The sequence below is a fragment of the Acartia tonsa genome, chromosome 3 (genome assembly GCF_053477335.1).
Source record: "Acartia tonsa isolate MP-2025a chromosome 3, ASM5347733v1, whole genome shotgun sequence".
Taxonomy (NCBI): Eukaryota; Metazoa; Arthropoda; class Copepoda; order Calanoida; family Acartiidae; genus Acartia; species Acartia tonsa.
In genome coordinates, this window is record NC_137262.1 from 6,011,575 (window position 1) to 6,299,932 (window position 288,358).

Sequence of the window (288,358 nt, forward strand, 5' to 3'; positions counted from 1 at the left end):
ACAAGAGTGATAACTGTAAAAGACAAACTAACATGAATTTAAATTCTAAATCATTGGGAAGTTAATTGAAATATGATAAACATACGACATAAATTATAGCAACTTATACCCGATTGTATTAGGAATCTTTCTTCAAAATGTGAAAAACATCCGTACTGACGGACACACATACTGAAGAAAGAAAAGTTTTGATTTTAACTCTCTTGATGAAAAACAACAATTTCGAGTTAAAATATAACTAAAATGAAAAGCGCTACTCGAGTATGTTTTTCCGAGTTTTATTAAATCGAAGAGAGAAAAAAAATGTACTAAATATTTATTGAATAACAACGGTACTAACAGACTGTCTATCTAAAGTAAGGTACATATAAGCTGCTAACAATAATTCTTGACTTCTAGCTGCTACAGCGGTCATCTTAGTCGTACAACCCTGAAACATACAATCAATAGTAAGCGCAGTTACTCTACAACTAGGTGATATGTAACACGAGACCAATCAAAAGAGTTTTATAAATGTTTCGTATTTGGAGCTTTGCTACGACATCCTAAATAACATAAAATCCTAACATGAAATTGCCAAAAAAAATAGTTAGGAAATTGTTTTTCCAACTTATTGTTGGCTTGCTGATACATCAAATGGGGACCAAATTAAAATTCGAGCTATATCATGTTCTTAAATGATATAGGTCTTGATGTCCATCCAACTACTAAAAGGCGGCCCTGAATTGGTTAACTGAAGCGCAATGCACAAATTTAAAGCATTGAGCAGAATTTAAAGGAGGTGTGACTTTTGACTTTACCTGTTGGTCGTATTTGTACCAGCCTAGAATGACCGCTCCTGTGACCCCAGTAATGAAAAGAAGCCTCCTGTACCACGGGGGATGGTTATGCTGTACCCGCCTCATTACCACGTCGTAGTGAGACTTGGCCTCCAACTAAATAAAAGGAAAATCATACTTTATACAAATAAAATGTTATTTTATTATTTAAAAATAGTTATGATATATTGCGTTATTCTAGCGGCTACGCCTCTAGCATTCAGGTGCTCTCTATTCGAGAGTATCATGAAAATATATCCATTTCAAGATTTAAATCTGAAAATAGGATAGTCTAAAACCATCACCGGACCTTGGTAAAGCTTACTTACAAAGCGGTTTAGTGTTTGTCCTTAAAGGGCGAATATAGGTTTGATATAATATGAGCTTATTTCAAAGGTGCCATTATATAGATTATAAATAACTTAAGGATATTGACATATCTAATTGTATAAGTCTGTTTATAGCTTAAAACCTTTCTAACTCAAGATAATATTATGTAATAAGTGTGGTTCCCTAAGAACTCAATTACCCTAGCATCACACAAGGCTTCGTAGCAAGGTTGAATTAAAAAGCTTTCGTAAAGGATAGTCGTAATAACGTGGAAACCAATTAATCAGGGGTAAATATACCCATCTTCTACCTTAATACAAATTATATAAAGTAAAATATTTAAAAGTTTAAAAAAAACATCAAATAATGTAAAAAGTAAAAAAAAAATTTTTAAAATTTTCTTGGAGGAAGAATGATTTCAAATCCCTGTTTTTTTAAGGTTCGTGTGTGTGTGTGTTAAAATTGCGTACATCAGGGTTTTTATATTTTCCAGAATTAACCAATGATCTTTGTACAGAAAATAAACTTTAAGACGTATTATTTACCCTAGTCAAAACTTTTACGCAAATTATTTCTACGCTTTTTAAAATTGAATTAAAGAGTATATAATCTAAAATAATAAACATTTAAATTATCATTTAAGATGCGTGCCATTGTAATAGTCAATCAAACTTAAGCAAAATAGTCAAAAAAAAGTCTTGTAAAGGGCTAAAATAAACCGTTTGTCGTCAATCTCATTTATCATATGTTCAATTGAAACAGAAAATTGCAAAATCTGCTTAAGGATTTTTTTGAACTTTTAAATTTGGCATAGATATTCTAAAAGTATGAAATGGCACCTTTCATATAAGCTCATATCATATCGAACCTATATTCGCCCTTTAAAGTTCTCGCTAAAAACTAAACCGATTATGTTCTATATTTAAGGGAGCTTCACAGAGTTTCTGAGATGGTTTTAGGCTAATCTATTTTCAAATTAAAGTCTTAAGATAGCTTTAGGATATTGCAGCCGCAAGTAAGATATAAGGTTTTTTTTAATGCAACCATCTCGTAATCAATGATTAAATAGCACTTAGAATTCGAATTTCGATCTATTTTGCACGAATAATCCTTTTAAATGATTAAATGGCACTCGAAATTCGATTTTCGATCTGAAATTTTTCATGAGTAATCCTAGGTAGGTCTATTTTCCCTAAATCGAACAAAAAGTTGGAAAAGTAACGGCTGGCGGCTTTGCCATTTTTTGGCTAAGAGCAAATTAGTCACGAAACCTATCTCCACATAATACTTTTTGTCGCTCAAAAACCTTATCAAACGGTTCTAGCCGGTAGCTGTTGGTACTAGAAATTTTTAAAAATGGTTATTGCTATCATTTTACATGAATTAAACCAAAAATATGTTTTAAAAAGTTGATTCCTACGTTATTAATGATGAATTTGCCCTGAAAAAAAAAAATTCAGATCGAAAATAGAATACCAAGTGCCATTTAATCATTGATAACGAGATGGTTGCATTATAAAATGAATATTTCAAGCATTTTATAAGTGTTAACTTACCTTGTCAAGATAATTTTTGAGGTATTTAGTTTCATCATAAAGATTCTTAATGTGCTTCAAGCTATCAGCTGTCTGTTTATGAAGTCCAGATAGAACTACGGTGTCCTGTCCAACTTCTGCAAATCTAAAATAGGTAATTTTGATGGAATGGGTATTCCAAATATTCTGTCAATGTTTGATCAAATGAAAAACTTGAAATTTCTCTCTTTCCTTCGAGGAATTGTTTTACTAGTATTACAAAAATCAGAAGAAAAGGATAATTATATCATACAAAAATTTTATTGTTAAAATAGCTAAAAATCAGCATGTATAAAAATGGACGTTCGGACTTTCTGGTTACAATTTTAGAGTTGCTATGCTTCCCAAGTCGTATCTAATTCTTATAGGAATCATCATGCAAAGTTTGAAATTGATAGGACAATTGTAACATGTCTTATTTGACGAAAAGAAATTTAGTTTACGAAGCTTAGGTAAATAAATTCTTACTTAGCTGGGTCATCAAGTTGACTTCTCAAGTATTTGAGTCCCGCCTCCATATCTCTGGTGGTTTGACCCACACGCTCCAGCATATTAACAGGGGTCATCCTAAATATAAGATATTTAAGCTCCGTTTCTGCTGGTTTGACCCACACGCTCCAACATATTAACAGGGGTCATCCTAAATATAAGATATTTAAGCTCCGTTTCTGCTGGTTTGACCCACACGCTCCAACATATTAACAGGGGTCATCCTAAATATAAGATATTTAAGCTCCGTCTCTGCTGGTTTGACCCACACGCTCCAGCATATTAACAGGGGTCATCCTAAATATAAGATATTTAAGTCCCGCCTCCATATCTATGCTAGTTTTACCCACACGCTCAAACATATTAACAGGGGTCATCCTAAATATAAGATATTTAGGTCCCGCCTCCATATCTCTGCTTGTTTGACCCACACGCTCCAGCATATTAACAGGGGTCATCCTAAACATAAGATATCTAAGCTCCGCCTCCATATCTTTGCTGGTTTGACCGACACGCTCGAGCATATTAACAGGGGTCATCCTATACATATATATACATATTTAAGCTCCACCTTCATATCTCTGCTGGTTTGACCGACACGCTCAAGCATCATATCCTATACATGAAATATTTTAACTCCGCCTCCATTTCTCTGCTTGTTTGGTCCACACGCTCCATCATTTTAACGGGGGTCATCCTAAACACATGATATTTGAGCTCCACCTCCATTTATCTGCTGGTTTGACGAACACGCTCTAGCATATTGACATCCTATTAGGGTTTGGCCGGTTATACGGGGATATCGGATATTAAAACTATCCGGTTACATGATATCCGGCTGATTTTTGACGCCGGATATCCGGTAATTTGCCAGATATCGAACGTTGGCCAGATATCCGGCCCAACCCTACATCCTATACATAAAATATAAAAACTCCGCCTCCATTTCCCTACTTGTCTGACGTCCATGCATATTTACAAGAGGTTAAAGCTGCCACGCCTGGGAAAAAACATTTAAAAATTGATTTAAGGGATAGTATAAAAAATCATCATTTGTCATGTGCTGAACAAAAAAAACAATCATAGAAATGTGGTACTTCTTAAGTAAAAGGCTAAAACTGTTTTCCTCGTTTACATATTTGTTGTCTTAATTACTGCTTGCATCATGTCATTGTAGCATATTTAAGTGTCATACACTAACGCAATATAAATATTTTATTTGCTTTCATGTTTGTTGCGTCTCTCAAAATCGATATATTATTACTTGGATGTTACACCCTATTTTCATGTACTCTGATAAAGTAATACTCGTGGCAGGCCATATTAACGATAACCCCCCATCCACCCAATTTACCCCATCCCCTCCCCTCCTACCAGATGAACGAATTAACCCATAAATAAGGTCCATAATAGCAAGCTAGATTGACATATTCACTGTCAGCATATATCAACGTATATCATATATCCATTCTATCAATTACATTAAGCTTCAGAAATGATTGGATTGGACAATAAACGATAATAGATTTGCATATAAAAGATTATATTGGGCCAGTAAAAATAATCCATCTCTGATTTTCACAATTAGTAAACAATTTTTTTAACATTTATGCAAAAATTGTTTGGGATATTTACCTAAATATTTTAAGAATTTTTTCCAGTATTTTTCAAAAGTACACTTAAAATTTTCATGCATTTATCATACTCTTACATGTCATAGACCCCAAAAAGAATTGATTATTTTTGCTTTAAAATCTTTGTAAAGAGGGGCAATTAGAGATATATTAATATTTCTTTTAAATTAACGGAGTTGGGGTTGATGTGATTTTTCTAGGGTCGATTTTTCATTGGAGGACGAAGAAATTAAAAAGTAAAGCTGTTAGGGAGATCTTTCGGTATAGACAAACAAACCCTTAATAGAATAACCTATCGGTAAGAAATTAAGTTTTTTATTCACCTTTGTTTATAAGTATCCATAGCTATGACAGATGGACTTGGACTACAGGATGATTCTCTACTGTCCAGGGTTACTCGGCTTGAGTCTCGGGATAGGTCATACCCTCCTCGTCCATAGCTCTAGATAGAAAGATGGATTGATGGATAGATAAATTGATGGGTGGGTAGATAGATGGATGGATTGAAAGATAGATGGATGGTTAGATAGCTGGATGTATCATTGTATATACTATACATAGATGGTTGTATGGATACATACATGAATGGATAGATGCAGGTATAAGGTATAACCAACAAACAAAATAAATCTAAAATAATATTTGGGGGGCAAATGGAGAGGTCGACAATTTTACGATGTGTTGCCCCCCAACGACAGCTGAAAAATGTATATGTTTCGTGATTATTTCCGAATTAATTTCGTTATTGGTAGAAGCTGGGATAAATGGATAAATAGATACATAGATATTTAGAAAAGATGGATGGATAGATAGAGGTACTAATGAGGGATAGAAAGATGGATAATAGACAGATAGATAGATAACAATACCTGAACTGGCCAAGCCAGGCCTGGATCAGGTTCTGTAGGTATACAAAGATTGGAAGGAGTTGAACTACTTGCTCGAGATGATCTAGCTTGCGATCTTCGACCTTAAATTGATTTAATTAATAATTTAATAAAATTGGTAGCTTTACAAAGTGTCTCAAAAAATCAGCCGTGTGACGTCTAAACCCATATCTTTTTTAGAGGTTTACTTTCCCACTTCTTCTCTCATCCCTCATTTTATGACGTCTCACGGCTTCATCATAAAATTGTAATCTGCAATGAAGTCTAATTACTCCTTCTCAGGTTACGCAATCTTTCGTGTTTTTTTAGTTCAGCTTTTTCTTTTGTAGAAATTTTGTTTTTATTTATACTTTTTAAATGTAGACTTTGTTGTTTATACAGAAAAGCTTTCAGAATTTTTACGCTTAATGACTAAACTATAGTTTTCTGAGGGAGAGATATACTAATTTTTATAATTAAAAATTTATAGTAAAAAAGATCTCGGGAACAGCTGAAACCATAGGGCTCTACTTAAATATAGATACTGTTCCTGTGGTGGTTTTATGCTATTTTTTGTGCATTTATATTTCAGAAATTATTCTTTAGATAACATATCCCCGTCCTACGGAACTAAAGATACATAAATGAATGAAGGTCAAAGAATAATATCTTAGTTCTGTTTAGACAAATTTACAACAAGGATGGCAGCATGACAAAGAAGCGAAAATATTATTATTGATAAAAATACTCTGGGAGGGAGAGGACATTGGACTGTACATTGTACAGGTACTCAAAGTTATTTGTCAAGTTCTATCGGCTATTTTATATCTACAAAAAGGGTGATTTTTTAAAACATAATTGAGGGTGTACATCAATTTAACGTCCATTGTCGTTTCTTTAAAGATTCCTAAAACTACCTGATAGAGAACTTGAAGATGTTGACCGCTGTACTTGAACCTTAAAAAAATATTTTAAAAAGTAAAAAATGGAGGGAAAATAGCTAGAATAAAAGTAGCAAAAATATTATACATATAGTTTTATGTGGCTTGACCAATTTCTTTCATCTTTAAGTGCAGACAAATCCTGCATTAAAAAAAATTTGAACGGTTAATAGTTATTTCTTTCATCGTATTATAAACCGCTTTCCTTCGGCACCTCCGGGCTGTAAAAACTGGTTTTAATCTCAAAATTGTACATTTTTATATTCGTAGAAAGCTGGATATAATACGGTGCTACACATAGTTTTTTTCGTATGAATGAGAACCGGTTCCTATCCACCGGATTAAAATAAATACGAGAAAATAAATTAAATTAAAATTGTAAATAAACAAGACATGTAGAGACATTTATTAGACAGCTTGAAAGTTGAAAATGCCATGACATACAAACAGACAGACAAATTATAAACACATTTTTGATGACATAATCTACAAAAATGAATATAAATGAAGGAAAATTGCTGCCTTTGCAATATTAGATTTTTCTCGTATTCATTCTAATCCGGTGGATAGCAAGCGGTTCCCATCCATACGAAAAAACTATGTCTAGCATCGTATTATATCCAGCTTTCTACGAATATAAAAATGTACAATCATAAGATTAAAACCAGTCTTTTTTAGCCGGTGCCTTCGGCACCTCGGGGCTAAAAAACTAGTTTTAATCTTATAATTGTACATTCTATATCCGCGGAAAGCCGTTTATAATACGATGCGAGAAATAACTATTATCAAATCAGGATTGCCACTTTCATTTTTAGATTTTGCATAGATTGCTAAAAATATGAAGTTTTCATCAAATTAATTGTTTTAATGTTAAGGTATTTATTGAATTATAATTTCGTTGTTTCTAACTAGTTATTTTCATTTTCCCCATTGTCTTATCCCTAAGATTTCTGCACTAAACACGTATAATTTGACACTCCTAAAGTAAATTAAAATTATTTTTTGGAAATGTAAAAAATTAATGAATTTGTACGTTTGTCTTTTTAACAGCAATGCTTCTCTTTAGATAAAGGTATAGCGTAATTATTACATGAGTTTCAGCAAAGGATGCCAGCAAACCTGGCAAGGTCTTTCAGGTTACTCTTAATATAATCATCTCTAATTTTATTATTTTTTCCTTTTTATATTTATATTAGATAAAATTTAAAAAAATCTTCGAGCATAAAATATAATATAATTTTTTTCTCAAAAAATCTTCGAATTTAAGTTCGAAAAATCTGTGAATTTTAAGTTGAGCTTTAAGAATGTTGCCCGACAGACCTGCTCCAGATTTTACTCTGAAATCCTTTTTCAACGGAGGCGCGGTGGAAGATTTTACTCTTTCTTCCGTCAAAGGAAACTGGATTCTGCTACTGTTCTACCCAGTTGACTTTGGTTATGTGACTCCCACAGAATTCTACGAAATTAACAAGTTGATGCCAAAGTTTAAAGAAGCTAACTGCAGCATCATAGCTATCTCTACTGAAACTATTGACAGCCAACGAAGTTGGTGGTCCGCTCCGCGTACAGAAGCTGGACTGGAGAGCATCGACAACCTGAGATTCTGTTCTGACCGCCAGGGTCAAGTAGCCGCTTCTTATGGGGTTTATAAAGCTAATGAAAATGTGGCTTTCAGAGCAACTTTCCTGCTGGACCCTGATATGAATGTTGTTTCCATTGAGAAGTGTGACATCCCTGTGGGGCTTAATATTGGAGAACAGCTTAGACAGGTTCAGGCTGCTCTTGAGATGGAAAAGAATCCAGGAGCCGGAATTCCGGCAGATTGGCATCCAGGAGATGAAATAAACCCGGATCCATTTATTCCAGAACCAAACAGAGTTATCAGCGACCAATCAGAAGACTTGAAACATACATTTGACCATAGAATTGACCAATCACAAGCTAGTAGTTACTCAACAAGATCAATGAACCAGTCAAAATCTATGAGTGGATCAATGGGCCAATCACAAGCTAGTAATTATAGTAAAAGTCTAAAGAGAACTATTTCGTCTTAAATTTAACTTTTGCTGTTTAAATTTTGATGTATTAACTATAATTTCAATTGGAATAAAATTATAAATGAAAAAAAAATGGTTTTTGTGCCTTATTCAAATATATTTTTACCTTTTTAAACAATTTAAATTTTAAATGCATTCTCGCTATTTGCTTGGCCCTAAGGACCTTTGAAACAACGGTCTCTAAAAATCTCACTATGCAGCAATTGAATATCTATCTTTCAAAGTAGTTGGATGTAATTATGTATGTCTATATAAAATATTGCGTCTCTAGAACATTTTTCAACGCCCTCTAGGGGGCCCTTTGAAAGCAAGGTGGGGGACAGGAACCCTAAACAATTAATTGAAGTTTTTAACCAAAATAATAAAAATAATTTTTTAAGAGGCGATTCATCTTCTGATGGTGGTGGTAACCTTACCCAAAATAGCTTCTCAGACCTATGAGAAACTACATTGAAAAGCAGAACCATCGGTTTAGCGATTACAGAGATTTTAAAGTACACACAGAAACACTCAAAGCCAGACAAAGATCCTATTACTTTTATATTATTCTTTTACTTTTAGGATTATTCGATTTTTTAATGAGGAATAGTTTTAAAAATTTTGCCAATGAAAAATATGGACCTTGTTTTTAAGATGCATATAATTTTTCTTAGCATTTAATCTTTCTCAGCTTTATTTAGTCTACGTTTGGTTCCCAGATTTATTTGTCTTAACAATCACAGTTTAATATCAGCTTGTATTTGGCTATTACTCTGCTGTTACCTAAGAATTTCTGGACCTTGGACCTCGTAATCTGATGTGAATCCACCTGTGACATTTACACGCACACACAATTTTTTATTTCTTTCAAAATATCTCTTTTTAGAGGTCTCATATAAAACCTCAGTAAATTGCAAATATTTTGATTTTACATTTTATAAAAGTAAGAGGAAGTCTGTCTGTCTGTGTACCTTGCTAACCACTGAACTGATATGGTTCTTCTTAGCCGTGAATCTTCTTGTAAGTCAAGGGAAGGATACAACCACAATCCCAAGAGGAACTGCCCCTAGAATAAAATGACCCCCTCCCCCCATCAAAAATAGTTTTAGCCTTTTTCTTAATAAAAATTAAAAATCGGTGGTTATCTCCTCACTTCAAATGCCCCAGGAGGCCCTTTAGATGCGAGTATACATTAAACATATAAAGTACTTCATACTTGCTTGCTTTTAAGTATTCTTTTTTCTTGTCTTATACCTGTTTAGATATCTAAATAAATCGAAATTGAACTGAACCCATCCAAAGTGCAAAATTTAAACAAATAAATGTTTACAAAAAAAGTTAAATAATGAATCAGGAAGCCAACACATACCTTTACGCTTTTTAATAATGGAAAAAGACAGAAAATAACAAATTATTTCTTAATTAACATGTTTTACATTTCGTTAGGAATTTATTAAGAGAATATTGACTTCCTTAAATCTATATAATCTCTATAACAGCTGCCCTGCCCATAGCCTCTAAAGGAGGGGTGGGGTTAATGATAAGGCAAAATACCTACAACCAAATCAAGACATTTATAAAACTCACTGTAGAGTACAATCTATTCGAATTAGCATTTCAGACATAAAACCTTACTACTTTATATTATAGGATATACTCATATCAATAGTTTGCAAGCATAGCAACTTAAACTTATTCATACCTGTAAATATGATTCTGTAGGTTCATTATCCTCCAGAAAGGCTGGAGGCTGGTTCCTGCGGGTACTTCCTTTCCTGGACAAACTTGGAGATGTGGGCTCACTGATGACTCTTAATACCTGTAAAAATATATTTCATGGTGCTTGATTATCTTTAATACAAGGTATGTGTGGTTGTCTGTTTTGATGAATCTAAATATCTCACTGACATCTAAAATGATTGGCCAGTGCTTTACAGGGAATATCTCTACTAGCCATACCAAGATTTTACAAAGTTTTTGGTTATTTTAGGGGGGGGGGGTAATAAACTTTGATCTTTCCATATTTTTTCTCTAGGGGCACCCCCTCCCCATCATCTCTTACTGCGAAGTCCTAAGTGCGAACTACTAGCAAAGAAATAAAACAAGATAGTCATTTAAACAAAATACTTCATACTTAAAATAATTTCCATGCACAAAAATCTTTGTCTGTTAACGAAGAAAAACTATTACCAGAGTAGCAGAAACCGGTTCTGGCTCATAATCTTCATCACTCTCTTCACTGGACTCCGACACCTCCTGGATGGTCACGTGACCGTTTGTGCCGCCATTTTGATGCCCAGTTCCCGCCATTTTTCCATTTGTTATTATTTGTGGAGGAACTTGTCCTATTTCAAACATGATTCCTATGTTCAGTCTTATACTCTCTTTTACAGGAAAGTTTAATTTTAGTCATGGTCATTCTTTAGGCTATTTTTAAACCCTCTATAAACAGACAGAAAAACAATTTCAGTACAAAAATGAGAGGGTCAAAGTGATTTATGATTACCTTAAACCAGTGCAGTGGCGTGCACAGCGATTCATCAGGGGGTTTGAAACCATTAGGGGACAAATAAAGCGGGAAGGATGCTGTTAACACACCCTTACCACGACCTGTTTAAACCCATAGGGTAAAAAAGTTATAGGTAATATTTATGGAAAAAGATAAGAATCATTTCCTTGTCCATTATGACTAGCTTGCATTTCTTGTTCTTCTGTTAATCTCATTTTATATCTAATAAAATCTGAAAGAATTTTTATTGGCATTTTTATTGGCATTTTAATACAAAACATGTGTTGATTATAAATAAGAATAAATATAACTTTTTAAGTTATTAAATATTAATCAACAACAATATATGTTTTTTCAAATTTTATCAATTATTTTTATGTTTATTTCACAGCAATATATAGGTTCTTTTGTAAATCAGTATAGCGTCCCTAATAACCAACATCAATAAAAGAGAAGCTATAAAATTAGAAGGAAGGAAAAATGAATAATAAACATTGTAAAGTGTCAGAATTTAAGTAGGACTTTAATTTGTAAGTCTAAAAAAAAATTTACAAAAATTTGTTTCAATACAGGATACAGAAAAAGGACATACTTTTATAATTTGATTAAAGAGATTCCTCGCTTGAATATTGTACCTTGTTGTCCTAGGAATCATTATTAAAAAAAGCAGTTGAATATTATAATTATATCATAATAAAAGTTGTTGTAGAGTTGCTATTCTAACTGTTCTATGAATCACCGTGCACAGTTTGAAATTATAACATGTCTAAATTAATGAAAATAGCTAACCGTTACGGACTGACCCTAATTATAGAAATGCTTTGAAAAATAAACTACTAAATAAGTTTTAATGAAAAGATGTTGCACTAAACGAATCTAAGGTAAAATTCCAGAGCTAAATGCTGAAAAAATGTTTCTGCCGTAAAAATTGACAGAGACGCATTTTTAAAATCTGGAAAGTCAGTCACAGCAATTTAGACTGGGCCTAAAGTCAAATTTTAAAGTACTATATCAACAGAAAATTTTACAGCAAATGTGTATTTTATACTGTGAATTAAAACTCTTTAGAAACTTAAAACTTTAAGGTAATGACGCAAACTGTGATATTAACATTTAGTGTTCGTTCAGTGCAACTAATATAAAGCTTATCAAATTAATTTAAAAAGATGTTCAACACAATATGACAACATCCATAAAAGTGAAGCACTGAAACGGCAGGACAAACGGACATTAACACTTGTATAGTGAAAAACTGAATAATCAGAATATAAATGTATAAGAGTCGAAGCAAAATTGTAAGTATATTTGTTGAAAAACTGCTTGATACAGAATAATGTTTATGGATATACTGACATTTTTAGAACTTGATTATAGAGTTGCTTCGCTTATAATATTGTAATTTGTTGTCCCAGGAAGCAGTATAACAAAAATCAGATCAAAACAACTTTAAAATTGACGTACGGACATTCTGGTAATGATTATAGAGTTGCTACGCTTTCTAAATCGTACCTAACTACTACAGGAATCAACATGGAAAGTTTGAAATCGATAGGACAATTCTAACATGCCTAAATTAACAGAAAAAATATATCCGCTCCTAACTGACGTACGGACGGATGGACCGAACCTAATTATAGAAAAGCTTGGTAAGAAAAAATACACTAAGATTGTGGATAAATATTTTAGAGAAAATTTTATTGTTTTCAATTGTCTATTACAGGCCATTTTTCTAAAAGTAACATATTCCTTAATATATGTCACTAATTAAATTCATTCATGTTTTGATTGAAAATTTAAAAGTCATTATAGCAGTTTAAACTTCTAATTCATTTACTTTTTGCGCTTCTTAAACAGAAATTCCATTGTACAGTGTGTTTTTTTTATGAGAACTTTTTTGAAAGCAATTTTACCCCACTTATAGTTTTCAAAATTTAATGATTAATGGCTTATTTTCTTCGTTTTTTAAGAGAAATAATGAAACAACAAAAAAATTACAGTTTTTGTTGAAAAAGTACAGTAAAGTTGAAAATTAAAACTTAGGTGTCAACATATAAAAATGGTTTTAGCGCATTTTTCTTAAAAAAATGGATTTTCTGTAGTCGACTTTGGGGGGCCAGTACTCCCTCCCTGGTTGAGATATGACCTTCAAACTTTGATATGTTCTAGTACATGTCCCTAATAGTATCTGTATACATTTTTAGCTCTATATCTTAACTTTGAAGTGTTTAGCAGCCATTCTTGCAAAAGGTTGATTATTTGAGCATAAGAAAAATGCGCTAAAACCATTTTTAGATGTTGACACCTAAGTTTTTAATTTTCAACTTTACTGTACTTTTTCAACAAAAATTATATTTTTTTTGTTGTTTCATAATTTCCCTTAAAAAACGAAGAAAATAAGCCATTAATCATTAAATTCTGATAACTATAAGTGGGGTAAAATTGCTTTCAAAAAAGTTCTCATAAAAAAAAACACACTGTATTTTGAAAAATAAGGTTGTTTTACAAAGCAAATTATAACTCTTTATTTCACCAAAACAAAATTAATATTATGTTATGGTTTTATTTCACTATAAATGGTCTTATTTATTTGTTTATAATATTAGTCTTTGCAAAGAGCATACTAAAAGTTAAAGTAGAAGGATGTCTGTCCGTCCATCTGTAAGTAACAATATCAACCTTTCTACCGCTCAAATTGTAAATTTCAAGGATCTATTCAACTGGTCCACTAATAGTTTACTTACTTTAAAATAATATCTGAACGTTTATTTTTTTTTTGGCTAAAGTAGAAATTTTTAATGCATTGCATGAGCTACGCATTTTTGAATAATTTTTGTAAATACTAAAAGTTAATTGAACTTCCTGTACTTTTAACTCACCAGGATTCACAGTTCCTTCTAGAATAGCATTCATAAATAAACATATTTAATGAGTTCCTGCGTTTTTTTTACAATATGCAACTAGATATCGAGAAAGAATACTTTTTCAGCAGTAATTAAGTAGAAAATATAAAAATCCTTATTTAATCATATTCATGACAGGAACATGATTTTTTGTCTGCAGCCTATGATTTAAATCTGATTGAGTTTTCCTTTTAAGGAAAATTTTCCATAGATCTCAGGCTGGTTTTAGAACATTTTACTTTTATATTTAAGTTCTTGGATTTTGATATTAATTACCCACTTCTGACACCTTTAAATAAGAGCCTCTAGATGCTGGGGGCGCACCCGCTTGTCAATTGATAATAATCAATCTAATTTATAATTACTTTCTATGACAAACAGATGGACGGCCACTACATAGTATTAAAATCAAAACGCAATAGGAAAAAAACGTTGAAAATGAAATATTGCATTAATCATTTCCTGTCAAAACAGTCAATGGCCGATATTTTCAGAGGTCAAAGAAAATTTAGCACCCAATTAGATCCATATTTTTGATAAGTTAAATATCTTATTGCAACTACACTATTTTATGTCTTGAATTGCGGTGAACTCTGTGTATTATGGTTCTTTCACACAAAGTGCTTGTTAAGCACTGATACCACGCTAGTAATTTAAATAAAAAGGGGGGAGGGATGTTATTTATTTTCTAATTCCTATTCCCTAGGGGGGCCTTAAGTAATAAACAAATAAACTAAAACTAACCCTTACCACATTATATAATTTTTTTCAACAAATAAAGGGGGGGGGGATGTCATTGCTCAACAAGGTACTTTATGTGAGGGTGCGCTATTAATACATTGGCTGAATAAAAAAGGTCAAATTATTCAAATGTCAAACTCATTTATGAATGTCCTCTTGGGCGACAAAAGGCCCCTTTTTGACACTCAAAGGCATTTGTTAATGGATGATCAAAAATAAATTTCCCTTTTCATCCCCCAAAAACCTCCCAAATTACAATGCACGCCACTGCTCAGCATTTTTATACAAAACTGAAAACTTGTGTTCGAGAACAAAATATTAGCTACTTCTTTGGATAAACATGAACATGAACTTGATAAATGACAGTAGAAACATAACGTCAAAGTATGAAAGCAAATAAGTAAAACGCAATGCTTAGCGTATGTCATATGTACAAGTTACATGTTTTTACCTGCATTTTTTAGAGGGCAGGTAAAGAATGTTTCAGGTAATGTATTAAAGGATAAGTAAACAGACTAAAAATCAACTAAAAACAACAAACTAAAGAAACATGATATGATTGTAGAGAAGGATCTCGATAACGGCTAGACCGATCGTTCTATAATTCAAGCAGAAGTTAATTTTTGGTTAAATCTATTCAAAGAGGAGTATATTTTTATTCAGAATTTAAACAAGGATGACAACATTCATAAAAGCGAAGCTCTGAAACGATATGACAGACAAACATTAACTTTTGTTGAGTGTCAGAACTGAATATACAAAATATGAAAATAAAAGGTTTGACAAAATTATACGTAAATTTGTTGCAAACTTCTAATACAGAATTCTGTTTCAGGACATACTGACATTTTTAATACTTGATTATAGAGATGCTTCGCTCATAATATTGTACCTTATTGTAATAGGAATCAGTAATCAAAAAAATCAGATCGATCGGATGATTTTATCACATAAAAAGTTGTTATTAAAAAAGTACAAAAATCAACATGTTTAAAATGGACGTACGGACATTCTGGTAACGATTATAGAGTTGGTACGCTTTCTAAGTCGTACCTAACTACTACAGGAATCACCAAGCAAAGTTTGAAATCGATAGGACAATTTTAACATGCCTAAATTAACGAATAAAAGCTAACTATCTCGGACGGACGTACGGACGGACGGACGGACGGACCGACCCTAATTATAGAAAAGCTTCGCTTTTAAAAATACAATATTGCATTATAGTTTAATAAAGAAAATTTTAAAAAATTTAGGGGGGGGCGGATTTTTTCCAGGGGTGATTTCTTTTGGGAGCTTGAGGTACCCTCACACCCCAAAAAAATACAACCCTTCCTAAGACCTAAAAGAAGCTTTACTGTAAAGGAAAACCATATTGGTGCAAGTAGATTCATATACATCTTGTTACTTTTACATAAGGATATTTAAACAATATTTTCATAGTAACTGACGTTCCTATATTTGTGACAAGGCCACAAACGTCAAAATAAGACTCTTTTAAGTATAATGTACTAAACATTATTTCCTTTTCATAGGTTTGGGGTCGTTCACGTGTCTTCAATGTATGACGAATTGTGAGGTTATAGGTTCAAATCTCAGCCCTAACCTCGTTGAATATATAGATTTTAAAAATTATTCAAACTCCTACTATAAAAGGCGTATGACTAAGAATTAGAAGAATTTCTATATAAACAGGTGCAACTCATTAATATGCACAGTTGGGACTTCCTGACAAAGATATTACAGTCAAAGAGTTGGTTGTCTGTTACATTTTAAAATCCTTGATAGATGATTCAATCTTTTTTTTCATAGCCACCGCTTTTAACTGAAAATAAAGATTTATACTAAAAATACATGTCACTATGAATAGGAGGTTTTTCAGAGACATTAACCTGAGAATGACTGAACAAAAATGCCTGAAGCTAGTGCTTCAGTGTAACGAGCGGTCAGAGTAAGGAAACGCGTATTTTCTAAACACACACGGCCCGGTGTTCTCATCATTTAGATTTTTTTTTTTTTGAAACAGCAAATATTTTGTAGCATTGGTGTGCGGTAGGGGGGTATAGGGGTGTGTTTTCTCACCTTTTAATTTTATAATTGAGAAGGCTTGCCTTCACTCCTTTTCATCCCCTAAGGCACGCCATTGTTATGGCAATAGTTTTACTTTCTTAACCGTTTACAGGGGGGGTGGGGCGAATATACCTTTTTAACTATAATATTATGTAATGAAGCATGTATTAAACAAAAGTCATGCTAAAATTATCTTTGATCATTTTTTAAATAAACATATCCTCAGAACGAGTCTGAATGGCGCAGTGTTTTATCAAAACACAAAATATTCAATCCTTGAAATAATGTAATAAAAAATAAAAATTTTGATCTATTAGGAATGCTAAAAATAATATAAATTGCTGCTATGTGATCAAAACAAGAATATTTTATTCATTAAATTTTGTATGGAGTTTTTGTAACAAAGATTACTTTTTTGTAAGTTTGTATGAATACCGACATGCGCAAGTAACTTGCTGACACTGTGAATATTATTCCACTTTTTTTATCTATTTCCTCGCAATGACAGGGTCATGAGTTCTGAAGGAAAAATAATTTTTAGCAGAGCTGGATCTTTAAATCATTTCAATGGTGCGCCAAATCGGGGTGAGCCAACTTTCCACCAATGAGAGAACAGCATTTTACGAAATGCCGCGCTGTGATTGGCTGAAATTCGGCGCACCCCGATTTGGCGCACCATAGAAATGATTTAAAGATCTAGCTCAGGAATATTTTTACCAGTTCAATTACTCTTTAAGAAGTTATTTGCATCTTTCCTTCCTACAAATCGCTTGTTAAAAACACAAGCAAAAGAAAGGCCATATTTAGTGATTTATTGAATGACAATTAGATCTATAATTATCTATATTACACTCTTATTCTTAATAAATCTTTTTCCTACAATTATCTTTATTAATGTTATTGTATTTCTATTTATTAACTATTAAAACCTAAGAATTTTTTTTCATTCAGATTAACATTTTTTCCCAGAGAATATTTCCCTACCTATTCCTTCATATATCTGCGCATTACAAGGTCATTTCTTTTTGATCGCGAGTGTTTATTTGTTACTGCAAAAATTATATTCTTAGTTGTCTGTCTTTCTGTTGGTCTGACATTTATGTGCTAAGACACTTCCTATTCAAATTTTATTTTCCATAGTTATGTTTATTTAGAGTTGCATTGATAGAACATTGGAGATAGATAAATTTTCCTCCTCCCCCCTTTAAAATCTTTCATATAAATTAGGATGTAAATTATTTTATATACAATAACAGATTTATAGTATAGATGTATATACAGACAACTACCTCCACTCCATTTTCAAAGGCCTCTTTCGTCTACTTCTAGATTATATTCTGCTACTTGGCTGTGTTAATATAAGCGACACCATTGGTTGATTTTCAATGACCCAATAGAAAGGTTGCACAGGGCGGTTACGATGGGGAGATACAGTTATTTAACCCTTTCTCTTTCTAGTGTTTTACTCTAACTATACAATTGCCACATGCCTATGTTCAAAATGGAATCGAAGAATAGTTATTTCTCGCATCGGCACCTCGGGGCTAAAAAAAACTAGTTTTAATCTTATAATTGTACATTTTTATATTCGTAGAAAGCTGGATATAATACGATGCTAGACATAGTTTTTTCGTATGGATGAGAACCGATTCCTATCCACCGGATTCGAATGAATACGATAAAAGATTTTATTATTGTAATGCAGATACTAATTTTATTTCGTTTTCATGCTATGTTATACTGGATGGATTACGCTAAATGTCGCAATATGAGCTTAAGCAGAACTAAAATAACCTTGTTTTAAAAATTTAAAAATTAACAAAAACTCAATGTACTTAACTCTTAAAGTTAATGTTTTCAATTATATTGAAAAACAAGAAAAAAATACAGCTTTTAATTTATTTACAAAATTGATCTAAAAACAATGAAATACAAACAACTATCTAAATGCCCAAAATTGCATTATTTGGATTACACAATGCTGCCAATACATGAGCTTTCATTCTATACACTATAATAAAAATATAAAAAAATTAAAATTTATAACTATCTTTCTTGGGGCATGTGTCTCATTTCTTGCAGCTTGGCTTTACTTCTTCGCCTAAAAATATTGTTTCTTTGTAAGAATTTCATTCTTGTTTCCATGAAGTACCTGATGAGAAGCCCCTACTCCACCACTAATTTTGAATAATTAAAAAAAAATTGAGGGGGTGTTTTTTTTTCATTTTTTGGGGGGTTGGGGGTGTTCCACCCTCCAAGAAAATAGCCTAAAACCACCGCAGGACCAGTAGGTATATTCCCTAAAGAGTAGAATCCGATCGGTTCAGTGGTTACCGAGGTCTTAAGGGACGGACAGACGGACAGACAGACATCATTCTACTTTGTATTATAGATTTTATATTTCAAAGAATTAAGTTATGGATTAGCTACGCTTCTATTAAAACTACAGATCATAAGTTTTGACAGCCATCATATATCTCAATGCTTTTTACACTATTCACGCAAGTTTAGTCTGAACATGTAATTTATATTTACTTCTATGTTAATCATGACGAAGACGAAATACTTTTGTGTCATTTTTGATTCCTGTGACGTCATATAATAAGGAAGATGAGAGGAGAAGTGGGAAAGAAAACCCATAAAAAAGAGATGGAGAATATGACGTCAAAAGTGGTGCAAAAGTTATGTATTTTGGTCTTCGTCTTAATCATTTTTATTGAAAAGCGAAACTTTACAACATTTAGAGGGTGTCCGAAAGTCAATTATAGATATTATTTTAAATTTAGGCCTTATACAATAATCCTATCAATTCTATAAATTTAAAAATAGTTTCAAATTAAAAATTCTCTTATTTTATGCATTTTTTATAACAGATTGAGAGCGGATTTTTGTTTAACCAAACCGAAGAAATATTTTGGTTTTTTTTAATTGCCCTGCTTTGCTTATATGGATGTTATCATCCTAATTCGAATCTAAAAGTTATAACAAAAAAAAACTATTTTACCTCATAAGATAAATAAAAAGAGCAGCTCCAAGTAAGGATAAAACTAGAGAGACAACTACAGTACATATTATTTTACTCAATTATCCATTATAACGTATTTTCATCTAAAGCAAAAAATAAGCTATGTCCAACGTGGTTTTTTTTTTCAAGGGAAGGTTTATATTTTTAATTAAGGTAATTTTCAACTGAGGACCTTATTTACATTAAAGCCCTTATAAATTATGATTATTTAATTCTATTTGTTTCAGTTTCATGCACTTTGTAAGTTGAAGTTAACAATTTATTTCCTTTTGCTTTAAAGATTATTGAACAACTTATTTAAAAAATTTAAACTTGTTTTAGACCATCTTAAAAGAAAATAATTTTAAACATTTTAAACATGAATACAAACATTAGATTAATCTTTAATTCAATCTTTAACAAACGCGTTGTTAAAGTCAAAGTGCTGTAAAGTTAAAGAAATAATGTGGCTATTCTAACTAATAATTTATCTGAGTAAATTAAACCTAGAAATGATATTGTACAGATCATGGCAATCCACCCAGGTCCAGAATATGCCTGAAATTAGTATAAATTATCAGTTTAAACATTTTATTGAGAGGTTTCGTGATCGTTAAGTAATTATTTTTAGAAGTGTTCACAAAGAATACTTTTCCTAAAGCCAAGCTTTTTAGCTGTTCTATCAAAAATATAAAAAAAATTACTTTTTAAATTGATATTTCTTCCTTTTTTAAGAATAGATACTGCAAAATTAAACTCATATAACAATCTTTACTATACTTTCCTTACGTGGTTTACAATTTTTTTCGCCAAGTGTATTTCTATTTTAGTTTAAAGGCGTTTTAAAGATTTTTGAAAATGTTTTAGCCTTGTTGGAATAAATACCTTAGAATTAATTTCTTCCTTTAGTCCCACTGTACAATCTTTATTCTGACCATGTGTATTTGATATTGTCATAGTGAGGCTTTTTATACATTTTTATGAAGTGCTACTTTGAGATGTATCATCCTTGTAGAATAAATACCTTAGAATTCAGTTCTTCTTTTAATCCCACTGAACAATCTTGTGTGTTTTATATTGTAATAGTGAGGCTTTTTATACATTTTTATGGAGGGCTACTTTGGGATGTTTCATCCTTTTGTAGAATAGATACCTTAGAATTAATTTCATCTTTTATTCCCACGGAACAATCTTTATTCTGTCCATGTGTATTTGATATTGTCATAGTCAGGCTTTTTATATGTATATTTATGGAGTGCTACTTTGGGATGTATCATCCTTGTAGAATAAATACCTTAGAATTAATTTCATCTTTTATTCCCACTGTACAATCTTTATTCTGACCATGTGAATTTGATATTGTCATAGTGAGACTTTTTATACATTTTTATGAAGGGCTACTTTGAGATGTATCATCCTTGTAGAATAAATACCTTAGATTTAATTTCATCTTTTATTCCCACTGTACAATCTTTATTCTGACCATGTGTATTTGATATGGTCATAGTGAGGCTTTTTATACAGCAGGTACCTTTCCATTCTAGCCATTCCTAAATATATTTTATGACTTTGCTAAAAAACTTTATCAAAAAAATGGGGTATAGTCCCTTTCGTGGCAACGCCCCTGAAGGGGCGATTCTTCGAATTTTCAAAATAGCTTTTCTCCCATTTCTATCCCCCTGCGGGGGGGGGGGGGGGGCTCTAACTCTGCGGGGCCAATTGCCTAAGCCCTGTGGGGAAATCACCTAAAATCACCTATCAAAAAAAAATTTGCCACGAAAGGGACTATGCCCAAAAAATGTAATGGACAAAAGAGTTAATAATATTTATTTAAAAATTGAGTTACAGATTTTTTTAGGAAAAATGTTTTACAAACATGGGACTTATGAAGTTAACACAAAGCCAATTAAACAAGATAAGCTTAAAATATTGTGATCAATACCAAAATCCATCATTAAGCTTTATTCTAGTTACTTAATGGACAGACAGACAGGTGAACAGACATGCTCTGGTAAAGGACTAGCTCAGAAAAGTGTTATATAATCAGGACCTGTAAATTGGAACCCAGCCTCCAGTTTGAACGTTCCCAGTATTCTCCATTATCTGATAATTTCATCTCTCCAAGTCCACTTTCTATACAGTAGAAATAAAGTATTACACTCCTTTATTATTTCAGTATATTAAGGTGATTTTTCTTACTTTATTTAAGTTTAAATGCATCTTTTAATCCTTTAAATTTTAATTACATGTGGTTGTTGCCTTTACACACGATTAGAATATAAAATCATAAATAGAATCAGTGAATAAAAAACCGGATAGCGCGATCTCAGTGGCAGACAGACGGAGAAAATCTATGAAGTATCTTTGCAAAAAAATCGTTTGAAATACCTTTATCTTGAATTAGTATGATTGTCTCCCAAATTGTATCCTAAAAGTGAAATAAAATCTATCATTAATTTTATTAAATGCTTAAATTGCAAAATGAAAATTGCATTTTATGTACATACAACTAGAGTCTATGCCTTTAATTTAGATTGTATTTTTAAAAAATAAATTCAAAAAATATTTTTCCCCTGAAATAGTTATGAAACTTACCAGGACGTATGCGTAGATGCATTGTAAACGAGAACCATATTGGCTCAGTGGTTAGATAGATCCTTCGGAACACACAGAAAAAAACCACACACACACACACAGACAGATAGACTTCCTGTTACTTTTGTATAAGCATAATCTTTAATTTAATTTTTAAACATATTTACCTCGCAAGATTGATTAACTTTTTTTGCACAAAAATTTTCCCAAGGAGATTGTTCAGTGATACAGATAGGGGTAGAGAAATCTTTATCCAGTAATATTTGTTCACTTTCAACCAATACCTCAAACTAAAAAAGCATATCAAATCTTTAGATTAGAGTCATAACGCTTATTAAATGGTTTCCAGGGGCGTCTTATATGAGAGGATTAGACTCCAATAACAGATTTGAGAATAAAAATTCTAAAAGATCCTTTTTTAGGTAACTTTACAAAGTGTCTCGAAAATCAGCCATGTGACGTCATAAAAATGAGGGAGATGAGAGGAGGAGTGGGAAAGAAAACCCCTAAAAAAGAGTTGGAATCCCTCATTTTTAAGACGTCACATGGCTGATTTTTTGAGACACTTTTTAAAGTTACCTTTTGTAGTTTCAAATATCCTCCACTCAAATTTAGCTTAGTACCCAGAAGAAGCTTTCCTTTATTTAACTTTTCAAAAGTTTATTAAGGCTATATACGCTTTTTAAACAGAAAGACAGGAAAACATATTTCATATTCAGTTTTTAATATTCATTTTTTACCTCTTTGGTAACAGTCTGTAATAGTCTAACATCCAGTGTTGGAAATCTATCTGGCGGGAAATTTATTTGTGGTCTCTGAGGTTCAGCTTCCCTTTTAGTTCTTGTTTCATCCTTGTTATTATTTTCTAAGTTATCATCAGTGTTAGTTACAGATCTATGTTCTCTAAACAATGTCTCCTTTACTGTGTTAATATCTATCTTTCTTGGATCAATCGATTTTACAACTTTTTTGTCTATTTGAAAATATTTATCTATGATTTTAAAAAAGATTATCTTTATCTGCTTTTTCGGTCTAGTAAAAATAAAAAAAATATTCCAGTAAGTGTAACAGTTTCATTAAATTTATCTTTTAATCAAATTATGCAATATACTTTTAATATGACATGAAAGGCACAGGGATAAGGGATGGGAAACGTAAGAAAAAATTATTCCAGGCCTATTTTCCAACTAGGCCTAAAAAACTAGTTTCGGGATGACGCAGTAGTTAGATTTGAAAACTATGAACAATGATGAAATAGCTATTATATGAATGCAAAGAAAAAAAGTATAGAATAGAATTCAGGTAGTTGATTTCACCTAGCATAAAATATAATAAAAACTTTTCAAAGAACCAATATGTTAGTGGGTTTAAGTAGAATCCCGTTAAGATGGTCATTACTTCGCCACCCCCCCCCCCCCCATTTAAAAAAAAGTTTTTTTTTGAGATGGTTAAATCTGATTTATTTTCAAACATTTTAAGGGGGGATCTACTTCACCCCAAAATTTGTATATAGAAATAAACACCGCTTTAGCTCCCCAGCTTTAATAAATAAATTAAGTAGAATTAAATAAGTACATGGGTAACATTCTATCAACTAATTGTTCCATAGCATACATATAAATTAAGAATTTAAAAAAAAAAAATTTTACGTTAAAAATTAACAGAAAAGTTTAATTAAGTGTGCAATAATTTTTACCAAAATTAATGAAAATTTTTTTTAACAAAACACAGTACACTTTTTATTTACATATTGAACTAGTTTTGTATTTGTAATCATTTAGGTGGGCTATCAATTCCACATGAAATATAACTTTTAAATTGTCTAAAGACATGAGTTTTTCACCTTTTTCTGAAGTATAAAATGTTGAATCCTACGCAGTCTTCAAAAAACGATCTCTCTGTTTATGTTTTGCTATATGGACATTTATTAATGTGTAGATTTAATAATAAGTTGATGTGATTGAACATCATATATATTGTAGTCATTCTGATAGCAGAAAATTTCCATTGTTTTCATTCTAATAGCAGAAATTTATGTTTGCTTGAATTAATTTAGCCAATTAGGAACTGGGGGACGCGTTTGTTATTAATTAATTGGTTAATGCTAAAAGCAAGTATCAGGCTATTGGATATTGGCCTACAGCCAATAATGAACTGGCGAAAATGAGTTGATTTTATAGGCAAAAAAGAAAAGTTGCCCCATCACTTTTAAAAGGAGGCTGAGACCTAATTTTCGGTCAGGTTTCCCATCCCTTATCCCTGGAAAGGCAAAAACAATTAAATATTTTTATAATCATAGATTTTCCCTTTTGAATTAGTCTCAGTGACAGCTCTATTTACTCTTGTTGATAGGTTAGGTACAGCTCTGTTTATGATAAATCCACTTGGAGATGGTGGCTTGTCTACTGGTCGCACTGGCAGAAATAAACCTAAAAAGGAATATATGAAACTTCTAGTGAAGTGAATCCAAAAAGTTAATAATTATATTATGGCTTTTTTTAGGAAAATAAAACTGTTACCTGATGGGCCTAACTGGTTTTGTAGGTTAAGCTGGGACAAAGTGGTTGGTTTAGGTACAGCAGACACTCGCAGGATGTGTCTGGTGCCAGGTATAGAATCTGTAGGTACTGTCACCTTAAAATAAAATAATCATAATGTAATATAGTAACAGCAGATACATGCAGGATATGTCTTGTGCCAGGTTTAGAATCTGTAGGTACTGTCACCTGAATATAATATAATATAGTAACAGTAGATACACACAGGATGTGTCTGGTGCCAGGTATAGAATCTGTAGGTACTGTCACCTAAATATAATATAATCATAATGTAATACAGTAACAGTAGATACACACAGGATGTGTCTAGTGCCAGGTATAGAAAATTACACCATAAGGTAACAAAACAAACAAGAAAACAGGAGAAAATGCATAATTTGGAAATATATAAGTAAAACTCATTCCGTGTGCAAGAAAAGGTATTAAAGCACGATAATTCTCTATATTACAGGTAACAGGATGTTTGTTTGTTCCTATGTCCGCTAAGATCTTATCCGCACTGAAGTTAAATCCTACCGTTCCCCTTATCTATTTTTTTTTTTTTTTTAATAAAACAAATAAATGAGGAGGGGTTGCACCAACTTCTTTCCTGAAGCGAGCGTCCTTAGTATCTAGAGGCAAAGCCACAAGTACATGAACAAAGTAAAGTTTGACGTTCATCATTATAAAATCGATGAATTCATGCTTTATTTGACTTAAATGTCGATAAAAACTTACTGTGACTGTAAAATTGGATCTAGATTCTGCTGGTAGATGGATGATACTGGGTCGTACTTGGAATTCTCCTGGAAACAACATTCTTCGCACTGAAAATGTTTCATTTAGATTATTTTTAAAGGGCGAATATAGGTTTGATATGATATGAGCTTATATGAAAGGTGCAATTTCATACTTTTAGAATATCTATACCAAATTTAAAAATTCAAAAAAATCCTTAAGTAGATTTTGCAATTTTCTGTTTCAATTGAACATATGATAAATGAGATTGCAGACAAACCGTTTATTTTAGCCCTTTAAAAGACTTTTTTTTTGACTACTTTACTTATGTTTATTTAATTAATACATTTGCATGCATCTTTTAAGATCATAAAATTATTAATTTTCGTAATTTTAAATGTAATTATTTTAATTACAAATAAGCGTACGTCGGTGTGACGTCATTGACACGTCACCATTTCCTCTGCGTAAACAATCGGGTAGATATTCGTTACTTAACGTATTTTCAATGAAATTATTTACCCTTACACTTGCGTGGTTATGCTTCAATCAGCTGTTTACAATAAACAAACACTACGGCACTTTCCTTGTAGTAATTTAGTAAATAGTATTTCGTAATCAACTGGTGTCAATAGTGTCGCTGTTATTTTTATTTTTATTTTTAAATTTATTATCCTGTTCTAAGTATTACATATTTCATGTGTGATCTGTTTTTTACTTTATTAGTTATTTATTATTTTGATAGTAATAAAACTATTTGTTAGGTCTTTTTAAAAAGCCGAGTCTTAATATTATTAATTTTTCAACTAACCTCGTGTCCTTCCCCTTTCTCTCCCCCCGTCTCCCGCTATTTATGTGAATTGTTGTTTGTAAGCTACATCCAGCAAAATCTAATTTATGTTTACCCTAGTTATTCCTTTTTCGTTAAGCTCTAATACTATATACCCAAACTACCCCACCCCCCTTCCTTCCCACCCCCTAATAACTTAGGAGGTCATTGCATTGTTGAATGGGTTAGTTTTCTTGCAGTCGCAACCCCACACTCTCCTCACTACCTTGTCCTCTTCCTTTCCATATCCCCTCTGACTCTCCCAATCCATTTTTAGTAGGTTAGGTTCCAATTAGTCATATGTTAAATTACGATAAATCTCCGTCAGTCTGACCTTGCATATTTTTCTTTATCTTGAGAAGCGCAGCTACTCTCTTGTTCGAAAAGTGCGTCTGTTTTTTTATTGGAAATTTAATTTATAATATTTATTCAATACTTTCTTATTAGCGTGGCTACTCTTTATTCGATAATCAGGTCTGTTTGTCTGTCTGATTTTATGTCTGTTAAATTACTCTAATTTTCCATCAGTTTGATTCATTGTTGTTTTCTTTATCTTTAGTATCGTGACAACTCTTCTATTTGAAAAATCCATCTGTTTGTCCTTTGGAAACAACTTAAATTCATTCTAATTATTCTATTATTTATACTTTTTCTTTTTAGTGTGGCAACTTGTTTTTGTATAATTTCGTCTGTACGTCCATCCATTTGTATGGTTCTGTTCCACTACTCTAAATTACTATAGGTCCGGTCTGATTTACTGCAACTACGCGACGTTCTCATTATCCTTAGAAGCGCGGCTAAACTGTTTTGAAAAGTTCATCCATTCGCCTGTATATCCGTGAAAACTTTTAAAATCCATTATACAAAATTATCAAAAACATACTATACATCTAGAAACATTAACCCCTTGACGTTTTTTAAAGAGTGAAGCTGCTCAATAATTTAAAGATAGTATCTTTCCTATATGAATTTCTATGTCAATATTTTTTTTCTGGTATGTCTCATTATTTATTTGCAATACTCTAAGTTTGTTTCGGTTCTCTATTTTCTCGATTTTTTAAAGTTTCTTGTTGTGTTTGGCTACTCAGGGATATTATCATCCTTGATTCTAATGGGAAATTAGGAAAAGGTGGTAAATAATGTATTTGTATGTATTTGTGTTTGTGTCATTTAGTTTTATGGTTTGCTAGCTAAAAACTCCTATCCTATTATATAAAGTAGTAAGCGTTTTTTGTATGTCCTGAAGGATCTCGCTAACCTCCGAACCGATATTGTTCTCCATTACAGTGAAGTTTCTTATAGGCCCTGAGAAGGTTTTAAACTATTTTTGGGGAGGGAGTCTACACCCCCTCCCCTCAATAAATTTTTTTTTACTATTTTGAAACTCAAATTTAAAATGGGATGAGGTCGACTATTCCCTCTCCTACCTTAAGTGCCCCAAGAGGCTTCTAGGGGGCGTAGCCGCTAGTATTTAAAATAGGAATCGTTGGTGAAAACTTTATAGGTATCTGCTAATGCAGAATCATATTTTTAAAAGCGAAGCTTTTCTATAATTAGGGTCGGTCCGTCCGTACGTCCGTCCGTCCGTCCGTCCGTACGTCCGTCCGTACGTCCGTCCGTCCGAGATAGATAGCTTTTATTCGTTAATTTAGGCAGGTTAGAATTGTCCTATCGATTTCAAATTTTGCAAGATGATTCCTGTAGTAGTTAGGTACGATTTAGAAAGCGTAGCAACTCTATAATCATTACCAGAATGTACGTACGTCCATTTTAAACATGTTGATTTTTCTACTTTTTTAACAACAAATTTTTATGTGATCTAGTTATCCGTTTGATCTGATTTTTTGTATATTGATTCATGGGACAACAAAGAACAATAGTATAAGCGAAGCAACTCTATAATCAAGTCCTAAAAATGTAAGTTTGTCCAGAAACATTATCCCGTATCAAGCAGTTTTTGAGCAAATTTACTTACAATTTTGCTTCGACTGTTTCGTTTCTTTTATATTCTGATTATTCAGTTCAGACACTATACAAGTGTTAATGTCCGTTTGTCCTACCGTTTCAGTGCTTCGCTTTTATGGATGTTGTCATCCTTGTTTTAAAGTAAGCTACTTTTGTGTATATTTCCCATACTATAAGACATTTTTCTAGCAATTTTTATCAAACACTAAATGGATTTTGGTTTAAGGTGATGGCAAAATGCTGTGCACTCCACTAATCAAAATCAAAAAAAAATATTCTGTTTCTTTAGTATAAAAAGTGCAATCGCTTGATATATTTGTTAATGTTATGTATAATTTATTTTTAATTTCAGATGTTCTTAAGATTACCTAATACTTAATGGAAATGTTATGAGTAGTTGAAGTCAAAAAACCTGGATAAACAAAGTTCATTATTTTATTGATAAATACAGGTCAGGATAAAGAATACTTTCAACCCTTTATAATTTGAAACAAGAATGTGAAAATCCACAAGTAGCACATAAAAAAAAATCATGGAATGGACAAAATGATATAGAGTAGATGTAAGTTGTCATAATTGAAATAAAAGAGAGAAATGATATGCAAAAACTCAAAGAAAATCACAAGTAAATTATCAAGTAGCTTCTCTATTAAAATAAAGTTATTAACCAGTCAATACATTTTTTTATTTTTAGTTTAAAAAAAACATAAAACATAATATTTTGTTGGGGGCAAGTTGCACTTCCTTACCCAATAGCGTTATTAGTCTGTTTTTTTACTATATACACAAGCAGCACACACACACTTACTACTTCATGATATAGGATTTAAATGCGAAGATTTTCTACAATTATAGTTGGAACGTGTACATATATATATTCTATGAAGTAAAGCAGTAAGTTTTTTTTGTCTGTAGCTGAAGATTTCTATTACTAATAAACTGATGAGTTCTCCATTTTATGGAAGTTTTTTTTAGGTCCTTAAATGGTTATAGGATATTTAATTTTTATATCTAAGTTTAGTTTTAGGGTATTTTCCTCTTTCCAAATTATTTAACACTACAGGATGCACCCCTATCATCTAGAGACTCTGTATTCAAATTTAAATAATTGACTGAAAATAGCCAAAAACCATACCAATGCTTGAATTTGAAAATCAGATAGCTTCAAACCATCTATGTAAAGATTGTCTAAAATTTAGAAGCCAATGCGAGTAGTTATAAATATTTCAAGCTACAGACAAAAATATCTTATTACTTTATATAAAAGGATATTTGTGAAAACTGAGCATTTATATTAAATGGAGGTTATTAATGCAACTATCTTGTAATCGATGTGTAAATGGCACTTAGAATTCGAATTTCTATCTGAAATTTTGCATGAGTAATCCTTGGTAGGTCTATTTTTCCCTTAATCAAACAAAAAGTTGGAAAAGTAACAGCTGGCGGCTCAGCCGTTTAGCAAATCCATCACAAAACCTATCTCAACATTATACTCTTTGCTGCTCCAAAATGTTTTCAAACGGTTCTAGCCGGTAGTTGCTGGTACTAGAAATCTAAAAAAAAAATTTTGTACCTTTTCACATTATTTAAAGTATAAATATGTTTCAAAAAGTTGATTCCTACGTAATTTATGACAGATTTGCCCTAAAAATAGCCAACAAAAACGGCTGATCTGTTAGCTGTTACTTATTCTACTTTTTGTTCGATTTAGGGAAAATTGACCTACCAAGGATTACTCATGCAAAGTTTCAGATCGAAATTCGAATTCTAAGTGCCATTTACACATTGATTACGAGTGGTTCCATTACCCCCCCCCCCCCCCTTAATATTACTAGAAAGTCTTTAGGTACTATTCAATTATTTCAATTGCAACTTTGATTTACCTACAGTTTACAATTATTGTATAAGTTTTTTTTTAGTTGAAAATTGAATGAATTCTCTAGAAACCATTTGATTAAAATTGTGTTATTTTTTTAAGGTGACGTAGCTAGGTATGCTGTTTACTGTTGTATTTGTCTGCCAGTGGAATCCACCAAAAATATTTATTTTGGATATTAAGTATCAGGTATACATCTTATTTTTAAAAAAAGTTGATTAGCAGCAGGATGACTAAAAACTTGTTAAGATTTAAGTTTTTTTGCTTTTTGGAGAAGTGGACAAGAATGTTTTCACTCTAGTTAAGATAGTTTTAAAATTACTAGCTAATGTGTTAAAACACAATATTTAAAGCTGAGGCGTGTAGAAGGGGGTTGTATGTAACCCCTGGCAAAATTAGGTGTATGGATATAACCCTCCTGATGTCCGCCCCTCGCTAAAAGAGCCATGGTGTGATAATGTCTAGTTTAATGATTTTAAGGGGGCCATAAAAATAAGGGGGGTGGGAGTTTGTACACTTATACCCCATATTTCATTTTTGCACTTTACTTCTAGGGGCTTGTAAGCTCAAAACTTAAAAATTTTGTATTTGGGGGGGTTGTTTTACCCAAAAAGCTCCTATAAGGATAGTGCAAAAATGAAATATGGGGTAGCTAATCAACTTATTTATGTAAAAAAAAGGTTCTATTAAATAATTCGGCTTGATATCTTAAAAAATAAGATGAGAACTTAAAATTTTAGTGTTTGTGGGGGTCTTTTGCCCCACTAGCCCCTAGAAGGAAAGGCCCAAAATTAAATTTTCAAAGGTAGATTCAATCATTTAAGAGAGTTTACAAAAATAATTAGGTTGATAACTATAAAAACAAGCCCAAAGGGCCAGGGCAAAATTTGTTACTGTATTTTCTTTTCCTATAAATGTACAAACTCCCCCCCCCCCCTTATGTGATATAGGTACAATTTTAAGTGTGCTTCTTTTTCTTTGACTTTTCATCATGTTGTTTTGCAGTGGGAACGGGGACTTTTACATCAAAGTAGGTGTATCTACCCACATGACAATTAAATAATTCCACTCAATTTTGGTTTAAGGCAGGTGTCAATATTTTTGGCGCGCACTCTCCTTGACACGCCGCTAGTTTAAAGCTTCCAATGTTTACATATTAAACAACCTTTTTTCTTTTTAGGAAAGATAAATGCGAAGTCGGCATCTTTCATCACAATCATTTGACTGAAAATTATCATCGTTCAAACTGTTCAAAAGATCCTAACGGACACGCATATATATTAATATTTTATAGTGTTTGCCTAAAGTATGTGCTTTCTTTTCTTCAAAGATAGTTGTGTGCAAAAAGGAGGGAGGCGGTTGTGACACTTTTTAAAATCAAAACTTAAAGTCGAGGAACTCAAATAAAAAATAATTACAGCACTGAAATTTGGCATGCCAGTTGCTTTGGAGATGCAATGAGGAACTGTGAATAAACGGCGGCGGAACCGCTGCTATGGCCGAAAATTGCTTTTTCCCTCCGTATTTTTTTTTTGTCTTTTCTTACCAAATTACCTAAACAATTTAGAATCATCTAAAAATTTTGAATCATCAAACAAATATTTTTTCATAAAAATTACAATTTAAGAATAAAAAAAGTAAGTTGTCTTGACTCAGATGATTTAAATTGTTTAATTTGGCTATAAAGGCAAAAAGTTGGCAGAAAACGGAGGTTTTCTGCAATAGTGGCAGTTCCGCCGCCTTTTCTTCACAGTTCCTATGTAAAGCGACTGCTGTGTCAAATTTTTAAGTTTTGTTCCTTTAAATTTTATTTTTGAGTTTAAAAAAACCGACCCCCTCCTTTTATACTTCCAAAAGGCACAATTTTACATAAAAAACTTATTTTGTATTATTTTTTTCAATAGGTAAGAGATGCCTAGTGTAGTGTTTTATATTGTTAAACTTTTCAAATATTATCAAATTAAACATTTAGTATATCTTCTATTTGTTTTTGTTATATTAGGATTTGAAATAAACTAATAAATTCAAACAATTTCATAATTAGTAATATACCTAGTTGCTGTATAATTTACTTTTTACTTATGTCTGTTTCATTTGTGTGCAGCGTCGGGACAACCACCCCAATTGTTTTTTTGCCGAAGCCAAAAACATGTTATTACTTATCTCGCCCATTTGGAATTAATTGAGCCCATGGTTTTGTTTCTAACCATTTTCCCTTTTAATCTTATTATTCTTAAATTATTAACGGCGGGGGCGGTTGTCCATCCAAAGTTTTTATGAAAGATTCCAAAACTTACGTAATAAGTGACTCAACCTAAAAGATTTGACTTAGTTATCTTTAAAACTAAGGGAGTGGTACCTAAAATAAAATTGCTGGTATTGCCTTTACTAATTTCTAACTTTAACAGATTTGAACCAAGCACCTTTCCAGCAAGGATATGTGTTTTATTACAATTGTGGCCTGGTTCAGGTTTATGTTATACACAGTTAATCGAATGAAAAGGTTTCAATTCGACTAAGGTTTCATGAGAAAAAAAATATATTAATTATTTATTGCATCGTATTATAGACAGATTTCCGCAAATAGTATATTGATCCCATGCAAACCAAAACTGTTAGGTATTGAATTATAATGTTATTTAATAATTAATTTCATTATTATTTTAGGAAAATGTCTATAATATAATATTCAAAGCCACACTGGAATAATTATTACCTATCTAATTTAGTAGAAAAAATTGCCAAAATTAGTTTTTTATTTCAATATCTTAAAAAGAAAATAAAACAAAAAAATCCTTGATTGCTAAAAAATACTTAAGTACATCATCCACACTAATTAATAGCGAAGCTACTCCATAATCACTTTGTCAGTCTGTTATTCTATGGAAAAAAATTTAAAAACCTCTGACTGGGTTTAAATTTGAGGATTATTCCATGCTGACACATAGCTACTAGGTCTTGATATTCCAAACATAATGCAGCATATTTCAGTATAAAACATTCATGGTGGTCCATCACCTTTTATCCACTTTAATCTTTTACTGATTTTCTTTTGCTTAATAATACACTTTCTCCATATGTATGTCCATGATTTTTTGTGATTCGCTACTTATGAATAGAATATTCAATAATAAAGTTTTACGCTGAAGGAATGTGGTTAAAATAAGTTGCTCTTATTTATGAACAGTCCCCTTATTTATCAAAGATATTCGTTACCTAAAATATTAAAGGTGTATTTTCACGAAATGCATTTAAACTTAATTTAGTGAACTGCATATTTTTTTGCTAGTTAGTGGGTTAAACTATATTTATATGGCATATATTTGAAAGAATTTCAATTTTCTACTCGTAGTTTTGAAAATATAATTAACTTGCATATATCACAAAAAGACAATTTTCAAGTCATGATATTTTAAAAACTACGTCGTCGAAAATTGAAATTCTTTCAAATGTATGCCATATAAATGTAGTTTAACCAATTAACCAAGAAAAAAATATTTATTATTTATTTCAAATCGATTTGAGATCATAAACATTTCCCAACTTTATTTGGTCAGGACTTAATTTCAGGGAAACTATTTTTGACATGGTGTGGTTGTTTCTCTTCCCGATACATTAAAATACTACCTACACATTAAATAAAAAGCTAACAATTTCAATAACCGAAACCATGATCAAATATGAAGTAGATATTTAAAGCAACTCATTTTCATACAATATTAATTGCACTTTTTTTATGACCCAATCAACTACGAACTAAACAGTCATGTATAAATTTATGACTAATGAAGTCAGATTTTATGTAGTAGTTTTTGATTATATCTTTTTTCTGTCATCAAAAACATGTATAATATGATTTACCTTATCATAAAATGACGCCTATGGGCGAGGCTGCTAACCATGAAAGTTTTATAATAACGTTTTACTACTCATTGGCTTAACAACTTTGGGGACTTTTATCTAATTTTGATTGGTTGGTTTAATTAGTTGGATGTCCAAACGTTTCAACCACTAATTGTAACCTGAAGAAGTGGTATTTTTGTGTATCATCATTGGGGATGTTGTACATTTCTTTATTGACTATTGTCCTATCCCTGTAGATCCTTTTCTATCCATACACCCTGGCCTGGTCATTATGCTAAGAAACAGACAACCTAACCCGCGACCATGGCTCAACACGTAGCGCATCCGCTCGGTGTCGGGAAGGTGATAGGTTCGAATTTTGTTGCGACACCGCATCATAACAAAAGTCGTTAAAAATGGTTCCCACTGCTGCTATGTGAGATGCGCGACGTAAATAGTTAGAGTGGGGGGGAATGCCTTGGTCCAAAACAGGCGTGACTCGTTACCATGCACAGTTAGGACTTCTCAGATAAAGGTCGTGCATCTCAGAGAGTTGGTTGTCTGATGGGTGAATGGACGGTTTACACCGCAATCATAAGTGAAGTATGTTTAAAGGTGCGTGGAGAGAGGTGTAATACCCGAAGCGACACCTAGCCCCCTAGAGTCTTAAAACATACAACCTACTCTTTGATTGCAACACCTTTGTCCGGAAGTCTTAACTGTGCATGATATAAGTTGGCCTATTTTGAGACATGACATTCCCCCAACTGTAACTATTAAAAATGCGCTTCTGACATAGCAGCAGTAGGAAACATTTATGACATCTTTGGTTATGAAGCAATGTTGAGATGAGATTCAAGCTCTTCACCTCCAAGTGCGTAGCAACTCTATAAACATTACAAGAAAGTCCGTACATCTGTTAAAAATATGTTGATTTTTAACCTTTTAATAATTTTTTGTTTTATAATTGTACTTTTCAACTGGTTTTTGGAATAATGATCATGATCACGGTATAATACTATAAAAGAAGTGTCTGTAAAATCAAAACACGCAACTATTGCATAACATGTTGCGCATTCGCTTGTTGTCTAGAAGGTGACAGGTTCAAATCTCAGCCCGACACCATGTCATAACTAAAGACGTTAAAATAGTTCCTACTGATGATATGTCAAGTGCTTAACATAAATATTTAGCATAGGCTGAATGTCTTGGCCCAAAACAGGCGCAACTTATTACCATGCAGTTAAATCTTCTCGAAGGTCGTGCAATCAAAGGGTTGGTTGTCTGTAGGACGTTTGGCCTATTCATGCACTTCAGTACCAAAATTTGGTTCAGACACACCAAAATAACACCTAATGGTGTATCCCGTCTTCAAGAGGTTATTTAGATTATTAAATAACTATCCGTATAATCAAATCAAGCCTTAAAAATGTAGGTATGTCCCTAGACAATATCCTGTATTTATACAGTTTTGTAATAAATTTAATAAAAATTTTGTTTAGACTCCTACATTTATATTGAACTTATTTAGTTCTGACACAGTTCTTTTATGGATGTTATTTAAAATGTTTGTTTAGGCCCGCATATTCATCGTTGCTAGCCATACTAGTGTCAGCTAATATCAGTGAAACTAAAAGAAAAGGTGTACTTTGATACCATTAGTAATAGAGTAGCTACAAAACTACATAGATATAGAGCAAGCTTAGTATTATATTATTATTTATTGCAATTACATATTTATTATTGTTTATTGGAAATCAAACATTATGATGTATGAAGAGACTACAGTTAGCAAGAATTGGCCAAGTCACAGCTTGTCTTCCACAGCTTATCTTTGCATCATTTCAATCTTAATAAAATAAAAATATTGGATTTGGTGCAGTTCACGGTAAAATGGTCCTGGGATCGTTTATATAAACAAAAAAAATATTTATACTTTTAAGGCTACTCGCTGATTCTTACAGGCCTTAAATGGGCGGGCTTTTGGAACAATGCATTGAAAATACAATAGATTTTATGCTTTTTTTCTTCATATTACTATCCACGGAAAGATGTCTTTTAAGCTAAATGTCGGATCCTTTAGTTTTACACTGTTTAGTTAAGAATTCCCAACTAGAATTCAGTCAAATCAGCTTATACTAATAATGAAATTTATTCAGAAAAAAACCACAAAACCTATACAAGGTTTTCAGCTGTCGTTGGGGGGCAATATATAGTAAAATTGACGACCTCTCCATTTGTCCACCAAATATTAAGTTAGGATTGGCAATCAATCCAATTTTTGGACCGGATTCGGATTCTTGTGAGAATCCGTCCAAAAATAAAACGGATTCTCCGCGGATTTTTTGACGGATTTCGGATTCCAGCAATATTTTAAAAGGTTTAAAAAAAATAAAATAAAGGGTTAAATTATACCAGGCACTGGAAAGAATCTAAAGCTGCGTTTTTCATATTTTTTGAACTCTCCACTTGGTGGTGTAGGTGGGGAAGTATGGGGGGGGGGGGTGATCTTTAATAAATTAATAGGGTTGTTTTTAATCATTGTCAATTTATCGTCCATTGTCTCATCCACTGTACATACCTTGACAAGGATGACATGGATCCATGATTAAACCATTCTTCTCTGTTTCCAGCACTTCATGGCGAGCTTCAGCACAGACTTGTCTTTCTCATGCAGCTCCAACTCTATCTTCCTGATAATAAGGGTGATTAGGTCCATAAGAAGCGCAGCAATAATAAGGATGAACGTTTTTTTTAATAACTCTTTAGGTACTCTAATACAATCATGGATGGACAAAAATTCGTTATATAGCAGATTTTGGGTAGTTATAGAAAATTAAGACATTTTGAAAATTTTGGTACCCATTACCCCCACCCCCCTTCAACACCCGAGAATGATATTTTTTATAACAAGGTTAGGTTATAGGCTAGGGGGCAAAAAAATAGTTTTTAATCCGTGGGAAGCTGTTTATACTACGATGCAATAATAACTATTATAGCACCTTATTTACACAGTTTCTCTTAGCTGAAAAATTATGTACTTTTTTAGCATGTTAGTAACGCAACATCCATTAATATTGAATACCTATCAAAGCACAACAATATTTAACTACTATAGATGTTCAACTCTCACCCCCCGAATCATAAATTCCTCCCTCTATTTTTATACATTTTTGCTTTGAATAAAAGCGCTAGTAGAAGATAACTTAAAGTCTTTTTTCTCGTGCTATTTCGGTTTTATACACAAACTGTTACTTACTTGTATACTTGATATAAGTTTTATAACAATTTTACCTGGAACTATTGGTAAATGCTTCTACAGGTCAAGGTTGATGTCTGAGACACCATGGAGGGTCCACCAACTGAAAAAAGGGCTTGAATGTTCTCTTTTCTGGCTAAAGTCTCTCATACAAATTCCTATAAATAAATTAGTTTAGTTGTCAGCGTATTCTTTTAGATTATATTAATCCCATTCCACTAAATTTAAAAGGATAACAGATGAAAAGTAGGTAATAAAAGTTAGGTTTTGATGTTAATTTCACTTAGGAAACAAAATCTATTCTGTAGCTTAGTTGGGGCCAATAAATCGATTAATTTTATTTTTATTCAATTGTCTTCAATAAAATACAATACATGGTTTTTGTCATGGGTTTGACTTTGAACTGGTTTCATTCCAGTGGAATTTAGTCATAATTGGAACTGTATTAGAAACAGGGTGGCATCATTACCATTTAATATCTGATGGATTAAAACTGGTTTTAGCCACACAGAAAAAAACTTGTATCATATTGCACTGTAGATAATTTTTACTATTAAACGAAAATTATTTTATTAGCCTGGGATCATTGAGACAATAAACGGCAATAAATCTTATGTATTGTTTATTCATTTTATTATCAACGGAAAGCTGTCTGCAATTTTGTTTTCAGCCGCCGCTATGAGGCTGTTTAGCCCTCACATTCATTTCAAGGTTGCCGTGCTTATAATGCAAAGATTACGACCATAAACAAAGAAAAAAGTTCCGTTTATTACGTTTGTTAAATAAGACAGGCGCATACTGAGAAGAATATAGTAGCCACACCATAAAAGAAAAATATAGAATTACCCTAATAATTTAGAATGGATTTTTAGGATTATAAACGTTGATAATTTTTGGTTCGTCTTGTAAAACTTTAGGGACCAGGGAAATAAACAGCCTGATGTCCTCTTCCTACCTGTATACGCTACATTTTAAAAAAAAATACCTAATAAAAAGTATAGTCAAACTTGGCCTGACACACACGACACATATAATAACCTACAACTTAGTTTGTTTATGTTATGTATGTGATAATGTCTGCTAATTTACTCTCAACTTGACTTTCATTTGCGTACGGGGGGGACAAATTTTCTCCGTAAATATTTTCCTAGTCTTCAATATTAATATTTTCCTACATAATCAGATTTTCATTAAGGTCTAGGAAGTTTTTTTCCAGAAACCTTTTTCTCATTTATTTGTACTGCAAAATAACAACAGTATTTAGGCAAACTCTACATGCATCCTGTTGTGAATATGGGTATTTGAATATATTAGGGAACCACTCCTCTGACGTCATGAATTGGCCCAACTTGGCTAGGTTTTTAGCTATAACGGCCTTATCCAATGGAATATCTTTATTTGCTTGAGTTATTGATAATGTATAAACTTGCACCTTTGATATAAGCTCATATCATATCCAACCTATATTCGCCCTTTAATGTTTAGCTTAAATGATCTTGTATTGTATTTTCCATGTATTATTGATATTACATTCATTATTAGATACTAGTTGATCGACCCTAGACTCTAGAGGGGTGATTACAAAACTTCCCGAAAAAACCTTACTTCTTTTTTTAAAAAAGATTAATAAGTAATTAAATTAGGCACTTTTTTTGTAAGCCTTTTGAGTTACAACATACTAAAGGTTTGCTTTTTGAAAATTGATCACAATTGAATATCAAAAACTTTTACCTAGTTAATTCATCTTTTATTTTTAATTTTTTTCATATATCTACTGCAACCAACCCAGTTTACTTTTCAGTTATTACAATAAGATGAACAACTATGAGCTCTATTAAAACATACTTTTTATTTATTTTCTTTATTATTTGACCTAATATCTTGAATTAACCCTTACAGATCGGGCCCCTATTCCCACCTTAATAGATCGGGGGGGGGGGTCATATTGACCCCCCCCCCTCTATCTTGGCTTCTGTTACAGTTAAAGACGTAAAATTTTTTTCTGGTGGTTCATGTGTATTTTTAGAGAAAATTACTTTTTCTAGTCATAGCGGTCAGGCCGCTCCTTAGACGCTTTTTAGCGGCCAGCCGCTAAATTTTAAAACAGCTGTAGAGCGGCCAATTTTGCAGCTAGGATGACCAAATTTTAGGACAAACTTTTATTTTTCATAACAAAAAAATTACTTTTTCTGATCATCGCCGAAAAACGGCAAATAACGGAAACCGCCATTTTCGGCGGTTACGGCAGTAAAACGGCGGTTGGCGGCGCCAATTAATATTTTTATCTGTTTATTGTTGCTCAAGGATTTACCAAAAAAAATTTTAGGTCTCTAGCTGTATTAGAAGCCACGATATTCATGATATATGTCTGTAGTAAAAGCCGGACAAAAATCGGTCATAAAGTCGGTCAGGGTGCGGTCAAACGGTCATAACACCACATTTCTCATAAAGTCATTGATATCTCAGTATTCACCAAAAAAAATTTAGGTTTCTACCTTATACAAAAAAGTCATAATGTAGAAATTAAGATTTATTTAGAATATTTTTTTAATTTTGGTGCTACCCAACCGACTTTGACCGGACACCACGACCGACACAGACCAGATATCCTAATAAAATCAACTCTTGCCGACGTATAATTACTAAACTTAAAAAGTCATGAAGTCACAGCTCTCCATCTTACCTACAAAAAAAATGACATTGAAAAAACTAGAGAGGGGGGTCAATATGACCCCCCCCCCCCCCGATCTGTAAGGGTTAACAGAAATGTTGAAATGTTGTAAATATGACTAAACCTGGTAAATTTGTTAAGAGATAATCATAATCATAAGATGTTGTGGAATTTTGGTTGGGTGAATTTCAAAATGGGGTTGTGAAATTTGGGTAGGGTGTAAGGTAGGGATAAATAGTTTGGAAAACCCAAAATTATGTTATATTTTTTATTATGCTTGAAAGAAATTTTAGATTCATGTTATATAATTATTAAAATACACAAATAATATACAAAATATTTATTGAGTATGATATGCTTTAAACTTATCAGAATTAGATAGCTGTTCCTCAAAATAAAAATTAATAAAGCAATTTAACATTTTTTTAGATTCTACTTTCCATAGTTGATGAATTTTGGGGGAAAAATAGGGTGAGGTTATTTTAATGTTTTATCCCTATATTCCTTCTTATTCTTACCAGATTAAAAATTATGTACTTTTAAATTAGCTTCAATAATCAAACTCTTTCCTTCAATGAGTTCTCCCTCCAATAATTTTCTCCCATTTATTTAAACTACCCCTTTTCTCTAAATATAGCAGCTACTCTTTAGTTTACCATTTTATCCATCTTTGTACATAGTTTATAAAATGGTTGATTTGGTAACTATTTATTTGTGTTTTACATAATAGATCATGAATGACAAGTATTGTATTATTCTTTTTAATACTATTAATAAATTAGGCTTTTTTGAGATAGGCGTTTTCTGAGATAGGCGTTTTTTGAGATGACCCTTAAATTATACAAATTAAAAGGTTTCCAATAAATTTGAAAATTCAATGCAATTTTTTATAATACCTGGAGCATCGCCATTATGAAAAGAATTGAATTCACTGAATTGAAGATTGTCAATCCCTATTTGTTCTATTTTCATATCATACTCTACTTCACGGGATAGATGATTCTCTGAATGTCAAAATAATTTAAACCAACAACATGACCCAAAATTGGCGTAAATTTTCTGAATTGTTTAACTTGGATTATACTACTGTATAATGAGACTACAATTGTAAAGGAAAACCATATCGGTTCAGTGGTTAGCGAGAACAGACAGACTCATACACATCCTGTTACTTTTTTACAAGGATAAAAAAATATCATTTCTTCTGTTTTGTTTATAATTAACTAATATAAAATTAATTTACTTCAGGTCATTAAATGGTATTTCAAAGAAATATATATCATAATTTTTAAATATAGGTGTGAATTTAAAAATCAAAAAATATTTTACCTATTAGAAAGTGAATACTTGATACTTCACCAGCATACACACTCAATCTAAACAATAATATATTATATTTTTATACAAGTAACAGGATGTCTATGTGTCAGCCTGTCTGTTTGTATTGATGGATCTTGTTCACCACTGAACCGACATAGTTCTCCCTTATGATATACACCAATTAAAAAAAAAAAAAAAAATTGAAATGATAGGGGGGTCGACTTTCCCCCCCCCCTTACCCTCAAGTGCCCCTTGTCTGATTGCATATATTTTTTTTTTAAATGATATTTATAACAACAATTGGTTTCTGTAAAATTCCAGAAAATGTTAATGTTTTCTAAATGCTATTAATGCTCTTGAAAGTTCCTGATAATTTACCTTGAAATATTTCCAATGTTGATGGTGATTGGATCAGCGCTAGTCACTACTCTTGGACTTCTATCTATACTGTTCTAAAAATATAATTGTATTTTTAATCGAAAGTTGTCTTTACAAATAAAGATTTTTGGTTTAACACATTAATTCCAAACATAAATAAATCCCATTACATAAAGTTATGAGAGTTTTTGTTTGCCTGATATCGTTAACGGCAAACTCGATTGAGTTCTCCATTGTAGGGAAGCTTTTAATGATTTTAAGCTATACTCAGATTTAAGTCTTAGGATGGTTTTCGGCTATTTTCAGATCCCTTCCTTCACCTTTGCATACATATCCCCAAGAATCTGGGGCGATGCCGCTAGCATTAAATTTTTCTTGGAAGGAACCAGCTCTGTATAAATCAACTAGAAAGATATTTAGCTATTACCTAGCTTTTCTTTTGGCATACAGACATAAGGACGGATAAACATCAAAGCATTTTATTTTTAGAATTTGTGCATTAACAAAAATCTTTTCCAAAAATTAAATGATATATAATTTTTATATATAGCTAACCTGTATTGGTGGTTTAACTGGTAAATTTACTGAAGGAAAGTTATCCTCATAGAAACCATAATCATAGTCGGAGGAAACTATCTCTACCTCACGATTTAACACTCTAAATTAAATTTTAGTATTATATTTTTTAGGTTTGACTTTTGCTTGAATTTGTTATAGAACATTTGAATATATACAACCTTGGTATTTGTTGTTGAGAAGCTCTTGATGACTCAAAATCATCGTTTTCATTGTTATCTTTATCAAATTTATCAGGAAGAGCAGAGGTAGCAGAAAGATTATTCATTATATCTCTCCTGGCTATATTTCCTTCTGTCATTATAGCTATGGATACTCCTAAATCTACAGATCCGTTCCTGGAATAAACAATACATTACTTTGTAACACTAAAATATTCATAAAATAGATAAAAAATTAAAATATTTATTGTTTTAGATATAGGAAATGCATGTGTAGGTAAAATAATTTAAGTCAAATTCTTTCCTTTAAAATTTTTTAAGCTGCACAAAAAAAATACAGTACAATTTTATTCAAGAAGAGATTTGCATATCTTATGTGTAGATTACTGCTTATTACATTTATTTAAATAAAGATTTTAAAATTACTAGTCTTTTATTTTTTGTTCATTTAAAGAAAATGGTTAAAAATGAGAACCAAAAATTATTCTTACCTGGCATCAGAACTGATAAAGATATCAGAACTTGGATTAGGAGGCTGAGTGACAGAATTTCTATCTACCACACCTTCCTCTGATCTTCTTGCAGATTCTATACCAGTAGATCCTCCAGAAACCACTTGCTGCTGACTTCCTCCTGTAGATAAAGTCACAAATGAATTTGTGTTGGGATTAAAGAATTGCTGAGTACCTGACAGAGTATTGAAGGATCTGGCATTGTCAACTAATTGATTTTGGGATTGGGCTTGATTTGAGGAAGGAACAAATGATTGGGCAAAGTTTGTGCTAGTTGGACCAAAGTTTTGAAAACTATTTGTGAAGGATTGAGTTGAAGGAACAAAAGTTTGTGCTGTATTTGTCACAAATTGATTAGGATTTAAGGATTGACCTGTGTTTACAAACTGTGTGCGAGGATTTAAGGATTGAGCTGAATTTGTAACAAATTGAGCTGGAATTAGATTTTGATTTGAGTTGACAAATTGTGACTGAACTGTATTAGGTATTTGAAAGCCTTGGCCCAAATTTCTAGCAAATTGAGCAGTGTTGAAATTTTGGTCAGGATTTACAAATTGTGTTGTGGGTACAACTCTGTTAACTGTAGGAATTAAGGATTGAACTGGAATCAAATTATTTGTTGCTTGTTGAGCATTCAAGACTGTTTGTGTAGAGGATTGATTAGGAGTTTCTGCACCACTATTAAAAGAGAGTGCAACATTAATTGTAGGATTAAAAGAGGGAGGTTGACTTGCAACAACTTTTTCTGTTGTTGTTGTTGTAGTCTGCTCTGTTGGGAAAACAAAGGGAGCTGAAGGCGTTTTGGTAGTTGTAGTGGTTGTAGTTGTAGTAGTAGTTGTTGTTGTTGTGGTGCTAGTTGCTATTAGAATTTCAAGATTATTTATATAGGAAAGCAATACAAGTTATAAACCTGGATTAAATATAAGATTAGAATTTATGATATAAAAAAGTTCAAATGAAAATGTTTTATTTTAAAGAAAGCTTGAGGTTAATTATATTCTTGGATTGGTTTTTGGAGTGTGAGGGATTGGGAAAAGGAAGTATTTTAGCTTAACTTCAGGGTTGAAAGTTAAAAAATGTATGACAAAATTGATTCAGGAAAAATAATATTAATCCTGTATAAATAACCTTGAGTAGTGCTAGGTGCTGCAATAATTGTTTGAATAGGAAATATTGCAAATACAGGAGTAGGAGCAAAACGAGGAGGTGAGGAGGTGGTAGTAGTTGTTGTTGTTGTGGTGGTGGTGGTAGGAGTTGTTAGTTGAGGAAATATTGCCTGAGTCAGGACCAGAGATAAAAGGATATGTAACTTAGCTAATATATTCAAAAGTTTTGAGGAATAAAGGTAGCTTTAAATTTCAGAAGAATGTTTAAAATAATATTATGATAAATTTGGTTCTTCAAATATTAGGAAAACTTTAATACTAGGTTTTAACATCTGACTCTCCATATATATAAGTGTATCTACAAGTAACTAGTGTGACAAGAACAGTTATTGTGCATTTTCCCTTTTATTATAAATTTTTTTTTTTTTTCATGGAAATTTGATAATACTGGATAAATCATATACTTTTCTGTGTAATTATCAATACAAGAAACAAATCTTGTTTGATATAAAATTTGTTTTTTATCATTGATGCCCCTTAGACACATGTTAACTAGTTAAAGTAAAATCATAAATGAATACAATTAGATATTTGATATGGCTTTTATCCCTGGATAGGAGGAAGTGACTGGACAGGATTGATCACAGGATTAAATGAAAATATTGGAGGACGAGGATGATATGTTCTATCTAAATAGACACCTCTATTGTCTGGATAATAGAGGTATTAGAATTGAGACACTAATCCTTGAATAACTTTAAACAACCTAGCCAAATCAAAAATTTAAGTTGAATTGACAATAAATTACCTCCTTGACAAATATTCAAAATCATTTTGAATTTGATTAAAAAGTGAATGTTACTTGAAGAGGGGGGGGGGACACCAAACTTGGATAAAAAATTGTGTCTCTATTCTAGATACCTCTATTATCATAATCTTCAAATGTTTCATCTTCATACAGGAAAAATGGATCAGAATCCTGTAAGGGAAAGAAGGGATCTGGATTCTCGAATTGCAAGACACGGTCTGGATTTGTATCCAGAAAAACTGGACCTGGATTATCTCTACCTGGAAATCTAACTCCCTTGTTCTCCGCTCCATTCCCAAAATCAATTCCATCTTAAACAAAAATGTAATTATCAATTGAAAGATAAAACTTGTTAATACTAAAAGACATTTAAAATTTTTTTTTTAACATAAAGAAAACTTATCTAAAGTGGAGTATAACTGCTGAAGAGTGCCTGGAGGCTCCAACCTTACAGAAATATAATTACCTATAGTAGTGTATAACTGCTGAAGGTTGCCTGGAGGTTCCAACCTCCCAGAAAAATAATTACCTAGAGTGGAGTATAACTGCTGAAGAGTGCCTGGAGGATCCAACCTTCCAGAAATATAATTACCTAGAGTAGTGTATAACTGCTGGAGGTTGCCTTGAGGTTCCAACCTTCCAGAAAAATAATTACCTAGATTGGAGTATAACTGCTGGAGAGTGCCTGGAGGCTCCAGCCTTCCAGAAATTCCATCACCAGAATACCGAGAATATTCACCATTTCTTTGCTCATACTTTTTTTGATTGTCAATAAACTTTTATTTTAATGCTTGTATAAGAAATACTGTACGATAGATAATTAAAAGCTTCGCCCCAAACTTCTGAATGCTTTGCTCTTGAGAATAGAATGGAACTGTCTCGACATCATAAATACTATTTATTTTTAGTCTTGTTTTGGTCTTTAGGTATATTTGAGAACCGGGAAAATGGCACAAGAACAAGTAGAAATCTGCCCAGAAAAGAATATGCAATATGTTTATTAGTTATGACAGAAGGACATCTTTTTACTTTATTTGCAAGGATAAAGTTATTGACAATCCTCAAGAATTTTTGCTATAAAGTTTTTCTCTTCTGCTTCGTCTTTTATCTAAATTAAAGAAAAATTTTTTCAACATATTTAAATTTGGTTGTCAGTTGAGAAAGTAGCTAGATGTGTTACTGATTCAAAACTCTTAAAAGTAAAGAGGCTGTATCATTTATATAATAAAAATACCTGTTGCTTGGCTGTATTGATAAGCTGTTGTAATGTGGAAACCTACATAGATGAATTTTTGGTTTGAATCATATCAAAGATATGGTAGAAACTTTTAAGATATTATGAAAGTATGAAGCTCTTTAAAGTTCCTGTAAAAAACGGAGATAAATTTATAAAACTTTTGGCCAAAGTATCCCAAATGACGTCATATTAGAACAGTCCATTATTCTTATATGACGTCATTCGGGATTTTTCGGCCAAAAGTTTGTTGATTTATCCCCTTTTTTATAGGCACCATAAAAACTTCTTAAAGTATTTCTTTTTAGGTAATCCATCTAAGAGGTAATTTATCAATGTTTGAATTTTATAGAGCGAAGTATACTTCAAGGATGACAATAAAGCAAAGCTCAAATACAGTGTGTTTTTTTTTATGAGAACTTTTTTGAAAGCAATTTTACCCCACTTATAGTTATCAGAATTTAATGATTAATGACTTATTTTCTTCGTTTTTTAAGGCAATTAATAGACACCAAAAAAATATTTCAGTTTTTATTTAAAAAGTACAGTAAAATCTAAATTTCAAAACTTAGGTGTCAACATATAAAAATGGTCTTAGCGCATTTTTTTTTTTAAAATGGATTTTCTGTAGTAGACTTTGGGGGGCCAGTACTCCCTCCCTGGTTGAGATATGACCTTCAAACTTTGATATGTTCTAGTACATGTCCCTAATAGTATCTGTATACATTTTTAGCTCTATATCTCAACTTTGAAGTATTTAGCAGCCATTCTTGCAAAAGGTTGATTATTTGAGCATAAGAAAAATGCGCTAAAACCATTTTTAGATGTTGACACCTAAGTTTTGAATTTTAGATTTTACTGTACTCTTTAAATAAAAACTGAAATATTTTTGTTGTTGTTCTGTTAATTGCCTTAAAAAATGAAGAAAATAAGCCATTAATCATTAAATTCTGATAACTATAAGTGGGGTAAAATTGCTTTCAAAAAAGTTCTCATAAAAAAAACACACTGTATATAAAACATTTTTCCATAATATTACTGAAAAATGAGACATTTATCTTGAATGGTAAATTAGAAGAAAAAATCTCCCCTTTATGTAAACTGCAAGGGAAATACGGATTCACCAAGTGAGTCACAGCAAATTTTATAATTTTTTTAATAATACGGACAGACAAACTTGAGAAGGAATTCTTTTATTTACATTAGAGTAATCAAAGGTTAATCAAACTGACCATGAAAATGTTGCCCTTAGATTATTTGATAACAACCAACAGCTTTGTTTGGAAAGCTAGATTAAGGACATGTATTCTGTTAATCAATTATAAATACTAGCGGCTACGCCCCTAGCCTCTAGTGGTTGTGCCCAAGAGGTAAATAAAATAAGTATTTGGTGCTGCAACCACTACTAATTTCAAACAGATTTTTTTAAATTGGTGCGGATGTTTTTTGTTTTTTTTGGGTTGGGGGTGTTTTACCCCCCAAGAAAATAGCCTAAAACCACCACAGGACCAGTAGAATCCAATCGGTTCAGTGGTTATCGAGATCTTAAGGGCGGACGGACAGATAGACGGACATACGTCATTCTACTTTCTTTTTATTCTTATTTCTTCATATTTTTATTATTACTCTCTTACTTTATACTAGTGGTTTCGCCCCTAGCCTCGCAATTTTAAGCTTCAGCCGGGGAGACATCATTCTACTTTTTATTTGGTATAACAATTTTTTTTTAAATTATACCTTCCCCATGTCAATAATAGCTTGATTTTATTTATTTAATGGGATCTACTGCAGTTCATGGTAAAATATTGCTGGTAACGCAATTTTCCAAAAATCTATGAATTTTAAAGGCTGCTAGCTGTCAAACGGCTGAACGTACAGATCATACCCGCACACCATTTTAAGTGGAATAAGAAGGCCTACAACTAATCTGGAATAGCCAAGATCCAATGATGTACAGGGAAAGCTTCACTGAAGAAAAAACGCGTAAAATAGGTCTTTTTCGCGCATTTCCCTGCACTGCGAGATAATTATGCATTATTGATTTATGGCTATTCCAGATTATTTGTAGGCCTTCTTATGCAACTTAAAACATTGTGCAGGCATGATCTGTACGTTCAGCCGTTTGGCAGCTAGCAGCCTTTAAAATTAATAATTTTTAGGAAAATTGCGTTACCAGCAATATTTTACCGTGAACTGCAGTAGATCCATTTAATGTTTAGTAACCAATTATTGGCTTTTTCGTATTTTTTCTTTTTTCTTTTTATAATCACAAGATATTTATAATTTGATTTACTGGGGATGCTGAACTTGCATTGATTGGTCTGTCTGAACACTTATATTCAATATATTAATCATTATTAATTGGGACACGTGTCTTTGCGCATTTGGAAGAGAGAAATATTCAGTATATATTGATTACCTGTTGTGAGAAACAATATCTGAAGAATATCAAGAAACACAATACATCACTGAAATTATACATATAGTTTATTCATTTTACATGTACTTTATACATTTTAATCGTTTTATTAAAAAAAAATCATTCTTTACATCTCCTAACTTTTCTTTGAATAAAAACATTAAATCTGCTGTTAAATATATTTTTAAAATCGAAGCTTTTCTATAATTAGGTTCGGTCCGTCCGTACGTCCGTAACGGATAGCTTTTTTCGTTAATTTATGCATGTTAGAATTGTCCTATCGATTTCAAATTTTGCATGGTGATTCCTTTAGTATTAAGGTACGATTTAGAAAGCGTAGCAACTCTATAATCATTACCAAAATGTCCGTACGTCCATTTTAAACATGTTGATTTTTTTCTTTTTCAACAACAAATTTTTATGTGATAAAATCATCCGATTGATCTGATTTTTGGTATATTGATTCCTGGGACAACAAAGTATAATGTAATAAGCGAAGCAACTCTATAATCAAGTCCTAAAAATGTAAGTATGTCCATAAACATTATCCTGTATCAAGCAGTTTTTCAACAAATTTACTTACAATTTTGCTTTGACTCTTATACATTTATATTCTGATTATTCAGTTCTGACACTATAAAAGTGTTAATGTCCGTTTGTCCTACCCTTTCAGTGCTTCGCTTTTATGGATGTTGTCATCCTTGTTTTAAATATTGACATTACCTAAGTCTTGAGAGCATTTCTGTCTGATAACTTTGATACTTAAAATATTTCTAATAAAAAGTAAAACCAAACTCATTTATGTTTATAAACATTTACTCAAAAATCTGAAATGTTTAGAAATATTTATCTTATAGTAGATTATTTTCAGAATCACATCTCCATTGCAAATATGATATTTATTTAATGTAGGAGTATTAGATAATAGCAACACAGACAATTAGATTTTTAAATACACGTCCCTTTCCTTGCCTAAAATAGATTAAAACCATCTCAAGATCTATATGAAGCTTCCCTAAAATGGAGAACTCAATCAGTTCATTAGTTATCGAAATCTTAAACTACAGACAAAAAAACTTAACTACTATATTTTATAGACTAGCGACTGCGTCCCTAGTATCTAAGGATATTAGAAGGGGCATGAAAGTGCAGAAAAATAATTTAAAACCTTACAACGACTTTAAACAAAATTAAACAGCCTAAAACCACCCTGGGACCTATAAGAAGCTTCACTCTAAAGGAGAACCATATCGGTTCAGCGGTTAGCAAGATCCTTCGCTACAGACAAAAAAAGCTAACTACTTTATATAATAGGATAACAGTTAGTTAAAATTAATTACATATGAATCACTTTTCAGTTAAAGAATTGTTGAATAACTGACCGATTTAAGCACCTATATACAATTTAATTTAGGTTTACAACCTTTGCATGCTAATCAAAGGAAGTTTGCTTTTTAAAACACACACTCAAACACAATGCGGCCCTTGTTTTATCTTGCAAGTATATTTGTCAATAATTTATACCTAGGTATCTAAAGGGATATGACAATGGACGATAAATTGATGTAAATTCCCCTTCTGTAATTAAAATTGTGTTGAGTGTTAAGAAGTTTGTCTCAGCCAATTGTCTAACATATGAGAATTCGAGTACCAGTATAATTTACATTTCAAAGATTACCCTTTCTGTATATACCTAATTAAACGTTATAGAAATTTAAATGACAAATAAATAATAAAGACTCTTCGTTCAGGCATAAACAGCCCGACAAATATATAGTAAAATTCGTCAGTCAATGTTTTACTTAATGGTACATGCATAGATACCTTAAATAAACAATTAAATATTGCAGCCAAATTAGAGGATATTGTTGTTAAGTTGCCACGACGGACGGGACAATAGTTATAGAGAAGATGTGCTACCAAAATTCAACCCCAGATGACCAAACGAAGGCGCACAGTGAATTAAAAAGAACTCACACAACGAAAGTGTATTAGATGAACTACTTCTAAGTTGATAACAATGTATCAACAGCATATGTTTATTCAATCTAACTGTAATAAAAACTGTAGTCTTATTTGTAGTAGCCATTGAAATACATGAAAATGATTATTCAATTATTGAAAATTTAAGTTAGATTCAAAACAAGAATGTTAAATTTAAAGTTTTTCCCTTAAACCTCACTAAAAACCTGTGGATCTAAAGGGTTAAGGATAATTTTAGACTTTTAAAAAATATTGTCGATATTATGTGTTTGATTTTTTTGTAGTGACACCATATGTGGCAACTACATATGTATGTAAAGAATTGTTTGAGTAATCGCAAAAGATATTTTCAGGGACACTGAGTTTTTTTCTTATAAATAAATGATAGACCAAGAAGTAACTCCAAAATGATTATAAAAAAAGTGAAAATTTAAAGTACTCAAAGAAAATTAAAAACTAAGATTATCAAGCGTCTTCAACACTGAAAATGTACAGCAAATTTTTTAACTATTAATAAGTCCAAAACCAATTTTAAACTGATGAAATATTTTTTACATTGGGTTTGTTTACATTCTAATTTATTGATGCATTTTCAATATTTAAGTTGCTTAATAATCCTAGTTTCCTAGTGCTAAAAGTTTTATTTTACCTCTTAGACGTCTATGCACCCTAGGTCAACTTTCTTACAAAGCTTTGTTACTATTGGACAAAATCGTCCTAGTTTTTGGAGTATATATATCTGTTTATGTGATAACAACAATGAAACAAATACCAACGGGAAAATTAAATTGCATTTTTACGACCTGCTGTTGATTGTATATGTCGCGATTCAAAATTAACAAGGTTTTTTGTTAGGCATAGCTACTCCTATTAAAACATATATAATATTTGTTTGTTTTTCTGTCTATAGGTTATTTAGGCTCTAAGCACAAGTGATCGATAGAAGTTCATGAAAATAATGTGGATTTTAATGCTTAATAGATAAACTAGTGACTACGCCCCTAGCACTGAATAAAAAGAAATGCTAGAAAATTGCTCAAAACCATTCCAAGATTTAAATCTAAAAAAAAACAGCCTAAAGCCATCAAAGACCCTATATGAAGCCTCCCTAAAATAGAGATAGAACCCAATTAGTTCAGTAACTATTGAAATCTTAAGCTGTATAAATGCCTTTAAAAGATTATAAGAAATTCACTGCTACTTAAAAAGTCAATATCTCGAGCTATATCTTTATCAAAAAGGAAATTTGTTAAATAAAATTTTTATATTTTTGTAAAGATGCATTATTATATTTAAAATGAAAAAAAATAGTTATGTCTGTATAATTGTGAGACTTAAACTAGCTTTTTTAGCCCAGAGGTGCCGAAGGCACCGGCTAAAAAAAACTGGTTTTAATCTTATGATTGTACATTTTTATATTCGTAGAAAGCTGGATATAATACGATGCTAGACATAGTTTTTTCGTATGGATGAGAACCGGTTCCTATCCACCGGATTCGAATGAATACGAGAAAAAACATTTTTGCATCCTGTTGCTTTCTATTCCGCTGGTATAAGCAAAAGTTTGCATATCATTCCTCAACACAAGTGTTGGTAATTCTATCATTCTCATTACTCGTCTTAATTCATAAACTCGCAGTATTCATTCTCAGGGATAAGGGAAAAAGGAGTCAAGTGCAAAAATATAAGTTACAACATTATTACAACAGGAACAACATTTCCCATAAATAGTCTAAAATAGCCAAAACATAATGATGCCCACAGCTAAAGAAAATGCGCCAAAAATAAGGAAAACCCCTGTGCAATATTGGGTCTACGTTCTTTTAGATTATCTTTGCCTTTTTGTGCAGGTTATGATTATGCTGTGCGTCCAGTCATTTGGTCGTTAGCAGCCAGTAGAGGTAACGATAAATGAAACACTTCGTGTTTCCAAAACCTTGAAGGAATATCGATGTTAAGATGTCGAAGAATGAATCGCTTCATGCCAGTTGAGCGATTATTACAATTAATTAAATCATTTGTATTTGTAATTGAGTAATAGTATATCATTTTCCTTTTAATAATGGCAAGCCAAAGCACTATTTGTGGATATTACTTCATAAGAGGGAGAAAGTTCTCTAAAGTTTTAAAAAATTGTCTAAAAAATAATTTATACCTCTTACTCCGTAAATAAAATGACAAACATAAAGCAAGATGAAATGAGAGAAAATGAAGAATTACTTTTTAAACTTTTTTACATTCATCATTATAATTTCATAAAGAAATTAATTACAATGATTTTTGAGATAAATTATGATCATTATTTAGCTTGGGTTTTGATGTACTTTTATTTTTATGGAAAAGGAGGTTTCAGGTGGCGACGCTTCTCTTCAAATTTTACATGCTGGTCTGTTGGTATGTCTGTCTATAACCATTGGTGTTACTGCATTTTCATCAATAGGGAAGGAGGGGACATTAGCCTGTAAATTACACTGGTACCCAAAGTTTAATAACCACTTTATTTTATTTGTTGGCTTAAAACCTTTGGGTATTCTAATTGGTTGGTCCAAATATAATTTTAATCTATAGAAGGAGTAATTTTGTTTAGCATTATTAAAATGTTTCATTTAAGATACTTGAATTTCATCAATATTCGTTGTTTTTTGTTGGTTAACAGATATTAAATGAATTGTATTATATATGATGGCAAAATATAAATACTGGATTCCTTGTTTTTTTTCTACAAAAATGATTAAGATCAAATATTAAAATCAGCAATAGAAAGGATAGAATACAGAATTTTTTTTGTAGACTCTAAAATATTGGCCTAGTATAGCTTAATTTCGAACACAGTAATAGTGTCTGACTGATTATGACGTAACAAAAATAAATTAGCCAATGAGAGGCCGTTATTGACCAATGGTAAAATTTATAGTGGCCTCTCATTGGCTAATTTTTTTTGTTACGTCATAATCAGTCAGACACTATTACTGTGTTCTCAATTTCCTTATTTTTTATCAATGCCCTTTATGAACAGGCGGACTGACTAGCAAGTTATAAAGAACATTCTTATTGGTCAGGGGATTCATTAAAATAAGTCTGAAGTCTATCTTAATAGCAGAAAAAAAGAGAAATATAATTTTCAGTGCAGTATGGCTTGGAAACCGATTAATATCCGACCGCTAGTTTATAAACATACTAAAAACTCATTTATAGCACAGTATTACTTTTCACGGAGATCAAGATAAAGATCATAAAATGAATACCAGTTTGAATTTTAAAAAAACTGGTTCTAATCTTATAACTTTTTATTTTACTATCCGGGAAAGCTGTCTGTAATACAATTCAATAAACAACTATTCCAGTATTATAATTTCTTTTGGTTTGATAAATATCTTGGAACATGATTTAACATAAAAAATGAAATAAAGTTGAAACCGCAAGCAAATAATTTAATTAAACCCTTTAAGTCAATTGTTTTACTTCGTTTCTTTAAAGTACACAAAAAAATATTTTAATTGGTTAAATTTATTAGATGATCTTTATTCTTAACTCCTAAGTATTTTTAATTAACAAAATATATTTTGTCAAAATTGATTTACATTCTCTTTTTTTCTTCTTCCCAATTATTCAACTGTTTGTAAGAAACACCAAATTTTACGGCCCTTTTAATTTACTGGGGTGTAAATCAAATCCATTCATACAATTTACAAGTAGACCAATATACAAAAATGTTATTATCAGGCATAAGGGATGGGAAACCTGACCGAAAATTAGGTCTCAGCCTCCTTTTAAAAGTGATGGGGCAACTTTTCTTTTTTGCCTATAAAATCAACTCATTTCCCCCAGTTCCTCATTGGCTGTAGGCCAATATCCAATAGCCTGAAACTTGCTTTTAGCATTAACCAATTAATTAATAACAAACGCGTCCCCCAGTTCATTATTGGCTAAATTAATTCAACATAAATTTCTGCTATTAGAAAGACAACAATGGAAACTTTCTGCTATTAGAATGACAACAATATATATGACGTGCAATCACATCAACTTATTATTAAATTTACACATTAATAAATGTCCATATAGCAAAACATAAATTGAGAGATCGTTTTTTGAAGACTGAGTAGGATTCAACATTTTATACTTTAGAACAATGTGAAAAACTCATGTCTTTAGACAATTTAAAAGTTACATTTCATGTGGAATTGATAACCCATCTAAATGATCACAAATACAAAACTACTTCAATATGTAAATAAAAGTGTACTGTGTTTTGTTAAAAAAAAAATTTCATTAATTTTGGTAAAAATTATTGCACACTTAATTGAACTTTTCTGTTAATATTTAACGTAAAATAATTTTTTTTTTAAATTCTTAATTTATATGTTTGCTATGGAACAATTAGTTGATAGAATGTTACCCATGTACTTATTCAATTCTACTTAATTTATTTATTAAAGCTGGGGAGCTAAAGCGGTGTTTATTTCTATATACAAATTTTGGGGTGAAGTAGATCCCCCCTTAAAATGTTTGAAAATAAATCAGATTTAACCATCTCAAAAAAAACTTTTTTTTAAATGGAGGGGGGGGGGTTGGCGAAGTAATAACGGGATTCTACTTAAAGCCACTAACATATTGGTTCTTTGAAAAGTTTTTATTATATTTTATGATAGGTGAAATCAACTACCTGAATTCTATTCTATACTTTTTTTCTTTGCATTCATATAATAGCTATTTCATCATTGTTCATAGTTTTCAAATCTAACTACTGCGTCATCCCGAAACTAGTTTTTTAGGCCTAGTTGGAAAATAGGCCTGGAATAATATTTTCTTACGTTTCCCATCCCTTATCCCTGGTTATTATTATTACAAGAAATTTATCAAGTTGTAAAGAGAAAAAACTATTAGTACATAGTATCTGCTTTTTGTCTAATTCCTTTGTTTATGTCATTGTAGGAAGCTTAGTATGAGTCCAAAAAAAAATAAACATATCTTTATAATAGATTGGGACATAGTTAGTAGTTACCTGTGATAAAAATTAATGCAGATTTTAGTTAAAATATAATTGTTAAATAAAAAATACTAAACATAATTATTAAAAGCGAAGCTTTTCTATAATTAGGGTCGGTCCGTCCGTCCGTACGTCCGTCACAGAGAGATAGCTCGTTTCGTTAATTTGGGCATGTTAGAATTGTCCTATTGATTTCAAACTTTGCATGATGATTATTCCTATAGTAGCTAGGTACGATTTAAAAAGCGTAGCAACTCTATAAGCATTACCAGAATGTCCGTACGTCCATTTTAAATATGTTGATTTTTTTACTTTTTAACAACAAATTTTTATGTGATCTAATCATCCGATTGATCTGATTTTTGGTATATGGATTCCTGGGACAACAAAGTATAATGTAATAAGCGAAGCAGCTCTATAATCAAGTCCTAAAAATGTAAGTATGTCCATAAAAATTTACTGTATCAAGCAATTTTTCAACAAATTTACTTACAATTTTGCTTCGACTCTTATACATTTATATTCTGATTATTCAGTCCTGACACTATACAAGTGTTAATGTCCGTTTGTCCTACCGTTTCAGTGCTTCGCTTTTATGGATGTTGTCATCCTTGTTACCTAAACATTTGTGTGCTATGTTTTACAAAAGTTATCTCTAAAGTATCCGTCCCTCTCCTTTACTACCAGGGATCTTAAGGGATAAGACAACTGACGATAAATTGATATAAAATTACATCCCCAATAATGATTTATAGAATTAACCCTTATATGGATTTAAATTATTCATTGAAAAATTTAAACACTAATGCACTTATAGAACTAAGTACCCATAAATTTTGAACTAAAGGGTCTATAAAACTTTGGGTACCAGTATAATTCACAGTCCAATGTCCCCTCCCTCCTCCCTGCATGTCGGCTACATATATATTTTATGTATTTCAGTGATGTTTTGTAATTAAGAAACTGTGAATTTTGCCCCGGGATAAAAACACATTCACGGATTAAAACAACAAGGACAATCATAGTCATGAATTAATAAGGTGTGTGCTTCTGTGTTTCAATTGAAGTTATGGATCAAGTGAAGTTTACGTTAAAATGCTTCTAGGAACGATTATCTCTAGAAAAAATCTGTGAACTTTGAAGGGAGCTAATTGCTGCAGAACAGCTAAATGTATATAAACTCTAACCTACAAAAGAAGGCTTACAAATAATCTGGAATAGTCATTAGCGCAGCGCACAAAAATTCGTTTGATATTTTCAATCAAGTTTCTACTGTGTATTGGATTTTGGCTATTCCAGATTATTTATGGCCCTTCATATGCAGCTTATAACAATGTGCAATTATAATTTGTAGGTTTAGCTTTTTGGCAGCTAGCAGTCTTTTAAAGTTTATGTATGTATATTGGAGAAATTCGATCCCAGAAACAATTTACCGCACCAGATCCGAAGTCATTAGAATTTCAAAACTGATTTTTATTTTTCAGTGAAGCTACTCACTAATCAACTAATTATAAATATAAAGATATTATTTCTCTGAAATGTTTAATGTTTTCATTCTTGTTAACAGCATGGCCTCTATAAATATTGACTATTTTTATGTAAACAAGGATGACAACATCCATAAAAGCGAAGCTCTGAAACGGTAGGACAAACGGACATTAACGCTTGTTTAATGTCAGAACTGAATAATCAGAATGCGAATGTATAAGAGTCAAAGCAAAATTGTAAGTAAATTTGTTGAAAAACTGCTTGATACAGGATAATGATTATGGACATACTTACATTTTTAGGACTTGATTATAGAGTTGCTTCGCTTATAATATTGTACTTTGTTGTCCCAGGAATCAGTATACCAAAAATCAGACCAATCGGATAATTAGGTCACATACAAGTTTGTTGTTAAAAATGTAAAAAATCAACATGTTTAAAATGGACGAACGGACATTCTGGTAATGATTATAGAGTTGCTTCGCTTTCTAACTCGTACCAAACTATTATAGGAATCGCCATGCAAAATTTGAAATCGATAGGACAATTCTAACATGCCTAAATTAACGAAAAAAGCTATTTAAAAAAGTAAAAAAATCAACATATTTAAAATGGACGTACGGACATTTTGGTAGTGATTATAGAGTTGCTACGCTTTCTAAATCGTACCTAACTACTAAAGGAATCACCATGCAAAATTTTAAATCGATAGGACAATTCTAACATGTTTAAATTAACGAAAAAATCTATCCGTGACGGACGGACGGACGGACGTACGGACGGACGTACGGACGGACCGACCCTAATTATAGAAAAGCTTCGCTTTTAAAAATATTTACAAACCTTAAAACTACAATAAGTAAAAATTTTAGATTTTTAATATAATAACAACTTCCACCAAAATACTCATAATAAGCATAAATTTATACGTTTAAACAAAATTATATAGAAATTTGTTGCAATATTGCTCAATTACAGAATACTGTTTACGGACATTATTACATTTTAGGATTTGACTATATTATGTTGTCTAAGGAATTGTTGTTCTAAAAAATTATTAAAATAGACGTTTGGACTTTCTTGTAACAATTATAGAGTTGCTTTAACTATAAACAGGAATCACAATGCAAAAATGAAAAATGTCTAACAAAATGTCTAACAAAAAGAGCTTTAGATACAAATGTACGGACCGACCTTAATAATAATTCAACATGATATTTAATTAACATCACTACTTGTTATAGATCTACTAATACAAATATTCATAAAAAGTATGTCAATATCAATGACAGGGAAAAGTATTTGTAGGACTAATTATGAAGATACTTTTACAAAACTTTTGTTCTATGTCTTAGATTAGTTGTTATTATTTTTGAAAGCCAATCTTTTCTATGCGTTGGTCTGTACATCCATAACAGATAGCTATTAGCGTTAACCTAAGTAAGTTAGAATTGTCCATTTCAAACTTGATGATTACTCTAAAAATGCTGCTGAACCTATATGGTTCTCCTTTACAGTAAAGAATCTTATAGGCTTAAAGAAGGTTCTAATTTGGAGAGGGTACCTTCGCCCATTTATGGGAAATCGCCTCAAAAAAAAAAAAGAATAGAAACCCACAACCCCCAAAAAGTACACTACACCACCGCCTTGATGCTTTATGGGAGTAGCCGCTAGTAAAACTAGGTTTAAACTAGATGAATATAATTTCTCGTATTCATTCGAATCCGGTGGAAAAGAACCGGTTCTCATCCATACGAAAAAACTATGTCTAGCATCGTATTATATCCAGCTTTCTACGAATATAAAAATGTACAATCATAAGATTAAAACCATTTTTTTAGCTCGTGCCTTCGGCACCCTGGGGCTAAAAAAACTTGTTTTAATCTTATAATTGTACTCTATATCCGCGGAAAGCTATGAGAAATAACTATTTTAGATTACCAATACGTGTTAAGAACCCGCATATAAATAAAATTTATAATACACCTTTCTCTTTCTAAAGTATACATTTTCAAATTTCTTTCTTTTTGTTAATATCTAACTGTTAAGGCATTTCCAAAAATAAAAGATGAATAATTACAATGTTGATGTCTAAAAGCAAAGCTTTCTACAATAAGGTGCATCCGTCAGTTTGCCATTGAAAGCTATTATGATGTGCGATCATTGATCAATAATATGTAGTTAAGCTAGAACCGTAATATCGATTTAATACCTGGCAAAAGATTTTCTATAATAGCAAGGTATAACTTAGATAGCGTAGCAACACTATAATCATTTTCCAGAAAAAGTTGAATTTAATGGAGAAAATTGTCCTGATTTTTTTGACAGTGGTCTCAAGGTCTCAATATAAATATATTGACTGTTTTCAACTGCCAGATTTAATTGTTTTTATGGATGTTGTCATCCTTGTTTTCAGACAATTGTCTTTTTATAGCTACAAAATAAATTAAAATGAACAAATCATTTATTATATAAAAAATATCACCAAACCTTTACTTAACACTGAGAACAAGAACAATGAGGCCCATAATGAGTAATGTAAAAAAACCTAACAACATTACCTATTAAGTAAGCAAATTCAAATGTTATGGATTGAAATCTCGCTAACCGCCGGACCGAAAACTTTCTCCTTTTCAGTGAAGCTTCTTATGGGTCCAAGGTTGGTTTTGTAGGAGGATTCCTCCACTCTCCCAAGAAATATAACCCCTGAAAAATAAATGGCTTTTCAAATAATTTCTTTTTAAAATTAAGATTCATGGAGTAACCTTAATAAAAGAGTAGCTGCGCTACCAATTATTATGAATTAATAGTTATTTATCGCATCATATTATAGACAGTTTTCCGCTTATATTAAAATAAAATGATAATCGTGGAAAATTTCTGTAATACGATGCTAAACTTGATTTTACAGTATGGCTGAGAACCAGTTCTAATCCAGCAGATATTAATCGGATTCCAAGCCATACTCGAAAAAAAGATTAAGTGTTTTGTAATTAAAAAGAAAATTTCATGAAATCTTCATTTATTCTTAGATTAAGTTCAGGGCGACAATTATGTCAACTTTACATGCAATAATTAATATTTCCAGAAGCGCAGCTTATCTATAACATGTTGGTATGTCCGTTTGATTAGGGGCCAACCACGTGATTTGATTGTAAGAGTATGTATTGAATTATTTGAAAAAAAAACATAAATTGAAAATGACATATTAAGATGGGATCTTAAGGGATAAGACAATGAACGATAAATTGATGAACATCCCCATCCATGATGATAAACATATAAATATTTCCCTGTACATTAAAAATATTGATTGAGTAGTATACTGTTGGTTTGATACAAATTTAGGTACCCAAAGTATTTGTAAAAAATTGGGTACCAGTATTATCTACAATCCTATGGCCCCACCCTTCCTAAATATTTAGTGATTTATTAACAACTAACGGCTCCAAGAGGTAATTAAAAAAAATTAAGTATCTCTGGTACTGCAACCACCACATTAAAACAAGGATGACAACATCCATAAAAGCGAAGCACTGAAACAGTAGGACAAACGGACATTAACACTTATATAGAGTCGAAGCAAAGTTGTAAGTAAATTTTTTGAAAAACTGCTTTATACAGGATTATGTTTATGGACATACTTACATTTTTAGGACTTGATTATAGAGTTGCTTCGCTAATAACATTATACTTTGTTGTCCCAGGAATCAATATACCAAAAAATCAGATCAATCGGATGATTAGATCACATAAAAATTTGTTGTTAAAAAAGTAAAAAAATCTACATGTTTAAAATAGACGTACGGACATTTTGGTAATGATTATAGAGTTGCTACGCTTTCTAAATTGTACCTAATTACTAAAGGAATCACCATGTAAAATTTGAAATCGATAGGACAATTATAACATGCCTAAATTAACGAAAAAAGCTATCCGTTACGGACGTACGGACGTTCGGACGTACAAAAGGATCGACCCTAATTATAGAAAAGCTTCGCTTTTAAAAACATTCTATACTGCAATTATATTTTATAGTCAACAAAGGTCAAGATTCAACTAAATTGAAACAATTATGTGTTATGCAATTTTATTGACATGACAATGACATTATGTTCTTTAGTAAAATATGCATAACTCTTCTAGGAATTTTTACATTGGTTGTGAATTATTAACTCTTATACTTTTTTTGTTGTGTTTGTCACTTAAACTTATTTAAATTATATAGCTATTGGAAGTTTTATGGATGTTGTTATCCTTGCTTGTTTTTTAAACCTGTCAATATTTTTTTTTAAATAGTCTTTTGATAAAATATATTGACTTTTATATGCTTTTAAGAAAATCTGTCAACCAAATGAAATGGAAAATCATTGGATTATCTAAATAGTGTCTGAAAAATTTGCCCATCAACAAATTATATCTGGAAAGAATACAATAACAATACAGTTGCATAAAAACGAAACCTATCAATTTTCGAGGGGCATAAGTTGAACAGAGTTGATAAACATTTTTAGAAACATAAAGAGTGATTACTTAAATATTATATCAACTTTTTCCTACAGTCTTTTTGATTTTGCTTGAGGTTCTAAAGGAATTGTTTCTTTTGGGAGGTGGTAGGACCCATAGACGTCCAAGGGGGGGGGGGTAATGGGGCGATTACCCCCCCGTTAAAAAAATTTTACCCCCCCCAAAATAAAAAGCTTGGACGCCCCTGGTAGGACCTCCCTCATAATAGTAAAAAACCTTCCCAAGACCAATGAAAAGTTACATTGTAAAGGAGAACCATGTCGGCAAATTTGTCATCCATCTTAATATCCCCTGTATGAAATGAACTTTTATATAAAATGATAAAAGTTATATAAATGCATATCATGTGTGAATAACAATGCCAAGATTATGAAATCAAAACAATCTTCATGCAAATCAACCAAAAATTACAACCATATAACTTTCTTAGAGTCTACAAAAAAAAAATTCAGCTTTTTCTCAGAATACAACATATATTTTATGGCTTTTTTATTGAGATGCTACGCTTATAACATCATGCCTTATTGTTTTAAGAATCAACGGTTCTATCACATACATCAAATGAAGATTTCAAAATATTAAACAAATACATATTTTAAGAACGTACTGTGCTTCTGTTGTTGATTTTATGTAGTTGCTATGTTTCCTAAATCATACCTTATTGATACAAGAATCTTCATACTACTTTGCTATATTATAAAATTATTAGTTTTGTGTAAACATATGTTGAGGCCACTGTTATACCCCTTATATTCTGTTTACAATTTATACATGAGGCCAAAACATCCTCTAAAACATTCCCCCCCCCCCCCGCCCTCTAGAAACTCTCCGTCTTTTTCTCACTCTTTCTAAAAAGCGCAAAGAGAAGATGTTAAGGGGAAGTGGGGAGGGTGTCAGCTGATAAAACAAACACACATCTACTCTAAAAGCACACAGACACACACACACAAACACTCCTACACAGACACACCTTTACAGAGTACATACACAGACAAGACGTGCAGTAATGTGTGTTCTATAGTGGCTTAATAGTGTAAACACAATAAGATTTCAGACATTCTAGGTCTATATTGTAATGTGATGCACCTAAAAGAGAGGGACCTGGAACCGATATTAAGTTTTAAGACAGGCAGTGTTTGTGTTTTGTGTGTGTGTTTGACTGTTTCTGTTCTTTAGTGGCAGTGCAGAGAAGTTTTTGACAGAGAGAGGTGATCAAACTCTCTTCTCTCTCTCATCATTATTACCATAACTATAGCTGTGCTCATTAATAAAATCAAGTGTTTCCATGGTTATATTTACTAAGAGATAATTCTCAACTGACCTACAATTGACCAGTGTCTGTCTGTCTGTCAGTGACGCTCAGCAATGGACGAGGAAGATGATGTAAGTATTCTTTTTTATGCATTTTTATTTTAGATGGTTTTCAGATTAAGTATATGGTGTAGACCTTCAATAATGATATATGGCTTCATTTATGCATTTATATCTTTATTATAATACATAAGTATACAGTTTGCATATAATATAATAATAATAAATCTTTTTTTATGGTCAGTGCCATCCTAACTCTCACATAATCACAAATAAAAATCTCTTAATAAAAAAAGTAAGATAAATTATGGTTAGTGAATTTGCTTTGGAGTCCTTAAATGTTTAATTATCATATTTTTTTTGTTTTAGTTACATAATAGATTTTTTGATGAAACTTTTGGGCGATTTTTTTTATAATTTATTTTCTTTTGGTTGACTTTTAGGCTATTGCCATGAAAATGGTGCGTAATTTAACCGGTATTTTCTTCTAGCATGGTTAAAGTGTATAAAATAAAGGAAACTTAGCAGGTCTGTGTGTTTTACATGAATAATTTTTAATTCATTGACCCGAGCAGCTTGCATTCATATTGTGTATGTATAATGTAACATAGGCATCCACGGGTTCTGGTAAAGGGGGTGTTTAATCCCTTCAAACTTTGAAGCCCCTTATTTTCGCCCTCTCGAATATTAAAAAATACATTGGATTACCCCTCTAAATCCTTTAATACCACTTATTTTACCCCTCTCAAAAGAGTAATATGGTATGAAATATGTATATTTGACATTCATGTGGTTTTTAAAATCTTATTTTTCCCAGACAATTCAATTTCTAATTTTTAATTAACATTTTTAAAATAATTATTCTTTTATATAAACTGTATATTTTTGTTTTGATAGATGATTAAAAGATTAAAGTAAAGAAAACTAAAAATTTTCCTTATTTTGTTAAAATGATTAATTAATTTCGAATTAAAGGTAAAGATTTTTCAAAAAGTGAGTTGAAAATTTGTGTAAATTTTATAGTTATAACTTTTCTGAAAAATTATTTGTTGTTTTTCAATATTTCCAATTGAAATAAGATTAGTAATGCAAATGTTTTTACTTAAAAATGATATACCCATTTTTTGCATAATCAAAATCCTTGGATAGTTTAAGGGATAAGATTAAGATAACAAATAATAAATTGATTTTCATCCCCAAGTTAATAAACAAAATTACCTTTTCTATAGATAGAAATAATGGGTTTGAAAGGTTGCACACCACTAGTTTGATACCAACCAATTAAAATGTAATAAAAGTACCCAAAGTTTATTAGGTAACGAATAAAACTTTGAGTACCATGTAATCACACACAAAAATTTAAAAAATCGTAATAGTTATTTCTCGCATCGTATTATAAACGGCTTTCCGCGGATATAGAATGTACAATTATAAGATTAAAACCAGTTTTTTTAGCCCCGAGGTGCCGAATGCACGGGCTTAAATACTGGTTTTAATCTTATGATTGTACATTTTTATATTCGTAGAAAGCTGGATATAAATACGATGCTAGACATAGTTTTTTCGTATGGATGAGAACCGGTTCCTACTCACCGGATTCGAATGAATACGAGAAATTAAAATACGCCCCCGGGAGAAAGATCAACCTATGAGGAGATAAATCTACCTATATATTTTTATCTCTAAACAACTGATTAGATTCTTATACAAATTATATTCTCTATTTTAAAAAACTCTTTTGAAATATTTGCAATTGCAATTCTATTCCTTTTAATGTCATTATATTTGCATTTATATGTCCTCGAATATACCAAAGGTCATTTTATACATAATATTTACATTATTTGCATTTTTACAGTAAATTGTACAAAAACAAGGATGACAACATCCATAAAAGCGAAGCACTGAAACGGTAGGACAACGGACATTAACACTTGTATAGTGTCTAAACTGAATAATCAGAATATAAAAGTATAAGAGTCGAAGCAAAATTGTAAGTAAATTTGTTGAAAAACTGCTTGATACAGGATAATGTTTATGGACATACTTACATTTTTAGGACTTGCTTATAGAGTTGCTTTGCTTATAATATTGTTCTTTGTTGTCCCAGGAATCAATATACCAAAAATCAGATCAAACGGATAATTAGATCACATAAAAATTTGTTGTTAAAGAAGTAGAAAAATCAACATGTTTAATATGGACGTACGGACATTCTGGTAATGAGTATAGAGTTGCTTTCTAAATCGTACCTAACTACTACAGGAATCATCATGCAAAGTTTGAAATCGATAGGACAATTCTATCATGCCTAAATTAACGAATAAAAGCTATCTATCTCGGACGGACGTACGTACCTACCCTAATTATAGTAAAGCTTCGCTTTTAAAAAGAAAAAAATTAAATTAAATGTTTAGACAATACAAGTGACATTGCACATAAAACATTGTTAGTTTCGATGAAACATACAGCCAATAAATATGCTTAAAGATATCTTAGAAATATTTTTTAGATGGACGTGCGGATATGCTGTGCTTATAAAGTAGCAGCGCAACTAATAACTAATGATTAATGGCAGTAATAATTACTTGATTGATTGCATTATTCATGCATTTTTGTCAGGGAGGGAGGGGACATTGGACTGTAAATTATGATGGTACCCAAAGTTTTATTATTATGTATTAACTTTTACTTTCTAGATCTAGATTCAATCTTTCCGTGTTCAAACTTTTCCATCAATAACTGTGATCCACAGAAGGGTAATTTTGAGTATCATAATTAAGGGTGTACTTCAATTTATCGTTCATTGTCTTATTCCTTAGGATCCTTGATTTTGGTACATATACATAGAATGTACATAAATATGTGCGTGAGACCTTTTTTGGCACCTTGTAATGCATGTGTGTCATGACAAGTTTTTTTTTTACAAGATGAGTAGATTCTCTGTAAAAAAATAATTAGTTAATAAATATTTTATTGCTGTATTAAAAGATATTTAGAAAACATTTTTAATTATAGATTTAAAAGAAAATTATGCCAAGTTAGAAATATAAAGTTATGATTTTCTTCCAATATCAACATCTTTTAAACCTTTTTTAAATTGCCATCACCAAATTTACCATGAAATATTTATAGGCTTTACAAATGAAATAAATGACTGATTTATATGCGCCATTGACTATTATTTTCTATTAAAACTAGCAAAAGGTGACATTAAAATAGCATAAAACCACCTCAAGATAATGAAAAACTTCCCTGAAAAACACAACTCGGTAGTTTCTGAGGTCTTTATACATTTATCTTCAATTTTCATTTCTTGCAAAACTCTTCCTTTCTTGCTGCAAAACTACTTTTTGTTCTTGTTATTTTATAAGATTGACACTCGTATTTAGCCAAGATGGTTCAGGCTATATCTTTTTTCACATCATTCTGCTAGTTAACAGTAAAAAGTTTTCCAAAAACAGCTAAAATGTAATTATTTAATTGTAACCTTTATTAGAATGCATCAAAGAAAAAGTATTTATTTGATTGCAATCAACTGTTTTACCTTTCAAAAACAGATACTTTTATAAGAGTAAATGATTAAATTGACTGGCCTAATATCTGATGAATAGTTATGTTTCTTTTGGTTAACTTTTCTTGGGTGTATATTCATTTATGAAAGCATTCTATAATATAATATATCCATCAATTGGCGAATTTTTCATAATCATTGTCATATAAGTACTTATGTTAAAGAATACTGCTTACAATCTAACTTTTAGTATGATTTTTTTTTATTATGAATTTAAAACAGATTTCAATGTTTTTATGTACTTTTAATGTTACAGTCAAGTTTATGTTTAAAAGTGTCTCTGACAATGCACTTTAATGAACGTAGTCACATAAAAAATATGTGATACCAAAAAGTGTTCAGCTAAAGTTCTTTTTTTTAAATACGCTTTTTAAGTTTTAGAAATTCCGCTTTCAAAACATAAAAAAAAGCTTAACTTTATTTGCAGTCACAGTGAAATTACATTATTTCCATAATTTATAACTGCAATAAGATTAACAAAAATCAGCCGCAGCTGAGCCGCATTAATTTTTTTGCATGAACACTACAAAGTATGAAGAAAAATGCAGGACAATTGTGAATTGATGAATATCATTGTTTATGTATGGTGCGCCGTAATAAAAAAAAACCAGATTTAAGTGATGATGTATCAGAAAAAGTAGAACTTATCAAACTAGAAAATTGTGGAAAGAATAAATAAAACAGTTAAAAAAATTAACGAATGATGGCTGGGTATATAATTTATTACAACTACCAATCTTTTTAATAACAAATTTTAATATATTTGGCAAAGGACTTCAGCTGCGGCTCCAAAAATACTGCAGTGGCTGCGCCGCTGATTAAGTCTGAGCGAGGCTTATTAGGGCTGCAACTGGTGGTGAATTAGGCTAGTTGAGGCTTGGTGTGGCTGAGGGTGTCTAAATTAAAATTTGGCGACTAAGGCTTATTGATCTGCTTGGATTATTTTTATTGACAAATATATCCCCAAGATTTTAAATGTGTGATACTATTCTATGAGAAAAAAAATGTGTTAGATTGGAATTTAGGTATAACTATAACTAAGGACCTAAATGTCCATTTGGATTTCTTTTAAGAGGTGACAACTATATCATATAGATATTTTAAAAAATTATAATGGAAAGTCCTGTTAAAATTAATCAGATAAAAGTATTTTAAAATTGCATATAAAACTTTATTCATAATGATAAGTAAAAAGTACTCTAAATTTATTTGCACAAATAATTACTAATTAAGAAGAACTGTGCTAATGTGGTAGTACTTGTTAATGTTCTATTAGTAAATTACAAACAATTAATAAAACTGTTAGTTGGTCTCAATTCAAAACTGCTAATATTTTATTGTTAATGAAATTTAGATTTGATATTTTTTAGAGCAAAAAAAATAATAACAAGGATGACAACATCCATAAAAGCGAAGCTCTGAAACGGTAGGACAAACGGACATTAACACTTGTATAATGTCAGAACTGAATAATCAGAATGCGAATGTTTAAGAGTCAAAGCAAAATTGTAAATAAATTTGTTGAAAAACTGCTTGATACAAGATAATGATTATGGACATACTTACATTTTTAGGACTTGATTATAGAGTTGCTTTGCTTATAATATTGTATTTTGTTGTCCCAGGAATCAGTATACCAAAAATCAGACCAATCGGATAATTAGGTCACATACAAATTTGTTGTTTAAAATGTAAAAAAATCAACATGTTTAAAATGGACGTACGGACATTCTGGTAATGATTATAGAGTTGCTACGCTTTGTAACTCGTACCTAACTGTTACAGGAATCACCATGCAAAATTTGAAATCGATAGGACAATTCTAACATAGGCAATTAACGAAAAAAAGCTATTTAAAAAGTAAAAAAAAATCAACTTATTTAAAATGGACGTACGGACATTTTGGTAATGATTATAGAGTTGCTACGCTTTCTAAATCGTACCTAACTACTAAAGGAATCACCATGCAAAATTTGAAATCGATAGGACAATTTTGACATGTCTAAATTAACGAAAAAAGCTAACCGTGACGGACGTACGGACGGACGGACCGACCCTAATTATAGAAAAGCTTCGCTTTTAAAAATATATCAGTTAGTATATAAAGCTTTAAAGTTTTTATTTAATTATAAGGATGACAACATCAATGAAAGGAAACACAAACAATTATATATAAATGTTACTTGTGGTGACAATAGTTTGGTACAGAAATAAAGCACACATTTGAAATTTTTTTCACGATAATCCAGTCTTTGTGAGACACAAAAATTTAGCAATAGAGAAGCTTCGCTTTAGATTTATGGGTTTACATACGTGATCTGTTTAAAAATTAATGGTTTTGACAAAACACCTTCTGTTTATTTGCAACCACTAAGCTCTCTTTTAAATATGTTATTATCAATGGAAAATTTAACAAGTATAACTATTTTTTTTAAATATAGAAATAGATTAAATAGAATATTAAGTTTGACGTAAAAAAATACCTATTCTTCTTAAACTCTTTCTTCTTACAATATTAAAATCTCATTTCATTGAGTATCTAACATATTTTTAACCAATAATTGTTTTTTTAGAACACTTATCCTACTCAATGTTTAACAAAGTAAGAAATAAAGAATTTATTTGTATTAATGTGCGGTTCAGACAATTTTGAATTGAATAAATTTTACATTTTAAAGGATTGAACCAATTGATAACCCACTTTCTTTTAAATTATTTATCAATAATTAAACATTTTTAAAACATACATTTATGGTATGTTGCTTGTGATTTTTATACGTTTTTATCATAAGGCCTTTATATAAAAAACGCCTATATCTTGGACGGGAAATAATTTTATCTAAATGGCATTAAAAGGATAATGCGAAATAAAAACTTTTTTTTTGGCAAAACATAACACAAAATAATTGAATAGTATGTTAGATTTAACCAAAATTGTAATTTATTTTGACATTATCATTATTTCTTGATGTTTTCGCTTACATTATCTCAAAATCTAATTTCTATTTATAATAAACCAATGAAATTATTTTTCTAATGGTATTAAAGACAGCTTTCCGCGAATAGTAAGATAAAAAAGTATTAATTCCAAATTTCTTGGCCCTGCAGGAATTAATTTTATGAAATGATTTTATTATTTGTAAATTTTTTTCTAGTTTACGATACGATACATGATTCTTTTTTCGTATGGGTAAAAACGGTTATTATCCAGTGGATTTTAACCGGATTCGAAGCCATACTAAAATGCTTATTATGTTTTTGCCGTCTATTAATAAAAAAAAATTTCCTCCTTTTATAATTGTCTTTTTAGCTCTCTCAACAATTTGGCCCCCATTATCCTTGTTATCCACGGAGTTAGGGGACATTAGTCTGTAAATTTTAATGGTACTAAAAATTTTATAATCACGCTATCATATTCATTAGCTTAAAATTATGATAGAATTTGAAAGGTTGGTTCAAAACCAGTAATGTCCTAAATTTTCAATCAACAATCTACAGAACAATTTTGATTATAATCATTTAGGATGTAAATCAATTTATCGTTCATTGTCTTATCCCTGTTATAATCTCAAAAAAGGCAAAATAAATAAGATATCTGTTTGCATCATATTGTGGTGTAACAACAAAAATCCATTTTGGCATTGTGTACGTTAGAAATGATCCAAAACTGGTCGGATTTTGTATTTTATGTGAATTTGGACGGCAGTATCCTTGTAATTTAACTTGTACTATCACAAAAAAGTATTAATACTGAATAAATAAATACTTATTTAACGTTGCATACAGAACATTCCCCCCCCTCCCCCCTCCTTAAGAATGATTTTAATTTTTTTTGATTAGTACTTTAGGTTAGGTTATATTGTTTGCTGGGTCACACATGGTCCGGGCTCCGAAGGTAAAAACCCCACAGGTTTAGAGCCCCGTGCAAGGATTAGAAATAAGCAAAAACTAACCCCCCTTCCTTTATTTTTAATTTAACATAAACTTTTAAAACTTAAATGTACTTTCTTGTGGGAATGCCATTTAACAGTAACTTACATTAAAAAACTAACAAAAATTTAAGAGAAGGTAGGACTTATGTAAGTTAAATGGGAAAATAGAAATATGGCCAAACTGTTGTAGTCCTGCTACCATATTAGGTCACAAAAAAACTTCATGGGAATCAAATATTACAATCTTAAAATCTGCTCATTCCAGTTTTATTTTGCTTCTGTGTCAATCTTCTTTCATCTTTCAGGAATGAAGGAATAAATATTAGATGTTTGAAAGGGCTAAAAAATAAAAGTTATTTTGAATTTTTCCTGGTCTATTTTGGGTGGGTTGGTATATTTTCAAAGAAGATTTAAACTTAAAACATTTCGTTCAACGAATTGGTAGAAGCAACTAGATGATTTTCTGTGTGTCTGTAACAAAGGATTTCGCTAACCACTTAACCAATACGTTTCTCCTTTATAGAAAAGTATCTTGTATATCTAGAGAAGGTTTATAACCATTGTTGTTGAGTTGATGGACATCTTCATATAAGTTTAGTACAGGCATGTTTGTTTTTATACAACAAAACTTTGTCTTTATTTCTTTTTCTACATTTTGTTTGAAAATCCCATTTGGTTCCAAAAATTTTTAAAAACCCAATAACACAGTAAAATGTCTATACTACAAACCTAATATTTTTTGTGATTGATCGAACATAGGATTGGTTGATCTCTTATCTAAAATCCTTGTGAACAAATCCAGGGAGGGAGGGGACATTGAATTTTTAATTACACTGGTACCCAAAGTTTTAAAATTACTCTATCTTTTTCATTTGCTCAGAAATTATGGGCACTTTTTATTTTAAAACTAGTAGTATCGTTTAAACCATTCATTTTATTCTACAGAATGGTTATTCTTGTTTATTATAATTGGGGTTGTTTATTAATACATTGTCCATTGACTTATCCCTGGAACAAATCTGTCAATCTATCTTGTGCCTATAGTGCATTGATAGTGCCTAGGCCTAAATATTAGACCATTCAGTTATAGACAAGACATATCAAAACTTGTGTTTAAAAATAAAGTGTTTTAGATAAAAACTAAATTAAGGTTGTTTTAAAAAGCATTCATATGGAGAGCAAGGGCTTAGGCTGCTTTTAGAATTACATGTAGAAATAAGGTCTTCAATTCCTAAAACAACTTTGAATAGCTACCATACGGTATACCTACATACTTTTTAAAAACGAAATCAGTTATAAAGGTCCCCTCTACTATATAAGATAACAATCTTAAAAACATTGTGTTTGGTTTTCCTTCTTGAATTTTAAAATTTATGAATGAAACCTTCTCAATGACTTACACCATTGTCCTTAGGACTGGAAGTTTTAATAATAATGTTATAGAACAGTACAATAAGAAGTTGAAAATGAATTGTGATGCATATAGCTTAGTATCATATCCTACGATGTTTTTCTCAATAATCTGGTTGCAACTACATTTTTCCCTCTCTCTCTCTCTCTCTCTCTCTCTCTCTCTCTCTCTCTCTCTCTCTCTCTCTCTGTCCTACTCTACAAATGCCACCTACTTACTACAAATGCAAAAATCACAGTTACCAAAACTCCTAGCCTACCCCATCCTTCTTCTCTTCCCCTTTATCCATATTTTTCATTTTCCTTGATTATGTAATGTTTATCAGGATTCAAAGATTCGTCGTCATAATATTATTCAATTTAAATTTCAAATTATTTATCTCCAAACATTGCATTGCAAGAACCGCAAGTTGTTAAAGTAATGTGTTAGGTCATTATATTAAAAAGCCGCATGGGTAGCCGCATGCTTTTTTAGGGGTGTGGGGGGGGATATAATGGATTAGGGGCAAAGGGGGGGGGGGGGAATTAGAACCGTAAATTCAAGGTCAATTCTACGCACACATATTACTACATGCGTGCAGTATGTAGTGTGCGTGCATATTCGCAGAAAATGTAGTTTTTAGAAAAGTAAATTTTTCAAAAAAAATATTTACTAAACAAAACTTTATATTAAATCTTATATTATGCAGTTAAATTCTACTTTTATAAAAAGTGAAAATTTACTCAATTCATGAACATGTTTTAAACTTAATCAATTTAGACAATTTTTCATCATTATATGAACACCATGCATCTTTTTAGACAGGGGTAAGACGGCTGTGGCGTTTTAGAGGGTAAAACAAACGTCAGTATTGGGGGTAAGATATTCATGTGTCTGACTACAGGGGGGTTAGGGGCAGTCAATTTTACACTGGGGAGGCTTGGCAGGCAATTTTTGAATGATTAATTTAAAAGCGGCTTAGAGAATTTTTAATGCAAAACACGCTTTGAAGATTTGAAAGTACGTGGAACGTACAAAGTTATTATGATAAACCGTTCTTTTATTAATTTAATCAAACGTTATTGTAGATCAATATATCTAGGTAGAACCATATTATTGTTATCTATAATACAAAGTAGCTTGATGTCTGTCCGTCTTTCCCTTAAGATCTCGGTAACCATTGAACCGATCAGATTCTACTCTTCAGGGTATTTACCTATTGGTCCTGTGGTGATATTAAGGTGTTTGGGAGGTGGGACAACCCCAACCCCCCAAAAATAAAAATTTCCTCTCACCCAAAAAAGATTGTTTTCTGGGGAAACCACTTCAAAATAAATGGCAGCACCAGAAATACTTGTTTTTTTTTAAATTACCTCTAGGGGCGAAGACGCTAGTCCTTACATAAAAGAAACAATATGTCTGTGAGTTTGTCCGTCTATCTGTTTGTACAGAAGAATCTTTCTAACCGCTGAACCGAAATGGTTCTTCTTTACAGTGTAGCTTATCATAGGTCCTTGGAGTTTTATAGCTAACCCTTAATAATGAAGCTTCTTACAGGTCCATGACAGCTATTTATATCTAAAAAAAATCGTTCTGAGAAAAAAATCCTAAAACATTTTAAACATCTAGTAACAAAAATATTTAGGGGGAAGGCTGACGCCCTCTCGTCATAAAGTTATCCATAGAAGTCTCTAGGGGTTGCAGCCGCCATTTAATTCATGGTTAATTTTTTTTCAGGTATTCCTTGACGCTGAAGAGGATCTGGAAATGGAAAATGGGAATGACTCGCCTGGCAAAAAGTACGTCTTATTAATCTTTCTTCTTAGCTACTCTTTAATTAGAAATATCCGTCCGTCTATAATATTTCCTGTACCATTAGCTTCTAGTCTGTAATTAGAAATATCCGTCCGTCTGTAAGATGTAAGATATCATGTGTTTCTGATACAGATTAGTTTATTCAGGTTAGTCAATGGCTGAAGGAGACATTTATATAGATGTTTCGCATAAAAAAAAACTTGTTAGTTTAAACAAAAATTATGTATTTTTTTATTTCAGATCCGATGGAATCAGCCTGACCCAGGGACTGTACGAGGCAAAGAAGGCCATTGACATGTTCTTCAATAATGACTTCGAGGGAGCTAGGGACCTTACATACAAATAGTAAGTAATTGGTATTAGCCCGCGACCGTGGCTCAACGCGTAGCACATCCGCTCGTCGTTGAGGAGGTGATCTCGGCACGACACCGTATCATAACTGAAGACGTTAAAAATGGTTTTTATTTCTGTTATGTCAGGTGTGCAACATGAATAGTTAGAATATGAGAAATACCTAGGCCTATAAACAGGCGCAACTCATAACCATGAACATTTAAGAATTCTCAGATAAACAAAGGGTTGGTTGTCTGTTGGATGTTACTTAACCTAATATCCACCAGAGGGCGTTAGAGTATTAAATGCCATTGCAAGCGGTTAACCCCGTTGGATTCTCTAGATGACCACTAATTGTCATTATATTAGAAGCTGCGCCACTATATAAATATATATTTATGTACTTCAAAATGATTATTAATTGCATTAACTGATCCTTATATAAAAGTAACATGATGTCAGTTTGTAACGAAGAATCTCATTAACCTCTGAACCGATATGGTTTTCCTTTACAAGTTAGCTCATCATAGTTCTAGGAAAGGTTTCAAATTTTTTGGGCAGGGTACCACCAGCCTCCCAAGAGAAAATAAATCCCCCCCAAGAATTTAGAAATAAATAGAATTGTAAATTGACAGTGCAGTGGTCGACTTCCCCAACCTCCCAAGATGCAAGTAAAATTATTTACAAAAAGAATATTCTATGATTTTTTTTAATTGAAGATGAAAAATACAAATAACCACGAACTTTTTAAATACATCCCAACACCCATACACAATAAATATCCAATAAATTATTTTAAAGCAGTATTATAAATGGTCAAATAAAATGGTTGTATAATACCCCTAAATGGATAAAAATGATCTTGCCAAATTTTCTAAGATGTCTGAGTGTGTGTAAAACAAGTGGAAAGTGGTGTTGTTGAGTGGATACATTTCTATAGTTGTACTATTCTTTAAAATCACAATTATGTTACAGTCAAAAATTGTGTTATAATGTTATGTGATACTAGTGTTATCCAAGGTCTTTAGGATGACATCATTGCTGAGTGTTTCATACTTTGTAGGCAACCCTTTTGTCTACATAGTACACATGTAACGGGATGCACGTAGGAGATAGGGGTGTGCTTATAAGCCAACAAAAATATTATTCCTGCATAATTGCATAACCAACAATAAATGATATTTAAGGTTTATTGAAATCCATTGCATTTTTTTTTGTATGAGATTGCTTAATTTTTCCATTGCCGAATTCTCTTTGACAGGTGGATGTACCCTAACCCAAAATAGTTATGAACCTCCCAGGGCATGTGATAAGATGCATTGTAAAGAAGAACCATATTGGTTTAGTGGTTAGCGAGATACTTCGGTACAGACAGACAATTAGAGATCCTGATACTTCTATATAGGGATTGTTTGAAATTTAGCTTATAACCTCAACGGGTCCTAGGACAAAGGCAGGAGTCCCATACGTCAGTGGACACTTAACTTAACCTTACCTATTTTAGACCATCTTTTAGGTTTTTTAAATGCCTAACCCCTGCGGGGGGCTTATTTGTACATTCATATCTTAACCTAACCTAATCTGTATAGAAATACTTAAATTAATTAATATTTAAACACTCCTGGTCCTGCGTTTGTCCACTCCGACGTTTGGGACTCCTGCGTTTGTCATGGAACCCCTCAACGTAGCATTTTAACCACTTCTAAAATTGAAAATTCAAAGTTTGCTGTTTGCTTATTTTTACTTTGTTTATTTTGTAGTTTTCAATGAAAATAAACCTTTTTGTTGAGTATGCAAGTATAGACACACTTAGACTGCATGGTCAGGCAGGGAGTAAGGGAGGGGACAATGGATCGAATATTCAATTTTTAGGAGTCTCAGACTTTGGGGACTGGCTTAAAGGAAATGTGCAAGAATTTAGCAGTTTCTGACTGAGTTTGGGGACTTGCGCATAGAATGCCGCTACTCGTTATGTATGTTTTGAATATTGCAGACGGGGAGACGGAATAAGGGAAGTAGGGGGAAGGGAAATAAACACTCGTTGTGTTAGTTTGGAATGTAGCAGACGGGGAGAAGGGAGAAGGGAGGTGGGGGGAAAGGGGCAAGGGAAATAAACAGAATAAAAAGGGGCAGTCATATTCTTGCTAGAAGCTGGCCGGGTCCAATAATCTTTTAATATAAAAATCACACTAAAAAAACCTCAATATATTTCATCAAAAACAAGTTGTGATTTCACTTTACATGACGCTATGGAAATCTATTATTCAATTAACAATCCCTTTATAATTTCCTACAAATTTATTGGATAAAACTGGATTTCATGCCCTTTCTTTGATAACTCTTATATTGAATTAATTGCTCATTGTCCCCTCCCTTACTCCCTGATGGTCAGGTCACATTGGAAATCTATACAAGAAAACAAGTTGGGAAAAGTTTTTACAAGATTGATATATTTTATGTTCAGGTATCTGAAAGTAAAATCCATTTATAATTTTTTATAAAATTCAAACAGAAAAAAAGAGAAAAATGGAATTAAAAGTTCAATAATTGTTCCAGGCTGATTCTGGCATTTGCTTTTTGTTTTTCATTCAAGAAATGTTAGTTTTATTCTCCTTTTGCTTTATATGAACATCATGTTCTAAGTAGAGATAGACAGACTAAAGACCAATATCCAATCTAGAAAAACTATAATCATTACCAAGGATTAAGGATTAAATCAATGGGAGATAATTTAATACGCCCTTAAAATTCGTATGTGAATTGGCAATTTATATAAATAGGTATATTTTTCTAGTTGATATAAGATAATTTTAAGGTGTAAAAGCTTTATTTCATCCCATTAACCTATCCCTAAAAATCTGCCATATATTTTAAGTATGTATGGATGTATAGAAAGGAGTATATCAGACCAATTATTAAAAAGAGCAATCGATTTTAAAAATATTTCAGATCGAAAATTGAATAAAATATGTTTACATAAAAATATTTATAGAATAAATTCATTGATAGAATAATGGACAAGAAAATAAACTTTCCCCCAAAATATATGTCACAGGTATTCGATAAAGATTTGGGGGAGGGTAAAGAATGGTTGTAAATCAAATAAATATGCATCACCCGCGTTCTCCGTCCCACCCTAAGTATATTAGTATTCTGAAAGGTTTAATGAACCATTCTTACTTTGTTAAAAAGTATTAGTTTAATCAGTATATATTATAACTTTTTTGTAATTTTTTGTATAACCTGACATGTTTTATTCTTTTTGTAGTATTGTAGGCCTATTTTAGAAGTTACTTATAGTTAAACCATTTTTGTCATTATATCATATTTGCTTTATTGAATTTTATATGACACAGTATTTAAAATTAAAGTCTTGTAGCGATTTTTCCTATAAAAAGGATTAAATATAATTATCCTTTTGAATTTTACTAAAATTACCAAATCGACTTTTCCTATTAAATGGCTTTTGGGCAGTCTACATTGAATATATATTGAATGAATATTGTAAAAAGTTATTCTTAAAACAACTATCTTACAAAATATAGACGTTCTTTTCAAAAATTAAAGTAGTAAATGTTAAAAAATTGTAAATTGCAGCAGCTCTTGTACTTTCATAAATAATTACCGTTGCGCCATTCCTCTAATGAATGTTGAATGAAACCCAAATGTATTTTTATACATGTTACACATACATATTTACGGTCTGTATGGTAGACAGTGCTTTGGGGCAATCCTAAAAACATAGGGGCATATATGTATGTATGTATAACTAGTACATCCATCTAGACAGACAAAGAAAACTAAAAACTAGAATTTTAGTTGAAAATGATAGTGTTAATATGAATGGTTCAAATTAGGCGCGTGCATAGGAGTTTGCAAGGGGGGTGTGCTTGTTTTATTGAAAAAATCAACACCTATAGCAGTTATATCAGTAAATTTTTAAATAAATGAGAAAAAAATACATGAATTGGTATATTGTAAATTTGTGTTTAAGCTAATCAAAGCAAGGATTATTTTTGGTTGTTATGTATGAATATGATTTGCAATACCCGATTTATTTCAACATATAAAAATACATTAAATACACCTAACATCATTTATATTAACTATAAATAACAAGCCAAAATGTTAGCGGGTTCGCCCCTAGTATTTAGAAGCTTTGCTTTATAGGGGGCAGAAAAATCCGAAGGCCCATGAACGGCTCATCGGCTAACCTTAACGGACAGACAAAAAAATGTTTACTACTTTATATATCTAGATAGAATTCTATAAAATCCATTTATTAATATCTCAGTTAATTTTCGATAAATGATTTTTGAGAAGCTTCTTATTGTATTCTTTCTTTAATTTCAGTAAAATGTATATCATAAAAGTCTGTTCTTTGCAAAAAGTTTTTGAAATTGCTTAAATTATGTGCTTGCTCATATTATGGTTTTAAGCTATTTATTAGAAAGTTGCATTCTTATTCTTATTTGACAAGTATTCAGGTGGCTTATTCTTAGAGTAATTATACTTGAGACTAGTGGTGAAGCTGTAAGAAATAATTAGAGATTCTAACTTATTACATAACATAATAATAATAAATAAATATAATTCTGGGATTTCCTAATTACTTTTGTTTTGTTTATAATATAAATTTTGACTTTATAGTTGTAAACCATTATAATTAGTTTAAATTCTATATATGTTAAATTTAGACTAAGCTTTTCGAAAAAATATTTTCATCATAAGAAAAAAATATATCAATTAGGGGAAAAGTCAATCAATAAAACACAAAAAAAGCATTTCTAATTGAAAATGAAAATTAATGGAAAATAAAAGATTTCAGCAGCTATAGTCGCAGCCTTAAGCAAGCATTATAATTTTAAATAACCTAAGAAAGTTTTATTATAGTCGTTTTTTTCAGTCGTGACGTGAGTATCTACCATGCCCTTGGCTATGGAACCTTCAACTATCTGAAAGCAGTCATGACGTTTGAACAGGTAAACTTAACTATACAGAAGTTGCGCTACTCTTTTTAAAAATGTTACCAGATTTGTCTATCGTAAAAAGAAAGAAATGTAAGAAATATATATCTCAAATCATAAATTTTGTCCCAAGAAAACATATTAAATGATATACAGAAAACAATTAGATTTTAAATTAAGTTCTACAATTTATGAGGTATATAACAGTTATTTTCATAATAGTTTATACTTCAAAGTCTTAATATGTAAAATTATTTCCAAAATTGAACCTAAAACGTTTCTGGGTTTTCATACTTTGGTTGCAGAAAAAGTAATTGATTTGGTGATATTCATAATTTTTGTAAGGAACCCCTTACCTTTGATGTTAATTTTGTTTGAAAAACATGGAATCCTTTAACAAGGATGATAACATCCATGAGCTAAACAAAATCTTCTAAAAGCTAATATAATCATAACAGACGGTCAGACAACCTGACAAATGATAATTTTATGAATGGTTTTAAGTCCTCTAAATAAACTAAATTTTTTTTCTAAAAATCATCATTCAAATAGAGAGGGGAGGGCTTAAAATGGATCTAAACCATTGAATTGGAAAATACTTTCATTGGTTTTACATTAAATGCATTTACCCTCTTGATGTTTGTTCTCTCTACACAACAAAGCAGGGGGGAAGGGAGGGGACAATGGATCGAATATTCAATTTTTAAGAGTCTCAGACTTTGGGTACTGGCTTAAAGGGAATGTGCACGAATTCAGCAGGTTCTGACTGACTTTGGGTACTAGCGCATCAATGCCCCACTAACTAGCGGAGTTAGTTTTGAATATAGCAGACAGAAAAGATGGCTGGTTTTAACAAATATTTATTCCCAAGAAAATATCATTTCATGTATAGAAACTCTACTGTAATATTTATGTATTACACAATTTAAGAACCCCTTGAATTTAGGTTGCAGTTAAAAATATATGAGAAGGGTTGACGAAGTTCTAAACACGATTTTATAGTGATTAAATACAGAATGTTTACTACATTGTGATGTATTGGTAATTTATTTTTCAAGTGAATGATTTTTTTCTTAGAACTAATTTTGTCTAAATCTAAATTATATTACCATGATCCCCTTACAATTTTGGTCAAATTTTTTGGATAAATCTGGTTTTCATTGCTTTTCAGCGAAAACTCTTAAATTGAATTAATTGCCCATTATCCCCTCCTTTACTCCCTGACAACAAACAGTCAAAGCTTTTTCTACACGTCATCTCACCATTTTCAGCCGCATTTTTTCGCCCCTCACATAAGAAAAAATCTACCTTTTTAGCATTTAAATATTTATTTTGTATCTTTTATTTTTTTGCAATAAGACTTTCAATTGTATTGTATCAATTAAAACAATATAACTATCTTTTATAAATGCCATTTAATATACATTTAAAAAAAAAACCTAAATAAAAATTTTTAAATATGGCTTTGAAATCATTCTCGGCAATACTGAAAAATGATGTAAATAACAGACAATTGTCTAAGGATATATAAAAAAAATCATGAATTGATGCCAGTTTTGTAAGCCTGGATCTCGGGTCTAACAAAACTGATTTTAAGCTTTTCTTTTCAATATCCGTGAAATCTGTCTATAATACAATGCTATAATTAGTTATTTTTGCACTTGTAAATCCCTGCAAAACCGTGAAAAACTGTGCAAATTGATTTATTTGCACAATAGAAGAAGGCTTGATATAGGATTAGCTACACAATGATATGATAAAATATTAAAAAAAAATTCATTAAAAAGTTTTCTTATGTCTTCAATACGTTTCTTTTTCGAATCTTAAAAAGCATTATTTGAAATGTACTTTTATACAGGGATTTTAAGGGAAAATATATGATAAAATGATATACCCCCCTCCCACCTCTGATTAATAAATATACCCTTGGCCTTATACAGTTTTTTTTGGATGAACTCCAAATGGATTTCCTATTCGAGCCCTAGTTTCCTAAAGTGTACAGCAGATAACCCAATTATTGCAGACCCTATTTTCAGCTACTCCGGAAATTTGTGAGAACAAAGCGATTTATACATTACCTATACATTCAAAATTTTAATGTTTAAAATTTTAATATTTTTTTGGAAGTTTGAAGCTTTTTTAGCTAGTAGCAAATTTCGAGATAGGACGCGGACGCTAGGTACACTTTCGGAAACTAAATTGGAGTTCATCTTTTTTTGGTGGGGAAGGCATTTTTTCCACGGTCGATTTCTCTTGGTAGGTTGGTGGTACCCTTCCAAAAACTATTTATGAACTTACCTATTAGAAACTTCATTGTAAATCAATATAATATCTGTCTAGCGGTTAGAGAGATCTTTAGCTACAGATAACAGATCTATAGTATAGTTGTATATACAGACAACTACCTCCCTTCATTTTTCAAATACCTCTTTCATCTGCTTCTAAATAGTTTTTCTGCTACTTGGCTATGTTAAAATAAGCGACACCATTGGTTGATTTTCAATTACCTAATAGAAAGGTTGCGCAAGGTGGTTGCGATGGGGAGATACAGTTATTTAACCCTTTCTCCCTCTAGTGTTTTACTCTAATCTACAGATAGACAAAAAGATATTTGGTTACTTTTAAGATTCTACGCCAATAGTAAAAAAAAATAATTTTACTAATCTCTTTATAATTTTAGGAGCATGTGGAAACAGCTAGCCGAGTCCTTTCTGAGTCTATAGCAACCATCCAGAATTTCAGGAGGAAAGGAGGCATAGGAGACATGATGAAAGGAAAGGTAAGTAATATGCCCTTTCTGAGTCTATAGCAACCATCCAGAATTTCAGGAAGAAAGGAGGCATAGGAGACATGATGAAAGGAAAGGTATGTAATATTATTTCTGAGTCTATAGCAACCATCCAGAATTTCAGGAAGAAAGGAGGCATAGGAGACATGATGAAAGGAAAGGTATGCCATATGCATTTATTATTCACTAGCTTCTTTAAAAGTAGCGCAGCTACTCTATAATTTTAGATTTGTCCGACAATTAGAGTAAAACACTAGAGGGGGGAGGGGTAAATAACTGTATTGCCCTATCGCAATGACCTTGTGCTGACTCTCTATTGGGTCATTGAAAATCAACCAACGATGTCGGCAATATTAACACAGTCTAGTAGCAGAAAACAATTTCCTAGCCGACGAAAAAGGTCATTGCAAAATGGGGGAGGGGGTAGTTATCTGTATATACATCTATTGTATAGATCTGTTGTCCGACCGTCTGCATGTCGCAACGTTATAGTACTTTAGCTTACAAGTCTATGTGTTTTTCATATATCTCTACAATTTGTGCTTTCCTTCAAAGTCCCTTTATTTTAAAGTAAGGAAAGAAAGCTGGGTATCTGTGTTGCTCTAACTCTGCGGTGATAACCCAATTTTACAAGCATAACATGTGAACATACAAGAAAGTGTCTTATAAATCAGCCATGTGACGTCATAAAAATGAGGGAGATGAGAGGAGAAGTGGCAAAGAAAACCCCTAAAAAAGAGATGGATAATCACTCATATTCATGACGTCACATGGCTGATTTTTTAGACACTTTGTCCAGTTACGAAGATACTCTCCTGTTTTCCTTAATTTACTTTTTTCATCCTGGATGACCCCCAATGCTTTGTCACTTTTAGACATAATTGATCTTCCCGGGACATATTAGATTCTTCCCTGTAAAGACAGACACACAGACAGACATCCTGTTAGTTGTATACAAGGATTATACATAATAAGTATAATAACGAAAACAAGTAATTAATTAGTCTGTAATTATCCTAATTAATTAATTTGACACTGTTAATTATATATCCTTGGCTGTTATATAAAGACAGAATATTTAAATGTATATTTACTCGGTCTTAAAAGTAGTTTTTAAAAGCAAAGCTTTTCTATAATTAGGGTCCGTCCGTACGTCCGAGACGGATAGCTTTTTTTCGTTACCTTGGCATGTTAGAATTGTCCTGTCGATATCAAACTCTGCATGTTGATTCCTGTAGTAGTTAGGTACGATTTATAAAGCGTAGCAACTCTATAATCATTACCAGAATGTCCGTACGTCAGATTTTCTACTTTTTTAACAACAACTTTTTATGTGATCTAATTATCCGATTGATATGATTCCTGAGACAACAAAGTACAATATTATAAGCGAAGAAACTCTATAATCAAGTCCTAAAAATTTAAGTATGTCCATAAACATTAATTATCCTGTATCAAGGAACCTAGTAATAGTGTCTAACTTTTTAACTTTGTGACGAAACAAAAATCGAAGGATGAGAGGGGAGATGAGAAAGGAAACCCCTAAAAAAGTTAAACACTATTACTAGGTTCTGTATCAAGCAGTTTTTCGACAAATTTACAATTTTGCTTCGACTCTTATACAGTTATATTCTGATTATTCAGTTCTGACACTATACAAGTGTTAATGGCCGTTTGTCCTACCGTTTCAGAGCTTCGCTTTTATAAATTTTGTCATCCTTGTTTTTAAAGGCATAACTGCAGTAATTGGTAATTTTTAGGACGATTAGACTCTGCTTTATTGCGAGAGCCCCTATAATTAAATCTCTAAAGTTAAATACGTCAATATTATTATGCATTCTTCATTTTATACTATTGTATGACAAATAAACATGATATTTTTGTACATTCATATGAAAAATTTCCTTTTTTCAATATTAAAAGTGCTTCTACTATCTTTCATGGTTAGGGTTGCCGAACTTTGCTTTTTTGGATATAGACATTCTTTATTTAGCATTGAATGCACTCTTTAATTCATTTGTCGTTACGTCAGTCAGTTTGTAACGCTATGGGGTAAAAGTGATTTCCTCGGCTGCTATTAAAGACAGCTGAAAGATTCCTACATAGTTTGTGCGTGCATCTAGTCTATTCATTGTTTTGTCCGTCTGTCTGTCCGTAAGCCTTCTATAGACATAAATCTTATTTTTTCTAAATTTTGCATATTCTCTATTTTTCTTTTCTTTGCTATGGAAACTGAACATTTGCTTTATAACTCTCTTTGTCCGTTTACTTAACTTATGAATGTTGCCATCCTTGTTTACATAACTTTTGCCAGAACTATTTTTATGTTAGTTCTTTTATAATAAATCCTAGATGCCATAAATTAAATAGATAAAAGACACACATATCAAAATTATAACAGTTTTATATCTTTTATAGAAAACCTATTATACTTTCCTTTTTATTTACCTTTATTATAATAAATTCTTTGGTATATAGCATTCATTTTTTCTCCTGCAAAGTTTAGAAAAAATAGAATAAATTACTTCAAAAGTTTTATTCTTCATTGTAACCTATGTCTACTCTACAATATTTTAGCATATCTAGTTAAGCTTCTCTATTATAAAAAAAAACTAATAAAATACATTTAAGAATTTACGCTGATTGGTCAGAAAAATCTTTACAAGAAATTATGTTGGCCTACCTCAAATAGCAGACAATATGAATAAAATGAGATGCTTATTGAAGAGTAGATTTTCATTGGCGATATAAATCTTCATAAAAAAATCAGTCGTCTATCTTAAATACCAGATGAGAAATATACGCTTTCCCTATATCAATTTACAGGAAAGCGGTCGGACTGACAGACGGTCATACTGAATTTAGCTTTGCTACTAGAAATGAGCGCAAACACTCTATACTATGTTTTATTTTAGGATTACAATGATATGACAGAGACAGAGGTTCATGCTGAATTGGTTTTTGGAGAATGTCTTCTCTTGAAGGTAATATCAAATGAAACCCTATGTAAAATTGTTTAAGTTCATATTTAGTTTCTTTATACCATAGACGTCCAAAGTTGGGGGTAAAGGGGTGTCATCAAACTTTGAAACCCCTAATTATACCCCCCTAAAAAATACATTAGATTAAACCCCTGAAACCTATGATACCCCTCATTTTACCTTCCTCAATTTAAAAAGCTTGGGCGTGCCTGAAAAAAAATAATAAACTACTGCACGATTAAAGTTGCGGTTTTCAAATAAATGAAGTCTCGCCTCGAAGCTAGAGGTACATCCGCTAAAAGGAACGTTCACAAAAACTCTACATTTAAAATCTACACATTTTACATTTGATCATATGACTTCAGCATGGCATTTGACACTGGTTATCTTAAAGACCGGTTTTGAAAGATGGGGAATATGTCGCCGTTTATCTTTCAAATCTTAACACTTGATTGTACAGTAAAGAAATAATTAAACATATATCCATTTACCTGATTTTAATAAAACTAACAATCAATTATACAATTAGGGGGAGGGGTATGTTTGATTGTACAAAATACAAATTGATCAAGGACACAATATCATGATCTAAATATAAGTTATACAAGTTTATTCATTATTTGAATATGAATGTAAATTATATACATTCCTATCTACCATTACCTATTTTTAGAAATAATTACTGCACTGCAGTTATTTCGTATTTTAAAGGGAAAACCATTAAAAACTAAGGCAATTATTCTCATAAGTAGCGAAAAGCTAGTACAAGTAAATTACATTTTCAACGAACAAGACGTTAAGAAACATTTATAGGTGATAAACCACTATTTATAGAGTAGCTACACTGATCATTAGGAGAAAAAACTTTTTGTTAGATTAAATTTATAAATTGATTTTGCTGTTTCTAACATTTTCTATTTATTTTCAAGTATATTAAGTTTCAGGTATTTTTGAAGTTTTTGGTAATAATTCATAACCAAGCAAAATGTACAAAAAAAATTGTTTACCAACTTTGCTGCATTACATATAATTTTTCATTTTTCAACATATTATATTGAAAATATAATAACAAAGCATAATAAATCTTCATAAATAAGTTTATATAAAAGAAGTAATTTAATAACAAGGATGAAACAATCCATAGAATAGGGAAAGTACACGTTTTGGTAAGATTCTTATCAAGAAATAAAATTTGAAATGACTGACGACTGACATATACATTGCTTTAAGAGAAGCTTTGATTAAAACATGTTTCACCTTGATCAGATGTACGTGCTTACATTTTTGTTTACTTTAATCCTAATTGTCATTTCTTGTTTAATTTCGTAGCTACTATAAAACTAGCTTGTGTTGGTGAATTTTAAGACCTTAGAGCTAAAACAGCCTTAACTGGATAAAAAAAACTAATTAGAATGTTATATTTAATGATTTAAGGTTAACTTATTAATTATGACTTTTATTTACTATTTGTTTTGTGAAATTTTATCTTGTTATTGGTACGCTCTTGCTGTTTATTATTGTCCTTGTGCATTCTGTAAAAAAATGAAAGAGGTTTGAATTAATTCGACAAAAGATTTTTAGACAATGTGCTTTTTTGTCAAGGGAATTTTCACAAAAAAAAATTTAAATCAAGAATTTCAAATGTCATTTTTCCAAGGCCGGGTCAGCTGAACGGGTGGGCTGATAGACAAAGTAAGTTATAGAGTGGCTGCGCTACTAAAACCAAGGTATGAATACAAACTCAAACTTTATATTGCAGGCAATGTTGACAATATGTGAGGACGAGAATTTGGTATCTTTTATGAAGGCAGGACTTAAAGTTAGACAAGCATATATCTCCTTCAAAGAATGCTGGTCCATTCTACATAAAAGGTAAATTAGAAGCCATGGTCATCAATAAAATATTTTCCAGAATAGCTTCGAAACCTATTAATATCCGCTGGATTAGAACCGGTATTACTGACAATTTTCAAAGAATATTAAAATCAATAATAATTTTTATAGCTAGACTATTTGGCATGGCACCTCGGTGCTAACAAAACTAGTTTTAATCTTATAGTATTTTATTTTAATTTCTGTAGAAAGCTGTCTATAATACGATGCAATAAAGAACTATTTAAATTAGGGTTAATTCTTAATTTAAAATAGCTAGGGAAATTTGTTCAGGATAAGTTAGAAAAAAGTTGTATTTGCTTTTTTTTGGTAGGTATTTGTTAGGGTGGTGTAATTTTCCACCCGATGAAAAATACTGTTCTCAATCTTTGGAACTAAAGTTAGGGTTTAAAGACAAAATATTGTAAGCAATTAAAGATTAATGTCAAAATTAGAAAAAAAAATTAACAGCTTGTTTCTTCTTGTTAGGGACTGGAGCAATGACAAACACAAAGAACATTTCGAAGGTGGAGTCAGGTAAATTTTGAGAGCAACCCTACTCCATAATTCACTTTGTCTGTCCAGTCAGTCAGTCCTTGCTTTGCTTTTTATATTATTTATTATATCTTTTCCGCTACAATTTTGGCTTTGTTATGATTCATTATCAAAATGTCATTTTTATGTCATAGTTATCAAAAGCGAAGCTTTTCTATAATTAGGGTCGGTCCGTCCGTCCGAGATAGATAGCTTTTATTCGTTAATTTAGGCATGTTAGAATTGTCCTATCGATTTCAAACTTTGCATGATGATTCCTGTAGTAGTTAGGTACGATTTAGAAAGCGTAGCAACTCCATAATCATTACCAGAATGTCCGTAAGTCCATTTTAAACATGTTGATTTTTCTAATTTTTTAACAACAAATTTTAATGTGATCTAATTATCCGTTTGCTCTGATTTTTTGTATAATGATTCCTGTGACAGCAAAGAACAATATTATAAGCGAAGCAACTCTATAATCAGGTCCTAAAAATGTAAGTATGTTCAATGTCCATAAACCTTATCCTGTATCAAGCAGTTTTTCATCAAATTCACTTACAATTTTGCTTCGACTCTTACACTTTTATATTCTGATTATTCAGTTCAGACACTATACAAGTGTTAATGTCCGTTTGTCCTACCGTTTCAGTGATTCGCTTTTATGGATGTTGTCATCCTTGTTGGCATTTAATTATCCAAAGTTTGGTAATATGATCAAAACCATTTTCAATATTTACTGTGATAATAAGATTATAGATCATGATTCCTGTCTGTATAACAAGTATGACAGCATACATAAAATGTGTACAAAAGTTGTTATTTTAAAATCGAAACAATCTTTGAAGGAATTTAATTTTTTCCATAAAGAGCTAAAAACATATAGTATCAAACTAAATTTCTAACATTACCTGCCATATTATTGGGTCAATTTTTATTACATTTTTTAGGGTTTCCTAAGGTTTACATACTCCCCAACATCTATGTAAGGTTAGGGAAACGATTCACCAGGGGGGTGTAAAATCATTAGGGGATAAAAATTGGAATGGGCATGCCATCCCAATTTTGAAACTAAGGGGGTTTTTTGAAACCCCCCATCCGCACGTGACTAAGGGAAACCTTACTCATGGACTAGCTTAAGAAATTTTATAGGATTGGGCCCACTTTCATTATCATAATACTCATCAATATGTTGTTAATTATGTTATATTTCTTAAAGCATATCAGGTATACCAACTTACCCAACCAAAGAAAAGCTTCAATAAAGAAATGCACATTAAGTATATAAATAATGTTATATTACTTGCGTGCCACCAAAGTGTATTTTCAATATTTGGTAAATAATGACATTATATCACTCTTATACATGTATTTTAGTCTTTATAGCATGTACACTTTTCTTTATATATACTCCAAAAGTTGATTAACGTGTATAGACAGCTGCGGGTTTTTTTCATGTTTTGTTTTCTGCGTCTGACGCTGAAATTGTCTAGTATTTATTGGAAAATAAGGCCTTTACCTACTTTGGCGGCTGAAAATGTTTAGAACTGTTACGGCTGCTGTAATTTGGATAGTGCCTGCCGCTGCGACTAGAAATTCCCATTTATGCTGCTAAATAGCTGTTTCACGACTAACTGTGGGTTTTGGGAATTTTGGCGGCTGATTGCGATTTTGCGATTACAGATTCCCTAAGAATATAAATAAGATAAATAAATAAATAAATATGCAACAAAGCATATTACTATGCATGCAATTGAAAATAATCTCTTTTGAATATTGAAATATTGCAATATCTTAATTTAAATCTCTATTTTGGCCTAAAGATTTAGGATATGTACATTGAGTTGCCAATCAGTGGCGTACACAGCGATTAATCAGGGGGGTGTAAAAAGGGGATGGGAGATCTTCTTAATTTTGATTTTAAGGGGGGTGTTGCCAGTGATTGTATTCTTTACGATCTTATTAACAGTTTAGCTACAAAAAATGTTATGGATTTGTTTTTTATTTATTTTCATTTTAGACTTGGAGTTGGAACCTTCAATCTGTTGATGTCATTATTACCCGCCAGAATTACTAAACTCATGGAGTTTGTGGGCTTTTCTGCTACAAAGGTATTATTATTAGGACTGTAATTGGATTAAGTGAACGAAAAAATTATCAATTTTAACCGAGAAAAGAAGGTCTATAAATAATCTGGAATAGCAATTACTCAGTAATCTCGCAGCGTACAGAAATGCGCTAAAAAGTCTTATTTTATGAGTGTTTTCTTCAGTTCAGCTCTGCTGTGCATCATTGGATCTATTTTATTCCAGATTATTTATAGGCCCATTTATGCCGTTTATAAGGATGTGCGGCTTAACATGTACGTTCAGCCGTTTCGCAGCTAGCAGCTTTTGTTTAAAAACAAAGAACTTCAGATTGGATATTTCAAAACAAAAAAATCTATTAAATTATCATGCCAGTTGACGGGCTAAAATTTAGAGGGAAAATAAGATTATTTGATTTAATTTTACATAAACTTAATAAATTGATAATATTTTTTTTTCACTCAATCAACATATTATATACCCTATCTTAAAACTAATCAATCATATTTTTATTTCATGCTACAGAGGAATGAAGTAAGTATATAAGTTAAAGAAAAAAATTACAATAAAACACAATTTTCTTTTGTCTATTTTGTTTTGTGCTTAACTGTATTTATAGTTGAACAAGGATGACAACATCCATAAAAGCGAAGCTCTGAAACTGTAGGACAAACGGACATAAACACTTGTATAGTGTCAACACTGAATAATCAGAATATAAATGTATAAGAGTCGAAGCAAAATTGTAAGTAAATTTGTTAAAAACTGCTTGATACAGGATAATGTTTATGGACATTAGGGTGGGTCGATTTTGGACATTTTTTTTCTGAGGCCAAAGCGGGGATCTGCACTCAATTTATATAGATATAATACACCTCTGGATGATTTAAAATTTATCCTAAGTCTTAAAACCGCTGACGACCAGACATTCAATTGTGTGTGTAGCTATTTGTAAATGAGAGTCAAAAATTTATTGAATCAGAACTATGGATTCATGGTGCTCCCTGGAAATGCCTTGAGGAGCTGAGTCAGGAACTTTTGTCCGTTTCAAAAAATCTCGTTACTAGCCTGAGAAAATCTAAAAAACCTCTACAAATTGGACAATTCTCAATAAACCTTAAAAATTTTTGGTTTTTTAGTGATTTCTAAGGCTAGGAACGAGATATTTTGAAACGAACAAAAGTTCCTGATTCAGCTCCTTAAGGCCTTTCCAGGGAGCACCATGAAGCCATAGTTCTGATTCAAAAAAAATTTTGAATGTCGTCTTTGCATACTAATAAGTAATGAATTATATTTTTAAGTGGTCGTGTTCTAAAACTCAATTTTTTAAAATTCTTTTTCAGTCAGAAATGTTTTTAAGGTTAATTTTATCTGTTGCATATCCCCGCTTTGTCTAATTCCGATATGAACCCACCCTAATGGACATACTTACATTTTTATGACTTGATTATAGAGTTGCATTGCTTATAATATAATACTTTGTTGTCCCAGGAATCAGTATACAAAAAATCAGATCAATCGGATAATTAGATCACATACAAATTTGTTGTTAAAAAAGTAAAAAAATCAACATGTTGAAAATGGACGTACGGACATTCTGGTAGTGGTTATAGAGTTGCTACGCTTCTAAATCGTACTTACATATTACAGGAATCACCATGCAAAGTTTGAAATCGATAGGACAATTATAACATGCCTAAATTAACGAAAAAGCTATCCGTTACAGACGGACGGACGGACGGACCGACCCTTATTATAGAAAAGTTTCGCTTTTAAAAATAACAAATTGTAAATATTTATTTCAGACTTTTAAAACATTTTAGAGAATTTAGAACTAAATTATAAATTTTAAAGGGCCATTTAGTTATCAGCAATTTCGTTTTGTTACATTATCAATTGCGACGTTTAAGTCTAATTTATTGTAAATTTGTGTCATGAAACTTTTTACTTTTACTTTCTAGCGGTTACGCCCCTAGAGGCCTCTAGGGACACTAAAGGAGGGGGAGTTGAATTCGATAACACAATTCTTTAATATAAAGTTTTAAAAGAAAAGTATATAAAACATGTTAAGGGGGGGGGGCGACCCTTTTCCCCTTAAAAAATTTATGGGGGGGGGAGGATAGTTTTTTTCTATGGGCGATTTCTCTTGGGTGGGTGGTGGTACACTCCCCGAAGATAGTTATAAAACTTCCCAGGACCTATTTGAAGCATAATCTGTTAAGAAGAACCATATCGGTTCAGCGGTTAGCAAGCTCCTTCGGTATAACAAACAAACAGACATCCAGTAGACAGATAGAGAGACATACGGACAGACACATGCAGACAGACTAATTAAATATGGCTGTACCAGTGTAAATACTGATCAAAATATGATATTTGTTTATTATGTAGTTCAAAATTTCACCGCTAGATGAGATCATTTTTTTGTTTTTTGTAATATGTTTGTTGTTCAGTACCTTATTAAATTAGTGTAAATGTTTTTTTTATGTAGATTTTGATGATTTTTAGTTAATAATTATTTTTTATTAAAAGAAATTTAATAATATTTTGAGATAGAAAAATGTTAATTTTGATTAATTTTGATTTACCATCATCCATTGGACACGTCACGACTTTAAGTCAAATTGATTTGATTATTTTTAAGTTGTGGTGTTGATATTCCACAACTTGTAACTTTAATTCAAGTAAGTACAATGTGCGGTTGCGCCTCTAGAGGTACATAAAATCTCTTCTGTTCATTAATATTATAGATTAGCGGGTCACCTAATATATTTTTTCGCCGCTAGTTAAGGATAATAATGTTGGTTCTTGGGATTTTAGCTGTTTAACTGAAATATCCGCTAGGCGGCATTTTTTCTCTTATTTTTAGCCATTTCTATTGGGCGGGCGGTGGTACACTCTCCCAAAATAGGTTTAAACCTTCCCATGATCTATAAGAAGCTACCCTGCAAAGAAAATACATATCGGTTCAGAGGTTAGCGAGAAATTTCGCTACAGACAAAAACACCCTACTAAAACGATTAAGTTGAATTGTTTTTAATCTTTAATTTGTATTTCCTACCAAAATCTTAAATTAATGTAGGAAAAGTGTTGTTTTGTTGTATTTGTAATTAGATGACAAGCTTTCTATACACATTTATGTCCATACAATATGCAAAAAAAACATAAAAATTTAGTTACCATAAAATTTACTTGAAGTGATACTTTATGTCTTTTTTATATATTCAGTAGTAAGCTTTTTTTGTCTGTAGCTAAGGATCCCGGTAACCGTTGAACAGATATGGTTCTCCTTTACAGTGAAGCTTCTAATAGTTTCTGTGATGGTTTAGGCTATTTCATATTATCATCAAGTCTGGTTTAAAGCAATTTTTCTGCCCTTTCAGATCCCTTCGAATACAGAGCTCCTAGATGCTAGGGACGCAGCCGCTAGTGGCTTCTTTATTGTAATGGCCTAATTTAAAAACTAGTTAATAATCTGCATTGAAAAACTAAAACTATATTTTGGTTTTTTTTTAGATTTCAAAACTTTTTTCATCATTTGCCATTGTATGTTAAATATTTTTCATTAAAATAACTTGCTTCTTTTTGTGTTTACATTGTAGGTACACTGTTTATAGAAATGATGGATCTACTGCAGTTCACGGTAAAATATTGCTGGTAACGAATATTGCCAAAAATCTATGAATTTTAAAGGCTGCTAGCTGCCAAACGGCTGAACGTACAGATCATGCCCGCACACTTTTTAAGCAGAATAAGAAGGCCTACAAATAATCTGGAATAGCCATAAATAAATAATGCATAATTATCTCGCAGTGCAGAGAAATGCGCGAAAAAGGCCTATTTTACGCATTTTCTCTTCAGTAAAGCTTTCCCTGTGCATCATTGGATCTTTGCTATTCCAGATTATTTGTAGGCCTTCTTGTACCGATTAAAATGGTGTGTGGGTATGATATGTATGTTCAGCCGTTTGGCAGCTAGCAGCCTTTAAAATCATAGATTTTTGGCAATATTTGTTACCAGCAATATTTTACCGTGAACTGCAGTAGATCCGAAATGATAAATTATAAAAGCATGAAGCCATCACATAGTACTTGTGCTTTCGAAGTGATATGGTTAGAAATTAAATGATTTTCATATTTTTTAAGTTTTTAAATATTAAGTAAACTTTGTACCCTCTTAATCTAAGGACCTAGATTGAAAAATGCTATGATAATTGTTAAAAGATATTTAGTTTTATTTATAATGGTTAACCAAACCTATTAATTGGCTTTTACGCAGGGAAAAGGTAATGATATTCTGACAAACAATTCTAAAGGAAAATTTCCCCACAACCCCCTTCCCCTTTTCCTCCCCTTCTTACCCACCCCTCTTCAGTTCCATGAAAAAGCAAAATTTAATTACACAATTCTTTAAAAGGTTTCGTGATTTTTTTTACAGAATTGATTGTTAGAATAGCTACCCCTGGCTTTTATGTAGCTTTTATATATTTAAACCCTTTAAACAACTGAAATAAAATCTTTTATTATTTAGGAAGTTGGAATGAAAGAACTAATGGCTTGTTACAGAAATACCAGGTAATGTCCCACTATTATTGTTGAAGGTAATGACATTCTTGGTGAAAAGAACATAGGACAGGCATTTAATAGGCATTTCTCTAGTATTGCTCTTGATATTCGACAGACTATACCACCTACTGACAGACCACCTGATTCTTATCTTGAAGAATCTGGCAATCTTTTTAATATTCCCCCAATCACACCTGCAAATATAACCGAAATTGTTAATAACTTTGAGATAAAAAAATCTTGTGACAACCTTGGAATCTCATCATTCTTATTAAAAAAAGTTGTCCATTATATTTTGGATCCTTTATGCCATATTTTCAATAAATCAATTGAACTTGGTTCGGTACCTGACCAATTTAAAATTGCAAAAGTAACTGCTGTCTTCAAAAAGGGCGGAGACCCTTTTAATCTTAATGATTACAGGCCAATTTCTCTACTTCTTATATTTTCAAAAATTCTAGAAAAGTTTATTGCTATTAACTTGCAAGCATATCTTTCTGAAAATAATCTTATTGATGAACTACAATTTGGATTCCAGCCTAATAACTCAACATTTCATCCCATGATTCACCTACTTAATCACGTTAGTAAAGCTATGAATAACAAGGAGTATACAATTGGAATTTTTTGTGACATTCGTAAAGCCTTTGACTGTGTTCCCAAAAATACTCTTCTGATGAAGTTACGTAAATTTGGCATCCATGGCAACATGCTTAATTGGTTTGAATCATATTTAACAGGTAGAAATCAATTTGTTAAATTTGGCCTTTTTGATTCTGATCCATTAGAGATAGATAGTGGAGTGCCCCAAGGTAGCATATTAGGCCCTATTTTGTTTCTTATATTTTTTAATGACTTGCCTAAAACAACACTTTTAAAAGTCCTTCTCTTCTGTGATGACACCACCATATTAGCGTCTGGTAAAAACCTGAATGAGCTTGTTGAATTTGTTAATGCAGAACTCAAAAATATTTCCCAGTGGTTTAGGGCTAATCAAATGTCATTACATCCCAACAAAACAAAATTCACTATATTTTATCCTACCCCCTCTCTTATTCCTTGGAATGAAATCAATCTCTATTTTGATGATAATGAACCAAATACCCTTTACCCTAACCCTTTACTTTGTCAACCATAAAAGTGATATTCCAGCTATAAAATTTTTAGGTATTTTTCTGGACCCAGCCTTGAATTTCAAAGTTCATATAAATGAGTTGAACAAAAAACTCTCTAAATCATTATTTTGTCTACGAAAATGCCAAAGTCTACTTACTGAAAAAGCCCTCAAGGCTCTGTATTTCTCTATTTTTCATTGTCATTTGGTTTATGGAATCCTTATTTATTCGTGTGCATCACATTCAAATCTTACTGGTATCATAACAAAACAAAAAATGGCTGTAAGATGTATTAAGCAAGCAACTTATTATAGTCATTCTCGACCTTTATTTAAAGATCTCAATATTTTACCCTTTGAATCTTTATCACTTTATTTTAAATTAAAATTTATTTATGAGTACATAAATAACTTGTTGCCCAGGTCTTTTAATAACATGTGGCCAAGAAGGGGGGAATTAAATGGTAACTATAATTTGAGGAACAATAATAATCTCACTGTTCCTTTTTCCAGAATCAACTTAGTAGAGAGGCTTCCTCTTTGTTCTCTACCTAATACATGGAATAGTTTTAATGACCGTGACAATATAAAAAATGCCTTAAACCTAAATCAATTTAAGAAGCAGCTTAAAAAATATATGCTCTCAAGAATAGATATAACATGTAATAGAATACTTTGTCGTTCTTGCCACCTAAGAATGTAAAACCTCTATGTTGTCTGTTTTACAAGCCTTAGATTAATCAATTCTCCATTCTTTACTTAATTATAAGTATTTTAATCATTAATATGAACTCACACACACTCACTCAATCATCCTACCATTTCCGTCTGCAAATCCTTTCCCTATTCATATCCCTGTAATATACCCTTATAAAATGTTTACTTTCTCGTATTAATAAAAAGATTCACACTACCTTTTAGTTTATTTTTCTATGATATTTGCAAAGGCTATCTAATATCACCTCGAGAGAGATTATTTAGTCCTTTGACACGTATATTAACTTTTTGGTCTTATGTGGATATTATTAACCTTGTTATTATACTGTAATTAATTAATCATGATCAATTTTACTGCTTGTTTGTGATTATTTATGTCATGTATATATGTATGCCTATTTTACTATGTGTCATAAAATAAATATTTCATTTCATTTCACTTTTAGAGTAGGATTGCTTTTTCTATAATCTATTAGACTTTTGTCTTTTAGACTCTTTCATACTTAAATATTGAGTCAACAACTCTTAAATAAACATCTTATTAAAAAACTTATTTGCATAATTTTTTATATTTTCATATTTGGCGTTTCTTATATGCCTTTGTTAGATATACATTTTTTATGATCCCTTATCAACCTTTGAACAAGAAAGTCAATAACCATAGACATAGAAATATAGCATTATGATGATTAAAGCTTTGTTTGTTGGCTGAAAGGTTGAAACTAGTGATAAAATAATGGACAATAAGTTAATCCCCAATGATGATAAACAAAACTAACAATGTTACAATTCTGTATATTAAAATTATTGGTTGAAAAGTTTAAGAAATGAAGTTTGGAAATTGTGCAACATGTTTAAAAGTCCCCAGAGTTTTTAGACCAACAAATTAGAGGACGTGTCTTAAAACTTCGGGTACAAGTATAATTTACTGTATAATGTCCCCTCACTCCCTGCAAGGCTGGGTAAAAAAGAGTAAACCTATTATAGGAATGCGTTTTTGAAAACGTGAGCATTGGATGATACAAGTGACTTATACAGAGTAGCTTCATTCCTTAAAATGGCGTCATTAAGTCTGAGTAAAAACGTGCCTTCAGCATAGATACAAAGTTATCATGTAAAGTTATCCTTAAAAAGTTCCCAAATTTTGATAATGTTTATAAAACATAACAAAATGTTAATTGTTAGGTTACTAAGACATTTCTATGAAAATCTTATCAAAATATTCAATTTTCTTACTCATAATTTATCAGAATTTTTATTCATTTAGGTCATTATTTTACCTACTTAAGAATTTTTGATGGGTTAATAAATATTGTATCGTGCATTTTTAAAATTTACAATAAGAGCAATTTTTTTAGATTTCTTTTTACATTTTTATTTTAATTCTTAGCTCATATTTATATTATATTACACAAAATTCAACTAGAGGCTCCGCTCCTAGCCTTTAAGAGCCTGATTAGAGCCTAAAACCACTCCAATGCCTATACTAAGTTCACAATTTATCAGAGACCATCAACCTTAAAAGCTCCAAAAACAAACAATAGAATATATTACCAAATAATGTCTAACCTATGTACCTAAATATTACAGAAATCAAGTTTGAAACCGAAAGGACAATTCTAATATACCCATATTAACGATATGAGCTATTTGTTACGAACAAAGGACCGACCATAATTATAGAAAAGCTTTGCTTTAAAAATAGTTTTTGTTTTCAGTTGTCTGCGACAGTTCCTATCCTTTCTGATCCTACTGGGATACAACCTTTTCTTAAACTAATTGTTGTTGTTTCAGTTGTGTGCGGCAGTTCCTGTCCTCTCTGATCCTACTGGGATACAACCTTTTCTTAAACTAATTGTTGTTGTTTCAGTTGTGTGCGGCAGTTCCTGTCCTCTCTGATCCTACTGGGATACAACCTTTTCTTAAACTAACTGTTGTTGTTTTCAGCTGTCTGCGGCAGTTCCTGTCCTCTCTAATCCTACTGGGCTACAACCTTTTCTTAAACTAACTGTTGCTGTTTCAGCTGTCTGCGGCAGTTCCTGTCCTCTCTGATCCTACTGGGCTACAACCTTTTCTTAAACTAACTGTTGTTGTTTCAGTTGTCTGCGGAGTCCTGCTGGGCTGCAACCTTTTTTTAAAACTAATTGTTGTTGTTTCAGCTGTTTGCGGCAGTTCCTGTCCTCTCTGATCCTACTGGGCTACAACCTTTTCTTGAACACAAATATGGGCAAACATGCAGAATGTGATAAGAGGTAGGATCCCTAAGTTGTTGACTTACTATTTTATTAAAACCTGCGACCTTGGCTAAACATGTAGCGCATCCTCTTGTCGGGAGGTAATGGGTTTGAATCTCGGCTCTACACTGCGTCACAACTAAAGACATTATTACTGCTGCTATGTCATAGTAAAAGCAATGCATTAGCCCAAAACTGGCGCAGCTCGACAGGCACATTAAGAGGAACTATACAATTTACTTGTAGGTTCTGGTACAACCTCCCCCCCCCCCCCCCTTAAATAAAACAAAAAACACTTTTTACCTCTAGAAATCAATTTGAAAACATCTTTGTTGATTGTTTCATTATATTTTGGGCTCTCTTAAAGTACAACATTGCTTTTAGCCATTTTTGACACATGTAAATACTTATTTATAATAAATTACTTATACTTTATATTCATTCACGTTTTAATAAACTGATTAATTATTGGACAATGGACATAGCATGAAAGTAAATCATGCAGCTTTTTATAAAAACATAATTATTATATACAAACAAAACTTATTCATACAACATACTTTAAGTGTCAAATTTGTCATTACTCAAAAAAAATGTCTTTAAAAAATGCATTGCTCATTTCGGGTATAGTCCCTTCCCTTAAGGGGCGTTTCTTCGTTTTTTTCACAATAGCTTTTCTCATAATTGCCAAGGCGGGGCCAATTGTCTAGCCATGTGGGGCAATCACCTAACCCAATATAACCTAACCTAATCTAAAATAACCTATCAGAAGCCATTTTAAAAATACGACATCTCGCCCCTTAAGGGGCGTTGCTAAGAAAGGGACTATTCCCTTCATTTCAACTGTCAAAAAAAGTATTTAAGGTTTTTAGATTTTTTTTTCGAATCTATGCTAAGCTTGTCATTACATTTGCTTGTTGGGAAACATATTTAGTCGGATATAAAATTTTAAACCCAAATAATTATTAAGTTTTTTTTAAATAACATTTCGTATGATTTTTTTGTAACCATATTTTCTTTTGATTCAGATCTGACACATTTTGGCTAAAATTTTTACCAATTTAAAAATATTACATTGTTAATACTCCATTTATTATAAACAAAATTGTCCTTGTTTCCTTGTATGGCTTCTTAACCGATTAATTTAGAACCGGTTATGAGTCGTACTGAAAAATCATGCATCGTAAATAAAAATCACAAAAATAATACCAGTTTTATTGACTTGGGTCTCGGACCCTTGGTGCTAGCAAAACTGGAATAAATCTTATAATTTTTAATTGAACTATCCGCGGAAACCTGTCTATAATACGATGCAATAGATGGCTATTCCTTTAACCGGCCACTTTTCTTGCAAACAATTTGAATTTAAGTTTGAAATTGAATGCAAATATATTTCAGATTAGTTGAAGAGATTTTGGAAGAAAAATTGACAAGATATCCCAACGGTGCATTTTTCCTTTTCTTTAAGGTAAAACAGTTTTTGGAAGCGCAGCTGCTCTTTAACTAGCATTGGCCTTAAATAACTTTTAGAAACGGAGCTTCCCTGGTTTCGCAGCAGGAAATAATACGAGTACATTCTACAGCTGCCAGGCGTAGCCGCTTTAATTATAAAAAATAGCAGTTGCATATGAAGTAAACTGCAAATACTGTGTTTTCAGCCGCCAAAGTTGACATTTGGCCGAAGACAGCCTTCCTTCCCATAAAAAGCTTTTGCTACAGCCAGTCGCACAAAAAAAAATTTTTAGTGTCTTAGATTTACGAAGCTTTCCAACAATGAATTAAAAGTGGCATTTATATTTAATGGAAGTATTTCTAATTTGATCATTATTTGCTTATGAAATATCAAAGTACTTTTAAAGTTTTAAATATCACTTGCATAAAAATTTATCAAACGAGATTTTAAGCTACTCTATAGTAATATACCGTTATAAACTTTCTAGAAATTTTTGTAAGCATATTATGTTCTGTACGTCTGTAACGGACAGTTCTTATCTTTAAATTAGGCGTGTTTGAATTGTCCTATTAATTTCAAACTTTGCAGGATGGTTCCTGTAACTAAACTTTTTAAGAATCTAAACATGGTTGATTATGAATATATATCCAGGGACGCTATGAGATGATATGTGGGCGATGTGAAAGTGCCTCTCTCTGGTATGTCAGAGCCAATGAAAGCCAGGTAAACTATCAAACTTATTGGCACAACTAGTTGTTCTAAGATCCTAAGATGCAAAAAGAGAGTCTTCAGATATTTAGATAGAGGCATACACAGAGTTTTGCCAAAGAGGTTCGCGAAGCGCACCCGAAAATTTCGACATCCCCCCCCCCTTACTATGTTTGACACCACATTTTAACCAAAGTCGGGGGGTTTTGTAAGCTTTATAGACATCTCGGGAGGTGTACCTTTATTTTGTCAATGGAGTGTATACACCATCCTACACCCCCCTTCTGATATCCTCTTCGTCCGAAAAAAAAGTTCTACATTTTTCTAAAACTCTACAGGTTTTGACTATATAGTGACAAATAATATGATAACAATCATCATTTGTTTTGTTTAGGTTAGCTGGCCAGGTTTTCAACACGTGGGTTGCTGGGAACTTTTATGGTCTGCATTTTTCAGAACACAGGTTTGTCTAAACAATTTAAACTTTAAACTTAAAATGTAACAATAAATTTTATAAATTTTTCCTACCCATTTCATTTATTTTGTGGGAGGGTACCACCACCTTCCTAAGAGATATCTCTCTGGAAAATATTATACCCACCCCCCCCCCAAAAAAAAAAAAATATATTTAACTTTTCTTTTTAAAGCCAAAATTGAAATGGTTGGAAGATCGACTTTCCCCTTCCTTAATGCCCCTAGAGGCAATACTTATATCCTAGTGGAGACAGACTTGTAAAAGAATCTAAATAGTCTCCATATATTTATTATATCTATATATTATAGTGGAGAGAGGCACTGGTATATGCAGACACACTTGTAAAAGAATCTAAATAGTATCCATATATTTATCATATCTATATATTATAGTGGAGAGAGGCACTGGTATATGCAGACACACTTGTAAAAGAATCTAAATAGTATCCATATATTTATTATATTTATATATTATAGTGGAGAGAGGCACTGGTATATGCAGACACACTTGTAAAAGAATCTAAATAGTATCCATATATTTATTATATTTATATATTATAGTGGAGAGAGGCACTGGTATATGCAGACAGGCTTGTAAAAGAATCTAAATAGTATCCATATATTTATTATATCTATATATTATAGTGGAGAGAGGCACTGGTATATGCAGACACACTTGTAAAAGAATCTAAATAGTATCCATATATTTATTATATCTATATATTATAGTGGAGAGAGGCACTGGTATATGCAGACAGGCTTGTAAAAGAATCTAAATAGTATCCATATATTTATTATATCTATATATTATAGTGGAGAGAGGCACTGGTATATGCAGACACACTTGTAAAAGAATCTAAATAGTATCCATATATTTATTATATTTATATATTATAGTGGAGAGAGGCACTGGTATATGCAGACAGGCTTGTAAAAGAATCTACATAGTATCCATATATTTATTATATCTATATATTTATATATTATAGTGGAGAGAGGCACTGGTATATGCAGACACACTTGTAAAAGAATCTAAATAGTATCCATATATTTATTATATCTATATATTATAGTGGAGAGAGGCACTGGTATATGCAGACACACTTGTAAAAGAATCTAAATAGTATCCATATATTTATTATATTTATATATTATAGTGGAGAGAGGCACTGGTATATGCAGACACACTTGTAAAAGAATCTAAATAGTATCCATATATTTATTATATCTATATATTATAGTGGAGAGAGGCACTGGTATATGCAGACACACTTGTAAAAGAATCTAAATAGTATCCATATATTTATTATATTTATATATTATAGTGGAGAGAGGCACTGGTATATGCAGACAGACTTGTAAAAGAATCTAAATAGTATCCATATATTTATTATATTTATATATTATAGTGGAGAGAGGCACTGGTATATGCAGACACACTTGTAAAAGAATCTAAATAGTATCCATATATTTATTATATCTATATATTATAGTGGAGAGAGGCACTGGTATATGCAGACACACTTGTAAAAGAATCTAAATAGTATCCATATATTTATTATATTTATATATTATAGTGGAGAGAGGCACTGGTATATGCAGACAGACTTGTAAAAGAATCTAAATAGTATCCATATATTTATTATATTTATATATTATAGTGGAGAGAGGCACTGGTATATGCAGACACACTTGTAAAAGAATCTAAATAGTATCCATATATTTATTATATCTATATATTATAGTGGAGAGAGGCACTGGTATATGCAGACACACTTGTAAAAGAATCTAAATGGTCTCCATGTATTTATTCCTATCTAAAGGCAGCAATTTATTCTCAGGTAATTTTTTTTTTTACCACAATTAATAATTCACCTACAAAACTTTTAAATTTGAGACAAACAATTTTGTTTTAGATTTAAATGCAATCTAAGTGACTTATTTTGGCCAGTACATAAGCTGATAAACACAATGTTGTCGGTAAAGCGGTTACCGTTCTCTCAAGCTTAAGCATACAAACATACGGACAGACGAACACACACCCTGTTAGTGGTATTCTATCATATTGGGGGTGCTGCCACTTTTACCACTAGCAAAAATACAACCACTGTGTTTTTGACAAAAAAGTGGGTATGTTTTTGTCAATTTCGTTGTTAGCTGTATTTTTGGCAATATTTTTTTATCCACTGTCAAAATTACACCTTTACTACTGTCATAATCACAGTTTTACTGTCATTTTCACACCTATGAAACTCAATGAGGCTGTCAAATTCACAGTTTTGATGACAAAAATACACCTAAATATGTGTTTATGACAGTATTATCACTGTATTTTTGCTAGTGGTAAATCTGCCATGTACCCTAATATTGCTATCTGCTAGGTACCTGATTTAACCGAAGAAGAGGCGGAGGATCAGAAAGCTTTGATGGCGGCTGTGCCCAAGCTTAAACAAAGAATTGGCGGGAAATCCATTCCATCGGAGAAATTTGCCATCAAGAAGGCGGAAAAATTCAGTTCGCAGGTAAATATATCCTTATAATAAAGTAACAGAATGTTTGTGTGTCTGTCTTTACCGAAAGATCTCGCTAACCATCGACCGATATTGTCCTCCTTTTTGGGGGAAGGTACCACCACTCTCTCAAGAAAAATCACACACAAAAAAACATTAATAACCCTATCTAGTGGCGGAAATTTTTTTTTTTTTTATAAACAACTGATCTTAACATAGATTTAAAAGAAAACATTTTACATGCCACTAGAGGCCTCAAGGGGCGTATCCGCTGTATAGTATATACCATACTGTAGGTCTAGGTATACTTACATACAAAGACAAAAACACAACTCAACCGGTCATTATAAAAAGCTTAAGTATAGTCCCTTTCGTGGCAACGCCTCTTAAGGGGCGATTCGTCGTATTTTAACACTTAGCTTTCCTTCTACTTCTAGCCCCTGCGGGGTGCTCTAACCCTGTTGGGCCAATTGCCTAACACTGCAGGGCAATCGTCTAACCTAACTTAACCTAAATTAACCTCTTAAAAGCTACTGTGAAAATTCGACGAATAGCCCCTTAAGAATAGTTACCACAAAAGGGACTATACCCGAATAAGTAACATCCTGTTATGAAGGTTTTGTGAGTCTTTTGTTTGTAGATAGGCTTTGTGAGTCTTTGTAAAGGTTTTGTGACTTATTAGTGTATTATCCATTTATTGTTACTTTGACTTTCTAGAAGCCTTTGGTAGTCAAATATGTAATACTAGCGGCTACGCCCCTAAAGGCATCTAGGGACACGTAAAATTATTTTCGTCAATCTATGTTAAAATCAGCTATTTACCAAAAACATTTTTTTCTCCATTAGTACTAAAAAACTCCGCATGGCTGCGTTTTTATGTTTTTATGTCATTTGCGATTTATTTTGGTAGGGCGGTTGTGCCCTCCCCCAAAATAGCTATGAACCTTCTAGGACCTATGAGAATCTACACTGTAAATGAAAACCATATCGGTTCAGCGGTTAGCGAGATTCTTCGGTACAAACAGACACACATACACACAGACAAACAAACAAACATCCTGTTACTTTATTATAAGGATTTCTTCTTGGTTAAATAATTTAAGAGAGCATTACTGATTCTCCTAATTTGTCTTTACATATTATATATTCCTTTTAGAAAAAGTAAAAGCTATTGTTATTTTACAGCAAACGTTTGTTTTATATTTTGTAAAATCTTTGTAACATTTAAGAAATGCATTTCATTTTCAAGTACTTTAAAAATAAGAATGAATTATTAATGAAGTTTCATTTAAAAGTTACTTCATGGCATTTAAATGCCAAAATGAAAACTTTATGAAAGAGTTAGTAGAACGTTTTGTATTGGATACGGTGATTCCATTTTAAATTTCAGCTGTAAAGATAAATTTATAAAAAAAAATTCGGAGCTGCATTTTTCCAGGGTGATTTATGATGGGAGGGTTGAGATATATTCCCTGAAGATTAGAATCCAATCGGTTTAGTGGTTACCGAGATCTTAAGTGGCGGACGGACAGACATCATTTTACTTTGTATTATAGATGTCAATATATAATCTTTCCTTAAACATTACCTGAATCTTTTGAACAAATTAACCTTTATTATCCCATAATTCTTCTATGATATAAAGTAGTAAGGTTTTTTCTAAAGCTAAAGATCTCGGAATGCACTTGTCCGAATGGGTTATACTTTTCAGGGATCCATTATATATGTCTTGGGTTGGTTTTAGGCTATTTTACTGACATCTCCCGCATTCCCCTACAGGCTAGGGACGAGTTATCTAGTTCTAAAAGAAAGAGTTATTATTCTGTAATAGAAACAATATCAAATTTTGAATGTTTCAGAATAACAGGTTGCTGTTGCCTGCTATGGAAATGATTTACCTGTGGCACGGATTCTCAATTCTGGTCCAGGATTTTAAACTTATGGAGAATTTTCATAACATCATTCTGGAGACCAGAAATCAGGTATAGTTAGGTTTCTACATACTCCATTTACATTAAGATATATAAGTTTTCCGGAATTTTAAAGTTAGGGGGAGATTTGAAATCTGCATCAAATTTTAAGGATTTTATATAAAATTCGTTTTTTCTATAATTCTTTATCTAAAAGCGGAAATGCAATTTAAGTTAATTAATTTTGGCATCTGTGATTGGTGGATTTAAAAAATCTGCGCTCTGATTGGATGGCGTACATCATTCAACCAATTAGAGCACAGGTAGTTTAAAATCCACCTATCCTATTGGTCAAAATTAATTAACTTAAAATGCTCCCCCTAACATTAAAATTCCGGAAAACTTATATATCTTAATTTACATAGATATTATATTGGGAAATTTACTTCAAAGTGCCTTGTTGAGCACAGCATCCCCCCTTATGTTGAAATAAATGAAAGATAAAGAGGTAGTTTATTACTTTAGTTTGGGTTAGGTTAAGTTATATTGGGTGATAAGTAGCCCCGTAGGTTAAGGGCACCCCTAGGTATAGGCCCTGCAGGGTTAGGGCCTTCTGAATAGGAAAAAAACTATCAATTTTGTTCTATTTTTAATAAATGTCTATGGATGAGTCTAAGCACTATGGATGAGCCTCTAGTTTTAAAAGAAGCAAGATTTTAGTCTTAATATTTATTTCCATATGTCTTTTAAAAAAGGAGTTTGGGGGATTTTTCTACTTCCACTTCTCTTAATAACCTATCTGTTTCTTATAGATGAAAAATATAGAGAAAGAAGATGAGTGCCTTCTCAACCTTCTGGAGGGAATGTGTCTTAGAAACATGGGCTGTCCTCTACAGGTAAATATACTTCTCAACCTTCTGGAGGGAATGTGTCTTAGAAACGTGGGCTGTCCTCTACAGGCAAACATACTTCTCAAACTTCTGGAGGGAATGTGTCTTAGAAACATAGGCTGTCCTCTACAGGTAAACATACCTCTCAACCTTCTGGAGGGAATGTGTCTTGGAAACATGGGCTGTCCTCTACAGGTAAACATACTTTTCAACATTCTGGAGGGTATGTGTCTTAGAAACATGGGCTGTCATCTACAGGTAAACATACTTCTCAACCTTCTGGAGGGAATGTGTCTTAGAAACATGGGCTGTCCTCTACAGGTAAACATACATCTTAACCTTCTGGAGAGAATGTGTCTTAGAAACATGGGCTTTCCTCTACAGGTAAACATACTTCTCAACCTTCTGGAGGGAATGAGTCTTAGAAACATGGGCTGTCCTCTACAGGTAAACATACTTCTCAACCTTCTGGAGGGAATGAGTCTTAGAAACATGGGCTGTCCTCTACAGGTAAACATACTTCTCAACCTTCTGGAGGGAATGTGTCTTAGAAACATGGTGTGTCCTCTACAGGTAAACATACTTCTCAACCTTCTGGAGGGAATGTGTCTTAGAAACATGGGCTGTCCTCTACAGGTAAACATACTTATCAACCTTCTGGAGGGAATGTGTCTGAGAAACATGAGCTGTCCTCTACAGGTAAACATACTTCTCAACCTGTTGGAGGGAATGTGTCTTAGAAACATGGGCTGTCCTCTACAGGTAAAAATAATTAACTTCCTGTTTTTTTTATAGTTTTAGTTCAAATTTTCATCAAGAATTGTTTAGCTATTTATTACAAAAATAACATATTTTTATGCCACATTTTTCTGATAGTAACATAGTACATACTAATTTTAATGTTACAAAAATATCAAATTAAAATGAGAAATGACATTTGCTCAAAAAATTTGTTGATTTATTTGCACTCTTCAATCTTTAAAGGCACATTAAAGTGATGGGTGAATAGCAAGATTTTAGAAATACTTAAGCAGATAGACAAGTAGCCAGCTAAATAGGCATCCTGATACTTTTACTGTAAAAGTTCTTTTAATACTTTTTAAATTCATTTTATGAAATGGTTAAGGTTCGTACTCTCTTTATTTCGTTGGGGGTAAATGAGCGCCCCCTTAAAAAAATTGTGGACATAACTGTTTATTTAGGCCGAGGAGAAATTCCAAAACGTGCTTTCAAAGAGTAATGACATCAGCATGGACAAGTACCTGGTGCCTTTTACTATGGTCGAGTTGGCAACTTTGTATATGGAACAGGTAACTTTTATACTTCAAGGTTGGCAACCATGTTGCCATTTATTTGGTTCCTTTTCTGTACCTAACATATGGTTGGCAAAATTATTGTAATTTACCTGGTTCATTTTACAATGGCAGAGTTGGCAACTTTGTATATGGAACAGGTAACTTTTAGGCTACAAGACTAAAATTTGGGCATTATCCAATTCTGTGTACCTGTATGTCTGTATGTACTGAAGGATCTTGTAAATAGCATAATCGATATGGTTCTCTATTGCAATGTAGCTTCTCATAGGTTCAGGAATAGTTCATAACTATTGTTGGGGAGGGTACCACCTTTTCCTCAGAAAAATACCCAAAGAATAAATAAAAAAATATTTTTATCTTTTTTTTGTAACACTAAAATTGAAGAGGAGCAAGGGTTGACTTCCCTATCAGGGAGTAAGGGAGGGGACAATGGATCGAATATTCAATTTTTAGGAGTCTCAGACTTTGGGTACTGGCTTAAAGGGAATGTGCAAGAATGTGCAGTTTCTGACTGAGTTTGGGTACTTGCGCATGAAATACCGCTACTCGTTATGTATGTTTTGAATATTGCAGACGGGGAGAAGGGATAAGGGAAGTGGGGGCAAAGGAAATAAACACTCGTTGTGTTAGTTTGGAATGTAGCAGATGGGGAGAAGGGAGAAGGGAGGTGGGGGCAAGGAGCAAGGGAAATAAACAGAATAAAAAGGGGCAGTCATATTCTTGCTAGCAGCTGGCCGGGTCCAATAGTCTTGTAATATAAAAATCACACCAAAAAACATCAATATATTTCATCAAAAACAAGTTGTGATTTCACTTTACATGACGCTATGAAAATCTATTATTCAATTAACAATCCCTTTATAATTTCCTACAAATTTATTGGATTAAACTGGATTTCATGCCCTTTCTTTGATAACTCTTATATTGAATTAATTGCCCATTGTCCCCTCCCTTACTCCCTGCTTCCCTATAGTGTCCCTATTAATAAGACAGATAATAAATAATTGTATTGCTAACACCTGGTCCCTTTTTAAATGTAATTATATATGTTTTAGAATGACTTGAAGACCAGTAAGGATTTGTTATCCAAAGCCAAGACAATGACCGGGTATTGTCTGCAGAGCAGGTTACACTTCAAGATTCATGCTACCAGCAATAAGATCAAGGCTATCGAGAAACGGGTAAGCTTTATATTGGTTCAATTACTGTAAACTAGAAAATATAATTTTGTTGTTGTGTAGGTTAAAGTATTCTTAGAATCGATGAATAATTATTTGGATGTTACACAAGAGTTTCATGTACTATGATAAAGTAATACTCACCGCTGGCTAAAATAATTATATTCCCATACCCTTCCCCAAAGGAAAGGAGTATCCAGGCTTTCCTAGAATTATTTTTCCTAATCTGTACAGTACAATAGAAATTTCTCTATAAATTGCAATTGAAAGGTTGTATTATGAATATTTTATAGCATCCGTTATTTCTCTGAGATATTAAATCCTTTTTTATGCCTTTTTGAAAAAAAGGCATACAGTTTTCATTTCTTCCATCAATTACAAACATTTGTTTTGATGCCTTCTCGTCATTTGTATGGCCCTTGAATGGGACATGCAGACGGTGGTTTGCCTGTCTGTCTGTTTGTAACACATTTTTTTGCTACCAAAGCTTGATGGCGTGTTCAACAAAAAATTGTATCTGTTTAAATTTTCTATCAGGCTTTCATCTATCTGTCTATTTAGGCTGAGTCGAGAACAGTGGATGAAGAAAAAGAAGAGTTCCATGACGCATCTACTATCTATTATTATCTATCTATCATCTATCTGTCTATTTAGACTGAGTCAGGAACTGTTTATGAAGGTAAAGAGGAATTCCATGACGCATCTACTGTCTTTCGATATATCCTTTATCTATCTATCACTAATTTGTCTATTTAGACTGAATCAGGAACAGTTAATGAAGATTAAGATGAGTTCCATGATGCATCTACTATCTATCTATATATCTATCTATCATCTATCTGTATATCTAGGCTGAGTCTGGAACAATAGATGAAGGTAAAGAAGGGTTCCATGACGCATCTACTATCTATCTATCATCTATCTGTTTATTTTACCTACTAGAGTAAATTCTATCTGTCTATCTAGACTGAGTCAGGAACAGTTAATGAAGATTAAGATGAGTTCCATGATGCATCTACTATCTATCTACTATCTATCTATCATCTATCTGTCTATCTAGGCTGAGTCAGGAACAATTGATGAAGGTAAAGAAGAGTTCAATGACGCATCTACTATCTATCTATCATCTATCTGTCTATTTAGGCTGAGTCAGGAACAGTTGATGAAGGAAAAGAAGAGTTCCATGACGCATCTACTGAAGATGATCTAGGGCTTGATATCAAGCCTGATAAACCAAGGAGAGTTCAGTAATTCAATCAATTTAACATAAATAAAAAGTAAATAATTTGACATAAGAGAGCAAAATTCTGCAAGAATTTGGTAATTAAATTAAGTTTAAATGACAGTCCTCATCAGCAAAAAGAATGTTGGTAGTCGCTGTGCCACCTTGGGAAAATGTGATTCTTTTTTAAAGTATTGTAAAGTCATAATTTGACTTTTAGTACAAATTTTGATCTTTTTTTCTATGGTTTAATGCCATTTAAGGGTTACGCATGGAAATGTATGAATGTACATAATAGTAGTTTGACATATAGAGAAACAAGATTCTTTAGAAATGAATTCTTTATGTGGGGAATTGTTTAAAACCTTAAGGGAACAACAAGAAATCTTTTCTCTAGACTAGTTAATCCTTATAATAAAGTAACAGGATGTCTGTCTGTTTGTTTGTTTGTCTGTACCGAAGGATCTCGCTAACCGCTGAACCGATCGGGTTCTCCTTAACAGGGTGGATTCTCATGGGTCCCGGGGAGGTTTTTAACTATTTTGGGGGAGGGTACCACCACCCTTCCAAGATAAATGACAAAAAAAAATCGAATTTTTTTTTAATATGTGGGAGACTTCAACGTAACATAAAGAGGTATCGTAACTAAAGAATTATCGTAGAGACTTTAACAAACAAAAACATTTAAAGTGACACTAGAGTCCTCTAGGGGCGTAGCCGCTAGTCTAGTATAAAATACGAGCAGATACTTGAAAAAAAAAAATTAGAAATGGGAAGGTGAGAGTTTTTTTCCTAGGGGCAATTTATTTAAGGTGAGTAGAGCTACCCTCCCCAAAAATAGTTATAATTTTCCTTTGACTTTAATGTAAAAGAGAATCATGTACATCTAGCGGTTAGCAAGATCTTAAGCTGCATACAGAGAGACAGACTAGACATCCTGTTACTTTTGTTTTAAAATTAACTTTTTAAAAATTTGATAATTACTGAATTCTGGCGGGCACAGGTTGAAATCTGGCAGCAGCTCGGCGCACAGGTTCACCAGGACCATCTCAGATTGTACGGAAGTTAATCCTCATATTTAGTCGACATAGTATTTTAGTCATCGATCTTTTACAGTGCCAGGTATTCACATATTTCAATTTTATTTCACTCGTGTGGATTCAAGTTTTTACCTATTCCTATCTTCCCAAAGTATGGGGAGAAAGTCGCTAAAAAAAATCAGCATGTGACGTCATAAAAATGAGGGAGATGAGAGGAAAAGTGACAAAGAAAACCTCTAAAAAGAGATGGATAATCTCTCATTTTTAGAATGTCACATGGTGATTTTTTTTGAGCGACTTTCACCCCGTACTTCCCAAAACTATTTTAGAGAGATCCTTCTTAAAAAATAATTACCCGCAAACTTCCTAGCGAGCACAGAAATACGAGAGTTAACCTAAAAACCACGAAAAGTCCCTCCCTCTTAAATAAAAAAATATTTAAATTAAGAAGAGTTGAGGGCGGGGGTTAGGCGCTTGACTAGACACTTTTGGGGAAACCGCAAAATGATTCAGGTTAAAATATTTGAATATCTGTAACTGTCCATGAAAAATTAAGAACTAGTTATTTGAATATTTTGTGCAGGACAAAGTGTTTTAATCATTGGTTCTAAAAGTTGTTCTTCTATATTATTAAATAATATATTCATTGTATCGTATCATAGACAGATGTCTGCGGATAGAAAATCAAACATTTAAGGATGAATCATTTATTTGTCTTTTCTTATATTTGCGTGGATAATTGTCTATAATACGATACATGTTTTATTTCAGTATGGCTAAGATCGGATTCAAATCAGTGAAAATGAATCGGCTTCGTATCCATACTTAATATTAAGTTATCATACAATCAGGCATTTAACATGTATTCCACAGTATGTCCTCGAAACCGTTTAATATCCGCTGGATAAGAACCGGTTTTGAGTCATACTGAAAAGTCATGTACCGTGTCGTTTTAGTGAGAGTTTTCCACGCATAAATATAATACCATTTTATTTTTCTAGGGCTTTTGGCCCCTTTAGGCCAACTAAACTGGAATTGGTATTACATTTTTTTATTTTATTATCCGCGGAAAGCTGTCTATAATACGATGCGATTAATAACTATTCCGGTTATATAAGTTTTCTTTATATTCCTATTACTGTTGTTTAGAATTTATTTTTTATCCAATTATAAACAGATTAAGAGTATAAGTTACATTTTCTTAGTATGAAAATAATTAGGTTAGCTTTTGTTGTAATTGAAATATAAACCAGGATTTTCTCTTTATTTCTCTCACTATTATTAATTTTTTTTCTATTATATAAAGATTAATAAAGAGAAAAAACATTGTCCTAATTTTATGACAATGAATTTCCAATTAATGATTTTTAAGAGAAAATTATGAAAAAAATCACTTTCTATTCAAAGTTATAATTAGATTGAAAAAGGACTTTTATAAAGATAATTCTTCATTAGAAAATATAATAGAGTTTATATCATATAATAGTCATTTTAAAATGTATCTAAAATTTACAATAAATTAATTGACAAAAACCCTTTAAAAGATATAGAATATGTTATTAAAACCCACCATTTTTTACATTTTCACTAATCTTGTAGAAAAAGCAATATTTTTAGTCAGTTTTATAGAAAATATAATGCTCATTTGATATTGAACCATGGACCACTTAATTTTTATTAATTTTGTTTTTTAAACTATAATTTAAAATATAGAAAGCTTAGTATAAATAATAGTTTTGATAAGTGTAATTTTTACGTTTAGTTCTTTTAGTTGCCAAAAATGTATTAAATACTGTTTTCCTAAAAAGTTAGAAAAAAAAACTTTTATAAAGTCTTCCTTAAAAACAAAATAAAATTATGTTACATTTATAAAAAGTTGTAGGCGATAGTTATTTTTTTGCCTTAGTTTCTTTATGTCATAAAATATTATATTGAAATTTAACAGTTATTAAACATACATATGTTATATATATTTTCAATCTAATGTTGAAAAATAAAAATTCGAAATAAATGATATTTTATATTATATTTTATTAATTGATTATTTGGGGTAAGGGGTGGGCAGCCGTGGCTGTGACTTAAGGTGTCTGGGGTTGAGTGTGGCTACCGTTGGGGGTAGCTGCGACCGAGAGGGCTGATTCTTCCTCAAAGCCGCTTAAATTTCATCAACTGCAGTTTCATCTAACCTGTATGGATGATTGTGGCTGCGGCTTCAGATTCTAAAAAGCCGCGTTAATGAGAGTGGCTGTTGGTTGCTAAGGTTTATTGGGTGGCTGAATAAGCCGATTGAGTGACAGTGAGATTTATTGGGTGGTTTATAAAGCCACGCTCAGATTTATCAGGCTTCTATAGGCCACGCAATGAATGGTGGCTGTGGCTTCGGTTGCCGAGCCCAGATTTAAGATTTCAGATTTATAAAGACACTAGGGGTTTCTCCCCTAGCCTCTAGGGGCTTTGCCCCAAGAGATAATTAAAAAAAAAAAAATAAAGTACTACTGGTACTGCTCATAGTCTAATGTGTTCCCAAGAAAATTTTTTTTTTTTTGGGGGGGGGTCTCACCCCCCAAGAAAATAGCATAAAACCACCACAGGACCAATAGGCATATACCCTGAAGAGCAGAATCTAATCGGTTCAGTGGTTACCGAGATCTTAAGGGAAAGACGGACGGACGGACAGACAGACATCGTTCTACTTTGTATTATAGATATTCTTTTTCAAATCAGGAATGAATATCCTTGTCATATACTTGTGTTATTATTATATCATCACTAGAATAAAGTCATAATGACATAATTAGAACAACGAATTATTGGTAATAATGTTGAAATGAATATTAGACTAGACAGTGGCCCTAACAAGCAGGTTGAAACAATTTTTGCCGTGATCCCTTCTATTAAAAATCACATTATCAACATAATCTAATGAAATTTTAGGTTTATCAGACAAATAATACCAAGTAGATCGATAGACAAACACCTTAACCCCTTAGAAAAGTTCGAATATTAAGAAAAATTTAAACATTGTCAAATTACAGATTTATTTGGTCTAGACTAGAGTTTTAATCACATTTAATACACCATAACAGTTTTTATCTACAGTTAGGGCATTAAAAGACTATTATTCGTTAATAATCAAATAGACTGTTAAAGCCCTAACTGAATAATCAACAATTTTAACTCAATTATAAATATGTTAATTCTAAATGAGTTAAAAGTATAAATTAGTAAAGTTAATAATTTATTAATAAATTACAAATATTATGCCATATCCTTTAACATTTTCTAGGCCAGCCTTGTAGATTTAATCATAAAATAGATATAAAAATCTATGTAAGTATTAATTTTCTAGGCTGGCACAAGAAATTTTTATTATATGGCCTAGTATGAGCTCGTTCATTCACCTAACATAAAGGTCGTCATACTTACATCTTATTGAAAAACTATATGTCACCTTGATATTAACAAAGCATTTGATTATTTATTTTAAATTCTTCATCACTCGTCTTTGGAGAATTCTCATGTGCATATTTATCATGAGCAAAGACGTTAAAGCTTTTTTGGGATAGTTGAAATGAAAGATTTAAAAACTTTATTTTAGAAAAAAATTTTGTGGATAAAATGAGGGGTTTCAAAGTTTTTTTTTAATTATCATTTTAGTAAGATATAAGTGTGACACACCTAAATAATTTTCAATGGCAAGAATTACATAAAAAAAAAAGAGAGGTAGACTTTTCCGATTTTCTTTGTTGATAACTTAAATCATATAAATATAGGTACACCTATCATCAGTATTGTGTACATTAAGAGATAGGTATTTCTAACTTTTACATGACTCCATATAACATTCTTATTTAGCACCATTAGAAGTTATTTTATTACTCACATTTAAATATAACTCAAAAACATAAAGATTTTTAACAGATAATCAATAATTAATCTTTTTTAGGAAGAGTTTAGCACCATTTTTTCTTTCTAGTTTTATAATTTCAATTTTAAAACACGCAGACTTTTGTTTAATGCTGTTGACTGGACTCAAATAAAGGAATATTTTTAAAAAAAAGTAATAGTTCATTTTTCACCATTTATTTTTGAAATTGCTTGAGATTTGTATAGATGAAGTAAGTTAAATTCCTTTAATTGAACTATCCTTTAATATAATTTCCAGTTTATGGCTTCAAAACCGATAAATTTCCGCTGGATTAGAACTGGATATATTTCAAACTGAAACATTATGTATGGTATCGTATTTTAGACAATTATCTGGGTTTACAAAACTGGAATTAATCTTAAAGTTCTTTCTTTTATTAACCGCGGAAAGTTGTCTAAAATACGAAAAATAAAGGGCTTTTTTACTGGAACCAAGGCATCTTCCTGACCCACTTGAGTTTAAAACCTGCATCACTCCTGACACGAATACTGGCGGCCTCGGCAGCCCTAACTGTCTCCTTAACCGCCTAAAAAAATGATTTTTGGTATTTGATGTTTCACAGATGAAATCTTTAAATATAGTTTATTTTATCACCTTTGCAATGCAATGTAATGATAGTTTGGTTTTTGGGGGATTTTTGCATATATGATTTCTATGCAATTTATCATTACAGTTTCATTACAGACTTAGACAGACATACTAATTATATCAATTTCCAGAAAGGAAAAAAAGTACATTAATTGAAAAGATCTCACAAACAATCTCGCGTTTCTAATCCTCAATTAATACATACACAACTGGTTCCAGGACAAACGCAGGAGTGTTAAAATATTAATTTAATTAAGTATTTCTATACAGATTAGGTTAGATTAAGATATGAATGTACAAATCAGGCAATAAAAAAACCTAAAAGAAGGTCTAAAATAGGTTAGGTTAGGTCAAGTGTCCACTCCTGCGTTTGTCCACTTCTCCGTTTGGGACTCCTGCGTTTGTCATAGGACCACATAACTCACATACTTGATTTATAGTTTTGCTATGATTTGCTTTTACTTGATTAGTTTTTGTACAAATATTACATATACTAAATATGTTGTAATTTTTTTCTCTTTCAACTGTATTACTGTTTTGATTTTCTACATTAATGACGCTTAAGGACAAAATTATCCTTGTTTTTAAATAAATTACCTGATTAAGCTTCTGTGCATTGAACACGAGCATATCCATGGCCTCCAGGTCCTCCTCCGTCTCCATGGTCTGGCCCATCATGGTCGCCTTCACTGTAGACAGCACTCGCAACTGAGTACCCAGGGTTGGGATCTTCTCACATACCTTGGCAGATAGATAGTTAGATAAATATATAGATAGATAGATACACATCATTGTAGCCTTCACTGTAGACAGCACTCGCAACTGAGTACCCAGGGTGGGGATCTTCTCACATACCTTTATAGATAGAAAGTTAGATAAATAGATAGATAGATACCCATCATGGTCGCCTTCACTGTAAGACAGCACTCGCAACTGAGTACCCAGAGTGGGGATCTTTTCACATACCTTGGCAGATAGATAGTTAGGTGGACAGCTGGAATCTTAGGGGATAAGACAATGATCGACAACTTTATATATATCCTTCTCTCCAAGTCTGGAAAACTTTTTTAGTCAACCAATAAGGTATTGTAGTTATAAAACTTGAGGTACAAGAACAATTTAAAGTTTACCCATCCTCTCTGGGTGAAAAGAGAGTAACATATTGATAGATAGTTAGAAAAATAAAATAGTTTTAGCTAGATTGGATTAAATTTTCGTGGCAACGTTCCTTAAGGGGAGATTCTTCGTATTTTTCAAATTAGCTTTTCTCCTATTTATAGACCCTGCGGGGCCAATTGCCTAACACTGCGGGGCAATCACCTAACCCAATATAACCCATTTTAGAAATACTACGAATCACCCCTTAAATGGCGTTGCCACGAAAGGGACTATACCCATTTTTTTTATATACCAAGTTAAATAAAGAAACAAGAAGATTAAATGTTCTTCTTAAAATTATTAGTAAAAAAACAGTAACAAGCCCTTTTCACTCCACAGGGGGGAGCTTAGGCCGCTGACAATTTGTCAGTGTAACAATGTGGCTTTTTATGGATATGGGATAGGGTTGTCAGCCCTAAGCCCTATGATTGCGGTGTAAAGCATCCATTTGCCCATCAGACAACCAACCCTTTGATTGCACGACCATTGTCTGAGAAGTCCTAACTGTGCATGGTAGTGAGTTGCGCCTGTTTTGGGCCAAGGCATTCCCCCTACTCTAACTATTTATGTCGCGCACCTGACATAGCAGCAGTAGGAACCATTTTTAACGTCTTTAGTTATGACGCGGTGTTGGACCGAGATTCGAACCTATAACCTTCCCGACGACGAGCGGATGCGCTACGTGTTGAGCCACGGTCGCGGGTTAAAATTATTAGTAACCTTTACAAAATTAACAAGGATGACAACGTCCAAGAGTAGCCAAGCACAAAAACAATAGGAATCCTCACAAAAAAAATTTCAGCTGTCTTTCTTGCATATCAGCCGAGAAAATAACATTACTCGGTAGAATAACGAATTGAATGACTGATGGACAAAGTTAGTTGATAAACTTACCTGTAGAAGATTTGTTCTAATTTTCTTGTCAGTACAATGTCTAGCAAGTTCCTTTGCTAGCTCTGTTATTCTCTCTGATGCATCAGCTAATGCCTAAATACAGGAAATGAATATAATTTTCATTGAAAACTAAACGTTTTTTTTTCAACTGGCAGTCCAGCAGTCACCACTCTTATATTCTGAAATAAATTTTAAAAAAGGAAGGGGGGAAGGGGATTTTATGCCTAACCCCTGCGTGTAGCTCTAACACTGTTGGACCACTGTTGCGGTGCCCTTACCCTGCAGAGATATACTTACTCAATATAACCAAAATAAAACAAAACACAAGAAAAACTTCTTGTTGCGTCCTTTATTTTCAATTTATTTCAGGATAATGGATGGGGAGGGGGGGTGTTTCTGTAATCAACCGGGTAATTTCAAGGAAACCGCCCATTTCCGTAGAGTGTACATTTGTCTTATTCCGCTAGTATTCAATTTTGAAAGTACGAAATAAAATTTTTATTATCATATTAAAGGATTATTCATGTCAAAATGACATTTTCACAAAATAGCTAACTTTTAAAAATACAACTTATGCAATGTTTTTTTTTTTCAGAAGTCTGCACTATGCAACAAATTTATAGAAGAATTAGTAAAAAAAACCGTCTCAATCTTTTAAAGATGAGCTGTGCCGACAACGACAATAATAGTTTACCTTAGCACATGCAATAAGCTCTCTCTTGGTTCCCTTGCCACCCCTAATAAGCTCTGACAGGTGTGCCATCAGGTACGCAATCTTTTTGGCCGCGGCAATAATCTCGTTGTCTGTGTGGTCCCACTGTAAAAAATAACTGTCAATTATCCAATTTAGATAAAGATACAGATATTGTGTTTTTGTAACTCAACAATACAGGAGGGTGCTTTCCCTGAAAGTTCCTGTCGAGCACTGGAACACCGCCCCTCTCCCCATTCATTTTTGGACTAAATTGATAATTAAGGGGGAAGGTTTTTATTCCTTTATCCCCTGAGAGGTGCATGAGCCTGCAGAGCCCTATACCTGCGATGCTCTAACCCTGCGCAGGGCTACCCAATATCCAAAATAATTTAACCTAGCCCGAACAAAACAAACAAAGGAATTACTTTTATTTTCAATTTGTTCAAAAAAAAGGAAGGGGTTCTGTGCTCAACAAGGCACTTTGAGATAAAAAGCCTAATACAGTACAACTCTGCAACCCAAAGAAAAGTAACCCTTTCATATGGATGTGTTTGTGGAAAGCATATTCTCAAGCTATAAAGCTAAAACTTCTGACTTAGCAGCAGTGACTTTAGGAAGACATGGTAAAGTACAAAATTGAACCTGCCATCTTGCGAAGAATTCGATTCCTCAAATTAAAAATTCTACCTGTTTGACTTCCTGGTAAAGTCCATGGGCTGCCATGTGGATTGGTCTGTTGGATGCTGGCTCTGATGAGAACAGCCCGTCCTCATCCTCTGATTCTGGAGGGTGGGGAGGTCGTGGAGGCACGGGTGATGTTCCTGCTGATCCTCCCTGAAGAATAAAATGTACTGCTAAGCTAGGTTTGTGCATTAATAATATAGGATAAATCAAAACAGGAAATCCTCAATGAAAAATCTTAAATAAATAAATTTATACTAGCGGCTACGCCCCTAGAGGCCTCTAATGGAATTTAAATGTTTTTTTTATTTTAAATACAATTTAATATAATTTAAAAGTATTTTAGACTTTGACAAAATATTTGACTTTAGATCATGGGAGTTTAATCCTTATAATAAAGTAACAGGATGTGCGTTTGTCTGTTTGTTTGTCTGTCTGTGTGTCTGTACCAAAGGATCTCGCTAACCGCTGATCCGATCGGGTTGTACTTAACAAGGTAGCTTCTCATAGGTCCCGGGAAGGTTTATAACTATTTTGGGGGAGGGTAACACCACCCTCCCAAGTGAAATCACGAAAAAAATCTAAATCTTTTTTACCTAGAAACTTGAACGCAACATAGATAGGTATCATATAGACTTGAACGCCACATAAAAAAGTTACGTATTATTTTTTAAAAATATATACTTAAAATGCCACTAGAAGCCTCTATGGTCGTAGACGCTAGTATGATTTTTAATCTAACCTGGGGTAGGGGAGGTCTGGGGGGCGCTGTGACCTCCACAGTTGGTAGAGGGGGAATAGGGGGAGGTGGAGCTAGATCTACAGTATCTATACCTGAAATAAATAAGAATATGATAAGATTTGGTTCTTTATAGTTTCACCAAAAAAAACCATCCAAAAATAAAGAGACCAAATCTTCCCGAAACACATAATTTTTCACAAAATTAAGAACTTAATCGGTTCAGTTTTTAGTGTGATTTTAATGTACCAACTAAAAACTTCTTTTATTTATAAGGAAGTTTCTAATGTTCAACTTAAAGCAATGATTTTATTTTTGGTAGTGGATAATTACCCCCCAAAAATAAAATAAAATCACTAAACCTTCCTACATTAAATTCTTACCTATACCATTTCCGTTTCCATTAGCGTGTAGTCTTCCAGAATCCAGACCATACATGTTCAGGTCCAGGAATAGTTTTCTTACCTAAGGGACAAGAAAAATAATAAGATTTTGTTAGTAGCGCAGCAACTCTTTAACCAAAGTAATAACCTAAACCTACAAACAAAATAAATAAGATTTTTTAGTACCGCAGCTACTCTATAACGGAGGTTAAAATAAAAAACTTACTAAAGCAACCATTTCTTGTAGATTTGCTGCACACTTTTGCCAATGAGCGTACTCATTCTAAATATAATTTCAAATTAGAAAAAATATCATAAAATTAAATAAAGAATATCATATGATTTTTAAAGATAATAAACTATCAATTTGGAAATCAAAACTAGCCGATCCAATTTCATGGAAGTTTATATTAATAACATATTTGGAAAATCTGGTTGTTTATAGGTTTTTAAAAGTGCTCTCCCCCCTCCCCCCCCCCCCTATGTATTTCCTAAACAAAATAGGGGTCTACACCGCGATTCTTTTCTTCTGCAAGGCCACCCAGAAGACGAAGAAAGTCGCTCAAAAAAATTCTGTCATCATAAAAATGAGGAATGAGGAGATGAGAGGTGGGAGAGATAACCCCTAAAAAGAGATGGATAATCCATCATTTTTATGACGTTACATTGAGCGACTTTCTTCGTCTTTGGCTACCTAAATATGTCATTACTTTTACAGATATCATTGGGTATGTGCTCGAATGCGTAAATTTAGGTTTTTTTGGTTGATATACTTTTTCTCAGATTATATATATTTTAACGAGGTAAATGATATAACCTGATCTGAGACATTGATTGCCATTAGTTTGCTGCTTTCTACAAAAGGTGCAATAACAGATTTCAACTTTTCTGCAACTTGATTCACTTCTTTCTTCAATCCTTGGTCCTCTACAAATAAATAAATGGTTAAACTTATTTTTGGTTGCAAATTAACTTTATAATAATTCTAATAAAAATGTAGATAATTGTTGTTCCATTAAGTTCTTTAATTTACTTAATGAAGCCCTCTGGATTTTACTTTCCTCCCTCCCCAATCAATTTTAAAGTAGTGGGACAAAGTGACTCAAAAATAAGCCAGGGATTATCCATCTCTTTTTCAGGGGTTTTCTTTCCCACTTCTCCTCTCATCTCCCTCATCTGACGTCATATGGCTGATTTTTGAGTCACTTTGTCCCAGTACATTTTGAAATAATATTAAAATTTAGGTCAGCGTAGGTTAGGTTATGTTGGGTACAGGGTACGACCGCATAGTTAGGATAAATTTAGTATATGCTTTACAAAGTTATGGGTCCTTCGCGGGGTCCCCCACCCCTCCTCCACCACATTTTCAAGTTACTTCAAAGGTACGGGGGGGGGGGGTATTTGATCTCTAGGCACTAAGAAAGAAAGCACCAGCCCTCTTATATTTCAGATGATCGAGGCATATTGCAACTTTTAACTTTGCCATTAAGATAAAAAAAAACTTTACCTGAGTTTTCAGATTCTCTGGCAAGTGCCATGAGCAGCCTGTTGGAGAGTCTAGCTGCCAGGGTGGTGCTCTCAACAATCAGCTGACACTGCTTGTTGCGGATTCCTTGCTGACACGCGCTCAAAGATCTGAATTTAATATTAATTAAGTAAAAACTTTTTTATTGGTAGGATTAAATTAGGTGCAATACATAGGACAATGATGTCAGTCTGTTCGTCTGAAGCCTAAGATTTAGTAACCACTGAATCGACTGGACTTCACTCTTCTGGTAATATAGCTACTGGACCGGCATTGGTTTTGTGCTATTTTCTAGAGGCTAGTGGCGAAGCAAGTAAAAACAGTTAAATAATAATATCAATCCTTCATCAAAAAGACATCTCTGTTAAATAGATAGGAGTTAAAATGTTCCAAAGATGAAACTGTATGATTACCTGTTGATATGATCTTCAGTCTGCATTAAGAAGTTCTTGATATCAATATTTTCATCACAACACTCTCTAAAAAAATTACTAATTAATTCTTCAACTCAAATACACTAATCAGGGCGGATCGGCAAGTAAAAGTTGTCTATTTTGATATCTTTTCGTTATAGAGAGATTTTCCAAAAAAAAATATGGAAATTTTTTATCTACCACTAAAAATGGTTTTCATAATGCCCTTACGATAGGGATTAAATCTTAGTAAATTAGAAAAGATCTTAAAAACATCCCAAATGGAGCAACCCCTTGTCTAGATTAACATTTAAAAAAAATTAAAATACTACTAGTTTAGAACCTACCATCCAAATTCTATAAAAGTATCCAAAGATTTTGATCCAACAAATAAGATAAAGAGGTCATAAAACTTTAGGTACCAATGTAATTTACAGTCCCACCTACCTGTTGTGCCATTAAGTGTTTTATTATTACCTGATACTTTGAACTCCAGCAGCATACTGTTTCCTTAGATTCTCAAAGTTCTCATCAGCAGCCTTGTTCTCGGGGTAGTTGATCTTGATGGTACCAGCATTCACCAGTTGTGGTGTCAGGTTTTCTACCTGGCTGGACAGGCTAACCAGTCCTTCTGACCTGTAAAGATAATAATCAGCTGATAGTTCAAGTTTTCTACCTGACTTACAAGGATGACCAATCCTATTGACCTGTAAACATAATAATCAGCTGATAGGTCAGATTTTCTACCTGACTCCACAAGCTCACCATTCCTTGTGACCTGTAATTATAATAATCAGCTGACAGGTCAAGTTTTCTTCCTGGCCAGTCTGACTATCAGCTGATTTCAAGTTTACTAATTGGCTAGATAGAAAGTCCTTTTGACTTGTATGATAATAATCAGCTTTCCATAATTCTACCTGGCTCAGTTGGTAGACAAGGTGAACAACTTTTTAACCTTTGGTGGTAAATATCCTTTAAGCTAAGCAAATCAACTGTAAATGCTTATTATTACGAATAAACCAAATAAAAAAACAAAATAGCTGATCTTACAAAATAGTTGACGAACTTTTAACCTTAAATCATGGAGTAAGTTTTATTTGAAACTTACCTGCGTTTATTTCTTGCATTAGCCACAGCAACGATGTTAGCAGTACGAGACAAGCGTCCGGAAAATTGTTTCAAGGCCTGACCCTTCTGATCAACTAAAATAAGTTATAATAAATATATATTAAACTAGGATCTAAAGGGATAAGACAATGATAATAAAATTAAATACTCCTTTGGTAGATTAAAATTATTGGTTGAATATTTAAGGCACTAAGTTTAGAACAAACCAATCAAAATTCAACATCCCCTGACGTTAAAGTTTCATGGACGAGGTAATGCAACAGTTTTTACCTAAATCTCTCTTTCTTTGCAGCGCCTCAGTTGAAAGAACAGCATCTGAGAACTAAAATACAGAACTATAAGCAATTGAGAGAGAAGTAGACCCTCAACTTTCATTAAAAACTTTAGACACCCTTGTACTAAGGGAAGTCCAGTAAGTCAAACAGTGGCGCTGCCTAGCGACACTTTAAAACATTTTTTGGATATTTCTTTTCTATGGGTGATTTCTCTTCGGATGGTGGTGGTACCCTCTATCAAAATAGTTTTGAACCTTCCCAAAATCTATGAGAAGCTAAATTGTAAAAAATAATCATATCGGTTCAGCGGTTAGCAAGATACTTCGGTACAGACAGACAGACAGACACCATAGATCATGTTACTCTTAAATAATGAAACCTTATTAAGGATAAATGCTATAAGAAATATAAAATACACATTTGCAAATTTGTTTTTACCTGTTTCAATGGGGTGCTGATATCAGCCATATCAGTTATGATTCGGTTTATTACAAGCTCGTTTATCCTAAAAAAAAATATTATGTTTCTGGTATTTGAACTTAATTTTTCTTTAAAATAATAAATGAAATATTCTACAAAATGTTATTAATTGTTCTTAGATTTATAGTTTTTTTTATAAAACTTACTTTTGTTCCAGGTTCTGTAAAGCTGCAGGGACATCCCTTCCATTAGATCTCTCTACAGTGTTGATTAACTAAAGTATGTACATTGTCACTTTTACAATAAATATATAAGTATAGATGTATATTCAAGACAACTACCTGCCCCAAATGGCAATGACCCTAATGCCAACAGACAAAAAATATCATAAAACTTTGCTTTCTCAATTAAGCTGTTGAAAGGTTACAGCTGCCTTTTAAAATTTCTATTTTAAGGGGGTGTTGAAACTCCCCACTGCACTGTACTGTTTGTGATTAATAAAGTTTTTCGCGAATAAATGTGAATACTTTCTTGTTAATCATAATTATTTATTCAGATCTTTAATTGTTAAACCCTTTGTTTGTTAAAAAAAGCTTTGTTCTTTAAATTACTTTACTCCTTTGCAATACAATTATTCTTGTTCAGAGTATATTACAGTTAGGGAGTTGTATCCATTTTTATAGAAGCAGAAATATAATCTATAATTACGGTTTTGACCCTCTAAAAAACGTAATCTACCATTCCACTTTCTCCTCTCTTGGTGATGATATCATCAACGCCGATATGATTTTTGTAATCTACCATTCCAATTTTGCATCTCTTGGTGATGATATCATCAATGCCGATACGATTTTTTAAATGTAACATTCCACTTTCAAGAGAGGCGAAACTGGAATGGTGGTATACACTTTTAACATTGACATAATTGAAAGCGTACATACTATTTTAAAATTATGTTAATGGTAGGAATGTATCAAACACTATTTATAATTTTTAAAAAATTTATGTAAAATAAAAATAATAACTAGAATATACCATTACTATTATGTCGATTTAAATAAGGAAATCAATGTTTATGAATACGTGGATATGTAAACATAAATGTACCATTCCAGTTTCGCCTCTATTGAAAGTGGAATGGTACATTTCAAAAATCGTATCGGTGTTGATGATATCATCACCAAGAGAAGGGAAAGTGGAATGTTATATTACGTTTTTTAGAGGGTCAAAACCGTAATCATAGATTATATTTCTGCTTCTATAAAAATGGATTCAACTCCCTAACTGTATTACGTCTTTGTTTTGTTTAAAATCACAAGAATTTAACACACACAAAAAAGGATGACAACATTCATAAGACGCGAAGAATAAAAGAAATTATGGATGGATTTACATACAAAGTGAGTAAGTGAGCACATGTTGAATGGTAATAAAAAGAATAAAAAAGAAGGACAAGATAGATAATAGAACATCACGAAACCTTTAAATATTATTAGTATATAAATGTCTCTTGTATCATGACGGACTATCTTAAATAACTGCGGAGAAAGTCACATTTGCCCCATTAAGGACTGACGGGAATACCTAGTTAATTATAGAGTAGCTTCGCTACTAAAAAATAATATTTTCTTAGCGTCACGGGACATGCAAATTTTCTGAGGAAAAAGAAAAATATTTCGCATTTGTTATGCTATGATAATATATGTTATTGCAAGGAATAAGAATTTGTTTTCGTATTCATTCGAATCCGCGGTGGATAGGAACCGGCTCTCATCCATACGAAAAAACTATGTCTAGCATCGTATTATATCCAGCTTTCTACGAATATAGAAATGTACAATCATAAGATTAAAACTAGTTTTTTTAGCCGGTGACTTCGTCACCTCGGGGCTAAAAAAACTAGTTTTAATCTCATAATTGTACATTCTATATCCGCGGAAAGCCGTTTATAATACGATGCGAGAAATAACTATACTATTTTTTTAGCGAAGCTACTTTACAATTAGAAATATCTCTCTGTATGTCCGTCTGTCTGAAACATTTAGGTTAAACTAGATTTTATCATCACCAATATAACATAGATGGCTAAAAGTTTTGGAGCAGATTTTATATACCCGGGCCGTAAGCAAGCATCCAGTATGTAACTTACATGGTCTGTTGGTATGTCTGTCACGCTAAAAGACATATATACAACTAATTAACATGGTCAATTGATTTTTTTTAAATAGCTTGACATTTGCACTTCAACTCACTTTGTTTGTTTGTCCAAACTGAATGACAAACCTACCTGCATAATCTGATTCCGTTGAGAATCTTCAAAACAGTTTGCTATCTAGAACAAGAAAAATAATTCAACAAAGAATCTCACCAACCGCTGAACCGATATGGTTCTCCTTCTTATAGGGTTCAGGAAAGGTTTATATATTTTTGGTTGAAGCATACTTACACCAAAATCTCCCCAACCCTCCAAAATATTTTTTTAAAAGCTAAAATTGAAAAAGGAGGGTCTAATTCCCAATCTCCCCAGCCCCCTAATGCTCCTAGAGAAGACTAGGGGCTTGGATGCTAGTGAAAAATATAATTTATTTCCATCGACTTTAGAATTTGAGATTACCTTTTTAGCCATATCAAGTAGATGTTTAATCATTTCTTGGCTGATTTCACTATTGCTTTCTATCAACTGATTTACCTATTAATTAAATTAGTTAGCAATAAATATTATAAAAAAAAGAGTAAGAAAATGCTATAACAATCGATATATTATTACTTGGATGTTGCACCAGATTTGCATGTACTATAATAAAGTGATACTAGCAGCTGCCTTAAATAACAATATTCCCCGTCACCTCCTTTCCAACTGGATGAACGAACTGAACATTAAATGCGGTCAATATCAGTATCATAAATTGACGACAAATTTTCCCCTGTCAATATATCCACGTATTCTATATCCATTGCTACAACTCGACATTAAAGATAATTTCTTCAAGTTATGACAATAATCATAAAAAATGTTCCATTTAATTATTCTTCCAATTACGTGGAAACAAAGTTGTTAAAAGCACAATCTGCATGTAAAAAAATATTGATACCTTCTTCATAATTTCATGGTAGGTCATATCTGTAATGCTCAGTCCTCCTAATCCATTAAACATCTTGCTGGTGTTGTCGGTCTGGGTAGAGTCCTAAGAAAACATTCAATTATTCCAATCCAATGGATATATTATTACTTGGATCTTACTACACCAGATTTTCATGGTTTCTAATAAAGTGCACTTGTAGCGGGCTAAAATAATGATTCCACCCATCCACCCCCTTTACCCCATCCCCTCCCTCTTGCTGACCAATAAATGAGTTTCAGGTTAGCAAGAAAAATTGACGACAATTTTTTTCCACTGTCATAATATCCATGTACATTCTACATCCATTATTATAAACAAATTCAGGAAGTCTGTCCATCTAAAGAATGTGCAACATAGCAGTTTTATGCTAAATCCTGTAAAGTTTTATAGGATTACTTTAAACTTAGATATAAAAGAATAAGTAAGATTTAGGAAACCCTAAGTCCTAGGTTAGCCAAATAAATTTTATATGATTTAGCCCATTACTACTACAAATTATTGATTAAAACTATATTAGTATTATTCAAAAAATATATAAACATTACAGTTTCCAAAAAGATAAACATTTATTTTGTGTCATTTGATGTCATATTCAATATCTTCTCAATTTCTTACCTCTAAGATTCTCATAACTTGTGAGACCTCTTCTGTCATTCTCTTAGCCAGATATGTTCTATTCTCTACTGCTTCCTCAGTACCTTTTCCTTCCTAGATAGATAGATAGATTAGCCAGATATGTTCTGTTCTCTACTGCTTCCTCAGTACATTTTCCTTCCTAGATAGATAGATAGATTAGCCATATAAGATCTGTTCTCTACTTCTTCCTCAGTACCTTTTCCTTCCTAGATAGAAAGATAGATTAGCCAGATATGCTCTGTTCTCTACTGCTTCCTCTGTACCTTTTCCTTCCTAGATAAATAGATAGATTAGCCAGATATGCTCTGTTCTCTACTGCTTCCTCAGTACCTTTTCCTTCCTAGATAGATAGATAGATTAGCCAGATAAGTTCTGTTCTCTACAGCTTCCTCTGTACCTTTTCCTTCCTAGATAGATAGATAGATTAGCCAGAGCTGGATCTTTAAAAGCGTAGCCGTTGCCGTAGTCGTGGTCAGAGTTACAGCCACCAACCTAATAGCAATCTTTAAATCATATTAACCACGCGTTGCCGTGGCCACAAAAAAAAAATGCGATCTTTAAATCATATTGGCAACGCGTGGTCGTAGTCGTAGCGTGGTTAACCACGCTAAAAGTGACCACAGTCCGTTAGTGTGGCTAAAGCGTTGCTTTAACATAATCCTTGCTTTAAACCAATGTTTAGTTACTTAGAAATTGATAAAATAAGCAATATTTTTTATTGAAAACCAAATACAATAACAAAGCTATAAACAGGTTTTTTTATTAGTATCCAATTAACTTTAGATGGCCCATCTCTCGCCCACCTTTAATTACAAATTTGTAAATAATAAAGACGCAATATTTCTTTATAAACAGTCTGATAAAAGTGTAAACTAATTCTTGAAAGTGGGTTATTTATTGTCAAACACAATAAAAAAGGATATTATTATTTTAAATAACCTATGAAATTCAACCCTTTGTAGACAGTGAGGTATTTTTTTGTCAATAATACGAATTTAAAATAGGTCTTTATTACCTAATTACTACGTTATAAAAAAAACTAATTGGCAATTTTATATCATAAAATAAATCCTTAACAGTAAGTAAATTGTTTCAGCTATATATGACAGGTTAAATATCCCTACAAACATTATAAGAAACAAACCCGTTCAGATTTTCCCTGTTTTTTCCTTTTTCCCTCCCAAAATACCATAAAATCAAGGCATTTTTCCTGGATATTTTTGTAAATAGGACGTTTTTGGATGATCAGTGTAGTGAAAGTTGCTTAGAAAATGTTAAGATTTGATAATCAGATGAGAAATTTTTACGTTCACACTCCCTTTAAGAAACGGGTAGAAAAAAAGATAAAATGATGTGGTAAACTATATAAATATGTGTCATGACATTATATCTATAATACAAAGTAGCTTGATGTCTATCCGTCCGTCTGTCCGTCCGTCCGTCTGAAGCTTAAGATCTCGGTAACCACTGAACCGATCGGATTCTACTCTTCAGGGAATATACCTACTGGTCCTGTGGTGGTTTTAGGCTATTTTCTTGGGGGTGGGACACCCCCACCCCCCCCCCCAAAAAAAAAAAAAAAATACCCCCCCCCATTTTTTTTTGCAGGAGATATCCTTGGTCCTTTTTTTGTATAAGATTTCCTTGGTCCTTCTTATTTTTTTTTTTTTTTACAAATTTCACCTTAACTTTTTTTTATCATCTCTTGGGGCAAAGCCCCTAGAGGCTAGGGCGAAACCGCTAGTGATATTAAAAACCAATATTTGAAATTATTATTCTTTTGTAAAAGTAACAGGATGTTTGTCTGTCTTCGAGTATCGATGGATCTTGCTAACCCATAAACCGATATGATTCTTCTTTACAGTGAAGCTTCTCATAGGTCCTTCTACGGTTTAAAACTCGCCCCTAGAAAAAATGCCCCACCTTAATCAATCTTTTTAACTTTTTCTTTTTAAAACTAAAATTTAAAGTGTAGGAGGTCTTAGAGGCCTCTAGGGGCGTAGCCACTAGTCTTGTAATAATTCAACATTATACCTGATTAAGAATTTGAATAAAAATCTTCATGGAACAAATAAGAATTGGAGCCAGGGTTTTTATCTGCTCAAGATGGGTACGTAATCCTTCCCTGAAAAGTATTACAAAAATTAATGGATCAATTAGAGTTTAAAGTAAAACAATACCATTGGTACCCGTGACGACTTTAAATTTGGAATATAAGCAAATTGCGTAGGAAATATTAACACAGCCAAGTCGCAACAAAAGAGCAGAAAGCAATTTGCTAGTAGACAAAAAAGGTCCCCAACACAGGATCCAGGTAGTTGACTATACTATACTTATACATTTATTAATTTGAAGTTGAATGTCTAAAACAATTTTTAAACTGGGTAATATTCTTTAATATTAACCAAAATGAAATGAAATGAAATGTCTATTTATAAATTGCCCATATACAAAAAATGGGCAATGTTTAGAATAAATTTGTAAAGATGTGATGGAATGTTTATTGCAATCTCAGGGTTTCTGTTTATTTACTATTCAAGTTAACATTCAAACTAACAAAAAAAAATAGTAGTGTTTTTAGCCCCTGCGGGGGGTTCTAACACTGCCGGGCCAATTGCCTAAGGGGCGTTGCCACGAAAGGGACTATACCCTAATTGAAGTATTGCTTCAAAGCCGATTAATATCCGCTGGATTAACACCGATTCTCAGCCATACTGAAAAATCATCATCGTATTACAGACAATTATCCAAGAATAATAAAATCAAAATCATAGAATTATTTTTAGTTAATCTTCTACTTTTTAAAAAATTATAATATCCGCGGAGAGCTGTCTATAATATGATGCGGTAAATAACTTTTCTTTCATTTCACAACAAAAACTACTTAATTTATTGCAAAAATGAATCAAAAATTTTTAAAAAATTATTATTGCTAATATTAATTAAATATTTTTGTTTTATTTCAACATTGGTTGATAGATTTTTTTTCTGTTTATTTACTATTTCAATCACTGATTCCTATGATGTAATTCTATAAGGGGTTTCCTGTACGCTTTTACATTTTAAATATTTTTTTTTTAAGTCAGGTTTTTTGTTTGTCAGCTAAGATATCTTAGTAACCACTGAACCGATTTAGTTCTCTATACTAAAGAATCTTCTCATAGGTCTCATAGCATAGTTTTACACTTTTTTCACCTCATTGCCCCCCCCCCCCTTCACTTTGAATAAACTAGTCGGTCTATAATTTCTAGAGAAGCTTTTTATTTGTACTGATTTTGTAAAAATAAAAAGGTCGACCCTCAACTAAATATGGATCAGAGATGAAATCCTTCTTCAATGTTAGTTACTTTCATAAAAATTTTTTGACTACCTATTCACAAACGAATATTAATCTTATACAACTAGCGGCTCTGCCTCTAGAGACTTGAAGGGAAAAAGTTATTACAAATTGGGAGGGGACTCTTTTACTACGTGCAGTTCCTGGGAAGATTATGGTACTCTCCTCCAAAATAGCTATAAAACTTCTTGGGACCCTTTTTGAAGCTACAATGTAAAGGAGAACCATATTGTTTCATCGGTTTGCGAGATGCTTTGATAAACACACAGAGACAGACACAGATCCTTGTACTTATATAGAAAGATTGCCAGTTCATACATACCTGTGTGTTGGATTGAGAAGATCTTTCTTCCTGTTTTCTATATCATGGTTCACTTTCGATAAACAAGGACTGTACAACAATATATATTCTTAAATTTTTATTAAAAAGACTGCACTTTATCCAGACGCGTGCAGAATGGGGGTGTATCCACCCTAGGGTTTATCCCCTACTCCTCTCTACAACCCCCTGATACTAAGAATATTCAATTCTTGTTGTCTACAAACACCTAAAGAAAGTCAAACGAATATCAACACTTTAAATGCATTTTAACAAATATAGTGTTAAAGTGTCAAAGAGTAATTTATATCATGGTTCACTTTCGATAAACAAGGACTGTACAAATTAGAGAAAGACTAAATTACATAACTTTTGTGTCACTTTTGAGGAAGACGATTCATATGACGTCATATAAAGGGAAAAGAAAAAGGGAAGGGGCGAAGAAAATCTCTTGAAAAGAGATGGGAGATAAGGGAATCGTCTTCCTCAAAAGTGATACAAAAGTTATGTAGTTTAGTCTTTCTCTACAAATTAATATATTCTTTATTATTTTTAAAAAGATTGTATTCTAAAACTTTTCGTTTATGCAAGAAAGGAAAACTAATATGAACACTTTGTATGCATTTTACATAAAATATTGTTAAAGTGTCAAAGAGTAATTTATCAGTTCAAACTACATTACTAATTCCTTTTTCTTGAAAAAAAAGTTGTTATTAAAGTGTATTCTACACTAATAGGATACAAGAATGACAACATTCAAAAGTAGTGAATCTCTTAGGTATTAAACAACAATGGATATTGATAAAATGTTTCTCCCAGCTGGACAATATAACGATACATCCATCCGCAATTGTACCTCTAGAATTACATGTCGATAATAACAGCATGCTAATATACTCTAACAAGCAATAGAAAAAAAAGCAAAAATCATTTGTCCTAATGCTAAATAAATTTAATTGACAGAAAACGGATCTACTGCAGTTCACGGTAAAATATTGCTGGTAACGAATATTGCCAAAAATCTATGAATTTTAAAGGCTGCTAGCTGCCAAACGGCTGAACGTACAGATCATACCCGCACACCATTTTAAGCGGTATAAGAAGGCATACAAATAATCTGGAATAGCCAAGATCCAATGATGTACAGGGAAAGCTTCACAGAAGAAAAAAACCACGTAAAATAGGCCTTTTTCGCGCATTCCTCTGCACTGCGAGATAATTATGCATTATTGATTTATGGCTATTAAAGATTATTTGTAGGCCTTGTTATGTTGCTTAAAACAAGGTGCGGGCATGATCTGAACGTTCAGCCGTTTGGCAGCCAGCAGCTTTTAAAGTTCATAGATTTTTAGCAATATTCGTTACCAGCAATATTTTACCGTGAACTGCAGTAGATCCCAGAAAACCATAGAATGTTTTTTTTATGAGAATATATTCCTGAGATCTTTAACAAACTGTACCAGGTCCTCCATAGATTCAATAACCTCTGAGATTGCCAGGTAGTCCAGAACTTTCTTACAGTCGCGGCAAATTTTCCTGTACACAAAGACAAAGTGAATTGTAGAGAATATGTTCAGGTCATATAACAATGAGAATATGCAATAGTCATAAAAATCACGAAACCTTTATGAAAAAAGTATTAGTGTCTTTTGATGCCTGACCGACAGACCGTCAAAACAAGTAAATTTTACTAAATACTATTTGATACAAAAAGTCTTAACCTAACATTTTGATCTGAAATCGCATTTCCTGTTACTGACGGACATACAAAATAAGTTATAGAGTAGCTTCGCTACTAAAAATAGCTATGCATCTTACCTGACTTGCGAAGCATCAAAACTAATAAGCATGGCAGTTCCCTGTAGAATACCCCTTGAACCATCTATCTATCCACTAGTCTATCTATCTAGTTCATATTCTGTCTATCTATCTATACCTCACTTGAAAAGCATAAAAACTAATAAGCATGGCAGTTGTTCCCTGTAGAATACCTCTTGATCCATCTAGTAACTATTTATACATCTGTCTATCTATCTATCTATACCTGACTTGTGAAGCATCAAAACTAATAAGCATGGCAGTTGTTCCTTGTAGAATTCCTCTTGAGCCATCTATCAGTTTGTCTCTTCCTTTCTAAACAGTTATAAAAATCTGTAGACCAACACTTTATTTTTTGTTGCTAAATAGTTTTAGTAATGTCAACTAAGGCCATTTCATAACTAAGACGTTACAAATTGCAAGAAAAAAGGTCCTGCAATTTAAGAGTTGATTGTCTGGAGTATGTAGTTTGGATGTCAGTATCTTGGGACCTACTACAAAGTTATCTATGTATGCATTTGGCAGTGATTCAGCAAACTAATTCCATTTAAAATTTGGATATTTTTGTGGCGTAATGTTGGCGTAAAACTTGTTTTGTGAAGTGGGTTGTGGGGGATAATTTTCACTTGGAATTGTATTTTGGAATCCTGTTCCTGCAAATTTGTACCTGGCTGTAAGGATCTTTGTTGAGATCACTGCTGGCTTCCTCAAGACAATTTGATGCCTTTTCTATGGTGCTTAAAGATTTGGGCATTTCAGACTTCATCTAAATTAAACTTGTGTTGATTTTTTAAGTTTAAAATCTGTTAATCATTTTCTTAAAATAAGTGTTTTCTGGAAAAAGCGTTGACCCACTTTAAAATCTAAAATAATTTTGATTTTAAAACAAAATATGTAGTGCCCATAGGACCGTTTCTCATAGAAAAAAAATTAAATAATATGTTTTTTTATAATATGAAAAAGAAGCACATTGTACTTAATGAAAGCCCTAACATATGACTTGTATACTTTTCTACTAAAAATGCAAAATTACCTTCATATCTTGTGAAGAAGAAATGGTATCTCTTCCAACTCTAAAAATATATTATAAATGTAAATATTATGTTATTTTCTTTATTTATCAACTAGAGGTTATGGGGGTAATTTTTCTAGTGGCGATTTCTCTAAGGAGGATGGTGATATCCTCCCCCAAAATAGTTTTAAACCTTTTCTTGACCTATGAGAAGTTACATTGTGAAGGAGAACCATATCGGTTCATCGGTTATCGAGATCCTTTGGTACAAACAGACAGACACACAGCCATCCTGTTACTTTAATATAAGAATAATGATATCTTACAACTATTAAAAATATTGAAAAACAAGGCATAAACCATCACATAAAATTACAAACTCTATGTTAAAACTTAAATAGTAGTTGCTGGAAACTCTTACCTTTAATACTTTAACACATTTAAATATGAATTTTAGTAAAATTTGATATTCAGGTTTCTCCAAGGATTTTAGTAAATCAAAATCATTTCAATTAATTACTTAACAAGGTTTACCAAAGCTTTACTAACAGCCTGTACAGGGAGCTCCAAGGATTTTAGTAAAACAAATATATATAAATTAAATACCTAACAAGGTTTACCACAGCTATACTAAGAGCCTGTACAGGGAGCTCCAAGGATTTTAGTAAATCAAATATATATAAATTAAATACCTAACAAGGTTTGCCACAGCTTTACTAACAGCCTGTACAGGGACCTCCAAGTTGGGCATACTGTTGCCATCCTCTCCTTCTTCATGCAGGATTATTAACTTGCTTACCTAAATGAAAACATATCAAGTAGTTTAATGTCTGTCTATCTATTCTTGTATATTTAGGAAAAAGTATTAAGTTTTAGCATGGAGGAAGGGGACATTGGCTTGTAAATTACATTGGTACCCAAAGTTTTATAAACAAAATTTATTATCCGTTGGCGTTTAATTGAATTTTGATTGATTGGTTCTAACTAACAATGTCCAAACTTTTAACAATTGATAACAATCTTTGAAGTTTTATGCTATTTTCCTAAATCTTTGGTTTATTTAAGAATGCCAATCTTTCAAAGACAGAAAGCTGTCTATCATACGAAGCTTTAAATAACTATACCTGTTGAGCTACAGGCTCCAGGATGGAGGCTATAGTCCTTGTCTGATACATTGGCATCTTTGCACCAATTCGCCCTTGTTAGGCTATCACTATTTACAATATTATGTCTAATCTGAAAATAAACATTTTTCTAAAAATATTTTATTTGTTAGATAATTTTAGATTACAAACAGTCATAATTCTACAAAAATTTTAGCCATGTATTTTTGAGACTTTTTAGCAGGAATTTTTGACATCTAATACTTTTGCTTAAGAAAAGATTTTAAACTTTTTGTACATTTTTCTTTAGGTGTTTGTTTTTATAATCCATAGTTGAAAAATGTGTCCAACACTTTCATGGAATCCAGGAATGCTTTCGGATGCCAGCTAAGCAATAAAATCTATTTATTTTTGAGGAGTAAAGCTCCTACGTAAACCTTATCTTTATAATATAGTAAAAAGATCTCTGTCTGTGTGTTTGTCTGTCTTTACCACAGGATCTTGCTAACCGCTGAACCGATATTTACTAAGTAGCTTCTCTTAGGTACAGGGAAGGTTGTAACTTTTTTTGGAGAGGGTACCACCACTCTCCCAAGATCGCACTTAGAAAAAAGATGAGATCACCCCAAAATAATTTATAACTATTTTGTTGAAGGTACAATGACCCTCCAAAGAGAAATCAACCCTATAAAAATGTCCCCTCTTTTTTTAAATTGTAGAATTCGACCCTCCCCCCATCCTCCAGTGCCCTTAGCAAAAAAAATTATCTGAAACCTATAAAGAGCTAGAATTCTTTTTTTTTTCTTGTTAGCTGCAGACATAGTTTGTCACAAGAGGGGTGTAAAATCTTTAGAGGGTGTAAATAAAGGATGGAAGTTAGTTACAATTTATATTATTGGAGAGGGGGGCGGGGTTTGACTCCCCCTTTCTACACACAAGTGACTAGTTGCATTTTCAGAAAGGAGATGACAGGCGAAAATTATTATTAATGTATTATTGTTATTCAAAGAAGATTTTTACAAAATGCAATCTAAAATACCTTCATCTACCTTTTTTTTGTCACAAATTGATCCGTATAACATTTTCTCTTGCCTACACTATACAAACATAACCTTTGTTTATACCTATCCTTGTTGCTTTCCATAGATTAATCTTTTCTTTAAATTTTCTCCTTATTTGTGAGGAATACTATCTATGTTTATACTTATTCTTGTTGCTTGACACGAATGATCTGTATTACATTTTCCACTCCTACACTTTAGCTTCACAACCATTGTTTATACCTATCCTTGTGCTGACAAAACCCAAATTGTGTTAAAATTGTGTCGAAAATGATCCACGTGACGTAATAAAATTAGGGAGAGAAGAGGAGAAGTGGGAAAGAAAACCCCTAAGAAAGAGATGGGTAACCCCTCATTTTTATTACGTCACATGGATCATATTTGACACAATTTTAACACAATTTAGGCTTTGTCCTTGTTGCTTGACACAAATTATCTGTATAACATTTTCTCCAGCCTACACTATAGCTACACATCCTTTGTTTATACCTATCCTTGTTGCTTGCCACAAATTGACCTGTGTTTCATTGTATACATTCTTTCGCACCCTAACTTCTAGTAATTTTACTTTCAAGAAAAGTTACCACTAATTTACTTTACTTTTATGTGTGAGGGTCAGTATAAACAACTTTAAATTTTTGGAATTCTAATGATTTATATTTCATTAGCGAAACCTTTTCACAGCTCATGTTTGTTAGTTCTAAAGGTTTTTCTATCTTGTATATGTCTCTTTTCTTTTATCCTTCCCTAGTTTTTGCCTCAGTATACATATTTGTTAGTGCTTTTATATAGTAAGTTTTTTCGTCTGATGCTCAAAATTTCTGAACTGATCGAGTTCTTCTTTTTGGGGAAGCTTCCTGTAGGTCCCGGGATGGTTTAAGGCTATTTCATTTTAAGTTTTAAGTCTTGTTTTTGGTTATTTTTCTGCTCCCTTCTTACCCTTTTCAATACAAAGACCCTTAAGAAAGAAGCGCAGCCTTTAGTTTCTTTATATTAAAGTATTAGTGTAATTACCAAAACAGAAATATAATTACTTTCTTTCTCTTCTAAAGGTTAATTATTTCAATTTTACTCTACAATTCAAATTATTTAAATATTTTCAAAATAATCTTTTCTTTAATTTTTTTTTCTTTTTTTGCATAGTTAAATTAAGATTTATTTCTAAGATTAATAAAATTCGTGGAATTTCATTTTTTTCTGCAAAAGAAAGTTATCTTTTGTAGACGTTGTAAATTTTCTGTTTTTGCATTTTATTGTAACAAAATTCCCCAAAATCTAACATTAATTTTAAATACTCAAATAAAATGGGAAAAATAATTCTTAAACTGCACAGAAATGCAGTGTTTGGCTGGCAGAGAAATTACATCATCATTTTTTTTTCATGTTTTTTGAGCAATAAGTGAGATTTTTCAGCCGCGGTCTGTTGAGAAATGTTTTTTATAAAAGGTTAAAAATACATCATTTACTAGAGCAGTTATTTGTATAATAGATGGATGTAAGAATTAAGGAAAGATTACTTATATAAAAGAAACAGAGAAAGCCCAATCTGTCCCGATTTTGTATCACTTTGAAAAGTGCGATTCCAGTTACGTCATATACGTTTCGGGAAAGAAAAAGGGAAGGGGGGAAGAAAATCTCTTCAAAAGAGATGGGAGAAAAGGGAAGAGATTTTCTTCCCCCCTTCCCTTTTTATATGACGTCACAGGAATCGCACTTTTCAAAAGTGATACAAAATCGGGACAGATTGGGCTTTCTCAAAGAAACAGGATGTGTCTCTGTCTCACTCTCTGTCTGTATCGAAAGATCTCGCTGACCGCTGAACAATGGCACAGGGAAGGTTTATACCTATTTTTGGAGAGGGTACCACCACCCTCCCAATAGAAATGGCATCTAGAAAAAAATGATTCCCTCAAAAAATGGGCAGGAATCGACTTCCCCCCGCCTCCTCCCACCCACCACAAGTGCCATTAGAGACCTATTGGGGTATAGCTGCTAGTATGTAATAGTGTAACTTACGATCTATTTAATAATATTCAAAGTCTCAAAGTTAGGGACGCATAGGTTTATAGAAAACAAAAATCCTTAATCCTACTCCATTGTCAGAATTTCTTAAGATTCTAAAAAAGTGACCAATCACCAAAGTATTTGTTTGTGTATGGAATAATAGAAATGTAATGATACTGTCACTCATTCATTCTTTTTTCTATAAATGAGGTTTGTCCGTCCACCATTAAAGTTTTAAATGTATTAAAAGGTAGGTTATTAATGGTAAATATCTTTTTACGCACATGATTTTTGTCAGCTTATAATAAAATAAAAAATGAAAATGATTTAATAAGGTTTTTTTTTACTTTAAACCAAATTGAAATCAGTTAATAGAAAACAGTTTAAAAAGAGAAAAAAATGCTTAAAATTTTGATTGTTCAACTCGTAGCTTTTTATTAGTGCCTTTAAAAGTTAAGTCATACTGGCCTACCATAGGGGAATTAAAATGTATACTGGCCTGCAATTGTTAATTTAGTCTGTGTACTGGCCCATCATTGGTCATTTGTACTGTATTTTTTTATTGGCACTATAAAGAGCTTCTTTTAACTGTCTTTTATGTCCATGGTAATGTTTGGTATCTCCAGAGAAAATCTTATTAGACTTGCTACCATAATGGGAAAAGGGTTAGATTATTTATCTCCTGTGACATGTAGATAGATAAACAGACGGATAAATGGATAGGTGATAAGATCAATATTTATAAGGATAGATAATAGACAGATGGATAGATATACAGACAGACAGATTGACTAATTGACAAATACACTTCTTAGTAAAAAAATAGATAGATGGATAGAAAGATAGGCGTAGGGATAGATAAATTTATGAATAGATTAATAGATAAATGGTTGAATAGATAGATAACAAACGTAATACCAGTTAGAAAGATAGATGGACAAGCATGCTAATGGCTAATGGAAACTAAGTCCTTTTTTAGAATATAACACAACACATACATACACAACAAGGTTTAAGGATAAGTAAATTCTTTGAAAAAATTTTACTAATTTGAATAACTAAAGTTTAAACTCTATAAATAATTGATCATATCTTTTTAAAAAACCTATTATACTTTTTAAGAAGGTAGCAAAGTATATGTTAAAAAGAAAAGTTAAAAACCTGCATCAAACATTTTCAAGCGTTCTTGATCATAAGAGTGGACTCTGGAATTAAAAACAAGGAAAGAAAAAGAAGGGTTAGCATTATAGACAACAGAAGGATAGACATAAAGACAGGCATGATTTACAGAATAGTTTCGCACTTGAATTAGCAGAAAGTTTTTAAAAACTTAATATTATCAATTCTTTTTTCCCTGTTTCTCATATGTACTACACCCTCACAATATTCAAATCAGAAATACGGACACTCATTATACAATAAAAAGTTGTAAAAAAGTTTCAAAGATGCAGTAAAAATCTACCTTTGTTAGCTAATAAACTTGGCGGTATCAAGAAAAGTGCTTAGACGAGCATATAACCCAACCACTCTTTTGAATAGAATAAGGGTGAGTTAGTTTTTTATATGGTGCTATATTTTACCTTGGATTAGGTTATATGGGTATTGGGTATAGGGTAACACCGCAGGTAAAGGCCCTGCAGGATTAGGGTCCTCCAAAGGTGTAGGACACAAAAAGATCCTTTCTACTTGTTTTCAATTTATTACACAAAAAGGGGTTAAAGTAAGTTAAAAGGCAAGATTCAGATTCTTTGTTCCCATACCTGACTATGATCAAAAAAGGCTTTGAAAATAATTAGATGAATGCATTCATCCAAAAACATTTCCTTTTGCAACTTGTAACCAGATACGACATTTGTATAATATTAATGTGATAAAACTTTAACTATTTTCCTACTTTAAATCTTTTCAATTATTATGGCAAGATTAAACTTTTTGTTAGAATTGTCCAATAGATTTTAAACCTTTTTTTCATGGTAATAAAAAGTTATAATCTAGGAAATGTGCTAGCTTGATTGTTACTTTTTAACAATTTTTAAAAACTAATACAAAAAAAGGTAAAATCAAGTACATTTTTTCAATTAATGAAAATGATATATAATTTGGAATAATTTAAAGCGTTGATAGTCCGCAATTATCATTATCAACTATGTAGATTTTTGTAGAACTTTACTTGTATAGATTTTGTCAACCATGTTTATTATGACAAAACGTAAGACGTAATTATTATTATAAAATTGTAACTTGAGATTTTTATGCAAAGAGGAATTAAAGCTCAACAAAATAAGGATGATATGAAAATTTTTGACATTTTTATAATATTCATACAAATACACAACAGTAACAGGATGTCTGTCTGTAAGTTCACACATATTTAAAATGGAAGGGGGAGGGGATGGCAGGGATTAGGATACGACAACCCTCTTGGAGATATGGCCCAAAGAGAAAAATCTAAAGTTTCAAGATAAAAATAATAAAATAATGTTTTTTACTCCCTCCCCCCTTAGGGCTGATATCCAAGAGACTTGAGACGAAGCCACTAGAATCTTCTGAAAATAAACGCTAATTGTTCATATCTAACGTAAATATGTTAGTGAAAAGTTTCCTTTTAGTCATTTAGTCATTTTGTTCTATTGTAATTCTAAAAATCAGAGTTTTATTGTCTTTCTCCTAAAATCCATCCTTCGCATGTCTTAAAATCAGATTTCTCAATTTAGGATCTTTTTGAATGGCTGCCAACCTAAGAGAGTGTTTATACAATAGTACAAAAATATAAACATCATCTTTTTGTTAAAAGTTTGTTTTATAACTTGAGAGTAGTATTTATTCTTAAATTACATCCACTATTTAATATTTGTGGAAAGTATCGTTAGGAATATTTTCTTGGTAGCCGGACAAAGTGCTTTAAAAATCAGCCATGTGACGTCATAAAAACGAGGGAGATGAGAGGTGGGAAAGAAAACCCCAAAAAAAGAGATGGATAATCACTCCTTTTTATGACGTCACATGGCTGATTTTTGAGACACTTTGTCCCTCTACTTTTCTTGTTACAAGTCAAGCTGAATTATCAAGTACAAATTCGTGGCAACTTTTTTCACAGTAGCTTTTCTCCTATTTCTAGCCCTTACTGGGGGCTCTAACCCTGTGGGGCAATTACCTAACCCAATATAATCTAACCTAACCTAAAATAACATATCAAAAGCCATTTTAAAAGTATAACGAATCGCCCCTTCAGGGGCGTTGCCACGAAAGGGACTATTCCCCAAATTCTGCTATTATGTAAATGAAATAATTAAGCTATATTTGATGGGAACACTGTGAATGGTAGACATGATATTTAGCAGGCAATTACCCAAACATATTCAGCCTTATAGCCAGTGATAATGATACATTTTTAAAATCTCACTTGCAGCAACTGTTCTAGCAATTTTAAAAACTACATTAAAAAGATTTTAGGGGAGGAAGTTTTTTCTAGGGGTCATATCTCCTAAGGATAGTAAAGTTTACCCCCTCTGTATGGCATAAAACCTTCAACTTCTCTGAAAAAATTGGAAGATCAATTTGTAAGACAGATAGAAATCCTATTGCTCTAGTATATAGGATTGTAAGGTGAATCAAGTCCTATTCTATCACATAAAGTAAAAAGTTTTTTTTTGTTAGTAACTCAATATTTTGATAAGTTCTGAACCGATTAAGTTCTCTAATTTAGGGGAGCTTCACATACCCTGAAAAAGTTTTAGCCAATTTATGGTTTTAGGATTTTTGTCTGTTGTTTCATAACTTTTCAAATATAGATCCCCTAGGTGCTAGGGGCAAAAATACATCACCATGGTAATCAGTGTAAATAAATACTAACTTTAAGATTATTTTCAGGTTGCTTACTCCTTTCTCTGGAAAGAAAAAGCTCTAGGATGAGTGACATCAGTTTGTCTGTCTATCTTATGGTTGAGTAGCAAATTACGCAATGGTCATTTTATTTTAATATATATTTAAATGCGATGCTATTCTATAATTAGGGTCGGTTCGTCCGCACGTAAAGGATAGCTCTTATCGTTAATCTAGGCCAGTTAGAATTGTCTCACGATTTCAAACTGTGCAAAATAATTCCTGTACAGTACCATCTACAAAGCGTATCAACTCTTTAATTGTTTAATTTTCTTATTTTTCATCATTAATGGTAAACAAATTTTTGAAAGGAAGATTAATTTAAAACCTGTCATTAATAAGCTTGTATAATAGTAATATAATTATGAATAAAAAATAATTCAACTATGTGTAAAACTATTAGCTATAAAGTTAAAGATTTAAATTTTCTATTAACATTAAATACTCAATTAAATATTTGAGATCTCCTAAAATGGTTTTATTATTAGTTTTCAACCGTTTAATATGTATCTATTAAAGATAAATCTTTTATATAAATACTAGCGGCTACGCCCCTAGAGGCCTCTAGTGGCACTTTAAATGTTTTTTTTATTATTTAAAATATGTCTATGTTGCGTTTGACGTTTATGTTTGCGTTGAACTCTCTTTCTAAAATCAAGAAACGTAAAAAAAAGTTCGATTTCTCTTGGGAAGGTGGTGGTACCCTCCCCCAAAATAGTTAAAAACCTTCCCGGGACCTATGAGAATATATATATACCCTGTTAAGAAGAACCCGATCGGTTCAGCGGTTAGCAAACACACGGACAGACAAACATCAAGCTACTTTGTATTATAGATTGACTTTCGAGTATTCATTACCATAATATTTTATTAATTCATGTTTGCAACAAAAGTATATTCCATAGAGTATTAGTTTGTATCATTGTGTACGTCTTTATGTGCACTAAGATCTCGTAAACGGAAAGTTTGTTAAGTTTCCAGAGAAGTTAGGTGAAGAGAATTAAGGGGGGGGGGGTAATTGAAATAACAATACCCTACTTAAATTGGCAGCGCTTTATAAAAAGCAAAGCTTTATTTGTTCAGTCGTTTAAGAGATCTTAAAAAACCACAGATCTTAAACTAATTAAGCAATTGTATTGATGAAAGACATACGTATATTAACAGAAAACAAATCCATATCATCTAAGAAATATAACCATCTCTGTTTGCGCCCATATAAATTGCTAACTAACTACGTCATCAAATGCAATGGCTATGGGCAGTTTCATTCTTGATCAAGGATATGGACAAAAATTATGGAATAAAGTTTTCATATTATTATGACATTGAGTTTTTACTTTTTAAAAAAGTAATTCAAGAGATGATTAGGCCACTAATAAGCAAAGCCCCTCTTTAATCAAATCTTAAATAGTTTGTATGCCTTTCTTTATATATTGATTATTCTTTATTTGGCCGATCAACCTATTATTTTTATAAAATTTTGACTCATCACTCTCTTTTTGTCAATATTTGGGTGTCCGTCTGTTTTTATAAGTTCCAATTTTTGGGATGTTGTCATTCCTGTTAATTATAAAAAGCCTTTGATAGAGTGCCTTTGAATATCATTAGTAAAATATATTCTTCCAGATTTTCTTAAGAATATCAGTCCCCATCCTTTGTTTTTGGTATTAATTTTGGAAATATTAGGTGGGTGGTTTATTAGACAGAACCATAAAAGCAGGGTTGTCATGTTTATGACATAAAATGCTACTTTAGAATTTTCTTCTTTTTTTAGCAAAGCATCGTAGATCCTCTATAATTTAGTTATGTCAGTGCATCTGTCCACGAGATAAAAACTTTAAGAATACAATCTTAATAAAGTTTTTCTGATTTCTTTGTCTTGCTTATTTAATCAAATTTTCATTTAAAATCGTTGTTTTGTCAAGCTTTCATATAACTTTGTATAGCCTTCTTTTAACAATATTGTTAAAATTTACTCAAAACCAACATATCCTATTATATAAAGTAGTAAGCTTTTTTGTCTGTAGTGAAGGATCTCGCTAACTTCTGAACCGATCGGGTTCTTCTTAACAGGGTAGCTTCACATAGGTCCCGGGAAGGTTTATAACTATTTTGGGGGAGATTACCACCACCCTCCGAGGAGAAATCGCCCCTAGAAAAAAATACCCCCATCCCCAAATTTTTAATATAAGTCTAAAAAATAAGTCTTGGAAAATAACCCTTATCAAGTGCCCCTAGAGGCCTCTAAGGGCGTAGCAGCTAGTTAAAATTAAAAAGCAGTCTTAAATTTTCCTACTTGATATCGATGTCCATTAAATTGCTTTCGGTTATGACATTCCAAAAGTTAATTCTAAGGGAAAACTGATAAAAATCTGCTTTTCTTAAACATTTTTTAGATCATTGCCGTATTTTTTTGCAACACAATTTTTTGGCATGAAAAAAATACTTTAATTTTTATTAATGAACTAAAGATAAATAAATAATAGATAGTTAAACTAATAAAAAGCAAATAAAACTATAAGAAAGAAGATATAGATTTGATTGATTTATTTGCCATTAAAAAGCATAATTGGGAATAGTCCCTTTCGTGGCAACGCCCCTTAAGGGGCAATTCGTCGTATTCTTAAAATGTGTTTGTATAGGTTATTTAGGTTAGGTTTGGTGATTGCCCAAGAGGGTTAGACAATTGGCCCCGCAGGGGTAGAGCCTAACACAAGGGCTAGAAGTAGGATAAAAGCTACTGTGAAAAATACAAAGAATCGCCCCTTAAGGTACGTTGCCACGAAAGGTACTATACCCGCATAATTTTTTTTACTAATTTGGTAAATTGAGAATTTATTTTTGGATGAAAGTATATAAAAATATGAACTTTAATGTGGGTTTAAAACCTAATGTTTTGGCAAACATGAACACAGCAAACTAACTTTTTTACAGAAGAAAATATAGGAAGATAAAAAGTTAAATTCATTAATACATCAAATATTATTTGCAACATACTTGTCCTTGTGTAATTACTTTAGAAAGAATTATTTACTTATAGCCTAAATAGTAAATATGAATAAGAAATCTGAAATAGTAGTTTAAAAATACTTATTTTCTGACTTAACATTTAGTTATAACTTTGTATAATAGATGATTTTGCTCAATTTCAATAACAAAAAATGTTTGTTATTATTTTTGTGATGAATAAAGACTTCAAAACCATTCTTTTTCATTTTTGGGGGGAGGGGGGGTGGTAACAATTTATTAGTGGGGTAAAACTATAAAATGCTAAAGACACCAGTTCTCGTCCGATCACAGAAAATTGGCATCAGAAGGTCCAGTAAGCACTAGAATGAGAGACTGCCTAGATATACTTGTTTTTCTATGCTAATATTTTTTACACTCAAAAACAACAAATCTATTCTTTTTTTTCGATGGCATCATCCTTAATGCCTCATCCGTTAGTCTATTCATAAATAAAAAATTTATTAAATCTTTGAATTTTTTCACGACTTGAGCTTATTTAGAGACATTGTAATCTTTTTGTCACCGTGTGATGCCAACAAAATTGTTAATGTAAAGTTATCAAATTTCGTGATATTCAACACCACACACCAGAAACCATAAATGGATGTAATACTTTAAATATCTTAAGCTAAGATCAATACAGCTTTTGGATTTTAAAAAAGAAATATTAAAATAAGTAACAAATAAAATAGCATAGTGGCGTGCACTGCTATTCATCAGAGCGTGAAAAAAGGGTGATGCCAGCCTTCTCAATTTCAATTTTAAGAGGGGTGTTGACACCCCCTACCGCACGCCAATGTTTCTGTTTTTAAATATTTTTAATAAAATCTACCTAGGTGTTATAACATTCACAAATAACGAAGATCGGATAAAACAACATTGAAAACAATCATGAGAATCCTCTTAAGAAATTTCAGACATCTATCTTCTATAACTAGTACTCTTAAAATATCTACGTAAGGTCATTAATGAAATATCGTTAAAACTTAGATACAGGCCACTTGAAATGCTTGATTTATAGCCTAATGTCATATAATCCAAATTTGCTCTTACAAAAGACAAAGCCCAAATTGTGTTGAAATTGTATCAAAAATGATCCATGTGACGTAATAAAATGAGGGAAAAGGGAAGAGAAGTGGAAAAGAAAACCACTAAAAAAGAGATGGATAATATATCCCTCATTTTGGATCTACTGCAGTTCATGGTAAAATATTGCTGGTAACGATTGCTTCCTGTTTCCTGGCAATATTAGATGATTCCTGGATCTAGCATAACAAGAAAAATTTCTGGAGCTACCAATGTTTAACTTTCCTGGTTGCTGGCAATTTATGCATATTCCTGGCCACTGGCATGTTTGAAATATTCCTGTTAAAAAGCATTATTTCCCTTTTTAATTCCCATTTCCCTTTTATTACACTTACCCCACAATTAGAGGTTGATAAGATTCACTCTACTCGAAGGGGCTTTTTTGGCATGGTTGTCTGATGTGGTAGGGGTTGGGAGGGTAGTGGTGTTTCTCTGTACTAATTGGGGGAGTTAGGATAAGGTATAAATTTTGCTCTGTTCTACAATAATTCATAGTAAATTAAAAACCTTAAACTGATCAAATGTAAATAATGAATTAGAGAGAGAGGGGGTGGGGTGTGAGACAAGACAAATATGTTAAATATTCTGTATTTCTGATTTTTATCAACAGTTAATAATACAACGTTTACGTATGCGTAAAAAGTAACAATATAAAAGTAGTCAGGAAAAACTTTAAGGGTAATAGGTCCTGGGAAGGTTTTTAACTATTTTATTTGATTTGAGGGTATCATCCACAATCCTTCTAAGATAAACCGCCACAAGAAAAAAATATTATACTTTTTCGGTTTATCGTTTAGCAAGATCCCTCTGTGCACACAGACAGTCAAACACACATACAAACGGACACTTTGTTACTTATAAATAAGTATGAAACTTATTATGAAATTGTAACTTACTTTTCCTAAATATTTTGCTTTAAATTAAAATCCTTCACTACTTTATATTGTAGATTATAGCAGTTGCACCCCTAGCATCATGAAGCTCCGTTTTTAAATTGGAAGAAATTGGGCAGAAAATAGCTTAAACAATAGCCTAAAATCATCATAGGACCTTGTGAAGCTTCTCTAAAATTAAGAACTCAATCGAATCAGTGGTTAGAGAGATCCTTATTGAGAAACAAACAAATATTGCTATATTGTCAAACTTGCCTACTTGAGTTTACAAGCATAAAAAGGAGGGAAGATAATTTGAATTTAAAAAACCCGCCAAAAGTATCAGAGATTCAGGACATAAATGTGCGTTTTAAATTTAAAAATGGGTAACCAATTAGCTTTATCGTCAAGAGGTAACTTTATCTTAACTCAATTACCCACCAATTAAAACCCCATATTTTATAAGACGAAATTAAGATTCAATTTACTAATTCGTAACAATAACGAGTATTATTATAAAAATAAAGATACGGGATTGGTTGTGAGGTCGTTGGGATGCCATTCAAATTTTGGCGCGCAAGTGTTAAAACTTCTCTTCTCCTCCCCCCACCTCCCCCCCCCCCCAAAAAAAACTAAACCATCAAACCTGGCCGCGGCACTTTTTTATAATTAGGTTAGTTTAGGTTACAGGGGCTAGTATTAAGTTTTGCATTCCATAGGCGCTCAAAATCGTTGGTTTTACTGTTTGATTTCAGAGTCTCACTTAGAAAAAATTAATTTATTAATTAATATGTTTAAAATTACGAACGTATCTCCCCTTTTTATTTTATTATAAAAATATAGAGGACTGCCCAAATTTTGGCGCGAAAGTGGATATTAAGATAGAAACAGTTAAATTTAAAGGTAAAGACCCCACTCTCTTAAATCCTTCCCCCACCTCTATTAGGAATGCACATAAAATAATTGAAATTACTGTCCCTTTTTAATTGTTGCTGTTTACCCCCTAATGAATTGTGAAAAGGGGTATGGGGTAAAAACTCCTGTAAGCCAGTAATCTTCTGTCATTGCTGGTAACTTGGAAAATTTGCAGATTGCCAGCTAACAGGATCCTAGGATTTAGTGGAATTTGCGTGCTGCTGGATCCAGGAATCTTGTAATATTGCCAGGAACCAGGAAGCATTCGTTACCAGCAATATTTTACCATGAACTGCAGTAGATCCCTCATTTTTATTACGTCACATGGATAATTTTTGACACAATTTTAACACAATTTGGGCTTTGTCTTACAAAATCACGTCAATATTATGTCAACCACTCTCTCAAATGACATAATGTCACTCACCACCATACAATTATATTGCATGTCATCACACTGCCTCTAGGTTTAACAGTGCTACGAATATAAACTGTCAACTGTCATCCAAAAATCGGAAATACTATTTTAGTTTAACGATAATGTGCATTCCATAATAATTTCATTGATCTTTTAAACAACCCAATGCTTAAGTATTAAACTTAAAAGATACTAGCTGATATTGGTTGTTGACATCATTGTTTTGGTTTAAAAAGCAGAACCTTTCTATAATTCTGATTCCTTTTATAGTTAGTTAAATTTAGAAAGCGTAACAATTCTATAACCGTTGCCATGGTTTACTTTATAATAATTTTTTTTTATCATATCTATATGATTTTTGGAAAATTGATTTTTGAAACAACAAATCACAATTTAATAATCGAAGCATCTCTATGATCAAGTCTTAAAAAGTATGTACTTTCTTACATCAAATTTACTTAAGTTATATTTAGATTTATACATTTGTATTTTGCTTATTTTGGTCTGACACTCTACATGTTCTACATGTGTCAATGTTCGTTTGTCCTACCGTTTTGAAGCTTCGCTTTTATAGATGTTGTCACCATTGTTAAAAAAAATATTCTTAGTCACTGTCAAGTCAATTTAATTGTAAACAAATATTCACAAACAACACAAGACAATAAAACAAATAACTTTATTGTATGCAAATAAACCCTGTAAAAAAACAAAAAAACAAGCAGATTTTAAATTATTATATAAAAGTAACAGGATGTCTATTTTGTGGGTGTGTATGTGTGTGGCAAACAATCTGCTTTACAGTAAAGTTTTTCATAGGTCCAAGGAAGGTTTATAACTATTTTGGGCGAGGGTAACAATACCCTGCTATGTAGGATCTACTCCATCCTCCCCTTAACTCAAGTGCTTCCAGAGGCCTCTAGAGGCAAAACTACTAGTAACGTATAAAGTGTGCATATATACATAATGGAAATTTAAATTTATTCACAATGACACTTTTATTCAACAAAAGAAGCGTAATATAATTCATATTTAACTAGATAACTTTGATTTCAAACTGTCAAATCACTATAACTATAATGCAAAAAATGATAAGTAGTAACTCATTTCCATGCATGCTATACACCGCATGCGTTTCTCACTCTTCCACTTAACAACTCAATCTGTATTACCTATCAAGTTTGCGCCATCCATCCCTGTATCTATCTATCCATCCCTGTGTCTATCTATCCATCCCTCGGTGTCTATCTATCTATTTCTCTATGGTATCTATGGGGATACCGTGAGCTTTGACGCCTACGCTCACGCACACTAGTGCTGGATGCGCGAACAAAACTGTAATATTATATCATTCAAATAATGGAAGCTCTTGAGAAGAAAAAAATCTAGCTCAACTGGGCAATCATTTTTCGTCAGCCTCCTGTAACCCGTTTTTTGGTAAAGCGAAGCTTTTCTTTAATTAGTTTCAGTCCGTCCGTCAGTCTATATAGAACTTTCCTATCGATTCCAAACTTTAGATAATGATTTATATAACAGTATGGTTCAATTTCGAATGCATAGCACCTATATAATCGTTACCAGAATTTTGTGCGTCCATTTAAATTCAACAACAATTTTTTTGTATGAAATAATTATCACTTAATCTAATTTTTGAAACTATGATTCCTAGGACAACAGGATAAATTATTATAAGGCATCTCTATAATCAAGTCCTAACAGTGCAAGTATGTCCTTATGCAGTATCCTGTATTTATCGTGGCTCAACACGTAGCGCATCCGCTCGTCGTCGGGAAGGTGATAGGTTCGAATCTCGGGCCGACACCGCGTCATAACTAAAGACGTTAAATATGGTTCCTACTGCTGCTATGTCAGATGCGCGACATAAATAGTTAGAGTAGGGGGAATGCCTTGGCCCAAAACAGGCGCAACTCGTTACCATGCACAGTTGGGACTTCTCAGACAAAGGTCGTGCATCACAGAGAGTTGGTTGTCTGATGGATGTTACTTAGCCTAATATCCTTAGGTGTTTGGACAGAGAAGGGTGCGTTAGTCATCCTTAGTTCTCCTGGATTGCTGGACCAGGACCTGGACAGTACATCAAGTCGATAAGGTCCGGTACTGCAATCCCGCCCGTACGAGGTAATCTAGAGGTAATCCTGTATTTATGCAATTTTGCAACAAATTTAAACCCATAGATTAATAATCTGCTTACTAGTTTCTGACACTCTACAAATGTTAATGTTCGTTTACCATACCATCTGATTTAAGTGCATCGATTTTCTGGATATTGCCATTTTTGTTAACTTTGTAAATTAGATATGGATGTCAACACCCAATATTAATAACATTATAATCCGTCTGTAAATTTTTGAAACACCTAAACCAGTTTGTCGAGTCCAGCATGTATTGTTAACTCTCGCTAAGTATTGTGTTGTTTTACAGGAGCAACCCATTCACACAAAAGATGGTCCTAAATTTTGTTACATTTTTGAACAACACTCTTATCTTCCCTGCGTAGTAACCAACAAAAGCTGCTGTGATTCAAAAGACAAAATATTTCAGGAACCCGCTAAAATGCACGCACAAAATTAAACTAGAACCGTGAGCCCGGTTTAAACTTGTGTTAAAATATCTTAAAATATATCTTTGAGGAAAATTCGCGCTCTTGAGAGGCAAATTTTGCACATCTTTAGAAAAAAATCATTATTCTTTATGTAACACACTATCTTCCTATGAAAGAAAAGCAAAATTTTGAAATTGAGTTTCAAATAATTTCGGATAAATTTTTAATATTTTATTCAAATTAATTCCCTTTTTATTGATTAAAAAGGTTATGAACTGCTACAATTGCAATAAATTTCAAACCCTTATTTATATTTTATATCCTTGTTGCGAGTAGGGTGAGGGTAATCGCAGGTAAATTAATTTACAATAATTATTCCCCCACTACTCTTTTTTACAAGTTAAAAACAGCAAACAAAGTCTAATTTATCCTTCATTATCCTTTCTGTGTAACCCTGAACTGTTTGAAATACCATCTTAGCCAGGAAGGGAGGGGATTTTGGACTATAAATTACATTGGTACCAAGTTATCTTATTCGTTGGCTCAAAAACTTGGGGCTTGAGTTTTGATTGGCTAGTTTCAAACTACTAGTTGCCAAAATTTACAACCAATTAAGTTACTCAAAGGGTAATCTTTTCTGTCATCATTGGGGATGTATATCAATTTATCGGCCATGTTCTTATCCCTTAAAATCCCTGATCTTAGCATAATCCTGGTATCACAAACCACCCTTCTTAATGATTATATTAAAACTTTCAAGTGTGACAGTCCATTTCTCCACATACCATCAATATAAAATACCGTGATTTAAAGAAACTCAGCCACTCTAAAACCCAATTTTGCGCTATTTTGTGGATTAAGAATAACAAAGTTAAGAAGAGGATACTCCCCATATCATGGTGTTCAAACAATAATACAATTATTTTTAAAAGCGAAGCTTTTCTATAATTAGGGTTGATCCGTCCGTCCGTACGTCCGTCCGTTACAAACGGATAGCTTTTTTCGTTAATTTAGGCATGTTAGAACTGTCTTATCGATTTCAAACTTTGCATGGTGATTCCTTTAGTAGTTAGGTACGATTTAGAAAGCGTAGCAACTCTATAATCATAACAAGAATGTCCGTACATCCATTTTAAACATGTTGATTTTTTGATTTTTTTAGCAACAAATTTTTATGTGATTTAATCATCCGATTGATCTGATTTTTGGTAAGTTGATTCCTGGGACATCAAAGTATAATGTTATAAGCAAAGCAACTCTATAATCAAGTCCTAAAAATATAAGTATGTCCGTAAACATTATCCTGTATCAAGCAGTTTTTCAACTAATTTACTTACAATTTTGCTCCGATTCTTATACATTTATATTCTGATTATTCAGTTCTGACACTATATAAGTGTTAATGTCCGTTTGTCACACCTTTTCTGTACTTCGCTTTTATGGATGTTGTCATCCTTGTTCTTAAAAAACTAACAAAATAATATCAACAGCCTACTTTCATTTCTATAAAGTTTATATAAACCATCTAATTTAATTTCAACAAGTTACTAAGGTGAATATATTTTCTCGTATTCATTCGAATCCGGTGGATAGGAACCGGTTCTCATCCATACGAAAAAACTATGTCTAGCATCTTATTATATCCAGCCTTCTACGAATATAAAAATGTACAATCATAAGATTAAAACCAGTTTTTTTAGCCCCGAGGTGCCGAAGGCACGGGCTGTTTATAATACCATGCGAGAAATAACTATTCTTTCATCAATAAAAATCTGCCAAAAGTTTTCACTTTTGGTTCTTTTTGTTAGTTTGAATAAACACAGATTTATTTGGGGGTTTAACATTATGGCAAGTAATAGCCTTTGGTTATTAGACAAGAATGACAAAATCCATATTGACAATAGTTAATAATAAATATATTAAACATTGCCTAATTAGCATAATGAAAAGCTTTGATTATTATTAGGTAAAATTTGCGGGGATAAAACAATAAACAAGAAAAAGTCTGATTCAGATTGATAAATTGTTTGATAAGTTTGGACACAGAGCTACTTATGATAGCAGGTATAAATTTAAATACTGCTTTTCCCTAAATGAAAGATATAATATAAACTATTGAAAGAATATATCTATAATACAAAGTAGCTTGATGTCTCTCTGTCTGTCCGTCCGTCTGTCAGTCCCTAAAGATATCTTGGTAACCAATGAACCGATCGGATTCTACTCTTCAGGGAATATACCTACTGGTCCTACTGTGGTGGTTTTAGATTATTTTCTTGGGGGATGGGACACCCCCCCCCCCCCCCAAAAAAAAAACAAAAAAATCCCCCTCATTTTTTTTTATTATTTTGAATTAGTGGTGGCAGCACCAGGTCCAGAGGTACTTATTTTTTTTAATTACCTCTTAATAAGCCCCTAGAGGCTATGGGCGAATCCGCTAGTGTATAATATAGAATTGTAGCTACGACGCCGAATATCAAATTAGGGCAATCAATGCACTTTTATGCATCTTAAGAATTACGCAATCACATAATTAAATGAAAAAAATAAATCTGCAAAATATTAATGATTTCTAAATATGCTTTTTTTGCAACACCTTGAGAATCAACGTTATGCATTAACATGAATCTTAAGGTATAAGATGATAGACGATAATTTCAATTAAGATTATCCATCTGTGGTCTAAAATTATTGTTCGACTGCTATTGTATACCAACCAATCAAAATTTAAAATTTTGGATCATATACGTCCAAGGAGGGTGTTTACCCACATCAAACTTTGAAACCTCATTTAAATCTCCAGAAAATATATTGGGTTACCACCCTCAAACATTTAAAACCCCTCTTCTTCCCCCACCCTCCAAAAAAAAACTGCTTGGACGTCCTTGTTTTGAATGCCGACGTTTTATATAACAGTTTGGGTACCAGTATCCCCAACCTCCTTGAAAATAAGTATCATAGATTAAATATTTTTATTGCTGTAAATATTTTATTATGTATTTTTAGCAGCTAATCAATGATTATGTATTAATTTTCTATTTCTAAATTAGGCCGTCAAAAATCATAATCATTTAAAGATATTGTACAAAGAAAAATATTCGAAAACTTAAAGTGAACTTAACACAACATTTTAACATAATAATACTAACATGAAAGAATTTGAATTTGTTTTTATGGCACTGAAATCCATAAAAAGCTCCATTAATGAGATAATAAACAATGGCAGAGAAATAGATTATAAAAAAACAGAGCTGGATCTTTCAATCATTTTAGTGGTGAGCCAGATCGGGGAGAGTCGAATTTCAGCCAATCACAGCGCGGCATTTCATAAAATGCTGTATTCTCATTGGTGGAAAGTTGGCTCACCCCGATCTGGCTCATTAATAAAATGATTAAAAGATCCAGCTCAGGAGAAAAGTATTTCGTATTCAAACAAGGATAATAATGCATAGAAAGAGCGCAGCAATAAAAGTTAAACAACCTTTTATTGAAAGGCTATCCTAGTATACAAAAAAATCAGTTTTTTCTTACTGTGGCAAAAGATCTCTTTCATGGCTAATCCGATTGCTTTCCAGTGAAGCTCTGAAAATACCTTGCGCTTGTTTTATGATATTCACTGCGGGGGCAAAGAACATTACATTCCTTAAGGCTTCTAGTGAATTAAAATACTAATAACTAAGGCATAAAGGCAATTAATTGTTGACGTTCTTAAACAAATGTACAGACTAACCCTGTTTTTAGAATACAAAGTTATCAACGAAAATCAAAGTATTTCGGCTTTCATTACAATTTTTATTGTGTTTTTATGAATAACATGCCATGTTACATAATAATCGAAGCACAACTGTTAGGATATAATATACGTTACTGACTAAAAACTACAATATTAATTGTATTAAAGCAATATAACAAGAACAACAATATTCATACCCTTGATTGATTAAACATAATAGTGCAGCTTCATATGTCCCAGGGTAGTTTTAGTTTAATAGATTTTTAGATTTAAGTGAAAGGTTTTATGCTATTTTATAAATCTTTATTGAAGAAAAGAGAACCTCTTGATGCCAGGGGCGTAGTCACTAGTAGTGTAATAACATGTTAAACATTACATTTTCCATGATATTAAAATGTTCTTTTTCTTATAAAAATTGCCAGCTTGTTTTTCTGTGCTATATCAGGATAAAATCGTCCTTGTTATCTAAAACTATGTATAGTTTTAAAGACACAATGTTAAATTGAAACAAATTAAATAGTAGATTTACACCCATTAGGTTAAGTAACATCCAACCCTTTGATTGCACGATTTTGTATGGAAGTCTTAATGGGTCAAGGCATTCACCCTACACTCACTATTAGTGCAATGTTCCATCCATAGCAGCAGTGGGAACAATTTAAACTTCTCTAGTATGACGCAGTGGTGTGGTCCAGACCCGAACCTGAAAACTCCCCGACAGTAAGCAGGCACGCTATCATTTACGCCACTGACGCGGGTTAAATTAGAGTAGGCAAATATAAAAATACAGACAGAAAAGTACTTGAAGCAATGCAACTCATCCGAAACAAAAACAAATGCATTCATTTTAAATTTTTTTATTGTAGGCTGACATTTAACAATTCATTGTAAACAACAACAGAAATTAATATACTAATATAACCTATGCTTTAATTGGGCCCGACAGTTGGACATAAGCCGACAATTAAACCTATTTAAGTGCTAAATTTTTTTTTATTAATATCAAAACATGAAAATGATTTTTTTTATGCCCTTGCAGCTTTATAAATTAAGTACTTCTCGTCATATTTCCATTTTTCAACTAATTTACCTAGAACGCTTTTTATAGGTCATGCAAGATAATTAAAATATTTAATTAACTTAACGTTTTTAATTAGATCCTTAAGCTTTTTTGATAAATACTTAATATTTCTTTTAACATTATAATGTTTAAAGGGGTGATTGGGGGAGGACTCATCCTCACACCCCCTTAAAAAATAGGAATACCAGCATATCCCTTTTTTCACCACCTGAAACCGCACATCCCCACAAGAAAGTTTAATAAAAAAAAATTTCAAGAGGATTTAATTGTCGAAAGCTTTGCTATAGTCGTTCTTGCGTAAAGGGTTAAAAATAAGATTATATCAGGGTTCGGCAGCCACGCCTCAGCCGCGCATAAGCCTCAATTTTAAACCTGCTTGTGAGCAGAAAAAGAAATTTCAGAAAGAAAGATTGTCTGCTAAAGAGCAGTTTCATACATCCAGCTGAATTTTATAGTGATAAAATGAAGATTTCACTGAGGCTTACACGCGGCTGCCGATCCCTGGATTATAGGCATCAATTTTACCCATATATATAGTTTAACCTCTCTTTCTAAATAGATAAACCTATCTATACCTATACCTATGCGCTTATCTACAAAATACAAATTTAATTATAATATATCACTTATTAATATACAAAACTTATCTTTTTTCTTTTATTTAACTGAATTAAATTTAACAATATATAATAAAATTATGATTTAATAATTATGAATATGATTTGAGCACTAAAAATAACTTCACTTTAGAATGAGTGTGTAAAAGTTACTAGCCTCACTCTAACACACACACACACACACACACACACACACACACACGCACACTGACTCACACACACACACACATAGCCTTTCCCTTTCCTTAACTTTACTTGGAGCGGTCAACTTAAACAAATATTTTCTCGGGCTTTTCTTTTTCTTATTTATACAAGTTGAACATTCTAGTTTTCATAACTTAATATTAATATTTTTACTCAGTACTTGATCTTAATGCCTCAGGTGATGGTTGATAACAACATAAGGCCATACCTTTACTGTAGCTCTCAAGGCAATAATATGCCAACTATTGCAGACAATCAACCCTTTGATTGCACGACCTCTGTCTTGAAGTTTTAATTATTAATTCTGTTGTAAAATGACATCAGCATTATTTAGTTCTCGCATTTGACTTATCAGCAATAGCATGCATTAAGTAAAGCTTTAAACGTCTTTAGTTATGACGCTGCTTTGGCGTGGGATTCGTACCTCTCACCTCCCAGCCCTGGCGACGAGCTGATGCGCTACTTGTTAAGTCAAGTTGTTAGGCAGCATTTTGACCAAATCTAATTAGATTTTGAATAATTTTGTATTAATAAAATAATTATTGAAATAAATACCCTTGATTTTTATTTGGTTACCTTAAAAACTGTTCCTTACTCCTATCCTTAAATGTCCATATGTTGAACACACCTCATTTGAACCAAGAATAGGTTTGGTTCATTCTCCTATTTGCAGGGATCTCAAGGGATAAGACAATGTTCGAAAAATTGATGTACATCTAAAATGCCGATAAGGTAAATTACAGCTTATACCAATAACGAAATTAATTCGAAAAAAATCACGAAACTTATAATTGTTTTTAGCTGTCGTTGAGGGGCAACACATCGTAAAATTGACTACCTCTCCATTTGCCCCCCAAATATTCTTTTAGATTTATTTCACTTGTTGGTTATACCTTATACCTGGGTAAATTACTCCTTAAAGAGATTAAAATTACTGGTTAAAAGAAATGTACACAGTTAGTTAATAAAAACCAATCATGATTTAAGGGTTTTTAAGCCTTATGATTTTTTTAATAAAGATATTTGGTTACCATTGTAATTTACAGTCTAGTGTCTTCTCCGTCCTTTTCTTAATAAATTACCAATGTTTCAATATTTATTAACATATGGAAAAATAAGAGATTTTAATAATCAAAACCTACTTCTGATTAAATAGAGGTGTGCGTTAGATGTGTATTACTTGCTCCTTATTGTTTGGGCGAAGGAGTTTACTATGTGAGTGTGCGTTCGTTGTCTGTTGGGTGTCTGTATGTGTTACCTGTCTGTATGTGTGAGTTGTCTGTTTGTATGTGTAAGTTGTCAGTTTGTATGTGTGAGTTGTCAGTTTGTATGTGTGAGTTGTCTGTTTGTATGTGTGAGTTGTCTGTCTGTATGTGTGTAATGTCTGTATGTGTGAGTTGTCTGTATGTATGTGTTGTCTGTTGGGCGTCTTTATGTGTGAGTTGTCTGTCTGTATGTGTGTATTGTCTGTTGGGTGTCTGTATGTGTGAGTTGTCTGTAGGGTGTCTTTATGTTTGAGTTGTCTGTATGTGTGTGTTGTCTGTTGGGTGTCTTTATGTGTGAGTTACGTGTCTGTATGTTTGTGTTGTCTGTTGGGTGTCTGTATGTGTGAGTTGTCTGTATGTGTGTGTTGTCTGTTGGGTGTCTGTATGTGGGAGTTGCATGTCTGTATGTTTGAGTTGTCTGTCTGTATGTGTGAATTATCTGTCTGTATGCGTGAGTTATCTGTTGGGTGTCTGTTTGTGTGAGTTGTCTGTCTGTATGTGTGAGTTGTCTGTCTGTATGTGTGAGTTGTCTGTCTGTATGCGTGAGTTGTCTGTCTGTATGCGTGAGTTATCTGTCTGTATGTCTGAGTTATCTGTCTGTATGTGCGAGTTGTCTGTTGGGCGTCTTTATGTGTGAGTTGTCTGTATGCGTTAGTTGTCTGTCCTTATGTGTGAGTTATCTGTCTGTATGTGTGTGTTGTCTGTCTGTATGTTTGAGTTGTCTGTATGTGTGTGTTGTCTGTCTTTATTTGCGAGTTTTCTGTATGTGTGTGTTGTCTGTTGGGTGTCTTTATGTGTGAGTTATCTGTCTGTATGCGTGAGTTGTCTGTCTGTATGTGTGAGTTGTCTGTATGTGTGAGTTATCTGTCTGTATGTGTGAGTTGTCTGTCTGTATGTGTGAGTTGTCTGTCTGTATGTGTGTGTTGTCTGTTGGGCGTCTGTATGAGTGAGTTGTCTGTTGGGTGTCTGTATGTGTGTGTTGTCTGTCTGTATGTGTGAGTTGTCTGTTGGGTGTCTGTATGTTGGAGTTGTCTGTCTGTATGCGTGAGTTGTCTGTTGGGTGTCTGTATGTGTGAGTTATCTGTCTGTATGCGTGATTTGTCTGTTGGGTGTCTGTATGTGTGTGTTATCTGTCTGTATGTGTGTGTTGTCTGTTGGGCGTCTGTATGTGTGAGTTGTCTGTGTGTGTTGTCTGTCTGTGTGTGTGAGTTGTCTGTATGTTTGAGTTGTCTGTATGTGTGTGTTGTCTGTCTGTATGTGTGAGTTGTCTGTTGGATGTCTGTATGTGTGAGTTATCTGTCTGTATGTTTGAGTTGTCTGTTGGATGTCTGTATGTGTGAGTTGTCTGTATGTGTGTGTTGTCTGTCTGTATGTGGGAGTTGTCTGTTTGTATGCGTGAGTTGTCTGTTGGGTGTTTGTATGTGTGTGTTGTCTGTTGGATGTCTGTATGTGTGAGTTATCTGTTTGTATGTGTGAGTTATCTGTCTGTATGTTTGAGTTGTCTGTATATGTGTGTTGTCTGTTGGGTGTCTTTATGTGTGAGTTGTCTGTTGGGTGTCTTTATGTGTGAGTTGTCTGTTGGGTGTCTGTATGTGTGTGTTATCTGTCTGTATGTGTGAGTTGTCTGTCTTTATGTGTGAGTTGTCTGTCTTTATGTGTGAGTTGTCTGTCTGTATGTGTGAGTTGTCTGTCTGTATGTGTGAGTTGTCTGTATGTGTGAGTTGTCTGTCTGTGTGAGTTGTCTGTCTGTATGCGTGAGTTGTCTGTTGGGTGTCTATATGTGTGAGTTGTCTGTATGTGTGTGTTGTCTGTCTTTATGTGTGAGTTGTCTGTTGGGTGTATGAATGTGTGTGTTATCTGTATGTGCGAGTTTAATGTTGCTTGTAAGCCCACGAAAATGAGGACTATGAAAGAAAGCTTTCTATTAAGCATGTTCTATGTATGTACAATTTTTCTTAAAGGTACAGTGTGTCCAACAAATGTTATAAATGAGCAGACCTTTTCAAATAAAAATTATTAAGTTGTACGTCCATTTTTTGTTTGATCTGATAAGCTTTAAAACTAGTAGTTCTTAATTTGACTAAAGCTTTATTTCAGTTCAAATCAGGTTTTAGACTGTTTCCTCTCTACATCCCCCCCCCCCCTGCCCTTCAAATATAAATAGGAATATGCGACAGACAACCAACCCTCCCTTTGATAACACCGTAGCCATGACTCTGGATTAGGTGCGGTCCTTAATCACTATTATTCCAACTAACCCTTTAATAGCACGATCTACTTCTGAAGTCCAAACTTGTTGCGCATGTTTATGGACAGACATACCAATTATAATTATTACTGTTGATGTCACACGCCTGACGCAGTACGATGTAACATTTTAAACATCTCTAGTATGACGCCGTTTGATATAGACTCGAACCCAACACGTTACAAATTACGCTAATGCTACGGGTTATGTTAAGTAGATAATGTAGAACATTTTTTGTCACACTTTTCAGTTTGACTTTATCATAGCAATTGATATTTCCTGTATTTGCAGTCTAACACCTTTCAGAACACTAACAATTGAACTGTTATTTTCTTTAGCTTGCTTCAGTGAGTGATCAACTCAATTTAGCAACTTGAGAAAGCAACATTTTTATGGAACATCCTGCTAGTAATGTGTAGGCACACTTCAGATGTTTATGTGTGATGTACTCTTTTATCTTTCCTATTGATGGACAACACTTTCAGGACGTCCAAGGGTGGGGGGAAAAGTTGTTTACCCCCCTCAAACTTTGCAACCCCTCATTGTACTCCCTTAAAATTTTTAAAAAATACATTAGAACACCCACCTAAATTTACTCTATTACAAAATTACAGCTTGGACGTCCCTGTTTTAGGATTTAGTTAGTTTGGTTTTAACAATTGAAGGCTTTGATAAAATTTATCTAACTTATTAACTTTAAAATTTTAAATTTTAATTAACGTGAGAGTCAAATGACCTAATTTAAGCACTTATGATGAATACATTTCCATCTACTCTTTGTGCTATAATTAAAGAGGGAGGGGACATTGATCAGATCATTACACTGGTACCTAAAGTTTATTCTTAAAAAGGGCTTATAAACTGTGAGTACTTTTACTGAATTTTGTTTGATTAGTACAATGCTAGAATTGCCAAAACGTTTCAACCAATAGTTTTAATCTACAGAAAGGCCAGGGTAATCTTATTCACTGTCATTGGGGATGCATATAAGTTTATCGTCTATTGTCTTAGGATTCCTGTGTAATTGTCAATTTGGGATAAAGAATCAAAGCAAAACAAATTTGCCACCAACGTTTTAAAAAAAGATTGTCAAATATTGTTTTGAAATTTAAGAGCCGAAAGAATAATATTTTCAACAAATACTGTTATAAAAAGTAGCAAATTTTTTTCTTCGCATGGAATGTTTTAAAAAAAGGCAGTCAAACATAGAATTTACGAGCAGAACATATCCTTAAAGAAAATGTACATTATATTAATGCCGTAAGTGTACAGGTATTAAGAATTTTCACGGGGGAAGAAATTTAACAAATTCTTATTTAACTGCCAAACAAAGTATTTCTACATTGTAACTAATAATTCTAAAATAAAAAAAATGCTACTCAGTCTCTACAGCTCAGAAAAGGTAAATTTTTTACTTTATATTGTACTAGCGGCTTTGCCCATAGCCTCTAGGGGCTTTGCCCTAAGAGGTAATTTAAAAAAATTAAATTTTTTTTAAATGGAGGTGTAACTAACATTTGAAACTGATTTTTGAATATATATAAAAAAAAAATGAGGGGGAATTTTTTTTTTGGTGGGTTTGTGGGTGTCCTACCCCCCAATAAAATAGCTTAAAACCATCACAGGAACAGTAGGTATATTCCCTGAAGAGCAGAATCCAATCAGTTCGGTGGTTACCGAGATACTAAGGGACAAACAGACAATAAGCTACTTTGTATTATAGATGACGCTGTTTTAGCTATGATTTTAGAATATCTGAAGGACAATTTATCTTCAATTTATCCATGGCTTAATTTCATTATCCTCAATTTCCAACATTGTAGGAACACCCTAATAAACAAACATACTACTGAGGGTGAGAGGGAAATTAGCGCGAGTTTAACCTAATTTCAGACGAGGTATTTCTGAGCATATCAACTTAAGATAATTATAAGACACGTTGAATCTTTATAATTGTAGTTTTTCCCTGTGTAAATACAAACAAGGATGATAACATCCATAAAAGCGAAGCACTGATACGGGAGGACAAACGGACATTAACACTTGTATAGTGTCGGAACTGAATAATCAGAACATAAGTGTAAAAAAGTAGAAGCAAAATTGTAAGTAAATTTGTTGAAAAACTGCTTGATACAGGATAATTTTTATGGACATACTTACATTTTTATGACTTGATTATAGAGTTGCTTTGCTTATAATATTGTACTTTGTTGTCCCAATAATCAATATACTAAAAACCAGATAAAAAATTTGTTGTAAAAAAAGTAACATGTTTAAAATGGACGTTCTGACATTCAGGTAATGATTAGAGTTGCTACGCTTTCTAAATCGTACTAACTACTAAAGGAATCACCATGCAAAGTTTGAAATCGATAGGACAATTCTAACATGCTTAAATTAACGAAAAAAGCCATCCGTTCAGGACGTACCAACCCTTATTATAGAAAAGCTTCGCTTTTAAAAATAATAAACCTTGGGAATAAGCGTAAATCATAGCATGACTGCTGTTTGATTCAAATCTAGATATCTTATTCACAGGAGATACATTAAAATGTAACCTCATGATGTTAGGTCTAGTGCGTGACACTAACACTAAGAGTATTGGGAATGCCTTAACCCGCATACAGAAGAAGCTTATTGCCATTAATAATTAAAACTTCCAGACAAAGTTCGTGCAATTTAAGAGTTGGTTGTCTGTAATATTACAAAATATACATAAATATTCAAGCTAAATATTAACTAAATTATTTCTTTACAATTGAGAATTTCAAAAATAAAACATTAATAAACCAAATAAACTTTATTTCAATCACAATTAAATTTCCTTTTTATTTTCAATTTTACAATTAAATTTTCAAATTAGTTGCCAAATGCTTCTTTTGTGTTTTAGTTAACAATAATATTTATTAGCGTAAATCGTGCATATAAATTTTACCAACACTGCACTGGTTATAGTTATCTAAATACTAAAATTCTTAAATTCTAGAAAAAAATTTCATGGATTTTTGAGATTTAAGAGGTACAGATTTTTTCAATATAAATTTTAAAAGTTACAATTTAGATTTTCATGATCCTCATTTATTAAATTTTCAAATCTTTAATCCAAATTTCCGTGCTAAAGATCTTCTTCAACTTCCATGACAACATCTGGGAAATCTTGATCATCATCAAAAATAACTTCAGTACAATCCCTGTCCCCATTGTCCATCTCTATAACACATCCTTCCTCTGTAAATACATCAAGTTCAATAAATTATTATTTTAAATAAGCTTTAATTCTAATAAATATTGTATTACTAATGAAAAATAATAACAACTTAATACATTAATGCAATCGGATTTTAAAGTTATTTTAAAAACTATTTTTACAGGATTTTGAAATCTTGAAGAAAAAGTAAAACATATCAATTCATTAATTTATATAGCTGAGAAAATCTAAATATTTCAACCACAAACAACAGACAGTGAGTGGGGTCCAAAGCTTTATAGAACATGCTTTAAATGTTAATTAGGGACAAGGAACCAAGATTCTTAAAATCAAGTAAAAATTTCTACATAATCCACTTCATTCTTTACTACCCACCCCCTTTCTTTCCCTTCTTATCCACTTCCCTTTAGTTATAGAACAAAACTAGTTTTACGCCAACATTATTCTACTAAAATACCCAAATTCAAATGGAATTTATTTGCTGAATCACAGCTCCTGCATAAAATAAATGTTCTGTTGAAATACGCTACCATTAACCCTTACAGATCGGGGAGGGGGGGAGGGGGTCATATTGACCCCCCCCCTCTATTTTTTCAATGTCATTTTTTTTGTAGGTAAGATAATGTGACTTCATGACTTTTTAAGTTTAGAAATTATACGTCGGCAAAAGTTGATTTTATTAGGATATCTAGTCTGTGTCGGTCGTGGTGTCCTGTTCAAAGTCGGTTGGGTAGCACCAAAATTTTAAAAAAATCTAAATAAATCTTAATTTCTACATTATGACTTTGTATATAAGGTAGAAACCTAATTTTTTGGTGAATACTGAGATATCAATGACCTTATGAGAAAAGTGGTATTATGACCGTTTGACCGCACCCTGACCGACTTAATGACCGATTTTTGTCCTGCGTTTACTACAGACATATATCATGAATATCGTAGCTTCTATTACAGCTAGAGACCTATACATTTTTTTGGTAAATCCATGAGCAATAATAAACGGATAAAAATATTAATTGGCGCCGCCAACCGCCGTTTTACCGCCGTAACAGCCGAAAATGGCGGTTTCCGTTATTTGCCGTTTTTTGGCGATGATCAGAAAAAGTAATTTTTATGTTATGATAAATAAAAGTTCGTCCTAAAATTTGGTCATCCTAGCTGCAAAATTGGCCGCTCTACAGCTGTTTTAAAATTAAGCGGCTGCCCGCTAAAAAGTGGCTAAGGAGCGGCCTGACCGCTATGACTAGAAAAAGTAATTTTCTCTAAAAATACACATGAACCACCAGAAAAAATTTTTACGTCTTTATCTGTAACAGAAGCCGAGATAAAGGGGGGGGGGGTCAATATGACCCCCCCCCCCCGATCTATTAAGGTGGGAATAGGGGCCCGATCTGTAAGGGTTAATATGATTTATAGATCACTGTACCTTGAATATATTTAGCATCTATTTCCTCCAGTGAAAAGCTAGGATCGTGGTAGGTAGAAATGTGAGATTTCAACATGGCCGCGTTTATGAAGGAATGCTTACAGAAACTGCAGAACGGTGTATAGGAATACAGGAATAAGGTATAGCCAACTAGCGAAATAAATCTAAAATAATAATTGGGGGACAGATAAGAGGTCGTCAATTTTACAATGTGTTGTCTCCAACGACAGCTGAAATTCACATATAGGTTTCGTGATTTTTTCCGAATTAATTTCGTTGTTGGTTAAAGCTCATATGAATATAAGGATTAGAAAAGTGTTTTATATCAAATAATATGGTGGACTGTTAGTCTGTCTGTCTGTAGTACATTTCTCAAGAGTTTGGGTGAACAGGTTTAGCTTGCTGGATCTTTAAATGTGTAGCCGTTGCCGTAGCCGTAGTCGTGGCCGTAGCCGTAGCTGTAGCCGTCGCCACTGCCAGTGCTGCCAATAAACATTGGATTTTTTAATGTTTGAAGGTTTTTACGTATTTTTGTTATTATTTTTCATATTTTTACTGAAAATTTAAAAAGTGGTCGTGATTTAGAGATCGCATATAGCCGTGGCCACGCGTAGCCAATTTGATTTAAAGATCTCTATTAGGTTAGTGGATGTACCTCTGGCTACGGCCACGGCAACGGCTACACATTTAAAGATTCAGATCAGAACTTCCACCATTCCAACTAATTCAAAGTGAATCTCTCCTAGTAGACGCAAAAAAATGTCCTTGTTATTACAAAATATGTGTATTATGACCCCCACTAACGTATCCCTATATCCCTGCAGTGGTGATATTTCCATGTTGAATGCAGCTTCTTGTGTATTGAGTTGTTTATTGGCGAGTAGATGGCTCTTCGCATAAATCCATGCTGAAACCCAAGCTTGTGTTCTGATGTAGGGACGATACTATCTTTCAATTTAACTTAAAGCGGATTAAGTCTTTACGTGTAAGTAAAGACAAACTGATGTAACAGTAAAGTGTAATACTAAATTCTACAAATAGTGCAATAAAAGGTTAATTTGCGTAGCATTGTGTGTGTTTTTGTGGGTATGTTAGGATGTAATTGTACAATTAAACTTATAGTAAATAAAACTTAACTAAAAATCATTATTTCATGACATACAGAATTGGACATATCATCATTCAAAGCTAATATTCTACTTACAATCTTGCATTCTAATTTAGGGTTTTTACACAAAATGTCTGTTAAGCACTGAAAACCCTTCGTTCGGGGCTACCCAGTACCACTACCCAATATAACCTAATCTAACCTGACCAAAAACTACCCCCTCACCCTCCCTACCCTTATTTCCAATTGATACTCTACAAGGTACTGTATGAAAAAGATTCCCTTCTTTTAATCTTTTTAGGGTAATTTTCATAAAGAAATATGATAGTTGAGTTTGATGAGAAAATAATAGTAAGGTCCCTTTAAACTGTTTAATTGTTTTGGTGGAACTGCTTTCACATATTTTGCACAAATATCTGGAAACCCCCTTGCTGTCCACATAGGATGCAGGAAATTTGTTGTAATACTCACAGTCTGAAAATAAAAAAAATATTTTTTTACAAATAATTAAAAAAAAAACATGAAACTCCATCTAATGCATAGATAAGACAATGGACGATTAATCATTGTATATTCGCAATGATGATAAACAAAAGTACCCATACACTGTAGATATAAAATGATAGTTGAAATGTTTGGACACTTCGGGTTTAGTATAAATGATAACAATAAAATACCCAACGTTTTGAGCCGACGAATAAGATAACATGTTTCTAAAGCTTTGTGTACCAATGGTATTTACAGTCCATTGTTAATTCCCTCACTGATCCAACGGCAGTGATCTCATATAACATTAAAAGTCAATAGATAGATATTTTACTTAGACATAGATATAAAAGAAAAACTAATTGTCTCCAACCCGTTTTATTATTCAACAAAAAATCAAAGTATTAATATTTTTATGGACAACGATAATGGCATGCTTTTAAATTCAGAATAAAATCTTTTTAACATTAATTTTTCCGAGAAATAAATAGTTTTCTATAGATGAAAAGGGAGGGGGCGGTTGAGAAACTTATTGAAACCAAAACTCATGGAATTCAACTTAAAAAAGAGTTAAAGCACTGAAATTTGGAATGACAGTCGCTTTAAAGAGGTACAATGTGGAACTGTGAAGAAAAGTTGGTGAAACCACAGCTAACGCCGTTTCCCACCAAAAAAAATTCGGCGACAGCGTTAGTTCCGCCGCCGTTTCTTCACAGTTCCACATTATACCTCTCTAAAGCAACTGTCATACCAAATTTCAGTGCTGTAACTCTTTTTTCAGTTGAGTTCCTTTGACTTTTAGTTTTGGTTTAAAAAAATGTCACAACCGCCTCCCCCCTATTGTATTTTTTTTTTTTTAGGTACCTACCTACTAATTTTTGAAGTGCGTCATCTCTGGGTGGGACACTATGTTCCCAAACTTTATGAACATCAAGACTTGCCGGGGTGAAAAACTTCTCTAGACAGATCTCACAAGCGTATGTGGTAGCTGGAGAGTGAATCTAAAAAATATTCAACTTTATATGACTAATTGAATAGATAATATAATTTTTTTTAATTCCCACAAAAAAGGTCTTATGTGGTTTGATATTCTTCTTTTTAATTCTGATGCATGATTCTTCAAGTGTCATAGTATATCTTTAACATCCCATTTCAAAAATGCTTTAAAAACAGTTTCAGTATAAAACTTTTGATACCTGGTAATTTACAATCCAATTCCCCCCACTCTCCATTCCTGGGGCTAACCAAAACCCAAAGACCATACGTCATAGCTAAAGTATAAGATAAGAGTATTGCTGTTTTGTTTACCTTTTTATGTTCTCTAAGTGCCTCATGAGTTATAAACTTGAACCTACAAGTTGGACATATCAACAAATTACTCTGACAAGACTCAGCAAGTGAATGATCTTTGTTCTACAATCATTTTCTTTCATAATTATTTTTATTACGGAGTGAAAATCTGACTAAAAAAATAATTAAACAACTGCTCAATTTCAATTATATAGACATTGAGGAAATGGTACTTTCCTTCAGTGCCTGGCGAGCACAGAAATCCCCATCCCCTTATTATTTAAATAAATTGAAAAACAGAGGGGGAGTAATATTTTTTCTTTATGTCTAACCCCTGCGGAGACCCCAAAGCCTGCTGTGTACCCAAAATACAATAGTTTAGGTAACAGCAAACACCTCAACCCGCGACCGTGGCTCAAAATGTAGCGCATCCGCTCGTCGATAGGAAGGCGATAGGTGTGAATCTCGGTCCGACACCGCGTCATAACTAAAGACGTTAAAAATGGATCCCACTGCTACTATGTCAGATGCGCGACGTAAATAGTTAGAGTGGGAGGGGAATGCCTTGGCCCAAAACAGGCGCAACTCGTTACCATGCACAGTTGGGACTTCTCAGACAAAGGTCGTGCATCTCAGAGAGTTGGTTGTCTGATGGGTGAATGGACGCTTTACATTGCAATCATAAGCCGCGCGGAGTATGTTTCAAGGTGCGTGGAGAAGAGGTCTAGTACCCGAAGCGACACCTAGCCCCCTAGAGTCTTATCTTAACAGCAAACACCTAAAAAATACTACCTACCCATCCCAAATCAGCCTTATTTTCAATTTATTTCAAAACAAGGTGGGGAGTTATGTGCTCGAATATGAACTTGTAGGGAAACCACCAATAAAAGTTTTTAAAAATTCTATTCCTCTTTCATAGGCGTTGAAAGTTTTAATAGTTATTTCTCGTATCGTATTATAAACGGCTTTCCGCGGATATAGAATGTACAATTATAAGATTAAAACTAGTTTTTTTAGCCCCGTGGTGCCGAAGGCACCGGCTAAAAAAACTGGTTTTAATCTTATGATTGTACATTTCTATATTCGTAGAAAACTGGATATAATACGATGCTAGACATAGTTTTTTCGTATGGATGAGAACCGGTTCCTATCCAACGGATTCGAATGAATACGAGAAAAAGTTTTCACTTAAATATGAAAGAATTCCTTCTTCTGATGTGCAATAAAAAGTTTGCTATGAGATGTGAAACAAACATTGCAAATTTCACACCGGTTACAATCTAGTTAAACAGACAATGTTATCCATTCAATCATGCTGAGGTATTATTATAGGTACATAAGTTTGGATCTACTGAAGTTCACGGTAAAATATTAATAGTAACAATTAACTCCAAAAATCTATGAATTTAAAAGGCTGCTAGCTGCCAAACGGCTGAACGTACAGATCATGCCCGCACAATGTTTCAAGGGGCATAAGAAGGCCTATAAATAATCTGGAATAGCCATACATCAATAATGCATAATTATCTCGCAGTGCAGAGAAATGCGCGAAAAAGGCCTATTTTACGCGATTTTTCTTCAGTGAAGCTTTCCCTGTGCATCATTTGATCTTGGCTATTCCAGATTATTTGTAGGCCTTCTTATGCCGGTTTAAATGGTGTGCGGGTATGATCTGTACATTCAGCCGTTTGGCAGCTAGCAGCCTTTAAAATTCATATTTTTTTTAGCAATATTCGTTACCAGCAATATTTTACCGTGAACTGCAGTAGATCCGAAAATTGTAATTAACTCTTAAAGGCTTCTTTTACGTACCAAAATAGTCTACAAAAATCTGAATGAAAGGAAAGATAATAATATATATTTTTTTTCTTAACACTTAACATAACCAGTCATATAATTTCAGTCCATACTCAAGCAAAGGAATTACAAAGAAATGCCACAAATTAGATATGTCACAAGGGGGGGGGGGCCACATCTGACACTTTTGCGTAAACAGGGATTATAGGCTTTGTCTTAGGAGTTATAGGATAGGTTATTTGGGGAAAAAGTTTAGTTTTTGGGTGTATTTTCCGGGTCATCTCAAAAAACGCCTATCTCAGAAAACGCCTATCTCAAAAAACGCCCATCTCAGAAAATGCCTATCTCAAAAAACGCCCATCTCAGAAAACGCCTATCTCAAAAAACGCCTTTTTCATAAAATGCCTACTACATTTTGCACAATATGTACATTATAAATCTTCTTATTGAAATATCTATCTCTGAAGTCACTCTTGTACATTCCTTAGGCACTTTTTATTCTTTTAATCATTTTGAGCAAAAATATACTAACTAAAGGTTTGCTTTTTGAAAATTGATCACAATTGAATAACAAAAACTTTTACCTAGTGAATTCATGTTTTAAGTTTCTTTATTTCATACTAGCAGCTTTGCCCCTAGCCTCCAGGGGCTTTTTTTCTGAAGTTTTAGGGGAGAATTTTGAAAATTTTGTTTACATTTTTTTTTTAGATATTTCCTTTATTTTATAACTCATTATAACTTTTTATATTTATTTATAGTGATTTATATTATTTAAAACCTTAAATTTTTTTTTTTATTGTTTTTTAAAATTTCTTTGCCATTAGCCTTTTTGGGGCTTCACCCCTACAGGAGAAGGAAGGTTTCACAATCTTTTTGAATTTGATTAAACAAATATTATGCTTATTTTATTCTAAAATCTTTTTATCCTTTTTAGTCTTTTAAAATCGCTAGGATTTGTGGTTGCACTTAAAAAAAGAGTGAATAATGAGATTTCCCTTTTATTATTGTTATTATCATAAACCAGTTATTTTACTTACAACACAATTTAGAATTTTTCTATTCTCAACCATTCATAAAGATGTTGTGGAATTTGGGTTGGGTGAAGTACAAAGTAGGGTTGTGAAATTTGGGTAGAATGTAAGAAAGGTATAAATAGTTTAGAAAACACAAAATTTTGTTCTAGTTTTTATTATGCTTAAAAGATATTTTATATTCATGTTATATAATTTTTAACATACACAAACAATATAAAAAATATTTATTGAGTATGATATGCTTTAAAATTATCAGAATTCTATAGCTGTTCCTCAAAATAAAAAAATAGTTTAGAATAATTTAATTTAAAAATGTAGTAGGCATTTTATGAAAAAGGCGTTTTTTGAGATAGGCGTTTTTTGAGATGGGCGTTTTTTGCGATAGGCGTTTTCTGAGATGGGCGTTTTTTGAGATAGGCGTTTTCTGAGATAGGCGTTTTTTGAGTATAGCCTATTTTCCTTATATTTAAAAAAAAGTTATATGTTGGCAGCTGTATTTAATCTTTGGCTTTGTAAGTTTCTATATATGTATTTACAGTTTGTGTGATCTTGATGATGGGTCATGTTACTGCCTAAAATATGGGACATCATTAATGATTAGCGGAAGAGTTAGAGATCAACTTATTAAACCAAATATGCATCTTTTGGGATGTTATGAGCATATATGAAGAAAAAATAAAAATCAGCCTCCAGGTTCTGATCCTGCAGGCCTCCAGGTGAATTCTGGACAGGTAAAAACTGAAAATTTTAAATTTTATAGTTAGAACAAAACTTATTTTACAAAAGTTGCTACTTTATGGATGGTATGAACTAATTTGAAGAAAAATTTGAAATCGGGCTCCAGGTACAGGTACTGCAGGCCTCCAGGTGGATCCTGGACAGGTAAAAACTAAAAATTTTCACTTTTAAAGTTAGAGCATAACTTATTTAACAAAAGTTGCTACTTTTTGGATAGTATTAACCAATTTGAAGAAAAATTTGAAATCGGGCTCCAGGTACAGGTACTGCAGGCCTCCAGGTAAATTCTGGACAGGTAAAAACTGAAATTTTTTACTATTGAAGTTAGAAGAACACTTATTGAACAAAAGTTGCTACTTTATGGATGGTATTAACCAATTTGAAGAAAAATTTGAAATCGGGCTCCAAGTTCAGGTACTGCAGGCCTCCAGGTAAATTCTGGACAGGTAAAAATTGAAAAATTTTAAATTTTATAGTTAGAACAAAACTTATTTTACAAAAGTTGCTACTTTATGGATGGTATGAACTAATTTGAAGAAAAATTTGAAATCGGGCTCCAGGTACAGGTACTGCAGGCCTCCAGGTAAATTCTGGACAGGTAAAAACTGAAATGTTTTACTATTGAAGTTAGAACAAAACTTATTGAACAAAAGTTGCTTCTTTATGGATGGTATTAACATATTTGAAATCGGGCTCCAGGTTCAGGTCCTGCAGGCCTCCAGGTGGACAGGTTAAAACTAAATTTTTTTTAACTAATTAAAAAACAAATAAGCTTGTTTAAAATTATATAGTAAAGATTCTTAAGCTTCTATGGCATCAAATAAAGATTTTAGTTTGGAATACACTTTTTTTACTCTCTTCTTTCAGATAATTTAGAATGGTTTAATATTTTCCATCAAATGCAAATTGTCAGGAAATGTAATAATTTCTAAATGTATCTGAAATTTGGCTGATATACAAAATAATATTTATCAATTGTGTAGCTCACCTTCTGTGTCTGACTGTCCATTACTTAATTGATATCACAATAAATAGTTGAATTATCTGTAAACATTCTACTTTTTATTTCTTAAATCCTTATGTTAGTCTTCTGTTCTCTTAATTTCCAATTATTTTTATTTAATCTTTTTCAGTAACATCCTTCCACAACTTGTTTTCTTACCTTGGTAGGTATGGACAGTACGTTTTTTTATATATATTCTAGTCAATGCTTAATATTTTTTTTGCAATTATAATTCAAAATGTAACAAAATGGTTGGATTTAACTTGAACCTTGAGCCCGATTTCAAATTTTTCTTTGTATTAGTTAAATAGATATAGTTCTAACTCTTTAGTTAAATATTTTAATTTTTACATGTCCAGAATTCCCCTGGAGACCTGCAGTACCTGATCCTAGAGCCCAATTTCAAATTTATCTTCAAATTGGTCAATACTATCCAAAAAGTAGCAACTTTTGTTAAATAAGTTATGCTCTAACTTTAAAAGTGAAAATTTTTAGTTTTTACCTATCCAGGATCCACCTGGAGGCCTGCAGTACCTGAAGCTGGAGCCCGATTTCAGATTTTTCTTTAAATGAGTTAATATTATCCATAAAGTAGCAACTTTTGCTAAATAAGTTTTGTTCCAACTATAAAAGTAAAAATTTTTGGTTTTTACCTGTCCAGGATCCACCTGGAGGCCTGCAGTACCTGATCCTGGAGCCCGATTTCAAATTTTTCTTCAAATATGTTAATACCATCCATAAAGTAGCAACTTTTGTTAAATAAGTTTTGTTCTAACTTCAAAAGTAAAAAATTTCAGTTTTTACCTGTCCAGAATTTACCTGGAGGCCTGCAGTACCTGAACCTGGAGCCCGATTTCAAATTTTTCTTCAAATTAGTTCATACCATACATAAAGTAGCAACTTTTGTAAAATAAGTTTTGTTCTAACTATAAAATTAAAATTTTTCAATTTTTACCTTTCTAGAATTTACCTGGAAGCCTGCAGTACCTGTACCTGGAGCCCGATTTCAAATTTTTCTTCAAATATGTTAATACCATCCATAAAGTAGCAACTTTTGTTAAATAAGTTTTGTTCTAACTTCAAAAGTAAAAAATTTCAGTTTTTACCTGTCCAGAATTTACCTGGAGGCCTGCAGTACCTGTACCTGGAGCCCGATTTCAAATTTTTCTTCAAATTAGTTCATACCATCCATTAAGTAGCAACTTTTGTAAAATAAGTTTTGTTCTAACTATAAAATTTAAAATTTTCAGTTTTTACCTGTCCAGAATTCACCTGGAGGCCTGCAGGACCTGAACCTGGAGGCTGATTTTTATTTTTTCTTCATATATGCTCATAACATCCCAAAAGATGCATATTTGGTTTAATAAGTTGATCTCTAACTCTTCCGCTAATCATTAATGATGTCCCATATTTTAGGCAGTAACATGACCCATCATCAAGATCACACAAACTGTAAATACATATATAGAAACTTACAAAGCCAAAGATTAAATACAGCTGCCAACATATAACTGCCAGGACGTACATGATAAGTCAGCTGATTTGTGTCTATGTGACGTTCTAATGGACTGGGTGTATCATAGCGAACTAATCCATCTTCCTGCTTTCAGAACAAGCTTTTTATAATGCGAGGTGAGTGAGTTTTGCCATATTAGTTAATGTTCAAACAAATTTTTTTTTCATTTATACCTGTCCAGAAGTGACCTTCCAGCCTGCAGCACCTGAACCTGGAGACCTATCAAATTTTTTTTTAAATATAAGGAAAATACACCCAAAAACTAAACTTTTTCCCCAAATAACCTATCCTATAACTCTTAAGACAAAGCCTATAATCCCTGTTTACGCAAAAGTGTCAGATGTGCCCCCCCCCCCCTTAATGCAATGGATAACAATCCTTCTTGTGTATGGCACTTGATATGATGTATAGTCAGGTCTCTGGCTGTAGGAAATAGTCTACTGCAGTTGGTACACTTCAGATGCTCTTTCAGGTGCTGGTCTAGACTATTTCTACAAACAATAAGTTATTGATCAATTTATATGAAAGAGCCAAAAAAGCTTAATGTACAAAATGTTTTTTTTTCAAATTAATTTAATTGTTGGTTATAGCAGTGTTTGCTACAGCTTCATCTAAAGTCATACTCACTTATGTAAAAACTGTTTGGAGCATAAATCACAATTGAAAACCTCCTTGACATCTCTTCTTTCTCTGAATGCAGCCACGCTACTTTTGGTAAACATGGACTTGGTTCGATTCTCTACTTCCTTGCTTAGAATTACATTCTTGGGAAGAATTATCTTCTGCTGTGGAGTTATCATTATTGTGTTCACCACGGATATATCATCATCCTGCATTGTTAACTTTGAAAAATTGCTATTGGCTTTAAAAAGTGACAATTTTAGTTTAAAAAACTGAAAATATTTGTCAATAAAACATTAAACATTAGGTACAATATCGCTGTACAACATTTTAAAGTGCAAATTCAAAAGACTAAAGAAAACCTTGAACAGTTAATTTTTTTGTAGGAATATATTTAATCTTTAGTTCTAGACCCCCCCCCTCCTCACCAAAGAAAAAAAATATGTGACAGCTGTTCTGTTACCCCCCCCCCCCCTTGTTTGTTCTTTTAATTTATTTGCCTCTTAGCTACATCTGCGTTTCTCTGCAACAGAAAAAAGGGCGAAATTCAAAGTTAACTTTTCCTCGTCTAATGGCTCAATATCTGAAGAGTTGTCAACATCAACACAATCATCATCACTCAAATCAATCTCCATAATATCACTGGTATCATTCTTTGCGGCTGACTTAGATTTTGAGCTGGCTGACATGATTACTTTGCTACTAAACTTATTTACATGACTCTCTTCTTTGTGTTTCTTCAGAGATATCTGTTTTTTAAATGACTGTTTACATATATCACATTCAAATCTGATTTCTGAAGAAGCAGATTTTTGACACTTGTTTTGGTGGAGTCTTAACCTGGCTCTGCTTGTCATTGCAATGTTGCAATGTTGACATGTCCACCTGCTGGAAGGTTCATTTTCTGAACAGGTTGGCTTGGAATCTTTGTGTTTTTCAACGTGTTTCTCAAAACTTTTCCTAGAGATTAAAAAAGAAATATGAAAGACTAGACCTTTCTCAATAAGATAAGAGTTATTGTATTTCTTAGTAAATTCTTTTTTGGAAAAGGGAGGGGGAGAAGGGCTGGGTGTATCTTTTTTCATAGGATATTTTTCATAAGGGTCTGATCTTTCCCCTTAAAATAGCCTAAAAACTTGAAAATAAAGGCGTCCCTGAAAAATATCTACTTGTCAGTAAAGTAAAAATACAGATTACATACACAGTTACTAGGATTTTTTATTTATCAAAATAATATGTAACAAACTGATAAACAAACAGGGGTGTATATTCTGCACAAGATTTATTTTCCCCGGCTACAATTTTTTTTATTTTCTTTCCCCCTCTAGTTTTTTCTAACCAAGTAGGGGGGAAAATGGAAAAATATATAAAGAACTCTATTTTATTTATTTTATCCCTCCTACCACACACTTTTTTTAGTATTCTTCACCAAGGAGGGAGGGGAAATGGAAAAAATGTTTTCAGTTTCTAAATTTTTACATTTTTTCCCTCCAACCACTTATTTTTTATTTCTCCCCCCCCCCCTGAGCAGGGGATCCCATGTAGAATATACACCCCTGTAAACAAATTTACCTGCTGAAATACTGTTTAGAGCAGATTGGACATTCCAAATCCAGTGAAGTTTTCTCTTCCACCATGTTGTGCACATTCTTCTTGTGCACATCCAGGAGACGAGAATTTGGAAAACTAAGTTGGCAGGTATCACAGGAGTTTTCATCTTTTAGAGACTCCTTACTTTTCGTTGATTTTATCTGGCGTTGATCGTGTTTTTGAATGCCATGCGCTTCTAGCATATGCTTGTCAAAGCTTCTTCTAAATAAATATAAAAATAGAACCGGTGGATAAAAACATAGGGACAACCTTTTTAACAACTTACATCCCAACTATTTCAGACAACCAATGCAACCCTTTCATGCATTGCACAAGATCCATATAGAAGTACCAACTGTTGCTTCTGTTTTGGGCCAAAAACAAACCCTACACTTACTATCACAATCGCGCATCTGAAACAGCAACAGTAGGTACAGTACAACTTGTAATGCGGATTGTGTCAATATTCTAACCCAACAACCTTTAGAAAGACAAGCAGATGCGCTACTTATTACGCTATTGTTGCGGCCCAGGTCCAAAAAGGACGACTGGTTGTATTTTGCAGCTAACAAGTACAAATAAAACAGCAGTCGGCTTGCGTATGAATATGATAAGAAAACAGATAAACAATTGCGGCAACCAAAATAAAAATATAGTTACCTACCTGTATTTAAATGTTTTAGAGCAAGGGGCACATTGTAATCTTTTGATATTTTCTTGTGTTAATTTCTCGAATGCTTCATGAAACTGAGCTTTGTGTTTCATCAGACTCTTTCTGTACTGGAATGTTTTGCTGCATATGTTACATTTTATTGATTTCAACCTTTAAATTGAAAACAAACTTTAGGTTCATTTAAAAGCCAACAATATTGTTCAGTGCTTATGTATGTATGTCATAAGCCTGTAAATGTAAGAGAGGGAGGGAACATTTGACGATTAATGACACTGTTACTACCCAAAGCTTTATTAACATGCTGTGTCATATTTTATAGGTTTGTTCAATAAATATTATCTGATATTGATTGGGTGGTTAAAACTTTTGGAAAATCCTGTAAGATTCCTGGTAAATGTATTTAAAACATAACTTTCTCCACTCCCCCCATTTCCACTATGCCTCACAAACAATAGTAATAACATTTGCATTGAACATATAAAGTTTAAAGTTGCACAGAAAGCAATATATACTTATTACATAAATTTTGGCAGACCAATATTGCTTCAACGAATCAACATCTTACAATTTTTTAGTTTTTATTTGTTGTAAGTTATTTTCTATTAGGTAGTCTGTTTTCCCTCGTTTCTTTATCATTCTTTATGGCACTTGCACCAACTTCATAATCTCCATTCTCGTTGGTAATGCTGTAGTTTTCAAAATGATCTTCATTGTCAAAATCTGCATCATCAAAATTATCTGCGCCTTCTTGGTGGTGGTGAGATGATTCTTGAAAGATTCCACTGATAATAAACATTCCAGTATTATTTTCTGTGTTTGACTGTTCCTTAATATTAAATTTTGTAAAATCATGTATAAATCAAGAATCAGATTTTTTAAAATAAAATTTTGAAAATCTTTAGATTTAAAACCTACATTATCAAAATCCTGATTTATTTCTTCTTTTACTTGACTGTCACTAGTTTTTGATGAAACTTGGGATATATCCAAGTTTAGATTATCTTGTTCTTCATTAATATCCTCAATTATGTCAGTATGTTCATCAGCACTTATATTGAGTTCTTCTTTAACAACATCAGTATATAGAGTATCAGTTCTTGTGTCTGTAACTATAAATGAGGATTCTAAATTATCTGATTCGTTCTTTATCTGAAAAAATAATCAAATTAGATTAAACAAGAACATTATATCTTAATCATAGAATTGTGATTTACTAAAAATATATAAACTTAACGGCAGTTAACCAAATAAATAATTTAATCCCTTTAAATTTTTTTGTTTGTTGATACTACCTAGAACAAGCATAATTTTATCAAACTACCTATCTATACATTTTGTCTTGCTAGTGTGATATCCCATAAAGACAAAGAATATTTTTACTTCTTTATACTTCTTTAGATAATATGTCATCATAATCCAATACCTGGAATGATAAAGGAGTATTTATATGCTGAGAATATTCTGTAATGGGGATTGGCAAAGTCGTTGGGCCAGTAACATCATCTCCATCAACAATATTGTTACTTTTAATGTCAATTTCATTCTCATCATGTTCTAGTTGTTGTATGAAACCTTTGGAAGACGTTTCAGTATTTTCAACAGAAATATGATCACTATCTGTGACATTTTCTGTTTTTAAATCAAGTTCATTAGTTCCATCATTGTTTTCTTCATTTTCGAAAGAGGTATCTTTTAGATCCTCATCTGTTGCTATTTCTGATCTTATTGAGGTTAGAATCAACATTTTTACTCTTCCTATTAATATCTATACACTGTTCATTTTTGATTATTATTAATTAATCTGAAAATAGTATATTTTTGACAATTATATTTTTTACACACACTACAAGATAAATACTTAGCAAATCAATGATTGTTCTTTGTACTTGAAAACAGTATTTTCATTTAAGTAAAAAAAGGAATAATGTGGAGATCCCGTATTATGAGTTTTAGATAATGAGTTGCACCTGTTTTGGGCCAAGACATTCCCTTACTCTAACTATTTATGTCGCGCAACTGACAGCAGCAGTACGAACCATTTTTAACGGCTTTAGTTATGACTCGATGTTGGGCCCAGATTCGAACCTGGCACATTAAAATAAAGATACACATGGTAGAACTGGGTTAATAGAGGTTTTCATCATTTCTAAATGTCCATGGAATTTTTTATGGCCTAATGACATAGAACTAGTGGTCTGATGCTTTATGATCAGTCAAATTACTTTTATCAGAAAAACTCTTTCCACATTGATCACAAAAGTATGGTTTCTCATCAGTATGAACCATTTTGTGGATGGTCAATCTATAATTATTAGAAAATTTCTTTTGGCATTGATCACATGAGAATTTCATTCCAGAATGAACTCTTCTATGGACAGCCAATGTACTACTATGTGTGAATGACTTTTCACATTGATCACATGAGAATGGTTTTTCACTAGTATGGATTCTTTTGTGATTAATCAAGTAAGTCTCCCGAGAAAATGTCCTTCCACATTCATCACATGCGTATGGCTTCTCACTAGAATGAATCCTTTTGTGTTTCGTCAAATTCCAACGATCTATAAATTTCTTTTCACATTGATCACATGCGTATGGCTTCTCATCAGAATGCATCATTTTATGACGGGACAAGTTATCTTTCCATGAAAATGATTTGTCACATTGATCGCAAGTGTATGGTTTTTCACCTGTATGGATTCTTTCGTGCTTGGTCAAACTCCAACGATCTTTAAATTTCTTTTCACATTGATCGCAGGCATGTGGCTTCTCACCAGAATGAATCATTTTATGACGGGACAAGTTTGTAAAAAATGCAAAGGTCTTCTCACATAGATCACATGAGTATGGTTTCTCGCCAGTATGGATTCTTTTGTGAAGATTCAAAGCACTACTGTCAGAGAAAACCTTTTCACATTGATCACATAAAAATGGTTTCTCTCCTGTATGATTCATTTTGTGATTTTTCAAATTCTTGCTCCATTTGAAAGTCTTTTCACACAAATCACATGCGAAGGGTTTCTCATCAGAATGGACCCTCTTGTGGCGATTCAAAACAGCTCTGTCAGAGAAAACCTTATCACATTGATCACACAAATATGGTTTCTCTCCTGTATGTTTCCTTTTGTGTTTTTTCAAATCACTGCCTCTTTGGTATGCCTTTTCACACAAATCACATGCAAATGGTTTCTCACCAGTGTGAACCCTCATATGAGCAACAAGTGAATATTTCTGTGTAAAATTCTTTTTACAAATATCACAGGTATACCCACTCTTCAACTCCTGAAACTATATTTATTAATTAAAACACAAAATATTATTTTACCAGTGTATAAAACTATGTAAAAAAAAAGAAAATTGTAGCATTTAAGGGATTTTAATGAAAATATTTTTCTCTACTACTAAAAGGCATTTATTTTTGATTCGCTACTTTAGGACATTAATGTACCAATATTCAAAAAGGATTGCTAGAATGGGATATTGGACGAAAAAAATTCTTTTCCCATCTTTTTATACTTAGCAAAGTTTCGTCATTTTGTAGATAAAAATTATTAGAAGCTAGGGTAAGATTATTAGTAGCGAAGCTACTCTATAATTCACAATGTCCGTCCGTCTGTCCGTCCGTAATAAATGAATTGGGGGAAACGTGATTTTCTCGGCTCCTATAAAAGATAGAGAGCTGAAATTTTTTGACAACATTCCCATCATTAAGGAGCACAATTAACTATAAAACATCAATAGTAGTAGGACTGCTTTTTAGCAGGTTTTCGGCTATTTTTTATATTTTCAAAATTTTCCCCATATCTTTGGTGTTTATGGTCCAATTTTCAAAATTTTTTCAGTTAAAGATATCAAAATTAAATTTCCTGTCATTTGAAGAAAACAACAATGACGGTCAGACTGCCTTTTTGCAGGTTTTTGGCTATTTTTATATTTTTCACATTTTTCCCCATATCTTTGGTGTTTATGGTCCGATTTTCGAATTTTTTTCAGTTAAAGATATCAAAATTTTAATTTCCTGTCGTTTGAAGAAAACAACAATGACTGTCAGACTGCCTTTTTGCAGATTTTTGGTTATTTTTGTATTTATCACATTTTTACCCATATCTTTGGTGTTTATAGTCCAATTTTCAAAAATTTTTCAGTTAAAGATATTAAAATTAAATTTCTGGTGTTTTAAGAAAAGAAACAATGGCGGCCAAACTGCCTTTTAGCAGGTTTTTTATTTCCCCATATCTTTGGTATATTTGGTCCAATTTTAAAACTTTTTTGCATTAACAGTTTCAATTTTTTTCCCCCATTGTTATGTGCATCTAGTATGTAATTTATTTTAACCGTCTTCATCATACAAAATAAAACAAGGTTTCGTGTTTATTTTCTCCAATAAATCTATTCTTGATTTTAATAAATACACTTTAAATCTACTTCTACGTATTCCCATCCACATTTTTTTGTGCTTCGCTACTTATGGATGTTGTCATCCTTGTTTTGTATTATTTTGTCAATTCTCCCCATTTTCAAGCAAACGAAGTCAGACCTTTGATTTTTTAGTGGAGGGTGGGAGGGCGTGCAGGTTTAATCGTTCATGGTCCTCTAAATTGATGTTTTTGATTATTAAATGAGAAAATGAACCTTTTTAGTTACCTTGGTAATTTTTGTGATAAGCTTAGAAGGATTAGGCCCTGCGCCAGGTTCGGATTGGAAAGGTGACGGAGGTCGACTATTACCAGTCATAGCGCTAACACCTACAAATTAAAAGTTAAAATTTTTATTTTCATATTAACGTGGGTCTATTGTCTCAAATGAACCACATTGAATAAATCAAGGGAAAACCAGCTAAGATATTTCCAATATCAAACAATCAGAAAAACAGACTTGAATGCTTCTTCGACAATTTTTACAACTACTCTACAACAGGAAATTCATTTTATTTTAAAAGGGGTAGTTGCACGAAATGCATTTAAACTCGAATTTAGTGAACTGCCTTTTTTACTGTTGGGTTTAAACTTCGTATACAGGGCATATATTTGAAATAATTTTATTTTGTTACTATGTAGGTTGAAAAATATCAAGACTTGAAAATCATATTCTCCTGATATATGCAACCTACATGACAGTTTTATTTTCACAAAAACATCATGACGACGTAGTGCCTAATTGTTTGATATTTAATGTAATACAAAATTACATATATTAAGGTTAGGGTTGCAATCCGAGTCCGTAATCCGCAATCCGCCAATATTTTGTACCCAGAATCCGAATCCGCAATTTCAATTGCGGATTCGGATTTGTAAAATGATGTTTTTTTGTATTTTATTTTTACAGTAGCTTTTCATGGTTCTTTTTGGTTAGGTTAAGTAAGGGTTAGAAAATGGCCGCTGTAGGGACTAGAATTTTTTCTATTTACAAAAATATTGCGAGAATCCGCAATCCACAATACAAAAATCCTAAATCCGCCAAAAAAGCAAGAATCCGCAATTCAAGGATTAATCCGCTATTTTTGGGGCGGATTTTTGTGAGAATCCTATTACGACCCAAAAATTGAGCGGATTGCCAACACTAAAAGGTTGACTACTCCAAGCACCCAAACTCGTTAAATGCACTTCATGCAACCATCCCTTTGATTAATAAGTTGCAAAGGGGACTATGCAAGAATAAGAGCAATAGATTTTAAGCACCTTCCAGCAGTGATACTAAATGTTTTTTTTGTGAAAATACTAGGGTTATCTTTAATAGCGTTACATAGACTAAAAAAATTAAGTAACCCTAGAATATTCACCAAAGAAAAATTATTTAGAATCTCTGCTGGAAGGTGCTTAGATTTAGAATCACTTGCTCTTGTTCGTGCATAGTCCCCTTTCAGACAAACACAAACCCTTCTCCTATAATACACAGACATCCTAATACACATAAAATGACTATAAATTGATCTTCTGTTCCTTTTTTTTTTTTGTAAATTCGTCTTTGTAGGGTAATAGGTACCTAATATTTATAAAACAACTCACTTCAAAACAAGAAAAATATACCAATATGGTTTAAAATATATAGATTCGTATCTAAAATCAAACGGTAAAATAAATATTTTTAAAGCACCTTCAACTTCTTCTTCCGCCAGTTTATTTGGCTGCTCCCGAATATATTTCCAGTCATTTGTATCATTTTCTTCGTGCTTCACCTTAACACAAAATGTAGAACTTTTTGGGAATTGTTTAGCAAGAACGTATTTTGGAGGGGGTGGAAAGTGCTAATGGCCTTTGAATAAAACATTTTTTTTCGAGGGGAAAAAAGTAGTACCTAAAATTTACATGGAGTGGGCTAATCAATGCCCAGAATTTTTGGGGGGAGGGTATCAACATTATAGTATTTTCGTAATTTTGATCATGCTCGAATGGTTGATCTTTGCATGTATTCATTTATAGAAATGTGTCATTGAAATTTCTCCCTCCCCTTCGTGGACGAAGAAGGAAAATAATTACAATTTTGGCAATTTTAAATAATAGGACAATGGACGATAAATTTAAGTACTAGTGTTCCATCCCTCCTGCTTGGTGCTTACCCATACCCAAAGACCCTACGTCATTGGTAAAGAGTATAAGGGGGGGGGGGGGGTTAATGCAACCATCTCGTAATCAATAATTAAATGGCACTTAGAATTCGAATTTTGATCTAAAATTTTGCATGAATAATCCTTGGTAGGTCTATTTTCCCTAAATCGAACAAAAAGTTGGAAAAGTAACGGCTAACGGCTGGCAGCTCAGCCGTTTTGCCATTTATGGGCTATCTTAAGAGCAAATTAGTCACGAAACCTATCACCACATAATACTTTTTGTCGCTCAAAAACCTTATCAAACGGTTCTAGCCGGTAGCTGTTGGTACTAGAAATTTAAAAAATGGTTATTGTTATCATTTTACATGAATTAAACCAAAAATATGTTATAAAAAGTTGATTCCTACGTAATTAATGATGAATTTGCCCTGAAAATAGGCAAAAAACGGTTAAACGGCTGAGCCGTTACTTTTCCAACTTTTTGTTCGATTTATGGAAAATAGACCTACCAAGGATTTCTCATGAAAAATTTCAGATCAAAATTCGAATTCTAAGTGCCATTTAATCACTGATTACGAGATGGTTGCATTAACCCCCCCCCCCCCATCAAGAGTAATACTTCTTTTTTTCTTTACCTTTTTATGCTGTTGTAATTCATCTGCTTCCTTTATAGTGTTGTGTTCTCTGAGTGGGGCTATGCTATTTTTATCAGAAATGGACTTGAACTGATTTTCTGCTTCCCTACTTAAAAATACATTCTTGGGTAGAATCATCTTTTGTTGTGGGGTTGCAACACTACTTCCGGTAAAAATGGACTTTGTGTTGTGTTTTCTAAGTGGGGCTATTCTATTTTTATCAGAAACGGACTTGAATTGATTCAGTGCTTCCTTGCTTAAAAATACATTTTTGGGAAGAATTATCTTTTGGTGTGGAGTTATCATTATTGTGTTTACCAAGTATATATCATCGTCCTGTATAGTTAACAATCAAAAAAATGCTCTTTTTACTGATGTTGAAAAAGGATGAAAACATCTAAATGCGACAAAGCACTGACAATCATAGATGGATAAAAATTCAAAGTCAAAATATGCAGCAAATTATAATGTTATTGTTCAGTGATCATAAAACAGAAAGTAAGAAAAAGAATGATAGAAAATCACGAAATTTTTAATAATAATAAATAATGTAAGTATGTCTTTTCTAGCTTATGCTTTTTAGGTGAAAATATTAAATTTTTCTTATGTATGAGATATGTCTCATTAAATTTTAAGCTTTTAATGCTGTTCAATATTTTTATTCAGTAAATAAACAAGGAAGTTGAAATCCTTACCTAACCATGACTTTCTTTCATAAACAACCTATTGTTAAATCATAAAGAGCATATTTTATAGTTAAATATTCCTCATCTAATGGTTCCATATCTGAAGAGTTGTCAATATCAGCACAATCATCATCACTCAATTCAATTTTCATTATATCACTGGTAGCATTCTTAGCTTCTGACTTTGATTTTGAGCTGGCTGACAAAACTCCTTTGCTGTTAAACTTATCTAGATGACTTTTTTCTTTGTGTTTCTTCAGAGATATCTGTTTTCTAAATGACAGTTTGCATATATCACAATAAAATCTGGTTTCTGTTGTAGCAAATTTTTTACAATCGTTTTGATGAAGTCTTAACCTTGCTTTGGTAGTCATTGCAATGTTGCAATGTTTACATGTCCACCTGTTTAAAGGTTCCTTTTTTGAATTTGTTTTCTCGTTAGCTTTATGTTTTTCACCTGTTTCTGGTAGCTTTTCCTAGAGAAAAAAGTATTTTAGAATACAATTGCTTAGATACCTACCTACCCTGCTTTCACCCTAAACTTAGATTTATTTTGAGGGAGAGAAATTGCTTTTTTAATGGAAAAGGAGTTTTCCTAGAAGACTGATCTACTCTCTCCAACAAAATAGCATAAAACCTTTCATAAGTAGCAAGTTTAAGTAGACTGTAGAGCTATTCATTATCAAATTAAGAATATCTTTTAATTTAAAACTTACATTATTAAAATCCTTAAATTGGCTTACAGTAGATGTAATTTCTGATGTAACTTGTGATATATCCAAATTCAGATTGTCTTGTTCTTTATTAAAATCCTCGATTACATCAGTCTGGTTATCAGTGCTTATATTGAGTTCTTCTTTAACTATGTCTATATCTAGAATATCTGTTCTTGTGTCTGTATCTTCAAATGAGGATTCGTTCTTGATCTGAAATATATCATGTCCTATTGTTATTGATATTATGTAAAATATAGATTTTTTCAACAACAAAAAATGATGCTTTTGATCGTTCTAAAATCAATATAAAGGAATAATAGTCAAATATTATATCATATTCCAATACCTGAATATCTTGAGAACATTTTGTACTGGTGATTGGCAAAGCTGCAGGTTCAGATCCAGTTGAATTACTTACATCACCTCCATCAACAATATTGTTAATTTTAATGTCAATTTCATTCTCATCATGATCATTAACTGTAATATTTTCTGTTTTTATTTCAAGTTTATTTGTTTCATCATTGTTTTCTTCCTTTTCCAAAGAAGTATCCTTTAATTCCTCATCTGTTGCTACTTCTGATCTTATTGATGTTAGAATCAACATTTTTCCACTTCAAATAGAATGTTCTATGTAAGGAATCAAGTAAATTTAATTAACAATAGCAGCATATCCCATACAATGCAATGACCTTACATAAAGTAATAGGGTAAAACGGGGCGAACTCTGTGTCGAGGCGAAGTCGGTAATTTTTAGGGTACTTATTGGGTCTCAAAGTCGGACGAAAAAAAAAGATTTTCGATTTTTTTTGAAGGTCGGCGAAAGATTACGTTGTACAAAAACTGGTAAAGGCTAGGGCTTAGACGTCTTCACGGGACTTAATAAGCATCTAATGGGCTATCCATTTCCGTTAAAAACATTAAAAAAGCTTGTATAATTTTTTTCACAAATTGATTTTTTCTGAGGCGGGGCGAACTCGTTTTTGGCCTTTTTTATACCTACTAATTTTGCAATTTTACATAAACTTTATACAAAAAGTCAAATTTCGCATACTTCGGAAAAAATAATTTTTTGTAGAAAAAAATTGCCGATGTTTATAAAAATTTTTGTGCATGCTCTTTATTACATTTAGCAACTTTATCCTTTAAGGCATGCTGTAATAAAATCAATATGTCATGGGGTTTTTGAAGCTTGAAAAACGACCACCGACTTCGCCTCGAGGCGGGACGAAGTCGGTTAATTTTTTAAAGTCCAATTTTGACAAGTTTCCCAAAGTCCTAGGATAACGTCCTTTTGGGACCTGTTAGACTTTTCCGAGATCTTTCTAATGGTCTTGGTCCCATTTAAAAATAATAATTTTTTACCCTATTTTTTTTCTCAAAAAAACGAAAAAACACCCGAGTTCACCCCGCCTTACCCTAGGTAATTTTTTTTGTCTGAAGCGTAAGATTTTGAGGACTACTGAATCGATTAAGATTTCCAGAGTGGTCTAATTTTAAAATTTAAGTCTTTGGATGGTTTTAAGCTATTTTTTAAATCTTCAAACACAGAGCCCTAAGAAATCAGGGAAGCAGCCACTAGTTATAAAGAAAACAATAAAGCCTAAATCCTCCCTATGAAACTTTAAGTTGACAGTATCACAGGGGTGTATGTATATTCTGCAAAAGATTAATTTTTTTCCACTGCTGCAATTTTTTAAATTTTTCCTCCTCCTAGTTTTTTCCAGCAAAGAAGGGGATAAAATCGAAAAATATTTTCACCCTATATTCTTTTAGTTTTTTTTTCACCAAAGAGGGGAGGAAAATGGAAAAAAATGCTTACAGTTCTCTTAATTTTTACATTTTTACCCCCAACCACATATTTTTTATTTTTACCCCCCACCCCCCTTTTCAGGGTCAATTTTGCAGAATATACACCCCTGTATAACCAAATAGGATAAATCTCAGTTTTGAGGCCGGACATTAAACCCACAGAGCCAACATACCAGGAATAATACAAATATTTTTACAGATACCTTACATAAAACCTACCCTTTTACTTTCTAAACTGCACACATTTTTACAATTCAATTAAGTCTCTGAAATATAATTTTAAGATTACTTATCATACTTTATGAAAATAAAAAATAAAAATAATACGAATTTTATTTACTGTATATTACATATATTTTGGCACATTGTGTTATAAAGAATATTATTAAATCAAAGCTTATTTGACAAAACAATAATTTTAATTTGCATTTTTAAATCTGTTTTAAATGAGCATTTTGAATCAATTAAGGTAATAAAGCTTCAAAATAGCTTTTTTTCAAGCTTAAACTAAGGGGGGGGGGGGGAAATGACATAATAACAAGATCGGGAACACAATTTTCCGGCGACTCTGTTTCTCATTGTACCTTACTAAACCAATTGCCAATTGCGTTTTCTTAACAGATCCATATTGTACCTCTTTAAAGCAATTGCCATGCCAAATATCAGAGCTGTAACTCTTTATTTAGTTGAGTTCCTTTGACTTTTAGTTTTGGTTTCAAAAAGTGTCACTTCCGCCTCCCCTCTTTTAATATTTTAGCTCCGGATTGGAACAGTTTTTTGACATCTTATTCCTACACATTTTATATTTCTACTTAAGATAAAAATGAGTAAAGCTACCTTACAAGGGCTTTAAGAATGTCAGATGATTTCTCTGATCAATGAGGTGAGACATCATCAGGAAATATGTTTCCCTAACAACGAAATAATATAAATATTGAAAGCCACTAAATATAATCTTTGGCAATGTTTTGATGGTTGTTGATGATAGTGAATGGAATGTTGATCTCTTTCTTGACTGCGTAATTCTCAGGTACAGAAGATGGGGGTGAAAAAACCTAGAAAAAAAAAACATTCATACATGAACAATAACATTGAACAAATAGAAACAAAATTATTTTCATATACAATGATACATATATTTTTTAGTATTAACAAATCTGGATTATATAATATATATCATGGCGCGACGTAGCTACTATTTACTTTGTTTCTGTGACTCAGTTAAAATGCTTTTAAAAACTTTTTTATTTTAATTAAAGGGATAGTTGCATGAAGTGCATTTAAAAAGTTTGATTGCAAGCATAAGTTAACATACATAGTTTTGTATTACAATAGATAGTAAACAATTTACAATTATGAACCACTAAAATAGTTATAATGCTTGTTTTGTTAAAATAGGAAAGCCATATAAGTTGCATATATAAAAAAATATGATTTTCTAGTCTTGATATTTTTAAAACTACCTGGTAGAAAAATAAAATTCTTTTAAATATATGTCCTATAGATGTAGTTTAATCTATTGAACAGAAAAAAATATGCAGTTCACTTAATTCAAGTTCCAATGCACTTCGTGCAACTACCCCTTTACTTTTTTTTTGTCAAACTTGATATTATTGCTGCGCTTTTTATAGACATGCTTGTCCTTGAAAATAAATAGAAAGAAGTATAAAAAGTAAAGCTAAAATTCTACAAAACTTTTTAGTTATTGTCTAATAGTTATTCAAAAATAAAGCAATACAATGATTTGTTTTATTATATAACCAGTGAAATTTTTTGGGAGAGGTTTAAGGAGGTGCGTCTGTCCAAGCCTCAGCATCCCCCCACAAAAAAATTATATTAACTTAAAACCTTCGCATGACTAATGGAAGCATTGTCCAATCAGTTCAGTACACAAGACATACATACGGACATCGTTCTCCTTTATATATCAAATACCTGTTGTTCTCCAGGAGACGCCAAGTCCTGATGTTTCATCTTGAAATGCTCCTCCAAAAAACGTTTCTAAATAAAAAAAACCCACTATTTTAATAAAAATTACTATTTTCACAGAGATGAAGGTGACATAGAACTATAAATTACACTAGTACCCAAAGTTTTTTAACCAAGTTATTTTATTCCTTGGGTCAATATTTTGGGTACCTTTTATGAAATTTGTTTTCTAGCTAATAATGTCCCATCTTTTCAACCAATAATTTTAACTTTCTGAAGGGTTAATTTTGTTTATCATCGTAGGGGACGTATATCAATTGTTCACTACAAATTGAGGAAACTTTAAACCAATTAAGTGAAGTATTAATTCAATCGAATTTTAAACTTTAGGCCTCATTATTTAAAATTCTACTTATCAATCATTTCTTTTGGAAAAAGGAAACATATACCTATGTATTGAATATAGTACAGAAATAATTAAATATAAAACTAACAAAAAAGACATAACTAATTTCATTTTGTCAAAAGAATTTATTTTTCATAATAAAGATTTCTTATAATATTAACATAATAATTCTTATATAGGTAATTAATTGAATAAATAAATATAGTATAATCTTTATATTTTATAGTTAAACAACGTTTTTTACTTCAATTTTATAATCTTTATAAATATAATGATATATATCTTCTAATCTTAATTATCTCAACAATACAATATCATCTGGATACTTGATAGCCTCCAACATGACGGCAGGATAATAATCCAATGACCGGCCCAATCCATTGGAACAATCACACAGAAACTTGGCATTGGCAGCTGCATAGCACACATCTCTTGGCTTGCCTCGACAAGCTGCCTTGCAGTATAAATCTCCCTGGACACTGAAATATTGCTGCTTAATCCCAGCTGCTAAACAGATGTCGCCAACTGGAGGTGTTATTGAAGGTGTCACTGGGGTGACTACAGGAGGAGTAGGTGGGGTGAGTACAGGTGTAGGTGGGGTTAGGACGGGAGTAGGTGGGGTACCACCTCCAGATACATCTCCAACTTTGGCGCATGGATTTGTGGGACAGAAGGATCCGATACAAATGTCTGAGCATCCTCTGAATGTTTCCTGTGGTCCACATCCTTTCTTTCCCTGATTTTTTTTATAGAATATTTAAACACTTATACTTAACAAAAACACTAAACTTTTAATGAAAAATGAAGAACAACAGTTTGTTTTATTCAAAGCTTCAAGCAATTTAAATGTTAGTTAAAAAAGATCTTGCTTAAATTTTCAAGTCTTAAGCTGAAAAATATTTAATTTTTAAAAGGAATTGGCACTTGAGCCAAAAAATTTTAAAAAAATAACTATTTCTTACAACATGACTGAAAATCCTCAAAATATATGCGAAACATTTACCAATAAAAATGTGACTTATCTAACGATTCACCTCCCTTTCAAACGTGCAATAAAAAATAATGTGTTTAAATAGTCTTGCCGTGGTTGCTAGACAATCCTCTGATTGTACTTCAGCACTCTGTGGCCCGGCTCCCCAATTATTTCCGCTTGTGTAGGTCATCTAAAATATAATAAAAACAAGAATTACAACATCCAAAAATAGCAAAGCACATAAAAGTCAAAGATTCAACAAACGGACAAAGTAAATCAAAAAGCAGATGTTTGGTTGTCATTACAAAGATGGAAAAAAAAATTCTTTTAAAGCATGACCGACAAACAGACGGACAAATATAGTCACATTTACCCCATAGCGCTATGGCTGACGGATAGACTAAGTGAATTATAAAGTGGCTTCGCTACTAAATCCGAGATATTAAAGAAATTCTAAACCAAAAATAGCGAAACTATTCTTAGACAAATAGATTATTTTAAATTAATTAAAAAATATGTTTTAATTCAAGCACATTTTCTTCATAATTTGAGATTTTTTCTAACATGGACATTAAATTATTTTAATTGTTAAAATAGTACAATAACCAGTAATATAAAAAAATACCTGGAAAATGCATTGCTTGCAAGTTAGTCCATCAGGCAGCTTCACCTTCATAGTCTTCAAACCAATATCCTTAGTGGCATAGTAGCGGGCTCCATTGTTCACAGTCAGCTGATTATTTAGAAAACATTCTCTGTTTGGTGATGAGTTAGGATCATTGTGAGGGCACAGTGCAAAGGTAAAGAACCCTTTATGGTTCGCGACAAGATTAATTTCAACATTAATTTCTTGTCCAGGTTGATAGCTTCTGGCAATAGTACCTGTGGCATACTTACCGCCAGCTTGGAATTGTTTGACCGGCGCGCTGTATTCATCACCGCAAATTCCGCAACGGCCCTTGTTGACTGAATTATGCATAGGTCCCAAACCACCGCACCAGACAGACATATGATTATCGTTTCTTGGCAGATTACACATTAACTTTCCCGCCACTGGCATACCAATAGATTGCCTGGCGGGAGGTTCATTAAAAATGGCATGTTGATGACTGAAGTCTAACAGGCAGCTGACAAGTGCAAATAACTGTAGTGTGGTCCTCATCTTGTGTTGTTCTTGCAACAAATGATGTTGCTTAACTGAGTTTTTATATTATTCTACTTACAGGGTTAACTTTAAAAAAGAGGGCGGAGTCTAGACGTAATAAGGGTGAACCAATTAAAGGCGGAGCTTACCGATGCATTAATGCTTAGCCTAGTATAATAGTACAATTTGAAAAACGTTTCTAGAAGACTAATATGTTTGTCTAACCAAAAAACGTAACTTTTAAATAGAATAAGCACAAAACCACTCCCCCCTAATTTAAAATAAGGAGGGAGGGAAAGGGGTGGTAGTTTTTCGTTAGTTAGTTTTTTCAATTTAGGTCAGTTTAGGTTAGGTTATATTGGGTACTGTGTCCGTGTAGCCAGCCACCCCGTGTTTGGGGCCCCCAGCATAGGAGAATAAAGTACCCTATCCCCTATCCAAAAAAAAAAGCTAGAAGAGAATAGTTATTTCTCGCATCGTATTATAAACAGCTTTCCGCGAATATAGAATGTACAATTATAAGATTAAAACCAGTTTTTTTGCCCCGAGGTGCCAAAGGCACTGGCTAAAAAAACTGGTTTTAGTCTTATGATTGTACATTTTCATATTTGTAGAAAGCTGGATATAATACGATGCTAGACATAGTTTTTTCGTATGTATGAGAACCGGTTCCTATCCACCGGATTCGAATGAATACGAGAAACTTAATTAACTGTCATTTGATCCCTGTTAAACCCCTTCCTTTTAATTTACATAATTCCCGCAATTCCTAAGCTTAGTCGGCATTTATATAAAAAGGGGGAGGAGTCAAAACTTTGCATAAGGATAATTAACAAAAGAACCGCCTTTAAATATTTGAAGTTAATAACCAAGTTCCCGTGAATTCAAAATTTCCAGAAGTGCCGGGTTCAAAGGAAAAAAACACAAAACTAAAATCATTCTTTAATTTTACATAACCATCAAAGGGCGATAAATTAATATAACTTCTTAATAATGATAAACAAAATTACTGGTTGAAAAGTATGGACACTACACTTTAAACCAGTCAATCAAAATTCACTTAAAAGTACTCAAAGGTTTCAAGGTACCTAACAAATAAGATAATATAATAAGATATAAGATCCATACTGTGGTGGCTTTTAAACTAATTATACTATTAAGTTACTATACCTGTGTAGCCGAATAGGTGCAGTACATACAGTTGTAACGAACACCTTCGTGCACGGTTCTCTTGTGTTTGTTAAGATCTCCGGTACGGCGGGTCACAAACTCACATTGATCACAACTGAACTTTACACCTAAACAAATTTAGAAAAAATATTTTAATTAGGATGACAACACCCATAAGTATCAGAGCTAAAAAATTATGAATGGATATCGGGAACAAATTTACTATAGAGCAGTATCATCCAATATACTTGATGAAATAGGGAAATGACGAAAACTTCAAAATTACGCAACCATTAAATCACGAAAAATCTAGGAATCGATCTAGCACCACAATTAATAGACAAATCTTAATGAAACTTCGTGGAAATGTGTAGAATATGAGCATATTCAATCCCTTATGATTTCAGTCGTCAATCCTGCATAAAACTTAGTGAAAATATGTAAAATGTAAAATTGATTAATCCCTGAAAATTTCAGCCATCTATCTTGAAAAGGAATTGAGAAAATCACGAAAACTTGAAAATCTAGGAATCGATCTAGCACCCCAAACAACAGACAGATGGACAAAACAATGTATAGATTAGATGAGCATATGTCAAAGGAATCTACACTAAAAAAAATCAGCTATCTATCTTGAATAGGAGCCGAGAAAATCACGTTTCCCCCAAAACGTTTCAGACAGACGGACATTTCAAATTATATAGTAGCTTCGCTACTAAAAAGAAAGCACGTAAACTAAAAATATTAACTTTAAATGCTTGATTTTCAATCTTTATGTTAATTTAACCTGCGCTGAAAAGCCATGGTAAGCCATTTGAAAAATTTCAGCCTAAAACGTTTTATTTTACGCGTCTGGCTGCCTTTCATGTTTGAAAAATGACAGAATATCCTTTAAAAAAGCAAATTGCCAGTTAAAGGTTTGCTGCTATTAAATTAAGATTTAAATTGAATTTTTTTACCTTCGTGAACAGCATTCTTATGTATTCTGAGATCACTAGGATAGCAAGCAGTAAAATTGCATCTAAACAAAGCCAAAGAATAAAAAAATGTTATGATAAAACTTTAGGTACTAGTGTAATGGACAGCTCTATTACACCTCAACCCCCCCCCCCCCCTACCCTCCTCTTCAAAAAAGCCGCCAATGGTATAATTTACACAAATCAAACTTCCCCCCCTTATTACTTCACATGAGTTAAAGTGGGGGGTGGAGACATGGAATAAAGGAAAAAGTATATGTAAATTAGAAGGAAAGAAATAAAAAATTATAAATATTATAAGTGAATAAGAAAAAGATACAGCATATTGATTAGGGTTTGGCGGCCCTATACTTTTAACCAGATACCGGATATCCGGCTGATTTCTAATGCCGATATCTGGCCATTCGGCATATATGAAATCAGCTGGATATCCGATATCCGGATAATTTAAGTATCATTATTCTGAAAAAGGCCAGATATCCGGCCAAACCATAATATTGATAAAGTTGTAAATACCTGTCACATTGAAATTTGTTTGCCTGGTGCATTTTCTTTTTATGTTTAGTCAGGTAGTACGTCACTGTTGTCACAAAATCACATTCGTCACAATGTATGCTCACCTTAAATAGACAAGGATGACAACATCCATAAAAGCAAAGCTCTGAAAAGGTAGGACAAACGGACATTAACACTTGTATAGTGTCAGAACTGAATAATCAGAATAATATAAATAAACAAGAGTCAAAGCAAAATTGTGAGTAAACTTGTTGAAAAACTTCTTGAAACAGGATAATGTTTACGGACATACTTACATTTTTAGGACTTGATTATAGAGTTGTTTTGCTTATAATGTTGTCCCAGGAATCAATACACCAAAAATCAGAACAATCGGATAATTAGATCACTTAATCATTAGGACGTTTGTCGATGTACCAATGTGTCTGTATGGTAGGGGGGCGGGGTTGCTCGAATTGAAAAATCAAATTCCTACCTTGTCATGTTTAGTTTGGTTATGGCTTTTAAGAAGAAGTTTGTTCCAGGTAGAATACTCGCATTGGTCACAATAAAAAGTTTGGCTGTGCCGCTTCTTGTGAGAATTTAATGATAACCGACTGCCTAAAAAATGATAACAAAAATAAAATTGAATAATATGAATATTGGATGATAATCTTTTTAGGTTAAACTTGGTTTCCAATTCAAAAGCTCACAAAATAGTAGGTTGTTTACCTATCTATCAGTTGCGCAAATTTACTCATTTGAGCAAAAAAAAAAACGCTTTAAGGTTAGATTAAGTAAAGGGATAGTTGCACGAAATGCATTTAAACATGAATTTAGTGAACCGCATATTTTTTCCTGGTCAATGCTAAACTACATCTTTAGAGGATATTTTAAATTTTTGAAAGAATTTCAATTTTCTACCACGTAGTTTTAAAAATATCAAGACTTGAAAATTGTATTTTTGTGATATATGCAATTTGTATAGCTGGCTTATTTTCACAAAAATATCATGACGACTAATTTAGTTATGTCTAATTGTTTAGTATTTATTGTAATACTATATATGTTACTAGCGGCTACGCCCCTAGAGGCCTCTAGTGGCACTTTAAATGTTTTTGTTTGTTAAAGTCCCTATAATATTACGGATACCTCTTTATGTTACGTTGAAGTCTCCCAGATATTAAAAAAAAATCTATTTTTTGTCATTTCTCTTGGGAGGGTGGTGGTACCCTCCCCCATAATAGTTATAAACCTTCCCAGGATCTATGAGAATCTACCCTGTTAAGGAGAACCCAATCGGTTCAGCGGTTAGCGAGATCCTTCGGTACAGACACACAGACAAACAAACATCCTGTTACTTTAGTATAAGGATATTATTCTATATGTTTGATGGTTTATTTGTAACTTATGCTTGAAATCATTTTTCTTAAATGCACTTCATGCAACTATCCCTTTCATTAGAGCAATTTAGAGCTCCACGCAAGGATTGGCAGAATTAAACTTAAATATTAAAATATTGGAAGTGAAACGTTGAATTTTGGCGACCTTGCTTAGTCTTTCATAAACCAAAAAAATATTTGTGCTACCTGTACTGAAAGTACACTGGTCACAGTTGTACACCACTCCCTCGTGTTTGTGCTCCACATGTACTTGGAAGTACACAAGCTTTGTACTTGAATATGAACATTTATCACAATAATATCTCTGGTTCTCAACTTTTGGTTTCGTTGTGGGTTTGTTTGTCTAATTTTGTGTTTATTGTTTGAGTGGTTCTTGAACAAGAATGACAAAATCCATAAGTATCCATAAAAAACATGGATGGACACATGGACAAAGGGTGTTATAGATTTAGCTAGACAAAAATAAGAAAGAGAAAAAAGACGACATGTATGAGATATAATAAAAAATACGAAACCCATGCATAACAAGGGGGTGGGGGAGTTTTGACATATTTGCGTAAACCTGGTACCTAGGCTTTATCTTTGGACTGAGAGGATAGGTTATTAAAGATAAAATCATTCTTCTATGATGAATTTCACGAAGTTTCAAGATTTTTTTGATAGACCTCCAGGTTCTGGAGCTGCAGGCCTCCAGGTGGTCTCTGTACAGGTAAAAATGAAATAAAGTTATAAATCAACATGTAAAACAAAATATGCATCTTTTTTCTTCAAATATGTGAATAATATTAAAAAAGATGCATATTTTGTTTTATAAGTTAACCTGTATCTTAAAAAAAATTTTTTTTTTCATTTTTACCTGTACAGAGACCACCTAGAGGCCTACAGCTCCGGAACCTGGAGGTCTATCAACAAAATCTTAAAACTTCGTGAAATTCATCAAATAAGAATGATTTTATCTTTAATAACCTATCCTGTCAGTCAAAAGATAAAGCCTAGGTACCAGGTTTACGCAAATGTGTCAAAACTCCCCCCCCTTATAAATCTATTTTGTAGCATGACCGACAGACTAACGGACCAGGTAAGTTGTGTACAGGATGCTTTTTGGTAAGACGTATCAACATAAAACAAATCAGCAGTCTATCTTAAAGATCAGCTGATAAAATCACATACCCCCCCCGGGCCCCCCCCCCCTCCAACCTTTGAAAACTACTAGGGTAAGGGGGGGGGGGAAGTTTCGGTAAGGGGCTATTCTCGGTAATTTCGACCTACCTTCATTAAATGACCTTTTTCTCCAATGATTTTTTTGTGAGATGAATATTAAGGGTACTTATTGGGTCTCAAAGTCGGACAAAAAATTTTTTTTTCCCAAAAATTTTTTAGTAGGTGTGTAAAGATCGACCTACACAAAAATTGGTAAGACCTAGAGCTGATCTAAAAAACTTTTTGAACTAGAAATTGCCCGCTTATTCCAAATCCGTTGAGAGCTTTAAAATCGGGTTAATATTTTTTTCAAAAATGACCAAAGTTGGCGCCGGGGGAAAAATCGGTAATTTCAAAAGAAATTAAAATTCAACTTTTAAGGTCATGTTTTCATGTTTTCTTTTGTCAAATCTATTATTCCATATGGACTTTTTAAGAATTAGGCCTAAAAATGAATAGAACAGATAAAAAACAAAAAAAAATTAATTTTATTTTTTGAAGCAAATTTTTGCGAGGAAAAAATCAAAATTTCTGGTCCTTTGAAAAAAAAATATTTTTGACATAGGAGGAATAGTCCGATCTTTATGAATTTTTTTGTGGTTAATCCCAATAACCTATACTAATTATGATTTATTACGCTTGTTTGGTCGTTTGGCCTTTTTTCATCGATTTTTTAAAGGTTAAAATGTGGTCAAGATTTTTTGCAAAGATGACACTTTTGCTTCAAATTCGATTATTGAGGTCAATTTTTAATCAATTTTCATGTTTTTTTGGCTAAATCTATAGTTCAATGTGAGCTTTTTTAGGATCAGGCCTAAAAAGTAATAAAATACGTTTTTTTCTTATATTAATTTTAAGTTTTTTTTAAAAAAATTTTCGAAAAAAAAATCGAAAATTCGCGTCTTTCAAAAAAATTCATTTTTAACATAGAAGGAATAGTCCGATCATTATGAAACTTTTTGTGGATAATCCCTATAACCTATACTAATTATGATTATTTATGTTTGACTGGCCGTTTGGCCGTTTTTCATCGATTTTTTTTAGGTTGAAAAAAAATTACCGATATTTCCCCCGGTGGTGGGGAAATATCGGTAACTTTTTTGCGGTCAATTTCGGCCAACTTCTAAAAGTCCTAGGATAATGTCCTTTTAGGACCTGATAGTCCTTTCCGTAAGCTTTCTACTGGTCTTGGTTTCATTTGAAAATATTAATATTTACCCCAATTTTTTTCAAAAAAAAACGAAAAAAAACCGAAATTTCCCCCCCCTTACCCTACTGTGATCAGATTAGAAACAATTTCACTTCCATTTTTTTCTCTTCTAAAAAAGATGATTAGGTACCTAGTGGAATATTATTATAACAATCTAATAATCTAAACAACAACAATCCTGGACAAGAACCTTGTTATCACTCTCAGCAGCAGCAGGCACTTCTACTTCTTTAATTGTATAATTCTTATCCACTTCTTCACTTATCTGATGTTCAGTCTCAATATGAGATTCTATTTCAGTCAGGTCCTGATCAATATTAAATTCATTATTATAACATACAAAAAGTAATTTACAACTATGTAAACAAAGATTAAGGTTATTTTATTTTAGACGTCTTAAAATGGTTTTGAGCTATTTTTCCTAGATGACAGGGTCAAAGCATCCCTAGTTCAAAAAAGCAACTATTTGTGGATTTATAAGAAATAAAGATAATTTCCTTAGTATCAAAATTGCAGGAATTGCAGTAGAACTGATTTTGTTTGTGTGTGGAATGTTTTAACTTGACATGATTCTTTAGGTTTCTTTTTAGTGTTGCTGTGTAAGGACATTCACCACATTCATATCTTATACCTAAAACAAGAACTTTTATGTTAATTGCGAAACAAAAAGGTTATCCATTATATATACAAACTCTTATGCCATGCGTAGTTAATGTATGTAACTCCAAAACTAAAGTCTAAGTCTTTAAATATCTTAGGACAGTTATGTCTCTCTGTACCAGCGAACAAATTAAGATATGAAAGGATTATCGAATCCTTTTACCCCTCCCTCGTCGCAGCTACTCTATAATTATAAAATTCCGACTATGAAAAATTATTTACCTAAATGTTTGGTTGCTTTGTGCTCCTTAAGATTATTTTTGTTCATAACTGTGTAATCACATAAATCACATGAGAACCTTTTACCCTCGTGTCTTCCCTCTATGTGACGATTTAGACTTGACAAGGTACCTAAAAAAACGAATGTACATTGGAAATGAAATTTGCCTTTCGTCATTATACAAAAAAAAACATTTATTTTTTATTTAAATAGATGTTGTAATGTAACATCGTTGTGTTATGCCTTTCTTTTTACCTAGGTATATAAATTCTCTTTCAACGATATTAAAAAACATTTCATTAAATTCTGAGCCCAAAACTTAAAAATCCAATGAATGGTTTAAAAGATTTGTTTACAGAGTTTGAAATTTTTTTTTAAAGAGTCAAAATGTAAAAGATAGTAAAAACTTTCAGGCTAATTGAAAGCTTTAACAAAACAATTTCGTATAAATAATTTGGGTTTTTTATTACTATAGCTTTATAGCAACCATTTAGTGTATTTTTTTATAACTTTTTTATTTTATTCTCTTCTGAGCTACAAGACGCCAGAGGCTCAAATTAAATCCTTTTACCTGTAACATAATCACAATCCTGGCATTTGATTTTATTATCTCCATGTTCATTTCTACAATGTTTCATCAGAGAAGCTTTCAGTAAGGTTTTAAAATTACATTTACCACATCTAAAAAACAATATACATAAATCTTAATTTTACATTACTCTTTAATATTTGGTAGTGCATATTGTTTAAGCACTACAGAAAGCGGCAAGAATGTTCAGACAAACGGCTATTACTAAGTATAAATGTCTAATTTTATTTGCGAAGAATCTTATGATAAAAAAAACATTTTTGTCCATACGTTAATCTATTGCGATGCAATGAAAATAGGAATCAAGGAAAGGCTTTTTGTTATGTTTATAAGCCTCGCTACTAATTGAAATTGCCATTCTTGTTAAAAATAAAATAATGTAAAATAGGGTTGGGCCGAATACGGGATATCCAACTGATTTCTAATGCCGGATATCCGGTATCCGGCCGGATTTCTGGCCAGTGTTAAATATCCGTCAAATTCCCGGAATTCAGGCCGGATAACCGCATATCCGGCATTATAAATCAGCCGGATATCCGGTCCAACCCTAATTTTCTTACTTGTGTTCCTCTTTAATTCCATGAATTTTGGCTAAATGTAGACGCAGCTGTTTCCGCCTATCTGCAGTATAATCACACTGGGTGCAGGATAGGTTTGCATGGCTTCGAACATGCAACCTCAACTCTTTGGCTGAACTTGTAGTAAACTCACACTCTTTGCATTCTTTTAATACTTTTACTAGACAAATGCAGTGTTTAGTAATTTATAAGTTCTAAACTTCTAATAAAACTCTTTAAGAGCAGCCCATTGACATCTAACATTCTTGAATTATAGTTTTATATATTCATAAAATTACAACTTCTTTTAGAGGTAGCGCAGCAATGACTAGCAAACAATATTCTATGATATAATAGTAAAATGTAAAACTATAATAAAGTTGAAAACATGATGAAATATCAAAATATTGCTATGTATTATTGATAGCTGGCTAAGTAACTTCAAATAAAAAAAAGATTCTCTGCTGTAAGCGTATTTACAATGCTAAGTGTCACTGCATTAATTCCTGTGGACACTTCATTTTTAGAATCATATTCTTGACACTCTACTTTAACTCCAGTATCATATTTATTTTCTACGACTTCAACCTTAACCAATATTTTTGAATAATATCAGAATTAGGGATGGCAATCCGTCAAATTTTTGGACCGGATTCGGATTCTTATAAATATCCGTCCAAAAAAATGGCGGATTGACACGGATTCCGGAATCTTATTTTTGGCGGGTTCCGAATTCTAGCAATATTTTAAAAGGCTTTTTTTTAAATTAAAAAATTTAAGTGCTACATATGTCCTAAAAATTAATGTTCTTGGTGTTCTCCATAATTCACTTCCGAGAATCGAACCAGATTTTAAAAGATTTTATATATAATGATGATAATCTTTGCCTTCAAAAAGGGGGAGTTGAAAGAAAAAAATTCAAGACGCTTATTTAAGCCTACCAAATAAAGAATCCGAATCCGCTATCAAAAAACGGATTCCGGATTCGGATTCCAAAATTGACTAAAAATTTGGCGGATTCCGGATCCCGGATTAGGATACGGATTGCCAACCCTAATTAAAGGAACAGAATAGGGTTTAGAAGTATTAACCTAACTAGGTACATCAATGTAATCTGTTTCAAAGGGGTAGTTTCAAGAAAGGCATTTGAACTTATTTAGTGAACCACATATTTTTGGCTAGTTAATGGGTTAAACTATATTTATATGGCATATATTTAAAAGAATTTCAATTTTCTACCACGTAGTTTTGAAAATATCAAGACTTGAAAATCGTCTTTTTGTGATATATGCAATTTAAAAAGACGATTTTCAAGTCTTTATTTTAAAAACTACGTGGTAGAAAATTAAAATTCTTTCAATTATATGCCATATAAATGCAGTTTAACTAATTGACCAGGAAAAAATATGCGGTTCACTAAATTAAGTTCAAATGCATTTCGTGAAACTACCCCTTTGCTGAAATTTCACTTCATAGGGACGTAAATACTTTTTTTAAGCTTTTAATCTTGTGACGTAACATCTCAGGATTCGCCATTTCAAAAATATAAAAAAATCACTATTTCTAAGAATTATGCAATTTAAATTACTTGTAAGATTTTACATACTGATATATTGGAATCGTTATGCCTGCAATTGCAAAGTTGAAAATCAAAAGGGCGATTGAAACATGTCTAAAATAACAGTAAAAGGAATCCATCACGGACATTTTGACGTGAACATTATGTTTTACCTGCATTGATTGTTCCACAAGAACACCATCTTCTTCAAGTAATTCTTCATTCTCCATTTCATAATCAGAGTCATCATGTGCAGTGCCGCCATTTTCTTTAGATTCAACCTGATCCCAAATACAAAAACACTTAGTTGGAAAAGAATGAGATTCATTTATGTAGAAAAAGAAATTTAAGTATGTTAAAAATCTACTTTTAATTTTCTGTGCTTTACAAGGAAGCTAAGCTTGTTGAAATCAATCTTATCTCATTAGAATAGGCCTATACTCACCCAACCTGAAAAAAACACCTCTCCCCCAAATAAACAGTAGAATATTAAATAAAATTTTTAAGGAGAAATCAATTACCGAAAACAGACAGAACACTATAAAAAATGTTTGGAAAATGATTTACCTGTACAAAAAAATTACCTTAATGTTTGTAGAAAACTTTTCTTTCCAAATAAGAATAGCTTCCTCTAGTAGCGTAGAAACAGTATCAACATTATCAGAAGCTGTTTTCAATGAGGTTTTAATATTATGGATGATGAAGGTAGATTCTGGAAAGACTCTCTTCAATGCTAGTGTAGATTCTTCTAGAGATAAGGCAGCACTCATAACAGCTTGGGCAGCTTCTTCAAGTGCTGATGTCTCTTTTAGTCCTAAAATTTGAACTTTCACAAAAAAATATTGCAAAAAATAATGATAAGGAGATATGATTCTTTTGTTTGTCAATTAGACTCATTTGAATTTTTCGTTTCCCGGAAGATTTGTAGAATTTCTGTGCAGCTATTTTTTATAATTAGTGGCTTGGGGTAATAATATAATATTAAGTAGTAGGTTTCTTATTGAAGTTTAAGATCCAACAACTACTGAATCGTTTGGGTTCTCTATTTTGTGTAAGTTTCACATAGGTCCTGTGCTGATTTTAAGCTATCTTACTTTCAGATTTAAATCTTAGCTTAAGGCATGTTCATACGTTCATTCTTTTGGATTACTCTACGTGACGTGAGTTATGGAGCAGCTACGCAACTAATTCAAATATTATACCTGTCCGTCTTGGCTTGTTATCAAGTTCATGAAAATCAAAAGTCCTCGAATCAAGTTCTGTTGCAGACGTATCAATCAAATGAATTATTTTCGTCTCCAGCTGTCCATGATCCTCAATATTTTCAAAGGTAGTTTTAACAGCCACCTCTGACACACTAATATGATTCATTTTTGGGTAATTTACAAGATTGTTGTGCTTGAAAAAATCATTTTATTCTGCAAGGTAAAAATCTGTAAAAATTTTGAGTATATAATATCACACATTTATTAAATGATTTTTATTGAAATAAATATATCACATAATAAAAAGAAATCAATTGAATTATTAATAAAATTGCAAATATAAAGCTAAAGCATTAATTGTAAATCACATTAATAGGTATAAAAATAATCAAACTAATAATATGACTACAAATTGTAATTTTTGTGCACAACACGACGGAATGAAAAATTAAGAAAAATGAAAGCTAGGAACTCATTGTTGAACAATAACATAATATAGAGGAAATTAGGAACTTATAATTGAAAATCATGGTAAGGGCATAAAAAAGTACAAGGTGATTAATTTTTTTTAATTCCTAATTCTTGAATCCAAGTTCTGTCCGTACATGTTTACTCTTCAAACATCATGGAAACAAGGGCAGGATCAGCACATTGCCCCTCCTCCAGGCGGTTAGGAGTACCCCACTTAATCAATGTTGGCACACTAAAACATATACTCATGATGTCAATATGAAAATAAGGAAGGAGGACAATGATGATAAATTATCTCAAAATCTTAAGTAGTAAATTCTGCTCATAAAAGCTGATAAAAGGGGACTATGTACAAACAAAAGCAAGTAATGTAAAGTAAAACACTTAACATCAGTTTATTGGTTTGAAATACTTTGTTTCTGTTATATAGGGTTAAAAAATGAAAAAAAGTAAAGGTCTACCATCGTTTTGGACAAAAAAAAATTAAAATATTTAACGAGTTGAAAATTGAAATTACAAATAAAAAAAAATGCTTTGACACAAAAGTATAAGATTTCAAAGTTTTTTTCCTGTAAAACCATGGTAGAACTTATTCTTTTTAGTTAACTATATTTTGCAGAAACCTATTATATTCACACAAAAAATACTCAAATTAACTGTTGGAAGGTGCTTAAATTGACTAGCTTCAACCCCCCCCCCCCCCACCCCCTCAATAAAAATTTTTTTTTTATTCTTTCTTTTTAAAAAATATAACTGTAAAGATGGTGGACGACACCCCCCACCTAAAGTGACCTTAAATGCCTCTAGCGGCGTAACTGCCAGTCTTTGAATGTAAGAGAGAAAAATCCAACCTGTTTAGTCTGCATTCCTTGGCAGTTCTAAAAATGCAATTGGGATCCTAAAAATTAAAATCAAGTTTATATTAATCTTAACCTTCTTATTGTAGTTAGTGCTATTACACAAAATACCTTGTTGAGGCTGGTACACACTCCCCCTTATTTGAAATAAATTGAAAATAAAAGGTGAGGGGGTGGTTTTTCGTTTCATTACATCTTTAGGTTAGGTTATATTGAGTAATGAGTACGGTAGCCCCGCATTAGGGAGGCATAAGAAAAAAACAACAACTTCCCCTTTTAATATCAACTAACGGTTACGCTACTAGAGGCCTCTAGTGGCACTTTAAATGTTTTTTTTTTATATTTAAATATGTCTAAGTTGCTTTGCCGTTTATGTTTCGTTGAACTCTCTTTGTTAAATCGAGAAACGTAATTTTTTTTATTTTTTTTTGTGATTTCTCTTGGGAGGGTTGTGGTACCCTCTCCCAAAATAGTTATAAACCTTCCCGGGACCTATGAGAATCTACCCTGTTAAGGAGAACCCGATCGGTTCAGCTGTTAGCGAGATCCTTCGGTACAAACAAACACACAGACACATAAACAGACATCCTGTTACTTTAGTATAAGGATTATTACAAACATCAAAAACGCTCCCCCTTGAAGATCCAAAACTTTTCTAAAATAGTAAAAATTTACCTTCCAGAAAGCTCTATCACCAACACTGACATACAAAAAGTTAGCATCCTCATCAGCTGACTTCAGACTGTCAATCACAACAGGGTAGGCAGTTACACAATCTTTAAATTTACAATATGAATTAATTGGCAGATTTTTACCGAATTTTTACAAATAAATTCCCTGAATTTTTAAAAAGTCGTATTTACGTATCAAAAATTCTGATATAAAAGTAACAGAATGTTTGTGAGTCTGCCTGACTGTTTGTACAGAAGATCTGGCTAACCGCTGATACGATATAGTTCCTATTTACAATCTAACTTCTAAATGGTTCTAGGAAGGTTTATAACTATTTTTGGGAAGGACGTATGACTTTCTGATAACTATCAAAATTTACAAAATTGAAAAAAATATTTTTAAGAGGATATTACACAAAATCTTACCCAAATATGATAGAATCATGCAGTTTGAAATAGATAGGACAATTTTAAAATGTCTAAATCAACGCTTTTTAAAACCAACCTGGACACCAACTTTCTCCTTTCTCATTCTTGCTGCCAGAAAACATCACAAACAAAGTTCCATCCTAAAAGCAACATTTTACTTAATTTATTCGTCTTTAAAACTAATTTTTGACTGGGGGGAAAGGACGTCCAACCTTTTTTTTTGGGGGGGGGGGAGGGGAATAAATGTGGGTTAACGTTACACTTTAACACTCAAAGACAGAAATATTACCTAGCATTTAATAAACTAGCGGCTACACCCCAGGGTTGGCATATCGGGCGGGCGGTTTTGGGCCGCCCTTTATCGGTCCTTTTGGGCACCCCCGTTTTGGGGGGTGAAAAAAAGGGGAAGGGGTACAAAAAGAGAGGGACGGGCCTATTTTTTTGGCTGATATTAGCTACCTAGGTATTATATATTTAAATTAGTAAGCTTTTTTTGTATCTAGAGAAGGCTTTCGCTAACCGCTGAACCGATATGGTTCAACTACAAGTGGAGCTTTTATAGGCCCTAAGATGGTTTTAGGCTATTTTATTTCTAATAATAAGAGTCTCGGTATGGTTTTAGGCTATTTTATAAACTTTTTATAACATTTGCCCAAAAGGGTGCCCAAAACCCCTTTTGGGCAATCGGGCGGCCCATTATCGAAAAGGGTGCCCGATATGCCAACCCTTAACATCTATGGACTTTGTTTTCGAAGGTACAGAGAATATCTTAAAATCAAAACAGCCTAAAACCATAACTTTACCTGATCTGAAGCTTACTTACTTAATATAGAGAAACCAATTTGTTTGGTAGTTTTTGATATCTTAAGCTTCAGACTTTAAATTAATAATGGATTTACCTTTGCTAACTCCTCGGCCTTAGCCTTGAAGTTTTCAAATCCTTCAACCTCGAACTTTTTAACCATTTTTATATCTGTAATAAAAAATAATCTAAAAAATAATATTCAGGTTTTTTTGTGTTCTTACAATTAAGCCAACATAACATTGAAAAAAAATCTTAGGACATTTTTGTTGCAGTGATATTAAAAAATATGATTGGGAAAAACATAAATAACAATTGAAGTAAAATGTGTAATTTGTAAGATTTTTTTCCAAATAATCAATTAAAGGGGGGAGGAGGATGAGACACTTCTTGCAATCAAACTTAAAACTTAACAAAAAGGAGTTACAGCACTGAAATTTGGCATGGTTGTTGCTTTAATGAGGTAAATTGTACAACTGTGAAGAAATGGCGTCGTTCCCTCATTACAGCGACTGTCATGCCAAATTTCAGTGCTTTAAACCCTGTTTTTGGTTGAGTTTCTTTGAGTTTTTTGCTTCATCCTCCTCCCCTCTTTATCATAATATATTAGCTTTTTGATAAGAACACAAGAGATTTTTCTTCAGAATGTAGCAACACAAAATGAAACAATGATGTAATTTAAAGTTTGAGGCTTGTACCAAGATTCTCTTCGGCAAGGCGAACTCTTTGCTCCAACTAAAACAAAAACAAAATTAAAATCTGTGTTGAATCAGTTCTAAGACCGCAGAATAGATAAGAATTTCATAATGAACTCTTAGTGCAGTAAAACTAATATAATTGAGAAAAATCAATGATAAGAAAGATAAAACATAATGATAAAAGAAATGGAGATATAGGGGTGTATATTCTGCAAATTTGACCCTGCAAAGAGAGGGGTAAAAAAATATAAAAATATGTGGTTGGGGGGAAAAAAATGTAAAATTAAGAGAAAATTAAGATACCTAAAAACTTAACACTGAAAATATTTTCCCATTTTTCCCCTTCCTTGCTGGAAAAAACTAAGAGGGGAAATTTTTTTAAAAAATTTACAGCAGGGGATAAAATGAATCTTGTGCAAAATATACACCTCTGTGGAGATATTCAATCTTTGTCTTGAATCATATTAATGGCCACTTCATGCCATCTATGCAATGTGTTGGTTCAATGATGCATCCTCGCGAGAAAAATTGCATTCAACCAGTGGCGTGCACAGGGTTTTGCTAAAGGGGGTTGTATTACTTGAGGGAATAAAAAAGGGAAGGTATGTCTTCCTATTTCTGATTTTAAGGGGTTTGTTGACATCCCCCTTACGCACTTCTAACCCTCTGATTTTTAAGAACCTTATTCTAAAAGTTGTGAAATAAATTAAGCTAAGCTTCTTATTTGGACTTATTTTGCTATCACAGAAGCAAGAACCTTTTAACGTCTTCGGTTATGACGCTATTTGGACCTACTTAACTATAAAAATTTTCTATTTAGCATAATGAAAGCAGCCCAGGGGTGTATATTCTGCACAAGATTTATTTTTTCCCCTGCTGCAAAACTTTTAATTTTTTCCCCTCCTAGTTTTTTCCAGCAAGCAAGGGGAAAATGGCAAAAAAATTTCAGTTCTCTTAAGTTTTCCATTTTTCCCCCCAACCACATATTTTCCCCCCTCCCCCCTTTAGCAGGGTCAAATTTGCAGAATATACATTATACACCCCTGAGCAGCCGTAAACAAAAATAATATAAAAATATGTAGGTACCTTTTCAAAGTTTATGTTTTGATCAAGTTGTTTTCGTTTCTTGATCAAGAAGTGGTTAAGGAAAAGTTTTAAACTTTCCCCAAACATGCTGTAATTGGGATTCTGTCCCACAACCTAAAAAAATATGGGATCAACTGCAGTTCACGGTAAAATATTCCTGGTAACAAATTTTTCCAAAAATCTATGAATTTTAAAGGTTGCTAGCTGCCAAACAAAAAAATCTTGATTCTTAATATTATAGGATATAATCAATTTGACAGTTTTTTTTTCAACACTTTTTTAGATTAACCTTACTCAATATTCATACATGAAAATAAAATCATACTGAAAGCAACCTTACTATGACATGATAAATAAAAATATATTTTTTACCCAGAAAATTTCTTTCAACTCTTCTTTCTTGAGTTTCAGCAAAACTTCACATAGTATAGATCTTAAATAATATAATATACTAATACATAAAGGTAAAAGCAAACGAGCGAAAATGAATCTAAATTAATATTTGGGGGGTCAGAGGTAAAGGTCGTCAATTCTACTATGTGTTGACCCCCAACGACAGCTAAAAAACACGTATAAGTTTCGTGATTTTTTCCGACATTCAGTTTAATAAAAAAGTAGAAATAGAATTAAATCACGAAATTTTATTACATAAATAAAATATCATTATATGTAATGGTCTTTTGTAGCTTGACCGACAGAACAAATATATATATAAAAATAAAAAATATGTGGTTGTGGGGGGAAAAAATGTAAAAATTAAAAGAACTGAAAGCATTTTTTTTTCATTTTTCCCCACTCTTGAGTGATAAAAATATTAAAAGAGTATGTGGGCGGGGGGATAATATGAATAAAATAAAGAGTTTTGAAAATATTTTTCCATTTTATCCCTTTCCTTGCTGGAAAAAACTAGGAGGGGAAAAAAATAAAAATTTTGCAACAGGGGAAAAAAATTAATCTTGTGCAGAATATACACCCCCTATAGAAGAAAATTTGGAAAAAAAATTACCTTAAAAGTTTGACATTGAATTTGTTCATTTCAGCGAAGTGAATTGTTCTAAGGACAGCAATACTCTGACTCTTCATACGGATTACCAGACTTATATAAGCTCCAAGGTTTTCTATCTGATAATCCTAACAAATATTTGTTATTAAGTACCTAGGTAAACTATAGGTATGTATGTAAAATAAAAATTTTGTGCATATATATTACAAGTTAGTTTCCTGCAAGGTAAATTTTTAGATATCCATGTCCCATAAAGTCTCAGATTTTCGTCTTGTGGTGGTTTTAAGCTAATTTACTAGGCCCTCTTTGCCCCTTCTAATACAAAGCCCCTAGATGCTAGTTTACATAACAAAGTAATTCTTTTCATGTTTATGTTTGTTTTTTCTCTAAATCTAGAACATTAAAAATAAGTGTTTTCTGGCAGTAATTGAACTTCTCTTTACGGATCAATCCGTCCAAATTATAAACATTTAGGGTAGTGCGGGGTAATTCCGGTCAATTTTTTGCTTCAACTTAAAAAAAAACATACTTCCCAAAAACTTTTACCGGTTTTTAAGAGTGCAAATGAACGATATGGCAATAACGAAGAAGCCTGTCTTGGTCCCATTAAGATCTCGCAACTAGAAGTCGGTCAAAAATCGGTTTAAAGGGCGGCGGTTGGCCTTTATTGGAATAACCCCACCGGTGGGGCTATTTCGGTCAGTTGACTTTGGGGGGGTGGAACACCCCCTAAAAATATTTATTTTTAACATTTAAACTATGAGTAGAAAGCTGAGGTCATTAGCTTTCTAACGGTACTAGTCGCATGCAGATCAGACAATTTTTTGACAACATTTTCCCCATTTTAAAAAAGTCGGTAAAATCGCAAAAAAACATCAATTTTTTTCATGCAAACTTTTAAAAAAAATATCATACTTTATATTATACTAGCGGCTTCGCCCCTAGCATCTAGGGGCTTTGCCCCAAGAGGTGATAAAAAAAAATTTTTGGCGAAAATCGTAAAGGACCATGGAAATCTCCGTCAAAAAAAAAAAAAAAAAAAAAATGGGGGGGGGATTTTTTGGTTTTTGGGGGGGTTGGGGGTGTCCCACCCCTTAAGAAAATAGCTTAAAACCACCACAGGACCAATAGGTAGATACCCTGAAGAGTAGAATCCGATCGGTTCAGTGGTTACCGAGATCTTAAGGGACAGACATACAGACGGACAGACAGACATCGTTCTACTTTGTATTATAGATGATAAGGTTTTTTAAGCTTTATACATAAATTAGAGGCAATTTCTGGTTCGCAGGTCTTGGAATTTCTTGAAAAAAGTGATTTTTTCCCAAAAAATTTTTAATTTTAAAAATCCTGCCAGTTTTGACAGCAGTTTTTGATACATTTTTTCTTGTCTCAAATTGGCTAGGATTGACCTACAAGGGTGGTTAAGGTGTCTAAAGATGCAAAATTACATGCCTGACAATTAACTCGAAATGATATGGGGTCTAACTCTAATATTTCAACACATTTTATGCAACAGGAATTTTGAAAATGCAAAATCTTGAATATGTACTCTAAATCTTGGAGATAGAACCCATATCCTGGGGAGTTTTTGTTAGGACATGCAAAGAGCTTTCTATAGACACCTTAAACACCTTTCTAGCTTAATCCTAGCCGATTTGACATAAAAAATCCAATCCGCGCAAAAATCGCGAACACCCTCTTATACGAAAAAGATGCAAGGGTTTCATATGGAATTTTAAATCTTCTAGCGGTCTTTCTAATAGACATACCCCTTCTTACATGAGCCAATGCAGCTGATACATCTTCAGGCAAATATTTAAGGCGTTCCTTTGGGTGATATACTCTTCCCATTACTATAAAAATGTGTCTGAAAAATTTTTAATGTCTACAAATTGAAAAGCTTAGGCAACAAAACATGACATAATACAAGCAGTAAAATGACTAGTAATGTACATCACACAACAGGCAAGGCAATGATTAAAGCTTAGGTCATGCATTTAGGTTGTTTATGCTTCCAGATCACCTAGATTAAACATTAGGGTATTGTACAGTTATAAATACAGTAATAAAAAAAAGTAAAAAAAGTGACCGGAATAGACCATTTTTTTTAGACGAAAAAAAAATTATGAAAAAATCAAGTTAGAACAACGCCTCCAATTGCAAACGTTAAATGAATGCCATATCTTTCATTTTACAAAAACCCGGGGGTCGATAGGACTTACCATTTTTTCACAATTTTAAATTGATCATGGCCTATTTTGAATTTTTTTTTCAAATTTTTTGCAACTTTTTGAGGGCAAAAAAATCATAGAAGGAGTGATCTGATAAAAATTTGCTGAAGTAAGAAATGAAAGTATAGGCAATAAACTACAACTTTGCTTTTCTGAAGATCTCTCGCAAACGTTTAGAACACCGGTAAAAAACGGTTTTAAAAAAGTTGGTCGTTTGACCGGAATTGACCCGATGACCGCATTAACCCCGCACTACCCTACTTTATCAAGGATCTTAGGGACAAGACAATGGCAGATAAATTGATGTACATTCCCCATGATAATACACAAAATTACCCCTTCTAAGATTACAATTACCTAGTGGTTAAAACGTTTGGACCCAACCAATCCAAGTTCAATAAAATTCCCCAAAGATTGAAGCCAACAAATAAGAAAAAAAATATTATAAAACTTTGGGGACTTGTGTAATAAACAGTCCAATGTCCCTTCCCTCCCTAACTTTTTACCTTCATTTCCGAGGTCAACTTTATCTTATCCCAGATACAGAACTGGTTGGCAAGCTTGTACTTGCGGTCAACATTAGACAGCTTGATTGAGAGATGACAGTAGAATGGATTAAATGTTTTCTCCTGAATGGTACAGTCGAGCAACACAAACATAACATCTCTTTCCATTTGGTTCCTGTAAAAAAAAGGTACAGAGGTTGAGGTTGAAGGACGAGATTCTTTTTTTTTAAACCTAACGCGATGAAACTCAGCCTTCGATAAGAGTTAAGGGGGGGGGGGGAGTTTGTACACTGATAGGAAATGAAATTCAGTACCAAAGTTTGGGAGGGTCGTATGGGCTTGTTTTTAAAGTTATCAACCTAATTCTTTTTGTAGGCTCTCTTATATGACTTGATATACACGGAAAACTTTGAAAATTGAATTTCGGTACTTTCCTTCTAGGGGCTTGTGGAGCAAAAGACCCTCCAAAACACTAAAAATATGAGTTCTGACCTTATTTTTAAAGATATCGACCTGATTTTTCCTTTATAATACTTTTTTAACATACCCGAATCAACGAACCATTACAGATTTCATTTTGGGACTTTCCTTCTAGGGGCTTGTGGAGCAAGAGACCCCCAAAACACAAAAATATGAGTACTGGGCTTATTTTTGAGGTATCGACCTGATTTTTTTTTGTAATACTTTTTTAACTTAACCGAATTAACGAACCATTACAGATTTCATTTTGGGACTTTCCTCTTAGGGGCTTTTGGAGCAAGAGACCCCCAAAACACAAAAATATGAGTACTGGGCTTATTTTTGAAGATATCAACCTGCTTTTTTTTATATAAAAATAATATTTAAACATAACCGAATCTACGAACCATTACAGATTTCATTTTGGGACTTTCCTTCTAGGGGCTTGTGGAGCAAGAGACCCCCAAAAATCATAAAAATATGAGTTGTGGGCTTCTCTTTTAAGATATCAACCTTATTTTTTTATATAATGAAAAATACTATTTTAGCATAACCGAATCTACGAACCATTGCAGATTTCATTTTGGGACTTTCCTTCTACGGGCTTGTGGAGCAAAATACCCCAAAAACACTAAAAATATGAGTTCTGAGCTTATTTTTAAAGATATCAACCTGATTTTTTATATAAAAATTAGTGATGGAAATCCGGATCCGGAATCCGAATCCGGAATCCGCCCAATTTTCGGCCAATTTTGGAATCCGAATCCGGATCCGGAATCCGTTTTTTATAGCGGATTCCGGATTCCAAATTGGTAGGCTAAAATTATCGTCTTTTTTCTTACAACTCCCTCTGTTTGAAGGCAAAGATCAAAAAAAAAATTTCTACATAACAAATTTTAATAATTACCTACTAATGTGATGTAAATGTTTTAGTTATGCTGGAAGTCAACACTTTAAACAAATCAAGGCTTCAACCAAGTAACATAGTGATAAATTAACGAAAAAAGCTATCCCTCTGTGACGGACGGCCTTTTAAAATACTGCTAGAATTCGGAATCCGAATCCGGAATCCGCCTAAAATAAGAATCCGGAATCCGCAAGAATCCGTCACTTTTTTTGACGGATTCCTTCAGAATCCGGAATCCGAATCCGGCCCAAAAATTCGACGGATTCCCATCCCTAATAAAAATACTATTTTAACATAACCAAATCTACGAACCATTACAGATTTCATTTTGGGACTTTCGTTCTAGGGGCTTGTGGAGCAAAAGACCCCAAAAACACTAAAAATATGAGTTCTGACCTTGTTTTTAAATATATCAACCTGATTTTTTAGGAACACTTTTTTTAACATAACCGAACTAAGAAACCATTACAGATTTCATTTTGGGACTTTCCTTCTAGAAGCTAGTGGGGCAAAAGACCCCCAAAAAATATTTTTAGAGATATTGAGCTAATTTTTTTCATGAAAACCTTTTTCACATGTTTGAACTAGGTAGCCACTAATAATTTCATTTTGGCACTTTCCTTTTAGGGGAAAGTAGGGTAAAACACCTCCAAAACAAAATAAATTGAGTTCTCAGGTTATCTTAAAAAATAAGCTCAGAACTCATATTTTTAGTGTTTTGGGGGTCTTTTGCTCCACAAGCCCCTAGAAGGAAAGTCCAAAAATGAAATCCTTAATGGTTTCTTAGTTCGGTTATGTTAAAAAAGTATTATTTTAAAAAGATCAGGTTGATATCTTTAAAAATAAGCTCAGAACTCATATTTTTAGTGGTTTTGGAATCTTTGCTCCACTAGCCTCTAGAAGGAAAGTCCCAAAATGAAATCTGTAATGTTTTCTTAATTTGGTTATGTTAAAACAGTATTATTTTTTAAAAATCAGGTTGATATCTTAAAAAATAAGCTCAGAACTCATATTTTTAGTGTTTTTGGGGTCTTTTGCTCCACAAGCCCGTAGAAGGAAAGTCCCAAAATGAAATCTGTAATGGTTCGTAGATTCGGTTATGTTAAAATAGTATTCACATATAAAAAATCAGGTTGATATCTTAAAAAAGAAGCCCACAACTCATATTTTTATGATTTTTGGGGGTCTCTTGATCCACAAGCCCCTAGAAGGAAAGTCCCAAAATGAAATCTGTAATGGTTCGTAGATTCGGTTATGTTTAAATATTATTTTTATATAAAAAAAGCAGGTTGATATCTTCAAAAATAAGCCCAGTACTCATATTTTTGTGTTTTGGGGGTCTCTTGCTCCACAAGCCCCTAGAAGGAAAGTCCCAAAATGAAATCTGTAATGGTACGTTGATTCGGTTATGTTAAAAAAGTATTATAAAGAAAAAATCAGGTCGATATCTTAAAAAATAAGGTCAGAACTCATATTTTTAGTGTTTTGGGGGTCTTTTGCTCCACAAGCCCCTAGAAGGAAAGTACCAAAATTCAATTTTCAAAGTTTTCCGTGTATATCAAGTCATATAAGAGAGCCTACAAAAAGAATTAGGTTGATAACTTTAAAAACAAGCCCATACGACCCTCCCAAACTTTGGTACTGAATTTCATTTCCTATAAGTGTACAAACTCCCCCCCCCCCCCCCTTAGACGATGAATCGTGAGAAAAAATCTAGGATACTGTAAGGTAGCCGTTTTCGGCGAAAGTTCCACATTGTACCATTTAAAAATCTCACATATATGTTAACTCTTTTTATTGGCTTAGTTCCTCTTTGTTTACAGTTGATTTTCAAAGTGACACTTTTAACTATAAAACTTAATTGCTTTTAATTATACAATTGATAAGACACACTAATTGATAAGCCATATTCAGAGACAGAAAAAAGGTTTATTAAAAGAAGGGGGGGGGGGGATTGGGGAAGACAAAAAATGTTTAATATGAGTACAACTTCTAATAGTTTGTTTAGGTTAAAATTAACTTTTTATTAAGTATGTAGTATGTACAGTACATGGTATATTACATTTTGCAAAGATCCAGGGGTATGTAGGTATTCTGCACAAGATTCATTTTTTCCCCTGCTGCAAATTTTTAAATTTTTTCCCTCATGGCTTTTTTTCCAGCTAGGTAGGAGAAAAAATTAAAAAATATTTTTACGACTCTTTATTTTAATCATAATATTCACCCCTCCCACATATTCTTTCAGTTTTATCGCCAAGGAGGGGAGAAAAATGGAAAAAAAATTTTCAGTTACATAATTTTTTTTACCCCTCCCCCCATTTAGCACAGTCAAATTTGCAGAATAAACACCCCTGCAATGATTTTATAAATCATTAGCGGCTGAGTCCTAGTATCTATAGGATCTGTATTAAAATGGGTAAAAGCGGGGCAGAAAAATAAGCTTTAGACTTCAAATAAACTCTTACTACTAGGTTCTTTATATAATACTAGCGGCTACGCCCCTAGAGGCCCCTAGGGGCACTGGAGGAGGGGAGAGTCGAAGATAACCCAATTTCTTATTTTAGATTTAAAACAAAAAGTAACAAAAAAATATCTTTTTGGGGGGGCGAAATTTTTTTTTTTTGGGGGGGGTTCATTTTTTGGGGGGTTGGGGGTTTCCCAACCCCCAACAAAATAGATATAAACCTTCTCGGGACCTATAAAAAGCTACCCTGTTAAGGAAAACCCGATCGGTTCAGCGGTTAGCGAGATCCTTCGGTACAAACACACAAACATCCTGTTACTTTATTATAAGGACTAGCGGTTTCGCCCCTAGCCTCTAGGGGCTTTGCCCCAAGAGGTGATAAAAAAAATTAAGGTGAAATTCGTAAAAGGACCAAGGAAATCTCCTGCAAAAAAAAAAATAATAAAGGACCAAGGAAATCTTCTGCAATAAAAAAAAAAAAAAAAAAAATGGGGGGGGATTTTTTGTTTTTTGACGGGGTTGGGGGTGTCCCAGCCCCCAAGAAAATATCTTAAAACCATCACAGGTCCAGTAGGTATAATCCCTGAAAAGTAGAGTCCAATCGGTTCAGCGGTTACCGAGATCTTAAGGGACGGACAGACAGACATCGTTCTACTTTGAATTATAGAAGATTATAAAAGAAACTTACTTTAAACCAAGTTTAAGAATCTTTTCAGTGGCATCCAAATAATCTTCAGAAGTCATCACAAGACAAAATATCTGCTTTCTAAACATAAATTAACACTAGGGTTGGGCCGGATATCTGTCCAACGCCTGATATCCGACCGAATAATCGGATATCCGGCATTAGAAATCAGCCGGCAACCGGATAGTTTCAATATCCGGTATCCGGCCAGTTATTAAAATGACCGGATAATCGGCCCGTTATTAAAATAACCGGATATTTGGCCCAACTCTAATTAACACTAATATATTTGAAATGTATTTTATGAACCTAGGTAAATATTTCTATTTTGTTAAGAAAAATAAATATTAGAATACTTAAAGTTGTCTCTATCTTATTAAAAAAAATATTATCAATCATATTCTATTACCTCGAGTCTGTGTTCATTCTCATTTTTCTTGCGAGCTGGAGCAATTCTTCACTTATATCCTCCTTGTTATTAGAACCTAAACATAAATACTAGGTTAGTTATAAGAATGTTGAACTTCAAAAATTGCTGACTTAAGTTTTTAACATTACAATCACATAATTTGCAGAAAATAATATAAGGATGCACTATTTACAGATAACTAGCTGCTCCGCTCCTAGCAAATAAAAGCTATGTATTATGTATGCAGAGAGGAGGGTATGGAATGAAAATTAGCATAAAACTACCAAAGGCTTAAATCTAAATAATATCATAGCATAAAACCATTCAAGACCTATGTAAAGCTTCCCTCAAATGGAGAACTCAATCGGTTCAGTAGATATTAAAATCTGAAGCCTCAGACCAAAATAAACTTTTCTATTTAATATGGGTAATAGTGTGCTAGCTAAGCCACAAACCTAAATGTTTCAATGTTAAGGAAAGAAAACGAGCACCCCTCCTGGTCAACTATTCATCTGTACCTGTAATCCTGCCTGTACCATGAAGATGTTATAGTAAAATTATTTAATATATTTTCTTTCTTTCTGTTTAAATTACAAAAAACATTAAGCAAAATTTTAAAACTTATCAAACCATTTCAGAAAGATAATTCAATTTTTAACTCCGTGTAGCCACCTCATGTTCCATAGCTGGCTCAAGACCAAGGAGGAAAATGAAAAGTAAGCTTTCTTATAAAAAATTGTAATACAAAATTTCCTTAATTTTTAATTCAATTGAACAATTATCAAATTTTGTTATTAATTTAGAATGTCACTGCCATATAAAGACTGTGTAGCTGCATTAAATTTATCTATCTTATTGCAAGAAGTGCTTGGTTGCATAAGAATCAAGGTAACTACCTTTAGTACCTACCTAAAAGAACATTTATAAACTTTTTAATAATTTGTTACTGTGTCCATAAAAAGAAATCAATATTTAGACTACAAGCTGTGTACCTGAAAAGCTGGTCAAATAATTGTTAACTGTGTACCTATTAGGTAATAATCAAATAAAATTGTATTTTTTTTTTATCATTAATTTTATATCATTAAAATCTTAGCCTAAACATTTTATTCAATTTAGATGTTTGTTGTGCTGTACCTGATATTTTATGTTGGCATAGCAGCCTTCTTACCCTTCTCTGGTAAATATTTAATAAAGAAAAATTCCAATTCAAATACCCAGAGATAGTTAAATTTTAATAAAAAAGAAAAGAAAAAAATATTTAATTTTTTAAAAAATTCTTTTTTTTAATAACTGCATGCTCTTTTCCTTTTTAGTCATTACGAGCGCAGTGTGTTTGAGTAAAATTACCAACCCAGGCAACTTAATATACCCCCAGAGGTAAATTTATTATTGTATATGTATTTTATGTTTTAAGCTCCAAGTTTATTCCATAGTGTAATACTTTACAAATTTATTTTATCATCTATTCTTTTAAAATTTTATATTTTAATTTTTATATTATCCTTTTACAAAACATAAATTCTTTTTTAGTTTTGTGAAAGCATAGCTGAGATGTTCTTCTTCTATTTCAAAGTTAAAATGCTGTCCACAGACAATGTTAACCATGCCTGTTCCTTGTCCACCGGAGCTGCCTGCTGAAGCAGGGCGGATGCAACCCTCCTACAAATTCCCAGGTTGCACAAATAGGATTGTCAATGCTGATGTTATGTGATGACCTAAATAAAGCCAACCTGAAGAAAAGCTACTGCTTACCTGATACATCATCTTTGTCTTGAGGTGGCTGCTGGTTAGTTCCCACCAGGTTTCCAGCATAGTAAGAACCAATGACCCACCAACGTCCCAGTGTATCAGCTTCTTCTAAATCCTGAAATAATATATTGGAAAATTAAATTAGATTTCAATAACAAATAATAGCAAAAAGAATCCGTCCAAACATAAAACGGATTCTTTGCGGATTTTTTTTCCCCGGCTACAAATTTTTTTTTTTTTTTCCCCCCTAGTTTTTTCTCACCAAGTAGGCCGGGGGGAAATGGAAAAATATTTAAAGAACGCTATATTTTCTTTATTTTATCCCTCCTACCACACATTTTTTTAGTTTTTTTCACCAAGAAGGGGGGGAAATGGAAAAAATATTTTCAGTTTTCTTAATTTATACATTTTTTCCCCTCCAACTACTTATTTTTTATCCCCCCCCCCCCTGAGCAGGGGATCCCATGTAGTATACACCCCTGGGCAATATTTTAAATGGCTTTTTTTAAAAAAAAATAAGGAATTAAATTATACCGAGTACTGGGAAGAATCTATAGCTGCGTTTTTTTTATATTTTCTTATCTCTCTTGCCTTTAAAGAGGTGGGGTTGGAAGAAAAAACTCAAGACGCTAATTTTAGCCTAACAATTAAGAATCCGAATCCGTTAAAAAAAACGGATTCCGGATTCAGATTGCCAACCCTAAATTAAAGATTCATTCAACATAATTACCTTGAGTCCAATCTTCATTTCAGTAACAAAGTTTCCTTCTCTGACATAACTTTTCAGTGATTTTCTCAGGTGCTCGAAATGACTTGGGTCATAGTTGGGTATCTTGTTGACATTGTTATTCTTAACAGCTAGCAACACCTCGAGCATAAACTGAACTCTGCATGGGCAATTGGTGGTTATACAATACAGTCAATGTAATAAAGTAGCATATGTTTCTATTGTTGGTAAGAAAAAGCACCAATACGAGATTTCAAAACCTTCTAACCTGTAGGTACATTTTAAGAACAATGATAACAAACTTAAAAAAATTCTTGCATAAATGAACACCAAAAAAAGAACTTTTTTCGTAAAAATATGCTAAATCTTAACAAAATTATTTTTGTATTGTACAAAACTTTCCTGGTATCTGTGCTATCACATGAACTTGCCTTTGCCTGAACTTCTGCAATCAGATTCTTCATGGCTAATGGGTCAGATTTCCTAAATAAAAACATCAACTAAATTAGTTGGCTTCTTTCCATTAAAATATTTTAATAAAACACAATTTTCATTTTTGGCCCTTTAATTGCTGATCTTAGTATACGCGGTCAATCTAAAATAGTTAAACTTTCCCAGGTTTCTTAATGGATCAGACAATGAATAATAGAAAGATGTATTTACCCATATTGATAAACAAAATTACCCCTTATATATATTTAAGTTAATGGTTGAAAAGTTTAGACACTTAAGGTTTGAACCAATCTAAAAAAGTTTTGAAATTAAACAAAACAGAAAACGTGTTGAAAAAACGTCAGGTTCAAATGTATTTTACAATCTATTGTCCCCTTCCTCAACTCACCTCATTTTAAATCCAGCAGTCCTGAGACAACCGAGGATAAGCTCGATATCCTTCTGCTTGAAACTTGCAGTGATCATCAGCAGAATATCAAACAAGTATTTGCTGTCAAGAATACTAAAAACAAATTATAGGGATTATTTGAAATTAATATTTAGAACAGATACATAGCTTAGTTACAACTTTAAGACTCATCAAATTGAAAACTTTTGAAATTATAAGAGGGGGGGGGGGGGAAGTTTTGACACATTTGCGTAAACAGTGTGTTTAGGCTTTATCTTTGGACTGAGAGGTTATTAGGGATAAATTCATTCTTATATGATAAATTTCCCCCAGTTTTAAGATTTTTTGGATAGGCCTCCAGGTTCAGGAGCTGCAGGCCTCCAGGTTCAAGGGGCTGCAGGCCTCCAGGTGGTCTCTAGACAGGCAAAAATTTAAGAAATTTTGTTTTAAAGAGTTAGAGGTCAACTTATAAAACAAAATATGCATATTTTTTCTTGAAATAACATAAAAAATATGCATTTTTTATATTTACCTGTCCAGAGACCACCTGGAGGCCTGCAGCTCCAGAACTTGGAGGCCTATCCAAAAAATCTTAAACTTGGGGAAACTTATCATATAAGAATGATTTTATCTATAATAACCTATCCTCTCAGACCAAAGATAAAGCCTATACACACGGATTCCGCAAATGTGTCAAAACTTTCCCTCTTCTTAATCTACGCCTACGAGGCTAACAAAAAAAAATAAATGGAGCGACGGAGTTTTTTAATATCCTGTCTACAGCCAAAGAACTAAAAAGCGAATAGTAGTTATATTTTTGACAGATATTAGGTTTAATGAAAATAAAGCATACTTACTTGAAGTTGACAATATAAGAAAGCATCATCATAATGTTATCCAATTCTTTGCCAACTTCATCAGAGTTCAGATCTGTCTCTCTGTTTTTATTAATAATGTTTAAAGTTGTTGTAAAGATCTGTCAATATAGATATAAAGGTAAATGAACGTCCGTTTGTCACGGTAAGTTCCGTAAAAAAATACTTTACCTACTATTTCTAAGAAATTCTTTAAAAATCCAAATAGGTATAAAAAAAGTTTGAAGATAAAATTAAAATGGCCATCTTAATTGACACAAAAAAGTTTTATGTTAAGGCCTAGCCTGGTCTTTAATAATTCGGCCGTTTTTAATATATGACGTGTGAGAAAAAAATTAAGTTTAAGAGCCGACAGTAAACAGTAAATCCATATTATAGTACTGTCTTCACTATGCTTAGTAAAAACCTATATTTTATATTTTCATTACCAAAATCTTGCAGGGGTGTATATTCTGCACAAGATTTATTTTTTTTCCCCTGCTACAAATTTTTTTATTTTCTTCCCCCCCTAGTTTTTTCTCACCAAGTAGGGGGAAAATGGAAAAAATATTTAAAGAACTCTAAATTTTCTTTATTTTATCCCTCCTACCACACATTTTAAAAAGTTTTTTTCACCAAGGAGGGTGGGAAATGGAAAAAATATTTTCAGTTTTCTTAATTTTTACATTTTTTTTCCCTCCAACCACTTATTTTTTATTTCGCCCGCCCCCCCCCCCCCTACCCCCTGAGCAGGGGATCCAATGTAGAATATACACCCCTGAAATCTTGTTTGTTTATTCTACGCTTCTCAGTCAAATTTTTTTAGTAAGGATAACCTATTTATATAAGTTATTTTAACAAGTGTTTCCACAATGAAAAATTAAACATTTTCCTGTATTTTTGCAGGAAAATTTTATTGAATTCTTCGACAAAATGAGCTCCGATTTCGGATCCAACGTTAGCGTGAAGAATTGTTATCAACATAGCATACTCAGTTACTAAAAAATTGAAATAAATGTTACATTGAATAATTAAATCAATTTAAGATTTTTAATAGTCGCACATAAAGTATGAAATATGTTATAAGTTTTATCTTTTTTATATGAGATCATTAGAGTAGACTGAAATAAAGTAATCATATTAATTTTATGATATTGTAACAAATTTACTATATGTTATGGCTATATTAAACTCAGTTAGGGAATGCATTTTGATTTTATTACGGATATAAAATAATACCTAGAGAATCTACGCTGCATAGTTATAAATTCGTCTGCTATTTATCACTTACACAGCAGTAACAAATCATTTAAATCACTTACCTAAACGTTCAGGTGTCAAAACAGGCGAAATAATGGCATCTGTGATCAAGGCAAACAATGTTTCATTCATATCATTTCTAGAATTATGACTGTACATACTCTCGATCTGAGTTGCAATGCTGCGCATGTTTGATTCTGCCAGACGATTCAAATTTCCCTTCAACTGTTTCTTCAGTCTCTCAAGGCTTTTCTTTTTCTCATCACCTTTAACAAAAACTTTTGTTTTTGAACGCTTGGTTATACCCCTGAATTTATCAAATGCTCCAAAAATAATACTCCCAAGATGAGAAGAAAAAAAAAAGGGGGGGGGGGGTTAATGCAACCATCTCGTAATCAATGATTAAATGGCACTTAGAATTCGAATTTCTGAAATTTTGCAAATAATCCTTGGTAGGTCTATTTTCCCTAAATCGAACAAAAAGTTAGAAAACTAACGGCTGGCGGCTCAACCGTTTTGCCATTTTTTGGCTATCTTAAGGGCAAATTATTCAATTAATCTCCACATAATACTTTTTGTCGCTCAAAAACCTTATCAAACGGTTCTAGCCGGTAGCTGTTGATACTACAAATATATGCTATGGTTATTGCTATCATTTAACATGAATCAAACCAAAAATATGTTTTAAAAAATTGATTCCTACGTAATTAATGATGGATTTGCCCTGATATTAGGCAAAAAAACGGCTAAACGGCTAAGCCCTTAGCCGTTACTTTTTCAACTTTTTGTACGATTTAGGGAAAATAAACCTACCAAGGATTACTCATGCAAAATTTCAGATCGAAATTCGAATTCTAAGTGCCATTTGCTCACTGATTACGAGATGGTTGCTTTAAAACCCCCCCTCCTTAGAAAATACCAAAATGTCTGCATTAGTTTAATTCGTAACTAATCTCAACGAACTTCCTCTAAAAAAGTTTCATTGTATTTTAGGACATAAACATTTTAAGAGTAGGAAAAAGAAGGCTAATTTGGCCTTTCTTAAATCATAGTTATGCATGATATACTGTGTAACAGAATCTTTTGATTTGTCGCCGTCTAAAACTATATAGTATACAATACCGGCCTAGATAGGGTACTATTTTTGTTAGATAAAACAAGGATGACAACATCGATAAAAGCGAAGCTCTGAAACGATATGACAGACGAACATTAACTTTTGTTGAGTGTCAGAACTGAATATACAAAATATGAAAATATAAGGTTTGACAAAATTATACGTAAATTTGTTACAAAACTTCTTAAGTACAGAATTCTGTTTATGGACATACTGACATTTTTAATACTTGATTATAGAGATGCTTCGCTCATAATATTGAACCTTATTGTAAATAGGAATCAGTAATAAGAAAATCAGATCGGTCGGATGATTTTATCACATAAAAATTTGTTATTAAAAAAGTCAACATATTTAAAATGGACGTACGGACATTCTGGTAACGATTATAGAGTTGCTACGCTTTCTAAGTCGTACCTAACTACTACAGGAATCACCATGCAAATTTTCAAATCGATAGGACAATTCTAACATGCCTAAATTAACGAATAACAGCTAACTATCTCGGACGGACGTACGGACGGACGGACCGACCCTAATTATAGAAAAGCTTCGCTTTTAAAAACGTGTCAACATACCTCCAGCATTTCTTAGCGCGGGTGGAACATATTTTCCACCGCCCCCTAAAGTTGGTGCATCACTTGGCGCATTTTTTGTTTTAGTATCAACAATTTTTCCATCCTTTGTGCGAGTTCGTCCGTAAATATCCTCCCATGTTCCGTCATCCCCATCTGTTCACAGTTAACATAAATGACGTAAAAAATATTGAATTGCAAGTTTACCTTCAAATTTGTGAGAAATAGATTTCTTTCAATATAAAAAATGCCTCAAAGAAAAGTTGAAAAATAAATACATCAAATAATGGCAACAAAAAAAAGGTTAACCTGCAAGTCCCCTTTACTTTGTATCCAAAAAAAATATGGTGGGAGGTAAGAAATAAGGCAAAGCTTTTAAAGTTAGGTACCTTAACTAGATTTATAGGTATTTAACACTTAGTCCTGGTTTAGATAAGAAATCTAGTGCTTTATTAAGGTATACATTTTTATGTCGTCTTTATCAAAGTTATCAATCTAAGTCATCTATGTTGCCTTCTGTTTCTTGATCATCCTTCTTTGCATCTCCATCCATATTTTCATTTTCTTTTTCACCATCACTTTCATTTTCGTTATCATCAGAGCCTGCATGAAAAGTTGAAGTAAATATTTCCTTACTTGACTAGATGTACTAAAATGATTATTTTCATAAAAAAAGAACAATTACGTAATTTAGTGGAAGGTAATAATTTTACCATAGGTAATATAAAGTGGTATCTTTTTTTCTCTGAAGCTAAAGATTTTGGAAAATGCAGGGCATAGTTGTTTGTACTTTAAGGAAACTTTTTAAATATCCTTGGGTGGTTTTTCTTGATTCCCACGCCCACCCTCAAAGGCTAGGAGGTGAAGTACTAAAATATAGAGAGTATCTAATCTGGAAGTAAATAAACCAAACCTTCTAAATCATCGCCATCAAACCCTTCTTGTTCATCTAATATATCCTGGTCTTCCTCCATAGTCTCGTCAAAATCTCCATTCTCCCCATCAAGATCTTCATTATCCTCATCAAAATCTTCACCATCACTGTCCCCATCTTCATTATCAGATTTATCCAGGTCAAATATTTTAGCGTCTTCATTGTCCTCATCTAAACACAAAAATCAATCATTAAAGCTTGGGTATACCTTTTAGAAATAAAAAAGATGTCCATTTGTGTAAAGATATACCAAGAAACCTCATAAAAATTGTAGTAAATATTTCATTATAGCAGACAAACATTCATTCAACCTTTACCTAATTAGGTACCTAAGCATTCAATTGAAAAAATGGATGGATGAAATTTTTTTGTAATACTTTAAGCGCCAAAACGAGAAAAAAAAGAGATAATAAACAGGAAAGAAGGTGACAATGGGCTGTTTATTGCAAGTCCCCAAAGTTTATAATAACGTTTTCTTATTCGTTTTTTTCATTGAACTATAGTTGGTTGGTTCAATAGGTTAAGTTTCAAAGGCACTAATTGTAATCTATACGGGGGAGGGGGGGGGGGGGGGAAATCTGTGTATCATCAATATCTATGGGATATACATCATTTTATCGGCCATTGTCTTATCCATATAGATCCCTGGATTATAACCCAATATTTTTACTAAGGTTCATATTGTACATTCATTTAAGCGATAGTTTACTTTCACAAATAAAAAAATAGTTACCTAGGCCACCCAATCCCAGATCGCCTGAGGGTCCAAGAAGAAAGTCTAGTCCATCATTCTAAGAAATATGATTTCATTACTGATCTGAGTCATTTAGTAGGCATCAATTTAAAAAGTTTAGTGCTTACATACTCTATCCTATAATATCCCTAAAGTTGTAAGGTATTTTGTTGTCTGAAGCTTAAGATTTCAATAACTACTGAACGTATTGTGTTCTCATTTTCTTGGAATCTTTAATAGGTTTTTTAATTTAAGATTTTGTCTTTGAGATGATTTTAGAATATTTTCTGCTCTTTTAAATGCATAGCCCCTAGATGCTAGGGGCGCAGCTACTGTAAAGTAATAAGTGAGCTAAGTAATTAATGAGCTCCATTTGTAAATAGATTATGTTACCTTGCAACAATATGATTATGCAATATGCATGTTGAAACTACAAAGAACAGTTTTTGCCTAAACAGAATCTCAACCCTATACAGAAGTCTTAACACAACAAAATTTTACAGTACTTACCACAAAACTTTTTGGCAATTTTTTGCCCTTAGATTTTGTATGTTCAAATCCAAGATCTTTTTCCAGCTTTTTCATCATTTTTTCTTCCTCCTCGTTTTCTTCTATCATTCTAAGTTTTCTTTGCTTCTTATGTTCCTCTTCTAAAATGACAAAAAAAATTATTACAGGATTGAAATCGGATTGCGTGGTAGGTAGAAACGGAAGATGTCCTGTAATTAAGGTGCTTTATCCGCAAATTTTGCTAAAAATACCTATGTGATCATACACAGTTAAAAATAATTTTTTTTGAGCATCAGATGATACTATATATTCATTTCATTACTGTATAGTATCATTCTATACGTTCTAGCAAAAAACCTCATTACGATACAAGGAAGATTCCAATACTGTATTGAGTATTACTTAGTGTTCTATGATATGGAGTAATATGTATTAGGTACTAAATAAAGAATGTGCCTTGTATAGTATTATCTTGTAGGATATGAATTGACACTAAAAATGTACTCAAATTTTAAAAATTGAAAAAAAATTCAAAGATGATAACGCCAAAAATTGAATCTTGTGCAGGACATACACCCCTGTGTTTTATATTACCTAGAGTTTTGAGATCCAGATCCTGATCATAGTCATCACTATCATCCTCACTTTCCATTTTACGCTTATTTTGCTTTTTCTCTTTTTTCTCGTTAAATTTTTTATCTTTAATGGGTCTGTAATCATCCTCATCTACTTTGATTCCTTTCTTGGCCATGGCTAGACGCTTAAAATGGTTTACGTGAGCCTGTTTCTTTAACTGCCGTTTTAATTGTCGTTCAGCTTTGCGCTTTATCTGGGTAGGTTTTCGTTTTTGAGGTCCCTTCCTCCTTTGTTTTTCATACTTTCCTGATCCTATTTGTTGTTTCATTATGGCATTTATATATTAGGGGCTCTGAAAATGAGAAAATGATTTGAATAAATAGTCTAAAAAGAATAAAAATAGAAAGTTGAATTCATCTATGTTGGGCCGTTTATATTAGAGGTAGGTAAAAAGTGTTCATGACGTTCGTTTTGTTACGAAATCTCAGTTGTTTTTTTTCATCTTATTCATAAGGTAAGTCAGAAAGAAAAAGTTGGTTAGACGAAAAAGTTAAAACATAATAAAATCTAAATGTGAGGTAATTTTCGAATAGGTCAATGTTTATCCACTGTGGCCCTGCAGCGTGGTGTAATGTATCTTTTGTAAACAACTTTAGTCAAAGCGATATTTCGCCCAAATCCCGACAAAATTATTCCTTTTAGTAGGTGTTAAAAACATCAGATCTTTGGTCTTATTTAAGGTAAAGTAATAATTTTTTTTGCATAAATAATTTATTTATGGCCTTATTTATTGTTTTCTATAAAAAATAAATTGATATTTAATTTTGTGGGGGGCAATTGAAGTCCTAAAATATAAGTTATTTTTGAGCGGTTACTGCAAGCCCAAAAATAGTGCTACCATTATACGCAGCAAAACGCGGCGATAAGACAAGATGAATAATAAGTGTGCAAAATTTTATTACATTTGAACCGTGGGAAGTTCACCCCATCTCACCCCGTATGATGCATACTTTTTCTCACCGTTTCGGTTTTTCCCCCCTGGCGGCTTGGGGGTGGGCAATATTTTCTAAATTTAAACAAAATGTTTTAGACACTTTTAAGACCTTTCCAAAACATATTTTAGATTTCATGTGGCTTAAGTATTACTTGCACTTCAAATTTGTAAGCAATGTGTCAGTACTTCTCCCTTTCTGTGTTAAGTAAAAAACTACGATTTTTTGGTCAAAATTTTGCATATTTTGGCAAAACAACAGTAGAATTGAGGAAATAAATTATATTTTTAAATTTTCCTATTAAAATACATGCAATCTCATTTCGAAAAAGGAAAAAAATAAGTCATAACTCCTAAAAATAAAAAAGTTATAACAGTTTCAACTGTTAAGGTCAAGATTTCCAAGCAGAAGATACGCGCGCTAGGGCCACTGTGTATCAAATATTTAATAAAGGGAAGCCTTGTCAAGATTGTCAGACAAACGAACATTTGATTGTGGGACTAATGTGTCATAATGTAGATCGAAGTTTGAACAAAGAATGAAAATGTACAGATCTATATTACCCAAACTACTTAGATACAACTACAGAATGGACATAATCACATTTAAAATCAAGACTTGATTTATATATTTTGAGGTGCTTTGCGCTATTAACATTATATCTAAAGAATCCTGGAATCGTATATATTCGTGTATATACGATAATTTGTATCATATAATACATTGTTAATTTTAAAAATGCCAAAGACCAAGGCGTTTAAAATTAAGTAATAATAGACTTTTGTGAAAATAATCATAGAGTTGCTACGCTTTCTAAAGTTTACTTAATTGCTACATGAATCACAATGCCCAGTGAAGTTTCAAAACAATATGACAATAAAAACATACATTTCTATAAATATTATAAAACCATTAAAAAGAGCACGAGAAAAATTTTGTAGAAAGATAACACACGATCGACGCACGGGTTTGTTTTGATTTTGCAGTAGAGCGAGTGTACACTTTTGTTTTTGTGCGATAAAATGTCGTCGTCCTTAATATTTCATCATAAGGAAATAAGGTCCATTATGAATAATGGTTCATCATATTTTTAAATGGATTTAAAATATACATGGATATTATGACAGGGGAACAATTTTTCTCCATAAAGGTTGCTATTTCCGCTGTCATTTTTGGTTTTTGTGTTACTTAAAATCTTTAAAAAGATGGGTCGAAGGGTTGATTTTTCCCGTGAAAATTTGTATTACTTAGTGATCTTTTTGACGCCTAAAAATTAAAATACATTTATTGAGATAGGACTGAATTTGTGCATATATTGGAAAAAAATTATCAAAATGATTCATACATACTTTTAAAGGCGAAGCTTTTCTATAATTAGGGTCGGTCCGTCCGTCACAAACGGATAGCTTTTTTCGTTGATTTAGGCATGTTAGAATTGTCCTATCATTTTTAAACTTTGCATGGTGATTCCTTTAGAAAGCGTAGCAACTCTATAATCATAACAAGAATGTCCGTACGTCCTTTTTAAACATGTTGATTTTTTAAATTTTTTAACAACAAATTTTTATGTGATCTAATCATCCGATTGATCTGATTTTTGGTATGTTGACTCGTGGAACAACAAATTATAATGTTATGAGCAAAGCAACTCCATAATCAAGTCCTAAAAATGTAAGTATGCTCGATAAACATTATCCTGTATCAAGCAGTTTTTCAACAAATTTACTTACAATTTTGCTCCGATTCTTATACATTTATATTCTGATTATTTAGTTCTAACACTATATAAGTAATAATGTCCGTTAGTCCTACCGTTTCAGTGCTTAGCTTTTATGGATGTTGTCATCCTTGTCGTTCTTATATAGATACACAGGGATATTACACATAAAGTTTAACTATTTTGTCAACAAATTTAGCATATTGACCACAATTTTGAGAAAAGTGTATTTGTTGACAGGGAGGGAGGAAACATTAAGGTGTTTATTACACTAGTCCCTAAAGTTTTATAATAATATTTTCTTATTAGTTGGCTCAACAACTTTGGAGACTTTTAATGAATTTCTAATGGTTGGTTCATTCAGTTGAGTGTCAAAACATTTCTACCACTTAGTGTAATCTAAAAAAGGGGTAATTTTGTGTATAATCATTTTGGATGTACATCAATTTATCAGCCATTATCTTATCCCTTTAGATCCCTAATTTGTTGGTGCTTCTTCTAGGTTAGGTTAGGTTAAGTAAGTGTTAGGAGAGCCCCGCAATGATATTATAAGTATTCCATTCATAGATATGAAGTAAGGCACCAAAAAATCAAATAAAAAATTCACTAACAATTAAATCATAAATATATTTCAGTAGTTACATAGAACAAATTATTTTAATAATCAAATTAAACAATTAATAATCTCGATAAATTATCAATAAATTTCTTTTTTGCACAAAATCTTTTACAAAAATCATTTTGCTCCGCAAACATATGACAACCACATCGGGTTCGAGACCTCTGGGGCTCTTCATAATTTAAAACTTTAATGGACCTAGCGTTTAAAATGTCATTAATTAGTTTTTGTTTTGCGCAGAATTTTTTGCAATAGTCATTTTGTTCAGCATATTGGTGGCACCCGCAACGGGTTCGTTCCCTGCGGGGCGGCTCTTCATTAGTCAAAATTTGTACTAGCCTAGCCTTCATTAGGTCATCAATAAGCTTCTTTTTTGCACAAAAACGTTTGCAATAATCGTTTTGTTCTGCGTGTTGGTGACAGCCGCAGCGAGTTCGAGCCAGCAAAGGTTGTTGCCTTGGAAAAGCTACGGCATTCCTCTTTTTTCTATCTTCTGGTAGATAAGAATCGTCGCAGTTTCTCGCGCAATCCAAAAATTTTTGGCCTGTGTATAGGTAGCACAAACATTTGGATCTTGCAAGTGAATCTTTTCCAATTTTTGTGTCAGAAGCATCAACTAAATGGATGTCAAGGTCAGTTTTATCGTCAATATTTTGTGTAGCAGTGGTATAACCAAGAATAAACACTTGCAAAGCTATGACAGCGTGGAGTTTCCTGAAAAATAGAAAGAATTATATTTAATAAAACAAGGATGATCATATGTCAAGAAGCAGGAACAAATATCATAAAAATAACAAGCTTTAGACTAATAAATAATCAAAATTAGACTATAATTTGCTTGTATGTAATTACTATAAAACATTCTAAAACCATCCAACGACTAGGAAAGAATTCGGAAATAGTCCCTTTCGTGGCAACGCCCCTTAAGGAGCGATTCATCGTATTTTTAAAATGGCTTTTGATAGGTTATTTTAGGTTAGGTTATATTGGTTTAGGTAATTGCCCCACAGGGTTAGGCGATTGGCCCCGCAGGGTTAGAGCCCCCCTCAGGTGCTAGAAATAGGAGAAAAGCTACCGTGAAAAAAAACTAAGAATCGCCCCTTAAGGAGCGTTGCCACGAAAGGGTCTATACCCAAGAATTCTAATATTGAATATTCTAATATTGAAGTATCTCAGAACTTATGTGAAGATTTCCTAATATGAATAAATCAAACGGTTTAGTAATTGGCGATATCTTAACAGAAAAAAAACTTTACCAATTTTAAAATAAACCTATAATGTTAATTGTCAACACATTGATTATAGGTTTAACAAGATTATTTTTACATTTTATTACAATTTTATAATTTAACTTTGATAAAGTTCAAGCTTAAGTAATAAGCCTGAATGAAATAATTTAGTTAATCTAAATTTACCTCATTTTCATGTATTGATTGGTCAAATGCTTAAGTTGAACTGAAAAGTAAAATTATTTTACCAACCAATTTTGACTCCCCTCAACTCCCCCCCCCCCCCCTGACACTTGTATTATATAATAGGAAATAATTAAGAACTCTAATTAATCCATCTTAATCTTTTTTTGGAGCAAGTCTGCTCTACAACATAAGCATGACCGTACGTCAACGTGTGCTTCAAAACACATAAACATATTCTTGTGAGCATTTGAAACTAACATTCAAGAATAATTTAGTTTCACAAATTGTATCAATAAACAACATTTCTCAAATAAAAGTAATTTAAAATTGTTTGTTTTTAGAAATGAAGATTTTATTTTATCTAAGAATTGTCCTATCGATTTCAAGCTTGGTATGATGATTTCAAAAACATTTCTGTACGATTTAGATATTGTAGAACCTTTGTGATCGTGTATAGAAAATGTCTACAAATGTTAATGTTTGTTTGTCCTACCATTTCAGAGCTTTGCTTTTGTGTATCTTTTTGTCGTCCTTGTTTAAACAAAAAAATATTATTTTACAATGGAGATATCTATAAGCAAGTATACCAATAAAGTATGATATTTTTATGACCAAGAGTAAGCTTCCTATTACCTGTTTCTTAAAAAAGCTTTACATGGATTTTAAGCTCTCTAGGGCCTTTCTTAATGTACTAGAGAGTGAGGTAAATAACCCCCCCCCCATTGATTTAAAATTTACCAATTGCAATTTTCCTAACCTTACTTGATAATCTCTACTAATTACTAGGATTAATTTGGTATGTACTCCACCCATTATATATGTCATTGTCAATTTAGATATTTGCTTTAAAAAAGGGCAATTTCTCAAAAAGGGTTAAATAAAAATCTACACTTTAAATAAAAAAATATCTTACAATAATAATTTTTAAAAACTTCTTTCAATTATTTATTACTAGCGGCATCGCCCCTAGAGGACTTTAGGGGCACTTGAAGAGGGGGGAGATGAATCCCAAAACCAATTTTTATTTAATTTGTCCAATTTCTATGTTGCGTTCAAGTCTCTACGAAATTACGAGATTATTAAAAAAAATTAGATTTCTCTTGTGAGGGTGGTGGTATACCCTCCCCCAAAATAGTTATAAACCTTCCCGGCACCTATAGGAAGCTATCCTGTTAAGGAGAGCCCGATCGGTTTAGCGGTTAGCGAGATCCTTTGGTACAAACATACAAACACACAGACAGATATCCTTTTACTTCATTATAAGGATTCTTTGCAAAAAACAATTTTAATATTTTTAGGGGCCTGTAACGTCTAAGTTAATCATGTAAAAATATTGTACCCCAAATGTACCAATCACATTTATTTACTGACATAAAAATGGTATTGATTTATGCTGTTAGTAAAAGATTTATTTCTCAACAATTTACCTATATCTTAATCCCTGGTATTTATAATTGACCACTGACTTTTCTGACAAGTGCGAGAGGAATGGATAAGAGCCTAATGCCACAGTTGAGTACTTGAATGTATTTCGGTGTATTGGTGAGGTATTATAGCTTTTCGAGATCTTTGTTTCTTTCATGAAATAGATGTATAGCCCAAACAACTACCTGGTTCCGGTGGTGGGGACCTTTTTCATCTGCTAGCAAATTACTTTCTGCTCTTTTATAGATACTTGAATATGTTAATATTTCCGACGATATTGGCTAATATTTAAAGAACCAAATGAAAGTCAGCCCAGTGTCCCCCACCCAGTGAACATACAGTTATTTACGTTTACAGTTACAGTTTATTTAAGTAGCAAAGACAAAAAACTTTAATAAGCGCATAAACATATCTAAAAGACAGTGATCCATTCGTTTACCTTACTCTAACAAATATGGGAGGAGCTTAAGAAAGGACTTAATTAAGAAATGGTGGGTGTGGTTGTAATCTCGCCTGACCGTCTAGTTAGTCCTTAATGCTCAATGGCTCATTTTTGATCACTTTTTAAAAGCGAAGTTTTTCTATAATTAGGGTCGGTCCGTACGTACGTCACAGATGGATAGCTTTTTTTCGTTAATTTAGGCATGTTAGAATTATCATATCGATTTCAAACTTTGCTTGGTGACTCCTCTAGTAGTTAGGTACAATTTAGAAAGCGTAGCAACTCTATAATCATTACAAGAATGTCCGTACGTCCAGTTCAAACAGTCCTGAGCGTTGATGGTTGACTCCATCAACATATCGATGATCGCTTGGAATTCACTTTGTGATCTCCTAGATGGACAATGACATCGACTGAGTGGTTAACTTTATGTCTCTATTGTATGCTAAACAATTTTAAATACTGGCAGCTTTACAAGCGCTTTTTTACACTTTTTGCTCCTAGCCAGGGGTTTTGCCCCAAGAGGTAATTAAATAAAAATAAATCTTTAGATGCCCCACAAATTTTAAATAATTAAAAAAAAATAAATACCTGATGAGAAGCCCCCACTCCACCACCAATTTAAAATAATTAAAAAAATGTGGGGGGGGGATTTTTTTCATTTTTTGGGGGGTTGGGGGTGTCCCACCTCCATAATAATAGCCTAAAACCACCACAGGACAACTAGGTATATTCCCTAAAGAGTAAAATTCGATCGGTTCAGTGGTTACCAAGATCTTAAGGGACGGACAGACATCCAGCTACTTTGTATTATAGATAGCCTTAAACCATACCAATACATATTTATAAACAAGGATGACAACATCCATAAAAGCGAAGCACTGAAACGGTAGGACAAACGGACATTAACACTTATATAATTTGAATATAAATGTATAAGTATCGGAGCAAAATTGTAAGTAGATTTGTTGACAAACTGCTTGATACAGGATAATGTTTATGGACATACTTAATTTTTAGGACTTGATTATAGAGTTGCTTTGCTTACAACATTATACTTTGGTGTCCCAGGAATCAACGTACCAAAAATCAGATCAATCAGATGATTAGATCATATAAAAATTTGTTATTAAGAAAGTAAAAAAACCAACATGTTTAAAATGGACGTCCGGACATTCTTGTTATGATTACAGAGTTGCTACGCTTTCTTAATCGTACTTAACTACTAAAGGAATCACCATGAAATCGATAGGACAATTCTAACATGCCTAAATTAATATAAAAAAAGCTATCCGTGTTTGTGACGGACGGACGTACGGACGGACCGACCCTGATTATAGAAAGCTTCGCTTTTAAAAATACAATCAAAGCAATAATCTTCTTATTTCCATTCGACGTGAATTCTTCATAACATATTTTTTTTTGAAAACTGACGTCTTTTTTAAATTAGCTAAAGAAGTAAACTATATGCCTTTTCTTCATATAGGAACATAAGAACAAATATGATATTATTAATTTATTAAAGTCTTTAATCGAATTAATAAATATGAATATAATGAAAATATAACAAGACTACATCTAGAAAAATAAACAGGCAATTGTCGAATAATGATACAATTAATAAAACACTTAAATTGTCATAAAAATAAAATTACAAGATTAGCTTTGTTTTCACAATAACATAATATTGAAAGAAATTTACAAAATGAAGATTGAAAGTTAATTTTGCAATTTAGGCCGAAAAAAGATTAATTAAAACTTAAAACAGTTTTTGGTATTTTTTAAAACACAAACATAATAGGCATATAGTTAAAACAGCAAAAAATCTTACATAAATTATGAATATACAATTGCTAAAAATATACATAATTTTCATGTTTTTGAGATCAAGTAAGAGCAAGAAACTTAAATTAAGCATAAAAGTGGCAGGTTTCTGGTTTCCCAGCATGGCTTCGAAACCGATTAATATCCGCTAGATTTGAACCGGTTCTCAGCCATACTGATGAATCATGTTCATGTATAACATCGTATTATAGTCACATTTCCACGAATAATAAAATAAAAATTAAAAGGCGCCAATGCCATCAGCGCCTCGGGACTAAGAAAACTGGTTCTAATCATATATTTTAAATTCTAATATCCGCGGAAAGCTGTCTAAAATATGATGCGATAAATATCTACCTATTACCTATAAATATCAAAACAATAAGAACTTCCTGGAAATGGTAACACGATCTAAAACTATTTAATGGCAGTATCAAATAGCAATTTTAATTTAGAAAACTGATTTTGCATAGATATTAATGATTGCAACTTAAAAATACATTCTTTGTCTTTGATTAAATCTTAAACAATGAAATAAAAGTTAGATTGATTGGAAGTTAAAAAATGTATATGTGAAAGATAACCATCCTTTCTTTTTGTGAAATGTAAAACATGTAAAAATGAGGAATTTTATAATTGCAACGCATAGAATAAATGGCAAAGTGAATGAATCAACTATTGACTAAAACAATGACAATGAAAAGCTAAAAAAGATCACAACTTTACATAAAATAGGCAATTGAAAGTTTCTTTTATCTACGATTGTCTTAATTGACTTGTTATCACAAAAGTAACAAATATTATTTTATCACGCTTCTATTTTCAAATTCTTAATAACGCATGAACAATACTGTAAGAAAAATGTTTTAACTTTATCCAATTCAATGAAATAATTCTCAAAAGTAAAACAAAACAAAGGAGATAAACTTTTCATTTTATCTATCTTTTATCATATTAAATCTGAAATATTTATCTTTTTATAACTTTTTTGTATAATTTTCTCTTTGTCACTTATCATATAACTTGAAAAATAACCAAAATTCTGATTTATATTTAATACCATGAACTGGCACATATGTTGTCTACTTTCCATTGAATCAGCTTGGCTGTGTGTCCTAGTTTCAGAGATTAAGAATAAAAAAAAACTATTGATGAAATAGTACAGAAGAATTTTGATGTGATTTAAAACCCTTTCCCCATCGAAAAAACATTTAAATTCCTCAGTTTAAAAAATTCTGGTCGTTCTTGCACATGGGGCTAACTTTTCACAGCATTAATTATTCTTAAATCCTGCCTTAATTAATTTCCCCTGTGGATCCTTGATTCTGACTCTACCATTGCTGTATCTAGTCTCCTGTCTACCATCTGAGTACAGGATTTTCACAGTTCCGTCAGGATATACTCGCTTCTTCATGTCCTAGAATGGATTTATTATTATCTTACATCAGATTATCATGCACTCTAATAAAATAAAACTTGTAGTTGTCTAAAATAACGCCCCCCATCCCCCCCCCCTACTCTTGAATTAACTAAGTGACCAATAAATGATATACATGTTAGCAACCTAAAATGACGAAAGTTTTCCCCTGTCATAATATCCACGTATATACTATATCCATTTGTCCTATATATTCAAATGTCTGTAGATCTACGAAGTGCATTAGTTTTGTTTCAAATTTTAAGAGATTCTTCGTTTAAGACCTAAAAGTAAGCAGGCTTAAAAACTATTTTGTTGGGGAAATGACCGCGCTCCCCTAGTTATATGGATAAGAAAAACTGAAATTCAAGTAATGACTGGGGGTGGGGGTGCTTTTTGCCAACTTTGTAGCAAAGCTTTAGATAATATGAAGGACAAATTAATCGCCACCCTTATTTGTAGCTTTATTTCAGGAAAAGGCATATATTTTAGTATCTCATTCCCTGCCCTCACCCTCCCTGAAAAAATGGTAAAATAATTAAGGTTGGAATGCTAACTCACCTTCGTATGTTCCTCCCTCTGTCCATTAGCAAGGTATAATATTCTATCTCCATCAACTGTAACCTCTACTCTTGTTCCGTCTGTCAATGTAATCATCCATTTTATAAGCTCAGTTATAAAATAGTAAAAAAATGATTTAAAAAATAATTAATCTTAAGCATTTATAAAGTGTCTTGAATGACGTATTATACTATCAGCAAATGACTAAAAAATCATCATTTTTAGGTTTCATTGAGAATTGTCCAATTTGTAGAGGTTTTTTGAGACTTTCTCAGGCTAGGAACGAGAAATTTTGAAACAGAAAAAAGTTTCAAAGGCTTTTTCAGATCACCATGAAGCCATAGTTCTGATTCAATAAATTTTTGAGTCCCATTCACAAATAGCTATACAATTGTATGTGGGGTCGTCAACGGTTTTAAGCCTTGAGAAAAATTTTAAATCATCCAGAGGTGTATTATACTTATGGAAATGATGTGCAAGTTCCCGCTTAAGTCTCAGATAAAAATGTCCAAAATCGACCCACTCTAATAGATATATGTCATTGATAAAGCATGATGTTAATAAATGATGATAAAAATGGATAATTTCCTGGAAACCAGATATCCTCTGATCCATCTGTCCGGATTTTCTTTATAGATCCATCAGGGAAGGTTATCTCCATGGACCCGTCTGGGAATCGAACCTGAAAAATAAAATAAAAATAAATGCACGAATGATAATTTAAAGATTTTTTAAAAACAATATTTACGTTTGATTTGGATTCTAATAATCTTGAATTTGTAATAAATAATATCTCTACTCATTGTGCCTTCCATTCCAGATATCGAAGGGGATAAGACAATGGATGATGAGCCTTAGCAATGAAGATAAACAAAATTTACCCTTCTTTATATAAATATTTAGTTGAAAAGTTGTTTTTGATCTTATTGAGAACAAATGACCTACTTTGTTCATTTGATAATAGCAGCGCGATTAACCTACCTATATTAACGCCAAAAATAGCCAAAAACCCAGGGAGGAAGGGAGAATTGGGATGTTTATATCTCTAGTCCCATAAGTTTTATAGTGACGTTTTCTTATTCGTTGGCTTAACAACTTTAGAGACTTAATAAATTTTAATTGCTTGGTTTATTAAGCTGAGTGTCCAAACGTATCAACCACTAATTTCAATCTACAAAAGGGGTAATATTGTGAATCATCATTGTGAAATGAACATAAATTAATTGGTCATTGTTTTATCCCTTTAGATCCATGTTAAAACCAAATAGAAAAATATTCTATGATAAAAAACTAACCTCTTGTTGTCCATTGCTAAAATGGAGAACCTCTCTACCATCAGGATGTGTCGTGTGCCAGGTTTGAGTCTGAGAGTACAAGTATTTCACCAGACCAGAGCTATGACTCTCCTTAATATTAATACAAGTATTAGGATGTGTGTGTGTGTGTGTGCCAGGTTTGAGTCTGAGAGTACAAGTATTTCACCAGACCAGAGCTATGACTCTCCTTAATATTAATACAAGTATTAGGATGTGTGTGTGTGTGTGTGCCAGGTTTGAGTCTGAGAGTACAAGTATTTCACCAGACCAGAGCTATGACTCTCCTTAATATTAATACAAGTATTAGGATGTTTGTGTGTGTGCCAGGTTTGATTCTGAGAGTACAAGTATTTCACCAGACCAGAGCTATGACTCTCCTTAATATTAATACAAGTATTAGGATGTGTGTGTGTGCCAGGTTTGAGTCTGAGAGTACAAGTATTTCACCAGACCAGAGCTATGGCTCTCCTTAATATTAATACAAGTATTAGGATGTGTGTGTGTGTGTGCCAGGTTTAAGTCTGAGAGTACAAGTATTTCACCAGACCAGAGCTATGGCTCTCCTTAATGTTAATACAAGTATTAGGATGTGTGTGTGTGTGTGTGCCAGGTTTGAGTCTGAGAGTACAAGTATTTCACCAGACATGACTCTCCTTAATATTAATACAAGTATTAGGATGTGTGTTTGTGCCAGGTTTGAGTCTGAGAGTACAAGTATTTCACCAGACCAGAGCTATGGCTCTCCTTAATATTAAAGGACGCCTGCAAGAAATAACACGCTTTAACTGCTGAAAGACTGCCACAAGAAGACCCAATACCCCAAATTTAAAGCCTTCAGCTTCAATAACAAAAAAGTTCTAGGCATTTCAAAATAGCATTTTATATACAATGGAATTGTTGAAAGATTTCCAATGCTCATAAAAGAAAAAAACAATATTAAATTACGTCGCCTAGACACAAAATTATAACCTTATCTTTGTCAGAAACTTAGATTGCATGTAACTAAGGGGGGGGGGGGCGTAATGACATAAGCTCTTAAACCGTGAGCGAAATGGTCTAAATATTGAGCTAGACCCTTCAAACTTGGTATATAAGCTTAGTCCTATAGGTATTACATCTAAATGGCAAAAAAATCCAAAAAATTTTATTTTTAGGTTAGGTTAGGTAAGAAAAACCCTGCGGAAATGGGGTTTTTAGGCTTTTTTTGGTCTATTTTAATGTGGAAACTTGCCTTAAATTGTTTTTTCTTAGGGTTTTAACTTAAAAACACTGTATCTATTCATATGGACATTATTTAAGATGATTCAGCAAGTCGGGGACTGACCCCAGGGGGCTAGGTAGGTGGCCCGCAGGGGTTAAGTTCATTTTCCCAATATATTTGTTGTGATACATCAAATTATAGGTTTTTTAGGTCAAGGAACTCAAATTCAGAGCTAAAATAAGCATTAAACTAATCTGAAGCTAGCCCCAGCGGGCTAGGTTGGTGGCCCGCAGGGGTTAAGTGCATTTTTTCTAATATATATCTTGTTATATATCAAACTATAGGTTTTTTAGGTCAAGAAACTCAAATTCTGAGCGAAAATTAGCATAAGACTTACCTGAAGCTAACCCCCCCGGGCTAGGTTGGTTTTCTGCAGGGCTTAAGAGCATTTACCTAACCTAACCTAGAAACTTACTTATATTTTTACAGGTTTTTTTCTTGAATAAACTGTGTCTATTAATGAAGACTTTATTTAAGATGATCCAGCAAGTCGGGGACCGACCCCAGCGGGCTAGGTGGGTGGCCCGCAGGGGTTAAGTGCATTTTTCCCAATATATATGTTGTGATACATCAAATTATAAGTTTTTTAGGTCAGTTAATCCAAATTCAGAGCTAGAATTAGCATAAGACTAATCTGAAACTAGCCCCAGCGGGCTAGGTTGGTGGCCCGCAGGGGTTAAATGCATTATTTCCAATATAGATCTTGTTATATATCAAAATAAAGATTTTTAAGGTCAAGAAACTCAAATTCAGATCTAAAATTGGCATAAGACTTACCTGAAGCTAACCCCTGCGGGCTAGGTAGATTTTCTACAGGGCTTATGTGCATTTTACCTAACCTAACCTAGAAACTTACTTATTCTTTTTGGTTTTTTCCTTGAATAAACTGTGTCTATTAATGAGGACATTATTTTAGATAATCCAGCAAGTTGGAACCGACCCCAGCGGGCTAGGTTGGTGGCCCACAGGGGTGTAGTGCATTTTTTCTAAAGTATGTGTTGTCATACATCAAATTATAGGTTTTTTATGTCAAGAAACTCAAATTCAGAGCTATTTTAAGCATTAGACTTACCTAAGGCTAACCCCTGCGGATTAGGTGGGTGGCCTGCAGGGGTAAATTTTCCAAATTATGTGTTGTTATACATCAAACTATAGGTTTTTAAAGTCAATTTGGAGCTAAAAAAAAACACAATAGCAACCTGATGCTAGTTTTTTTGTGGTATGTGGTATACATCAAATTAAAAAATTGTATCCTATTAGCATATTAAATTCTTCCACTGCTAACATTGTACTATCAAAATTGAAATTCTTTCAAATATATATGCCATATAAATGTAGTTTAACCAATTAACCAGGAAAAAATATGCAGTTCACTAAATTAAGTTCAAATGCATTTCGTGAAACTACCCCTTTGAATTTCTGGACCTAAAAAAACTATAATTTTATGTATGACAACAAAAAATGCACTTAACCCCTGCGGGCCACGCACCTAGCCTGCTGGGGTCTTAAATCTTAAATAATGTTCTAATAAATAGACACAGTTTATTCCAGAAAAAAACCATAAAAAAACAAGTAAGGTTCTAGGTTAGGTTAGGTAAAATGCACTTAAGACTTGCAGGCAACCCACCTAGCCCGCTGGAGCTAGCTTCAGATTAGTCTGATGCTTTTATTAGCTGTAAATTTGAGCTTCTTGACCTTAAAAACCTATAGTTGGATGTATGACAACACATACTTTTTAAAAAATGCATTTAATCCCTGAGGGACACCCACCTAGCCCGCTGGGGTCGGTCTTCGACTTGCTGGATCATCTAAAATAAGGTCCTCATGAATGGACAGTTTATTTGAAAAAAAAACCTTAAAAAAAAATATTAAATGTAAGTTTCTAGGTTAGGTTAGGTAAAATGCACTTAAGCCCTGTGGGCTACCTATCTAGCCCGCTGGGGTTAGCTTCAGATTAGTCTAATGCTTATTTCAGCTCTGAATTTGAGTTCTTTGACCTAAAAAACATATAATTGGATTTATCACAACATATATATTGGGGAAAATGCACTTAACCCCTGCAGGCCACCCACCTAGCCCGCAGGGGTCGGTCTTCGACTTGCTGAATCATCTGAAATAAGGTCCTCATGAATGGACAGTTTATTCTAGAAAAAAAACCTAAAAAAAATAATAAATGTAAGTTTCTAGGTTAGCTTAGGTAAAATGCACTTAAGCCCTGTGGGCAACCCAGCTAGCCCGCTGGGGTTAGCTTCAGATTATTGCTTATTCAGACTGGCCAGTCAATTTTGAAAATAAAAAACGTACATAACGTACACAAAAAAAATACGTTACGTACATAAAAAAAAGTAAAAAACGTACAAAAACGTACATTCCTAATAAAAATAAGTTAAATAATTTCCTAGTTACCTATTATCAATACATTTAAGTCTACTAGCAGCTACCTGTAAAGGAGAACCATAGCGAACTGACAGACACAAGATATCCTATTACTCTATTTAAAAGAACTAGCGTCTACGCTCCTAAAGGCCTCTAGGGGCACTTGAGGAGGGGAGAGTTGAATTCAATAAAAAAAAACATGGATGACAACATACATAAGTAGCGAAGCTCAAAAGTTATTTATAGACATCTGGAAAAAAATTAACTTAAAATCAGTGAGCAATTAAAATTCATTTTTGGGGGGAGGAGGTAGTTTTTTTTCTAAAGTCAATTTCTCTTAGGAGGGTGGATGGTGATACTCTTCCCCAAAATAGTTATAAAACTTCCAAAAACCTATGAGAGGCTATCCTGTTAAGGAGAACCATATCAGTTCCGTGGTTAGCGAGATTCTTTGGTTCAAACAAACAGACATCCTGTTATTATGTACAAAGTATATCCTATTATAAGGACCAGCGACTATGCCCTTAGAGGCCTCTAGAGGAACTTGATTAGGGGGAGGGGGGGAGTTGAATTTAAAAATCTATTTTTTATATTTAAAAATAAAAAGTAAAAAACAAGCATGACAACATCCATAAGTAGCGAAGCTCAAAAGTTATGGATGGAAATCTGGGAACTATATAAACTATAGAGTAGTGTCGTAAAAAATAAGCATTTAACTTATTTAAATAAATCACAAAACCTTTTAAAAATATATAATAACGTGAAAATCTAGGAATAAATTTAGCCCCCCAACCAATAAGCAAATCTCAATGAAATTTAGTGGAAGTATTAAGAAAACTAATACAATCCCTGAAAATTACAACCATCTATCAGGAATATGAGTAGAGAAAATCACAAAAACCTATACATCTATACTTTTTGAAAATATGTAGAATGTGAATTTATTTATTCCCTGAAAATTTCAGCCGTCTATCTTAAATAGAAGTCGAGAAAACAGAAAATCTAGGAATAGATCTAGCACCCCAACCAAAAGTCAAATCTCAATTTAAATATGTAGAATGTGAACTTATTCAATCAAAAAACAGGAGCCGAGAAATTCACTTTTCTTCGATAGCATAACGGACTGACAAAGTGATTATAGAGTAGCTTTGCTAATAAATTTTTTAGTGAGGGAGGGGGGAGTAGACCACCCCCATTTCTGATTTCAATTTTAAAAAGAAAGAAAAAATAGGGGAAGGGTGGTGATTTTTTTCTAAGAGTAATTTCTCTTGGGAGGGTGGTTGTACCCTCTCCCAGGACCTATGAGAAGCTACCCTGTAAAGGAGAACCATATCGGTTTAGCGGTTAGCGAGAACCTTCGGTACAAATAAACTGACAGAGAGACATACATCCTGTTATTACGTACTAAGTATATTCTATTAAATAAAGTAGTAAGTTTTTGTCTGATGCTTAAGTTTTTCATAACTACTTCACACAGTTACCGAGATGGTTTTAGACTATTTTTCTATCATTTTGAATACAGGTTCTTGAAGGGATATGGAAGGACAGAGAAAATAGCCTACAACCTCACAAAGATCATGTCGGTTCAGCAGTTAGCGAGATTCTTCGTTACAGAAAAAAAGGATTTATAGGATAAACATATAATAGAATATAGGGTTATTTTGTCTATTGCTAAAGATCTCAGAAAATACTAGTCTTTAATACAAAGTAAATCAATGCCTGTCTGTCTAAAGCTTAAGCTCTTGGTAACCGCTGAACAGATAGGGTTGTAATCTTCAGGGAATATATCTACTGGTCCTGTGGTAGTATTAGGCTATTTTCTTAGAGTGTGGAAAACCCACCCCCCCAAAAAAATCAACCACCCCTCAATTTATTTTTGTAAACTAATGCAAATCAGCGGGGTGGGGGAACCCCCACCACTCCCTGGGGCAAAGCCTAAATGAAAAAAATAATCACAATCTTTTTTATATTTTTTTTTGACAAATTTCCAACAAACGATTCTATAAAAGAGGGGACGAAGCCTCTAATCCTAGTAGAAAGTAAAAAGCTTTAAGTGTCCCTCCCCCAAAGAAAATAGCAAAAAAACATCACAGGACTATTATGTATATTCAAATCAGCGGGGTGGGGGAACCCCCACCACACCCTGAGGCGAAGCCTAAATGAAAAAAATAATCACAATCTTTTGTTATATTTTTTTTGACAAATTTCCAACAAACGATTCTATAAAAGAGGGGACGAAGCCTCTAGAGGCTAGGGGCGAAGCCTCTAATCCTAGTAGAAAGTAAAAAGCTTTAAGTGTCCCTCCCCCAAAGAAAATAGCAAAAAACCATCACAGGACTATTAGGTATATTCCATGAAGAGTAGAGCCCAATAGGTTCAGTGGTTACTGAGATATTAAGCTTCTGATATACAGACGGACAAGCAGACGGACAGACATCATTCTACTTTGTATTATAGATAATATACTATTTTTGTAATACTTTTTGTACAAATACAAATAAATATACAAATACTTATATACTTATATTTGATTCTTATTCTTTAAAAACTGAAGATACCAAAAAAAAAGACTTCTTACTCCTAAACTGAGCACCATATGATATCTCGGAAAATTTACCCAAGTATATAAAGAATTTGAAAAAAAATATCATAAAATCTATTAAAGGGGTAGTTGCATGAAATGCATTTAAACTTGAACATTTAGTCAACTGCATATCTCTTTCTGTTCAATAGTTTAAACTAAATCTATAGGACATATATTTCAAATCCATAAATTTAAACTGTAAGTTCTAATAACATATATGCATAATTTACCTACATATTCTTGTTCTATGAAAATTGAAGATATTATTGAATTTATTTGATATAATACACCTATTGTTTTTTTGCAAAAATTTTCGTACAAAACATACAAATTACTTTTCTGCTAATATTTGATTCTTATTATTTAAAAAAAAACGTAAAACGTACAAAAATACAAATTTCAAAATACGTTACGTACACATATCAAAATAACGTCCAGAACGTACAAAGATTCGATGCGTAACGTACAAAACGTACAAAACGTACAAAACGTACACTCTGGCCAGTCTGCTTATTTTAGCTCTGAATTTGAGTTCTTTGACCTAAAAAACATATTATTTGATGTATCACATCATATATATTGGGGAAAATGCACTTAACCCCCCCGGTCCCCGACTTGCTGGATCATCTTAAATAAAGTCTTTATTAATAGACATAGTTTATTTAAGAAAAAAAACTGTAAAAATATAAGTAAGTTTCTAGGTTAGGTTAGGTAAATGCTCTTAAGCCCTGCAGAAAACCAACCTAGCCCGGGGGGGTTAGCTTCAGGTCAGTCTAATGCTAATTTTCGCTCAGAATTTGAGTTTCTTGACCTAAAAAACCTATAGTTTGATATATAACAAGATATATATTAGAAAAAATGCACTTAACCCCTGCGGGCCACCAACCTAGCCCGCTGGGGCTAGCTTCAGATTAGTTTAATGCTTATTTTAGCTCTGAATTTGAGTTCCTTGACCTAAAAAACTTATAATTTGATGTATCACAACAAATATATTGGGAAAAATGAACTTAACCCCTGCGGGCCACCCACCTAGCCCCCTGGGGTCGGTCCCCGACTTGCTGAATCATCTTAAATAATGTCCATATGAATAGATACAGTGTATTTAAGTTAAAACTCTAAGAAAAAACAATTTAAGGCAAGTTTCCACATCAAAATAGACCAAAAAAGCCTAAAAACCCCATTTCCGCTGGGTTTTTCTTACCTAACCTAACCTAAAAATAAAATTTTTTGAATTTTTTTGCCATTTAGATGTAATACCTATAGGACTAGGCTTATATACCAAGTTTGAAGGGTCTAGCTCAATATTTAGACCATTTTGCTCACGGTTTAAGAGCTTATGTCATTACGCCCCCCCCCCCCTTATATTTTTACAATAAAAACACCACATTTCATAGTCAAAATCTATGAAAAAAATTCGATTTAAATTGAATTTTTAAACGAAAATCATAGCGGAAACAAAGGGGTAAACTAATACAAGCTTAGCTGTAATTGGTTGTTAAGCTGATTCAGCCTTCTGATTGGCTACAGTACATTCGGTACAACGCAAGTAAAACTTAATTTTTTTAATGATTTTGACTATAAAAATGGGTATTTTTATTGTAAAAATATAATTAGTTACTGGAAACCTAAATTTTTGACAAAAATAAGCTTATAATTTTGTTTCTAGGCCACGTAGTTTAATTTCAAAGTTTTCAACATGAGCATTGCAATTCTTTCAAAATTTTCATTGTACATAAAATGTCATTTTAAAATGCCTAGAACTTTTTTGTTATAGAAGCTGAAGGCTTCAAATTTGGGGTATTTGGTCTACTTGTGGCAGTCTTTCAGCAGTTAAAGCGTGGTATTTCTTGCAGGCTTCCTTTAATACAAGTATTAGGATGTGTGTGTGTGTGTGTGTCTGGTTTGAGTCTGAGAGTACAAGTATTTCACCAGACCAGAGCTATGACTCTCCTTAATATTAATACAAGTATTAGGATGTGTGTGTGTGTGCCAGGTTTGAGTCTGAGAGTACAAGTATTTCACCAGACCAGAGCTATGACTCTCCTTAATATTAATACAAGTATTAGGATGTGTGTGTGTGTGTGCCAGGTTTGATTCTGAGAGTACAAGTATTTCACCAGACCAGAGCTATGGCTCTCCTTAATATTAATACAAGTATTAGGATGTTAGTGTGTGTGCCAGGTTTGAGTCTGAGAGTACAAGTATTTCACCAGACCAGAGCTATGACTCTCCTTAATATTAATACAAGTATTAGGATGTGTGTGTGTGTGTGCCAGGTTTGATTCTGAGAGTACAAGTATTTCACCAGACCAGAGCTATGGCTCTCCTTAATATTAATACAAGTATTAGGATGTGTGTGTGTGTCTGGTTTGGGTCTGAGAGTGCAAGTATTTCACCAGACCAGAGCTATGGCTCTCCTTAATATTAATACAAGTATTAGGATGTGTGTGTGTGTGTGCCAGGTTTGATTCTGAGAGTACAAGTATTTCACCAGACCAGAGCTATGACTCTCCTTAATATTAATACAAATATTAGGATGTGTGTGTGTGTGTGCCAGGTTTGAGTCTGAGAGTACAAGTATTTCACCAGACCAGAGCTATGACTCTCCTTAATATTAATACACGTATTAGGATGTGTGTGTGTGTGTGCCAGGTTTGATTCTGAGAGTACAAGTATTTCACCAGACCAGAGCTATGACTCTCCTTAATATTAATACAAATATTAGGATGTGTGTGTGTGTGTGCCAGGTTTGAGTCTGAGAGTACAAGTATTTCACCAGACCAGAGCTATGACTCTCCTTAATATTAATACAAATATTAGGATGTGTGTGTGTCTGATTTGAGTCTGGTTAGATCATCGCAGGTATAGGCCCCGCACGGGTTAGACAAAGTGAAAAAACTACCCCCCCCCCCCTCATTATTTTCAGTATGTTTCAAAAATAAGGGTTGTAAGCTACCAAAAATAACATTCACCTTCATATCACCATTGTAGTAGAACACTTTGACAACCTTCTGGTCGGGACTGATCTCCTTCCTGTTCCCGTTGGCGTACCAGACCTCCAGGCGTCCGTCTGGCCATCTCTTCTCCTTCGTACCCTTCTCGGAGTTTACCAACACCTGACATATTAATCCATGAACCATTAAATAGAGTGAATTAAATATCACAAAGTTATTTTACTGGGCACTATTTATTTATATAAAACACGAAGAAGAGTATGCATGAACGATAGCAAGTGATTCTAAGCACCTTCCATCATTGATTCGAAATGTTTTTTTTGTGAATATACTAGGGTTATGTTTAATATCGTTTTATCAGTTTAAAAAAAATAAGTTTCACCATGGTTTTACATGAAAAAACTTTAAAATGTTAGGCATATTTTGGCTATATATCATCAAATGTTTTGTTGAGTTCAAACTGCTGTGACACAAAATTAAACTTTTTCCATGAAAAATTCTAATTTAGAAAAAGGGATGGTAACTTTAATAAAATGCTTAACATTTTTTATTCATAGAAAACCATGGTAAAACTTATTTTTTTTAGTTGGTATAACTATATCAAACATAACCCTAGTATATTAAAAGATATATTTATAATCAAAGCTGAAAGGTGCTTAGAATCACTTGCTCTCGTTTGTGCATACACCTCTTTTATAATGGAATTTCAAAGACTTTAGAAGGGTAAAAGGTTTATCAAATTCCATGTTGTTTGGATTGAAAATGCGCAATAACTGCTCAATGATATTGTGAGGGTGTACATATGTTTAGTAAGAACTTAAATACGACAGGTCCGTTTGTTCGACAATTTTTAGGGAACCCTCAAGGTGGTTCTCCCAAGGTTTTGGTTATTTTTAAGTGGCGTAAGTCAAACTTTCAAAAAAGGGAGCCTTAGAAGAAATATTCAACCCCTTAAGAAACCCTTAATATTCTGCACAATAAACTAAAGGCACCCCAACAGAAATATAACTAAATGATTTTTGTTGTTAAAGTGTAAAAATAAAGCCTAAAATACAGTCAGTTAGGTTAGGTTAGGTTAAGTAAAGGGTGTGCAAAAAAATGCGGACTTTTTAAAAATTGAAATTGCGCGGCTTGTGTTAATAGTAGAAAAATGTTATGCATATCGTTAGAACCGCTAAGAAGTCTATTTTTTAGAAATATAAGAACGATTCCTCTGCTACGTATAGTTTAGGAGCTATATGTTAAAATGTCCCAACTGACTTAAAATTTGACTTGCGAGTAAATTTTGGGACATTTTACCCCCTAGCTCCTAGATTATTTGTAGCACAGGAACCGTTTTTATATTTCCAAAAAATACAGTTCATAGCGGTTCTAACGGTATGCGTAACATTTTTCTACTATTAACACAAGCCGCGCAATTTGAAATTTAAAAATGTACGCATCAATTTTTGCAAAATATCTTCTCTAATTTTTAGTTATATTTTAAAATTTACTCGCAAGTCAAGTTTTACGTCAGTTGGCACATTTTAACACGTAGCTCCCAAACTATACGTAGCACAGGATCCGTTCTTATATTTCCAAAAAATAGAGTTCATAGCGGTTCTAACGATATGCATAACATTTTTCTACTATTAACACAAGCCGCGCAATTTCGATTTTAAAAAAGTCCGCATTTTTTTTGCACACCCTTTAGAATGCGGTCTGCGTTTGTTTATGGAAATATCTAGAAAACGGCTGCAACAACTGCAACAAATATAAGTTTTGTTACCTGATGGTTATTCTTCAGGGTTTGTTGAGATGAAGAGGACGGGACATCTGTTGATTTGCTGGGTAAACCAGAAACAAGTGTCATACTTGATTCTAGAGAATCTGCTGGACTATAACTCATTCTAGAAATAAGAATACTAGTAGTAATGTTACTAGATAATCTAGATGCTAGAAACATACTTGGTTCTAGAGAATCAGCTGGACTATAACTCATTCTAGAAATAATAATACTAGTAGTATTACTAGACAATCTAGATACTATAGACATACTTGATTCTAGAGAATCGGCTGCACTATAACTCATTCTAGAAATAAGAATACTAGTAGTAATGTTACTAGATAATCTAGATGCTAGAGACATACTTGATTCTAGAGAATCTGCTGGACTATAACTCATCCTAGAAATAATAATAATAGTAGTAGTGTTACTAGATAATCTAGATGCTAGAGACATACTTGATTCTAGAGAATCTGCTGGACTATAACTCATCCTAGAAATAATAATAATAGTAGTAGTGTTACTAGATAATCTAGATGCTAGAAACATACTTGGTTCTAGAGAATCAGCTGGACTATAACTCATTCTAGAAATAATAATACTAGTAGTATTACTAGACAATCTAGATACTATAGACATACTTGATTCTAGAGAATCGGCTGCACTATAACTCATTCTAGAAATAATAATACTAGTAGAAGTGTTACTAAAAGGAAAAATCTAGATACTAGAGACATACTTGATTCTAGAGAATCTGCTGGACTATAACTCATTCTAGGAATAATAATACTAGTAGTAGTGTTACTAAATAATCTAGATGCTTGAGACATACTTGATTCTAGAGAATCGGCTGGACTATAACTCATTCTAAAAGTTTGCAGTTTTGTATGGGTATTCGTGTTTTTGAAATATGAAGCATAAATTTAGGAGGTACATGGATATATAACATAAGGAAAAAGAATAAGAGGATGAATACTCACCCTCTTTTCATGGTAAAATACTACTTCCCCATCCTTAAATTTTTAAAGAAAATTTAGCAGACGAAAATCAAAAGCCGCCCAGGGCTTTTTGTATGTCAATCATAAACAATAATGTGAATAAAAAGAAAAGCTATATTTAGCAAACAGCCGTGGGCGGTCAGAATCAGCTGAATGTTTATTATGAAAAAAATTTCCCCCTTTTTAGAAATGAAAGGATTCATCTTGCATGCACAATTTTTTTAAAATAAAAATAAATTCTTTGTAATTTTTAATTAAAACATTAAAACGACAATATCTAAAAGTAAAAAGTAAAAAAATTTTTTTTTAGATGTTGTTATTTTAGTATTTTTTACATTTAATAACAAAATTTTCTTTTTATTTTTAATTTAAATATTATATTCTAATTAATAAAACTTTACATATTAATTTTGTAATCCTCCCATTTGAAAAGTGGTGGAATAGCAATAAAATTTAGCGCGGCAACAGCGCTAATTAGGCCCCTGGGCCCACTGCCTATTTTCGTCTTCTAGTTGCTTTGATTCCTCTCTTTTATTTTTTCTCTCTATGATATATAATAGAATAGTTATTTCTCGCATCGTATTATAAACGGCTTTCCGCGGATATAGAATGTACAATTATAAGATTAAAACCAGTTTTTTAGCCCCTAGGTGCCGTAGGCACGGGCTAAAAAAACTAGTTTTAATCTTATGATTGTACATTTTTATATTCGTAGAAAGCCGTTTATAATACGATGCTAGACATAGTTTTTTCGTATGGATGAGAACCGGTTCCTATCCACCGGATTCGAATGAATACGAGAAAAATCATTAAAAAACATTTTGCCATTTTGACTTTTCCATGACATTTGATTTGACTACTTATTTAGAACGAGAAGATAATCTAATAAAATATAATAAAACAGTGGCGTGCGCAGGGTTTTTGTTAATTTTGACACCCCCTGGCTGTTTTAGGGGGGAGGTGTATCAAGGGGTTGTAGACTGTTACCATAGCTATTTCATTGGAAAAGGCACACTTATTTTTCTGTTTAAAACTCTATAGAAAGTATTTTATTACCTGGGTGTATCAGCACATAATGTCTCATAAACTGTATTGGCAATGCTTTTTCTTAACTCTTGGTCCAAGAATTCATCCTTAAGTAAACATATAACTTTATTAAATTCAGGTTTAAAAATATTCTAAAACCACCACAAGATAAAAACCTTTTCTTCAAAAATCACATCTAATAAGGCATTTCAGAGATATTTTGCCAAAGATAGAAATAGCTATTTTCTTTGTATATTAAAAAAATGTTCTAATATAGTCCTGGAATGTAATATTTAACATAGGGATGGCAATCCGTCAAATTTTTGCACCGGATTCGGATTCTTACAAGAATCCGTCAAAAAAAATGGCGGATTCCGGATTCTTATTTTTGGCGGATTCCGGATTCGGATTCCGGATTCTAGCAATATTTGTAAGGGCTTTAAAAAAAAATCAAAAAAATCAAGTGCTACATATATCCTAAAAATTAATGTTCTTGGTGTTCTCTATAATTCACTTCCGAGAATCGAACCAGATTTTAAAAGATTTTTATATATAATGATGATAATCTTCGCCTTCAAAAAGCGAGAGTTAAAAGAAAAAACTCAAGACGCTAATTTTAGCCTGCCAATTAAGAATCCGAATCCGCTATTAAAACACGGATTCCGGGTTTCGGATCCCGGATTCGGATTGCCAACCCTAATTTAACATGTACAATACTCCACAATTAATAGCGCAAAGTGTTCAATATAAAGTCCCTTTTTTATTAACTGTTTTAATCATGTCAAGATTTTGTGGATTAGTGATTTTATCTTAAGTTATCAAACTACATTTAAAATCTCAAAGAAGGTGTATCAACTTTTTTTTTATAGCTAGCCGGTTCTTTTAGTAAGTAGTAGATGTAAAATTTTTCATAGAATTCAGATATGCAATCGGTTTTTTTGTAGACCTCTTATTTTTTAAGTAATTTAAGTTTTTAAAAAAAATAATTAAGTCGGTTTTAAGGTACTAAAACGCAACAAAATAAAAGAAGAAAATGGCCAGTAAGAACAAAAATAGTAAGATCTTTAATTTGACACCTTACTTTTAAAATTCTGTTGAGTAATTATTGAAAAAATCTATTTTTTTAACCTCGGTTTAATAAAAACTTTAGACCTAAATATTTTCTCAAACAGACATAAAAAAACATGGGTTCATATATACCTTTAGAATCAGAAAAATATTACGAATCCATTGTAAGCAAAATTGAAAAAAAGTAAAAAAATAAACAAATGGCCAATTATATTTTTTGTTCAGGCAACACTATCGTCTTCCCTTTTTTACCCCCTCTTTACCCCCTTCCCATTTTTATACTCAATTCAAGAATTAAGACGTTGCCTGTACAATATAATATGATATTTTCATATAATTCCTTTTATTGTAGTTTATATACTATATTGTAAACTTTTTTTTTCAATTTTGCTTACAATGGATTCGTAATATTTTTCTGATTCTAAAGGTATATATGAACCCATATTTTTTTACCTGTAAAATAATAAAATTAATTTCAAAGTTTTTATTCTCGTGGGTTTAAAAAAATCGATTTTTTCAATAATTACCTGACAGAATTGAAAAAGTAAGGTGTCAAATTAAAGATCTTACTATTTTTGTTCATAATGGCCATTTTCTTTCTTTTTTTTGTTGCATTTTAGTACCTTAAAATCGACTTAATTTTTTTTTTTAAACTTAAATTACTTAAAAAATAAGAGGTCTACAAAAAAACCGATTGCATATCTGAATTCTATGAAAATTTTTACATCTACTACTTACTAAAAGAACCGGCTAGCTATAAAAAAAAAGTTGATACACCTTCTTTGAAAATTAACTAGAACATTAATTTGCTATTGATATTACAATCATACCTCAGATTCAAGGCCGGAATTAGTGCCACTATCCACCGGGGCCGCACTCCTTATACCAGAGTCCGGGGTCATATCACTGGAGGGGGTGGAGGAGGAGTTGATGGCAGTGGTCGTGGCGGAGCCCCCGTGGTGCTGTATCAACACTTTAGCCTCACCTTTGGCACCACCTACATTTTAAAAAAATTAAGATTAGTTAAAATGTCAAACACTGTACATCTTAAAATTTTAGATTAACAGTTCATGGATCTTAAGAGACAAGACAATACACGATAAATTGATGTAGATCACCTATGTTGTTAAACAAAATTATCCCAAAGTTTTTAAGCTAACGAATATGAAAGACTAATATAAAACTTTGGGTTACAGTTTTATTTTCAATCCAAAGTACCATCCCTCCCTGCAAGCAAATACATATGTAAACTACTTTCTCGTATTCATTCGAATCCGGTGGATAGGAACCGGTTCTCATCCATACAAAAAACTATGTCTAGCATCGTATTATATCCAGCTTTCTACGAATATAAAAATGTACAATCATAAGATTAAAACCAGTTTTTTTAGCCCGTGCCTTCGGCACCTGGGGGCTAAAAAAACTGGTTTTAATCTTATAATTGTAAATTCTATATCCGCGGAAAGCCGTTTATAATACGATGAAAGAAATGACTATTATTTCATTAAATTATCTTATTAATGTTCAGATTTATTTTATAAACTTTTTTACCAACTTCAATTTGAGAATTAGACAAATAAGTCGCAGCTACTCTACATTTATATAAGACTGTACCTATCAAATATCTATATTACCTTGCATGGAAGACTGTATTTTGCTTGACACAGTTTTAAGTTTTAATCTCTGGTTTTCTGTTTGTAGATTCTTATTTACTTTCTCTACTTTGTTCACCTAATAATAAAAGAATATGATACTAAAATGGATATCTCAAAAAACGCGCGGCTAGATATAAATGGATAATATAGAATTAAAATATATGGGGGATATTATTTTAGCAAGCCGAAAGTATTAATTTACTAAAGTACATGAAAATCTAGAACAACATCAAAGTAATAATATATTATATTGATTGATAATAAACTGACTTAAGAGGAGGAGTTTATCTGTAAATGATTCTATTGCATATTCTAAACTTAAAAAGACTTTTATTTACAATTAGCTTAATTAAACTAAGATACATTTCTAAAGCCCTATAGGAAGAAGGCTTAGTTACATTGCATAGAATTATAAAACAGGTAAAAAAGAATTCTATAAAATACATATTTTTTAGAATAAATGATTTGTTAATAAATACTTGTGAAACCTGTTCTTGTAGTTTTGTCAGAGCCGCGTTCCATTTGGTTTCTTTACTTGACAGATCTTGTTGTAATTTGGAGATTTTATTCAGGTTCCCCTCACATTCACTACAAACTGAAAAATGGTAGGGTAAGGCGGGGGAAGTTTCGGTAAGGGGCTATTTTCGGTAATTTCGACCTACCTTCACTAAATGACCTTTTTCTCCATGTTTTTTTTTCAAATGACAGAAAAAAACATAAAAGCAAATTTGTTCCTTATTAAATTGCCTACAAAAAAGTATAAAATGATTTTTTTGTGAGATGAATATTAAGGGTACTTATTGGGTCTCAAAGTCGGACGAAAAATTTTTTTTTTTCAAAAATTTTTTAGTAGGTGTGTAAAGATCGACGTACACAAAAATTGGTAAGACCTAGAGCTGATCCGTAAAAACCTTTTGAACTAAGAATTGCCCGCTCTTTCCAAATCTGTTGAGAGCTTTAAAATCGGGGTAATATTTTTTTCAAAAATGACCAAAGTTGGCGCCGGGGGAAATTTCGGTAATTTCAAAAGAAATTAAAATTCAACTTTTAAGGTCATGTTTTCATGTTTTCTTTTGTCAAATCTATTATTCCATATGGACTTTTTAAGAATTAGGCCTAAAAATGAATAGAACAGATAAAAAACAAAAAAAAATTAATTTTATTTTTTTGAAGCAAATTTTTGCTAGGTAAAAATCAAAATTTCTGGTCCTTTGAAAAAAAATATTTTTGGCATAGGAGAAATTGTTCGATCTTTATGAATTTTTTTGTGGTTAATCCCAATAACCTACACTAATTATGATTTATTACGCTTGTTTGGTCGTTTGGCCTTTTTTCATCGATTTTTTTTAAGGTTAAAATGTAGTCAAGATTTTTTGCAAAGATGACACTTTTGCTTCAAATTCGATTATTGAGGTCAATTTTTTTCAATTTTCATGTTTTTTGGTCTAAATCTATAGTTCAATGTGAGCTTTTTTAGGATCAGGCCTAAAAAGTAATAAAATACGTTTTTTTCTTATATTAATTTTAAGTTTAAAAAAAAAAATTTTCGAAAAAAAATCGACAATTCGCGTCTTTCAAAAAAATGCATTTTTAACATAGAAGGAATAGTCCGATCATTATGAAATTTTTTGTGGATAATCCCTATAACCTATACTAATTATGATTATTTATGTTCGACTGGCCGTTTGGCCGTTTTTCATCGATTTTTTTTAGGTTGAAAAAAATTACCGAAAATTCCCCCGCTGGTGGGAAATTTTCGGTAACTTTTTTGCGGTCAATTTCGGCAAACTTCTAAGTCCTAGGATAACGTCCTTTTAGGACCTGTTAGTCCTTTCCATAAGCTTTCTACCGGTCTTGGTTTCATTTGAAAATATTAATATTTGCCCCATTTTTTTTCAAAAAAACCGAAAAAATACCGAAATTTCCCCCCCCTTACCCTAAAAATTTTACATCTTGAATAGGGTTGGCAATCCGTATCCGAATCCGGAATCCGCCTAATTTTAGGTCAATTTTGGAATCCGAATCCGGAATCCGTTTTTTATTAGCTGATTCGGATTCTTAATTGGTAGGCTAAAATGAGCGTCTTGAGTTTTTTCTTTCAACTGCCGCTTTTTGAAGGCAAAGATTATCATCATAAAATATAAAATCTTTTAAAATCAGGTTCGATTATCGAAAGGGAATTATAGAGAACACCAAGAACATTAATTTTTAGGACATATGTAGCACTTAAAGTTTTAAAATTTTTAAATAATCCTTTTAAAATATTGCTAGAATCCGGAATCCGAATCCGGAATCTGCCAAATATAAGAATCCGGAATCCGCCATTTTTTTTGACGGATTCTTGTAAGAATCCGAATCCGACTTCGGCCCAAAAATTTGACGGATTGCCATCCCTTATCTTGAATCAAATACAGAAAAATTAATTTTCTCCCACAAATTAAGGACAAATTCTAATTTGAGGAGACCTTGAATTTTAGTTTTTACTGGCCCCAATTTTTTTCAAAAGCACGTACTCTTTGTAGTAATTTTGCTTATAATTTGGATTAAAAAAATAATTCTTTATCCATTGTGTAGATTGAAGTTGAGGAAAAGATTCATCTTTTAAACATTTTGACCTTTTAGTCCTAGGACTCAAATTTGATCATGGAAAAACTTACTTAGAATCTTTGGAATTTGGTTTTCATGATTACTGTTCTATTTTAATTACCCTTTTACTAAAGAGTGCATTTTAAAACAACAACAAAAAAGAAATTGAAATCTTTTTTACCTTTGGGCACATCCATTTCTCTTTGCGCCTTTTCCAGAAGTAATTTTTCTCTTCTTACTCTTTTCTTTTCCTCCTCCAGTTTCTTTTTACCCTCATCTCTCACTTTCTCAAACTCCTCCCACTCCTTAAATAATGTCAATGTTAAGTGGGTCATTGACATTCTAAAGACACACGCTTGGTAGTGATTTTTTACCGTAGGATTAATGGATAAAGGATATACCTTGATATTAGGACAGGGGAAAAATTTTCGTCAATTTAGGTTGCTAACATTTATTGGTTAGTTTGTACATCCAATAGGAGAGGAGGTAACGTTATTTAAGCACGCTGCGAGTTTCATTTACATTACAGAACATGAAATCTGGTGTAAAATCTAAGTAATAATAAATCCATTTTTGGGTTTGACATTATCGATGTTTTTTGGATAGTAGGGGAAACATTAACTCAGTCTTTTTAAACATATGATTGCATCATATAGTAAAAAGCCAAAGAAGCTACACAACTACATTGACTATATACCTTTATATTTTTCGGCTAACGGAGAGATGCTCATTATAGAGAAGCTATGATGCTAAACTATTATTACCTTTGTCAATCTTTGCTTTTCTTCTGTTAGCTTTTTCTTGAGTCCAATAATTTTTGTGTTTTCTTTCTTGAAAGTGTCGATTTCTTGTTCAAGCTCTGAAAAAAACGTTTTATTATTTTCCATTTTTGAACTATTTAAAAAAAAACTCCGAAGTCCAAAATTTTCTAAAATTATTTTCTTAATAAGTTAATATGTCTAAAAGAATTAAACAATATGTTTTCTAACGATGTTTGTATATTTTTTAACAAGTGCAAGCTATTTCAAAGCAGTCCTTTCAAAAGTGATTTCTAGTCTAGTATTTTAAGATACTTTTTAATCAGTTCATGCAAACTTAGCCATTTTAGTTTTACCTTTTTTGCTCTTACCTTGGAGTGTTTTTAAAACGGACAAAATATAAAATATTTATTAAAAGTAATAGTTTAATGAGACAAGTTTAAGAATTCTTAATAACAAACAGTAAAACAGTAAGAAAATAAGTTTAACACCATTTTGCAATTTTAAACTCTTTTTTTTAATTGCTTGTTTTTAAAAATGCTATTGCTCAGTTTTACTGCTAGTTATTTGAATTCATTGCTGGCTTTACTAAGTATTTTATTTATAAGCATAATAAAAATGGCTCCCTACCGACAACCCTCATGTGCAGAAGTGTACTCTGGTACGCAATGTCGTCTTCTGTTGGCGGGTTATTTACTGGCGGCGCCATTTTGGATTTATCATATTTATCAAGCTCAAGCTTTGTAGAAGCGGATTTAGTCTGTTTACTATGCAGAGCCTGATTGGTATTATTATCAGCTGTTGTGAGGCGGGGCGGCGCTGATTTAGGATTATAATCAGCTGATTGTTGTTTACCCTCGTGTGACAGCTGTTTGTTCTGCAGGGCCTTCAGTCGTCGTTCTTCCCTGTCCCTGTGTTTATAAGGTTGGCTTTGGCTTTCAAAGAAATTTTATAATCCTATTTTATAAAGTGGTAAGGTAATTTTGTCTGTAAATTCAGATTTTAATAAATACTGAACCGATTGGGTTCTCCATTTCAGAAATTCTTCACATAAGTCTTGTAATGGTTTAAGGCTATTCACTGCCCGTTGAAAAAATAACCTAGATGCCATTGCCACAGCTGAAAATGAGCCAAAACCAACATTCCTGGTAAAAATGCTCCATATAAGATAAGAAGGACTATTTTTAGGCATCTTGCTGGGTGGAGAAAACTCAAGGAGCCCCGCTCCTCTTGGTTGTTGATTGCCATCTCCCCCCGCATGGTTTTCTTTGTCCCATTCCATCATTCTGGCTCTCCAGTCTTTGCCTAAAAATACAGGAAAACAAATTATTTTTAGATCTAACAAAAGTTTAACAGTAACTACAACAAAAATACTGAAAGCTTTATAAATAACTACAATTTTACTCTAAGCATTAAATCAAGGTGAAGTACTAATTTTTGATGTTGTGTTGCGTTGTTGTCCCAAATTTAAATCACAACAGCTTTAAAATTGTGGTTGATGTACAAAAGAAGGCTGTTTAATGTAATATTTGTCCCAAAAATGAAGATTTTTAAATTCATCAGAGAAATGTTGTGGATGTTGGAACTTTAAACAACAGTAACACAGGAAGAGTTAACAAACCTAAAAGTGGAGTAACTTGTAATGGCGCAGCCGCTGGTTTAAATAGTTAATGCTGTATTGTATTGTAAATGTCAGGTCTGGTTTATTTTGGAAATAAGAATTTGGAGAATCAAATAATGACTATTTCAACTTCTTTACTTAAACTAACATTAGTTTTTCTTATACTTAGGCAAACTATTTTTCATAGAGTTTAATACAGCCATTACACAAATAAATCCGCAAATTCTTAATTTCCAAAAATCCACCAATCCTTTTATATGTATTTTTTGTCCGTTGTTTAAATAAGTTGGTTGATGTTGGTACCTATATCTTGGTCATTATCATCTTCATAATGTTCAACTATAGTTGAGTCATCATCTGATTCATTGGTCAAGTCTTCCTAAAAATATTTGAAAATTATTAAATTAAAAAATTTCTCAAATGACAAAGTGATAAATTGGTTTTGATTTCAAACATTAAAATCAAAAAATCAAAAAGAACAATTTAAATTAGCAAGACCTCTCATACCCTCAAAGCTAAACCTATAATTAAAACCCTTAAACCAGATTCGCTGGTTATTCTGTTTTAAAGAAATGTATTCATAATCCCATTTTGCATGCAATAAATATTTTCTTTAATTAAATAGAACAAACAACTTATCATTTTACATCATAAACAAAAATTAAAATTCTTCACCTGGTCATAAGTATCCTCAATGTCTTCAACAACAGTAGCTGCAGAATTCACATTAACCTGTGCCATCGGCCGCCTCCAGCTACCTGAACCCGATTTCTGGTCCACTTGACCTCTCATTTGTTGACCTTGACCTTTGGTCTGATTTCTGCTCATTTGCTGCTGCTGTAAGCCTTTCAATTGCATGTTAAGATCATCGGAACCGCTCATGACAAATTTTCTGATTTCCTCCATGAGAGTTTCTCCGAGGCTTGGATCATCCTCCGGTTCCAGCACTTCGTCTTCAGCTTTAGATAAGGTTTTAGTTAAATTTCAGGGGTATATATTTTTCTAACTGTCAGTGTTAAAAGTGTAAACATTGATTCAACCCAAATTGACTGTAATTTTATATGCATGAAGAATATATACCCCTTAGGTAAGATTATTTTTTGCAGGGTGCCAAAAAAACAAATACCTAACTTTTAATGGAAAAAAAATAATAAAATGGTAAAAATGCTTTAAGTATATACCAAGAAATGATTTTTAAGACACCCTTTTTTATTTTAAAGGCAATTAATTTCAATAATTTCATTCAAGTTTTTTTTTATAAATATTTCGAGTTCAATAATAATTTTAGACGTGGATGAAGCTTTTAAAGCAAAATATAAAAAATTAAGCAACCTAAATCAAACCTTATTTTGTGAAAATCAAAACAAAATAGTTTAATGAACGCAATTTTCAGTTTTGAAATGATATTTTTGCAGGTTTAATAATGTTTTGTTAACCTACTTTGCGCTGCAGAAAGTAGTGCAGTTGAAATTTCAGGGATGAAGAAATAAACAATTTAAAAAGTTTGTAAGAAAGTTTGCATGCAACACTATGTATGCTGTCATAAATGTCAACAAAGAAATTCATGGTTTAGATTAATATGTTCAGATGAATTTGAATGGTCTGGATATATCTTGTATTAAAACTTCCCTTAAAGCATATCTATAATACAAAGTAGCTTGATGTCTGTCCGTCTGACCGTCTGTCCGTCTGTCTGTCCGTCTGTCTGTCTGTCCCTTAAGATCTCGGTAACCACTGAACCGATCGGATTCTACTCTTCAGGGAATATACCTACTGGTCCTGTGGTGGTTTTAGGCTATTTTCTTGGGGGGTGGGACACCTCCAACCCCCCCAAAAGTAAAAAAAAATCCAACCCCGAAAATTTTTTTTTTTACATTTTTTGTAAAATCTCAGTAACTGCTGATCAAATTGGGCTCTACCCTTCTGGGAATATACCTACTGGTCCTCTGGTGGTTTTAAGCTATTTTCTTGGGAGGTGGGACACTCCAACCCCCCAAAAAATAAAAAAATCCCCACTTCCAAATTTTTTTTTTTTTTAATTTTTTAAACAAAAACCAGCAATTGGGGTGGGGGAACCCCACTGCAACATGGGGCAAAGCCCCCATGAATCCCCCCCCCCAAAAAATCAAAATATATTTTTTTAAATTTTAATTTTTGTGTATGCGAACAACCTAGGTCTAATTTTTACGAATTGAAATATTTTTTGTATACGGCAAACAACCTGGGTTTAATTTGTGCAAATTAAAATTTTTGTGCATAAAGCGCACAACCTGGGTTTAATTTTATCACAGAGTAATTAAACAAAGAATATTTTTTTGAATATTTCTATTAAGGAGGGTTGACTTCCCAAAACTATATAGGGCGAAGCCCCTAGAGGCTAGGGGCGAAGCCGCTAGTATTGATATATTGTATTAAAAGTATTCTTGACTTTATTAGAGTGTTTGGTGTTTAAAAACCTTCCTATTGATTTGACAAAAAAGCTAAAAGTTTTAAGACTTGTTGTTAAAACTATTCTAATTAAATTACTAAAAGCTTTTGTTATAATTCTTTAATCCCATAATTAGACTATCTTTATTGAAAATAGAATTATGGAATGCAGCCAGTGCTTGCACAAACAAATTCTACTCGCCACTGTTATTTTTTTAAAATTAAATCCTGTTGATCTACCCTTGAACTTTTACTCTTTAATTCCTATAATCTAAAATTTAATCTAGATTAAAGTAGCAAAGCTTTTCTAAAATTCTATTTGATCAATTTTATACACTACAGACTAAGTTAAGCTTAAAAAAACCTAAGTTTACCATTATTTTATTGCAAAGGCAATTGATAAAGTCAGAAGAAACTAACCCCAATAACATCTAGGTAGTCTTATAGGCAAAATAAAATGTACTGTAGTTTAACCAAGGTAACTTTAAAATTTATCAAGGATTTTTGAGTGTAACTAAAAAGTTTACTTTTCAAATTTTTCATAGATTGAGAAGATCAAATTTTTCCACTAGGCCATATTTAATTCAATAATCAAAAATGCATTTGGAATTTAGTCATACTCGTTTTTTCAACATTTTATTCCTCAAATTGAAATTGACATATTTTTTTGGCCACATTTCGCTTAGAATTTTTTACTGCATAACATAAAATGCAAATAAGTTGAAAAATACAAATATTTAGGTCAAGTTTAAAGAGGACATTATATTTGCATGAACTAGAGTTCAAGATAATAGGCAAATAAGAGTATATCTAGCCATATGTTGTAGATTTAAAAAAAAGATTATTATAATCATCTACATAACTTTGGTAAAAATCGTTTGATGATTTGAATGAATTAGCTTATTAGATTCTGTCACTTATATATCAGAAATTTTATTATTTAAAATAAAAAGACTTTTTTTAAGGGAAGTAACCTTGAAACTCTGTTTAACTTTTCTAAACCATTCATATCTAGATCATGTTAAATTTTAAAATGCACAGAGTTGTGTTGTTTGACACTGAGACTTGAGAAGAATTTGTGTAAACAAAATCAAGAAGTCTGAATAATATTTAGAATAGTATTGTATCTAAGCGAATAGAAACTACAGGGTGTCAGAATAAAATCAAGAAGTCTGAATAATATTTAGAATAGTATTGTATCCCTGCAAATAGAAACTACAGGGTGTCAGAAAAAAATTAAGAAGTCTTAATAATATTTAGAATAGTTTTGTATCCAAGCAAATATATCCAGGGTGTCAGAAATAAGAAGCCTTAATAGTATTTAAAACAGGGTGTAATAAAAAGGTAAGGGGGGGGGAGGGGGGATATGCAATATGAAATAGAACCTAAAACACTAAGAAACTCGTGGAAAATAAGAGTTGCAGCATAATTTCATTTTATTAAGTTTTTAATTTTAATTTTTGGACACTCTGTTAAAAAAGATTATTTGGCAATATTGACAAAATATTTGATAACTTAGCTAGTACTAGACTTAACAGACAAATCATGTTTATATTTTTTTCAAAGCTTTGGCTATAAGTTGTCTAGAAAAGGACATTGCCACTAGAAATCAATGTCTTGTCTATTGTCTAGTAATATTTGACGTCATTTATAAATATAAATATACTAAATATTTTAAGTTTTAAAGTTATATTTATTTTTGTGCATTATAAAGTCTTAATCTTTTTATCCATTTTAATTTGTAAAATTCGTGCAATTAAATAAAATTCATGCAATATAAAACTTTTTTGTTCTAATTCTATTGACAGTTGAATTTGGAAATATCACCCATATAGATTAAGTATAAAAGTAATGCTCCCCTAATAATTTCAAGCGGCAAGATGCCAATACCTTTTTGTTTTTTTATTGGCCAAATCTATTATCCTTGCTTTAAATTACATAAAAAGGACTAAAACTATTGTGAATAAGAGTATTTGATTGTGCTTACTTTGTTGAATAGTTCTAGGATCATCATCATTGGCATCAGAATAGGATTCTTCTTCATTATCACCATAAACCTTAACAGAGATCAAATCATAGTGTTTTTTTTGGTTCAATTGTTTATCATGGCATAAAAAGCCAAAACATAAATCAACTTCTTAGTCTTTAATTCTTATGTTTAAGATAGTTTAAGGCATTATAAAAGTAAATAGATTATGAAAAATCAAATATTTGTAACTTAAATTGAATTTATAAATAATCCTAGTAAAAAAATTATTTTAACTCTTTTAAATTTGTAGAATGTTCTATGTTTAAGACCCTTTTTTGAATTGATAAAGAATTTTACAAAAACTGTTCAGTAATTTTTTGTGGGTGGTTGAATGAACCTAAACAAGGAGATAGTCCGTTATATTATGTGTACGGAATATCCTAAATATAGAGCAGCTGTGCTACTAATACAATTCTCACCTTAGGCGTACTAGAGGCAGGAAAGCTGGTACTCTCTTTAGATTCTGACAGGGTCATGTGACCACCACCAGAACAAGCTGCCAGCTTTGAGCTGGGCATAGGGGTGCTGGAGGTCATGTGGTCCTTGTGGCGGGCAGGAGAGGGTAATACTGATTTACCAACCAAGGTTTTCACTCGGGAACTTGTACTACAAACAAATAAATTATGAATTACTTCCGAAAATTTATCGCTTTTAGAACTGTCAGCCATCAACTTTCTCACTCTATATTAGAGTTTAAAGTAAATACCGCTTTCTTTTCGTATTACAAACCTATAGTAATAAACAAATACAATAAGCATCAAAATAACATAAATGTGCTTTATTCTCAAAAAGTGATTCAAAAGCAATGAAAACCGCAAAAATACTCACCTACAGAAAGAGGTATCGTTAGCAGCGTCTTCTAGAAGTTCAAAGACAGCCAGTTCCTTCATTTCATTCTCATGTTTGGCTTCCTATAATAACAATAATAGCAAATGTACCTAGGAGAGAAACTAAAAAGTATATATTTGTAACAGGACTTTCCCAACTTTTAGGGTGATTTTTAAGTTTTTATTCTTATTTTAGGCCCATTGGAATTAATGACTTCAAAACCTGCATACATCTAGAAACTGTTGATAACAACGTAGGGGTATAGTCCCTACGCACCTTAAGGGGCGATTCTTCGTATTTTTCACAGTAGCTTTTCTCCTATTTCTAGCCCCTGTGGGGGACTCTAACCCTGCGGGGCCAAATGCCTAACCATGTGGGGCAATCACCTAACCCAATATAAATATCCTAACCTAACCTAAAATAACCTAAAAAGCCATTTTATAAATGCGACGAATCGCCCCTTAAGAGGCGTAGCCACGAAAGGGACTATTCCCCAACGTAGCGTCAACCCTTTAAAAGTAAGTCTTAATGTATTAACATTCAAACTATTACAGACAACCAACCCTTTGATTGCACGACCTTTATTTAAGTTTTATAATTACATGTCTCATTTGATTTGAATCTTTTGGTACTTTTAAAATCCAAACATATTGATATTCCATAAAAGAGATTCCTAGGATAATTAGCTATGAACGTAGCAACTCTATGTTTAATAATCAAAGAGCAAGAAGGTCAATATTTAGTATCATGATTATGAATAAAAACGTTTAATTCACCTGAACAATCAACTTTTCTCTGAAACTATTCTCAACAGAACTCTGATTTTTAACTCCGCCCTTTATTAGCTTTCCATCTCGGCCAATTTCTCCTGGGGAGTAACGCAACAAATTATTTACTTGTCCTTGTTTTTTGAAACTTTAAAAAATAAGAAATTTGAAAGGACTTTTCTACTTTACTCTAAATATTAACTGTATGAATAACAAATAAAAATGATGCTGTAAAATATAAAATGTACAGTACGTAGTAATACTTTTAAAAGCTTAAAAAATAAATTGTTTGTGTATGTAAATTAGAAAATCATATGATCTGAAAAATAATAGCTTACGTCTTTTTATGTACAATAATAATAAAAAAATAAGTCTACATACTTTAGATAAAAAAATGGCTGAAAATAGCATTTAAATTTGCGTACAATAAAGTGCTATACAAACCATAATTTCGAATTTAAGCTAAATGAAATAAGAATGATTTGAAGAAAAAAATACGCCAGTTTACATTTGGCTGCTTTTTAAGACGGTAAAATTCTACAAATATTTATGGCTTAAAAATCGATAAAAATCATTTTTATTTCATTTGTCCTGAAAAATTTCGCACAAAATATATTATCACCTGGCCCAGTCATACTTTTGGATATTCTCGTTCTGTTGCTACGCGGTGATTTACTCAGAGTTGACCCGTTGGGAGTTGGCGAACAGTTTCTATGTCTGTTGGGTGACACCCCCGGGGAGCTGCCGTTTTCTTTCCCAGCTGCACGTCCTTTGCCTGCAGAAAATAGTCGATAATTCTAGGTGGGTTTCAATGTTTCAATAAGTTTAGCACATACATTTTTTTTAACCTGTTCAGTTTTAACACATTTTAGTTCCTTGATGTTTTTGATCACTTACTTATCATTCAACTTTAAAAAATAGGTTCGTTTTTAAAAAAAAGTCATGCTAGGTATTTATATTTTAAAGTCATTGTAAATAAAAATTATTAACTACACGACTCTTGTGATTAGTCATATAAATCACAAGAGCAAGAGCTGAGTAAAATATTTTTTTTTATGTTGGTAAAAATTTCAAAATCATTGAATTTATGAGAATGCCATTCCATTCTGTATAGAACCATGCTGGATAAAAGGCAATTACATAATAATACAAATCTTCATTTAATGCCTTTTTTAAAATTTAATCTACGTTTTTTTATTATCTACCTTTTATGGGCGGGTCTGACGAATAGGGATAGGATAAACTTGCGCCGCGAGATTTGACGTTTCCGCACCAATTCTCTACGAAACAAGGAGCTTTATCCATAAGAAGCGCAGCAATGATATGCATAAATTATACAGCAAAACATATTTAGTAACAATGTACTACAGTAAATCAATAATTCTCAACCAAAATGTGAAAAAAATTAAGGTTTTAAAAATAAAAATACGAGTTGTTCATAATTCTACTATTTTGTACATAAAATAAATGAACATACTAACATAAAAAAAATAGTTTTAAAGTAGCTGCGCTGATAAATCCCACTAACCTTTAACAGTCTTGGCTTCATCACGTTTATGAGTTGGCGAAGGTTTGAGCTTGAGCTTGGACGGAGAGGACCGTTTTAGGGTCGGGTTACTGCACCCGGAATTCTTTACTCCTGGCGAGATTTTTGTACCTGTTAATGTGAATACTTGAAATAATAGATAAGATACCTATGGACTGAGGGAAATAAAGATAATTGGAATAGAACAAGGATGAAATCATCCAAATAGCAAAGTAAAAAATGTGATTGGATAAAGGACAGAGGGAATGCTTACAAAAAATACAGCCATCGTCTACCTTGAATAATACTAATAAGGAGTGAAAAATAAAATTTATTAGGAAAGAAATAAAATGTTCTGAAAGTTATTTTAACAGAAATAATTTTGTAAAAGAGAAAGATTGAATAAACCTAGCTTGGGGACAAAAATAAATAAAAGAATGAGAAGAAGTAAAATGATAAATATGACAAAGATAGGCACTGGCAGTAGACAAAGACCTTGTCAAGGAAGAAAAAGACCGGGAAAAAATTAAATATTGAAGTATCCAGCTTTCCTGAGATACCAGGATCATCCAGTTTATTGAGTGATTTTGAGGTGTGAATTCGGTGCGGCTCTGCTTTCTTCTTCGTGAAGGAGACAGTTTCTTGACTGAAGAAAAATATATATAAAATTAAGATTAGTTTAAGTGAAAACTAATGCTTTAATTAATGAAATAAAGATTACTGTATTTCCATGTATTACCTACAAACATGTATTACCTACAAACATATAAAACCCCATAGAACGTCTAGATTTTTTTCTGAAACCTTTTATAAATGCATATAAAAGTGGTATAGAAGAGAGATAGTTGTTAAAATACAAAAAAATATCAAATCTAGATTGTTTTCACCATCAAAAATACACTGATACAGATAAATTGAATCACAAAAATCAAGATTTTTATTTTGTGAAGGTAGTTAAATCTTACATAAGTCTGCTTTTAGAATCTTGAGAGCCCAGCCTGGGCTGTGATTTACTTCTCTTGATCCTGCTGGGCTGTTTACTTGGATCTGGAGGCAGGTTGAACCTGGTAGGTATCAAGTTTGTTAACTTTTTGAAGACTTAAATTTTGTACTTGTAAAATGGAAGAAACAACTGTCAATTGTGGTCAAGTGGAAATGGCTTCGTACATTCAGAAACAGATTATATTTCATGACTTCTGAAAATATATGTAACCTGAAGAATACCCATTTGAGGAATGGGATTTGCTTGATTCACCCCTCATTTATATAGACAACAACCCTTTGATTGAACATTCTTTGTCTTTGTAATGTCCAATAAGGTAGGTTGTATTTTAGGAAAAATGTAAAATGAACCTTACTAATAAATAAGCCTAAACTACTTTTTTCACAATAATTGTTTGATAGTAAACATCAAACAAACTTTATCCCTTGTAAGACCAGCGCCCCGCTTCAGGAAAGGTCTATTACCGCCGGAACCAGATTTAATTGGTCCATTAGCCTGTCTTTCTCCATCCTCAAGGTCGTCTTCTATATAACCGCCCTCCTCTTCCAACTAAAATAAAGACGACAATTATGATTTCCAAAAGTTTATGCGGTTACTCTTAAATATCTAATCTGTAGTAGAGCTTATTTAAAATGATAGTAATCAAATTGCTACTCTAAGAGCGGAATTTGAGTTTTCTGTAAATGAACCAAAAAAGAGGCACAAAATTAAAATTGTCAGACTTCCTTGACTGCTTCACCGCAACTACATAATAATATATTAAGTAATATATTATTTGTAACTTTACATTGGCATTTAAAAATGTTTCAGAACATTTGTTAAAATTTTTAGTGCCATTTCTGTAAATAGTTTCCCTACTTTTCTTTACTTAATTTTGTTTAATTGCTTGCCTTATTGTCTATTTACACTTACACTGTGTTTATACTAAAATCGACTAAAAAAAGGTCTTGCCTTTTCATTGAGAAGCTGTGTGAAAGATTTGTTGACTCCGCCCACAGGCATCTCTTCTGGATTTGGGGGCGGGGACGGGGTTTCATCAGAATAATCTAAAACAAAAACAGTTTTAGATCATTTAGCAAGACCTGCATACTGATTTACAAGGAAATCCATTGTTTAAAAAAAATATATTATACATATGATATGCATTGAATTGCTAGACCGAGGGAGTTAAGATTGTATGGACAGCATAGTTTCCTATAACTCAATATTAGATGTAGATTGTATAAGACAATATTTAGAGATTCATCTAATTACTATGCACTTCCACACATGGGTGCTATTAAAGGGTTTGTTGATTGATTGGTAATAGAATATCTATGTCTATTGTAGATAAGTTCACAGAAAATATATTTCAGAAAGCCTTTATTTTCTGGCTATTCGTTCTGATAATACAGTATTATTCCCGTACAAAATATAGGATAAGTTTAAAGTATTAAAAAATTCTTACCAATGACATCTTCAATGTCATTATTTTGTTCTTGTCCATAATAATCCTCGTCATCTCCATTGACAGGTTCCAGGTCGTCCTGGTGACCGTCTGTCAGGGTCATCACTGAGCCAGAGGACAGGTTCAGTTCCTTACGAATATTGAAGTATTATTTACAAACAAATAATAGTAATAATAGTTTCCAATATTCATCTTTTGCTTAATTTTTTTTGGTAGGTGTAATTCTTTTAATATGGCCATATTTTTCAGGAGGGCGGCGTAACTACAGCTCTCCCACCCCCCCTTTTTAACAGCCTAAAACCTATTCAGGAACTATAATAAGACTAAATCTAAAAAGAGTGGAGATATCGGTTAACAAATAAGCCGTAAAGATATACCTTAGTTCGAGGTCTAACTTCATTTTTGTCAGCCCATGTATTGTCAGAATCTCCTCCAATCTAAAAAATGACAAAATGTGCCTAATCATGTGCAAAATGGGATAAAAGGTTTAAATAAGCAGGATGGGCCTAGACATGTTTCAGTAGGAAAGATGAAGGGGTTGTTACTTCAAGAACCAGGGTGATTGGAACACATAAGATTAGAACTATATAAATATAGTTTTCTTCATATGTTTGTTTCATAAAAAAATATGAACTATAACAAACAATCATAAAAAGTAAAATAAAAGTTATGTAGAATTTCATAACTATTAGTTTTAAAAACTTGAAATTAATGTCTGTCAGACATTGTTGATTCTTGAATCCAATAATTTTGATATTGCATTGTAGGGGAAACCCAAACAAACATAAACATCATCAAATGATTAAATATTTACTAAATTGGAATTTTAAGTTCGCAATCAAAAAAAAATATTTCAATAATGAGAGTAGTTCGTAGAGTTAAAATAGCTCAACTGGGTTAGGAGTAATGCCCCCATGCAGAAACTAACAAAGTTTGCATCCCTCTTAAATTTCAAAACATTGATTTTTTACATTTACTAGGTAAAAACTGAGTTAAGTAATCTAATCTAAATGTAATCTTCAAAATCACTATTATAAGTCAGGGATCTAAAGGGATAAGACAATGGCCGATAACTTGGTGTACATCTCCAATGAATATACACAAAATTAATTCTGTTGATTACAATTAATTGTTGAAACGTTTGGACATTCAACACAATGAACCAACCAATCACAATTCAAAGGAAGTCCCCAATTTTTTTTAGACCAACAGCCCTATGTCTCCTACTTCCTTGAGTATAAATATTAGAAGAAATTAAAGCCTAACTAATACAATATTACCTCTGTATATGAACTATTATCATCTTCATAAACTGTACTGGAGACAGTTGTGTCATCATCGTCCACGTATGGTCTGTCCTAAAAAAGAGCTTTGTAAAAAAAAACAAGGCAACAAACGGCTATAACACGTAAGACTTATACAGAAAGCCAATCACAATAAAAAGATCAACAATAATAGATGCTATATTATTAATATTATCATATAAAAAAATGAAAAAATCGATCCTTATTCGAAATAATTGTATTAATAATAGACTACCTACTACTTACAGCATGACCCTCGAAAAAGTATTTTTAAGCATCTGCAGCCCTTATTTCTCAATGAATTATTAAAAAATGCATATGTCCTTGTTCTCTATAGATTTCCACGTAAGTAGATATAAAAATATTTTTTTTACCTCCATTAACACCGGAGATTTTTAGAGCTAAAGTTTTGAAAAAGTGACTGAGAAAAAGAATTTTTTTTTGTTTCTCTTATTTTTTGGATGGTTATATTATTTTTTTCTGGCAACTGAATAATGAGACACAAAGAAAAACAAGGTAACTAATTATTTCTTTTTTATTCCACCAAAAAATATGAATTTTTAATGGCAAAAAATGCTACTGAATGATTTGATTATTTGCAAATTTTAGGTTATTTATTAACCCTTATTTATAGAAAAGGATTAATTATGACAGTTGCTCCGCCTACTTTTCTGACATCTCAATTATTTAATAGGGGGTAAACTAAGCTTTTTAGACTAAAAAATCATTATGTTTATTTTTATTTTCTTTATAACTTTTTTGTTATTAAAGTTAGGATTGTGAAACAAAACAATTTTCCTGCTATATTCATAGAGATTTATTTGGTTTTTTAATCTTAAACAATTTTGCCTAATAAGTAAGTTTTTCAAAATATCATTAAACTAAAAAGACTCAAAAAATATGTGTAAAAAATGCTTTTTACTCAAAAACTAAATTTTTTATTTCATTTTTGTATAAAGTTTCTGCTAGTAACAAAAATAAAAGGATTTCTAGCTTAATTTTGCTAAAAAAGTCGTTTCATGTTAAAAGTTACTTTTTCCTCAGTCACTTTTTCAAAACTTTAGCACTAAAAATCTCCGGTGTTAATGGAGGTAAAAAAAATATTTTTATATCTACTTACGTGGAATACTATAGAGAACAAGGACATATGCATTTTTTAATAATTCATTGAGAAATAAGGGCTGCAGATGCTTAAAAATACTTTTTCGAGGGTCATGCTGTATATTACGATGTTGGGAACTATTTTGTTGGCCTAACATGGCACCAATATACAGAGTACAACACTAGCATTGCATTTAGGGTGATGAAATCTAATAATTCACTGAAAATTTCAGCAGACGATCTTCAATAACCGCCTAGCCGAAAAAATAACATTTAATTTCCCACATAGCGTTACGGACTGACTGACTAATTGACGGACAGAATTTGAACTTTAGAGTAGCTTCACTACTAAACAGTATTTGCGAAAAAAACAAAGTACCTGTCTATTCAATGGCAAAGGGCTTCTTTCTCTTTGCTGAACAATACTGAGTTGTTGCAGTGAATGAATTTGGATCCCTTGCTCTAATATCAGTCTTTCTTCCTGTTTACTTTGCCATACCTACAATATTTATATCAGGGATTAAGGTATTAGTAAATATTAATATTATTAAATATTTGAATATCTTGCTCTAATATCAGTCTTTTTTCCTGTTTACTCTGCCATACCTACAATATTTATATCAGGAATTAAGGTATTAGTAAATATTAATATTATTAAATATTTGAATATCTTGCTCTAATATCAGTCTTTCTTCCTGTTTACTTTGCCATACCTTCAATATTTATATCAGGGATTAAGGTATTAGTAAATAAAAGAAATTTTTATGTTTCTGAATGTAGGGTGGGAATGTGAGATAGATTGCCTTATCAAAAATTAACCAAATACCTACAGGTTTTATGTAGCATCCAACATAATAAATCAAAGACTAGCTTCCTTAATACTAACTTTTCTTATTTTTTGGATAAATTATAAGAACTAATCATGCATAATCACAAGGTTTAAACTGACTTAAATTGCAGGCGCTGGGAGTGTTTTTTTTGTGTGGTTGAATTATATCTTTAAAATCTTATTTTTTCTCTTAGTCTTGACCCTATGGTTCTGTACATATTAAGAAATCAGGTTATCAAATTTAAGCAAAAAGAAATTTTAAATACTCATAGAAATAGAATTATTCCCTTATTTTCAATTATTTAAAAAATAGATAGGTATTGGCACATTTCCCTGTTTTTCAATTCTAATTTAAAAATAGGACAATCTACAAATATTCCAATTCAAATATTCTTAAAAGAAAATTTCATTAATCGTTATTTTTACCCCTTGTAATTTATTTAATTTCATAGTAACTTAATTATATGTATGTGTAGCCACAGTTTCGTAGTGTTTGGATATCTATGGATAAAACGGCGCGACTATAATACTGATATTTTCAAAATACTTTTCATAAAATGTATTTATATACGACAGATTAAAATACTAACTTAAAAATACATTTTCGTACACTTAAATGAATATAATTATACATAGGTCGTATTAGATAGTAAAGTTTTTTGTTTATCTGTTTGTTCATTAATATCTCGCTAATCACTGAACCGATGAGACTGAATTCTTCATCATGGCTTTACGAGCTTACCGAAGAAAACACATACAAGTAAACAAGTAAGTAAGATGGAGCTTTCCACATTAGAGAACTTTTAAATAGGGTCGGGGAACTAAAAAATAGGGGTGCAGCCGCTAGATTGATAAAAGTAATACATAATTGAATAATACCCCTGGGAATGGTTGACACTACAACTTACAACAAAAACATCGTAGTAACTCATGAAAAATCTATTCACATAAACAATCTCTATAAATTAACAAACTGGGTAATCAAATGAAAATATTAGGGTTGGCAATCCGAATCCAGAATCCGGAATCCGCCCAAGTTTTGGCCAATTTTGGAATCCAGAATCTGAATCCGGAATCCGATTTTAATAACGTATTCGGATTCTTAATTGTTAGGCTAAAATTAGCGTCTCTTTGAAGGCAAAGATCACCCCCCCCCCCCCCCATCTCTCCCCACCAACACCATGAAGAATTAAGGGAAAAGCTACTGTGAAAATAGGAAAAAACACAGCTTTAGATTCTTCCCAGTACCCTGTAAAATCCCTTATTTTTTTATGCTAAATTCCGGAATCCGTCAAAAAAATAAGAATCCGGAATCCGCGGAGAATCCGTTTTATTTTTGGACGGATTCTTGTAAGAATCCGAGTCCGAATCCGGTCCAAAAATTAGACGGATTTCCAATCCTACAAAATATTATAAAATACAATATTTGTTCAAGAAATAAATTGGTATGAAAACTAAATTTTTCCAAAACCAACAAAGACAGTCTGAATAGTTCACAACTAGATACAATAATATATAAAGAATACAAAATTTACAATGAAAATAGAATTATTATTTGGTTAAAGGCATTGTAATATAGAATAAAGATTGGTACACTTGTTCTTGAAAATTAATTTCATAAAGGTTTAATATTCGAAGCTAACCGATAGTAAAAATAAAAATTTGATAATTAAAGTGAATTTTTTAAATATTAAAAATACAAAAAAATTCAGCCAGGTCCTTAACAAGATTAAAATGTATGTTATTCCATAAATTCAATAAAGACAGAAATTTAGATATTTTATGTGGGGAAAAATTGTTTACCTTTTATCTTTCTAATATTATCTCTAAACATAAGGGTTTCAATTTAGTAATAGTTTCATCTTAAAAATTTGTCACAGGTAAAACCTCTAGTTCCAAATAACAGTACGAAACTAAATCCAAACAGAATTCAATGATACAGACTATCTTAAAGCGATTTCTAAAATAGTCTAATCTGTAAAGTATCAGAGTAAAAAAGGATTCTGAAACAATCTGATAAACTACTGTTTATAATCTATATCAAAGGATTGTAGGAAACTGCCAGAGACTGTCATGGAGACATGACACTAGACCAGAGAGGAAGTGGGTTACGGAGTAACGGCGCTCCTGTGAAACAACAAATATTAAATTGAAAACAGAACAGATAAAAAAAGGTAAAATTTCTCAAAATTTTTAATCATAAAACTTATTTTTACCCAAATTATCTCAAAAGAATGATTTTTAATGCTTTTGAAAGATTTTAAAACTTGTATTTTATAATTTAGAAGACAATTTCATAATTGGATGAACACTAGATAATCGTAACTTCAAAAAGAGTTCCATTGTGAAAAATAAGACTCTAAGAAAACAAGAAGTGTTATAAAGAAAAAATTAAGCTTGCTTGAAATACCTAAGAGTTCTATTATAATATATTCTGAAATAAGTCCTTCTTATCAATTAGGTATAAAATATTTAAAAATTATTAAAGATTTAATCCATCTTATACCTAGTAAAATAAAAAAAATGTCTAGATTTCGTTCATCAAAAGTCGTTCATCAAATGCTTCGTTTAAGTTAAAGTGATCAAAATTAGACATAATATCTGAGACAATTGTAAACCCAACTGGTTAAACACTACTAGTCTCCTAGTGAGTGTTTAAACCTTCTTAATATTTATTTATTATAAATTTGCCTGTTTCATTCCCTGGCAAAATCCTTTAGAAATTCCTATCATCAGAAATACAAAAAAAATTTACTTTTAAATCTTGTAATTTCTTGAGGAGAATCAAGGCCTGTTTTTCAGTTTCCAGTTGGTCCTCAGAATCATTCAAGTTTTGTTGTGAGTGTGAGGGACCTCCATTTGACATCACTGGCAGCAACCTGTCGTCTGGGTTCGAGCCCCCGTCTTCTAAATAATCAAAACAAAAGATTTAGAAGAACTGAAAAAATTAGGTAGTATGATAGTGCAGAAAATTGTATTATTGGTATCAAAGTTCTTCAACGAATTCGGCGTTTTTTCTGTCTGTCAAAAAAAATAGAAATCCTTATATCAAATAACAGGATTTCGATGTGTATGCGTGTCCATATCAAAGGATCTTGCTAGCCGCTGAACTCATATGGCTCTCCTTTACACTAAAGCTTCTTTTTGGTCAGGGAGAGGTTTTTAACTATTTGGTCGAGGGTTCCTCTACTCTCCAAAGATAAATCGCCCTTTAAAAAAAATTCCCACTTTTTTCTAAAATTGAAAGTAAAGGTGGACTTACCCCTCCCCCTCCCCCCCTCAATTTCACTAAAGTTCCGATAGAAATTTTTTTGGCAATTTATTATACTTAAATTTATCAACTATTGGACGTGTTATCATCCTTGTTTTGAAAGAAAACCCCTTAAAATCTTACTAAAGAGTAGGTAGATATGCTTCTTGAAATGACCGATATGTAAAAACAAGAAATGAAAGCAAACTTTTCATCAATAAACTAATAATAAGTGCACTGAAATAATGGATATAGCTTACGGGGATAAATTAGCAAGGGAAAATTTACTGTCAATTTAGGTTGCTAATATGGTCCTCATTTATTGGTCAGTTCGTTCATCAATGGATTGGGGTATCGTCATTTTTGCCAGCTGTGCTAATCACATTATTAGAGTACATGAAAATCTGGTGCAACATCTATGTTATAATATATCTATTACTATAACAAACTTATTCAACAGAAAAGACAATATAATATTACAAAAACATTAATATTGTCTGTAGGGTTGGCAATCCGAATCCGAATCAGTTATTTTAATAGCGGGTTGTTAATTGTTAGGCTAAAATTAGCGTCTTGAGTTTTTTTGGTCCTAATATAAATTTAGATTTTAACAAAGTCATTTTGGCCGCTGTTGGGTCTAGAAATAAGAGAAAAGCTACTGTGAAAATATGAAAAAACGCAACTTTAGATTTTTCCCCGTACCCGGTAAAATTTAGTCCCTTAATTTGTTTTTAAAAAGGCCTTTTACAATATTTCTAGAATCCGCATTCCCGAATCCGTCAAAAAAATAAGAATCTGGAATCCACAGATTAATCCGTTTCTTTTTTGGGCGGATTTTTGTAAGAATCCGAATCCGGTCCAAAAATTGAACGGATTGCCAACCTTAATTGTCTGGCATTTACATACTTTTATATACATAACTTTTTGGAGCAACCATTTTTTTTAAAATACGAAATCTATGATTAAAGGGAAAAATTCTAAATTATATTGTCATTAAATTCATTTTAAAAAACAACTTTTACTAACTTTGAATAATGTCTAAGTATAAAGAATCATCAATAACCAATAATTAAATAAATGAACTAAGGAATAAAAATTAAGGTAAATGGTACAGTAGATACCTAGACAAGAAGGGGAGGGGGAAGTGTTTGTCTAGGGAAAAGGAAGTATTTGCCATTCATAGGACAAACAAAAATTCAGATTTTTTTATCAAGCTTCTTCTTTACTTTTTTTTATACCCGCAGGCGCAAGTTGTCAGAGAAGTGATTACTCAAAGAAGATTACATACAAGAAAAGATGTTATAATTGATGCACTTCAACTATTTATGTCAAGTGTGTTTAATAGTAAGTGGGGAAATGTCTTGGCCTAAATGCAGACAAAAATTCATTACAATCAACAATTAAAACTCCCATGGTCTTCAATCAAAAGGTTAGTTAGACTGTTAAATGACTTTAAAATTTTACAAAAACCAAAGCTAAAGATTGTATTTTAAAATTATTGGACACGCATAAGGAAATGCATAAAAAATTCGGAAGATATTTATTAAGTTTCCCTAAAAAGTACAACCTATTTGGGATGGCAATTTTAGAGATTTTTAGCTTCAGACAAATTAAAGCTTACTACTTTATATTATAGGATTACAAGAAAAACCATCAGCATATATTTTAAATTAAACAATGGAAATAATGATTTTAATATACTCTCCTATCAAATTAAGTTGTGGTTATTAGACAACAATAAATACAAAAAACAAAGAACAACATAGCTGCTATAATTTTTTTTACAATGAAATATATCCCCATCTTTGATGTGAAGAGGGACATTGCATATTTAAAAAGTCTGATGGTCAATAACCAAGAATAAGGGGGGAAGGGGAATATTGGACCAAAGTAATAAATAACTTGCACATATTTCAGGGTCAAGGTACTCCCTTGCCTGCCTGCTGGACATTCTGGACAGTTGACAATTATATCCAGCCACCATCAGACATTAAAAATGCGCCAAAGATTGATTAAAATTGCGCATTATTAATAATCAAAAATCTCTTCAAAGGAAAAATATAAAAAAAGTTACCTGTCCCCATTTTTAGCTTCACTTTTTAATTGTCACGTTGACTAACAAGATGGCCGTATGTGCTAAGCTTGTTGGGACACATAAATACAAATGTGGATGGATGGACGGATTCTAGAATCTGAAAGGAACAATGTTTGATCAATATTTTGCACATTATTCTCCCCATTCTCTATTTCTCTCTCTCTCTCTATTTCTCTTTCTTTGTTTTAAATTGTTTCTAACCAGAAAATCTTAGCTTTATAAATATGGCAATACTGTGGGTCAATTGAGATCAAAATTTTGATATAATTGTCCTATATTATTAAAACTTGGCATACTTAATATCAAAAGCACGATCATTATATTTCATAACTAGGTGTTTAAAATACTGTAATCAATACAGCAACTTAATACAGAAAAGAATGAAAATTAACCAAGGTGAAGTAAAAAAAATATATTTTTATCAATTTGTAACTTTATAATTAAGTTAAAATGTACAATGACGTCAATGGATATATGTAGAATATACGTGGATATAATGACACAGGGAAAATTGTTGTCAATTTAGGTTGCTAACATGGACATCACTTATTAGTTAGTTCGTTCATCTAGTAGGGGGTAGGGAATGGGAGAATCGTTATTTTATACAGCTACAAGTTTTACTTTATTAGAGAACATGATAATCTGGTGTAAGATCCAAGTAATGATGAATTTACTTTGACGTCTCATAAATTCAACCATTGCAACTCTATAGGTATTCTTTTCTCACATGTTTGTACTTGTTTTGGATCATTGTGAATTATACTCGGATTTATAATAGGACTAATAGGTATTGAACACAAAGTTAAAGGGGTCAATATTGCATTTCATTTTAACCTTTGTTTCAACAAAAACAAAAGAATTTTTTTAGACAAAATATCTAGGTTTTGCTGGGATCTTAAGGGATAAGACAATGAACGATGAACCTATGTATAGCCCAAAACTGTAATACACAAAATTACTCCTCACCAAGATTCTAAGATGAGTTGGAGAAAAATTTGAAAACATGTTTCAAAACCTTGGGGTCCAGTATATTTACAGTCTACAATGATGCTACGCCGCGCATGTAATATGAATGAAAGTAAAATGCTCATATTTAAATGCACAAATATAAAAAAAAACAAGGATGACAACATCCATAAAAGCGAAGCACTGTAACGGTAGGACAAACGGACATTAACACTTGTATAGTGTCTAAACTGAATAATCAGAATATAAAAGTCGAAGCAAAATTGTAAGTAAATTTGTTGAAAAACTGCTTGATACAGGATAATGTTTATGAACATACTTACATTTTTAGGACTTGATTATAGAGTTGCTTAGCTTATAATGATTATGTTATTCTTTGTTGTCCCAGAAATCAACACACCAAAAATCAGATCAAAAGGATAGTTAGATCACATAAAAATTTGTTGTTAAAAAAGTAGAAAAATCAACATGTTTAAAATGGACGTACAGACATTCTGGTAATGATTATAGAGTTGCTATCTAAATCGTTTACTACTACACGAATCATCATGCAAAGTTTGAAATCGATAGGACAATTCTAACATGCCTAAATTAACGAATAAAAGCTATCTATCTCGGACGGACGGACGGACCGACCCTAATTATAGAAAAGCTTCGCTTTTAAAAACACCTAGATAAAATATAATATTTTCTGCTGCTAATTGAAAATGGACATTAGTTTTGGTCATGTAGTTTCAACTCAGTATCAACCAATAAAATAAGGGAAAAATGCATTTTCAGATTTCTATTAGTTTTTAGTTATAAAGTAAAAGATATCAACCCCTTCAAAAAAAAAATGAAATTATCACCTAATGTTGTTGTTTGCAAAAAAAAGGTCTTGATTATAAGTTGCTGCAATTTTTAACTAGATTTGCCAACTTTACTAACAAGATAATATATATAGGGTCACAGGGACAGAACAATAGGTAAACAAATTTGTATGTGGTAGCAGTTGTAACATCTCGATATAGGTTAATCTATATATTATTTTGAACTCACTAGTTGGTTTTTCCAAAAAATATTTTCAAATCTATCCCTTGATTTTCGTGATGTATAATTTTGTCATTCTTGTATCCAAGAAATCAAATTCTGCATAAAGTTATATGGGTGATATTTGTTTGCAGAGCCAAAGAAATTATCTAATCTAATTATAACATAAAACATACTTAGGTATGTATAGAAAATAATTAATATTGTTCATTCACTTGTCATATTTCCATAAAAGAATAACATTTAAGTTATTACAGAATACGTTATTTTATTCTCTAGAACGTTTCAGTAATTTCACACAAGGTGAGCGTTGAGCACTTATTTTAGAGCAGAATCTAATATAACCTAACCTAACCTGTTACCTGACTAACGAAAAACTCACCCTTTTTTCAATTTATTTCAAAAAAAGGGTGAGGGGGTTATCAGTGTTCAAAAATGTACATTTCTTCATTTACAGCGAAGTGAATATACTCTTCAATCAATTAACTAGACACTTTCATTAAAATTCATTATTTTCATAAAAAGAATGGAAAACTAAATCACCAAATACTTTTGAAAGTCTAGACAAGGTTACGTCACAAAATGCCAATAAATTACATAACTCACAGTTATTTTTGCCAAAAATACATTTTTTTTTGCAATAATTAGACTTTAAACGTTGCAATTATGATAAGTATATCTGCCTTTATAGTTCTACAAAGGGGGAGGTCATTTTCTAGTAAATTCCGTAAAGGTGTGTAAAGGTGTGTGTGTTATAAGGCCTAAAAATAGTAGTAGAACGATAAGGTGCTCCCTATTGTTCTATTCAATAGGGAATACAAATATATAGAGCACCTTATCGTTCTACTACTATTTTTAGGCCTTATAACACACACACCTTTACGGAATTTACTAGAAAATGACCTCCCCCTTTCTTTATTCTTACTTATCTTTTAATGTGTAAATTAAATTAATATGATTTATGTCATTTAGACTGAAGAGGGTGCAATGACCACCGAAATATATTTCAATAAATAACTAAGAAGTATCAAAGACTTTTTCACTCAGTAAAGGGGGGGGTTTTTAATGCAACCATCTCGTAATCAGTGATTAAATGGTACTTAGAATTCGAATTTCGATCTGAAATTTTGCATAAGTAATCCTTGGTAGGTCTATTTTCCCTAAATCGAACAAAAAGTTGGAAAAGTAGCGGCTGGCAGCTCAGCCGTTTAGCCGTTTTTTGACTATTTTCAGGGCAAATTCATCATTAATTACTTAGGAATCAACTTTTAAAAACTTATTTTTGGTTTTATTCATGGTAAATGATAGCAATAACCATTTTTTAAATTTCTAGTACCAGCTGCTAAACGGCTAGAGCCGGCTGAAAACGGCTGGGAGCTGCAAAGAGTATGAAGGGTAGATATGGCTTGTGACGTGTCTAGGGGTAGGTTTTTATGGCTGCTGAGCTCAAAAATACTTCCAAAAATAGTGGCCGCCCATCCATATGGCAGCTGGGTAACAGCTGCAGCTCAGCTGGGAGCGGCTAAGAGTAGAAAAAGTAGATAAGGCTTGTGACATGTCTAGGGGTAGGTTTTTATGGGTGCTGAGCTCAAAAATACTACCAAAAATAATGGCAGCCCATCCATATGGCAGCTGGGTAACAGCTGCAGCTCAGCTGTGAGCGGACAAGAGTAGAATGAGTACATAGGGCGTGTGACGTGTCTAGAGGTAGGTTTTTATGGGTGCTGACCACAAAAATACTACCAAAAATAGTGGCGGCCAATCCATATGGCAGCTGGGTAACAGCTGTAGCTCAGCTGAGAGTGGCCAAGAGTAGAATGAGAAGATAGGGCTTGTGATGTGTCTAGGGGTAGGTTTTTATGAATGCTGAGCTCAAAATTACTACCAAAAATAGTGTTGGTCCATCCATATGGTTGCTGGGTAACAGGGGTAGGTCTGAGCTCAAAAATACTACCAAAAATAGTGGCGGCCCATCCATATTGCAGCTTGGTAACAGCTGCAGCTCAGCTGGGAGCAGCCAAGAGTAAAATGAGTACATAGGGCTTGTGACGTGTGAAGAATATCACAAAATTTATTATTTCAGTAGAATTAAACTTCTCCCAATTAACATTATAACTTCATTTCATGGACATATTACTAGTAACAGTTTTTTAATTTCTAGATTTCACTGAAAACTACCAATAACGTCTGAAAACAGTTATCAACAGCCAAAAGTATATGTTGTAGATATAGCATGTAACATTTCTAGGGGTAGGTTTTTAACTTTTTATGGGGGTGATGAGCTCAAAAACACTACCAATAATAGTTGGGGCCCATCCATATGGCCGCTGGGTAACAGCTACAGCTGAGCAGCAGCCGTTACCTTGATAATATGGATGGGCCTTTCTATTTTTGGGGAGTATTAATAAGCTTGGCACCTATAAAAATTTACCCCACACATCACAAGCTTTGTCTTAAACTTTTACCTTTATCTGTTGGTAAGGGGGGGGGGAAGTTCTGACACATTTGCGTAAACCTGGTGTATAGGCTTTATCTTTGGACTGAGAGGATAGGTTATTAGGGATAAAATCATTCTTATATGATGAACTTCCCCCAGATTTAAGATTTTTTGGATAGGCCTCCAGGTTCCGGAGCTCCAGGCCTCCAGGTGGTCTCTCTACAGGTAAAAATGAAAAAAAAATTTTTTTTTAAGAGTTAGATGTCAGCTTATGAGACAAAATATGTATGTTTTTTTCTTCTAATATGTGAAAAACAATCAAAAAGAAGCATATTTTGTTTTATAAGTTAACCTGTAACTCTTCAAAAAAAAAATCTTATTTTTAATTTTTACCTGTACAGAGACCACCTGGAGGCCTGGAGCTCCGGAACCTGGAGGGCTATCCAAAAAATCTTAAATCTGGGGGAAATTCATCCTATAAGAATGATTTTATCCCTAATAACCTATCCTCTCAGTCCAAAGATAAAGCCTATACACCAGGTTTACGCAAATGTGTCAGAACTTCCCCCCCCCCCTTGTTCCCAGCCAATTTCAGCTGTTTAACAACTAAATCAATACTGAAATATTCAATATTTGGTTATCCTTCAATAGTCCCAAAAAGTGCTTATAGCTTAAACAACAGCTTACTGCACAGCTGCAGCTGTTACCCAGCAACCATATGGATGGGCATCCACTATTTTTGGTGTTTATTTTAGAGCTTAGCACCCATTTAAACCTACCCCTTGACACATAACAAGCCCTATGTACCCATTTTACCCTTGGCTGCTTCCAGCTGAGCTGCAGCTGTTACAAAGCTGCAATATGGATGGGCCGCCACTATTTTTGGTAGTATTTTTGAGCTCAGACCTACCCCTGTTACCCAGCAACCATATGGATGGACCACCTTTATTTTTGGTAGTAAATTTGAGCTCAGCATTCATAAAAACCTACCCCTAGACACATGTGACATCAAAAGCCCTATCTTCTCATTCTACCCTTGGCCACTCCCAGCTGAGCTGCAGCTGTTACCCGGCTGCCATATGGATGGGCCGCCTCTATTTTTGGTAGTTTTTTTTGAGCTTAGCACCCATAAAAACCTACCCCTAAACACATCACAATCCCTATCTACTCATTCTACTCTTGGCCGCTCCCAGCTGAGCTGCAGCTGTTACCCAGCTGCCATATGGAAGGCCATTACTAATTTTGGTAACATTTTTGAGCTCAGCACCCATAAAAACCTACCCCTAGACACGTCACAAGCCCTATGTACTCATTCTATTCTTGGCCGCTTTCAGCTGAGCTGCAGCTGTTACCCAGCCGCCAAATGGATGGGCCGCCACTATTTTTGGTAGTATTTTTGAGCTTAGAACCCATAAAAACCTACCCCTAGACATGTCACAAGCCCAATATACTCATTCTACTCTTGGCCGCTCCCAGCTGAGCTGCAGCTGTTACCCAGCTGCCATATGGATGGGCTGCCACTATTTTTGGTAGTATTTATGAGCTCAGCACCCATAAAAACCTAACCCTAGACACGTCACAAGCCCTATCTACTCATTCTACTCTTGGCCGCTCCCAGCTGAGCTGCCGCTGTTACCCAGCTGCCATATGGATGGGCGGCCACTATTTTTGGTAGTATTTTTGAGCTCAGCAGCCTTAAAAACCTACCCCTAGATACGTCACAAGCCATATCTACCCTTCATACTCTTGGCAGCTCCCAGCCGTTTTCGGCCGATTCTAGCCGTTTAGCAGCTGATACTAGAAATTTAAAAAATGGTTATAGCTATCATTTACCATGAATTAAACCCAAAATATGTTTTTAAAAGTTGATTCCTACGTAATTAATGATGAATTTGCCCTGAAAATAGGCAAAAAAACGGCTAAACGGCTGAGCTGCCAGCCGCCAGCCGTTACTTTTCCAACTTTTTGTTCGATTTAGGGAAAATAGACCTACCAAGGATTACTCATGAAAAATTTCAGATCGAAATTCGAATTCTAAGTGCCATTTAATCACTGATTACGAGATGGTTGCATTAAAACCCCCCCCCCCCCTTTATCAAAGAAAAGTTTTCTTAAAATAACTAATAGTTGAAAAAGACAGACAATTATTTTAATAAGATTAAATAAAGAACAAGCCACTAACATATCTTATATTTTTTTTGTATTAATGAAAAGAATATGTTATTAAATACACTTCTAATGAATATTTATTGATGTTTAAATGAAGAAAAGTTGCTAAAGACTGGTTAAATCATGTGTATAGCACCTAATTATAGACATATTCAAGGCTCAGTTTTTAAAATAATATAATTATAATATGATTTTAATTACAATTGAACAAGCAATAGCAAGTTTTTCCAAATATACAATTGCATTTGAGAATTTTCAATATAAAATTATATTTTATGTGTTTGTATTTGTAATTGTAAACTAGACACAATGGACTATAAATTGATGTACGCCTCCAATTATGATAAACCAAATTTCTCCATCTATATTCTATGATTATTTGTTGAAAAGTTTAGACAATTGTATTTTTGCAATCAAATCAAGATTAAATAACAGTATAAAACTTTTGGGACCAGTATATTTCAAGAAAAATGTTCATAAAATTATTAATTTTTAAGTTTTAAAAAAGTGAAAGATTAATAATTTTGTTATTAAAAACTGTCCTTTAAGGAGTCTACCTGTAAAGTTACTCTTAGAAAGCTGTGGAAATTGGTTTCAACATAATATTAATGGATTTGTTATTACTTGGATATTACAACAGATTATCGTGTACTCTTACAAATTGAAACTTGTAGGGAGCTAAAATAACGTTAACCCTTAACCCCTTTACCCCATGCTCTCCCCTCCTTCTGGACGAACGAACTGACCAATAAATGACAGTGAAAATAGCAACTTAACATTACGACAATTTTTTCCACTGTCATAATAAACACGTATATTCTACATCCATTATAATACTATATTAATCATACGACAATGGACAAAAAAGGAAAGCAGTCCTTATGCGGGTATTGAAGCAAAAATAAATCAAAAACAAAATTATTGATTTTATGGTAGAATTAAGTCCATGGAAAGTAATAAAGATTCTAGAAAGAAAAAAGTATAAAGAAGATGAGAAAATACAATTTGAATGTAGAGTTGTTTAGCAAACAACATTGTGCAAATCGTCATGGGAATTTAAAAGTTTAAGTTAATGAGATAATTAAACTATGAAAATTAATAATGTCTAAAAGCTCAATGGAATTATAGACATTTTAGTAATATTTATACGGTTGCTACGTTTTTATAAGCGTAGTGCTTAAGGAAACATAATGCAAAGTTTGAGATGGTTACTACGATTCTAACATGCCTAAATCAATTATCGAGACAGACAAACCAATTATAGAAAACCATCCCTTTTTAAAACACACCTACTATAGATTACAATTAATTGAAGAATAGCGTAGATATTAGAAAAATAGTAACGGATAAGCACAAAGATTTATTTTGGTTATAATGGATATGTTTTACAAAAAAAATGTAAATAACAGAGAAATTGTACTTTTGATGCAACAACAATACTAAAAGTAAATACGCTACGTATGACTTATTATTGATCAATCAAAGTACTTGTAGTCATAACAAGGATGACAACTTCCATGAAAACGAAGCTCTGAATTAACAACAAAAAAAACGAACATGAACACTTGAGTGTCAAAAAATCAATTAGCAGAATATAGATAGTATATAATATACCTAATCTTGTTGCAAAACTGAGTGTCTCAGGAATAGGATTCTGTTTAAGGACATGAATAAATTATTACGACTTGATTATAGAGAAGCTTCGCTTTAAATATTGTACCTTATCGCCCTAGGAACAATTGTTTCAAAAATCAGAGGAATAGGACAATTTATAATACACTAATTTTTTATATTCAACATGTTGTAAATGGACGTACGGAATTTCTAGTAACGATTATAGAGTTGCTTCGCTTTTAAGTCGTACTTAACTCTTACAAAATCATAATCGATAGGGCAATTCTAACATTCCAAAATTAACGAAAAGAGCTAATCGCCATTTACGGACGTACAGACCCTAATTATAGAAAAGCTTCGATTTTAAAAATAAAGGAAAGCAAGTAAATCGTATTGCCATTTCTTAAGAACATACTTAAATCACGGAACACAACTCGTAGATTTTCCCTCACAGTTCAATGGACGATTTATTAACATTGAAAAAAATCCCCCAAAATATGTACATGATATTTCAGGAAAATAATAGATAAATGAATATATTTACATTTCTTAAAACAACAATAAATAAAAATTAGTATTTTTTCTATATCCACTTCAACAGGGAACCGAAAAATTATAAATAATAGAGTAGCCGAAGTACTGAAAGTACAAGTTTTTTACTTGAATAATAAAGGGAAAATTTTACGCAAATAAATATGTTATAGAGGGAAGTAAAAAATCAATATAACATGCATTTTTAACATGAACATGCAACACTGAAACCTATCCCCCTTTTTACAATTTACTAAAACAAAATATCAAAAATCCCCAATACGATTATATAAAATGAATATAACCTAAGAAACTAAACAAAATATTAATACCCTTCATGTTTTTTGGAGAGGCTTTGTTTATAATGATGTAGGGATCAGCATTCCAAATATCAGATGAATAGTACAATAATATCATACAAAAGTTGATGTAAATAATGTTTAAAGGGACCTATTGACTTTCTGATAACGGCTATAACGGTGCTGTGCTTTCTAAACTTTACCTTATTATTACAAGAATGATCATGAAAAGTTTAAAATCAATAGGACAATTCTAACATGTCTAAATAAATAAAAAAAGCTAACCGTTCTGTACGGACGGACCGGTCCTAATTATAGAAAAGCTTAGCTTATAAAAATATTTCACTAAATTCTAATATTTCTTTTATTGTCATTTCATCTACTAGCGGCTTCGCCCCTAGCCTCTAGGGGCTTTGCCCCAAGAGGTGATACAAAAAATTAAGGCGAAATTCGTTAAAGGACCAAGGAAATCTTAAGCAAAAAAAAAAAAAAAAAAAAAAAAAAAAATGGGGGGGGGGATTTTTTTGTTTTTTGGGGGTGTCCCACCCCCCAAGAAAATAGCTTAAAACCACCACAGGACCAATAGGTATATACCCTGAAGAGTACAATCCGATCGGTTCAGTGGTTACTGAGATCTTAAGGGACAGACAGACAGACAGACGGACATCGTTCTACTTTGTATTATAGACTAGCGGCTGCGCCCCAAGCATCTAGGGCCTCTATATTAGTAGGGATATGGAAGGGCAGAAAAATAGACTAAAACCATACCTAGACTTTTTATAAAAATAAAACAGCCTAAAACCATCCTTGGACCTGTACGAAGCTTCACTGCAAAGTTGGACTATATCAGTTCAGTGGTTAGCAAGATCTTTCACTACAGACAATAACAGCTTACTACTTTATATAATAGGATAGAATTGGATCAATAAAAAACGCCAACATGGGACTCTAAAATCTTTCTACTAAAAATGATAAATCTAATTACCTGGAAGAAAATATGTTCAAACTATAATTTCATCTCATTTTAATAGTCTGAAATTAATAACATCACAGATCTAATAGAATCATTAATAAAACTTAAACAGGTTAGTTAAATAGAAGCTATGCCATTAAAACATTAGATGAAAAATACATAAAATGATTTTGTAACAGTATAAATGTAAAAATAGGACAAGAACAAAACATTCAAGAAAAAGTAAGTTCAGAACTTAAGAAGTAATCAAAAAATTATCATGGATTTGATAAAGATAAAGATATGTCCTTAAAAGAAGATTTTTCATACTTAATATAAAATTTTCACTTCTTGCTACCATGGATCTAAAGGGATAAGACAATAACTGATAAATTGATGTAAATTTCCAATGATTATACATAAACTTATCCCACCTGTACGTACATTACAATTAGTAATTGAAATGTTAAAACACTTCACTTGATGAACCAACCAATCAGAATTCAATAAAGTTCCCAAAGTTGTTAAGCCAACGAATAAGAAAACGTTATCATAAAACTTTATCCTTTGGGGACTAGAGTGATAAACAGCTCAATGTCCCCTCACTCCTTAATTGCTAACATAAAAATGTTGACTGGGTTACTTCTAACAAACTATTTCTTGATTTTTACATTAATCTTTGTCTGACCTATTACATGCATAGATTATTTAGGAAGCCTGTATTGACCGTCAGAGAAGGATAGCTTCTGTTGTCTCACTTTCTTATCCAGGAATTGTCTCAGCTCATTTATGTCACACTCAACTGCACTTGGGCCCTGAATGAGAACTTATTACTCATAATTCCAAACATATCAAATATGAAATACCTACAGATATAAAAAAAACAGTTATAGAGAAATCTTGCTTTTAAAATGAATTATATATGTGGCAAAATTTTTGAAATTTCTGTTAATTGAATCAGTTTTAAAACATGACAACGTTGTTTACAAAATAAACAAAGAAACAGACATCAATTAGTTATTAGGTATAATATATACTCTTAGGACGTCCAAGCTTTTTTTGAAGGTGTTCAAAGGTTTTTGGGGAGTAATCTATTTTTTTAAACGGGTAGTTTCACGAAATGCATTTGAACTTAATTTAGTGAACCGCATATTTTTAACTAGTTAATGGGTTTAACTATATTTATATGGCATATGTTTGAAAGAATTTAAATTTTCTACCACGTAGTTTTGAAAATATCAAGACTTGAAAATCGTCTTTTTGTGATATATGCAATTTAAAAAAAGACGATTTTCAAGTCTTGATATTTTAAAAATTACGTGGTAGAAAATTGAAATTCTTTCAAATATATGCCATATAAATGTAGTTTAACCAATTAACCAGGAAAAAATATGCGGTTCACTAAATAATTAAGTTCAAATGCATTTCGTGAAACTACCCCTTTGGATGGTTAGATAAGATGTT

The 288,358-nt window shown here is 32.4% G+C and overlaps 14 protein-coding genes and 6 long non-coding RNA genes across 24 annotated transcripts in view; 3 read left to right on the forward strand and 17 right to left on the reverse strand.

Annotated features, from left to right (window-relative positions):
• Positions 1 to 302: 302 nt before the first annotated feature.
• LOC145313142 (uncharacterized) lies at positions 303 to 11,425 on the reverse strand. The gene is made up of 10 exons (XM_080152418.1): positions 11,362 to 11,425; positions 10,879 to 11,031; positions 10,391 to 10,507; positions 6,629 to 6,668; positions 5,715 to 5,815; positions 5,169 to 5,287; positions 3,191 to 3,289; positions 2,705 to 2,828; positions 801 to 935; positions 303 to 430 (listed from the first exon to the last, which is right to left on the reverse strand). The coding sequence occupies exons 1-10, from the start codon at positions 11,410 to 11,412 to the stop codon at positions 317 to 319; spliced, it is 1,053 nt and encodes a 350-aa protein (XP_080008544.1). The 5' UTR covers positions 11,413 to 11,425; the 3' UTR covers positions 303 to 316.
• A 7,368-nt stretch (positions 11,426 to 18,793) lies between these two features.
• On the reverse strand, positions 18,794 to 21,109 carry LOC145315062 (uncharacterized). 2 transcript variants are annotated; one of them, XR_013877941.1, is made up of 4 exons: positions 21,066 to 21,109; positions 20,419 to 20,470; positions 19,913 to 19,967; positions 18,794 to 19,009 (listed from the first exon to the last, which is right to left on the reverse strand). It is a non-coding gene; the product is annotated as an uncharacterized LOC145315062 (long non-coding RNA). The 2 variants fall into 2 exon arrangements; XR_013877940.1 differs by lacking the exon at positions 21,066 to 21,109 and adding an exon at positions 20,798 to 20,881.
• A 215-nt stretch (positions 21,110 to 21,324) lies between these two features.
• On the reverse strand, positions 21,325 to 23,928 carry LOC145313071 (uncharacterized). Its single transcript, XM_080152334.1, has 6 exons — positions 23,906 to 23,928; positions 23,248 to 23,539; positions 22,675 to 22,797; positions 22,301 to 22,340; positions 21,963 to 22,045; positions 21,325 to 21,462 (listed from the first exon to the last, which is right to left on the reverse strand). The coding sequence occupies exons 1-6, from the start codon at positions 23,926 to 23,928 to the stop codon at positions 21,325 to 21,327; spliced, it is 699 nt and encodes a 232-aa protein (XP_080008460.1).
• Positions 23,929 to 24,784: 856 nt separating this feature from the next.
• Positions 24,785 to 45,972, reverse strand: LOC145313081 (uncharacterized). Its single transcript, XM_080152347.1, has 12 exons — positions 45,937 to 45,972; positions 45,742 to 45,841; positions 45,347 to 45,397; positions 43,152 to 43,293; positions 42,661 to 42,837; positions 42,479 to 42,581; positions 41,924 to 41,997; positions 41,555 to 41,601; positions 41,122 to 41,229; positions 25,783 to 25,871; positions 25,027 to 25,141; positions 24,785 to 24,936 (listed from the first exon to the last, which is right to left on the reverse strand). Exons 1-12 carry the CDS (start codon positions 45,970 to 45,972, stop codon positions 24,785 to 24,787), a joined length of 1,194 nt encoding a protein of 397 aa, XP_080008473.1.
• LOC145313147 (uncharacterized) lies at positions 28,922 to 32,481 on the forward strand. The gene is made up of 3 exons (XR_013877264.1): positions 28,922 to 29,027; positions 30,555 to 30,641; positions 31,633 to 32,481. It is a non-coding gene; the product is annotated as an uncharacterized LOC145313147 (long non-coding RNA).
• Positions 35,998 to 39,026, reverse strand: LOC145313148 (uncharacterized). Its single transcript, XR_013877265.1, has 4 exons — positions 38,540 to 39,026; positions 37,590 to 37,712; positions 36,877 to 36,988; positions 35,998 to 36,144 (listed from the first exon to the last, which is right to left on the reverse strand). It is a non-coding gene; the product is annotated as an uncharacterized LOC145313148 (long non-coding RNA).
• Positions 45,973 to 46,143: 171 nt separating the features above from the next.
• LOC145315064 (uncharacterized) lies at positions 46,144 to 49,555 on the reverse strand. The gene is made up of 4 exons (XR_013877942.1): positions 49,463 to 49,555; positions 48,740 to 48,788; positions 46,321 to 46,362; positions 46,144 to 46,194 (listed from the first exon to the last, which is right to left on the reverse strand). It is a non-coding gene; the product is annotated as an uncharacterized LOC145315064 (long non-coding RNA).
• Positions 49,556 to 62,879: 13,324 nt separating this feature from the next.
• LOC145313138 (tetratricopeptide repeat protein 39B-like) lies at positions 62,880 to 112,665 on the forward strand. 2 transcript variants are annotated; one of them, XM_080152412.1, is made up of 23 exons: positions 62,880 to 63,110; positions 73,672 to 73,733; positions 73,990 to 74,094; positions 78,989 to 79,064; positions 81,730 to 81,828; positions 84,753 to 84,821; positions 86,578 to 86,690; positions 87,180 to 87,227; positions 89,245 to 89,335; positions 93,842 to 93,885; positions 97,867 to 97,959; positions 99,340 to 99,409; positions 100,046 to 100,117; positions 100,497 to 100,565; positions 102,322 to 102,417; positions 102,958 to 103,098; positions 104,946 to 105,068; positions 105,809 to 105,892; positions 107,089 to 107,196; positions 108,258 to 108,383; positions 109,524 to 109,616; positions 110,604 to 110,724; positions 111,414 to 112,665. In XM_080152412.1, the coding sequence occupies exons 1-22, from the start codon at positions 63,093 to 63,095 to the stop codon at positions 110,682 to 110,684; spliced, it is 1,881 nt and encodes a 626-aa protein (XP_080008538.1). In that variant the 5' UTR covers positions 62,880 to 63,092; the 3' UTR covers positions 110,685 to 110,724; positions 111,414 to 112,665. The 2 variants fall into 2 exon arrangements, with proteins under 2 accessions (XP_080008538.1, XP_080008539.1); XM_080152413.1 differs by lacking the exon at positions 111,414 to 112,665 and having other exon boundaries at positions 109,441 to 109,616; positions 110,604 to 111,024.
• A 998-nt stretch (positions 112,666 to 113,663) lies between these two features.
• On the reverse strand, positions 113,664 to 134,950 carry LOC145313151 (vinculin-like). Of its 2 annotated transcripts, XM_080152426.1 has the most exons (28): positions 134,837 to 134,950; positions 134,405 to 134,511; positions 133,734 to 133,773; positions 133,368 to 133,466; positions 132,927 to 133,015; positions 132,320 to 132,418; positions 130,886 to 130,954; positions 129,261 to 129,351; positions 127,206 to 127,298; positions 126,561 to 126,653; positions 126,083 to 126,157; positions 125,756 to 125,800; positions 123,675 to 123,742; positions 123,487 to 123,553; positions 123,044 to 123,095; positions 122,754 to 122,847; positions 122,123 to 122,281; positions 121,646 to 121,711; positions 121,215 to 121,342; positions 120,525 to 120,634; positions 119,934 to 119,990; positions 119,708 to 119,789; positions 119,328 to 119,419; positions 118,592 to 118,738; positions 117,905 to 118,027; positions 117,211 to 117,303; positions 115,756 to 115,899; positions 113,664 to 115,096 (listed from the first exon to the last, which is right to left on the reverse strand). In XM_080152426.1, exons 1-28 carry the CDS (start codon positions 134,891 to 134,893, stop codon positions 114,992 to 114,994), a joined length of 2,544 nt encoding a protein of 847 aa, XP_080008552.1. In that variant the 5' UTR covers positions 134,894 to 134,950; the 3' UTR covers positions 113,664 to 114,991. The 2 variants fall into 2 exon arrangements, with proteins under 2 accessions (XP_080008552.1, XP_080008553.1); XM_080152427.1 differs by lacking the exons at positions 132,927 to 133,015; positions 133,368 to 133,466; positions 133,734 to 133,773; positions 134,405 to 134,511; positions 134,837 to 134,950 and adding an exon at positions 132,701 to 132,762.
• Positions 134,951 to 162,555: 27,605 nt separating this feature from the next.
• On the reverse strand, positions 162,556 to 178,057 carry LOC145313150 (uncharacterized). The gene is made up of 15 exons (XM_080152425.1): positions 177,684 to 178,057; positions 177,176 to 177,409; positions 176,884 to 177,086; positions 176,252 to 176,413; positions 175,570 to 175,809; positions 174,559 to 174,957; positions 174,004 to 174,204; positions 173,755 to 173,867; positions 168,495 to 168,568; positions 167,307 to 167,411; positions 166,867 to 166,999; positions 165,873 to 165,986; positions 165,223 to 165,331; positions 164,405 to 164,511; positions 162,556 to 162,998 (listed from the first exon to the last, which is right to left on the reverse strand). Exons 1-15 carry the CDS (start codon positions 178,002 to 178,004, stop codon positions 162,886 to 162,888), a joined length of 2,628 nt encoding a protein of 875 aa, XP_080008551.1. The 5' UTR covers positions 178,005 to 178,057; the 3' UTR covers positions 162,556 to 162,885.
• A 10-nt stretch (positions 178,058 to 178,067) lies between these two features.
• LOC145313154 (uncharacterized) lies at positions 178,068 to 183,795 on the reverse strand. 2 transcript variants are annotated; one of them, XM_080152431.1, is made up of 4 exons: positions 183,443 to 183,795; positions 182,354 to 182,435; positions 180,905 to 181,005; positions 178,068 to 179,542 (listed from the first exon to the last, which is right to left on the reverse strand). In XM_080152431.1, exons 1-4 carry the CDS (start codon positions 183,746 to 183,748, stop codon positions 178,448 to 178,450), a joined length of 1,584 nt encoding a protein of 527 aa, XP_080008557.1. In that variant the 5' UTR covers positions 183,749 to 183,795; the 3' UTR covers positions 178,068 to 178,447. The 2 variants fall into 2 exon arrangements, with proteins under 2 accessions (XP_080008557.1, XP_080008556.1); XM_080152430.1 differs by having other exon boundaries at positions 178,068 to 179,548.
• A 359-nt stretch (positions 183,796 to 184,154) lies between these two features.
• Positions 184,155 to 186,924, reverse strand: LOC145312915 (uncharacterized). The gene is made up of 4 exons (XM_080152122.1): positions 186,876 to 186,924; positions 185,191 to 185,458; positions 184,845 to 185,054; positions 184,155 to 184,604 (listed from the first exon to the last, which is right to left on the reverse strand). Exons 2-4 carry the CDS (start codon positions 185,449 to 185,451, stop codon positions 184,155 to 184,157), a joined length of 921 nt encoding a protein of 306 aa, XP_080008248.1. The 5' UTR covers positions 185,452 to 185,458; positions 186,876 to 186,924.
• A 515-nt stretch (positions 186,925 to 187,439) lies between these two features.
• LOC145313153 (uncharacterized) lies at positions 187,440 to 202,592 on the reverse strand. Its single transcript, XM_080152429.1, has 16 exons — positions 202,350 to 202,592; positions 201,732 to 201,961; positions 201,321 to 201,428; positions 200,096 to 200,177; positions 199,593 to 199,770; positions 199,015 to 199,124; positions 198,446 to 198,574; positions 198,059 to 198,194; positions 197,742 to 197,868; positions 195,340 to 195,496; positions 194,247 to 194,371; positions 193,772 to 193,875; positions 193,238 to 193,299; positions 192,279 to 192,406; positions 188,592 to 188,657; positions 187,440 to 187,711 (listed from the first exon to the last, which is right to left on the reverse strand). Exons 1-16 carry the CDS (start codon positions 202,516 to 202,518, stop codon positions 187,601 to 187,603), a joined length of 2,022 nt encoding a protein of 673 aa, XP_080008555.1. The 5' UTR covers positions 202,519 to 202,592; the 3' UTR covers positions 187,440 to 187,600.
• LOC145313156 (uncharacterized) lies at positions 189,097 to 191,332 on the reverse strand. Its single transcript, XM_080152432.1, has 3 exons — positions 190,590 to 191,332; positions 190,074 to 190,154; positions 189,097 to 189,727 (listed from the first exon to the last, which is right to left on the reverse strand). The coding sequence occupies exons 1-3, from the start codon at positions 191,124 to 191,126 to the stop codon at positions 189,287 to 189,289; spliced, it is 1,059 nt and encodes a 352-aa protein (XP_080008558.1). The 5' UTR covers positions 191,127 to 191,332; the 3' UTR covers positions 189,097 to 189,286.
• Positions 202,593 to 202,916: 324 nt separating the features above from the next.
• Positions 202,917 to 205,766, reverse strand: LOC145313157 (thioredoxin domain-containing protein 17-like). The gene is made up of 5 exons (XM_080152433.1): positions 205,680 to 205,766; positions 204,857 to 204,920; positions 204,356 to 204,456; positions 203,675 to 203,721; positions 202,917 to 203,055 (listed from the first exon to the last, which is right to left on the reverse strand). Exons 1-5 carry the CDS (start codon positions 205,743 to 205,745, stop codon positions 202,962 to 202,964), a joined length of 372 nt encoding a protein of 123 aa, XP_080008559.1. The 5' UTR covers positions 205,746 to 205,766; the 3' UTR covers positions 202,917 to 202,961.
• Positions 205,767 to 206,180: 414 nt separating this feature from the next.
• On the reverse strand, positions 206,181 to 226,268 carry LOC145313152 (nucleolar MIF4G domain-containing protein 1-like). The gene is made up of 20 exons (XM_080152428.1): positions 225,931 to 226,268; positions 225,337 to 225,476; positions 224,827 to 224,884; positions 224,073 to 224,264; positions 223,673 to 223,762; positions 223,163 to 223,315; positions 221,530 to 221,733; positions 221,100 to 221,205; positions 220,211 to 220,291; positions 219,354 to 219,467; positions 218,915 to 218,995; positions 218,516 to 218,672; positions 217,789 to 217,900; positions 216,034 to 216,109; positions 215,628 to 215,705; positions 211,110 to 211,284; positions 208,373 to 208,497; positions 207,739 to 207,799; positions 207,367 to 207,480; positions 206,181 to 206,317 (listed from the first exon to the last, which is right to left on the reverse strand). Exons 1-20 carry the CDS (start codon positions 226,238 to 226,240, stop codon positions 206,261 to 206,263), a joined length of 2,484 nt encoding a protein of 827 aa, XP_080008554.1. The 5' UTR covers positions 226,241 to 226,268; the 3' UTR covers positions 206,181 to 206,260.
• On the forward strand, positions 216,879 to 217,710 carry LOC145313158 (uncharacterized). The gene is made up of 5 exons (XR_013877268.1): positions 216,879 to 216,921; positions 217,010 to 217,067; positions 217,153 to 217,213; positions 217,350 to 217,413; positions 217,567 to 217,710. It is a non-coding gene; the product is annotated as an uncharacterized LOC145313158 (long non-coding RNA).
• Positions 226,269 to 229,228: 2,960 nt separating the features above from the next.
• LOC145315065 (uncharacterized) lies at positions 229,229 to 230,692 on the reverse strand. Its single transcript, XR_013877943.1, has 2 exons — positions 230,656 to 230,692; positions 229,229 to 229,954 (listed from the first exon to the last, which is right to left on the reverse strand). It is a non-coding gene; the product is annotated as an uncharacterized LOC145315065 (long non-coding RNA).
• Positions 230,693 to 235,432: 4,740 nt separating this feature from the next.
• LOC145313161 (uncharacterized) lies at positions 235,433 to 287,602 on the reverse strand. Its single transcript, XM_080152435.1, has 35 exons — positions 286,928 to 287,602; positions 276,877 to 276,994; positions 274,308 to 274,459; positions 271,103 to 271,222; positions 269,599 to 269,676; positions 268,696 to 268,755; positions 268,319 to 268,448; positions 267,823 to 267,917; positions 267,299 to 267,420; positions 266,834 to 266,935; positions 266,419 to 266,514; positions 265,872 to 265,999; positions 265,549 to 265,623; positions 264,966 to 265,118; positions 264,353 to 264,444; positions 263,577 to 263,659; positions 263,168 to 263,354; positions 262,707 to 262,776; positions 258,968 to 259,251; positions 258,596 to 258,671; positions 257,816 to 257,976; positions 257,302 to 257,581; positions 256,678 to 256,772; positions 256,095 to 256,218; positions 253,807 to 253,922; positions 253,307 to 253,403; positions 252,503 to 252,669; positions 250,635 to 250,711; positions 248,584 to 248,704; positions 246,834 to 246,977; positions 237,620 to 237,730; positions 236,913 to 237,006; positions 236,325 to 236,404; positions 235,641 to 235,763; positions 235,433 to 235,461 (listed from the first exon to the last, which is right to left on the reverse strand). Exons 2-35 carry the CDS (start codon positions 276,884 to 276,886, stop codon positions 235,444 to 235,446), a joined length of 3,921 nt encoding a protein of 1,306 aa, XP_080008561.1. The 5' UTR covers positions 276,887 to 276,994; positions 286,928 to 287,602; the 3' UTR covers positions 235,433 to 235,443.
• Positions 287,599 to 288,358, reverse strand: part of mr (anaphase promoting complex subunit morula) — a 13,524-nt gene continuing 12,764 nt past the window's right edge. Inside the window, exon 21 of the mRNA XM_080152353.1 lies at positions 287,599 to 287,709. Coding sequence (XP_080008479.1) covers positions 287,599 to 287,709 — 111 coding nt within the window. The remainder of the gene's footprint in view (positions 287,710 to 288,358) is intronic.

Bases quoted from the DNA above. Each gene is read 5' to 3' on its own strand.
- LOC145313071 (XM_080152334.1), bottom strand. From the start codon at position 23,928: ATGGGGGGGGGGGGGGTGGCGAA. The intron at 22,046-22,300 runs GTATTTCAAACG...TCTACTGTATAG, and splicing joins CATACTAATTCAAGATAAAG to AAAGTGGACTTGGAGAGATG. The intron at 21,463-21,962 runs GTCCTGATTATA...AAATATATTTAG, and splicing joins GGCTGGGTTCCAATTTACAG to GAATGGCTAGAATGGAAAGG.
- LOC145313150 (XM_080152425.1), bottom strand. From the start codon at position 178,004: ATGTTGATTCTAACCTCAATAAGATCAGAAATAGCAACAGATGAGGAT. The intron at 168,569-173,754 runs GATTGTTATCCA...CTGTTTAACTAG, and splicing joins CAAGTGCCATACACAAGAAG to ATTGTAACCGGTGTGAAATT. The intron at 167,000-167,306 runs GTAAACAAAACA...AATATTTTTTAG, and splicing joins CACTTAGAGAACATAAAAAG to ATTCACTCTCCAGCTACCAC.
- LOC145313156 (XM_080152432.1), bottom strand. From the start codon at position 191,126: ATGAGGACCACACTACAGTTATTTGCACTTGTCAGCTGCCTGTTAGAC. The intron at 190,155-190,589 runs GTATTTTTTTAT...ATTATATTTTAG, and splicing joins GCAAGCAATGCATTTTCCAG to ATGACCTACACAAGCGGAAA. The intron at 189,728-190,073 runs GCAAGACTATTT...AAAAAAAATCAG, and splicing joins AGGATTGTCTAGCAACCACG to GGAAAGAAAGGATGTGGACC.
- LOC145313154 (XM_080152430.1), bottom strand. From the start codon at position 183,748: ATGATAACTCCACACCAAAAGATAATTCTTCCCAAAAATGTATTTTTA. The intron at 182,436-183,442 runs GTAAAGAAAAAA...TTTTGTGTTAAG, and splicing joins AATTACAACAGCATAAAAAG to GTGAAGCACGAAGAAAATGA. The intron at 181,006-182,353 runs GTGCTTTAAAAA...TTTAATTTGTAG, and splicing joins GGCGGAAGAAGAAGTTGAAG to GTGTTAGCGCTATGACTGGT.
- LOC145313142 (XM_080152418.1), bottom strand. From the start codon at position 11,412: ATGAGATTAACAGAAGAACAAGAAATGCAAGCTAGTCATAATGGACAA. The intron at 10,508-10,878 runs GTAATAGTTTTT...ATATTTTTACAG, and splicing joins AACCGGTTTCTGCTACTCTG to GTATTAAGAGTCATCAGTGA. The intron at 5,288-5,714 runs GTATTGTTATCT...CTTTCTATCTAG, and splicing joins GCCTGGCTTGGCCAGTTCAG to AGCTATGGACGAGGAGGGTA.
- LOC145313138 (XM_080152412.1), top strand. The intron at 74,095-78,988 runs GTAAGTAATTGG...CGTTTTTTTCAG, and splicing joins AGGGACCTTACATACAAATA to TCGTGACGTGAGTATCTACC. The intron at 86,691-87,179 runs GTAAATTAGAAG...TCTTCTTGTTAG, and splicing joins TGGTCCATTCTACATAAAAG to GGACTGGAGCAATGACAAAC.
- LOC145313151 (XM_080152426.1), bottom strand. From the start codon at position 134,893: ATGCCAATGTATCAGACAAGGACTATAGCCTCCATCCTGGAGCCTGTA. The intron at 132,419-132,926 runs GTATAGATAGAT...CTTTGTGTACAG, and splicing joins TTTGATGCTTCACAAGTCAG to GAAAATTTGCCGCGACTGTA. The intron at 119,420-119,707 runs GTAAGAATTTAA...TATTTATTTCAG, and splicing joins TGGAAACGGAAATGGTATAG to GTATAGATACTGTAGATCTA.
- LOC145313157 (XM_080152433.1), bottom strand. From the start codon at position 205,745: ATGGTTAAAAAGTTCGAGGTTGAAGGATTTGAAAACTTCAAGGCTAAG. The intron at 204,457-204,856 runs GTTGGTTTTAAA...GTAAATTTAAAG, and splicing joins AGGAGAAAGTTGGTGTCCAG to ATTGTGTAACTGCCTACCCT. The intron at 203,722-204,355 runs GTAAATTTTTAC...TTTAATTTTTAG, and splicing joins GTGATAGAGCTTTCTGGAAG to GATCCCAATTGCATTTTTAG.
- LOC145313152 (XM_080152428.1), bottom strand. From the start codon at position 226,240: ATGAAACAACAAATAGGATCAGGAAAGTATGAAAAACAAAGGAGGAAG. The intron at 223,316-223,672 runs GCAACATAGATG...AACTGTGAACAG, and splicing joins GGATGATCAAGAAACAGAAG to ATGGGGATGACGGAACATGG. The intron at 207,481-207,738 runs GTAAAAAATATA...ATATTTTTTTAG, and splicing joins AGTTGAAAGAAATTTTCTGG to GTTGTGGGACAGAATCCCAA.
- LOC145313161 (XM_080152435.1), bottom strand. The intron at 257,582-257,815 runs AATGTTGGTTTT...TATAAACACAGG, and splicing joins TATGGAGCATTTTTACCAGG to GACAGGGAAGAACGACGACT. The intron at 250,712-252,502 runs GTATGATTGTAA...TGTTTACTTAAG, and splicing joins ATTCCGGCCTTGAATCTGAG to GATGAATTCTTGGACCAAGA.
- LOC145313153 (XM_080152429.1), bottom strand. From the start codon at position 202,518: ATGAATCATATTAGTGTGTCAGAGGTGGCTGTTAAAACTACCTTTGAA. The intron at 195,497-197,741 runs GATTGTTGTTGT...ACACAAAATTAG, and splicing joins ATAACAAGGTTCTTGTCCAG to ACAAACAAACCCACAACGAA. The intron at 193,876-194,246 runs GTAGGAATTTGA...TGTCTATTTAAG, and splicing joins ACCAAACTAAACATGACAAG to GTGAGCATACATTGTGACGA.
- LOC145312915 (XM_080152122.1), bottom strand. From the start codon at position 185,451: ATGTTGATTCTAACATCAATAAGATCAGAAGTAGCAACAGATGAGGAA. The intron at 185,055-185,190 runs GTATTGGAATAT...GATATATTTCAG, and splicing joins AATGTTCTCAAGATATTCAG to ATCAAGAACGAATCCTCATT. The intron at 184,605-184,844 runs GTAAGTTTTAAA...TTTTTTCTCTAG, and splicing joins AATTTAAGGATTTTAATAAT to GAAAAGCTACCAGAAACAGG.
- LOC145313081 (XM_080152347.1), bottom strand. From the start codon at position 45,972: ATGTCGAGACAGTTCCATTCTATTCTCAAGAGCAAA. The intron at 42,838-43,151 runs GTAAGAATAATT...TGTTTATTCCAG, and splicing joins TTTATCAGTTCTGATGCCAG to GAACGGATCTGTAGATTTAG. The intron at 42,582-42,660 runs GTTGTATATATT...AATTTAATTTAG, and splicing joins TCTCAACAACAAATACCAAG to AGTGTTAAATCGTGAGGTAG.